Source organism: Aythya marila (genome assembly GCF_965140915.1).
Source record: "Aythya marila genome assembly, chromosome: 11".
Taxonomy (NCBI): Eukaryota; Metazoa; Chordata; class Aves; order Anseriformes; family Anatidae; genus Aythya; species Aythya marila.
The window spans coordinates 12,923,372-13,177,786 of record NC_139052.1 but is presented as its reverse complement, the minus strand read 5'-3'; the positions used below and the strand labels follow the sequence as shown (position 1 = coordinate 13,177,786).

At 42.3% G+C, this 254,415-nt stretch overlaps 5 protein-coding genes and 2 long non-coding RNA genes across 7 annotated transcripts; 5 read left to right on the top strand and 2 right to left on the bottom strand.

The window, feature by feature from the left end:
• Positions 1-22,276: 22,276 nt before the first annotated feature.
• On the top strand, positions 22,277-55,191 carry ABHD17C (abhydrolase domain containing 17C, depalmitoylase). The gene is made up of 3 exons (XM_082768653.1): positions 22,277-23,430; positions 49,488-49,667; positions 53,484-55,191. Exons 1-3 carry the CDS (start codon positions 22,895-22,897, stop codon positions 53,701-53,703), a joined length of 936 nt encoding a protein of 311 aa, XP_082624779.1. The 5' UTR covers positions 22,277-22,894; the 3' UTR covers positions 53,704-55,191.
• A 3,098-nt stretch (positions 55,192-58,289) lies between these two features.
• On the top strand, positions 58,290-111,098 carry LOC309882134 (cell surface hyaluronidase CEMIP2-like). The gene is made up of 24 exons (XM_082768860.1): positions 58,290-58,411; positions 60,554-61,054; positions 65,477-65,617; positions 65,732-66,293; positions 66,563-66,732; positions 67,038-67,226; positions 67,586-67,755; positions 68,614-68,823; positions 72,576-72,781; positions 74,382-74,451; positions 75,072-75,200; positions 76,199-76,284; positions 76,665-76,796; positions 76,917-76,952; positions 77,629-77,781; positions 79,237-79,414; positions 83,912-84,127; positions 89,854-90,062; positions 101,743-101,925; positions 103,939-104,152; positions 104,888-104,989; positions 106,704-106,864; positions 108,147-108,256; positions 110,773-111,098. The coding sequence occupies exons 2-24, from the start codon at positions 60,589-60,591 to the stop codon at positions 110,970-110,972; spliced, it is 4,293 nt and encodes a 1,430-aa protein (XP_082624986.1). The 5' UTR covers positions 58,290-58,411; positions 60,554-60,588; the 3' UTR covers positions 110,973-111,098.
• CEMIP (cell migration inducing hyaluronidase 1) lies at positions 64,792-172,242 on the top strand. The gene is made up of 29 exons (XM_082768861.1): positions 64,792-64,952; positions 118,499-118,606; positions 120,809-120,961; positions 121,631-121,769; positions 122,560-122,796; positions 123,194-123,373; positions 126,961-127,031; positions 127,795-127,890; positions 128,503-128,624; positions 130,830-130,971; positions 131,948-132,139; positions 140,958-141,133; positions 141,680-141,889; positions 147,489-147,694; positions 150,663-150,732; positions 151,634-151,762; positions 152,459-152,544; positions 155,042-155,173; positions 156,763-156,798; positions 156,878-157,033; positions 158,548-158,728; positions 160,464-160,679; positions 161,596-161,807; positions 162,278-162,463; positions 163,165-163,369; positions 164,098-164,184; positions 164,485-164,642; positions 167,465-167,565; positions 168,402-172,242. The coding sequence occupies exons 2-29, from the start codon at positions 118,531-118,533 to the stop codon at positions 168,527-168,529; spliced, it is 4,083 nt and encodes a 1,360-aa protein (XP_082624987.1). The 5' UTR covers positions 64,792-64,952; positions 118,499-118,530; the 3' UTR covers positions 168,530-172,242.
• Positions 172,243-179,376: 7,134 nt separating this feature from the next.
• On the bottom strand, positions 179,377-187,776 carry MESD (mesoderm development LRP chaperone). The gene is made up of 3 exons (XM_082769139.1): positions 187,572-187,776; positions 182,851-183,083; positions 179,377-182,109 (listed from the first exon to the last, which is right to left on the bottom strand). Exons 1-3 carry the CDS (start codon positions 187,734-187,736, stop codon positions 181,845-181,847), a joined length of 663 nt encoding a protein of 220 aa, XP_082625265.1. The 5' UTR covers positions 187,737-187,776; the 3' UTR covers positions 179,377-181,844.
• Positions 187,777-196,691: 8,915 nt separating this feature from the next.
• On the top strand, positions 196,692-200,072 carry TLNRD1 (talin rod domain containing 1). The gene has a single exon (XM_082769138.1). The coding sequence runs from the start codon at positions 198,204-198,206 to the stop codon at positions 199,272-199,274; it is 1,071 nt and encodes a 356-aa protein (XP_082625264.1). The 5' UTR covers positions 196,692-198,203; the 3' UTR covers positions 199,275-200,072.
• Positions 200,073-217,299: 17,227 nt separating this feature from the next.
• Positions 217,300-225,933, bottom strand: LOC309882310. Its single transcript, XR_014318268.1, has 5 exons — positions 225,838-225,933; positions 225,450-225,576; positions 225,011-225,087; positions 219,611-219,761; positions 217,300-218,189 (listed from the first exon to the last, which is right to left on the bottom strand). It is a non-coding gene; the product is annotated as an uncharacterized lncRNA (long non-coding RNA).
• Positions 225,934-232,150: 6,217 nt separating this feature from the next.
• LOC309882311 lies at positions 232,151-235,687 on the top strand. The gene is made up of 3 exons (XR_014318269.1): positions 232,151-232,184; positions 232,372-232,527; positions 234,850-235,687. It is a non-coding gene; the product is annotated as an uncharacterized lncRNA (long non-coding RNA).
• Positions 235,688-254,415: the final 18,728 nt, after the last annotated feature.

Sequence of the window (254,415 nt, the reverse complement as noted above, 5' to 3'; positions counted from 1 at the left end):
AGATGCCCTGAAGGCTCAAATTTCTTTGCTGTTAAAGTTTGCTATCCAGAAGAGAACAATCTCTCTTTTTTTTTATTAAAAAAAAAAAAAAAAGTTTCAGTTTCTTCTCGTGCAGAGAGCATGCACTAGATGCCTTTTGTTGGATTTTTAAAATCTCTCCCCACTGCCTGTGAGAATGAGCGATGCACCAGCACTTCTCTCAGCTGCATCCAGAAACGCTGCTGGGATGGTGGCCGTGTTCCTCTCCTCGTCACCGCACTCAGAGCCTGGTGGTAGTGGAGGAGAAGGTCTGACCCCTGCTCTGCGGGTCACAGCCACAGCCTTCAGCTTGGGAGGCTCCATTTGGACATTTGGGGAAATGTCTTCACTTGTGGTGTGGGAACAGGCTGCTGAGGGGTACTGCTGGGCCAGGTCGTGAGGTGGGGTGGAGCCCTGCTTCCCCAGGAGGTGACGAGGTGGCCTCCATGGGCCTGGTGCCTCTGTCATGCTTGGGATTTGGGGGACAGGTCCTACCCTCAACACAGCCATGGAGAGAAGGCACCGAGACCTTCACTTGGTTGCCAGCCCTGAGCCAGATGAAAAGTCCATCTGGCCTCCCCGGCAAGGTGGAGCAGCCGCAGGGCTGAGCAGAAGTGGCCACAAGACTTTCTCTGGCTGCAGCTGCCTCCAGCTCTGTCTCCATCATGCTTTGACGCATCCTTTCCCATATCCTGAAGAAGCTCTGAGAAAATGCTTTGTAACACAGATTGGGATTTTATGCCACCTAGCCGTTCCCACACCCATCCTTCTCTGCAGAAATCTGCTTTACAGAGAGCAGGCCAGTTCCCCAGAATGACTCAAGTTGTTGACAAAAATCCTCTGGAGCTGCTGACAAAACCCCAGAGATACAGTCTATCAGCAAGGCCGTTCCCTGAGTTTTGCAAGCAACTTTTCCTTTTTATTACAGGCCCTGAGAAACCGGGAAAGGAAAGAAAGGAACCGGAGTGAAGAAACAAAATAGCTATTGCCTGATTTGGAGCCCTTTTTGTGCTGGACGATCTCCAGTTTTCTATCAAATAAAACCTTTATTAACAGCACAGTAAAACACAAACAGGGCAGTTACCAGGCGTAACAACAGTGGGAGAAGAAAACAAGAATATTAATGGGTAAGATCACAGTTTAGCCACCAGATAAAATATCTTCCCGTAGGATTATTTCCATCCTCATCACCCAGAAGCTATATGGACTGGTTTGTATCTGGTGTCTAGGTCAAATCTGAAGTCTGCTTGGGGATCTCAGTGCTATCACAAAAGCATCCCGAACTGAATGCCTGAGTCTGATTCCCATGGCAGGGATGATGCTGCTAAGAAGGAAGGCTGCATTTACAAATGGTGTCACTGTATAGGCCCTAGTTCAATATAATTTTAGGTTTTATTTGATGTTTAACCACCTGAGCTAGAATTAGAGCCGGTTGTTTCATGGCATTTACAGTCCTGTTGCTCTGCAAGCTTCCATTCAGATGTAATAGCTGATGTTCTTCAGCTGTTTTGAAACCGATGCTTTTTAATCATTAATGTTCCGGGTCTAGAAGTACTTGCTTACTTTTTCACTTCCCTAAGGATCCAGAAAACTCTGTGGTCTTACCAAGAAGGCTTTTGTTCCTTTACTGCTAGGGAAAGTGAGAAGCTGCTGCAGCACGCTTAGGGGTGATCGCCACTCAGAGCAGAACGGTTTGCACCAGACCCCATCAGATGGAGCATTCCTGATTCAGAGACTGCCTCACCCAAACCAGTGAGAGGCGAAGGTAGGAGAAAGTTAAGAGCCAATGCATCCATCCCCAGTCTTTATTTGGGTGTTTTTGACCTTGTGGACCACATCAGGATCCTCGTCCTCCTCTCCCACCCCAGGATTAATGCACTGATCCTCACCGTCAGCCTGCTGTGAGGAGGTGTCACCTTCCATTCCTCGTTAGGCGCTGGGCTGCTGGCACGCGCAGGGGTTAAACGGCTTGGTCTGCACCAAAGCGAATCACTGGTGACCCAAAATTACGACGTGGGAGTTCCTGACTCCTAGGCCCGTGCTCATTCCATGAGACCACACTGCCTCCTGAGAAAATATGTTTTAATGGTATCTGGCCAGCTGTGTAAACATGTCAAGAGACAGCCATGTAATACTGAGCTGCTCCCACTATGCAAGTAATATTCTATTTTATTTGTAATCACAAATCTGAAATCCCTCCTCCAAAACTGCTATTTTTGCGAACAGAAAGTTGGGAAATGAGGAAAAACAAAAGAACTCTAGATGATGGTGGTGTTTGGGGCTACAGGTGACACGACCAAGTTCACTCCCCTTCAGTCATGGCTCTTCTTCCCCTCCACCGGAGGAGGAAGATGACTCAGCCTCCCCACCTGGCTCCGTGCCCCAGAGGCAGTGCCAGGGACGGATGCGCTGATGCCACTGCAGCGGATGGGGAAGGCACCTCTCTCGAAATACATTGCTGTAAGAGTCGATGCGCCAAACTCCTGAATAGCAACGATGTCTGAGCACCCTCGTTGTTCAGTTTCCTCATTTTGCCTGTGTTATAGGAAGACAAAACTTTCCCCGGAGGATGGTGTGCCCAACCACCCAACAACAGATCTTTATTCTTTTTTTTTTTTTAATCCTTTTTCTGAGCATCACAGGGTACAAAAGAACAAGGAACGTGTTGTGTTCAACACTAACATGACCCATCCTTCCAAATGCAGTTGTAGCAACATCCGATACAATGAATTTTTGCTGTTTTTCTGGCTGTGAATAAACACAGAGGATGGGTCACCACTTACTGCCACTCCAAGAGACTCAAAAGTAGCATTCAGGATTTGAGTAAGTAAAACCAAATGCAGAGTCATTTGCCATTTCACTGTTCTGTGCGTGCTTTCCTTGCACCTTCTCATGGTCTATTTCTCTTGCTCATACCCAAAATTCTTGTTTTGGGCTGGCTGTGCCTCACTGTGCTTCACACCAGTGTTGTACTTGTATGTACTTAGATCCTCTGTGGAGGTGATGACTCGGTCTGAAGGGGACCTGAAGCATCTTTCAGCTGTACTTACTGCTGTGCATTGACCCTACAAGAGGGCAAAGGCTTGTGTCTCCTGCTGTACGCGTCTCAACCGTTCCCCATTTGGGAACCACCCAAGCTGCTTTGCTTCTTTGCCCCATGAGTAGCCCGGTTTCATGGAGGTGGAAGCTGGTTAAAAGCTTCAGGATGATGGCTTCTGCAGAGGCCTCAGCACTTGCTGAAGCTGATCCCCCTCTGACAAAATGCTTTAGGCGTCAGTGGGGACTCACATATGCCTTAAAATAAAAAATTGTGTTCTCACCTCCAAATTCACCACCTAGGGCCTTTCCCTTGGCTGTGCTCTGAGTGGGTGGCACAGCACTGCTGGGCACAGCAGCATCCAAGCACGGTGCAGTTTGTCACTTGAAGCTGTACACTCAGGTTCTGCTGTTAATGCTGTTGCTACATGACAGCATTTTGGTGATCCCACCACTTGTACTCTGCTCCAAAGCTGCTGAAAGCTTTATCGGCAGGAGCAGGCTGTTACAGCGTGTTTCAGTGCTCAGCTTTGCTCTTAGGTGTGCATTGTGTTTTTTCTGCAGTGGTTATCAGTGGCATTTCTGTTTGTTCCTCTCCTGGTTTGGGGAGCCAAACCAGGCTGGGCTTCTTCCGTTTCACGCTGAAAATATGTAAATTTGGAATCCTGGTCTCATGCAAGCCATGCCCCTGGGCTCCCACACTGACCTCAGGCTGTGGGTTCCTCCCAGGTCTGCTGCAAGAGGTTCCTGCCCTGGTCCAGGCCAGAGAGGAATGCTAGGACCAGGTAGCACACGTGCACGGGCAGGAGGTGGGGGGAGCCCATGCACGCCCCCACCAGGTTCCTGGCCCCTGTCAGCCCTTGCTGCTATCAGACCCTCACCCACGCTGGCACCACACAGGTCCAATGGTCGCGGCTGGCTTCTAGATGGCAGAGTCCAGTAGGCATGTGTACTGCGTTGGCTTGGCAAGTCGAGCAGAGCGAGCATCTCTTCATCACGTGCACTTCAGCCAAGGCACAGCAGCGCAGTTTCCACCTCCTAGCAATGATCTCAGTCCTTCCCTTTCAACAGTTGGAAGTGCTGCATAGGCTGATGGATTTGCAGATTCTGGGAGCTTCATCTTCGAGTTTGGAAATCCCAGAAAATTGCTATGACAAAACATGTTTTCCTGCCATTCAAACACAAGGAAACAGAAAATTCTCAGGAATATCATATACGTGGCTTACTTATCTCCCCTGTTTCCCTTCCCCTTTTCTCTCCTAAGTATTACACAAGCCTAGCATCATCCAAGCAAAGCTTTTGCACCTGCCCTGTTCCAGCAATTTTGAAGTTAAACCAAAGTGTGATTGGTTGCTGATGGCATCAGTGGATACTGATGGATTTATATATCTATCTTTTGCCATTTTTATCATAAATGAAGTAGCAACATAAGATGTTTATACAGAGACATGAAATACAAATAAACTTCTGAAAAACTAATTCTCTCTTTTAGACCCTTGTACAGGTTCAAGAGGGTATAAATGATGTAAGTATGAGGAGGAAGATCTAGGGGAACCTAAATCAAAACTCCTGTCTTTGCCCTGTATTTTCCCAGAAAAGTCACTGGAGCTGGCGCCTGGATTTAATGTGAATTTTTTTTCAGCTTTTGAGGATGTTGCCAGCAGCCTCACTACAGTGAAATAACTCTGCGGTGCCATCACTACCAACAAGAGTTATTTAGTGAAAAATGGAGTGAGCAGTTTCCTAAGTAGTAACAGACTTGGTGGCTGGTGAAGCACAACAAGTGGTGCTGGCCAGCAGGCAGCATGGTCTGGATCTCAGCAGCCCTGGGCTGTGCTGCAGACCTGCACCCCAAGATACGGCCCTTCATCTCCCACCCAGCCCTGGTGGGTCTGGTTTGGTTATTTGTGGAAATAACAGGATTACGTGAAGATAGAGGTCTGAGCATAAAAACCATAAATCAAATGAGGAGCTATTAGGGAGGGAAAGCAGGGCTGAAAGCAACTGGATTTCCCTCTGCTTTGCTGCTGACCTTCCAGGTACTCAGGAGCATCCTCTGTGGCCAGGGCTGGGTACATGGGACACATATGAGGCTGGGCAGGCTGCACAGATAGATGCAATGGGCCCAGAAGCTCGTGGCCCCTAGGGTCCTGGCTAAATGGGAAGAGCAAAGTCCCTTAGCTGTGGGGTTGCTGGTGGGGCAGGCCCTATTTATTCACATTCTAGGTGGGTTCATCTGTGAAGTCTTTGCGGCCAGGACTGCTTTCAATCTGGTGCCTGTGCCCAGAATAACAGGAGCAGGATGTCAGTGGGAGCCTCCAGAGCTGCTGCAGCACAAATGCTCATCAGTCACTAACAGATAATGTTTCCTGTCTCCAGCTTTTAAGAGAGCCTTGTGGCCCAAGTGGATAGAAGCCTTCCTCTCTCTTTTCACTGCTGTGGTCTCCGGTTCAGGCAGGTATAACGGGAGGGCCTACTCGCTGCTCCATCAGCTCTGGATGCTCTCTGGGAGCCAACAGGGAGACCCAAGTGGCTCCAGAGAGGGAAAATCACACACCCAGAAAGGCTCGGGTGATGACCAGGTGCCGCACAGCTCGGGTGCTGCCTGGACACCAGCCAGGCCTGGGCGAGATGGCCGGGCAGAGCGCGGCGAGGGAGCCGTGAGGAAGGAAATGAAGTCAGCGCTGTGACCCGCACCAGCTGCACGCTCCACGAGCTCGTTACCCCCTGACCGCGCGGTGCCCCGAGGTGCTGCTCCAGCTGCTGGGGGGCTGCCAAGCCTGGCACGGGTCCGGCCTCTTCTCGAAGCTCCCTTCCAGTGCCAGGCAGCTCCTTCCCCAGGGCCCGGGTGGAGCGGTGGTGGCCGAATGAGTAACGCCCAAATCTCGCTGCGCGGAGACGTGCGCAGATCAGCGCCATCCCTCCAGGGTCTGTGCGGCGGCCAGTGCTGAAAATATTGGGTGAGTAGCGATCCCGGAAAATAACTGCATTATCTGGATGCGGTAAGTCGAGTGGTTTAACTGTATGTCCACTGAGTACAACCAGTAAGTGGCTGCTTACAACAGCCTGCTGCTGGGACAGCCAAGCCATGGTGCTGCGGCAAGGAGGGAATCCTAGACTCATAGAACAGCTTGGGTTAGAAGGGACCCTAAAGACCACCCAGTCCCAACCCCCTGCCATGGGCAGGATGCCACCCTCTAGATCAGGTTGCCCAGGGCCTCATCCAACCTGGTCTTAAACACCTCCATGGATGAGGCATCCACAACCTCTCCGGACAACCTGTTCCAGTGCCTCACCGCCCTCAGAGTGAAGAATTTCCTCCTAATATCTAACCTAAATTTCCCCTCTGTTTTAGTTTACAACCATTCCCCTTGAGCTGCCATTAGGTCCTGTCCCTGCTGGCGGTGGTGCTGGGATAATCGCAGCCCTGATCCTGGGGCCGTGGCTGGGGCAGGAGGAGGTGCGATCAGCCAGGCGGTGCCGCGGGTGCTGCAGACACCAGGAGATGAGGTGAAAGGGATGGAGCTTGGCCTCTTCACGACTTCTGGTAGCACTGGTTTGCTCGAAAAAGTAGCAGCTGGAGTGAGAGCAGCTGCAGCTGCGGGGTAGGAGGCCAAAGGAGAAAGAGGCAAGAGGAGGGAAGGCCGCTGCTAGGAGTATCACTCAGTCAAGCCAGCTGCAGATCTCTAGTGGCTTTTTTTGTTTGTTTGTTTTGTTTTTTAATTGATTTTTATACTAACACACAAACTGATTTTTTTTTTTAATGTTTCTCTTACAGTGAGTCATTTCCTGGGAGTGGGAGGGAAAGAGAATTTTTCTCAAAGCTTCACAACAGTGTTTTGGGGTTGGGGTTGAGGGGTGGCGGGTTCATCCTTTGCTCGCTTGCTGGCTTTCACTGAAACAGCTACGTTAAAACAAGCATGAAAGCAAAAGCCCAAGGCTGACAACCCCTAAACCTCTGCCAGGGTTGCTGTTTGCTCACAGAAATGGGTGGCCCCATAACGGGTGGCCCAAGGCAGCGCACAGGGGAAGGGATGGTACCTGCTAAAGCAGCCAGGCAGCGGGCTGACGTGTCACCACATTCACCCGCGGACGCTGATGCTTTTTCCAGCTCCTGCACGTCACTGGTGTCAGTGCCTGTCTGCTGCGCACCGCCCTGACCTTTCATCTGGTTTACACATTGAAATGGACTGTTTTGGCAGTGGTTTCCAGTTTAGCAAGCCACATGCCTTTGGAGTGTAGTGGATGTAGGGCAAAGCTGGCTATGTCCGCAGAGCTTACGTGTTAGTAAATGCTGTTGGTGTGGGGAAGCCTAGTGTGAGGCACTGGGGAGTGAGTCTGGATCTTTTTTTTATTTATTTTTTTTTATTTTTTGCTATGAAGCTGTAAGTAAAACGTGCTTGTTAGCTCTTTGACTAATAAAAGTGGTCATCTGCAATCAAGCTAATTTGCTGTAGATTAGAGCCTAATTAAAACCAAAGAAGCGAGAGGGCTGCCAGCCTCAGAGCTAAGCACACACACAGAGCAGCGTGCACTGACAACCAGGAGATGCTCTGGCTTTTTGACAAGAAGCAGCAACTAGCCACCTTGAAGGACAAGCCGCACCACCCCGGAGCTCCCATGCACCCACTGCACCCCATCCTGTCCTGCCTGTGTGCTCAGGACAGGCAAATCCCTGTCGTGGTGGAACAAACAGCAAAAACTTCCCTTGACATCAGTGGGTCCTGGACTCATCTCGTGGCCTATTTTGTTTGTTTGTTACGCATGTCCTGTAGTGCTTGGCGTGCAGAATGTTTTACACATAGTTTCTCGATGGAAAAGAAAGAAAACACATGCTTTGAGAGTTACTGCTTGTACGTCATGCAGTTGGCATGAGAGGGAATGTTGGTCTTGGTTGAGCATTGGCATAATTATGCTGGAAGTCAGAGCCAGTGCAGTTATTTCAGATCTAGCGAGGCTTATCTCAATGCAATATTTAGCCTGTTGTCATCCCTAAATGGTATGCCATTAAGCCACTGGCTTGGGGGGAAGAAAATTTTTAAAGGGTGCTCATTGACGCAATGAACATGGTAGGAAATCCCAAAAGGCGTGCAGGAAGCAAGCTTGATCCTGCCTCCTCCCATCTTCTCATCCCTTCCGGTATGGTGCGGGTGCTTGCTAGGACCCCAGCACTGCTTGGAGTGCAGTAACACCTGGGGCTAAGGGCTAGCCCTGGGAACTCAACAGGCACATGGTCAACATCAGGCCCTGGTAAAATGCAGCTTGTCTGGTGAAAACAGCTTGACTCTTATTCACAACAGATTGTATTAACCCATGCTAAACTGGGGAGGGGTAGCAATTTAATATTGTAAAGTAAAAGGAAGCAGGAGAATACTGATGACTAATTTCCTCCAGATGACGTCATGTAGGTCACCTTCATCGTAGGTTGTTTGTTTTGCTGATTAGTCTTTAGGTAGATATTCATGTATCAGCTATTATTTTCCGCTGTGAATTGTGGTTTTCTGCCCAGCAGCAAGTTCAATTTCCAGGGTAATGGGGAAGCCAACTCCTTTCTAACTACGCAAAAGATGAACTGTGTTTCCTGCAACTTTAATGTCTGATGTTACTAGTTGAGTAATAGCCGGACACAGCAGTGTCTTCTGTAAGGAAATATGCCAACAGTTGTTGCTTAGAAGTGAATAGAAAGTGCTTTTTTATTTAAAAAAAAAAAAAAAAGTCTTGAATGACTTGAAGCTGCAATAACAGTCCCTTCCAGGCAAAGCTTACCCTTCCCATCAACAGGATGCATCGCTCTATCTAAGCAAGCAATAATATTTTTTTTAGTCACTACACATGCTTTGCTTCCTGTTGGGGGTATTGCACACACACACACACAAAAAAAGTCTAATTTATTGCGTATCATATAACTAATCCATTGTGTATTTACAGATGTTATATGCAGAGATGTTTTCTAATACCATCTGCGTGTAAAGAAAATATCTTTATAATAAGCTAGTGTGATCTGTTTAGTGGCTGCATGAGCTACAACAAAATTAAGGAGAGCACCCTCTAAATGAAAGACTGCACTGCTCTGTTAGTATTAGCAGAACCATGCATATTTAGGGTCTCATTTTTCCGACCATAAGTCAGGAGCATTTTACTGTCAGAAAACATTCATTCTGGCGGTACAAGACCTTTCCCCTACAATCTCCCAGTTGCTTAAAAGGCAATTACTGGGAGCAATGGCAAGATTTAGCCTAAGGCCTCCTGCATTTGCCCCCTGCTAATGATCTGCTGGGATCCTGTCATCTGCCAAAACATAAGCATAGCAGCAGTGACTCTGATGTCTGTCACTGCTTCCCTACTTGCATTAACAGTTTATTTCATGGCTGACTTCCCATCGTGCAGTCAGTTTCTCCGTGTCAAGCTGTACTAACGAACAGAGAACAGATCCTGAGCTCTCTGTCTTGCAGGGGAAAGGCACCAGGGCTGAAAGCAGTGGAGCTGCTCGCTTTGACCCTGGCCTGAGGAGGCCCCGCATCCACCTCCAGGTGAATGCCCTGGGGCTTCTCTTGCAGCCGAGCAAGTGCTGCTGCTCGCATTCTCCTAGAAGAAATTAACATTTCAGTCATTCTTGAGTTACAGAAATGGGGTGTCTGTCACGGTGCTGAAGCAATACGAGTTGGTGGCAGTGCCCGGTGCTCTGTGCTGCCAGGCCACATGGAGGCCTCATGGCGGGGAGGCTGGAGCTCTGCAGGCACATTCCCTGAGATGCTGGGGGAGGAATCCAGGCTGGAGGCAACTTTTGGGCCTGCGAATGCAATCAAGGCTGTGCTGTTGCCTCAATTTATTTATAAGTTTGTACCTATCTATCTATCCTTATGCTTGAACTCCAGAGTAAGGCTGAACATGTGGTGAAGGGCCTGGAGCACAAGTCCTGTGAGGAGCAGCTGAGGGAACTGGGGTTGTTTGGTCTGGGGAAGAGGAGGCTCAGGGAGACCTCACTGCTTTCACAACTGCCTGAAAGGAAGGTGTGGGGAGCTGGGGGTCAGCTTCTCACAGATAACTAGTGATAGCACTAGAGGGAATGGCCTCAAGTCGCATCAGGGGAGGTTTAGGTTGGAGTTCTGAGACATTTCTTCTCAGAAGGAGCAGTCAGGCATTGGGACAAGTTGCCCAGGGAAGCGGTGGATTTACCATCCGTGGAGGTGTTCAAGGAAAGGTTGGACATGGTGCTTAGGGACATGGTTTAGTGGGTGACATGGGTAGTGGGTGATGGTTGGACCAGATGACCTTGAAGGTCTTTTCCAGCCTTATTGATTCTATGATTCTATCCACCGGCACAGCCCATTTTAATGTTCTCCTGTCAGGCTGTCCCCACCTAGGAGGGAGAAGGGAGCACTATGCCACCATCTAACCCCGAGCTTCCTTCTTCCTGTGACTCAGGAGCCTCCCTTCAGGCTGGTGGAGGCAGCAATGAATTCATGGCCAAGCTGCACCGTGCTGTGACCTCACGCCAGGAGCACAGAGGGCTCCCAGGTCAAACAAAACAGTGCGTGTACAAGGAAAAAAGGCCCCAGGGAGCCTTGTCCTTGAGCCTTTATCCTCTTGCCACCTGAATGAATTCCCTGAACATTTCAGCTCAAGCCGTGCTCAGCTCCTTTATCATTTACGCCCCTTTTCCATCCTGTTTGTTCCGTCAGCCAGATCTTTCGCTGTGGGTATCTGACCCGGTTTCACTCATTTCCGTGAAGATCGGCCAAGTCTCCCAGGCTGGGGAAGCGGGTCACTGCGCGTGGCGTAGGCCGGGGCTTTGGCAGCAGGAGTCCTTCCCTCTTTCCTAGCCGAGAAGCCTTCCTGCTGACACATGGAGCTGCCTTTCCACCTCCCCGGACAGTCGTCGGCTTCCGCAGGAGGAACGCCGGTAAGCGGTGTGAGGAACGGGAGGCTCTGGTGACACAACAGCTGTGTGAAGCGCGCCTAAGTGAGTTCAGATAAATTTAACTCAGGGCTTGCTTTGTTTGAAAAGCTTCAGACGTGAAGCAAAAGCAGCAGATTGTGGCTCCCCAGCCAGGGGGTTACTGCCAAACGGATGCGCTGCAGCAAGCGCTTACAAGAAACAAATGTATCCGAGATGGAGAAATAATCCTTCTGTTAAAAATTACTGCAAACAAAGCTGCAAATGTTGCCATCACGGTGGAAGCTTGAACTGTGACAGAGTGGATTTTCCATCCCTCAAAAAACAGCTTTTTGGCCAAAACTGGGAAGCAGAAAGCTTTCTATTCAAAAAAAAACAAAAAAAAAAGAAAAAAAAAAAAAAAAAAGAAAAAAAAACAGGTCTACCCTTTCAATCCACTTTCTTTTTAGACGGTCTAAAATTATGCTTAGAGTTGTATTTATTAAGCTAAATGCTCTGCAGAGACTCAGTCCAGAAAAACAGGAAAGTAACCTAGTGTATGTGGACAGTTTTACTCATTTAATGGAACTACTGGACTGTTTCAAGTTAAGCGCCAGGGTAAATACTGAATCAGTTCAGAGCCAACATTTGTCCAATTTCTGTAAGAAAAAAAAAATCAATCCCATTTCAGTACAACTAAAGAAGTACGTTGAACTTTAACTAGTTTTCTTTTGAAATATAGACAGTAATTGTAACTTGTGAAAATAGACACCTCCCAGGCTGGGTGCTTGGAAATGAACAGCAAAGTTCAGGTACTGATGTTTTGTGTAAAACAAATGAGCCCCACTTCACCATATTCTACTGTGGCACTACTCCCTAGAGTAAGTGGCAAGTATTTTTCTTGGTACAGCGTGAATGACTCAGCCCAAAAGGGTTTTTTCCTCCGGTCCCCATGCGACCAACGGGCAGGAAGAGGAAAACAGCGTGTTTCACATGGGAAGTTTTCCAGGGTCTTCCTGAACTTGTCAGACTTTCCTCCTTTGCTTTCCAACTCTGCAGTACTTTTACTGCAAGCTGGTGTTGGCTACGTTTAGACTTGAAAGCAATGGTAAGTGGACTAGCAGACGCATAGAGCTATGTACCGTTCCTGGTCTACCTATTCCACAGTGCCTTCACTAGCAGAACTTCACTAGCTTAACTTCAGTGTCAAGACGCCATGAGCAAGCCTCCTGGTCTAGAAAGGAGCTCTGGCAATTAATGCAGCTACTGAAAGCCTCACTGATGTGAATCAGACAGCCTGTGCGAAAGGGGGTGTCTCCTCTCAGTAACTGGAGCACCAAGAAGATCTGTCTGCTGTGACCACTCTGAGGAACTGTGAGCATCATCTCCTATGGCATTTGTAGAATCCAACCTTTATTAACCACTGACAGTCACTGTGAGCACCAAACTCCCTTCTATTTATTAGTGAGACATCCAGGTTCTTGTTGTGGGAGAATAAGGAATGTGTACTTAGCTGTAGTACAGCTCTCAGCAAATTGTGACCATCACAGAATTGTTCCAATTACTCTGTCATTATATATATGATTAGTACGTGAAAGCCAAGGCAGTCAAACATATGCTTTGGGTTTTATCTTCTGCACAAGCCCCTAATCTTTCCTTAGGAAATTACCATATGGTTTATCTGTACCTTGGCATTAATTTTTAAAACCTCAAGATTTTAACCAAAAGGAACTGACTGTTTATTGTTTTTCTTTCATATAAATGTAGTTGTTGTTACCTCATTAACTGTTCAGGATCTGGCAGGTTATCGCAATGAGCTTAGGTTGGCAGAATCACAGGGTTGTAGCCCCTGAAGGAAAATACCATTGCTCTCCTCAAAGGAAGCAGTAACAAACCCTTAATAAGATATGTTTGGCAAGAAGTTATGAAATAACTATTAAGCTGATTTACATGTCTTTCTTTTTTCATTCATGTTGCCTTATCTAAAAGCATACTTAACATTAATCTGCTATCGCAGTAACTTGGATTATTTTGTTTCTGAGTTTAGCATCCACATCACTGTCATTTAGTTTCATTACCGCTACTTCACCAGTAAATAACGAGTGTCTTTTTATCTATACACCCATTCTACTGCAGCCAAAGGGATCAGCAGCCCACCTCTTTGAAAATACCTGCCACACAAAGCTGAAGAATGACTAAGCTACCTCCATTCATTTCTTATGTTGCCAGAGAGTTCATATACATAGAGATTGCTAATTAGATACAAAAGCATATGAGATTTTAGAAGGGACAAATCTGTCAAAAGCTTTATGCACTTCCAAAATAATTTTTCTTTTTCAAGGAAGCACTTTTCCCCTAAAGTACCTCTGTTACAACAGCAGATGTTGCACAGCAGGTTCAGCAAAAAAAAGGGGAAAAAAGTTACTATTCCATTGGGTGGTAAATAATATTTATTTATTTTCTTCTGGCAATGTGAGTCAAAAAGAAGTTAAATGTTTAATCTCTTCTGGGAAATGCGAGCCTTTGCTCCTGCTGGTCATTTTTCAGTGTCCAGGCATGGAGGGCTGACTCGTGGCTAGGGCTGGCATTTCACCACAAAGAAGTGTAATTGTTGCCTGCTCATGGCCAGCCTAAGGGGCTGTCAGAGAGACCACCTCGGTCACCCTGGCTGGCCAAAAGCCTTGGAGGTTTGTGTCACCCATAGAAAAGAAGGGGTCTGAAAATGAGAATATTAAGTGCTTCCCAAAAGGCAGGACTGACCCGAGCGTGTCCCCTGTACTCGGCGCTGTATTTGTTTGCAACTCTGCAGGTGCCGAGTGTGTTGACTGGATTAGAAGCAGAGAAACGCAACCTGATAAGGACAACTGTGATGCTCTGCGTGTTGGTAGGAACAAGCAACAGCAAAGAAATGGGGTGAGGAGCCAACGGAGCGAGCAGCAGTAGTGCTGAGAAGGCATGGGGGTTAGAGTGGGTTGCGGGCTCATGGGGAGCCAGCAGTATCATGTAGCTATTAACAAAAAAGGGGGGAAAAAAGCCAACATCATACTGGGATAGATCAGTGAAAGTACAGCCTATAAGCTGTGAGGTCATCCTACTGCTCTGCTCAGCAGGAGCTAGGCCACAGCTGGGGGTCCATTTCCAGCCTGGGGCTGTGCACTTGAGGACAGCTGTGGGTCACCTTCAGGGAGGCGAAGAACAGGGATAATTCAGAAACAGAAGTTACAAAGAGAAGTTGAAGGAACTGCGTAAATCAGAAGAAATGTCTGAAGAGAGAGAAGGATAAATACGTAAATACCTGCTGTGAAGAAGAAAACAGACTGTTCGTAATGTTGCCTGTAGATGGGAGGGGTAGTGGTGGGTTTAAGCAATATAAGCACTTAGTTCAGAAATTAAGGAAAGCATTAGCAAAGGGGAAGAATGGGGACACAATGGAGCAGGCTGCCTGAGACTGCCTCAGGAGAAGTGTTTCAAGAACAGGTTAAAAAAATCTTTTTTAGGACTGGTATGGGTTTGCCTTCAAGTAGGACAGGGATGCTTCCTAAAAGGCCACTCTCTTCTCATTTTTACGCTTCTGTGTTTGGATGAAATTGTATTGCCTTTTTAGACAGGACCAAGTACAGAAGAATTTTCTAGAAAACTTCCCCTAGACAGATTTGATCTTTTGTAAACCACACCAACTGAAAGGCCTCAATGGAGGTAGTGCCTGAGGACTGGTCTATGTTTTTTCTAGCCTCAAATGCATGCTCCAGGTGAAAGCATGTGACCTGTTTTTCAGATTTACATCCCTTTCAGGGAGTCCGGGAATGGTCTCAGACTAATGGCCTTTTTGGTTTGTCTGATTTGAGAAAACTGAGTTTGAGTGATGTTGACAGGAAAAAATTGATATACCTCCCACGTGAAATAAAAAACATCCGTGGCCCTTCTGTGCCTGTACTTTTAAAAATGAAATTCAAGCTGATTATAATAGGCTTATTTCAGCTGAATGATATGGCTTAGAGTCTGTATGTGAAGACTGTCTTCATCTGAATGACAGTTATGTTTCAATAAAGCATTGCTGCTTTATTACAGACGTAAGCCTCGCTGTACTTTTCTATTTCAATTACATGACCAGCGCTCATGAACGGGAGCCTAAGCTTTATCTCCACTGACCTTGAAACCCCCCTGGAGGTTTATGATGAAATGAAGCATATGTTTTCTGGTGATTTCTGGAGAATGAGGAAACACAAAATACAGTGTTCTGTTTTGATTCTAGTTTTGATTTTCTCAGGAGCCAATGTGATAACACCATCGGAGAATTGGGAAGGTCCCTACTCTTGTTCCCTCACCATGCTCAGATGTGGCAGGGCTGTGCAGATACAGAGATTGGGATCGCACACACGACAGCCTCTCCCCTGAATATTTGCACGAGTGTAAACCACTGTAATTCTGGCAGTGACAGTAATTCTGGCTCTTGTTGATAAATCAGATCACCTTAGTAGTTGAGCTCCTGTAATGAATTAAATGGATGCCTACACCTCAGTCACATTAATGACTCTGCGCTAGTGTAGACATACACAAATTAGCTTTTAATTGATAGCTTGATTGCTGGTCTAGACACAGCGGCACAGAGCTCTGGCTCTGTCCATATTTTATTTGGTAGCAGTGCTTCAGTGCTTACTCCAGTTTCTGACCCAAATGAAGTGAGTGCACTAGTTACAGCTCCCATACAGAGATCCCAAAGACTCTTTGCAGTGTATTTATTATAGACCTGCTGAATGCATGGATGGGAGCAGGGCATGAATCGGCTGCTCTCAGAAGGTTACCACAGCCCCAGTGGGGATCCTGGACATACCAGCAGAATAAAAATTCTCATCAAGGGATAGGGTGGAAAATGGTGGGCAAGGGCATGAATGCAAACAGAAATACACCTGTGTGAATGTGCTCATCAGAAATTAATTTGCCTTGCACCCAAAATATTCAGTGACTGCAGATCAGATAGATAAAGCAGTTTTGCTTTCTACATTTTTTTATGTGTTTTCTATTGTTTTTCTCTCTCTCTCTCTTTTTTTTTTTTTTTTTCCTCTCTCTCTCTGTCTCATGCACTGCCTTTATGTCCATGTCTTACTATTCTTCAAGCTCTTTTTCCCTACGGCTTTCACTACTACTTCATCTCAGTTCTTCCCAATGTAGCAATGCAGATTTACAACCCTTTTCATTTCCCAAGACACTGCTTATCGTCACAGGGCAAAAATCAGTCTTTTCTTGCCAGGTTATGCAGCCGTCCTTCCCAACACTCGTGAACGAGTCTAGATTGCCATTCCCTTGGGGACTAAACTAGATTGGGATTTATTAAACCCTTAGCCCCCTGTTTGAGTGATATATGGCTTCAGGCAGTAGGCACTAAGACGAATGCACACTGCTTCTTTGTAAACCATGCTACAGAGTGCATTGCCCCAGGCATTCCTAAACTACCTCGTCCTGTGTCAGCAAGATGCTTTAAGAACTCTCTATGGAGCTTTCACTGCTCCATTTTCCCTCCGCTCCCACCCTGTGCATTTCAGTACAGTAAGGAAAGGATTTCGTCCTTAATTGAAATTCCTTTCATCAGCCCAGATATAGCCTGAACAAAGATACTGACATGAAAAAGCAGTCAAGAACATATCTTTAAAATGTCAATTTGCCAGTGACAAGCATAAAATGCAGTCACTGCAAATCAAGACTCTGAACCCTCCTTGTATATCACAGTTGCTCCCCTCCCTCCCCGCTTTCCCTCCTGTAAGTTTTGTTGTTTGTACATTTTTGTTTTCCTTTCCACATTCTTCTCATACTGCATTCACAGCAAATGTGAGAATAGCTGGGTCTTGATTAAACTCTTGCAAACCTTAGAGAAAGCTGTTTTAAAACCTGAATAGTGTCATTTATCTTAGACTCGTACCTCTGGAAGAAATCGATCTTTCAAGCTCTGTGGGTTTCCTCTACTATTTTTCCCTTTTTGATTCATTCTGGTAAAGTAATTGATGCACTTTTGCCCACAAAGACCTGTAAATTTAATGCTACATGGGTCTACATGGCAGGAAATTGCTGCGATCTTGCTCAGCTGCAGAAAGGAAAGTAAGAAATGAAAGTTCTTTCCACTGGCACAATGTAGGGAAGACTACACCCAACAGAAAAAACATTAGCGTGGGCCATCTACTGAAGGCTATATTTATCTTGCTTACCAAGGGTGCCTAAATTTAGGTGTTACATCTTAAACTCTTGGCTGTACAGAGACCAGTGTCTGGCGCCCTGGCAGCTTGAGCGACCCGAAGCATCCACCACTCTCTGAAGCTTCAAGGCTACACCAAGCACTAGGACCAGCTCAAGCCACCCGCTGGGGAGGCTGCTGTGTTGGACTGCCAACGGGGGATGAACAGGCACGGCCCCAGTGCCTGCTTGGTTTATGGCAACATCTTGGAAAACAACACAGCGTGCTGCTGCCAACAGGGAGCCTGATCTCTGTGGGTGGAGGATCCGTCGCATCCCGGGAGTTGCAGTTACTGCCCTGACTCTCCCTTCCTCCCCGCAGTGGCAAGAGGAGCAAGCCCAGCCCTTGGAGTTCAGGGTCCGGCTCTCCTTCCCTGCTCCATCCCTTCCCTCTCCTCTCCACTTCCTCTGCAGTGCTGCTCTAGCACTAACCTGGCACTGCTCTGCTGGGGGCAGCAACAGTAATTTTTCGTACTCAAGAAATCTGCAACTGCCTCTGTATTTCTAAAGAGCTGCTCTAAATTCAAGTTATCCACATCTTGTTATTAATCCTTAATTTTACAGGTCACTTTGACCTCTTTTTGACGTCATTGACAAGCCTTGCTCAGTGTGTCTTCATACAATTTTTCTTCTCAGTAAAACAGAAGTGATGTATGTCTCCAGTAAGCCCTTGATGCCACCATCTGTTGGCCAGGCATTGGCTTTTTCAAACGCACATCTTCCCACTCCATCTGCTTCAATTGTGCTTGCGAGAGTCCTCTTCCTTCCCCAAAGCAAATTCATTTTTCTCCTTCAGATCCTTCCTTCACACCTCTGCCAAGAAGCTGCAGAGAAGTCGCCTGTGACCTGGATGATGAGGGGGCAGCAAAAGGTTTCTTTATTTCCCCTGCCTCTCAGTTTGGTGGGCTCCAGCGTGATCTCTTGCCTTATGCTTCAGCTGGGGAGACATTGCCTTTCAGCCTTGCTACTGCTTTATCACATTCTGGAACAGGTCTGGAATACACAGATACTAACTTATATAAACAGTAGGAAATAATACTCGCACTCTTCATGGAGTATTTGCCCAGGAAATCAGCAGAAATGCATTGAGGAGCTTCCTAGTCTGAGTTCGGAGTTTGTAAGTGGCCATTCAATGAGAGGCTGGTTGCAGGCGTGCAGGTATTAGATGTGGACTATTTATGCAGCTGAAACAGCCCCACAGTTGGCAGGCAGCAGCAGGAAGCCAGGCATGGTTAATGTTTAAGATACGTAATCTTCAGTGCGCTGCTGCCAGGTGTCTTACTTGGCTTCAGTCTCCCTGCCTCTGCCTATTCTTTTGTCTATCTGGTGTTCAGGAAAAGGAAGCGGGATGTGAAGTGCTCTGCCCTTGTAACAGGAATGGTGAGGCTGCAGGACACGGTGGAAACAAGACACAATGAAGCACTATGTGCTCCCTTTGTTTTATTCACCTTTTTGGTAGCTATTTGAAGATTTCCCCTGCTCATCTGAGGCGCCTTGCCGTGTCCATCACCACTTAGTTAATGGCCGATGGTGAAAGTCTCACAGATATTTATTTTTCTATGGGTTACTTCCCATCTCTTTGTGGGTTTGACAATTTGTTTATTATTAAATGCTTGCATATTCTACCCATGCAGGCCATCTATTAGCATTTAGTGAAGAAGCAGGGTACTTCACTGAGTCTTGGTGTCATGTCAGTAACAAGGCACAGCAGTAGGGACATCTTTATTTACAGATCATTAAAAAGATGAGTTCTGCGGTAACAGGCAGAAATAGTTTTTTTTCTTGAGCTTTTTCATGGTATTTGGTCAAGAGAAAACTATGCAGACGCCTGCTGGCAGCAAAATGAAACGGAGAGGAAAGAGCAGAGGGAAGTATGGGGTTGAGGGAAAAGAGAGGTGACCCGAGAGAGACTGCTGGCCTGAAGCAGTAGTATCAAGGGGAACATGTGAAGGAAAGATCCAAAACGGTCATTCTCCAAGTAGCAGTTTCAGATGTTGACCATGAGAAATGCTCGACTGTCTGTTGCCTTTCTGTGCCCACTGTAACAGAGTACCTGGACACAATGACATAGGAAGCAGTGTAGCAGCTCTGTGTGTCCTGGAAATATTCTCATCCCAGGGAGAGTGCCAGAGCTTTAGCAGAAGAGGTGGCTGAAGGAAGGAGGGAGAAACCAGTGAGGAGCCAAAGCATCCCAGGATGATGGTGATGGAAGCAGCCAGTGTGAATGGCTGGTGGGCTATGGTAATTAGAAAGCTCTGAGACTTGTCTAAAATGTTAGGAGAACAAACCAAGCTCTGGGCAGTGCCAGGGACAGGGGTGTACGTGAAAGAGGTGTGAAGCCACCTGTGCCCAACTTTCCTCAGCTGGCCCTTCTGCAAGCTGCTCTACAACCCAAGAGCACAACCCGGGATCTTGGAAGGTTTGAGACGTGGCTGCCACTGAAGCGCCATGCAAATGGATGGATAAAAATTCTCTTAATTTTCACTCTTTTAAGCACTTGTGCACTGCAGGTCTCCTGACAGTTCAGGATGAAGAATACACACTATATGAGTGCTTATTTTAAGTCCTGATTACTTTACTTTCTTGAGCTACAAACTTATTGGTGCTGTGTTTTCAGCTTGCCACGTTGGCTTCAGTATTCAGGAACTGATTTTTTCTTACTTCTCCATCCTTCTCATCCAGCATGATTTACTTTTGAGTCACTCCCTCTTGCTCCTTTCTTCATTTTGTCCTCCAAGACTTTGGCAAATGTTAGCTTTCTTGAGGAGGCACCCACAGTGCAGGAACTATTCTGTTGTATGACAGATGGACAGATATGGGAGCATATGATGAGAGCACTGAAGGAAGTCTAATAACTGATGAGGTCTGCACAGCTTAGTTCACTCAAGGAGCTAATTTCTTGACACTTCCCCTTGGATTCCAAAAGGACATTTTAATCTTACTGTTACAAACATGATTGAAGGAAGGACCAGGGTGGTGCCTGGGAAACACTGTCCTTTTAATTGTCTACTCTTTGGAGTAGCAATCTACTTATGATATAACAGCCTTTGCTGTCTGGCTCTGGGCGAGTCACACTCTCTTTGAGAGGGTTCTGAGAAATGTTACTTTCAGTAGGTACATGCCCAAATTCCAGCTCTTATCTTGGTTTCACTGTGTGTGCAGTGAGAGGGACACGTAGCGGCGGCACTAAACAGGCTCTTCTCAGATCTCGTCAGCTAAATTACTTCTCAGGGCATACCCAGGTTTTTCTCAGGGCTGTATCAGTCTTCCAGCAAAATATGAATGGTGCCTCTCATAACAGTGTAGGTGGAGTTTGAGGCCGTTTGTGATCTCCCGGGAATTTCGCAGGGTTCCTCATTTATGTATTCTGTATTTTCTTCATCCAGATTGTCCTATCACACCGTTGAGGAGGAGCCACTGCCAGCATTTCATCAGATGTCCACTGCTCTGTATGCGGGGCACGTTGGCTCTGTCTCTGCCATGTGGAAGAACCCAGCTCGCAACGTCAGCAGGTAGGATGTGCTTCAGGACACAGCCAGACCTCTGGGCCTCTCACCCTCCCAAGCAAGACGTGCCTGGGACACGGGTTAAAAAAATGAATGTTCTCTGTCCTCTGGAGGAAACAGGCTGTCCGTGCCAGAGGCCACACTTTCAGGCTGTTTGGAGATACACAACTGTCACCTTAGCAGGCACCACAGACACAATTGTGGCTGACTGAAGTTAGTTGTTTTTTAAGAATCCCATTGTCAGCAAAACTAAAGATTGATGTTGATGGGGGTTGGTCTTACTTTTGACACTCCAAAGACAGGAACGCTGCACATGATTGACTCTTTTGTATACATGTTTTGAAATAACTTTCTTAGACTTGACAAACATTAGAACCAGAAGAGAACTTAGTCTCAGGTTTGTTGCTAATGAAATTACCTCAGCTCAATGCTGCTGTTGAGTTTTTGAAACTTTGTTCCTCAGAGGAACAGGGAAATAAGGGAAATAATTTCCCAAATCAGGGAAATACCACGTTAAAAGAGCACCATCAAGATGTGAGTGCTCATGGCAGGAATTAAGTTGGGACAGCGGTTGGATGTACACGAATACATGAATTTCACAATAAGTACAGCTACATGGGTATCATTTTCCTTATAGTTTCACTTGGGCAGCTAATGCTACCCTACAGGGTGGTTTGTTTTCTTTCATGGTGTTTTTGTTTTGTTTTGTTTTGTTTTTTTCTTCAGCAAGTACGTGGTGCTGGTTAATTAAGGGCTTACTTCTAACCCTTGCTAATAACAGAGCATTAACATGAGTATGTCCATTTGTCTTTCATCCAGCACCTCATGTTCTCCAGAACAGTATGTTGAGACACATCTCCCTGACCATCGTGGGGTTTTGTCATTTGGCATAAATATTTTGGTGATTTATTCAATGCGTTGTTTGGGATGTGGCTTATTTGCCTGTTTTTCCACCGAAACCAGGCTTAGGCAGTTTCCTGTGTGTCTTATCAACTCTGCATGCCCCCCCTGAAACTCTTGACCAACTTTGGCCGCATCTAACACAGACAGGAGGCCCCTGAACCTTTCCACTCCGGGACGTTTGCCACGCTCGGCAGCGCTCTGAAGGCTACCAGCCGAGGGGCAGCCTCGTTCGCATTCCTGCGTGACATGACCAATTTTCTAGGACACAGACTCAAAGCCACGGGCTGCCCAGACACCGAGGTGCCCCTTCCTCACGGCGACCCGGAGCAGGGACGCCTAAGGGTCCCCGCACCCCTCCGCCCCTCAGGGCGCCCCGCCGCGAAATGGCCCCCGCTCCCCTCCGCCCCTCACCCGCTACCCCCGGCCCTCCGCGCATGCGCGCGCGGGGGGCGGCCGGCGAGGGGGACAGAGCGGGGAGCGGGGGGGGGGGGCGCTCCCTCTACACGTGACCCCTGCCGCGGCGCGGGGCCGCCTTAAAGGGCCAGTTCCCCCGCTCCCCCCTCTGCCCGCCGCGCCTAGGGGCCGCCGCTCCCTCGCGGCCCCTCCCCTCGCCGCGCACCTGCCGGGCTCCCCCCCGCGGCGGTGTCAGGGCCTAGGGGGCGGCCGCGAGCCGCGGCGGGCGGCGCCGCGTGGGCAGGGCCCGGCCCCCGCCTCGGCCCCGCCGGCACCTGCGGGCGGCCCCGCGCCGCGCCCGTAACCCGGAAGCGCTGCGGAGCCCGTGAGGGGGGCGGCGGGGAGCAGCGCCGGGACATGGCCGCCGCCGGCATGGCCCTGAGGAGCGCGGCGACGCGCGGCTGAGCCCCCGCCTGGCCGCCTCCTTCCTCCTCCTCCTCCTCGCCTTCCTCCTCCTCCTCCTCTTCGTCCTCCTCCGGGGGCCGCCGCTCCGCTGGGCCAGGCCGGGGTTGACCTTTCCTCCGCCGCCGAAGGGGTGGCGGTGCGGGGGGGGCTGCGGCCGCCGCCGCCGCGTTAGCTGGGTGCACGGGGTGCTTCAGTGCTATTTTTAATCTTTTTTTTTATTTTTCCAAATTTTGTTCTTTTAGGGGCCGGCCGTGCTCACGTTTTGGGCGCTTTTTATTTGTTTTTTTAAGCGCCTTTTACGGCCCCGAAGAGCGCCCCCCCCCTCCTCCCCCTTTAGGCTGTTTGCCTTCTGGGAGGGCCGCAGGAGGAAGGTGCGGGTTGGGCCGGGGCAGGGCCCCGCACGGGTCCGTGGCGTTTTCTTTTTTTTTTTTTTTTTATTTTATTTATTTTTTTTTTCTTCTCTCCGGCGTCTCTGATGCCAGAACAAGGCCCCAGAATGAACGGTTTCTCTCTGGGCGAGCTCTGCTGGCTCTTCTGCTGCCCGCCGTGCCCCAGCCGCATCGCTGCCAAGCTGGCCTTCCTGCCCCCGGAGCCCACCTACACCGTGCTGCAGCCCGAGCAGCAGCAGGAGGCCGGGGCGGCCGCCGGCGGGGCAGGGACCCCCACGGGATCGGGCACCTGCAGCTTGCACCTGAGCGAGCGGGCGGACTGGCAGTACTCGCAGCGGGAACTGGACGCCGTGGAAGTGTTCTTCTCCCGCACGGCCCGGGATAACAGGCTGGGCTGCATGTTCGTACGGTGTGCCCCCACCGGCCGGTACACGCTGCTCTTCTCGCACGGTAACGCCGTGGACCTGGGCCAGATGTGCAGCTTCTACATCGGCCTCGGCTCCCGCATCAACTGCAACGTCTTCTCTTACGACTACTCCGGCTACGGGGTGAGCACTGGCAAGCCCTCTGAGAAAAACCTGTACGCAGACATTGATGCAGCCTGGCAGGCCCTCAGGACAAGGTAAATGGATGTTGGGGACAAGGTTTTTCTGTGTCTCTCCTTACTCCGAAGGAGTCTGGTGTGTGCCCGGTTAACCTGCTGAGAGGTGGAGGGGAAGGGCCTGGAGACGCTTTGAGTTGCTTTGATGGTCAGCAGATGTTCCGAGGTGTAACTTCTTGGGTGGCTTCATTTGTCAAAAGGATGCACCAACCTTCATCCATGGGCTTTTTCTAGATTTAGGGATTTAGTCAGCCATGTTATATGTTAGCCATTGCTTCGCCATTACCAATCTCCGTTTTGGGCAGGAGATACCAAACTGGTTGCAGATTGAGCTTGCAGGACAAAAAACCTTTTGTCCAAGATTTGCGTTGGTATAAATCTTTCCCACCACTTACAACGCTTAGAGGTAACCCTGCTGAGGCCAAGCTTTGACTGAGTTTGGCAATGACCTAGGCTCGTGCTTACCAGGAAACTGCTGGCACTCTGTGGCGTGTCTGGGGTTTCATGCAAGCTTGTGCGACACACGTCTTCCTCTTCTGGCAACCAAACAACTGTTATCAAATTGGGGAGGTTAGCAAGGTGGAAGGAGAAGAGTGTTGACAGGTGGAAGTAGAGCTGGGGATTCTGCCAGGTGGAGATGCCGAAGGAGGTGGCATCCAGAGGGATGGAGCAGCAAGGAAAAGACTGGCAAGGTGGCATGGCTGGTAGGAACACGGAGCCCAGGGCTTCCAGGAAATCCTGAGCAGGGCTGCTGCCCCGAGCTCCTGGCTGCCGCTGCCCGACATCCCTGGGCCTCTTACTTGTGGCTTCCGTGGCCAAAAGCGACTTCTGTTGTTGTATAAGTGGTTCTTAAAGCAGGACCTTGTGTCCTGAAAGAGGGAGCTTTAAAAAGCTTAAATTGTTGCAGTAGAGCAAGAGAAAAGAACGAGGGACGTTTCCTGTTCTCTGTGGCTGTGTAGATGAACTTGGCGTATGAGAATTGAGTATTTGATGTCTATCTTGGGGATACGTGCCAGCTTCAAAAATAGTGACAGGAGTTGTTTCTAATTTAGATAATTGGCTTTTCAGGGATCTGGGGATCGGTCAGTTGTGGAGTCCAAATGGCTTCTGACATTGGTCTGCCCAAGTCAGGCTAAGATCATGGGGGAAAGTTACCCTTCGTAGCATGTCTTTTGCCTGGATGGTGGCTAAGCCAGATTCTAGGACTCTTTAAAATAAATACAGATGTTTCTTGAGTATAAATAATGTTTTAATTGAAAGAAATAACTTTGATGTGCTGTATGCAGAATAAATAACTAAAGGCCACTATACTGCTTGTGGCTGATGTAAATAAGCTTTAAGGGAGGAAACTGCTTTGAATAAGCCGAGCCTAGTTAATGCTCGTCATTTAGTAGCTGTGTTTTTCTCTCCGTTTCACCATTTAGTTGATGGTATTTTTTTCATTAAAAGCTTTTATAGCTCTGGAGAAGTACTTTCACATCAGGTTGGTGGTGCTCACATCTTGACAGGCATTTAGTACGTGTTTAAGATCAGTGTTGATCCAGAAGCAAGGCGTTCCTTCACTCAAGCCTACCAGGAAGCCTGAACTAGAAGGCAATGCGAGCAGGTGCCTGGCTTGCACTGAAAGGATTGGCTCCTTCTACTGAAGTGTGACTGGAGGAAGTTTATGAATTCGTATTTGAGTCCTTTTTGTGGTTTATACAAGATCTAGGTTCTGTTCTTCCTTAAATTGAGGGGCTGAAATCTGCTGACTCTTCCTCTGCCATGCTTGTAAATCCCTTAATAGGGCTGCACTGGGAGTGCTGCTAGGGTGGTTGTGTTACCATTGCTTAGATTTTTGGCAGCCAAAGGAAATAGTATTTTAGGTGTCCAGTAAAGGAATAGGTTACTGTAAAATGTAAGTATAGAAAAAAAAAAAAAGACAAAAAAATCCATCTTGTCCTCTCAGGTGACTTTCAGCTTATATGGAAGCCATCATCTTCCTGCTTATAAACCTCTAAGCAGTAATATGAACTTTAAAAGACTGATAATTTCTTAACCCCATTTAATAAGTGCAGACGTTTAAGAGAAGTATTCTGCTGTAAAAATACAAGTCTGCCTTTTGAGGTAAGATGTCATACTGTGCGTGCCGTTTCTGCTGTAGCAGTTAATTGGTAGCTTCCAAGAGTTTGTGTGTGGTTTCGTTCCTAATGCAAATTTCTAGCATTTGGCCTGGAGTCATGCGGTAGTGAACTGTAACGCGTAGTTAGAAGTGAAGCCTTAAAATAGGAGAGGTTCACTATGCCACAGAGAGCATTTAGTCTCTGTGCTGTCTGTGCGAAGCTGTTGCTCTTCTGAATCCACCAGGCGTTCCACCTGGCACCAGAAAGGAATCAGTAAAATGTTGGAGGTGTTAGATTCCCTTTTCTTTTTTTTTTTTTTTTTATGTTGTGCCTGCAAAGTACAACTGTTATTTAGCAAATATTAATTTATCAGTTTGTTTTGAATGTTGTGCTGAGTAAGACAAGAATTTACACTACACATGGACAAAACAGATCGCTGCTGAGTTACAGGAATGATGATGAACTGTCTGTAGCTGCAAATTTTGACAATTTTTGAAGGTACTGACATGAGGGTCTTGCTATCACATACACAGCTGGGTATCAGACCTATAACAAATGATTGTAAAACAGATGATGAACAGTAATATCATCGAGGTTTATGTTTACTTCAATTATCGACCTCTCTTTGGAGAATCAACGTCAACTACTTGCCATTCTTTTAGTCATTGTAAAGAGTAACTTTCCTCACTGTTAGTCACATGAGTACTAACTACAAAGTTTTAATGCTAAGTCTTAAATGTCTTTCAGCCTAGGTAAGGCGTTGTCCTATAAATTTATCCCCTTGAAATGTTGTTTGTTTTTTTTTTGTAGATGTTCTTTCCAATGTCTACTATGTCTATATGTCTACTTGTAGTCTGTATTTATTTCCTCTTGATCAGCAACTTTCTATCTAGTACCTAAGTATTTCTCAATAAATCTTCAATCTTTATTGCTTCAGATAACATTTTTGAGTGCTACATTTGGGCAGGCAGGTGTGTTTCTGCTCTGCTCCTTGAAGGGAAGGAAGCTGCCTCATCCTGCTTTCTGGCAGGGCCTGGAGGGTTTCAAGTGGTTGGTTTTATTGGGGTGTGATTGACTCCCCCTAATACCTGATTGTCATAGTACAGCATTTGCACAGAATGACTTGTTTTCCCCTGCCACCTTCCCGAATTTCACATGGAAATACTGAGCTTTCTACCATTTTTACATGAAGACAACGTATGGTGTTTAAAATGGGATACGCACTCAGGGTTTGTGTACTGTGCTCAAGCACAAAGCTGTGACTGCCCTGTTGGTTGCATGCTATTTGTAATAAAATCAGTTTGTATGTTCTCTAAAAACTTGGGGAAGGTTTGAGAAAGGCTTTAAAATCCTGGTTAAATGAAAGAAGGCACTGCTGCTGCGCAGTCTCCAGGTCTGTGCTAGAGTATCAGAGAGAAGCTGTTAGTGTAGCTCATCTTCTGGAGGCTGCGAGGAAGCAAAGAAAACACGGTTAGTAAATTGGTTAGAAGAGCTGTTCTGGTTGTGTTTAACAACGTACCACTTGATAGTTTTTTGTTGTGCACAGTATAAACTGTTCTAATACCTTCTATTTCCTTTTTAGCTTTTCATAATTGAGAGATTTAAATATTTCATTCTCAGAACAGGTACGACTAAGTTTGCCTTTCAGTCCGTAGAGGAGCATTGGTTCACTTCTGCTTTTGATAAGGCTTCAACAGAAATCTGACTTTGCCACGATGGAAGGAATTGAATTGTGAAAAGCAAGGGCTTTTGACAAATGAATGGCAGGTAGTTTATAATGTTTAATTATTTTAAAAACTTTTCCTTCAAATTTGATGTTAAAAAATGAACGACTATCATTACATGGATATTTTTATTGCGGTGCTGATTATCTGTCCCTCCTTATTGCTGCTTCCTTTGCAGGAATTGGTGGAAAAGTGTTACAGCTTTCGTTTAAGCAAAATTAGGAAACACCTAATGGGATTACACTGGAGCGATAACTAATCTTCCGAGGTTGTGCCAGTGTAGTTAGTCTCCATTTGCTGAAGTGGCTGAAGCTTTCTAGGTGAATAATGGTTTCATTTTTTTTCCTTGATTTATGAAAATAGTTATTTTCTACTTTATTTTTTTCTGCAACAGCCTTGTTTCTTTAGTGCTGTGTTGCTGTGTGTGACCTGGCTTGATTTCTTTGGATTGAATTCTTTGGCATCTGGGTTCAACCTAAAGATTTTCATCCTGTGTACTCCCTTGAAGCCCCTCCTAAAGATCTAGCCTTAGTCCTTACTTTCCACTCCGTGTTTCCAGAAGCAGGTAATTGAAGAATTTGTCATATGTACATTTGGTGGAACTGGGAGGACAGAAGTCATTGTTTATTATGAAGAGACATGTGAAATGTTCTGCACCTTCCCAACATGTCTTATACTAAGAATAAATTCCCTCTGTTATATTTTTACAGTGATGAATACATAATGATGTTATATATTAACTTTTGTTACTTTGAATATAAATTTTCCAAGGGGATCTTTGCATCGCCTTTCTACCACTGAAGGCAGATAAACCAGCATATTTTGTCATAAAATGGATGTATTCTAGTGAAAACATAGAGGTTTTGACGTGAGATTAGCCACGTTCATTCTGGAGATGGCCATGGGCCATGCTTGGCTGTGAGCTCAGGAATAACAGGGTTCCACCGTGCTTCCTCATTCATGGTGCATCAGCTGGTAGGCAGTTTGAAATCACACCTAGGTAGCTGGTAATTTGCCTATTGACCTTCACCCTACATCATATTAACCTAGACTTCCTTGTATTGCCTCTTACTGCAGTTGTTTGAGGCTAATAATTTTCATAATACAATATATATAATAATATAGCTGTTCTCTCACCTAGCTGTAGCCTACGTGTGCTCTCCTGGTTCCCTGAGCATGTCAACAGTGGAGCTTCATAATTCCAGCCATGGGTTTAGATTCGGGACTTTTTGTTGTTGGCTGTAATAGGTTATTTCCCACTTCCAGCTTTTTAATAACGTTGGTAAGGTGTCTGCAAAGGATTATTTAATGTGTGCTTACTGCTTTTTAAGGAGGCTGTTTTGTGAAGTGTGATGTATTCTACCCGCTGTGGTTAGTTTTACTTCAAGTAAAACTGCACACAACTTGTCTCAAAAATAGAAGCACACAAAATAGTCCCCTGTCGTTGTCTGTGTAATGAGCAGAGATGAATTCAGATGATGTCCCAGGGACAAATACCGACAACTGTTTAAAAACAGGTGCTCTGATGTTCAAAGTTACTCAAAATATTTATCAAGCTTTCGTGTCACATTACACAGATTAGTCACTGCAGTAGAAGAAAGTACTGTTGTTAAATATTTTCCTACTTCTGTCGGGACCGTAAGATCAGAAAGCATATTTTAAAAAAAATATATATATATATTCTTGACAGTGAGAAATCTTTTGCAACCAGTATATTTGGGAAGAAAACTAAGCTGCCAAAGAACCTTAGGGTAATGCTATTTGTCATCCTGAGTGTGGATAGTCCTGAAATTCAGCCGCTGGAACTGGCGAGGTTAGTTTACCTTGCCACATGGAGGTTGTAGGGCCTGGTTCTCTGCATCATCAGAGCATGGAACATGGGTTTCTAGAGAGCCATGCTGTTAAATCCTGCATGCTAAAATAATAAGACTCTTGTCTGTTTTTATTCCTGCTCAGCTGCCTGAAGCCTTTTGAGAAAGGAGGACAAGCCTTTTTCCCCTTCTCACTCTGGCCAGAGAAGTGTGTTCGCTCTCACGACTGAGCTGGAGGCTGTTACAGGGTGACCACCTGAGCTGTGCATGTTCTGGTAGCATGTAGGTTTGTTCGGTGTGATCCTACTGGGAGGATGAGCTGGATTTTGCTCTGAAGCCAGAGTCAATCTCTGCTCCTTCACAACCTCAAAAAAATCCCTCCAAAATTCAACCTTTTGGTTGTCCATATTTGCTTGTCCTTTGGTACAGTTTTGCTTTGGAGCGTTTCCCTGAGTTTCCAGTGGCTCACTGTTTGTGAGTGAGAAGAACAAGGGGAAATAAGTAGTAATGCGGTCCAGGATTGTAGATACCTGGGGATATAGATGGAGAAACATCTTACACTGCAGGAGTGGGTTATCTGCCAGCAACTGGTTTTGTGGAGAAAACTGACTTCTTTAGCAAATGGATATTTGTGTTTCCATACTGAATAAAGGAAACAGGTGAGGTGTTTTTTTGGTTTTCTATTTTTTGATTCTGTGCTGCTTCCTCATGTGGAAGTACACTAGAATAAAGGAAATGCCAAGCAATTAGCCATTTGGAGCTTAAATAGCGTAGCATATGTCTGAATTTCTTGTTTGGTTTTAAGATGACATTTGCATGGTGGAGAAAGTAATGTGGTTATGGCAACTTTTACCTTTAAACCCTGTCCCAAATACTTTTAAGGGAAATAGGAAATTAATTCCTCAGTTGCATTCTGTGTTGGCTTTAAAGACAACAGCCTCCAAATTATGTAGCACTAATAAATTCAATGGACAAGTAACGTTGCTGGTTTTTTTTCCTAAAGCTGGTAATAAATTTAATGAATAACTAACACTCCCTTCTGCCCTCCTTCTCAAAAATAAATCAATTACAAGGCTGCATTGGAAGCATTTGAAATGAGTCATAAAATAAGCAACGCATATGGTGAAACTAACGTGCTCCTGCACATACCAGGTTTGCTTTGCCAATTAGCCCCTAAAAAGGGCAGAATTCTTTCTCTGTTGATTAACTTCAGGAGATCGTTTCGGTTACTGCTGCACTTAAGAGAAATTAAAGGCATTATCTGTGTGCAAGGTGAGGGGCTGCTTGTGTTTTCTTGAGTCTAGGAAGGGCACATCTTGATGGGTTTTGAACTCTTGAGCATTTCTTTGTGTTAATTTGAGTCTATATTGACTGTTTGTACTGACCTGAAGAAGAAATAATTATTTTGTCTAACTTAAACTCAGTTTTGCTATGGGCTAAAACACAATAAATAAGCAGATAAACCTTCTGCCTCTGTATCTGCAGATAGCAGATAATGGAGATAACAGGGACTGGAACCTGTGAATAAGCCATTTCAGTGACCCAGTCGCTCCTACTCCATCTTGCTGCTGTGCTTGCCAATTTTTAGAGGAACGGCATATACCAGTCCTGCATGCTCAGCCCAACATCTGATGATGAAGCTGAATTTCGTTCCTGCTGTCAAACTGAGTGTTTTGTTGGGCTGTGTGGGAGCTGTTTGTTTGTTTTTCTTCCCAGCCTTGCCTGTTGTGTGAGCAATGGATGCGTGTGGTTGCAAACCCAGGAAACTCCCTCTGAACACGGAGGACTAAAGATGCTCTTAATAGAAGACTAGAAGACTTCTAATAGAAGGGGATGAATAATATGTGCTGTCGGCTTAAGGACATTTGAATAAGGAATGCAAAGATGTTCCTAAGGCTGGTTTGAGGAAAAATTAGTTATTGTGGCATACTTGTGCGTGTACCTGTAAACTCAGGAAGATGCACGTTTAGGCCAGCTGCATAATGGGTGTTATACAGGCATTATGTGTATCTGTACCTTTATTCCATATCTTTTTTAACCACCATGTTAGTTCTACACACCAAAGCTTCTCCTGTATTGGCATTAAACATTGCGGTTGGATTTGCTGACCATGAAACCACATCGTGCATCGGCAGAACATTGTGCTGAGCAGCAGGATTCGGCTCTGTTCCCACCCGCCTTCCCTCCCTTGGGCTCGTGTCTTGATGAGTGCTTGCATATCCATGGGAAAACCCCTACAATCATGAAATCAATGTGTAACATTTTTCCTTAAAAAGGGAAATTTTCACGTGGGTTCATAGATGAAAAATGATGGCAATGTGGAAGATGAGGTTTTAAGTTAGGACGTTTGCCTCAGAGTGCAGAGGGAAACATTTAAACTTCATGTAACCCCAAAGTGTTGCATCTGTGGCTTTTGTGTGGCCTGTTTCTTAGAAAAACTTCATTGTGCTTGTCTGAAAGTAATATTATTTATTGGTACACTCTGTTGAAATTATTTCTAGGCACGTCTTTCAAGATGAAAATGCATTTTTAAATGTTAATTTGAAATTAATGGTTGGTTTACACAGTTTTGGGTCTGCTTTTAGGAAGTCCTGTTGTTGAGCCTTCTTTGAAAATCCTGCTTACATATAAAAATGTTAATTTAACAACTTTGATTCTTGTGAGCCTTGTTTATCAGCCAAGGCGTGCTACTGACACGAGCTGTGTACAGCAGTGCCTGGTAAGGAACCTTTCTCAGGGCTCGTGGCGTCAGCTGGTAGTTCTCAGACCTGTTCTTGTACAGGACACTGCAAAACTTCTTAGGATCCCAGTGTGCTAGAAGAGTTAAATCTAACTTTATGACATTGCATGTCCACTTCTTTGCATGTACTGCAAATCAGTGGATATGAAGCCATGGATAATGGGACCCAAGGAATCCAAATTTTTGGAGATTGGCTTCAACGCATTTCTCAGGAGAGCATGCTTTTTATGGCTTGAAGTGTTTCTCTTTCAGCAAGAGGGTTGTTTAGAAAGGGCTTTGCTCAGATTATAAAATCTTTCTGGGCATTCTTCACTGCTGACTTGTGAAGCTTGTCAAGCTTTGCTTTGGATGTTCTATGAGAACTTGAAAAATGGTGTTGAGTATCAGCAAAGCAGTAAAAATGGCTATATATTCTTTCCAGTATAAGATAAAATGAGATAAGGTTCAGATTATTTAATCATTATTCCATGAATCTTAAGCATTATTTATAATAAATTAAAAGGGAAGGTCTGCTGTTGGGGGGTTCATTTGTCTCAACTATTGCACTGTACAATAAATTGCAAGTCTTACGAGAAGCAAAACAAAGTAAAAGCCAACAATAATATGGGGATAAACTTCTATTAAGCGTTTTGCATTTGTGGTATACAAAACAAGCTGCATTCAAAGGAATTCTTTAGTAGTTAACTTGCATTTTTAAATGTTGGACTGGCTTGTTTGTACAGATCTTAATCTTTGTCCCGTCTCTGTATCATCTTTCCCAACAAGTGATGAGTTCATGCAGGATGAATGCATGACAGCCTGGGGAAAGTGGCATCTTTCAAGAAAATGGTCTTGGTTTTGAAGCATGTCCTCCAGGGGCAAATTTAGAAAACTCTTCTCCAATATGCTGTTAGTTCTTCATAGGTTCATTTCTCTTAAAAGTATTTGTATGTTCTGATGGGTGTGTTTTTTGTTTTTTTTTTTTTTTTTCTTTAATTGAAATAGCTAATTAAATATGATGTTTATTTTGGAGGTGTTCCCTGGACAGTTCTCTACCTTGAGGCAGTTGTTCAAGAGCCAGTCTGTCTTCTACTACCTCTAAGTCTTGGATGGATCTAAGCTTACCTGTTGAGTTGTAGTATACATTTTCTTCGTATTATGTTGTTGTTGTTCCCTACTGTAAAAGTCGGTATGTTTTTCTAATGAAGTATGGCTTGAAGGTGTCTTAATGCTCCAGAAAATTACAGCGCTTCTGTGCTTAACCGACTGTAAAAGCACCAAGTTGTAGGAAGAGGTGGGGTGGCGTTTCAACCAGTTTTACTATTTTTACGGATACCAGTTTATGAACGTGTAACCTTTGCCTCGGGCTGGTTAATAATTACACTGACTTAACATACGTTACAGGCACCTGGTTTTGATGCAAGAAGCACCTTTTTAGAAGTCAGTACAGCAGTTTAAGATAGGTGGTGTTTGACCTAAACCCTGACTAGCATCGCTGAAAAGTTTTGACTTCTGAATCTCTGCCAGCTTCCAAACGCTTGTTTCTCTGATGAAGTAACCCTCTACGCTCTCCGTTGAGCTCTTGCTAATTTTTCATGTAATGTTATATTTGTTTCTAAAGCCTCCTGTGCATAAAACCAGTACAATTAGTTCTATATCCTGTTTTATAAAATTTGTGCTAAAAACTAATCTGATTACATATGAACTATTATCTCTGAAGTAATACAGGCACAAATTTATTTGCCTTTCAAATAAAGGAATCACTTCGATTTGCATTTGCTTTAACAAAGAACAAAGATTCCAGTAGGTTCAAAGAACAGATTGTACTTGAATGTAACTTGTCTGAATTTTGGCGTAAAAGATAAGATTGTCGTAAATTCTTGATATTGACCCGGTTTTGTTCAGAGTGAGAGGGTTGCAAAGTGTCCTTGGTCTACTGATTTCTTTCCTAACCTTTTATTCTATTGAGACTGAGCAAGCTGGTGCCGAACACACAATTGGTCTCTTTGGTTGGACATGCACAGCATTTCATTTTTTTTAATCCAAAGTGAGTGTTAATTTGGAAAAATGGAAGCAATGTTAGTTTAAACTCAGCTCACTTTGTTACTGGCATTTTGAAAGGGAGAGGAGGGACTCGATGTAGCAAGCATTGCTTCTCATTTGTTAGCCTCCTCTGCCTTCCAGTGCTCCCAGTGCTTCTGGGCAATGCTTTGATGTGAACTGTCTTTTCTCATCTTCACTGTAGAATTGGTCAAGAATAAGTCTGGTCAAACTTTATTTAAATACTCTTTTTAAATTCTCATGAAATATTTCAGTTTTGCCTCCTCATTGAAACCTTTGTGGTGATAGGAGAAAGGGAAGCACTATTCATTTGAAAAGTGTAACTGCGTGGAGAGCTACACATGAAAAGTGCGTGCTGGGAGGGCAACCCGGCAGCAGCTTCTAACTAAGTGTGTGTCATGAAATGGTGAACTACAGAAAACCTACACAGACACAATATTACTAACCGAATGGGTGTTTGGCTAAACTTGACATGAATACACCCACTCTTCTAAACATTACACATGTTATCTGTTGTTTCAAAAATAGAAACTCCAACAGCGCAAGACATAGCAATAAACCATGCCTGGCAACTGCTGGTGTGGCACCTACTGGAATTGCTGGCATTTTTTCCTGCATACCCACTTGTTCTCAGGTGGTGCTACAATTAAGCAGGGAACCTGATTTGTTTACCAGAATGGCGTCACAGATACAGAGGCAAATAATAGGACACTGAAAAACATCGTAGTCCAGGAAGCTACTTTTCCTCTCTCTCCCTCTTTGTTATTTTTTAATGTTTCATTTATTTATTTATTTTTATTTCCTAAGATGCATCAGCAGGTCAGTATCTACCTTTAGCATCAGCTGGAGTAATGCACTTAAGTGATTGCATTAACAGATGTCCTTGATCCACTGCAAGGTACTTCTGCTGCTTGTGGAGTGGCTGTCTGATAACTGATAAGCGTCCTTTTCTTGCTAGTCAACCTCCTCCTTGAAAAAACCTTTCACAGACAGAGCACAAAAACAATTGGTTCTGTTAACTAGAGAGAATGCTGGCAGAAAACAAAATACCCAGCCATGCTGTGTGAATATCGTAAAAGCATCTTGATCTGCACAACTTGGTCAAAATGCCTTTTACTCCGTAGAAGCTCAGTTGATGCCAAATAAGAGCTGCTTAAACTGAACAAGTGTTTGTGACCTAGTTCCAGGGCTAAGTTTTCTGATGCGAGTTCAGGAAATTTGTGAAGAAATGAGTACCTCCCTAAATCTCTAGAAGTACTGATCCTGTTTCTTAGACTAATATTAGTTACTTTACACATCACTGCATTTTACCTATTTTAATGTTTTGCATGTAATTAAATGCAGACATCCGTTTATGTAATAAATTGCTGAGTTTGTGCTCTGTTGTTAAGTTTCTGGAGAGCACAACACCGATTTCATGACCACTTCAGCCAAACACACAAGGAATGCAGAGTCCATGCTAAATCGTTCAAAATTCCAAGCAGTGGCTCCTGGACAAACAAGGAGGAGGGATTTAGCCCCTGGGTCTGTGATGATAAAGGCTTTGGCTAGGAAATTTGATTTTAAGCTCTGAACCTAGTTATCTGCGATCTGCTGTTTTGGAACATCTGGTGCTGTTAATCCTGGTGATTGCTGTATATTTTTTTAATCATCTTAGCTTTATATTGATTGTTACCAGGGTCTGAACATTGAATGCGCTAAAAGTTCATTAAAAGAACGTGCACAAGAGGAAAAATAAATGTAAAATCATACAAGTCTAAATGCTGCTTGAAAAATGTATGGATTCTGAGGAGCAGCAGGTCTTTAAGCCTGGTAGAGTCAAGTGAGCCGTCTTCAAGTAATGACAGTGGAAGAACTTGAGGATACCTGGGAACCATTTGCAGCTTCCCATTTATATAGTACTTTAATGTAAACTACAGGAGGCCCTCACTGTTTTTTTTCTTCCCACCCCTGTATCTATTAATACACTTCCTCTTGAAGATTAGTTAAGAAGCTACCCGTAGCTGATACCAGAAGGAGGTTTTTTGTAGTATAAGAACATAGATCTTTATCATCAACATAAAATGAGTGTTTAAGATCCATTTATGTATAAAGGCACTTCCTAAGGTTCTGTTAGTATCCTCTTTTTAACCTCCCTAGTGCTTTTTCCATTGGAATAAGTCTGTATAGGCTGCCCTGAGATGAGATTTTGAACCCCACAGCAAAAAAGTAGAAATGAACTGATGCCTTACTTCAAAAATGGAGTGCCAAAAATGGTGAGAAACAAGGAACACTGAGATCTTCTTGTTTCTTAAAAGATATTGGAAAAATACTTTCTTGTAATGGAGTGGTTTCATGAAATGACTGTCTTCTTCCATTTGGCAGTTAGCACTCTTGTTAGTTATTGGAATATTTAATAAATGTGTCTGAGAATGGGTAACAGAGAGAAGGCAGGGGAGTGGTGTTTCGCTGTGAGGCTGTGAATATTCTCCACTTTGAAATCAAGTGCCTAGGCACATCCAAATTCACACTGTAGTACAGCTCAGTGTCTGCAGCACATACAGAACTGATCTGCTTTCTGCTCTTGGCTGGGGGTGGGGAAGAATAGAGGTTACAGTGTCATTTATCCAAGCAGGATTTCTTCCTGTTTGTGATTCGCAAGACGTGTCAGTGCAGAGGAAGTGCTGAATGTTTAGATTTTTAGATCAAAAGGAAGCATTGCTTTTCCTCTTTAAATCTATGGGATTGGTTTCAGAATAATTCAAAGAAACATGAAATATTTCCATAGAATTAAGAGTGCTATCCAAGCAGGATGTGTTTTCTCCTGGAAAAATGGCCTGTGACACTTCACTTAGCTTCTGCATTGAGCCCTTAAACGTTCATGAGATATTGCATATCTTTGAGAGAGATCTAGTCTTATTTAATAACTTTGCTTGCTCTTCTACAGTGCACGAGCATATTAATACAAGTATGCAAGGGCAGGAGAAATGCTACTGCCAGCTGAGTCATCTTCATATAATGCTTGTCAATAAAATATTCATTTAGCAGGGACAGATGCGTCCATTTACAGTCAGTTCTCTTTAGGAATCTTGGGCCAGTGCATAGGTACGGATATTTTGTTGTAGCAGGACCTCTCTGCTGTCCTCATCCTCTGTTCTCCCTTCCTGCCCTCTCCTACCCTTTCTGCCAGGGACTCTTAAGTCACTACTAGAACTAAAACAATGCTTTGGAATAGGCAGAAACAATGCATGCAGATTGTCTGCTCACGTACTTGCAAGTCCTCATCCATCTCAGCTCCCGTGTAATCCTCTTGGGACTTCGGCTTTGGGGCTCTGCGGGAGAGACTGCATTCAGATTTCCAGGGATCTTTGAAGAACAGTGTGAAAATGGCTTTAACTTTGTCTGCTCTAATAGGATTTCAGATACAAGCACCTGCAGTTTGCTGAGGCTGTTCGACTTCTTTGTTCTCTTCTGTCAGCATTATGGAGATAATGGTTGAATCTTTTTTTGTCAGCTTGTTTTCTGGATATAATTACAGATGTCTGAGTGACTTAAGGAAAATACTGTATCAATGCCATGTGTTTAGTGGCTTGTAAGTTATATCAATTAACTGTAGCAAAGCTAGTCATTTAATGGGGTTGATCTTCTGCTTTTATCACCTGAAAGCGTAAGACTCTTTCTAAAACCTATAGATGAAATACCCATTAGTCTGAAATGTAGATATAATAAATAATTGTGAGAGAATGCAAGAGTTAAAAACAAAAAAAGGTACAAGAAAAAGCTATTTAGTTTCATTTTAATTCAGTGGTAGAACTAGCTACGGATGTAGTTCTAGGACCCTATGCTATAGAAATCAGTTTTTGAGTGATCTGCTTTTATTTTTTCCCTATTTAGCCTTCCTAATATTAATCTCCAAAGGATTAATTCCAGCTTGAAAAGCCATTTCATTGTTCTGGAGCATCTAGACAATTGCCTTCACAAGAGTTTGCATACACTTCTGTTTTAAGATCCTTACGTAGGGGATGCTTTTTTCATTAAGTCATTGTGTGTGTGTGTGTGTGTGTAGCTGATCAGCTATGCAAACTTAGAAGCATGAAGATTTAAGTGAGCTTTGCAGTTCAATTACGATGTAAGGTCAGTCTTGTTTCCTTGAGATGGATATACCTGATGAAGAGGGATCAGTTAAATCAGTGCTGATGCAAAGTTTGTTTTTGCCATCAGCTTTAACTGGTTCACTTTTTAATTGTACTTTGTGAGCTATGTGCTGATCGGTAGAGAGGATGGATTTTTTTTTTTCATTTTTGTTTGTTTCTTCTGAATTAAGATAAATGTATAACAGGGATATGTTTTGGGAAAGAATCTGTACGTGACTCTGCATGAGGACAGGATGCTCAGCTTATATTCCTGTACAATAATAACTGTATTTCAGAATCTACAGCCTGGCATGTTCAAAGCAAACCGGTGCCTTTTTTTTTTTTTTTTTCTTGGCTCTTCTGGATTGCGTGCTTCAGCAATTATTCCTTGCTTTGAGAGCAGTTGAGCTGGTAAAAGGGTAGAAACATCAGACGGGCGGGGCAGGCAGCAGCTGGGGTCAAAAGCCACTGTACTGGTTCTCGGATAAGTAATCTCAGCACATGAGTCAGAGGCTTAAGACTTGAATAGATGCAGCTCCTGGTAATTAGTGCTGCAGTAAGATGGCCTGAAACTATATTGCATGGTGTTATAGGTATGAGGAGAGGAGGGGAATGCCACAAAAGTGAATTCAGGGCCTCGTGTGGCCAAGAGTCAGGGTAAGAGTAGTGCTTGAGATTTGGTTGAGGTGACAGAGGTGCTCCAACAAACAGGTGAGGGTATTAAAAGAATAATACAGGGCTTCTGAACAAAACTGCGTTGGGAGCTGTTGGAGAGCACTGAATTTGCTTCTCTGAGGCTTGCAAACCCTCTGACTCCCTGGCCGGTGAGGAGGGTTGTGCTATGAGCTGCTGGAGCAGCCAGGCTCAGGAGGGAGCCAGGATAGGATGCCTTGGCTTGCTCTGAGCTTTCAGCCTCAGAAGAAGGCAAGGCTCTCTGGTTTGGAAGCAGCTGAAATGTAAGGAACAGTTAGGAAAGCACAGAACTTGTGGGACCACAGAACCAGTGTTAATATTTGTACTTCTTTTTTTTTTTTTTTTTTTAATGTTTCCTAGGGAATCGGAGGAGACTTCTTCTCCAAGAGCAGTTTCTGTGTTAGTTGCCACATAACTTGGTTTACCTAGAATCCTTATATAAAAAGATACTGTGTCTAGGTACACAGATACAATCTTTTTTTTTCTTTTTCTTACAACAACAAGGAGTTGTTCTGCAATAGCCCTTATAAGATACAATTTTAGGGAGCATTTTACTGCATTGTTTCAGCCTGTTTTCAGCTTTTGAGTATTGCTGTACTATAAAACATACTGTATGCAGTATGTGGCTGAAATAAAAATACCATAGCAAGATAGAGATGAGAGAAAGAGAAGCTGGGGATGAGGATAATGAATTCCTCACTCCAGAAGATGCTATAGACTGGCTTTCTCTGAGAAGGTAACAGAATTTTCTCTGCTGTATCAGGTTATTTAAATGCACCTCCGAGACTGGCTGTATAGATTTTGTACACTGGTTACAGTAAAGAGTATATAATGGAACGTGGCTGGCTGAGTTTTTGTGAATTATTCATGCTGTGGTCAATGGAGATAGTTTTTAGTGGCCAGTAAAGGTTCCCTGTCTTTGATAAATAAAACTTAATACTTCTCTCTTGCACGTTTATTTGCTATGAAGCATCTTAATTAAATGCAAAATACTTAGTTGAAGTAACTCCAACTCTATTTTTAAACTAACTGGACTGAGAGATTGACTTTAGTATGCCATCTACCCATTCTGTCTTGTGACTAAATGGTGTAAATCGAGACTGCTGTTAGAAAATAATTTGGGAGAAGCAAGAAACTAAGTATAGTAGACAGTATGTGTGTGTCTGCAGAACCTTTGCCTTGTGAGACAGTGCTGGTTTCAGAGCTATAATTGGCTTCTCAAGTTGTTAAAGCAAGGATAAGTTCACCTGTATGTATGTGTTTAACTCTTACTTCAATCATTACTAGATACTGGACTTTCAGTTTATAGTGATTTGATTGTATTGCACCTGTGCATAGGGAGATAAAATAAACACCAAAAAGGACAGTCTCAGAAATCAGGAGTACTACGAGGGTGTCAAGGTGTGTCCCTTTTTACTCAGGCACAAGTTAAAAGAAGAATAAAACACATCTGTGTTCTAGTTCATAGGCTTCTTTAAGAAGCCAGAGGGTGATGCCTCGTGCCTAAATACTGTTACCTCCTGCGAGGAAGGTGTTTTTTTTTTTAAATTTTACAGTTACTTCCACACTAAGCTATTAGCCACTCTGTCCTCACAATGAGTACACGTGAGAGGTCGGTTGAGATCTTTGAAGTGTTTCGAAGTCACTCTTCAGTCGCAGGGCACCGTGGTCAGAAAGCTCTGTTAATTATTCAAACTCATTTAAAAACACAAGGCTGAGAAACAAGAAAACTGTCGTAATACCACATGTAGCAGGCTCAGGTTCTTCTGCCAGAGCTATTGTGCCTTTCTCTAGCAGTTTGGTAGGTTAGCTTTTGCTTCTCTTTTTGTTCTATGTGGAGTATGTGTATAATAATAAGTCTTTTTAAGTTAAAGCTATGTCATGGTTTCCCTGTGAGCAGAAGACGTCACTGTGTGCCCTTGGAATCGCAGTAGTTTGTTCTTGACTTCCCATGTTGCTGTTCTGTTCTGCTCTCTTGTCTACTGATAAAGACCTTGACTAGTCAAACTGAAGAAAAAAAACCATGGGGCTTGACAGGAGGGTGATCCTTCCCTCTCATTGTATGTACACACACTGATATTGGAGCCTTATTTTACTGTCATAAAATAGTGGAATGATAAAGGTAGAAGTTCAAGTAAACGGCTTGGTCATGTCACTGCTCATGGTTTTTGGATGTTCTGGAAAAGTCTGGCTTTGATCATCAGTGGCCTTGCTAACTTTCAATATGAAATGATCGTAAAGTTACTCTGTTCTCTCACGTCACTGTATCCACTACATGAGTTTCTGCTTAAATTTCAAAGTATATTTACTGAAAACTCTTATTTCCTCATACCTTAAGTTGTTATCGGGAGGGAAAAAAAATCTCAGTCCTGTAGAAGCAGCAGTTTCAAATCTGTGCCTTGTTTGTACACAGCAGCTAGTTCATGTGGAGACAAACAAGCATCCTAACAAATGGAACAGCAGCTCAGTATTCTAGGTTACTGGGGGGTGTCATGTCATAAATACAATTGAGTTCTCAGTGCAAGAGAAAACAAAGGGGTTCTTACGTGGTAGCTCCTTAATAAATAAATAAATCAGGAAGCACAGAGTGTGTATTTTCTGTCCATTCTGTCTTCTGTATCCCACTTGCTACTGCTCAGCTAGCTTGGAGGAGACTTCTTCCAGAATCCAGATTTGCAGAAGTCTTTCCTAGTTGATGAGGCATGCCACCAGCTATTTCTTTCTCTCATTCATTTCTCTTTTGACTCTGTCTGAAAAACGCTCCAAAAATTCAAGTGGATAGATGCAGTCTTATTGCATTTGTTAAATGGTCTCTGCTGTGAGATCATGAGCTATACATGGGTGTGAGGACAGAGCCTGATTTACGAGTAACAGCAGACGGGCTGCAGACAGGACCTGCTGCCTGCCAGGGTGCAGAGCTGTGGCTGGGCTGGCAGCAGGATGGTGGGAAGATGGCTCAAAAACGTGGTGCAAGACGAGCCTGTGGAAGTGCTGCCATGGTGTGGTATGAAATTCTCCAACCATACGGGTGGCAAAGGGGAAGAAGGAACATACTTGTGCTAGTGAAGCTGGAAAAAATGAGGGGAAGGCGTTTCCCACTTCAAAACATGACATATTCAGGGGCCTGTGCTTAAGCCAGATGAATGCAAAGTAACTTCATGTATTTGGAAATAAAATAAAAAGAAATTTAGAGAACTGTCATACTAAGGAATTTATTTCAAAATAGTATATCAACCCCCACCCCGAAGCTACTCTGTGTAGAGCTTTATAAATTCGTTCGGTTTATGCAGTAATCTGTACTTTTTTACAAAAAACACGTCAGTCTTATCTTTAGTGGGAAACCCCACTGAGCACTGAAGTGCAGGAAATGGAGGTGAGGAGTCCTTAAGTGTCCCATTCATTCCCAAACCATGACTAATTGTCTGACCTATTCCTGGTAGGTGGATGGTTGACCTGTTCTCGCAAACATTAAATCACGAAAATTCTGCTGTCTCATTGGCAGTCTGTTACAGTGCTTCTTCATATAAAAGGGGGGTGGGAGTGTGGGGGGAACTAACCTAAACCTCTTTGCACTTTTTTTGCCCTTTCCATCTTGTTCTACTCAAACTAGGCAGAGTGGGTCCCATCTTCATCTCTGCAGCTGCCTCCTCAGTATGTGAAACCTGTTGTCATGCATTTCTGAAGCCTTCTTTCCTTTGGAATAAACAAATCTTTTTTTCTCTAAATTTTTCAAATGCCTTTTTTTTTTTTTTTTTTTTTTTTTCCCCCCCTATATACCTGGTTGTTCTTGCTGCTCCTCTCTGAACTCTCCACATCTCTTCTGCCATGAGATGCTGGAAATAAGATACAGTAATTTGGCTGAGAACCAGAACCCCCTGGTTCTGAGTGAACCAGGAATAATCTCTTATCTGAACATCTGGTATGTTTAAGTCCTGTGTTTACAGTATGACATGGGCTTGTGTTGAACTTGGGATCTACCATAATTCTCTTTCTTTCTGCACAGAACTGGTTTAACCAATTATACCCTGTCAAGGAATGAGCTAGCCTCTGGATTAAGCTGTGGCTGTGCGGTGGTACTGCATAAGCTGATTTTCTGCTAGTGCTGCTACTGCCATATGGGTGTGAGGATGTTAGGCAGGTTAGTTGGTAGAGGTAACAGTGATCTTTAGAGCAATTAGTACTACGGGGCAAGAGGAGGATGACACACAGCACCTGAAGAGCAGCGTTTGCTGAAAAAGCTCACCTGTTTCTCCCCTCCACCTTCTGTTGGTCTAACAAAAGCTATTTGCTTAATAAATGGAAGTTGTTAGCCATCCTTGTGTCTGACTTGAGTGTAGGTGCTCATTTCCACATCCTATGTCATACTTGAACTAACCTGGGCAAGGAAAGCTCTGCAAAAAGAGATTTTCAGCTCTGTCAGTTCAGTGCGAGCACTTGTGGCAGTACAGTGCTTGGGAAGTGGGGAAGTGCTGGATGGAGGCTGGGAGGTGGGGAGCGGTTATACTGCTGCTGCCGTCAGGCTTGTTGAGACTATGCTGTTAGAAATACATCTGGTTAATGATTAGACACTACTGAAACATTTTGCCCCTAATTTTACAGTTGCGGGCTCCTCTCCAAGTAGATCTGGTAACAAACAATTCAGTGTAACTCAATAAACGTGTGATTTCATTACAGCTTGTGCCAGAGAATGCCACGAAATGGCCTTTCTTCACCTGCCCTAGCTGTTCAGGGCTGAACCTGCTGTGGCTTCACCACTCAGCACTGTGCAGATCCCCTGGGTTTGTCATAGCCAATGCACTTGATGTGGGCATGGTTCTCAATATTTAAAACCAGCCGATTACCACAGGGCAGTAACCAGGAGGCAGATGTAGCAGTTCATGCTTTGATGTAGGTTACTGCAGCACAGCTGATCATCCTACGGAAGTGGCTGGAGGAAGCCAAGTTGCTTCTGTGTGGTTGACTGATTTATATGGAGAGAAAAGAAAGAAAAAAAAAAAAAAGAGCTGCTGTATGACTGGATTAGCGCCACAGTTGCCTGCTACGCTGTGGTGTTTGCAAGTAGTGAGCTTCTAAAATAACATTGAAAGAGGGCATTTTCAGGTGTTGTAGGCTTGTCCTGTAACTCCAGTATTAGTTAGTGTGTATTGATCAGTGCTGGGGTTTCTCCACAGCATAAGCAAATGACTCTGTGGTGTGGCAGTAAAATAATAGTGATATAAAACAGTGGCATATTCCTCGATTAAATTTTTCTGGCAGCCATTGAAATTATTTTGAGTGTGAACACATTTGTGGAATTACTTGTCTGCTCCTGTGACAGTGTGCTGGGAAATATGCCAAAACAAATTGTCTCTTTCTTGCAGTTTCATAAGCCAGAATACTATCCAAACTCTTTCTGGCTTCTACTACAATGAAAACGTGAACTCAAAGTCTCCTACATGTGAACTTGGATCACATTGTGCTTAGAATCAAGCAGGAAAAAGGTAGAGGAGAGAGACATCACATAATTTAAAGAGTCAGTGTCTATTGTGCTTATGAAAACAGTGAGGAATTTTAGACCTATGTTCATGTGAATTCAAGGAAAATCGAGTGAGAAATTGGCAAAGGGGCTCTAGCTGTGTGCCAGGGCTTCATGTGAATTAATTCTGATTTTCTCATTTTGCAGTTGATGTTATGGTTGACACAAAAATCCTTGATCTAAAGTTTTGTTTTTCAATTCAGCGCTGGCATTTAGGCTCAAAATCTGCTATGATTTCTGTGGTGTTTTGGCTGAGATGCAGGAGTGGCACTTGCTGAACCAGGATGTGAAATTCAGTGTTTTGTTCTGATAACATAAATACCTGGAGTACTTAATGACCAAACCTCTCTTGTTGATTGTTTTTAAACATAAATATCCCACAGTTTAATCTCATATTTGACATGCAATCTGCATGTGGGGTTTTTATTTTTTAATTTTTCTTTCAGTACTCCAAATTAGATTTTCAGATTCATACCAGATTATTAAAAAACAATCAAACAAAAACTTATTTCTGAAACTGGAGATCTTATGGAAGTGTATAGTGATGCTGAAGAAAAACCTATTTGTGTTTCCTAGCAAGCAATCTAAATTTCTCTGAATTATGCAATTTAGAGATAATGTGTTTTGAAAAATAAATGAAAGTACATCATGACAAATTAAAATATGCCACATATGTAGTTTTTCCTCGTATTTAATAGCTTGTAGTGATAACTTATTCTTTTAAAAAGATTTTTTCAATTTAAATTTGTAAGAGTAATTTGTAGTGTGTTTTTTGTTCTTTGCAAAATGGGGCACTACAATCATTTGAAAGTACATGTTTAAAATATTAATTTGGGGGGAAATTGAAAGGATTTGTATAAAGACAGAGGAACAGGCTTGCAGTGAAGCCTATAAAGACCTTGTATCTAAGCGTATGTATGTTCTAGAAAAAAAAATACTTGAAGTGACTATTGTTTCCAAGTGTGGCATGAAGTTTTGTTGCTCCTGGTATATGTTGGTTTCCCTTTCCATGTTTTTAAAGTGAATTATTTCATTGTGCTGTTTCCCTTGAGAGGGTTTTTATGCCCAGTTTTATACTCTGTCTTATAGAACACAAGCAAATTACCTTGTTTTGTCTGGCCCTTTCTCTTTAAAAACTCTGTGAGGAAGAACTTGATCACCAGTAGCTGCCGTAGTCTGGTAGCGGTGAAACAGTAAGTCTCAACAGCATTAGGAATGGGTTTTGTGTAGTCAAAACACTTCTGTGGTGTTCTCTGTCTAGATGGAGCTACTGCGACTGGTTTTTAATAGCATGAAAACTTGGATTTGCTGCTGTTGCTATATCCACGCCGCTCTATGTGCTTTCCAGTTTAGGTAAGGGATATTGGGACAGCAAATACCATAAAATTTCAAAACTGAAAATATGAGGTGTGGTTAACTTCACTGATTCAGCCTGAAAAAAAAAGAACTGCCCTCATTAATGAATATGTATTTAGTGCCTTGGAGGACTGGCAGGGATACTGTAGCTTTGGCCACAAGCACGCCAGGGTTGGGGTGTATGGCACTTCTGTAGTCCCTGCAGCAGCATGCCACTAACACTTGCAACAGAGTGAAAATAGCAGTGGTAAACTGTCCGTCAGCATCACTCAAAGCTGAAGTCCTGTTGCTGTGACTGGAATCTCATATTAGGCTGCGCAGGAGTAAGTGGAAAAGTCAGGGGTATGGATTCTTTAATCCAGTTTAAGTGAATATGGTTCATGCCAGCAGAGAGGAACCAGAATTGCTGTAAATGGTTTATTTTTAGCCTATTTATATAAATTGAGGGAATAAAGGGAGGGAAGGGAACAAAGCAAACAGTGTCACTATTAACTATGGGGTGTGTTGATGCCGTAGCTTGACCTGGCTTGAGCTGGCGAGTTGTAGGTGCCTGGAGCTGTGCTGCTTGTGAAGATGGCTGTTTTCTTTTTCCGGTACACCTAGGAAATGTAATCCGTAATCCAGATAATCTACTCGTGTGGGTTCTTGGGAGCAGGCTGCACTGGAGAACTTTGCCACCTGATAAAAGTTTGCGGGCTGGGGAAGCAGAGGCACACCTTTTAAATGACAGTAGCTTCACACTCTTCAGCGACTTTCACTTCTTCTTTTTCTTTCCCTCATTTTCTTGTCAAATGGCTGTTTTGCATGTGCAGGTGCTGGCATTGCTGGGAGGCCATCTCCACGTGGCACCTCGCCGTGCCTGTGCCGGGCCCCGCGGTTTGGCTGGGGCCTCGCCATCCCTCCGCTTGAGCACAGTTTCCACAGAGACCAACACTCCCTCCTTTCCAGAAGGATATTTTTAGGAGCTGCTGTTTAGCTTCTGGAAAGACTTTTTCCTTAATAGGAGAGCAGACTAACAGAGTTCCTCTCTGCTCAGGGTGTCTTCTGCTTTGTGCTTTTGCTGTTTTCACTTTCTGCCTTGTATGTCACTTAGTCCCCATTTCGCTGCTTTCTTCTTATCTGTGTCTCCTCTTCCTCCTTTCTTCCATTTCACTTTCGGTATCACTGTTCCCAGCAGCAATAATCTTTGAACACCACAAAGGAGCTTGCGGAGCGAGGGGAAGCCCAGCCTCCTCTCAGAAGAATATTGTACTTTAAGGACAAAATCCCTGGGCTGTTTGGTTCCTCAGCTAAGCCCTCCTTGCTGAGTCACTGCTGGCTGGGCAGCCTCCGTGAGGCCTCAAGCGCCCTGGTTCCAGGCCGTGGCCTTCAGCTCCCAGGGCCTCGCGTGTGTCAATTATTCATGGCCCTTCCTTGCGAGTTGTCGGCTGTCCTCTGGCCTTGCAATAAATTTTACATGTAGATGTTTCTGCTGATGTTTGTGGGAAGTTTGATGTGTCACCTTCTGATCGATGGCCTAATGGGAAAGGGCTTAGAAAGATAAATCTGTAACAGGAACTCTCCTGGCTTGGAAAGTTGGACTGTCCCTGACTGAAACAGTCCAAGAGATTCCTTTAGTTGTCCGTTAGTAGGAGTACAAAATAGAAAAGATGTTTGACTTAATGACAGGCTGCAACACGCACCCACTCAAAGTCCTAATACTTTTAAGAATTGTTTTGTTAACATTACCGTGTTGCCTTTCTGAAGAGTTAAATACTGACTAGTTGTAGTGCTTCGATGAAGAAAGACTTCTGTAAGTTTAGAGAGCTCTGATTTTGTTAGTGACGCTATAGACGGTATCTGTCTTCCAATTTTGTATTATGCCAGTAAGATTGATTTTCTTTGTATTCATTGCTTTTGGTGTTTTGTTTCTGAAAACAGCTTATACTGCAGGTTGAGCAGCTTGCTGCTATGGCAATAGGTATGCTAGAAAGAAAGAGAATTGAAGAAAATTGCAATGCTGAGGCAATTGTGTTAAAGGAATTCTCTGGCTACCTTATGCTGTCCTATTATCCTGTGATTATCATTCAAACATCTTTTTCTCTACTTTCCATAGATTGTGACTCCTTTAAAAATAGGATTTAACATGATATTGGAGCACAAGATGGTACTTCAAAACCTACCAGTATTAATGCTGTTCTTTCCCTACTTAAGTGCTACTTCTTGTTGAGGTCACATTTTGTTTTATTTCCTGATGTTGATGCATTTCTGCCCCTCTTTAATGTGATGCAACAGCTGGTAGGTCAGCGGATTGGATGCACAGTTTCCATATTCAGCCTTCAAAGGTACATGCCTCTGACCCGCTCACTACCCAGCAGCTGGAATGATGTCTGTGAGGACAAGGCTTTGCTCTGAGATTCTGCTAACATGCATACCAAAACCAGCCAGGCTCTACTGTGTGCTGGGCTGTTTCTAACAGTAAGAAGGAAAAATTCTCCTAAAAGAGCTTTACAGCATCTCTTTAAAAACATCAGGCCATGGCTGTGGTGATAGACCACCAACGTGAGCTGCTGCTTGGTTACCAAGAGGATAAAATTTTACTCCAGGGAGATATTTTTATACAGATGCTTATTCATATTACAGTAGATGCCAAAAGCACCCTTATGCTCAGCAGCATGGAAATATTAAGAAAATCCTACTTGCACAGAATCTACAATCCAGCCTCGTTTTACTTCATGATAAAAACAGGCAATCTTGCCAGTTTGTACTTAGATGGTCAGGGCTGGATTATTCTTCTACTGTAATTTTTATTATCTCTTTTGCAAGTACCCAATCATTTGACTGCTTGAAAGTCAGGTACTATCAAGCCCTGTCAAACATGTTTATCAGCTTGTCAAAGCTTCCCAGGTGTACATTGGTTATAGGCCAAACTGTAGGTTTTGATTTTCATTGCCACAGCAGTGGCAGCAGGACAGTGTAGACTGGCAAAAAGATGTGTTCAGTGCAAATTATCTTCAAATAGAAATGTGTTCTCTTCCCGATCAATTATTCTTTATATAGCTTGCAATAGAAAATTGAGTTAGAAACCTGGATAAATAATCTACAACCAACTGAGAAATAGCTTTGATTTGTAGCTTTCTTAAAAGTTGTAGTGACCAAATACTACTGTACTGTTCCTCCTACCCTACTCTGTTACCTCCTCCTGTGCTACTTCCAAATTCCTTTACATTTTGCATACTTAAAATTGGTGATGTTATTAATTTAGCTTTTTCTTAGTTGCTTCTGCGAAAGAGCACACACACTAGGACAACTTACAGGCTAGATAGAAATATTTGGGAGCCGTCCAAGTCTCCCTTTGAACCCTGAATTTTATGGAATGATGGAATTATGGAATGACATCTTTATAATTGCAAAATAAGCTCCACATCATATTTTAAACAGGAAAAGAAAAATGATGAGTTACTCATACCAATCATCAATTGAAAAATGAACCAAACTATCCTCTCAAGTTCTTACGCTTTTTGGCATCTTTAGCTACACTAATAAGGCAATTTGGTCTTTTTGTTTCAGCAGTGTTGAAAAAAAGGAGTGTCAAAGGAGTAACTATTTTGTTTAATGGTGGAAAGGTTGTCAGCCTCCAGAATACCTAATTTAGATTCCTGGAAGTGACTCTAGGTAGGGAGAAGTCTAATTTATAATTCGCTGTGCTGCAGAATGGAAAGATAAGAGGTGTTCATGAAAATGGTGCAGATCAACAAACTGACATTCCTCCTTTGAGGATAGCTTTCTTCAGCCTGTACAATACACTGAATATTTACTTCACTGTTCTATTTTAGAGTTTAGGCTTGTAAACTCATGTCTCTTAGGAGTGGATTTTAAAGTTCAATGGATGGAAGGGGTGCTTTGTGGTTCTTTTTAATCTGTTTTACACCCTCCACCTTTTTTCTGTCTTTTGCCTTTATGATGCAAAATATGTTTTTTAAATTGATATTTATTTTCTCTGCAGGTATGGCGTTAGTCCTGAGAACATTATTCTGTACGGTCAGAGTATTGGTACTGTCCCTACAGTAGACCTGGCATCTCGGTACGAGTGTGCAGCAGTAATCCTTCATTCTCCTTTGATGTCTGGATTACGGGTAGCTTTTCCTGACACTAGGAAAACCTATTGTTTTGATGCTTTTCCAAGGTATGTATAAATGATGCAAAGATAATTGCTCTATACTGAAAGTGCTCTTTAGGTGTTTAAAAAGGACTAGCCACGTAACTTTCTGGGGAACTTTATTGAATTATGACCTGTATTTTAAACCTCACATTCTAAATCAAAGTAGAGACGTACTTCTAAATCAAAGTAGAGATTCACCACGTGAACAGGCTGCTCTAAGTCTCAAACTGACATGATAACACATAAATAAGTCTTAGTGTTTACAACTCTTCTTTTTCTTTTTTTTTGTGGGTTGTTAAAATCAGAATTTTTATACCTTCAAGTTTGGATAGGTACCTTAATAACTGATAATGTCCTATTAAGTCCTTCAGACTAATGACTAACAAATTATTAATGTACACTCTTAAAATCTTAGTCAGTTTTGATTTAGAAGCTCTGGAGTATTTTACATATAGAAAAGCATGTACAATTGGTTTCAAGATAAAACACTTGCCTTTAGAGCCTAGTGTCTCTCTTGAAATTGCAACAGTTCCAAGTTAAGGAGTATCTCAATATTTGGGAATAGTAGATGTTCTAGGAATAACAGGCATTTTAGGAATTTTCTTAGTATTTCTGCATGTTTGCAGGGATGCAAAGATTTCATTCTAATGCTTTTTTTTTTTTTTTTTTTTGTTCTGCTGAAAGGGCTTAGCTTTTATTGCATGGAAACTTACAAAATCATTTTTTGTAATGTCGATAGGACAAAACATATTTTCTTGATTTCATAACTTTTTTTTTCCCCTCACAACCAGTAAATAAGCCACATGTTGCAGGCCAATGTGTATCTAGTAACTGCCTAAGTGACTGTCCAATGACTTTCTAAGACTTTGGTAAATTCTACATCGCACATCTTAGTATTTGAGCTTAGCCTTACTAATTTCCTACAGATGTTTTGTCGTTGTGTCTTTGAACAGTTACACTTCAAGTATTGCCAGAAGTGGACTGCTGTTTAGAAAATTGAGATATTTATGTGAGTATTGTCCTGCATCAAGACAATGACAAAGCTATCTGTGGGAGTTAGACGTTTGGGAATGTGAGAGGGGAGCCAGTCTCTATAGCAGTGTATACAGACTTGGGGGGAGTAAGGAGAAGGACAGATAAAAAGCAAAGTGGTCCATGGAAGGGCGAAGAAGAAGCAGAGGATTCACTGAAATCTTGTGCAAACCTGACTTTGCTTCAGAAGGTCATGTTTGCAATGAGTGTAGTAGGAGATGCTCGTAGCATTTGTCATGTTTGTTTTATTCCAGTTACAACAGATTAAAATTAGACTGTGGGGGAGGGTGAAAACCATAGCTGTAAACCCACGCCTAAACAGCCAGAAGTAACAGTAGCTGTCACAGTATCTGTCCAGTCCCTAAGTTTTGCATTCTTCCAAATAAGATAAAAATGTAAATTGCTGAAGGTGCAATCAGAATTTGAAATTGTTTTATGCAAACTTGTTTATCATCCTCAAACCTTAAACCCAGTATTTCCAAAAGCTTCTGCTAGAGAAAACAACAGCACCTTAATAATAGCTGTGATCGCAAAACTAGTAGTGATTAGCTGATAGCAGCCAGATCAATTTAAAAAAAAAAAGGGGGGGGGGGGACACTGACTACAGATGCACTGTAGCTCTTGAGAATTTTGTTCTTAACCTACTGAGCTGCTCATTGCTGTCAGTCTGACTTCACTTGCACTGTAAGCAGTGAAAATAAACAGCAGTGTGTTTTTCTGTATAACAGCTCAACTGCATGTCTTCACAGCAGGAAACAAAATAGTTCTGTGTGCACCTCCAGTGAATTGCTATTATGTGCATTTTATGTTGGGACTCCGTGAGAATGTGGTCTCTGTAGATTTTTCTAGCTGCAGAGTGGTATGGCCGAGAATACTAAGCAAGTCCAACGTGCAGTGTAAATGCTGCCTTATGAGTTGCTGAGTTGGCAACGGGACACTTTCCAATTTTCTGCAAAATACAAATATCTAGCTTAATGGTCTGTGAATATGTGTGGGGAAAAAGAGTTTCAGTATCTAAATACTGCAGGGAAAGGGGTTTCCTGGTTTCGTACAATAAATGAGATCTTGGTTTGTAGCCACTAAAACAATACATAAATATCTCTGTAAGTGTATGTGGCTGACCTGTATTGTCACATCATGGAACTCAGGGACAGACCCTGCATGGGCTTAAGACTTCAGTTTATGTAGCATTTTCATGATTAAGTATTACATTTGGGTATTGTACTAATTTGGGGATGATAACTGGGGGAGGAAATCTGCATTGTTCTATCTCCCAAGTTCTTGGGATATTTTTCGGTATTCAGCACAGTTGCACGCAATTCAGATTCCAGACAGGAGGAGTGAAATAGGCTGCATTTTAATTTTAAATAACATGAAATCTGTTTTTCGAGGAAGTATTGATACAGAGACTAAAATGTGTTTACACTCAGCTGTTTACTGGAATACCAGTGGCTGTTCTGTAGAATACTGAATGCTGAGATGTTTGTATGAGGTTTAGTGCTTCAGTTTACATCTTAATTTTTAATTAACTATATTTCGATAAATCTTCTTTAAACCTGTTTTTAAATCAGCATATGCTGGCATCTGTATTTGTTATCATCCTAAGCAATTAGTCTGGTCACTTTGTAAAGTTCCTAGTCTTACTAATATCACATTCTTTCTTCAGGACAGAAAAATCCAAACAGTTATTAGATAGTGTAAAGAAATAACATTTTCTTCCTGTCAATTCAAATATTACTGATACTCATTTTTCCCCCCAGCTCATCCACTGTCCTGAGCCAAAGCATAGTCTCATTATTGGCCAGTTCCTCCTTTTGTTAATAGAAGTGGAAGTGGTGGGGAGCTGAGCACATTAGCACATGGTGCCTATACAGACTGGAGTTACAGGTAGCTACCAGTGTGGAACAGCTGTCTGAAAGTACGGGTTGATGCCTGGGAGAAGGCAGGCAGAAGCTGCTGTTCACCACCTTGAAGCTGATGTGCTACCAGTATGCTTCATAATTGGTGTTTTCTAGTCAGAACTCAAAGGTGTGGGGGTGTCTTTGTCGCCCTTCCCTTTCCTCTGCCTTTGTTCTCCTGTGCCAGGCAGTCAATAGGTGCATTGGCCTGCAAAATGTGGCTCAAACAGCTTGCTTTTAAGGCCACTTTTTGGAGTGGGACAAGAAATCAGTGGCATGAAGCAAAATCCTGTGTGAGTTTCGTCTGGTTTGCAGTTAAATGTCCTTGTGTCATGCTGTTTTCCCACACTTTTCTCTGTTGCCGTTTGAACTCAGACAATCAGTACAAAGAATGGGTTATTTTACTTTATCTCATTCCCCCCTCGTTGGGGGGGTTAAAGACAGGTTCAAACCTCCTGAGCTGACTCTTTGCATGAAGTCTGTGTGACTGGAATGCAGTTAACTGGTTGCTAATCTGCTACATGGGAAGGTGATAATGTGTAATACAAAGAGTCCACAGTGGTAACGTCTCATAGAATCTGATTTGCCATACACTAGCTTTCTGCGGTGGTTTCTTTTATAGGTACGCCACTGGCTGGTGTTTCAGGTGCCAAACTTTATTTGCACTGCTGCCCATTCGAGCCTCTTGCCATCAGAACTGGCAGCATAATGGTAGCACAGGCTGCAGTTTGCACATGCATTTGGGGAGTAAGCCTTGTTCCATATCGTTTGTTCCCATTTTCAAGGTTTTGTAGCCATTTAAAGCATGCAGTGGCAAGCAGGGTGTGTACTAGTAGTTAAGCTAGCTTTCTTTAACTGTGTGAAAATTAAAGCCACAAACTGAGCACTGTTTTCCTTTTCCATCCCTCAGCATTGACAAGATATCTAAGGTAACCTCTCCTGTGTTGGTAATCCATGGTACCGAAGACGAGGTGATCGATTTCTCCCACGGCCTGGCAATGTACGAGCGATGTCCACGAGCAGTAGAGCCCCTCTGGGTAGAAGGGGCTGGGCATAATGACATAGAGCTTTATGCACAGTACTTAGAGAGACTAAAACAGTTCATATCTCATGAACTTCCCAACTCCTGAAGAAGCCTACCTGATTTTACCTCAGTTACTGTGAACGGAAGAAATTACCTGTTTTTGCACATGCTTTAACTGGATAGCTGTAATAGCTTTATACTATGAAGAAATGCCCTGTATTTAGGGTGTTCTAATCAAACATCTGATGAAATTTGTCTTTTATATCTGGAAACTATTCTAGTAATGCACACAATATGGTCAACTACTGTAATTCCAACAATTTTTAGCTTCATTGCCCTGAAGGAAGTGGGGAATACTAGCTGCTTATGGGGACACTTTTTACCTAGTGCTGTATTCATTGAAGATCAGTTTTCTCTGTCTCACTTCTGATCGTTTATAGTTCTGTCCTACAAAGACTTTTTTTTTCAATGTTCTCAGTGTGTAGAACATAACTGTTATGAGCTACAGCTTCTTCTAAACAATCAGCCATGGGTTCAATCTAAGGGAGTACTTTCTTTGTAAAGTTTCTAGCTGTGGTATTGTAATTGGAAAGTTATTGTGATGAAGTTCCTCCTCCTCCCTTTTAGTGTTCTTTTGTTAACTTACTGATCTTCCCAAGTAAATTATTTAAATATACTTTTTCCTGATAATAAACAAACTACTATATGGGGCTAAACTCTGTAATGACTTCTCCATTACCTTGTATAAACATAACTGGAATATTCTCAAAGGAACTATGGACAAAATTGCTTTTGTTTAAAAATAAATGTGTAAATTTACTACTAGAAAACTCATTTTAATATTCAGATGGTCTGAATAATAGCCATAACAGACATTTCCTTCTGTAAAGCATTCCTGTAGACTTTTTAAAAGTACTGTACATATTTGAATTTACATTGTGCATAGATTCTTAATTGGTAGTTTTAATTTAAGTCTAGCTACAATAAACTGCAAAATTCTGGTTTGTATATGATTGAATACATTTTGTTAAAATATGTTTTTATCCCTATATTATTTTGCTATTAAAGTTTTATAAAGTTTCCAGGACAAAAAATTTACACATTTATGTTTTGATGAACTTATGTAACTAAATTTTCATTGAGCTGATCTTTTTAGTTTAGGAGTAATTTGATTCTTTGACACTGGAATCGCACAGATTATGCATCAGAAATGCAAAACATGTAATTGTTACACTACTAGCATAGGTCTAATTTTTCCAAATTTAAAGGCCTTAAATGTACTGTAAGCCTCAGATTGTTGTATAAATTGATCACGATTGATTGCAGTTTGTGTCCTGTTGCTAGAATGCAACACAGTGGTTGTAATGGAATAAAGGATGCATGGATTAGATCTTGCTGCATTTTTTGAATCTTATTTTCATACAAAAAAAGAACAAAATGTACTTAAATGTCATTACTTAGTTCCTTTTTTTTTTTCCAAGGAAAAGCTATCCTAAAGTAGAAAGCCTCATTTCCACACAGTATGGTATGTAGATCAAATCTTTAAAAGATTATTTTTAAATGATGTCCAGCTGTTTTTAAATAACAAAAATACATGAGTCATGGCTGAGAAGAAATGTCTGAGCGTCGTTGTCATGAGACCTTGCAACAGGCCTGCAGTTAATTGTCAGCACTGCAAGTGTGTCTGGTGTCTTTGGCTATTGGCTTGGCCATATTACTGTAAAAGGGGGGAGGGGGAAGGGTGTTTTTGTTTGTAGTGGTGTGGGGAGTAGGGGAGAAATGAGGACACCTGTCACTTCTGCACATCATTTGGCTTGTTACTCTGGGTGCTTGCACCTGCGCTGTCCAGTCAGTTTTAAATTCCCCAAGCACCAGGGTACCCGGCTGTTCTCTTCCTGTATTTTAAGTAAATATTCAATTACATCTCATTTGTCTGTTTTTTATTTGTGCACCTTTGTAAATCCAAGGTGGGTGTGTTGTTTTCTCCATTTCTACATGTGTTTGTTTCTTGCTGAGCTCAGTGGAAGCAAAGCTGATGGCCATGGTATAGGGAGGTGCTCCAGGTTGCTCTTCAAGTGTAAGCCTCCCCACGTAGTGACCTGGGGAATTTCTACCTACTGGCCAATGCTGTTTTGATACCTCAATTGAACTTTGTGTTGCTCTGAAAACTTCAGGCTACAATGTTGTTCTCCTCAGGACCCCTTTTGATTCAAGGAACTGGTACTTAAATTCTCTTCCCTATTGTTTCTTTTATGACTGCGGGAATTAAAGAAGTACTAATTTTGTGACTTGTCCTTGAATCTGCTTTGTTTTTGACAGTATTCCTCTGTTACTGAGATCCCCAAATCTGAATTCAACATTGTTACACTGGTCCCAGGGTCACTGCATGTGCAGCCCAAGTTCAGTGTGCTGACTGTATGTGAATTTCCCCTTCTACTGTCCTTTATTTGTTCATATTTCTGCATAACTGTAGTGCTCACAGACGCCTTCCTATACTTCTGGCTTCTGCATTGCCTGTTTTGCTCTGCAAAGTTTGTCTATATTGAACTAATACAAATATTTTACTGTTAATTAGAATGTTAATTAATGACTTATCAATGATTCACTGGGCTTTTCATTTTCTTTTAATTCAATTATCTGTTGACCTGTTTGGTTCCTTAAACAATTTTTGTTGTAGCCCTGTTCCCATTGAATAGTTCTTGGATGAGTTGTGAATTTTTTTATATAATTTCCTGGCACGTCCTTTAAGGAAAACAAATAGTAGTGAGCTTCTTTATGCTCTTTTAGCTGAAGTGATCCCCTGTATCAAGGTATCACTGTTTCAGGCATTTCATAGTACTAGTGCCTGCCAGCATTAGAATTATTAGTTAAAAAATCTCTGGCCAACTCATGAAACTGTTTATAAGACAGTAGGTTTCAGGTCCCCATTTGTTTAAAGCAAAAAAAAGGTTGGAACAGAAGTTTTAGGTGGTGGAAAAGGGGATGATGTGAGGTTATGAAAGAGAAACTTTGGATTGGACTAAAAAAGTAGCTTGTTCCAGCAAACTGCTAACATTCACTCATTTAAATGTATAATGTGGGCCTTTACAAGAACTTGTTATGCATATTTTAGAGCTACCAAGGTGTCACTGTGAGAGTGGCTGTATATGCCTGGATAAGTTATGCAATGGGTCTTCCAAGAGTGTAAATAACTTTTTTTCCCCCATTTTTCCTGTGTGACTTGCTAACTGTTTATACAGTGCAGCAGTACCTGACGTACAGCTTCTTTTCAGGAAGGTAAGTTGTGGAGCGTCTGGTCTTAAATCAGCAGTTGTCTAACATTCGTACTTTGAAAAAGCCCGAGGAAAACATTTGTTACAACTTTAAAGGTGACATTTTCGAAGGAGTTTGCGCATCTTTTTAAAATTTATGTAACTGTTATAAATTTAGCCTGTATTTGTTCACACAGAGATGTGTTACCCTTGTTGCTTCTGCTACATTTTTTTTTTTTTTTCCTCCAGTTCTTTGTCATTCCTGCAGTGTGTGGCAGCTCTGCACAGGGCACTGACCTGTCAGATTTCTGAATGCCCAAACCTGTATTTACACTTCAGTGTAAATTCACTTCAGTATTGTGCGCTTCATTTATAAATCCTGTATCACATTTGCTTTTTCTAAATAATGCTAAATATAGAAATAGAAAACCAGTCCCCTCTCCTCCTGCGGTTACTTGATTGTTCTCATCTGGCAAATCCTTTTTTCCCTAGGTCCATTCTCATGAATGTAAATCAATGATCTTATTTAAATCAATTTAACTTCTCCATATCCAACCTCCCTTCTTTGTGGATTCACCATCTGTGCTAGCTCTGAAATTTGTTGTTTTGCAACTGCAGTCATTTTGTCCTCCCAACACTAAGTGCAGGACAGCTCTTTGGTGGTGGGCACACTGCTGCTGGGAACGAGGTCAAGCCCCAAGCCTACCTACTTCATGGCTCTCAAAGTCCTGCAGTAATTGTTAGGTCAAATCAGGATGAATTTCAAAGTGAATTTCATCATATCTCAGATGTGTAATATTTGGGTCTCAGAACTTCATTATGACAGTGAAAAGGACAAGCTCAGAGCATCAGAGTGAGCGCTGCTTTGTTTCCCCAGTGCCTGGTTTCGTGGCTGGGTTCCAGCAGTAACCAAATTAATTCTGCGGAAAGTTAGAGTAACGTGCATGCTGCCTCTCTCTCAAAACAAACAAAACCAAGCCCTCACCTCTTCGAGGTCTTAACTTTACATTGTTTTCTGCTTCCTCCAAAGGTAAATGTGCATCTTTGGGGTTTCAGGAGGGCAGGCTGTGAGGGGGTGCAGCTGAGCTCTGCCATCCTGCAGGCTGGCTGGGGAGCAAGCAGTGCGCGCCGTGCTTGCAGCATTACCTGCTTTTCCTCACTTTTCCAAAGCCCCTGCTCCCCAGAAAAGTTGAAGCATTTGAGCCAGCTCCAGACACGGCAGACTCTTGCCCCCAGCAAGAAAAAAAAAATAAAAAAATTAATCCCCCCCGCTGGCTGGAGGCGGGCTCGCAGCGGGGCCGGGCGGCGCTGCCCGCGGCATGGAGCTGCCCGCAGCCGGCCCCTGCGCGCCCGCGGGACTTGCGCCTCCAGCCATGGGGCCGGGTAAGGGGGCGCCGGGAGCGGGGACCAGCGGCCGGGGGGAGCCCCAGAAGGGCGGCCAACCCCTTGTCTGTGTTGCAGGGAGCCCCCCTAGGAGCGCTGCCCTCATCCTGCTGGTGCTGCTGGTGCTGGGCGCACGGCCAGAGGCGCAGGAGACGAGTGTCCGCAGGCAGCAGAGACACGGTGACCGTCCCCACTCGGGTGCCCGGCGGTGGGGTGGGCAGTGCTGGGGAGGAGGAGGAAGGAGGAATATTTTGTTAGAGCCCACCTGGGGGCTGCCAGAAAGGCAGCGAGCTCCGTGCTGGAGCCCGGGGGCAGCGGGGGGATCGAGGCTGCTTGGACTCGCCGCCCCTTGGTGGGAGGGAAGCTGAGACCGGTTTCCAGCTAATAGGTGGCGCGATTTGATTATGGCTTTGGAGGTGACTACGTGCAATGGGCCCTTGATTCATTTCCTCTTTACTTCCTCAGGCCTTTTTTAATGTAAGGGCTGTCTTTGAAGACAAGCCGTCAGCCCAGAGTTGTGCTCGCTCTACATGATGCTTTGCGCAGCAGTTTATCCTAGAAAGTTTGCAGACCTGCTTAGAGGTTTAATGAAATTTGTGCTTCAAGTCGCTTTGCTGTTGGATATGCTTGAGGAGGGATGCCTTGGGCTGACCCCGAGCCCTTCTCTTTGTCCCAGGGCAGCACCAGGCAGGTTGCAGCCGTGCGGCACAGCCACTCACCCCAGTGCTTCTGCATGGGACGGGTGGGTGACACGGACCCAGCTGGTGCCTCCGTTCTCTCTCTCCTTGTTCCTCTGGGGAGCTGGCATGAGCTGTTAGCTGCCCCCAGCTTCAGCATGCCTATAGATAAACCAAATTGATCTCAGGGTTGCGTGAGTTGGGTTCTTGCAGTGTCTGTGGGTTGCTCTGAATGAAAGATGCACTAAGGATGCAAAGTGCCGCTTTTGTGGTGCTATTCCTGAATCATCCACTGCCATATAGTCCTACCAGGCATATTTTGCAGTTTCTAAGTAATACAGGGTTATCTTTCAGTGAATTACAGCCATAAATGTGTAGTTTGTTACATAAAATTCCGGTGTACTAGTAGAACATTTAACTAATATGTTTACAATACACAACTAACCTGATGGATGGTAAGTCACGACTACTTTACTTAACTCCAATCTTGAAATCAAATAAAAAGTATTTGAAGCTTCTAAGACATGCTGGACTGGGGTCCACCTCTAGGAAATAGAACATTCTTAAAAATTTTGTCTGCTGTTTAAAAATGAAAGCGAGCGCTGCAGGCACATTCCAGGGCTCGAGGACGTGACCTCCAGCATTTAGCAGTATGTCCTTATGTTAAGCCATTAACTATTTCAAACACTCCAGGCATGATGCAACCAAGTTTTGCCTTCCTTGTCCCTTTTAATTAGTAGAGCTTTCCAGGATGTTTGCAGTCCGACTTATGAAGTCCCAGCCTACCGATGTTGAATTTAATTGTTTTATTGATCATTTCTCAGGGTGTAAATTGAACCTTCAGGCTCTGCCTGGATGAAGGAGTGCTGCATAGGGAGCACTGCCTTAGATACAAACTTAAGCTCCAGAGAGTCCCCTGTAGCAGTCAGTACCTCATCCACAAGAGGAGGCTGCTGTGGCCTCTGAGCCCCAGCTTAACCCCGTTACATCAGGGTAATAATGGCTTTGATCAGCAGGTGGAGACCAGGGAGAGCACCTGGGAAGCAGAATGGAGCCTTTAATTGAGACCCAGCTTATAGCTCTGGGAAAACTGGAGGCTGTGCTAGGCCCTGGGGCTGGGCTCAAAATGGGAATGGCACAGTGGGAATGTAAATTTTCCTTTCTTAGTCATGTAAGAAAAAGGCTGTTAGAGTCTTTAATAGGAATCACTTTTTTTCTTAACGTTTTTCAGACAATTATATGGAGTAGAACATACCATTTTGGTCTTTTTTTTTTTTTTTTTTTTTTTTTTTTAAGGAATTTCTGTACTCTGGAGTGTATATGTTTAATAAGGGTATTTTCCATATTGTTTAGGGAAAATATTATTTTAATTAAAAGAAAACAACAACCACCACCAAAAAGAAAAAAAAAATTATCACATTTTAGTACCCCCAAATCTGCCTTTTTCTAAATCTATCTATGCATTTGACCTGTAGAACCTCACAGCTGGTTTGTCAAAGTAGTGTAACAATTTGTAGTGTATCCAAGGATACAGTGAAATATTCATAAAAGTGTCTATGTACATATTTATGTACAAAAGAAAGAAGCCCACCAGGATTCTTCACTGTTTGTTTAATAGGTTTTGCTGTATTTATAATTATTTCAGGGCATAGCCTGAATCCCAACAGTTCTTGGTGGGATATGGAGTACAAAGGACTGCTGCACAGTAAGAAAACCCTTCCTGGGACTGTGGGCTCACACAAACTCTCCAGCCTACTCAGAAGCAGCTCTCCCCTCGGTCACAAGGACAGCAGAAGTTTGCTGAGCCAGAACTTGGGCCAGAAATCACAAGAAAAGCAGTTGTCCTGTGACATGCTCCTTAAACTCTCCAGGTATATTTTAATGGATACCTTTGGACCCAGCTTGGCCTGGAATCTCTTCCGATTTTATCACTGTGATCGGGAAGTCAACCTGCCCAAAATTCACGTCAGTCCTCTCAAGCTGGCACAGCACAAGCTGAAGCCTTTCCTGCTGCACAGGATGCTTCAGCTGCTCAGGAACATGGGAGTGCTCTCCGAAGGTCAGCAGTCCAAGGTCTTCGCTCTGCTCAAGAAGCAAATGCTGAAAGCAAGGAAAACGCCCATAAAGCCCCAAGTGGAGCAAAGTGGTAGGTACATAAGGAGGAGATGGGTTTGATTCTGTCGCGCCAATGGGGCTGAGGTGGGAGCCAGGCTCAGTGTGCAGGCCCTGGTGCTTTGCTGAGCGATCACGAGGGCTGAGGTGCTCAGCCTGAGGCAGGAGGTGTGTGCTGAGGTGGCTGGCAGCAGCCACAGTCTGCATAAGAGGAGCCTTTGGGGCGGCATGTGGAGGGCAGTCGCTGCCGATGAGCCATAGATTGGTTGTGAGCTGTGTTGGTCTGTGGGATTCGATACCGGCGCTAAAAGCCGAGCTGTGGTAGTGCTGTACCCGGCTCGGTGGGGTTGCCAGGCCCATGGTGGCCTCTGAGAGCATCTCTAATGCATTAGGAGTGTGCTGCCACGGCTCCCCAGGGCACGGCTGTGCCAACGCCTCCCGCTGCCCCGCTCGGAGCTGGGGGCTGCCTGCGGAAACGTGTCAGGGAGCTGCGTTGCTTGGAAAAACATAAAATCTAGGAAGAATTACAAAATAAATAAAGTGAGAGATGACAGAATATACAGCTAGGAAGGGGAGCAGGAAAACTTCATTGATAACGTTTGTTTAATTAAGGGTAACATAGGAGGTGGCAGCCTGCGTCCTTTAGGCACTGGATGCTCAGGAGGATGGGACGGGACCTGAGGGGGCTGAGGACTGGGGGTCATCGAAGCCTGAGGGGACAGGGGCTTGGAGGGCGTCGAGGCATGAGGGGGACAAGGTCTGAAGGGACAGGAGCCTGAGGGGACAAGGTCTGAGGGGACCGGGGCCTGAGAGGCCCGGGGCCGGGTCCGAGGCTGGGCGGCCAGGGCTGTGCAAGGGCGACGCCGCCCGGCCGGCCGCGGTGCAGTCCCGCGCAGGATCCATCCCTTGCAGCCCTGCAGGAGCTCCCCCGGCCCTCGGGGCATCCCCGGGCGGCTGCCGTGGGGGCAGCTTCTCTGTTCCGTACCGCCTGAAAGCCTCGGCAGCCACCGGGGTTTGTTAGGGAAGGCTCCGGCTGCGTTTGCCTTCGGAGCAAGCCGAGACGGGAGATGGCAGAGATCTCCTCGTACCAGGTAGCCCGTTAAGGAAGAGGAAGACGACCGACTTTATTTGCTAGAAATATAAACTTCAGTTTATAACCCAGAGTTACAACACTCAGAGGGCGGCTCAGGATTATTTTTTTTTTGCAAGGAAGATCTGTAACAACACTCAGAGGAAGGCTCAGGGTTTTTATTTTTATTTTTTTCAAGGAAGATCTACCCCAGCAGAGTGCTTGAGGCAGTGAGGATTAGTCATGATTTCCCACTTGCAGGTGTGAGGATGTTTGGGAACGGGCTCACGCTGAGGATGTGCCCTGTAACGGAGCACTCTTGTGTAAGCTTCGGCCTGGCACTGCTGCAAAGCAAAAATCATCCACAAAAAGGAAACTTGGGAAGGAATGAAAGGAAAAGATTTTAGCTCGCATGCACCAAAATACAGATAACAACAAGCATTTCTGTGCTTTCCTGAAAATGAGACAGGACTCTTCAGAAAAACAAGATGATACATCCAGTCTCATTTGCTTTGTAATTTTCCTCCTCAGTCAGAGAAAACAATGCAGGAGAAAATGATACTGAAATAATTCACCTCCAAGAATTATTCTTGCCTTATAAAACAAACAAACAAACAAAAAGTAACAGAGCAGTGCAGCTATGTGGATTTTGAGACTACAGGGGGAAAATGGCTTTGAAGGATTTAAACAGTGCTCACACCACACAAATTTTGAGTTCTTGTTCAAAAAAAGGCCCTTGTCAAATAGAGTCACTTTTGGCTTTGCTAATAGTTTTGCAAGGCCTGCCTGAAATTTAGCGCTACCCAAAGCCTGTACTACACTTATTTCCGCTGTTACTAGGTTAGGTTAACCCTTGTTATCTTTTATTTACCTTGTAAGTCTATGAAATCTTTTGCAGAGTAAATGTTTTATGTAAATATATATGAGGTTTCTAGGGGACTGACAGGCTATAAAATAAAGGTTCAAGTTCTCCACCTCCAATTCTACACTTCTAGAACCTCAGAATTCAGAGAAACTAGTGTGTTTTAAGACAAAGCACTCCTATTTGTCTTGTCCTGCCTGCGGCTCCCACCAGTAGATAATTCTTTCTCCAAAAAATGAGCACAACCTACCATACCTCTGATAGCTGCTCTGCTTTCCCATGACCCATATTCATACATGTCATGTTCAGATAAGGAGGAGGCACGGTACTGACTAATGCCGCTTTTTGGACGGAAAATGCCAAAAGCTATTTGAGACAGGAATAGAAGTGCCAGCAATACATGATAGATGAACAGCCGGTAGCAAAGGTGGCAGCTCTAGCATTTCCCTGTATTATGGAGTGTTGTCATGAGGGAGTATTGGCTGGATGTGTTTCTCTGGGCTGGATGCTTATCTTGATTCAGCACCGCCCTGAGTCCCAGAGCAGGGTGTAGGAGAGCAAATGCATTTCCTTCAGCACAAGTGAGTGCTGCTCCTGCTCCAGAGCTGTCATCGGGAGCGTGGGCACGGCCGTGCCCCTCGCCCACCCCCCTGCTCCCAGTCTGTTCTCATATTTTGTCTGACAGCACTCGCTCCTTATTAACATAACTATAGCCTCTTTGTGCCCCCCAACAGAAGAAATCCTGCACCAGAATAAATTTCAGGGGTGACAGATTGGAACGGTTTGACCAGATGATGGCACACAACTGTCGCTGAGATCAGCAGCACCTGTGGCTTCACACCTCTTTGGCTTTGGCCCTGGGTGGGAGCAGTGGCTGGCACTGCTGCTTGCCTGCTTCTGGCTTGTCCTCACCACTGGACGCTGGGCAGCAGAGCAGAGACGAGGGATTAAACTCTGGGAAGGAGGTGGCAGTGGCTGCAATAAGCAGTTACCTGTATTTATGTGTTCCCTGGAAGCTCAGTTATGCTACAGCCTAGGAAAAAATGTGGTGTTCTAGTTCATGGAAAGCAGAAGTGTGTGTGGTGGTCCTCCTGCAGGCAGTGCCGTGTGCGTGGAGACTGGAGGCCAGCCTGGAGCCCATAAGGGCGAGGAGCAGTCCTAGTCCATGGGGATAAATGCAAACAGATTGATTTGAAACTGCGTCCTGCCAGAGCACCTTCTAGAGGGGAGGCTTTTTGTCTGTTTCGCTGCGGGCTCTGACTGCAGCTTGGTCAGGTGAGGTGAGGTGACGTGGCAGATATCTCTCTGCTCCCCCACTGTCTGGGGGGACGTTTGCAGCCTCTAGATTCAGGTGCTCTCAGAGCTACCTGCTGCAGGATGGCCTGGCATAGGACACCCCTTAGGAAAGGTATCTATGGCAGGGGGCTTGGACCTAGATGACCTTCAGGGTCCCTTCCAACCTGAGACATTTCCTGATTCATTCTGAGGTGCCAGGGGGCTGCAGGGAGAGATGGGGGGTGGAGTGCCTCAACCCCTGCCCCTCCCAGGGCAGTTTCCAAGCCCCTGAACTCCACACTTCACACTTTTGAGCCCAGCTGGGTCCTCTGCGGGCTTGCACGGAGCCCCCAAAGCCCTCCCCGGGCGGAGACCCGCTGTGACCCCCGGGAGCTGGGGGACCCCCGCAGCAGCCCGGGGCCGGGGCCGACCTCTGCGGGCGGGCAGCGGGGATCTCCCCGGCCCCGAGCATCTCGGCGCCGGCCGCAGATATACCTCCGGGCTGGAGGGCTCGTCCCCAGCTGGGAGGAGCCAGCAGCGGAGCTGCTGTAAACAGTGCGGGCACCGCCGGCGGCTGGAAGATGGATATAAATAGGGAGGCGGAGGGGAGGCAGCCGGAGCGGAGGAGCGGGAGCTGCCTGCGCCTGCCTCTGCCCAGCAGCCCGGGTCGGGAGCTCCCGAGAGGCGGCGTACAAAGTTTGCGGCTCGGCGCTGCCGGGGCAATAGGTAAGAGGTCTTTTCGCCGGCCGGAGTTCGCCGGTGCTTCTCGTCCGTCTGCCGCTGGGGTTTTCTCCTCGCCGGCTCCCCGCTCGTCCTGCTGTCGGGGTTGTCACACGCTGCGTGCGGAGGGGGGGAAAGGAGGTTGCTTCTGGTTTCGCTCTTGCTAGGTTAAGAGGAGGAAAAAAAAATAATAAAGGAGGAAAAAAAAAAAACACAGCCCAAAGCAAAATGTATCTTGGCGCCGGCTCCGTGCAAAGCCGCGGAGAAGGAGCAGGCGCCGCGCACGTGTTCGGGCGGCGGCTGCGGGCTGCAGGTAGCGGCCGGGGGGAGCCCGGGGGTGCTGCGGCTCCCCCTGCCCTTCGAGCCGGACCCGGAGCCGGTCCCGGAGCCGGTCCCGGTGCCGGCAGCGCCGCGGGACACATCGCGGAGCAGCGAGCGGCAGCGCAGCAGCAGGTCGGTACCGCGCCCCTCCGCCCCCGCCGCGCCCCGCCGCGCATCGCCGCCGCTGCCGCTGCCCCCGTCTGTTGCAGGGCCGTGCCCGGGGGCCGCCCCGCACCTCTCCCCGTGGCACCCCGGCTCCGACACCCGCCGAGCCGCCGTCGTGGGCCGGGGGGCGGCTCTGCGCCTGGAGAGCTCCGCTACCTTCCACTCCCTCGTCATCCGCGACGGAGGTAAGCGATGGAGGGGACGCACGCAGCCGGGTGGGGGGACGCCTCCCGGTCCCCTCTTTCACGTCCCCGCCGCTGGGAGGCCCCTGACCCCACTGCTCTCCCCACGCCCGCCAGGGAAGCTGGTGTTCGCCGACCGCCCCCGCGGGCCGCCCATCACCCTGCGAGCCCGCTACATCCTCATCCAGGACGGCGGGGAGCTGCACATCGGCTCGGAGCGCTGCCCCTACGGCTCGCGGGCCACCATCTCGCTGTACGGGCGAGCCGCCGACGGGGCGGCCGTGGCCGGCTTCGGGCAGAAATTCGTGGGAGTGGGCGGCGGCGGCGTCCTGGAGCTGCACGGCCGGCGGCCTCGCTCCTGGAGCCTCTTGGACAAAACCCTGCACCCCGGAGGGCTCCGCCACGGCCGCTACACCTCGGAGAAACGCTGGGGCAGCCGCGGGCTCAACCTCCGCATCCTCGACGCCGGCACAGGGCGGGTGCTGGCGGCGGGGCGCTTCGACACCCACCTACGAGCCGGCGAGTGCCGCCGCCTGCTCGCCTTCCTGGCCCTCCAGCCCCCCGGCAGGGTGGTGGCGGCCGCCGTGGGGGACTCGGCGGCCCGCAGCCTCACGCTGGAAACGCGACTGCTCCTGCGGGACCGCCTGCGGAGCGAGCACATCGCCCGGCTGGGCTACAGGTGAGGCGAGCGGCGGGCGCGGGACTCGAACTCGCGGCCCCCGGGGCTTCGGCGGGGCGGGCCCGCGGCGCCACCATGGACAGCTCCGCGCCCGGCGCCGCGCGGCTGCGGGACAGCGCGGGGCGAGCCCCGACGGGGGGGGCGGGACGGGGCTCGGAGCAAGAGGGAGGGGGAATCCGGGGCTCCGAGCAGCCCCTCCGGGTCCCGGAGGCTGGGGGGGATGTGTGTGAGGGCTGCCTGCCCGACCGCTCCCTCCTGGTGTCCTTCAGGCAGCCCTGGGCGCTGGTGGGGATCCTCGGAGGGGACGCGCTTTCCACGGCTGAAGATAAGAGGGAGTATCACGGGAGCGGGACCACGGGGCTCGCCGTGGCCCAGAGGGATTTCCTGACCTACGATGGCACCCGCTTCACTGTTACTGCTTTCAGTGGATGGATTAAAGGTTTAGTGGCTCCTCATCGTTGTTCGCCTTCTGCTGCTTTGCTCGGTCTTCTCTGCCGGCTACAAATCTGAACTGTGCCATGATAGTAATAGCTGTGCCCCTATGCATGGTGACCACGCTAACAGCAGTACTCCCGTGATGTAACATTTAACTGCCTACAAAGAGCTGACACTGACATATTTAATGGCCAGAGCGCTTCTGTTGCACACAGTTATCAAGACAAAAATTAAATCGGTAAGCACTTGGACTAATTGTAGGACTCTGTCGTGTGCAACTGTAAAATAATTGATTGCTTCGTTTTTCAGGGGTGCCTCATAATGGATTTAAAGTGGAAGTGTCTAAAGGGATAATTCTTCATTTAGTGGATGATGTTAGAAGTTGGTTACCTGGTGACAGGATTGTCATTGCCAGCACAGATTATTCTATGCATCAGGCTGAAGAGTTTAATCTCCTTCCCTGCCCTGAATGTAAAAATAATCAAGTGAAAATCGATGGTATGATTTTATATTTTTTTTTTTTAACTGCTTGTTTGTTCTAAATACTTACATTGTTGTGTCTTTTATGTTCTACGTTTACACTTACTTACCTCTTTAGCTAATTTGTGTCCCATGTGGGCACTTGTTGTAGGAGAGCTGAAAGGCCCTGATATCACAGTGGGATTTAAAATTTGGCCTGAGGCAGCCATCCCCTATAGAAGCCAGGGGAAGGGCTGATCTCCTGTGGATCAGATATCAGATACAGGGCATGTCCCAAACTTGGTGACTGCTTAAATGAAAGGTGTGCACTTGCCTAGAACAGCACGATAACAAGGACACCGTGCTCCCCATGAATAAGAGGTTTCTGATTTTTACAGGCAGCCCACTTTATCTTCATATCGGAGAAGTCATAGATGGCATCGATATGAGGGCAGAGGTTGGTCTTCTGACTAGAAATATACTTATTCAAGGAGAAATGGAAGACTCCTGCTATGGACAAAATCAATGTCAGTTTTTCTCCTTTGACACATTTGGAGGACATATTAAAGTGAGTAATTTTTAATGCACGTGCCTGTAGGTTGTTTCAGGTAGCTCCTTCCCTGGTTTGAGCAATATGCAGCTTGAAACTACCATTGTGTCTGGGGTAAAAAAGAATACTTATCTATGAAGGTGGGGAAAGTTTGTTGGCCTATTTTGCAGAACTAGACGTACAGTGAGGCTGTGCCATTTTGTTCTCCGCATATCCCAAAGCATACCCTTCTCCAGGCTAGTGGGGTTCTTTAGCTCCATTGCTGTTGGTAGGGGCGGTGTGAAGTTACACAGGTTGCAAAGTGCTGCTGAAGTAGCTGTGCTTCCTTCAGAGCAAACCTGCTCCACTCATGGCTCAGATAAGTGCTGGGTCTTGCCAGTTGGGATTAGCCCTCTCTGGGTTGTCCCAGGTGTTCCTGGTGGACGTGCAAAGTTTTGCTGTTCCAGGGGCTTTGTGTAAGATAAATGCATTCCCATTTAGTGGAAATCAGAGATCTGGGCAGGTCTGACCTAAACTCACTTGACAGAGATGAAGTTTACAGGAAACAGAGCCTGTTGGTAAGTGCTGTCCCTTTCTGTAGCTGGCAGGAGTATTTTATCCACAGCTGTGTCACGCATTTATGTGCTGCTGTTGCTAAATGCTGTACGTGCTGTTTGGCAGCTATTCCTTGGCACCCCCACACCTGTAGGTGCGCAGCCGCCAGCATGCTTCTCCACAGGTGCTGCTGTGAGTCAGAGCAGGGAGCTGGCACCTCCTTCTGGGATCAGGCCCTGTTTTGTACTGCAAACATATTGCCTAATGGGGAAAAAAGTGTTTTTCTTTTAGCATGTTATTTATATTGCAACGCCTTACTTGGACCTACACTTCTTTCAACAGATCCTAAGGAATTTTAGTTCTGTTCACATGTCAGGAGTGGAATTAAAGAACATGGGGCAGCAAATCCTGGGCAGTTACCCTGTGCATTTTCACATGGCTGAGGATGTGGATGAGAGAGGAGGATACGACCGCCCAACGTACCTCGATAACCTGGCTATCCACCACTGCTTCTCTAGGTGTGTTGCCATACATGGAACTCATGGCCTGCTGGTAGGAAACACATTTTATTAGTACCGAGTTAATTTCTTTGCTTAGGGCACTGCTAAACAGTAAGCCATTTGTGATGCAAAGAGAAATCAGAATATTGGAATAAGGTGTCTTTTCCCTCAGAGATGTCTTGACTTGTCAACCTCATTTGACAGGTTATGACTGCTGTTCTGGTGGTGCAGCTCTTTGAACTGAATTTCAGGTTCTTCATATTCTCCTGGTAATTAATATTATTAATGGTGTGATCAGATACAGTGAAATCTCTGTCATGGTTACTGTGGACAGTTTGTGATCATACAAAGTTTAATTTAAAATGAAAGCAATGGGCTTTTAATGGACATGACTGAAGCAATAGATCTTATTTGCAATGGAGATAAAAAAGACAAGGGTTGTTCAAGTCAGGGCAATGTGAAACAAATCCAAAAATTTTGCACATGACAAAGGGAATGCAATATGAGATGTACAGACCCAAATGGCCACTTCAGTGCCAGAAAAAACCCTCAGGAACTTGGCTTTGACCTAGATCTTCACAAGGGCATTGTGGAGAGGAACTTTTTTTTAAATAAAAAGCCACACATGCCCCAGCTGGAAAAGACAGGTTCCTGCTCCAGTCCTGACACGTCCAATTGCTGTGTGCTCTGTAGGGCCTGGAGTGGTATTTTCATGTTCATGGACATTTCCTCGTTCACCTGATGTGTGCTTAGGCAGAGACACTCCCAGAACTATTCATGACCTCCCAGGTTTTTCCTGGCAACATTTCTCAGCTCTAGACATAAAGCTCTGTAAGAAATGACATAGATACACTGTGGTGGGACCCTTGTCTAAAAGGGTCCACCAATAAGCAGGTGTTAGTAAAACTACAATATTGGACCTGCACAACTGAGACACTTTTCATGTGTCTTGAACAGTGTTTCTATTGTCCATACCACTCAAAATTATTGATTACCTTCTCATATATGAGATTCGCTCTGGCTATAGCACCTGCTTTTGTTGACAGAGCCCTTAGGTGGCAGGAGACTTGCACAGGATGTTTAGATACACTTCAACTCCCTGTCTCTTCCCATCAGTATTACACCCTTTGAATAGCAGGAGCCTGCCAAGAATGAAAAGTTAAGCCTTACATTAATATTATTCCTGAGAAGAATGATGGTCTTTCCCTAGGTCTTTATCAGAAGGGAGGTTGTCAAGGGTTTCGTGGGGTATGTGGAATTCAGTAGGTGTGCGATCAGGAATCCAAGAGTGAGATCCAGGCCACCAGCAACCAGGCTGGGGTGGCTTTGAGTCCATGAATTCATGGACAGATTTCATAGCAAAGGCTAAATAAGTGATTCTGTGGAAGAATCATGTGGTTGCAATGCATTCATTAAGAGTAATTACAGTGTACATGTATTAAAAAGCCCTGCTTTAAAATAAACTAAAATAATTTGCGGTTCCAGAGAACTGCAACTGTATCAGATAATGACAGTTAAATAACATAGGTGGGTATCCATTTTTGCACATGATATGTAACTTCAGCCTTTGAGAATAGACCAGACAGGTTTCTCTTCCCCCTTCCTCTTCAGAGGTAACTTCAGAAGTTATGGGAGTGCTGTGCTTTGTGCTGTGCTGTGCATGGGTCACACAGCATCGTGTGCGAGGCCTTTCTCCCATCTGCTTCTCCTGCGTGCCAGCCTTGTGCCACTTTGCAAGCCCACGGCAGCAGCACAGGCAGCTTGGGTTACTCACTGTGGTTAGAAAGCGGGCTGTGACATGCTGCTTGCTTCCCTCTGCACACTTACCGCAGAATACTGTAGTCTTACATGTATAAAGTTGCAGTGCCTAAAGGTCACTTATATTGTGTTGCTGGACTATATATAATTCAGTGTTTAGAGGCATCTTAAACATCTGGTGTTGGACACGCCAACAGGGCTGCAGCTTGTGTTGTGGACAATGTTGCATGCTGACACATACAGTAATATGCTACTGTTAATGTCACAGTGCTGCTGGCAGGCTTCCCTTTCCAAGCCTCTAATTTCTATCTGTGATGTGCTGGGAGTATTCAGTTGTTTCTGTTTTGATCTAAGAGCATGGATTCTCCTCATTAAGTGCAAATGTAAATGGTCTTTAAAATGTTATAGAAAAGTGATCAATATAATTTCATGTGTGTAGGTTTTCAGAGCCACCATGTGTTTCTGAAACTGTCACAAATTGTATTAATTAAAGCTAAAATCTGTCTTTGGATACAAGTCTGTTTTTAATGGACTCCTCTGAAGCACAGATTAGTTGAACTTCAGCTAAATCTATAAGAATGAAACTTTTTCCTTTATGGCAACAGGCATTTTGCCATTACCAATTCTCTCCAAAAAATAATCTTTGATGCAGCTCCTGCTCATCATTTGGAAGGATATGATTAGTCAGATTTACTGTTCTTAGCAGGTTGGCAAAAGCACTTGCATTTCAATCTAAATCCGTTTCCTACCTGCATTCCTGAGATTAAACTGATAGAGACACTTTCTCTCAGTGTTGCTGCATGTAGGCTCTTGGTTATTTTCCTTGTAGCTCACCCTAAGCTAGTGCACCTGCATGCAGAACCTCAGTGGATTGCCAAAAATGTATCTTTTAGAGCTGGGTGCCTTGTTGCATGCTGCTTTTTTTTTTTTTTTTTTTTTTTTTTTTTTTTTTTTTTTAACTCAAACACCTCTCTGAGGCCAAAACAAGAGCAGCAGATGACATGTTTGAGGGGCAACTGCCAGGAAATCAAGAAAGAAGTAGAAAATTCCAGTAGAAATATACTTATGGAAACTATAGTGTTTGTGACTCCAGCTGTTACGTACAGTTGTAGGCCATTAAGTGCTAATCACAGGATATGAATCTGAAATGGATTTGGTTCAAGTATCCCTCTGCATACAGAAATAACCAAATGGGTTAATATTAGTTAATCTTGCAGTTTTACAAGGACATAACTCTAACTGACGTCAACAGGAATTTGGTATGCTTGAAGAGTGAATAAATATGCTGACAGGGATCATGTGAAGTACAAAGTTTGGTTTAAGTGAGATTTAGTAACAAATAGTTGGTGCTTTAACTAACCTGATTTAGTTTTCACGTTTAAAGGATTTCTAAATTTGTCTTCATAAAGCTGTACATCAAAGGAGGCTTGTGCTAAATCCTCTTGGTCAAATTATGATTTAATACATGTCAGTTAATCTTAAATAGGCTGAAGCAGTGAGAGACCATCTCTGCCCAAGCTGAGCATTAAAGGAATGAAGTGGACTTGCATGTTCTAAAAGTGGAGCAGAAAGAACAGAAATATTCATAATATAAATTATTTCATATAGTGAAATTTCAAGATTTTTATTATTATTTTATTTGGGAAGTATTGCAGTCATGACAATTTCTGGATTAACCGGCCTAACTTTTTGGTTTATCATGAAGACACATACATATTTACATAGGTATTTACTTCATGACACTGAAACATATATTTTCTCCTAGAGCTGAGAGGCGTCTTAAATCCAGTATTTTATGATTTTCCCTTAATTATGCACGTGATCTCCCTCAGAGTAATATTAATAGCAGTTACGCTGTATAGAAAGATCAGCCACTCTTATGCAAACCACATGCGGCTTGAGCTAGCTCCTGGATTGATGCACATTAAGACACTTCACGGTAGCAAAACTGCTCCTAGGAGTTTCTGAGTTCACTGATAAAGCACATCACTTGTCATTCCTTCTGCTCTTAGCATTGCAATCTGTGGCCTGTACACTTTCTTCCAGGTAAAAGACACCATTGGCTATGACACTCTGGGGCACTGTTTCTTCCTTGAAGATGGGACGGAACAACGCAATACGTTCTATCACAACTTGGGCCTCCTCACCAGGTCAGGAACGATCTTGCCCTCAGATCGCAATGAAGCTATGTGCCTTGCCATCCGGAGCCATGTCTATGGGAATTACATTCCTGTGCCAAGCACTGACTGCATGTAAGTGCTCCAGGAGATAGAGTTAGTTTTTGCACTGATGTTGAGGTTTGTAGCTGGGTCCTAAAAAACAAAACTTTTGATGATAATGCTTATGCTATTTGATGAAAAATGTACAGCTTTTCCTATCATTTCACTTTTAAAAATATTTTAGCTCTTTGACCTTGTTTTGCATGTGAAGATATCTATTAGTATGTGCATGAAACCTGAGCAAGGAATACTTGCTGTTGTTTATTGCTGTTGCTGTTTTGCAAGAATCATAAATGCATAGAGTACTTTGCTTGTGTCTGAACCCCTTTCAGTCCTTTTGAACCAGACAGCTCCATGAAATTTGTCTGATAAGTGCAAGTAGGTGCAGTCCTGGTGTAAGCTGGCAAAAACATCACCTAGAGCAAAGGGAATTTTTGCCTGTTTTCACCAGGGCTGAATTTTGCATCTAAAGTCAACAGATACACAAGTACATGAGTATCTAGGCTATACTAAGAGATTTAGTGACAACGTAGAGATTAGCATACAGCGCAGTGAGCCTCATTTAAAATGCAGTAAACAATATCCTGCTGTAGTTGACCAAAGTCAGCTTCCATTTTGGAGACTGATGTGCCAAAACATGGGCACCCAAGGGATCCAGGAACTGGCCTGGTTACTGTTTGCAAGTGAGAATATAATTTATCAACAGAAATTTGTATTTTCACATTTTCTGGAAAAGGATCTAGTGCCCAAACCCTACTTATTTTAATTTATGTAAGTAATCCAATTGAATTAATTACAGTTATGGTTGTTGAAATGCTATGGTTGACTATATGGTTAATATAGATTTATTGTGCACCTATTTAGTTGTTCTGTTCAAGCAAAGGAGTGGGGATTCTTGATCATGCAGTAGTTAAGGTAGATAAAAATTATTGAGATTTTCTGCTTAGAATGATCAAATTAATTGTTATGGTCATGAGAAATGGTTTACAGTGTTTTTACATGTGGTCTTTATTATTGCAAAAGATGTTATCAAATGAAGTAATACAACAGATCATAATGTTTTCATAGCTATGTCTGGCTTCTGTTTGTGCCACTGCTGATCCTCCCTCTGAGGCAAAAACTCTTTATTTGAACAAATGTCAAAATAATATCTCCTTAATCTCCTGCTTAATGAGCCATTTGTGGCTTGCAAGGACATTTGTTTTGTTTTCCAAGTGGAAGCATAGTAAATCCATAGCGAATCCCCTACCTCCTGCCATGGCCCCCAGAGTTCCTAAAAACAAAATAGAAGTTCACTTTTCAGGCTTTTTCCAAAGCTGCTTAACTTTTGGGAAGAAGAAAAAAAAAAAAAAAAAAAAAAAAGACATCAGATTTCCTTAAGCTGCATTTAACAGAGCACAGATTTTGTGTTAATGGTCTCATGTAATTTACAATAAGTTCAGCATGTGACTCCATAAATGAATGTCTGACATCACTAAATGCTGTTCCTTAAAGAGAATCATTAAAAGGTTGTGTGGAGTTTTAAAGTCAATAGGAGGGTTGTGGCTGAAGTCCAGCACAGTGCTATGAAAATGTATCCCTTCCTGTTTGGTAACTGCTTAGGATCATTTTGATTTTGATTTTGATTTTTCAGGGCTGTCAGCACTTTCTGGATTGCAAATCCAAACAACAATTTAATAGAGAATGCAGCAGCGGGTGCTCAGGTAAAAACATTTAACTGCAATAACTATACTTTGCCTCCAGGTCCTGTATACTCTACTCTTATTGATGTCATTAATGTGAGGGCAGTGAATTTTTAGGAAGTCATCATAAAATTTGGATATATATTTCTGCAGCCTTTCTCTCTGTTAAGAACAAGTAGTTTCCTACAGTTGTCTCTGAGACTGATTTCTCTCACAATGGTGGCTGGAAGTGGTGTGTGGTGTCTCTTAACAAATGTTGATTTTTATTAGGAGTTAATAGTTAAATGCCCAATATAATTTTATGTTTGCATATATAAATATGTACTCTTTCTGTGTTGTTATCTCTGATGGTTAACCAAATCATGTTTGTGTTTAATGTGGCTGTATAGCACCTGTATTTCACCCCCAACATATGGATTTTTAAAACTCATGTGCGTGTGCCTCAGGGGCCCACTGTGCATGCCAAAAGATAAGAGGGGTGGTGTGAGAGTATGTGCTACTGTGTGTCCCCTGGGACTCACACGTGTTTTGCAGGCTCAGCTGAGAAATCTGGCCAGCACAGTGGGAAGCACTAAGTCCCCAGGAAATTCTATATCATTAACTGCACTGTCCAATTCCTTGACCCTTCCTTTGTTCTTTAGGATGTTGGGATATGGTACATCTTCCACCGGGTTCCAACTGGACAGTCCGAGGGGCAATATCCAGAGGGACAGGCTGAACATACCCCCCTGGGAGTATTTTACAACAACCGAGTCCACTCCAATTTCAAGGCACGTGGATGATTTTTGTATGTTACCACCAATACAACAGTATGGTGTAGGGTTGACAATGTCTGGTGCTCTGATTTATGGCTGTCTTAAATTTTGATTATGGTATTATAGAACTATATTAAGAGACACGCAGATTTTGGGGGTGATGCTCTTTCTAGATTAAAGTGGAACCTGAGCAAAATGGGGCTCCTGTTCAGTTGTCTGCATTAGAGAGGATGTGCCCAGGCCAGAGGTGCACCTACTAAATGAGATTTAAGGAATGAGAGGCAGGAGGAGGACACTGAATGCTGCTGTTGGCCACAGTGGTGCAAGGATATAGGGGGATGAGTAAAAATAGCTTGTGCCAGGGCCTGCTTATCACCTTTGAAAAATTAGACCAAAAATTCAAGGGTAATTCCAAGAAAAACACATTTCCCAAATATACTGTTGACATGAAAACTTAACCTGTAAGCTATAAAAAGCATTTTTAACTTACTTCTCAGGATTCTAGATTGAAATCAGTGCTGTTTTCTGGGCCTTGTGTATATTACATCTTGGTCCGTGACAGCTGCTGCTGTATCCCAAAGTCTTTAACTTGGCTACAGCAGCTCATGTTCTCTTTTGACTGTCGGGGGACTCGTCACTCTTTATTTAAAGCCTTACTTCTTAACAACAATCTTTTTCCAAAAATTTGTCAAGAGCTTGGCAAAGTCCCTTATTGCTTTCTGCAAGAGAGAGAGAGTGGGAGTTCAGTGCCTTGCATTGGGTCAGAAGGCAGCCCAAGATGTTGATGCGTAACACATGGCAGGGCAGGCTCTGTCCTGACTTCAGTGTGCTACATCCTGTGCTCATGTCATGCTGAGTGGTGCCAAGTGACACCGAAAGGGAAGAGAAAGCCCAGGCTTCAGGCACTCACTCTGCCTGCACACACTGGCTGCCCACGTTCATTGATAAAATCTGTGATCTCTGGTCTCTTGTGTGCAGTCTGTTAAAATAATTGGAGTCATCTGCATTCTCAGGCTGGTTTGTTTATTGGAAAAGGAGTAAAGACAACAAGAGCCAGTGCTGAAGATCCCAGAGAGTATCTCACAGTTGATAATGCCAGGTAAGCACATGCTGTATGGCTAAGTATTTTGGATACTTGTATTGCTTCCTGGCTTCTGCATTGTATTTAGCAGATCATTAATGCCTCGTTATGGCCCAAGTATCTGAAAATACACACAAGCTCTCTCTGATGTGCAGAGGCAAATATTTAATAGCTATGCACTGAATTGTTTGTATTATTGCTGATCAAAAATGATACATGTGCACTTGGGGTTATGAAGACTAAGCCGTGAAGCACTTGAAAAGGATTCTAGATCCCATTATTCTGTTAGTGTGTTTGTAAACTTCAAAATTTATTATTAATTACTAAGAAGAACTTACATCTGAAAGATGACATAAGAGCTCCTAAGTGTGCTGCATTAACCCAGCTCCTTGCTTCAGGTTTCGCCCACATCAAGACGCTGATCCTGAAAAGCCGCGAGTTCCTGCCATAATTGATGGCCTTATTGCTTTTAAAAATAATGACCACGGGGCCTGGGCCAGGGGCGGCGACATTATTTTCCGCAACTCTGGGTAGGTTACTGTAATTACATGCCGTACCATTACCCTCACGGCAGACGTGAGCAGGCCTGTAGGCCAAATTCATCTCAGACATTCTTTGTAATTTACACCTCTCTGCTTCTTCCGTCCTAGGTTTTCAGACAATGGAATTGGACTCACTCTGGCAAGGTAATTTCTTAAAATGTACCTTCCTCCTGTTTTTTCCCCACAGTGTATCAGGCCAAAGGATGGAAGCTGAGACACTCCCCTGATAATTACTGTAAAACATAAGAAAATCTCACGTTTCCCTCACAGACCACATCAAGCCTTCCCCGTGCAGCCGTTAACACAAGGAATAATTTAGCCTTTCGTTCTCTTTGCCTCAGCATGTCTGGGGAATATGTCGTAATTGCTGAATATTTCCTCTTGGCTGGTAGGCCCTGAACCAACAGATTAAGCACCTGGCACTGCTGAAGAGAAGACTTTTCTTCCGCCCTCGCCTGGCTGCAGGGCCCAGCCTGGTCTACAGTTTATACACCATGGGCACAGTGGCTGGCCAGGCATTGCCATCGTCTGTCTCCTCCATTGACATCTGCCCCACTCCTACTTCTCTTGTCACATTCTCTTGTCACATTCTCTCTTGCAAAAATCCTGCAAAAATAAGCCAGATCCAGAGCCTGTTGTAGGCCATGAGAACCAGCGATGGTTGGTTGTTGTGTCAGGGAGGTAGCTAAAAACTTATGGAGCAGCTTGGTGTAGAGCAAATAGATATATAAGTTGGATAGAAATACTATGTCTTTTATGTAGTTAACAGTTTAAATTAATCATTTGTGTAGTTATCTGGTATTTCTTTGTCTTCTTTTAGTGATGGGACATTCCCCACCGATGATGGTTCCAGCCTGGAAGTGACACGCTCCATTTTTGTTGGAGAAAGCAGCAACTTTGGCTCCCAGGGAGGGCAGAACAGCTACTGGGGGAAAGGGGCAAATGGAGAATATAGGACCCTGCCCAGAAACAAGTGAGTTTTTCTTCTGCTGTTTCTTCCTGGCATTAGTGCAAGCCTGAAGAAAAACCTCAGGAATGAATGTGGCTACCAACAAGTAATTTTGTTGGGTGTTTAAATTATTGTACAGGCCAGAAATAATAAATGTTCAAGTAAACTCATTTGTCAGGACAACAGTTTGAGAGCATTCTCAACTGAATATTTGATTTAATTTTCTGCTTGGTTTATAAGTCACTGAAGAGTGGGTTAGAAAATCTGAAAGATACCAAATTGCTTTTGTCCAATGCCTCATTAACACAGCATCAACCTGATGGCACAGATCCCTTATGTCTTGCTTTCCTTATGCCTTCTTGCTGGTGTAGGTGAGTGAACAAGACCACTGTGACAATGGATAAAGGTGTCTTCATTATTGAATCTTACTTCTCTTTCAATGGCTGTAGGTTATTTCCTATTTTGATAGCATCACAACCTCCACTAAAGCAACAGCATCCCCTGGAAAGCTGTGCTTCCCCAAGCCTAAGTTCTACCCTAATGTATGTTTTGGGTGATGCTCAGCAATCATTAAACCCTTTATAAAAAATGATATAATCTGGTCCTCAGAGACTGACAGGCTGGAGAGAGCCTGTGTGCCCATTTGCTGTCTGCTGTGTGGCTTTTACATCTAAACAAATTAGCAGTCTTTCTGGACATGGTGGGCATTGACCTACCCTCCCATGCTGCTACTGGCCAGCTTTCATTACCATCTGCAAAGCTGAAACAGGCCACTCTTTAATCAAACACTGCGAGGGCTTAGTAAGTTTGACACCTTCTCAAGACAGACCATGGAATGGGGAGGTTCTCTCCATTGCTGTCTTCCAATGGAGACACCTTCTTGCCTTGTCTTCTTGCCTTGTCTTCTTGCCTTGTCTTCTTGCCTTGACGTGTCCATTGGCTAGTGCTGCAGGAATCAGTTTTCTGCATTAAATGCTGTGGACTAGGTCCTGGGGGTTTCATGTGAGGTGGCTTGTGAGGAGAGCAGGAGCTATGCTGCACCACTTGGTACTTCTTCCATGGAGACACTATTGCCTGGAGGGAGTCTCACTGATATTATTTTTTCAATCATGCTGAGGTTTCTGAAGAAATCTCTCTATCCTGGAACAGGAAACTTCATAGCAATGCTGACACACAGCCCTCTGGGGCTTCCTCATACCAATGAATCCCTGGGTGGCAGGGGGCAAGAGCTTTGAACTGCTTTACACTAGCCTTATGTAAGCTGTGCAGGTCATTGTTTTGTCCTTCAAAGCTTATCCTATAAAAGATGTTCAGCAGAGATTCATTTTTCATTATCTATGTGATAAGCATCCAGATACCAGTTTGGGGAAAGAAAAGAGATTTTATCTTCTTATTGGTAGGTTTCTGTGCTTTCAGGAGAAGACTCAGACTTTGTCCAAGCTTTTAGCACAGGATATTGTTTGTTTTTAAATCTCACAGGACATTCCCTATTCGTGGATTCCAGATTTATGATGGGCCTGTCAGGATGGCAAAGTGCACTTTCAAGAAGTTCACCCCAACTGTTGACAGATATTCGAGTGCCATTGGGTTCTTCATGAAGAACGCCTGGCAGATAAGCCCCCAGAATAATGTGTCACAAATCCTGATGGAGAAAAGTGTAAGTAAAACAGGAATGCATGCTGTTAGATGTGCAATTTTTCAAAGTTTTTAGAAGTGGTTGAGAGATTTATTCTAGAGCAGGAATTTCCAGGCTGTAGTGTGTGTTACATTGATGCATGCCATCACTTCATTTTGCAAGACTTTTTTTCTTTAATTATTAGTGATGGTTATTTATAAACCAATAAAATTTGGGGAGTATCAATATCAAAGTTTCTTATACCTGGGCAGATATATATAACAAAATCTGCAATAGTGGAAGGTTTCACCTTGTAATCAGAACAGCCATGTCACCACTCTTAGCTGAGCAGCATTGACAGCTAATATATAGTGAGAACGTGGTGAAGACTGGGTCTTAGAGTTCAAGAGGGACCCAATGAGATGGCAGGAGACAATAACTTGCAATACAATTATAAAGAAAGAAGGAAAAGCAATTAGAAGCAAATCCATGGTCAGCAAATTCTGGGTTCAGCAGTGAAATTCCTGTTGAGCACAAACAGGGACTTTCCTTGAGCAGTCACAGCAGAATGTGGCTCTGTGTCTGTCTTGGCAGGAGCCATAGTTTGCTGAGCAATTCCAGTCTTTGTCTTGGATTCCTGCAGGGATCATGGCCCTGCACACTTAGCTTGGGAAATGATAAATTCTACCTGGCTTGCTCTCAGGTGTCATAACCTCTCCTTATATATTTTTTTTTTCAAACAAAGTTCCATGCTTGTTAGGACGTCCATGAACTGTAGTAACTTTGGGTTGAGGTTTGACTTTATCTTGAGAAAAATTTCCATTGCTCTGGGACTAACCAATATAACTACTCTGGCAAGCAGTCAGTTTGTCTGTCCCCTCTCTGGTACACTTTAGACCATCACCAGCAGGGTATTTTATGAAAGGATGACGTTGATTGCAGTCACTTGACTGCTTCCTTTAAGTAAACACAGTTCCTTTCTATTTCAGTAAAGAGCTCTCAGTTATTTTAGACACTTTAGGGAGCGTTATAACAAGAATAAGGGCTCATTTACTTACTTCCTTATGTCTTCCATGAGGAAATGGTTTTAAGATGATAATGGGGAACAAGAACAAGAAAATCAACCTAGAAACAGGGTGAGGAAAATGTATAATGAAAATTTTGTTCAGCAGATTGGAAGAGAGTAGAAATTTTCCTTCAGTAATGGCTGTAGGACTCTATCCAATTGAATGGTTTTGGGTAGATTATATCTGTGCACATCAGCAAAGAGGATGATTACCTCTAGAATGGCTGAAAATGCAACTCTTTAATACTGTTGTGCCATTTGAGGCCAATGAGCCTGTTAAATGTCCCAGCACTTTTTGTCTGAGAGGAAGTTTAGTACTGCAACACCTTTAAGATTTGAGATTTTCAAGGTAAAAATGATCAGAAGATGTAATAATTAGTGTCTGCCTATTACAAAAAAAAAAAAAAAAAAAAAAAAGACATAATCCAAATAATTATTTCTTGTATGTATGTTTCCAATAAATGTCCATTTCTGAAGTTGGTATTTTGCCAGCTTCAGAATCATTTATGTTTGCAGCCACCTGCATCCTAGCACTTTTCACTTTGATTCTATTTTATCTGGATTGAACCCAGATGTGCTAAATCTGATTTCAGACTTGAAGGAGCACGGCTAGTTTATTGTTTTGTTGCTAATTGCTATATGGGACAATATGTCTTTGACTAGTTAAGATAGAGCCTGTAGACTGTTTTAATTTAATTTTCCATCTCCAGGCTTCATTTTATTACTTTTTAAAGGGTAGCTAAGTACTAATTCCCTAAGGGACAATCATTTTACAGTTGTTTTTAAAGAATAAATTAAACATTACTGCAAGTTGTACAGTGATGATAAAACTATTAGTCATGCTGAAGGAATAATTGTGTAATTAATCAGAATAATCAGCTGATTGGTTAGACCACAGAGTAATAAAGCCAGTCAGGTCTTGTTTAATTCCAGCATAAAAATAAATGCTCAGGTAGAACAGAAGACTTAAACACTATGCTCCACAGAAAATGTTCTAGGTGCCTTTTCATTCACAAACTGGTGTATATAAATACATCTGTTCATTTATTAACAGCAACATTAATGCTAGGCTGCTTTAAAAAGAAAAAGGGAAAAAAGTGCTTTAAAACAGTTATTCCAAAGCAGTGGAAGCACTAATCGGTATTAATGCATCTGAAGGCTAGACTGGTGGTTGTAGTCTCCTATAGGACTGATTACTGACAATTGATAGGACTTGGAGAGCTCAAAGGAGATAACCCCTGCCCAAAACAGAGCCATGCCCAAAGAGGATCTTTTGTGTGCATCTTTTCTTAAGAAGACCCAACATCTCTCTTTTTAGTCATAAAATAGGTACCCATTCACCTCTCTATCTTTCTGCTGCACAACTCCTGTAGGGTGAGGCAAGGAACAAGAGCAACAACAACAGCAAACAGCTAAAGAGGTTCCTGACTAAAGAGAACTGGCAGGATGAGAGCTTGCAACACTCCATCAGAGGAAATGCTATGCTGAGAGCAGAGCTCTTTGGTGATAAAATAGAAGAAGATTTACACTGGCTGAAAAAGTTTTCTTAAAATGATAGCAGCGATACAAGGATATTATTTTTTAATCTAAAAAGAAGTGTTTTCCACTGTAATCTTCAGTACTTCTCTGCTACCCGTGCTGCCCTTGGGCAGGTTTATTTAGCATATTCCTAAGAAATTACATACTTCTGTAACCATCATCAATCTCATGTCCTACAAAAATAAGGTTTGTAAAAGAAGTGATACTGCTCATTATCATTTCCATTTAATTTCTGACTTTCAGACTTTTTAGAGGAGAATGTTAGAAATCATATTAGCATTAACACCAAAACTATCTGCCTGCTGGATGGAATCACTGACATTTAATCAAACGTAAGCTGTACGGGCTGTACCTTAGTTTGTTTTGAAGTACAGCTGACTTTGTTCTCTTCCTCAGTGAAGTGCCTGTTTTCAAATTCAACCCCAGAAGTACACTGTCACAAAATGTTTATAGTGGAGCTTTGAGCTGCAGCAGTGTTTGCATTTTGCAAATATTTCCTCTTTTATAAATTAAAATGAAAAAAGAGAAAAAGAAAAACAAAACAAACAAAAAAAAATCACAGAACTTAGGAGATCCTCCTTCCTTGCCAAATAGCCCTTTGGGCAAAAATTTCCAGTAAGAAATTTTTAATTTGCAGTAAGAAAAGGTTTTAATACACTCAAAAATACACATTAAATTTCCATATGCCTGAGCCTCTTTTAAGTGAGACTGCTTCAGGTGTTTGTTTATGAGGCTAATACTTTGACAAGGAGGAGGCAGAAAAATGCTTCTAGGGTTTAATTTAATTTTAAGGTAATAAAGACTTAATAGAGCAATGTAAGGTTCTTGCTACTTTTATTCTGCAAGGAGTTCTTGCTGCAGTAGAAATTCTTTTTAAGTCAGTGGGAATTTCCATTTAACTAAGAATCACAGTGCCCCTCCTATTCTCCTAAGTTGTTCTATTTATTATTGTGAAAATAAAGCATTTGAAGTCTTTAGTAAACTTGCAGCCTAATCTTGCTGACCTTAATTCTTACTTCTGTGAGCAGCCCAATTAAAATTAGTTGAGCTAAATGGAACAAATTACAGTCTTTTGGGTCGGCGTGATCAAGATGCTATTTATGCTGTCTCTTTTAATATACATTGCTGCAGGATTCATTCAGTGTACTTGACCTGGAATAATTATTGTCTTGATTGCCTCAGAACTTAATTGTCGCACACTGCAATAATTTCCTCTGCAAACATTAAAATATCCCATGCCTTTTTGCTGAACATCTACAGCTTCCTTGTTTTGCTGTATTTTCATATCAGGACAGAGTCTTTTACTTAGCAACTGAAAAATTTTGAAAACAGAGCTATGCATAATGAGGATAATGCTGTCCCCTGCTATTTTTCTTGCCTTATATATACATATACATATATATGTTCTTCAGGGGGTGTACGACAGAGGCAATTCTGAAAGCTTCTGTCACTTTTATGAGTTTCATAAGGTTTTGGGGGGAATTAATTACAAAAAAATGGCACTCATAGCACCACTTAAAATAGTCATTGGAAATATATGAGTAAATTCACTATAGGTTTAGTAGTTTTTGTTTCTTTAATCACAACTGGGATAGATGATGATTACTTCTCAGCAAACTTCATAATCTTCCAGTACTTCCCTTCCCTTTGAGTCACCCTCTTCTTTTTGACACAGTACAATTTATTGCTGTATGATTTCAAGGAATAAATGGCTTTGCGGGTTTAATTCAAAGAACCAAAAGCCTAATTTTGATGAAAATATCTCCTGGGATTAAGAAATAGGAGACAAAAACAATGTAGTCAGAAATCTAAGTAGAAGAGGCAAAGCAAAGCTCTTGCTCAACAAATAATGCTTTCTAGTTCACTGTCTTGGCTGTTAAAACACCACAAATTCAAGCCCCTACTTATTTTTCCTTCCTACTCTCTCCTGCTAGGTTGGACTGAAGGTGTTTTTTGGCAGATCAGGCCAGTGGTTTGGAAACAATGACAATGATGGTGACAAAATGTCCATCTTCCACGATCTGGATGGCTCTGTGACAGGGTATCCAGACACTTTCATTGGCAGAGCAGACAACTACTTGCTCCGTCACCCTGGGTGTCTCACAGTCCCACGCTGGAATGGGATGATGTGCACTGGGAGATTTGCACAGGTAAGAGGGGTGGCTGCAGGCAATGTCACTGGACGTGTTGGGTGGGTCTTAGGGGTGGTGGAGTGAAACCCTATGAACTCTCGAGAAGATAACAGAACAATAATAATTTGGGTATAACTTTACTGCTCTCAGTGTTATCTGCCTAATTTCAAGGACTCTGTAAAGCTCCTGTTGTGCAGTTTCCTCTAACCTATGGCTGTAAGGAGCTCTTTTTCTTCCCATTGCCCACAAGAGGCTGCAATTTGAAATCTAGCTGGGGAAAAGTCTGACGTTTTCTAAGTCGTTGTTTCCAGGAGTTTGTCCACTCTCCAGTGGATCCAGTGGATAACTCTAGTTTCCATCACTCTGCTGAATCTAGTTTCTCTAATGGAAGATGTTACTCTTGTCTCATGGGGAGTCAGTAGTCGTTGCCCAGACATTGGTAGGTGCAGCACAGGATGAAACTCTGCCTGAAGTCACTGAAGACCAGGAAGCATTAATTTGCCCCCCTGGAAAGAGCAGACTGTCAGGTTTGCCTTTTTAGCACACAGTTTTGTGAGCATGAGGATTAGAAGAGCCTGATGTCCTACAGTTGCACCTCAGGAAGGGTTGCAAACTCAGATACACATTTTTTCCACTTTAGAGGATTTCTGAAGGTGTTTTTTCTGTAGTTCTCTGATGTGTAAAGTGTAGGCTCATAGCTCAGGCAGTCAAACAGCACTCTGCTCCCCTTTCTCCAATAAGTTTTTTCTACATGAAAATTTTAGGAATGCAATTGTCTTTGAGACCTCTATGCATACATAATATATGCACTGTCATGTCCAAATTGTGTGTCTCCTTATGCTAAAAAAAATTTGTGTTTGCTTTAGTTGCACAGCAGAGGACAGGAATTGCTATTTAAGTGTCTAGACACTGGACTGAAGTCCTCTGGTTCTCTGTTGACTAGGCGGAAACACGATTAGGCTCCTATGGATAGTTTCACTGAGTTAGGGATTTCTCCTTGGCACTTACATTTTGCTCTGTGTCTCTAGAGAAATAATATTATGTGCTCTGGCAACATAATGGTTAAATTCAGAATTGTAAACAAGTAGACATTTGTATTTTTGTGTCTATTAATACCCTTGCGATCATGGCACTCTATGTGTTGAGGCAGTTTTTCCACCATAGAGAATTTCCTTGGCTAGGTTTAGGCAAGTGTAAACATTTGCTTCTCTGGGATCCGTTACTTACCAGCATTTTTCTTCTAATCAGCATCCAGCAGGATGAGTGAAATTCTTATTAATTTTATAGGTTTTGGGTAGAGAAATGTATATGTGTGCAATGTAGAAGAAGTTGGTCCTGTGCAGCAGGGTTTGATTTAATTCTGGGGGTTTAATTGCTGGAGTATTTCAACTTGACCTTGGTTCTCAATGTCTTTACAAACTGATGATTTGTTTGTGTGCTAAGTTCTGAGTGTCATATTCCAGATCAAAAGCTTAAAAGAGTGAATCCAATTATGGAGAAAGATGGTTGGCTTTGATCTTAGCAGCTCTATTACAAAATCTGTTTTTCTTTTCCTTTTCATGTAGCTCTGGTAGACAAGAACTTTTATTCTTTCCTAGCGCAAGCAGGTGAAAATGTCCTTTCAGCTGAAGGAAATAGTGACTCTTATATTGCTGCTGAACTGAGCCCAAGATAGTCAGACTAGGGATGGGCTACTTGGCATGGAAAACAGATCCAAGTCCTTCGGCTAACATTGGAGCCACATCCTTTCTGAGCAAAATGCCTAGAGTTCAGTTAATTCCTTTCAGCTTGGTTTCTTCCATTCACCTTTCATGCTCTTCTTCTGGATGAAATTTGCCTAGGAAAGGAAATGCCAGGGGAAAACCTATTCCTCTGGAGGTGTTGCTAGCACCACAAAATCCCAGGGACAGACTTTCCTGAGGATGTTTTAATCTGGCGACTCAGGCTGATGTTTCCACCTTCCCATGGTTGGTTCGTGGCCCTTGCTCCTCATCATGTCCAAGGAGCACTATGCCACCTTCCCCACGTGGTGTCTGAGAGCTTCCTTCAGCGGGAAGTACTTGTGCCTTGTGCTTTGGCTCCAACGTTGCCTTTGGCTACCAACAAAGGGTTGTGGGACCAGCTTAAGATCATGAGATTTACGCAGACAAGAACTATCTGGCCTCTTTGTTCTCCCCTTTGGATTCTGAAGTCTGTAGGGTTATTGTTATACAAATGAGAACAAATCCTTTTTTATTTATTTTTTGGATGACAGCTGAAATTCTCGTGTAATGTAAACAAAGCCAAACTTTAAGGAAGAACATCAGAGAGAGGAAGACTGACAAGGAAATCACAAGAGTTGGCAGCACCACAGCTTCTGGGAATCTCTGTGAGTCACTCAGACTGTCAGCAGGGTGTTGAGGTTCTTGGTGTCCTCTCAACCTGATTTTCAGCCGTTGCAGAGGCTAATAATAAAAGAAAAATGTAGGAAAAGGTTCATTCCATAGTTCTCTCCATGTAGGTGGGTGAGATTTCCAAAAGCACTGACCTAGGGACTCCTCAACATCTGCATTAGTTGTGAAAATGTAAATGAGATCCTCAAACATTTCTGATTTTTATATACACAGCAAGAGAAGTGTCCTGGTGCCTTCTAGGCAGCTGAGGCTGTGCACTTACTGCTTCCTTGCAGACTTCAGAGAAACTCATCAGGACAGACTGTGAAACCTCTTTTTTTAGTTTATTTTAAAATAGGTAGAGCTTTTGGCAGTACGTGCTTTTTTCCTTTATAAGCTTAAAAAAATATTAGAGATTCATAAGAGACTGCCACTTAACTGGATTAGTGTCATTTCTGAGTTAACAAAAATTGATGCCTTGCTATTATAAAATACTTTAGGTAATGCTGTTGATTTTTCACCGGTTTGCTCCAAAAAGTCACTACCTTACTGCACACTGCTGAACTAGAAATCATTCAATTCCTGTTAACTCTGTTTTTGCAATTACAATAACCCAGCACCTCTAAGATGCAAATGTCCAGTTGGTAGCCACTTGTCTATTAAGTGCTGAATAGCTGTTTTACTCAATAACGCTTTTAAAGGTAAAGCAATCAAGAGATGCAGTATGTAGTGAAAGGTGCTTTTCCCAGCAAACCTTTATGATCCCATCATAATGTAATGTATGGTGCCTGAGCAGTGTTGGCACCTCACGGGCTGGGAAGAAGGAAAAGCCTGCAATGTATTTTTCATCTAGTGCTCCATATTTGGACAAAGAGGTCCAATTTTGATCTCTGATGCACACCAATGGAAAATGCACACCAAATAAAAATAGTTTTGCTGATGTCAGCAAAGCTGCTGTTATTTTTAGGGCTAAAATTGGTCCTAGTATGTCTTACAGGAAGAAAAAAATATTTTTTCTTTCTGAAAGAATTTTAAAGTCTTCACTTGGAAGTTCATAGTGAAAAATTGTTCTCTTGGGAACTGAGCCTACTTTGAACAATTGAACAACCAGAAGAGCAGAAGATGTGTTTTGAGTTTCTCATTTTTAAAGGATTTTACCCCAGCTTGACAGCTGACAGCACAGCAGAACAGAAACAATGTTAAAGAAACTAGAAAGGCAACCAAACTTTCTCTCAGAAATCAAGATTTTCTGTTCTAGTGCTTTGCATTTTGCTTATCTTCATAGTTGCTATCCAGCTGAATAGCAGCTCCCCCATGAATTGTAAAAGAAATTATCTTCTCAGTTTCACAATCTACTTGGGAAAATTGCCATGTAAGCACAGGGAAATCTGACACACCTTTTTAGCATGAAGTGTTAAGCAGCTAAAATGACAACTATGTCCATTAAATGATCCAGGCAAGCAGTAGGTTCACATTTTAGAATGTTTATATAGCTCTTCTTCTCCTTAGGCTGTAGTATCTGGGGTATCTTCTTCTCTTACTATTTTATCATATTTTAGAGTATCATTATGACTCTCTTCTCTTAAGTATTTTTGTAGATCTAAACAAAAAATAACAGAGATGTTGCTAGGTAGATGAATATTTCATCCTAGAACAAAATTCTCTTGTTACACTCCTTTATTTCATTTAGCTCACTGGGAATTAAGAGCATCCTTTGGTGGATGACTCTTCTGGGATTTTAATCTGTCTTGATTGCAGTCCTGAAAGGGTAACAAAACCCAAGCACTAGAACTAACATTAATTGGCATCACAGCAAGGAGGTCAGGGATTGCATGGCCAAGGACTGGATCTCCTTCTTGTCTCTCGTTCCTTTGAACAGAAGGATACACCACCTCTGTCTTCTCTCAAATGAATTTTGCTGCGGCCAGGGCATTACAATCCAAGAAGAAAGCAATAGGAATCTGCTGCTTTTGGTGTCACGTGGTCTGCCAAAAGGCAAACCAAATGTCATGGCAAGCACTTGCGTCTTGGCTGTGGCTTGGAGTCAGTAAAGCAGTTTCTGTTGTATTTTAAGGACATGGTATATTCTCTTATCGCTAGTGTTACAGTAGAAGCTAGAAACCCTAGCTAAAAGAAGCCTTTGTATAAAACAGTGAGAAACAGTCTGTTTTGGTTTCGATCTGTGTAGACAAGACAAGGAGAAGAAAAGCAGATATGGAGATGTGAGCAACCAAGGTCTCACAGCCTAGCAGATATCCTGGAACACTGGAAGGCAGATATCCTGAAACACTTCATCTTGACCTCTCCTAGTCTTGGCTGTGCTTGTGTCCTTACCTGCAGTATTAAAACCTGCTAAAAGACTGCTTCCATTTTGATCTACCTCAAACACAGAAATTAAGTTTAAAAGTAATTGTACAGAATTGTTGCTCATGTAGAAGCTTAGGCATTACTGAGATAATACAGATTTTTATGATGGACATTCCTGTTCTTGAGGCAAACAGCCCTATTCTGCATTGCAAGAGACTGGAGGAAACATGCTTATAGGTATTCCCACCTGTCCTCTATGCACTTTGAACCTTTCAGGGAATATGACAAGCTGCCTGCTACATCCCTGTGTTCTGAGACCAGTTTGTATGACAGTTCATATGCATCCTCCTTCTGCAGTAGAATTTCATAAGGGGGGAAGCGGGTGGACATCATATATTCAGCCTTAAAGATAGCACTTGCCACATGAAGTGGCCTTCATTTAAGTTATGGAAGGACAGAAGAAGTGTAAAACTGGAGTGTGTTTTCTTAATTGGCCTGCAGGGTTGAACTACAGACCAAGGGCCTCTGTTAGTCCTCAGACAGAAGAACTCTCTGTTGAAACGTGCACCATTGTATTTAGTCTGTAAGATCATACAGTCAGGCCATTGAGTTTCAGCCCCTAAAATTTCAGCCTAGTTTGCTGCTTGAGAGCAGAGATGTGGATTCCATTAGATAACTGGACCTGATCCAAAGCTAGTTTAAATCACTTACGAGTTTTCTGTATTTTCAATGGAATAAGGCTGTTTTTAAAGTGTAGTTATTTGAATTCATAAAAAACAGTTACTTTGCAATATTTCCTTTATTACCCTTTTCCCTGAAGATTTTGAATAGTTTTTATGGTGCTGTACAATTCATATCTCACTTCATGGTGTCCCCACAAAGGACTGCAGATGCTATTTCTGTTTTACCTTTTTATTTGAACTGGAAATGTTTCAGTGACTTTCCAAACGTTCTGAGTTCTTCACTGGCAAAAAGCATTTATAGGCAACAATGATCAAATGCACATGTTATGGCTGAGCCTGGCTAGTTTAATGGATATGTTTGTCATTTTCCTTTCACCCTCAGCTTTATATTCAGGCCAGGCGCCCTGAGAATCTGACCCTATCCATTGCCAGAGCAACATACTCTTCCCACCCCTTGCAGTTGCAAGGCGTAAACAGAGGGGCACCATACCAGCAGTACCAGCCCGTCGTCATGCTGGAGCAGGCTTATATCATCCAGTGGGATGGAAGAGCACCTGAGGATATCATCCTGTACCCGATCAACTTCAACAGGTACTCCCCTATGTTGTTAGAAAATGTTCTGTTTTAAAAGTTCTGGAGCTCTAACGATTTCCCAGGTTCTTTGCAACTCATCCTTTGAATGTTTCTGCGATTTCTGGGAGCACCAAAGCAAGGTGTTAATGACTGGCACTTACCAATGCAAAGAGTTGCCTCTGCTTCCACTTTGTTCCAGCATTTTTGATGTACAGAGATGTTTCTCTTTCCAGTACGTTTTGAAACAGAATCCAAGTAAGTCCTGGCCTTCTGTCCCTGAAATTCCTCCAGAAGAGTTCTGGCTCTTGTCCACTTGTTTGTACTAGTTGCTGCACACATAATTCATCTTCTGTATATAAAGTGCAGAAGTCCATCAGAATGTGCACAGAGCTGTGCATCTTCTCTAACCCAAACAGTACTGTGATCACTCTTGCTTTCTACACAATATTTTAAAGCATTAGGCTTTAAAATAGCATTAGCCTACAAAATTGTAGGCTGTGCTGTATTTATTTTCTGTTTTCTTCCATCTCATCTGGTGTTATATAAAAGCAAAGCATAGCTGGTTTATCCTAACTTTTCCCCTTACAATCTGTTTCATTTTGCATAATTTCTTTTACTGTTTTCAGTACTGGTTCAGGACCAGTGTTATTCTTACTTTGGTGAAATCACTTGTCCTTTTTACTGGTACACCTGCTAGGAGAGAGTCCTGTGATCCATTGTGACAGGCATTGCCAAGGTTAGCAGAGATTTGTTGCAAGAGATGAGAACCAAAAGAATACCTGGCCATACCCTTGGGTTCCGCAGTCTCTGTGGCTCCTCAGTTTCCTCATAAAAAGGCAGTACAGGAAGAGGACAGCATTATGCAAATGAGATCTTTCATAACTACATGTAACCCAGCCACGTGGAGGCTTGGATTTGCAAAGCAAGTATTATGTAGTTGACATAAAAGAAGTCGGAGGCATAGAGGATGTGAAGTAGCAGGTACCACTAGTAAACGTGGAGGATTTCGAGGTCCATCCTGTATTATCCACCAAGCCCCACACCCATTCTCTGACCCTCTAGCAGAAGGTCACTGCCATAGTTCCAACTTAGGATAGTTTTGGCAAAGGCTTGAACAATGTTTGGGTCCTCTGAACTTTGAAGCTGATGAAATTTGGGGAAAATACTATCTGCAGTCCAGTTATGAAGCCTCGTGAAAATGTAGCTGAGAAAGGCAATGTTTCTATGCATCACATGCATTTTTGTAAGTGATGTGTAACTGGTCCTCTTTGGATTGAAAGACGTAGATAGCTGTAGGGCCATGACCGAGTCACAGGAGGAGCTGTGGTTGTATGTTTCTGTCACAGAGGAATGATTAGAACTAAATCACTGTTTTCTCCGTTAATATAAGTTTATGCACTTTAAGGGAGAGGAAACCCTTTAGTCAATCATGGACAAGCTGAGGTTTGCAATTATTATCTGTCTTTAAATAATCAGCTATTTCCTCATATAGACCTAAATCTTCTGCCTCTGTATACGGTGATGACCCTATCACTATGCCAGATAGTACTTGCCAAAGCTTTGGCCCCTGGTCTTCAAGTACAGATTCAAATTTGAAGGCAGCACTAGGTGACTGATAAAACTCAGTTTGATGTTCAGCCCTTGTTCAAGCAGCAACAGTTTTAACTTTTACTATTGAAAACCACAATGTGTTTGTGGTTGTCTTTGTCTTGTGTGAAACCAATTAAGTTATCTGAACATGGCAAGGGTTTGTAGACTTTTCTGATCCAGAAACTGTTGGCAAGGTGTGTGTTTTAAAGAACTATAAAAAAGAAATATACTGTAATAAGGGAAAAATATTTTTCCTTTTAAATTTTCATTTCACCACAAGAAAGATATTGAGTTGCTGGAAAGCATTCAGAGAAGAGCAACAAAGCTGGTGAAGGGACTAGAAAACAAGATGTACAAGGACTGGCTGAGGGAGCTGGAGTTGTTTAATCTGGAAAGAAAGAAAAATAAATAAATAAATAAAAAAGAGGAGGCTGAAGGAGACTGAGGAGGGACCTCATTGCTCTCTACACCCACCTGAAAGGAGGTTGCAGTGAGGAGGGTATTGGTCTCTTTTCTCAGGTGATTGGATGCAAGGAAACAGCCTCAAGTTCTTTCAGGGGGAGGTTTAGAATAGATTTTGGTAATAATTTCTTCATGGAAAGGGTGATTAGGCATCGGGACAGGCTGCCTAAGGAAGTGGTGGAGTCACCAGGCCTGGAGGTATGTAAGAAATGTGGACAGTGTTTAGGGACATGGTTTAGCAGTGGACACAGAAATGTTAGGTTGACAGTTGGATTTGATGCTCTAAAAGGTCTTTTCCAACGTACAAGATTCAATGATTTAAAGCATTTTGCTAAGAAATAACTGCGAATGAGATGTGTGACTACTCTGTGTCAGTGCTGTGAGATTTAAAGTTGAGGCAATAGCAATGGTGAAATGTCCAGACTGCAAGTAAAATCATACGCAAAGGGATTCCTCTGAGGTGAAAAACAGGATTTAGGAACTTGAGGGAAAACAAGTTCCTGCTTAAGCAGATCCATGTATGATCTCTATTAAACACTGTATTCCAATCATTTTTGGATTGGAAGAAATCTCAAATTGTGGGGCCCAGAGTAGTGAGAGTTGGAAAATCAGGGAAGGCTTTTACCTGTCTCCAGTGGATTTGTTCTTTTTGTCCTTTTTAAAAAAAATCAAAAATACCAAATAATCTGCCAAAAAAATAGCTCTTAACATGGTTATATCCATGCAAAATATATGTGATGCAAAACAAAAAATGCCTGATGAACTTAAATAGCAATATTCTAGGATTAGTATTTTCAGACATAACTTTAGCAAACAATCAAATTATTTTTAGACTTGTCATTGTAAAATGATGGATAAATATATCCAGGATGCTGCTTTTACAGCTGCCTCATGCTTCTGGAAGGATTTTCTCTGTGCTGGCTAAAGGAAGGTCAGAGGGGAAATAAGGAATTTGACAAGGAGATGTGTACCAGGATTTGCATTTCTTTGGAGGTCAGGCATAGCACTGAAGTTGAATTTTTGTATGATTAACACTTTCACTGCTTCTGAAGCACTGTAGAAAGTCCTCATAAAAGTAATTCTGGTTTAAATGTTTATTAAAAGACTGGAACATCAGGATTCCTCATGTGGGCAGGAGCCAGTTGGGAAGAATTCATAAGGCTCAGCTGCGAGTCTCGTCAGGGGCACTGCCCAGGTGTCTTTGCTCAGTGGAGGAGGACAACTTGCCTTTTTTCTGCTGTGGCACCTGAAGGATTGCTGCAGTGTGTGTGTCTCCTGTGCACTGATTCAAGCCATGTTTAGAGGGTTGTTGTTTTTAAAAGACCTTCCCTCTTTGGTTTCTTCACTTGCATCGAAATATGTAGCTAAACAAAAAACACCGCCGTGTCTCCACGTGCTGCCATCTGTGGCTGTGCAGTGCAAAGTCAAGTGCAAATGGGCTGCTTCATGCACTCAACTTCGCTTCCAATGAGAGCTCTACTTGTCTGTGTTTGTCAGGGGAGCTGTTGAACTAGCTGACTGCTAGGCAGATATCGAGCCTGGGCTGAGACCTGCAGGCTGTGCTTGCAGGCTGCTGGGGAACATAGCTGCTTGAGCATAAATGCATTTTTTTTACTGTAGATAGGGTTGTCTGTCTAGTGGCTGGGAGTTTCCCATGTGAGGACAGGGAAAAGACTGGCTATTGATGCTTCTGGAAAGAGTTAATGCAGGACAAATAACTTTTGAACATTTTAGTAAGTGAACAGAAAGAAAGTACTGTCTAGAATTTGAACTACCAGGCATAAAGTGTTCTCCAGAACCAGTCCAGACCTTCTGAAGGTTGTTTTGATCAAACATGAAGTGTGTGCAAAAGCTCCGTGAACTGAGACCTCAGACCTCTCCTGCACAGGCTTCATCTCTTTGCTGGAACATTGCCCCCTCAGAGCTGTGTCTGAGGTTTCTTCTTTTTGTGTTTCACAGAAAGATAGAACTATCAGTAAAACTGACTTAAGGGCTCAAAATTGCTGTCCAGTTTCTTAATGCCCGCAGAGAGCATCAAGCTTGTTAAGAGAGGAGGGAGAGACTGGTAAGACAGGAGGAGAGACGTTCACTTGAAAGTAAGTGCCTCCTGTCAGGTGCTGAAAACCAGTACAAGGATAGGCACTTCACAGAGTAAGCAAAGTCAGAAACAAAGTCCATCAATTTAATGACATAGGCTTTGTGTGTGTGCAAGTTCTCTAATCACAGAAGAAGCTAAAGCACATACTGTTATCAAAGGCACAGTGCTGTTCAGTAAATCAGTCAGGCTTATTTGTGTTATCAGCAAATCTAAAGATAAGAATTAAATCTCCTCCAAGCCCATATCTGAAGTATAGTGTAGTAAGTTGTGTTGTGGAAGCAGCCTGAAAAGCAGTGGCAATTAGATTAAACATTCCTTGTTTTTTTTTATGACCACAGGCAAATATCTCTATACTTGGTCTGTCGAGGCTTGGTGGGAAGAGTTTTCCTTATTAGGGCTCTCTGCTGTGAGTCAGAGAATTTCAGGGAGATGTAAGCAGGTAGTAGCATAAAGGGGTATTTTTTACAGGCAGGTTGCCACAGTCTTACAAGCAGGGGCTTTCATGTGTACAGTAACTCTGGTTAATGCCAGCACCAGGGAAAAGTTCAGGGCAGCCTTCCCTGGACTTTTCTCATCGGCACCCTCTCAGCTCCACCTGGAGAGGTACAGTGAGGTTTGTAACACTGACATTGTTTGGTGCCTTGTCACAGGAGCTGAATCCTCATGAGAGGTTTTCTAAAGATATTTTTTTTTTTTTTAGCAGTGAAGAGCCAAATTTCTTATCAAGAGCAAACAAAAGAGCAGATGTCCATGTGTGTGCTTGGGCACGTGTCCAGCCTTCCTCATGCTGTGGTATTTGTGCAGGGATGGTGCAGGTGTACTGCTGGATTCCTGCGTTTGCTAGGCTGGAGTTCTGTGCTAGGGCTTGTTGTCATGTTCACAAGCAAATAATCTTAATTATCTGAAAATTCTAGTTGCTGGAATGAGCTGGCTTATGTCTAAATTCTGGATTAAAAACAGCAGGGCCTTCTGATGCTGGGCGATATGAAATCTCTAGAATGCTGTCACCCATCCAAAGGTGGAGATTTCAGTGCAAGCAGACAACTTATATGGACCATGTCTGTACTGAAACTCCAGGGGACTGGTTATATCTGTCTGTTTCAGGGCTGTCTAGGTGGGTGTTTTTGCTATGGCTATTTATTCAACACCATTCTGATTCATACTTTCAGCTACTTGTCATTCTGTGATTAAATTCTTTAGTGGTGATAAGGGTTGGAAGAAAACAAAGATAATGAGACAAAGCTAGAATGTGCTTGTTGCAGACTTGCCCAGTTTATGGGTATTTCCTCAATTGTTCCTTTTTCAAATTAGTTCCGAATGCACTTTTCCTTATGCTTTCCAGATTGATAAATGGACAGGAAGGTGAAATTAGTATTTCAAAGTTTAGCTAACAGTTCAAGGCTGTGACTGCTTCCTTGTTACTTGTATGTATGTGAATGCTGACCTCAATCACCTAGATCTGGATGTAATACAAGTAACACCATCATTATTTCCAATAATAATAAGTAAAGCACTACATGGGTTTCACAGCTTGTCCATCCTGATTACATCTGTAATTCAGAGTTAATCATCCACATGACACAGAAATCAGCACATATAGTTGAATCCCTTCTGTCTATTGAAATCCCTTAAATTACCCGCAGGTCAACAAGTGGATGAAAGCCATGAGATTTTTTATTTTTATTTTTATTTTTTTAAATGGAAAGAAGTTAAAACATCTGCCAGAACACTCCAGTGCAGATTGCACTGCTTCAGTACAGCTGGGCCATGCCAGATGCTGGCATTACCTTGTATGAGTGATCCTAAAGCCTTGTCTTTGCCTCCCTGGCTGCAGCCCTTTTTGCTCTCTGTCCTCCATGGCTTGTGCCCACTGCTTGCAGTGGTCAAGGTTAACAAGGAGACTCTGAGGATACATGTCCTTACTGAGCTGGTCATTTTACTGAATGAATTAGAGCAGTCTGAGCAACCAACCACCCCCCAGTGGCTGTAGCAAATCAGGCTTTTTGGCATTTTGAAGCCTGGCATGTGAAACCTGAAGGTTTTCCTTTGCTTTAAATCTTCTACTGGAACACGAACCACAGCCTGGGGCTTTTCAGGGCCACCAGTTTCTCCAGAGCAGATGTCTGCAAACTAGGTACAGCATCAGGAAAATGCAAAATACACAGTAGTCTATGATACAGTACCTGGGAATGCATTAAAAACAAGATAAATTGAATTGTTTTAGAATTCCTCCAAGAAAGCACATAGAGTGGGAAAAAAGTCAAAGATGACAAGGTGATGTAGTATGGTATTTAAATACAGGAGGTTCTTAGTTTTTTTGCTTAAATACAATTGCCTGTGAGCCAAATGTTGCCTGAGTCAGATATTAGTTTCACTGGCGTCAGTAGGAGCATACCCTCAGGGCAGAAGCCCCGCTATAATGTGCTGAGTTTTGCACAAGCAAAAATCATTCTTTTGCCTAAGTAGACAAATGGGTAATACTCCTCAAAAATTAATTTATATGATGAGATGGTCTATGTTTTTGAATTTTTAATAGCATTTCCTAAATAGCAACATTTAGGAAAGGCATTTGAATCCCAACACACACAACTGTAGCTAGCTAACCACATACCTAACGTGTTACTAGCCCACAGCATGCTGCCTTTCAGAACTGTCTAGCCTTAATAACAAAGTCCTGAAAAAATTTGCTGGACGTTTGCCCAGTAGCAATGTTTGTTGTTATGGGGGTTTGGATGTGTTTAATGGGCTTGAGTCAAAGGCAGAAAATTAAAAAAGAAATCTAGAAAAAGAGGAGTGGGAGCTGCAGGGAGCCAGCAGGAAATGTGAGTTGAAGAAAAAGAGTTTGGACTGGTGGAAGAAGTGAGAACATGGCCCAAGTTCCTTGCAGCCCATTTTTCACTCTTCTCAGTACTCATGAGACGTGTGGGTATTTCTCATTCCTTTTTCCACACCTGTGATGTTGGTGTAGGAGGAGATCGCCTGTCCTGAATGTGGGTTTTCTGCTGAGGAGATTAAGCCAGGTCTGGGCAGGTTGTCATGAAGTTAGGATATATTTTTGGAGAGAAAAAACATCCGTATCATGACTGAGATCAAGGAACACCGACCTCCAGTGATTTGTTCTTGAGATGCATTGGAGGCTGAAAGGTGGCTTTGCTCTTTTTGTCTTTTGAAGTTCAATATTCATCCTGTGAGAGGCAAACTTACAGAAGCAGCACGTGAGGATTTTTGCTTGGTTCCCATAATACTAGCAGGAAAATTTCAAATTCCCCGTTGTCTCAGCTCACATAGATCTGACCAAAGTGTCAGAGGGGTTGTTTTTAAATAGGAGTAATAACAGTTGGGGGAGGCTGACTCACTGGATGAAAGCCTCTTGTTTTTTCAAGCCCAAGGAAAAAGTAAGTAATTTTTAGTTGTACTCTACTGCATTCCCTCATTGGCTTACCCCAGATTTTCATCAGTGAGATCAGGATTTGGACTGCGCACTTCCATGGTCATCGGCTACGTGACACACCATGTCAATAAACATGGTGGAGCTGTTTTTTAGAATAATATTCATCAGCTTAGAGCTTCCTTTACCCAAAATACAGCCAGCAATAATGTCCAGCAAAATCAGCAACCCCATCACTAGACCTTACCCATCTGTCCAGGACTGATACTCCATCAGATATAGTCAAGGGACACATTCACAGTATTGAACAAGTGTTCGTTTGTCCTCTCCCAGGCGGTGAGAGTCCCAGACATGCACTCTTTCAATGTTTACTGCAGCCAAATCTATCTCCAAGTTACATGACTCACTTTACATCCCACCGCTTGCAAAAGTCTCCCCTCCCTTGCCTGCTCAATCACGTTTCTCTGAGTGGCTTTGCCTTTGGGAGTTCGGGGTTTGACTGTGGGGGTTGTTCTGAGGTTGTAGAGGAGGTGTCTACATATGTACATGCAGATCTGTATCTACCATACGTCCAAGAACAGGAAACCTCTTGCCTGTTATTTTGCCTTTCCCTCATACATTTTTTCCTTTTGCTTATCCCAAGAAGCCTGTTCATTGCCAAAACACAGGCATATTTTTTTTAACACTTTGCCTGATGTTTGTGGTCCACCTGAAAGTGTAAGAACTGCAAATGTCAAAACCCTGGTGAAAACAGAATGGCTTCTTGTGTTCATTTCACCCAGCCATTTCCAAAAGGAAATAAACAAATAAACAAGCTAGATACATTCACAAAAATGCATGAAATGCACTCTGGGGATTGTTGAATGACAGTAACGGGGGCAGAAATGCTGGGTTGGATACATGCAGACTCTCAAATACATGCTGATACAGGCAGACTCTCAAATATTTTCCAAGAGGTGTTTGAAACTGTCAGGATCCACAAAATGGTGATGGTGTGCTAGTGCATATTTAGCTTTTCTTCTTTATATGTCTTTTTTTTTTTTTTTTTTGTAGGGGTGTGTGTGTGTTTAAAAACACATAGGAAAATGTTGGCCTGATTAAAAGCAGGAATTAGAAAAATAATGTTCCTTACTTCTAAAATGGTCTTAACTTTGACATTAGATAAGGTTGTGAGTGTGTTTACATAGTTTTGGGGTGAAAACATCTTAAATAGCTCAAGTAGGTTTTCTAGATATGTAAATATAACTTTTGTTTGAACTGATAGTTAATTTCAAAGTCAAACTTTCTGCCTGAGCATATTTTCATTTGTTTCTCTTGCAAGAAACTCTGAAGAATGAAAGTAGAAAGAAATCCTGTGTATTGCTCCATTGGACGGCTTTTTGTATATCACTATTCTGACTTCTGTCCCTCAAGGTTTAAATGAAATTTTCTCTCTGTTGTGTTAGTCTTTATCCATAGGAAAATGTCCTATCCTGAGTGGGCATTTCTTGCTAGTGCAGAATGTGTTCCCAAGTCTCTGGGATGCCTGTGAGGATCCCAGCTGATGTGCAAGGCACTCAGCAGCAGAACGAGGGTCCTACAGGATATTTAGGCTGGTTCAAATTTTTCCGATTCTGCCTGCAAATCTTCACCACAGAGTAGCAGCAAGAAAATATGACAGAATGGCGAGTCTGAAGCAGACAAATAAAGAAGTTGTGGTTTATTGACCATTTCGAAAAAGAAAAAGGCTTCCTGCACTGGAGACTTAGCCAGGAGTGGTCCTCTGCACCAAACGCAGTGGCTGAGGAAGGCACGTGCACATCTGTTTTCCTTTGCAATGTCTCAGACATCTCACGCCTGATTGCCTCTGCTTGCCAGAGGCTGCATTTCTCTTTCAGTTTTGGTAATCTGGAAAAAAGGCATGTCACCCCTATCTGCTGCCCATCTGCAGGGCAGAGTCCTGCAGGCATCCTGCAGCATCGCTGCTGTTCCAGACTTCGCTTTTCTTAGAGGTGGTGGAGCTCTGTTCAGCCACACAGCCAGTTATTTGGGAGGGTTCACAGCAGCTCAAGCTGAAGAAACAAAACTGACACTAAGAACTAAATAGGAAGCTGTTAAAATACCTCTAAAATAGAGAGAAAATAACCACCTTATTCTTTCCTATATTTATATAAAGGATAACTTCTAATGCTTTCCCTTCTCGCATCTCCTCCCAAGCCTTTTCTTGTGGGAATTTTCTTATTTCCATCTCTTCTTTCAGAACCTCCAGGGTAGGTGCTTTTCATTTGAACTTCTCAGTCTTGATATAATTTATTTCAGAGTTTTACTCTGCCTGCTCATGTGTACAATAGGCTCTCATACTCATATCCCTAAAAGTCCTGGTGACTCAAGACAGTCACAGCTGTAGTTTTTTTACATTTTTTTTTTCACCATCCAATTTCCTTTTCTAGTGCCTTTCTTGCCTCCTGGGGAAGTGACAGTTGGCATAACATGGCAGCAAAGCTGGTTCCCAACATCTGAGGGGGATGATGAGGCCATTTTTTGGTGGTGTCTTCAGGGGATGAAATGTGCTAACTCAATGCAAATCACCCTTATAAAACAGCCAAATGTCTTGGGACTCCATCCCAAAAATACTCCACAAGCATGGCTTTGGTGCATTTCTTTCATTTCCTCTAGTCGTAGGCAAAATCATCTGAAAATATATCCATTTTCTAGCCGTCCTATGTTATGACACAGCTGGAGTTGGTTAAAATCTAGAGGGCAGTATCTGGCTTAAGCTGATGGGCCTTTGAATGACTTTGATTTATTATTCTAGAACAGCCTGTCCCCTCTTCAGCCCTGTAGTAGTTTTGCTTTGATTTAATGAGAAAAACAGAAGAAGGCTGAAAAAGTTTTGCTATTATATAGTCCATGCATAATGCAAAGTAGAAGTCTAGGCATGCAGATCCCCCAAATTCTCAAATCAAAGAGATTTTCACTCTATTGCTCTGCAGGCAGGGATGGATGATGGGTCACCTCAGCAGAGCTGTAGGAGAAACTTTGTGTTCCTCAGCTTTGCAGGGCCCTGGAAGGCAGCTGATGAAGGTAGTAACTGTCTGCCATTAAGCCAAATTCATATTTTCACATTTTAAACAGGAATCCAGGTAATTAAATGAATACATTTAAGGCCTTGTTGGTTTTGGTAATATAAGGAAAGCTAACCACAGTAAGGGGTCTGGCACCTGCATGTGGTACCCGGAGCCACTTCAGAGGCTGGAGAGGAAACAAAAATAATTAAGCAAATTGTCTTGGTATTCAGTTTTCCTTTTCAAGTGTAAATGTCTTGTGGCTTTCTGCTTATTTTGGTACAAGTGGATCTTACAGACAGGAAAGGGTGTTGGGTTTTGTGGAAGATTCTCCCCATCAGTATCTGAATTGCACTGCAACTGCATCTTTTGGCTCCGAGTATAAAGGAAAGGTTTATCGTGTGGAGCCAATTTTGGTTTTCATGAGGGTGGTGATGCACATCACAGGATAAAGGAAAGCCATGGGGACAATTTTTTGCAAATGTGTGTGCTGAAATTGTGGTGGACAGGAGTTAAAAGACCTTTCAGCTTTACCCTTGCTTATTCTAAACTGACATTGAAGAAATAGCAAGGGAGAGGGAGATTTTAATGGAAACCATAATACTAAACATTGCTGTAAAGTGGCGGAAGCAGGTCTCTTTAGACTGTGGCTCTGGTTCAAGTCAGAGATTACTTTCTAATTCCTGAATCTGTGCCCCTGGTGAAACGTCTGCTGGATGCCGGTTCCCTCTCCCACAGCAGCTCTGGATGAACTAAAACAATCCCCTGCTGCCTTCAGAGACGCAAGTGGGTATGTGACCGGTTGTACCTCAGCCTTACAGGACAAGGAAGCGAAAATCTCTGAGTTTAAGCCGTCCTGGCACCTGACTCAAAGTCCTCTGAGGTCAATCAGGGTCTCTGGATCAGACCTTGGTAATAAACAGACGTTTTTTCCAGACAAAGGAAAAAGTCTGATTTTCTTTGGCTCTGAGGATTTTTTTTATTATTATTATTTTCTGTTTAAAAGAGAAAGGAAACCTCAAAGGACATTTCTTTGTTTTCCCCTGAAGATTGTGCTCTTGGCTGGAGACCATCTCTCTTGTACTCAAGCCCGTAAGTGCATTTTCTCTCTTTCAGAGGAGACTGGCTGCACATTGCCCTCTGCTACCCCAGGAACACCGTTTTCCACGTGGTGACAGATGTCTACCAGCGACAGACGGGGATGGTACACAGCATAAAGCACTACTTCGCGGCTCCTTCCCGGGCCAGTGCTCTCAACGGGACTGGAGAGAGGCTCTTCTACTTTGATAGAGCATCAGGGTGAGCCCATGACAGACCCCCAGCAAATGGGCAGGATCTCCCTGGGGTCTTCTTCTTTCCAGCCCCACTGCCTCCTTTCCCTTCCTCATAGTTAAACTTCAGTCCCATCCAACTCACATGGTCTTTTCACTGATTTCTTGTCAAAATGAAATGTTTGTGGGCTGTTTATTGAGTTATGGGCTGGTGTGACCTGGCTTAGGTCTACTTCTGTATCACCAAGCAGTGCTTGGCATTGCCATTAAAAAATAGCTTTTTTCTTCCCTGGCCCTAGCTCCTTTGAAGCCTCCCCCCTGCTGCTGCTCAGGTCGATGGAGGTGCGGGACCAGTGTAAATATTTGTAAAAATCCATTGCAGCCTGAAGAGCTATGAAAAGGAGCCCTCCTGTGCCTGCTGCAGCTCCAACACTGAGATAGTTTGGGAAATTTCAACTTCTTTGTATTCCCATGAAGACTTGTAAAATGTTCACACTCAAAAAATTAGAGTTTAGAGGGGGAAAGAAGGAGGAGGGAAAAAAATAGGATAGCACCATAATACATCTTGTATTTTGAAGGTAAGAAGACAGTCCTAGAGATCACACACCATCTTTATGAGAATCTAGATCACCTTTGGTTACAAAAACATGTTATGAAACCATGTTTCTCAGTCAGCTAAAATAGCTGGGGAGGAAAAAAGTGTTTTGTGGTCTAACCATGAGTCCCATGATGCTTCACCTGACTAAGCAGCTACTTCAGAAATCAATCCACAAATGCCAAATTAGAAAAGAGGATGGAGTATGTTTATTCTTTGAACCATAATATATGAGCAATCAAATCCCCAAATGCCTTCCGTTTTAACCAAGCTCCTTGGTGATCACCGGGTCTCTCATGATAGGAATTGTGAAATGAGGGGGATTAACTAGTAAACTACTTTTTTTTTTTTTTTTTTTTTTTTTTGTCTGTGTGTGTGTGTGTCACGGGGGGGGAGAGGGGGGGGAAGGGAGTGTTGACAAAATTCTGTAAACAGGTTGTTTACTACTGAAGAGAAGGGAAAATGCTTACACATGTAGGTCTGTGAGGGCAGAGACATTAGCTGCCAGCAGCCATCTGGACTTGGTACATGCAGACTGATGGACATAACCCACCTAACCCAGCTTCCTTCTAGCAGTATCAGCCTTTTGGTTCTCTGTTTAATTCAGCAGCACTTTTTTTAGCCTCTCAGAGTACAGAAGTTAGGGCACTGGCTTTTTTCTTTTCCTGTTGTTTTTTTTTTTAGACTTCATAATAAGTGGGATGTTTCCCCTTCTTTTTTTAACCCCACGTGCTGGATCCTTGGAGAGGAACCAAGCTTACTCATTCTTTCTTCCAGACAAATAGAAACAAATACTTAGTTTTTTAAAGAAATAGAAAGAAAAAGAAAAGAAAACCTTTAAAGCTCATGCATCATTTTGATCCTGAAGCTGAGCTGAGCTGTTTATATAATTTCCTCTGCCTGAATTTCAGAATGGACACGATTGAAAACATACTTAGAACAGCTAGGAAAAAATGAACTGCAAGGGCCAGAAGATCTGGCTGCCTTGGAGCTTTTGTCATGCATGCCTAGGGCTAAGCTGTGCCTGCAGGCCAAGGCCATGAGATGCGGAGAGCCAAACGGGGAGATGCCAATATTTCCAGGCAAGCCTGCACAATAGCATGAGCACGCTAGCACGATGCCACCACGCCCACCCGGGGCTGGAAGTGGTGCCTGCCCCACGGACGCTTGCCCATTGAAGGAAGCTGTTTTGGGCATATGGGCTGTAAGTGCGGCAGGTCTCATCATGTCAGGACAGGAGTGAAGCGCGACCGGCATCCTTGCAGGACTCATTTTACAAGCACAACTTGTGGGCGTGCTGTATTACACCACTCTAAGACAGAGTTGTTTGGTGTCATTGGGAAATGGGAGGGATAATGCAATTTAACAAGTGCAGACCCTGCCTCTACTCAACCTTTCCTCTAAATACACAGAGGCTCTGACCCCTCTGCTTGCTCTCATTTCCAGGTACCTCTTTGTTCACCTGCAAGCCCACGAAGCTCGGAAAGGCCACAGTTACTGCTCTCAGCAAGGCTGCGAACGTATTAAAATCATGGCGCATATGTACCCAGGGGTGTCCTGGAGCTGCGCCCCAAACCCCTTCCCGCAGAGGCCGGCAGCTCCCCAGCGCCCTGTGTCCCAGCGCCCAGCCAGGCTGTGCAGGGCATGTGGGGCCCCACAGGTACCCAGAGCATCCTCTTTCGTGTTTGGGTAATGCGGCATACATGCATCTGTGTGAGGTTAATGCATTTTAACAGCCCTCAAGGAAAATTCATGGAGAATCGCCACTTGTGTATCTGGTCGGATCATGTCATGTGTGGAAGGGAGGGTTTTACCCTAAATTTCTACAGCTTCTTGTACTATGTTTCAAAGATAGCCTCAAAGAAATTGCCCAACTGGAAGCATGTGGGCGAACAGTCACAGCACTTTTTTTCCTTTTTTTTCTTTCTTTCTTTCAAGCAAGAATAAAAAGATGCTTGAGAGGGCTCAGACTGGATTAGCTTTGAATTCCAATGCACAGCATTGCTGTTGAATTTCAGACTGGGAAGTAACTCTGGTTAATGGGAATAATCAGAAAATTAGAGCCAGGTTTTCTTCTCATTTACTGTCAGTTCACGCCACTGTAAATTCTGTAGAATTGTTTCAGCCTCATACAAATCTGCACTTGATTTTAAAGCCAAGCAAAATATATGAAAATCATATTCAACTTGTTATTCAGTGGCAGAGTGACCATCAGAGGTCCTTTCCAACCAGGGTTACCATGATTCTTTGATAAATGTTGTCTTAACAACAAACACTTACTTGTGAAGCAGGATCATAGTTTGAAAAGAATTCTCTGAGTTTTGCAATCATGTATATGAGCAATAGTACTCGGTGCCATCCAGATTTTAAGGTTCTGTCTCTCATGTAATTGCAGCTTGCTATCACTAGCACACCCTCAGTCAAGTATATAAGAATCCAGATCCAGTCTCTCAGCAAGGCAGACATACAAAGCCACTTGACATCTGCGTTCATTAAGGTATGTGTTTTACTGTATTTGAAATGGTGATTAAACAGGGGAAACTTCTTCTCCAAGGATAGTTATTACGAAATCTTGCTGAGTCTTGGCAGAAGGAAATGGGAAGTTCCCCTGGAAGAGGCAAGTGCATTGTTCTCCCTTACAATTAACTCCATTAAAGTCACTGGGAATTTGTATTCTATTCAGATGAGGATTTGAGCCCTTAGGGGGAGAAAAGGCCTTTTATCACCTCAAAAGAAGAATTAACACCATCACTCTAATATGGAGGAAGCGGGGAGAAAATTACAACAGAAGTCACTGTTTACAAAGGATGTGGGGAAAAACACAAGCTTGTTTTTCTGATTTTCTCTGCTGGCATTGCACTAAAAGTTAAAAATAACTCTATTTTACTACTGAAGGAGTTTGGAACTGTCATGTTATCCCTGCACATGCCTTATATCTCTGCCTGGATGTAGCAGGGTGACTGAAATAATTTTAGCAAGGATACTTTCCCAGGTTTATATGTTACTGAATTATATTAATGCTAAAAAATGCCAAGCAAAGCTGGTAAAGAATCCTTATGGAGTAAGAGCAGCCAAGATTTCTCACCATGTGCTGTGGCTGCATCATCAAAAACTAATTCAACTCATTAGAAAGCAGGGGTTATTGGAGGTAACCTCCTCACCTGCAGTGAATTGCAGAGACCAGTGTATGGACTGCACTCAGAGATGTTGCCTGCAGATGATGGAGTCCCTCATGCATGTGGATACAGTGGTGGCCTGCTCCAGCTCCCATGTAGCCACAGGAGCCCTGGTGGGTCTGGAGCATGCAGTCAAGGCAAGACACACAGCTGGGCTCTTTCTTTGGCCAGAAGCTCTGGTTTAGGTCAGCTTGCAGTTGTGGTTGCTCCCTGCTCTGCATGCATCCAGGCTTAGAACATGTCTATTTTGCTCATACTTCTGTGGAGGCTTAGAAGTATGAGCAAAAGATTTAGTCTGCCTTTGCTCCTCCTCACTCTCCCCTGCCCACCCATGGCCCAGACATTTTTATTTCCCTTACCCTTGACCTATTGCATCTCTGAGAGCCTTTGTCTTTCCAAAAGCAGAGATTGTGGTGCATTTTGAGAGTTGTAACCTGAGGAAGGAGCCCTCACTGTAGGAAGGGAGGGGAGTAAGAGTCACTTGTGCTGCAACTTCCTTGAGGCCCTGGGACAGCTCTACTGAGAAGGAATATTTTGTTTTTGAAATCTTTTTATATTTACATTTCCAGGGGGAAAAAAATGTCCATCTGTCGCTTCTATTCCCCCATCCGCTGTCTCAGCATCTCTCCCGTGTTCCTTGGTCAAATCTGCCTTGCCAAGTGACAGTAATTTCACCCACATGAAAAGAGTCTGTATTAAGACTGAACTAAGCATTTTACTCCCAGGATTCTCTGCTTCCCAAATGTATCTTCTTAATACACAAAAGATGTCGATGATCTCACTTCTCATGTTTTTGGTACCCCACTGGGCTTACCAGTGCTATTCAAACCTAATGGTTTTTTCCTCCTCCTGCTACTGACCAGATATCAGTGATGTCACTTCATCTGCACTAATTACATACTGAAAATTATAGGGTGTAAACATGTGATATTTTCCTTGCTCATAACTCCCTTCTTATGGAAAAGCAGGCTCAGAGTCTGAAGCTCCCCAGTCATTTACTGCCTGCCTCCATAAAACCTACCTTTTTTGTTGCAGATAAATGGTGCAGTGTTCCTGATCAATAGCCCTGGGATATTCTTCGTGGTGCTAGATGCATGTTCAGGAGCAGTTGTGAGTAGGCGGCACTTTGACACAGTTACTGGGGAAAATGCAGCCAATTCAATAACTGATTATGTTCAAACATTTATAAAAGAGAGGTAAGCAAAGTGCTGAGAGCCCAGTTCGTATAGTGACCTGGGGCTGATAGACAAAGAGAGGAAAATGATCTACTTTCAGAACCGAACCTGTGCTCTGAAAACATTTGGCAAAGATTGAATTATGTACAAATCCCAAATATCACCTAGATAATAAGAAAAGCACTGTCTTTCTCACAGGATTGCACAGATTCGAGCAGAAAGAGACAGACTTTCTGGAAAACTGGCAATTCCTTTTAAATTAACAATCCATTTTCGACTTTGAAGTAGATAAGGTCCGTGCAATGACATTTGCAGTCCTGTGTATGTATCCCAATGGCCAACAATTTCCTGGCAGCTGATGATTCAGTTTTCCATTTCTGAAATGGGTTGGTTTCTGTTTACTTTTACTGATTGTTTTTGCCTTCTTTGACAAATGAAAATCATAGGTGTGCCAGATTTTCCAAGACTTTTCTTGGGCAAACCAATGAATAGACCTGCGTGCCTGAGGGCTGTTACCTTGAATGTGTCCTGGCAAAGATCTGGATCATCTCTGTTTGTGTCTGTTCCACATTCCTTGTGGTTTTATGTGTCGCCACATAAACATGGAACAACAGAGATTTATAGATAAATTCTTGGCTGCTGGCAGAAGCAGGTCAAATAACCAGAAAACAGACTTTCAGTCCAAGACATTTCTGAGCAGTTCATGACCAAAGATTTGAACACTCTGGAGTTATTACATCTTTATTTGTGCACATGAGTAAGTACATACATAAAATGTGCATGAAGTGACATATATGCATGTGATGCCTGTACATTTGGTTTGATTTTCTTGTAGGATGTGTATTTTTGCAAGGCTGGGCATTTAGCTAAATGCAACCAGTTGTGCCTGTAATTCATCACAGGTACAATTCACTGAGGGCTGAAAGCACATCTGTGAGGACCAGTCAGGCTGAAGCTTGACTGAAAATCAGACTCAGTTTATAGATGGTTTCAGCATCTCAGGACTGCACAGTAACTGAATTTCTTCTGCAGCTGAGTGTCACTTTCTTAAAAGGGGTGCACTCACAGTCATTTGGGCTTGTTTTGAGTCTGTGTAAGGAACAGGTTTAATTTAGGAACATATTTATACAGAGGGTTTAGCTTATGAAAGCTTACACGTGTTTGAAATCAAGGAGATTTAAGCTTGTTCTTAAAGGTAGGCAAGCTCTCAAGTCCTTTTCTGAATTAGAGCTTAAAGATCTTGCAGATTCTTAGCAATTGTAATGTTTTGCTGTCATGCAGTAATTACTGTCCTTCCTTTCAGATCACTTGTTCTTGTGTGCTCTAGAGATATTGCAGACATGGTGGGGAGCTCTGAAATGTCTATTTTTACAAGGTTAGGTTCTGCAAAGCCTATTGTCTTCCACAAGGAAGGTAAATATATGTATTCTCTTCTACTTCTTTTGCCTGAGAATTACTGACTGGTGTGTCTACTTACCAAAAATATACACATACTCACGTAGTGTTTATCAATGTATTTGCTACTACAAAATATGCCTGTGTAATTTCATAAAAAACCTCTTAGCTCAGGGATGTTGAGAAGTAGGAGAGTTATTCTGGATTTTGACTCTACCTCTCCAGTTTGCTTGCTGCAAATTGAATCCTAAATTGAATCCTTTTTTTTTTTTTTTTTTTTTTCTTCTAAAAACTACAACAAATAATTATTTAATAAAGATTCCATCTCTAAAATTCAACAGCCTTGCAAGGGAAAATAATCACAAACTAAAAGGCTGATGAAAAGAAAGTAGCCTGCAGTGAAATAGGAGCTCTTTATTTTCTTGGATGAAAGAAAGGTGAAATCACCAGGCTTGGAAAGCTCTTACTGCAGTTTTACCTTGAATTACTGTAAGAAATTCATTGGTATCGTTGGTCCAGGGAATCCAAGTAGTTTTGAATAACATATTTTTATAGCTTTAGAGCATTCATTTAGAAATATTGTCACTGCACTTTCAAAGAAACAAAAAAGAAAGGAGGAAAATCATTGCAGAGGAGACTGGCCCAATCCTAATCCCGGGTGATACTCAGCCTCTATTCAGTCCCAAAGTCTGTTCTCTTCATGGTGAGAAAACAGCAAACTTGTGGGCATGTCCTCCCTGCAATGCCTTTGAGCAGCACACTTTTTTGACAGAACAGCTTTCGGTCTGAATTCCCTGTTTTTGATGGAATTTAGGGAACTGCTTGTGGAAACTCAGTGTGCACAAAGCTGCCAGTCACATATTGTCTTTACCATGCTGGGTTTCCTTCTGGAAAACAGGGGGCTGTTGAAGTCCAAGTCTGGACAAACGGTTTGGGTGATAAGGATATTAGGAAAACAGCCAGCTAGCTTGATTCAGATTCCACTTGCAGTCTCTTAAGCAGAGATCAGATGTAGAATTTTTTGTATTTCCAGCTTTATTTTTTTTTTTCCTGCTATTGCTTTACTGAAATTTACATCAATTTCTGGTTCAAGTTTCAAAGCTCATTCCTGTGACTATTCCAGGAGGAGGACAGCATAATCTTTACAGCAGAGACAGCATTTCGCTTTGGTGCCTGTTTGATTCTTGAGAAGCTGTTTTTGCTTTCATCCTTTCAAAAGCAAAAATTTGAGGTTTTCTTTTTTGTTTCTTTGTCCTGGAACTTCATTGCTTCATTCTTTCTTCAAAGCCCTGACTACTTTTGAAAGGAATTTTTTTATTAAAAAGTAATCTTTTTTGTTTGCTTTGTCAAACTTTTTTCCCTGGAACACCTGTGCCTCTCACTTGGGCACAGCTCTGCCAGGTCATTCTGGGAGCTTGGTTCAGCCTCCAGCCCTGACCACTCCTGGAGCACACAAAGGAGCAAGTAGGGCCACCACAGTGCCCCATCCTGGGGACACACCGGTTGGTGGCCATCTCCTTGCCCTACGTCTCCAGTGGGAATGTTGTGCTGTTGTGCTGGTGGCTGGCAGCGGGAGTAAGCTGCTGCTGGCTGATCCCGTGTCACCTCTGTTTTGCTTTTCTGAAGGGCAAGGGTGTTCACCCGCGTGTCTGCCCTGATTTCCAGTCTGGGTAATTATGTTCTGATTCATGAGCTTTCTCCTGCTGATTCAGGTATGTGCACTATTTGACTTCACAGCTCCAAAAGCGATTGCATGCAGGACTGTGTACAGCAGCTGCCGTGGTCCGCTCTGGGGGGCCGTAGTTCAGGGCAGGCTGGAACATTTCTCCCAAATGCATATTGATGCTTCCAGGGATAATGCACAAAAGCAATCCCCTTGACCCCAGCAGGATCAGGATTTAGGGTCTTGTTGCCTGGTTCTGCAAAACCTTATTTAAATTAGAAGTGTTTACAGGAATAGTCTTGATCCAACCATCTGCAAATAGCCTTGGGAGTCTTTGCAATGAAAAGCATAATATAAACACAAGACATTATTATTAAAATCAAAGAACACATAATGCCTTTGTACTTTGTGACAGCAGAGGACAAGAGCAGAACTGACATGGGGAACAGTTTATGCATAACAGGAAGAAAGTGATGTAAACTAATAAAAGAAGGATTCAAAATGCCTAACCATTTTCATGTAGTCAAATATGAAAAAGTACCAATGGTTAAAAATAAAGAGTAAAGCAATATTCCTGTTAACTCACATCTGGGAATATCTCTCAGCTTATTGAAATACCTGTAGAGCTGTGATGCAGTGAGGGTACAGCTTCAGCAAGGCTCATTCCGTCTTTCATCCCTTTTTGCCTCTTAAGCATTCTGTGTTTTCTTTTGTTTGTTTGTTTTGTTTTTGTTTTTGTTTTTGTTTTTTAATCCAAGGAAACAAACAAAAAATAAATAAAAGGCTAAGAAGCTTCTGTGATATCCATGTTGTGCTGCTGACAACTGAATGGATCCACTCAGAGGGTCATGCTCTTGTGTCTGTTTTACAGGGAGTTTTGCTATGCTTGGCTATAAAGGACAAGCGAAGCCCTCCTGGATTAAAGTCCTTAACCATGCTGGTAATCAGAAAGCCGCTTCTCTACAGCATTATGTTCCATTGAAGCTGAAGGAGTATCAATGTTCAGCTAACGCTTTTTCTCAGAACCACTCAGAGCACATCTCTGCAGAGGCTATGGTGCCCCACAATTAGCACCGGTCTTGTAACACCAACCAGGCAAGTCCAGCAGCTGTCACCAAAACCTGCTCTTGTTTTTACGGGATTGTACCGAACCAATGTTGTTCACTTGTATATTTTATAACTAATAAATATAGTTTCATCTTACCTGCTATGGTAGAGTTTTATTTTTCAAACAGTGTCCCACAGGACAGGATAGGAGAAGCCTGTGGGCTGCGCTTCCCAAGGAGAGAAGTGTTTGAACATATCTATGATTTGGGGTCAGATGGTAAGTTTTAAAGGTGAAAATGTGTTCTTCAGTATCATTGGGACTGGAAATGAAACTTGGCATGGAAACTTTAGCAGCATCCAGGGAAACAGATGAACCTTCGGCAGAGGTAGGGAATTCTCCCATCAGTCCTGTTTTCCCTCCATTAATTCCTGCTTTTAAAACAACTAAGCGTCTGTGTTCTATGACATCTTAGGTGAACTCATCAGCATCTGCTTGCATCGATGGGTAAGCACGTGGTGATTTTACAATAATGCCTCCTAATAGACCTGAATATATACAGTTGCAACAAGGAATTATAAATATATTTCTGTCTGTAGCTAATGACTGGTGAAATGATGTTTGCCCAATTGATGTGAACATTTAATTAAAGACCTGCAGGAATAAAACTCAGGATGATGTATATGCTGTGCAGGGCAAAATCTTCCATTCCTCCTTCAGACAATGATTGTATTGACTTTCTGCTCCCATTGAGGACTGAAATACTGGTGGTGTTAGTAGCTAATATTCTTTGGTTGTTCTTCTTGTTTTGTTTATATTACTGCTTTTTGAAGTGAACAAAAAGGAAGAGCTTTGTATGCAAACTGAGAAACAAACTGATGACCTCCCTGTCTACAATATAAGTACAAAGTTAGCCTGAAGTGATGACATACTCATTTTGGTATGAAATGAATGGATGAAATCCATTGCCATAATGATCAGACACTTCAGATCTTTTCTTTACAGAATGGCATGTGTTTTTTTTTCCCAAGCTTTTCTACTAAAATGTACTGATCTTTTCCTCGCTGTGTAGTACATTGGGACCCTTGCATTTCAAGGCTAAACCTTGTGTCATGAGTGCCTCTTTTTTCCTTTGAGTTGCTGACAGCTGTCCACAGGTTATTCAGACAGGTAGGTAAAGGCTTTGTTACTAATGTCCCGTCGTTTCTTTGAAATTCTCAGAAATGGCCAAACAAGTTGCTACAGGACAAGGTCAGCATTTTGTTGGCCAGACTATTGCTCCCTGGTGGGTTAGTCGCTCTGGCATCCGTAAGTCTTAGTGGGAACTGACCTCCCTGGCTGAGACGCTTACCTCCACCACCTCATACCACCTGGGTGAGGGGGAGAGGACACCCAAAGGCTTGTGGGCAGAGGAGGAGGCCGTGGCTCCATCCCCACATCAGGAAGGAGAGGTGGCAGTTGGGTTCAGCCAGAGGAGAGGTCTTGGCTTGCTGGAGAGCATGAAGAAGTTAGTGATGCTGCTCAGGAGAGGGGAGGTAACAGACAGGACATTGCAGGCCTGTGCAGCCCCCACGGGGAGCAGCGGGACAAGAGGCTGAGTGGCTGGCACTGAACCTCCAAGGAGCAATCCAAAGTCCTGAGCTATTAGTATCTAATTGTTATGATTTCTGAGGCCATGCAGGGGAAGAAAAGCAAGATGTTTTTGGCTGTGAGCTTAAGCCCAACATTGGAACAACTACTTACAGAGTGAGCCTTTACTTTTGCAGAGATTTATTTGATAATTCGTGACAGGTCCAGACCCTGGATCCCAATAAAACTTTGCTGAGCTCTAACCCCAGCCTGAGACTAAACAATTGGCAAAGGACAAACCTAGTGGAGGAAGGAGAGGAATGTGCCTAAACTTCTGAAAAATCTCTCTTCCTCCTCCCACCCCAGAATGAGAGCAAATGGCAAATGTCCTGGAGAGGAAGGCGTGGAGTCGTGGTGAGCTGGATGCAAACAGTCAAGTACCACAAAAGCAAAAAGAAAAATATTTACATCCTGATGCAGTTATTTGAATAGTTAAAGCAGCAATCTGAAGAGGTCTCAGAACGCTGTGATCCTCTGAGCTACTGCACACACTTTCCTTACCTTGAGAGGGAAAAAGCTCTTTAAAACCAGGGACGCTCCACAGAGGGTACAGTTCTTCGTTGGACCCTCGGGACATTCAGGACAAAGTTTTCAAAGGCTGCTGCTAACTTGGCATGCACCAGAAGTCTGAGTGTGTGAAGCTGCAGGGTAAGTGCTATGTGGGTGTTATATTTGTGAAGAGCTGCCGTATTCCTCCCCGGGATGTCCAGAGCAGGAATATCTCCACCCACATGCTGGAGTCCATGTGGACTGTGAATGCCCTGTAGCCAATCCAGGCATGTTCAGTACATCTAATGCATTCAGGACACACAGCCATCCTGCTTATTCCCTGAGCATTTCTGCAGTGGATATACTATAGCCCCTTCTGGAAGCATTGGCTTGGTTATCCATCAAGGACTTTCCCAGATAAAGTCAGAGAATCCTGAACCTCAGAAACTGGGATTCAGCCTCCCACCGCCTCGGTGTTTTGAAAATTTCATGTAGTGGACAAGGATTCAGTGAAATGCCGAGCACTTTGAAAGGATGTGAAACTGGTAGTCAGTCAGTTTCTGATAAGTGGAATGTCATGAATTGCAAATGATTCAGTTTTAGGTAAGCCAAAAATCACTTCCTTTCCTTTTAAAGGTCTGTAAGCCAGGGGTGTATGTGTGTGGGAGGGGGGGATTCATTCTGAGGGGGGGGGGAAAAAAAAAAAAAAAAAAAAAAGCATATGTTTAACTCTCTTATTTCTGTCCCAAAATAATTTGCCAATGTTACAACGAATTTGCAGACACTTCACTTGCCTTTAGTTTATTCATTGTAAAAATGCCCTCTAACCCCAGCTCCTTGTTCAGGTGTTCTTAAGAACATCAGGAGGCAAGGAGTTTGCAGTGACATTTATGTATGGAAAATGTGAGCGGAACCTTCTTCCTCACAGGGAAAGACATTGGATAAATTGATAAGAAACTGAGGTTCATTAGGAAAAAAAGTCAGACTTACACTTTTGACTCCAGTATTGATTTTATTGAAAAGTAAGGTCTTTTCCTGCATTTCATCCTCTACTTGCCAGCAAAAACAAACAGCTAATGGCTGGATGGCAGGCACAAGATCAAGATGAAGAGCAGGAGCAGCTTCACAGCTGTGCTGCCCTGGGACTGGGACAGCATTTTCATTAGCTATCCCTTGAAATGTGTTTGTTTATTTGTATAGGGTGTCTGAAGGATTTAGCTGTGCTCACGGCTTGTGTGTGAAGACTCCCCTTGCACAGGAATGTCACTGCAGCAAGATCTGACATGTCCTCAGGTCAGAAAGGCAAACGTGCTCATCAAATCTGTCTTCCCAGCTGGGGTTAAAATGCAAAATTTCCTGAGTGAGGCTGGAGGACAGCCGATGCCGTGTGGTGTCAGCAAGGAGGTAGTGGAGGTGCTAATTAAACAGCTCCTCCTCAGGAATCAGCTTCCAAATTGAAGTTGGCTTCTTTGCATATGAATGAGGAAACACGCAGCAGCTCTTCAGACCTAGCCAACAAGCCACTACAAACCTCAGCATCGGCTTATGTTGCCCTTTTTCTGGTTACAGCAGGCTGAGGGCCCAGCTCTGGCTGCCAGGAGCAGGAGGGAGAGCGTTTGCCCTGCTCGGGACTAAAAGGCACCTTTTCCATTGGAATCCTGTGAGATTTCTCTGGGAATGGCCCCAGCTCCCCGCTTGGGCTGTGGTTGCTCTTGCCAGGCAATGGCAGCAGCTGTCAGGGTGCAGGCAGGTTTCTTGCTCCTGTTTGATGTCTCTTTTTGGACCCCAGGGAGCTGCTGCTTGCCTCCCATCCTTGTTGTGTTTGTAACCGGTGGCTTAATGCTCCTGTCAAACCCTGCTTGACATACCAGAAAGGAGACTCCTCTTCCACAGGTGCTGAAGGCACATCCTCTGAAGTGAATCAAGCCAGTCTTAAAAAGCACCTTAAAATACCCAATATCAGGTGCTTCTTTTTTTTTTTTTTTTTTTTTTTTTTTTTTTAATTCTGGTCATAGGCTCGGCTGGTTGGCCCCAAGTCCTGCAAGGTGCTTAGCCCAGGCAAGAGCCTGTCCGTGCTGCCCTGGAGGGCTCAGTTCTGCCACCCAGGCTTTGGAGTGTCCACAGGACTCCACCATGAAGCCTGGGACAACCCAGCTTCCTAAATGCTTTTCTTTACTGTTTTACCCCCAGGACTGTCTGCTCTGTGCTGCCTCCAGCATTAAATCCTCACGGAGCGCAGTGGATGGGGATTCCTATCTACGCAGCACGCTTTCTAGTACAGTATCATTGCTGACACCTGCAGTAGCAGCCAGCTGGGGACTAATGGTTTCCTGTATCCACTTTTAGCATTGTCTGCCACTATTGTTCACTCTTTGGCAAGATCCAGCAGCTGGGAATCATTTCAGAAAATCTGCCTCACCAGATCCAGGGATATGAGTCCCACTTGCCATTGCCAGGCAGCTTTTAATGGTGAGATGAAAAAGCTTTTCTCACCCAGGAGAGGCATTACAGACAGTGTTTTAGAAACACTGGAGATGATAGACTCAGGAGGATACTTGCCTGGCCCTTGGGCTCTCAGAGTGCCCAAATCTGTGGGGAGATTTGTTGACAGAGTGTGTTACATCAGAGCTGAACTCAGCGACGTGGCGCCTGTTCAAGGAAGATGTAGTGTGATTGCTGTCTTCCCATGTGGCTCGGAGCACTGAGCTAACACAACGGCTCTCTGGCAGGAGGCAGCTGCTCCTGAACCCTCTCCAGCAGGAGACATTAATGGAAAGAGTCGCTATCCCTTCCCTATCCCTTCCTCCTCTTATAGCTAATAGTAAAATCAAGCATATCGCTGTTTGTGCCCAGTATCTGGGGAAGACGCTTAGCTGAGAGCCTTTGAAGGAAAATTCCTGAGATGACTGTCCTCCAACTTTACCGGCACTGGGTTAGTCAGAGCTGAATCAGAGGAGTCAGTGCTAGCAGCAAAAGCACTTCTCCTTGGCCCTCTCAGCTCTCAGCCTTTCCAACCTGAGTGCCAGTTAATACTAACATTGCAATGAACTCGGGCTCATGGAAAGCTGAATCAAACACCCTGCTTCCGCCACAAAATAAGCAGGGTTTTCTTTGAACTGTGGCAGATCAGACACTAGAAAAATATTGGAGCCTCGCACACAACTGATGCCTCCAAAAAAATTACATGAATTTCCAGTGTGTGATTGCTTGTTTTGCTCTCTGCTGATGAGGATGGATGTAATCAGGGAAGCGGTCCCCCAGGAGCAAGCAGGAATATAAAAGCAGAAGCCATTTTGCACAACCTGGTGGTAAGTACCATGCAGTTCATGGCTTTAGAGAAAGCAAAGGCTGCGAGATTTCTTAAACCTACAGTATTTCTTATTTCCTACCAGTTTGCTACAGGTTGCTGTCAAAACAAGACCATAAACTGTGCAGATTATTGCTCTCACCTGGCAGAGACACTCCTCAGAGTTTGCAGGTTTTAGTGATCCAGATCCAAGAAATTTCTTTACCACCTACAAAAGTGATGGGAGAGCAAATGCATGCCATCACTGTCAAAAATTCATCCTGTTATTTATTTATTTATTTATTTATTTATTTATTTATTTATTTATTTCTGTGAATATCATCTGATTGTGTTTTATGACTGATACCTTACCGGTTGGAATCTGGCTTTGTGCAGCTCTAACACACAGCTGTGCCTGCACCGTAGCAAACGCTGCCTGCAATGACCAGCCCGTGGTATTACCAGTTGTTCAGCTTTTCTCTGTCGTTAAAGCAGAATCTAGTGATTGGGTTTGCAGATTACACTGTGTAGTAATGGCTAATAAATCTTGACATTTTCATGGTGACTGCTGTACTTTGGGCACACCACTAATAATGTTCCTTTAAAAGAGCCTTGGCTTATCAAACGTTGATGGTTAATGCTGTTAAAATGTCAGACACGTGCAGCCTGGTTCTGGCACAAATTCCATGGCGACGTTATTGCTCCCCGATAATGTATATCATTCGAAGTTATAGCGTTACTAAGTGCATTCCTCTTTTCTACTGCTCTGTAACAGCATTTCAGCACCTGATAAACTGCACCACGTCTGCGCTGTGACCAGAGCTAATGGCTGTCAAGTATACTACACCAAAACAAGGAAACATTTTCCCCCGGGAATATTTCCTGACAAATCTGGTTCTAATGCTATTTTTAATACAGTCATTGGATTACATGTGGTTTGAACATACCACTGCACCTCGAGCTGTATCACCTCTAGGAAGACTACAGACATGTGTTCTGCATATCTACACTGTGAAATTGGCTCCGGTCTAAACCCTGGTTTCTTGCCTATCTTTTTCCTCTATTTTTCGTTTGTTTTATATTAACAAGTGACATGAAAAATAACATGTGTTTTTTCACCCTGAAGAAACTGGGGCACCCTGGAATTTCATTCAATTGCTTTTTTTGGCGTCTTAAGCTGTGTAATATATACATTTATCGTATTTCATCAATGTGATGTGACATGGCAGATACAAATAAGTTTCTTCAATATTCTTCAAATGCTGGCTTACATGATAAAACCTAGCAGATCCTTGGACTGCATGTGAATTTTGAACAGTTCTTTATGAGTACAGAGCATTGAACACTTACAGCAGCGGGTCTTTGTGCCTCAGTGTGACCATGCATGTCAATAAATTGCCATGCACTCAGGCAGAATTGCAGAATTGATCACTTGAGCTTGTTGGAAAGAATCCCATTAATTCTAACTTTGACTTTCATGACACTACTTGTTTGTTTGGCTGGGGCTTGGCTATGGTAGAAACAACAACAATATTAGGTAGATGGGTTTCAAAAGCAGTTTTTGGTTTTGCAACAGGATTCTGGGCTGGCAGATTAAACAGACAGGTCTGAAATCCAAGAAACTGCACGCGTCAGACTGGAAGCTTGAGTGTGGTTTGTGCTTGGGGGTGCACAAAACATGGTTACTGAAAATGTGTGGGTAGTCTGGGGGGAGGAAGGTGCCACCGAAAGGTTATTTTGTGCAAATTTGTCACTCTGCAAACACCTTCTCTGTTGTGTTTCATTACTTTTTTGCACATGTGATTATTCAGCCCTAGAGAGTCCTGACTCTGGATGTGTTTATATTGCATTCCTAAGACATTTTTGGTTACATCTGGTGGTTGCTTTCTGAGTGTCTATTTGTATTCCCGAGTGGGTTTATCCTAAGCTAAACAAAAGGTGAAGAGCTGCCCTTGGCTCCTTGCTCTGTTTGGGCTGGTCCCGAAGCGGCTTGAAGGTGTTCTTAGTCACAGAGCTGGCTGGGAGTGGAAGCGGGCTGTCATAAAGGCACACATAATTTGGTTCTGGGCGAGCAGTTTCTGCATGAGCTGGAAAAAAAAAATAAATAGAAAGAAAAAGCCACGCTTTCTTGATATTCTGTCTCCACAGGTATCAACCCAGAGAATTTTTTATCCTGAAGCATGGGTCTACTTACCTCCGAGCACCTGGCAGAAAACTTCATTTTCCTTCTGTTTGTAGTCTCCTCTGCAAGCACAGGTAAGTCTTTCTGTTACAGGGGGGTTAAGGCGTGGTTTGTAACACTGCCTTTAAATAAAGACATTGCTGGACTAGATTGAGCAACTTTTCACTCTTTGATCCAGGTTCTTATAAAAAAGCCAAGGACAGGGTGGAAAGCTCAGGAGAAAAACAGTTTTCTGATGTCTCAATATTCCTGCACTTGGCCAGCTGGAGTGGCAAAGAGTGAAATTTCTGAGCAGGTGAAAGTATCCCCAGGGAGCCTTCAGCCCTTGCTACACATTCTTAAAACAAACCCCAACCCAACAAACTGCCACAAAGAAATAACAAAGGAAACCTCAAGTCCTAATAGCTGTGTCTGTGGGTGGTGAGCAGTTTGCTGCTTTGTCCAAGTGCAGATGTAGAGACCAAAAAGCTCTGGGGTGGCACATCCCTGCCCTTGATTTTGACTGTTATAAGCAGCCCTTATCCTAAGTGGTTTCAGAGAAAAGGGAAGCTGGAAATACATATTCTAAGTGGATTTATTTGGGGAAGTTGCCTTTTTTTAAAACAAAGAGGCCTTATGTCTTGCCCCAAATGCTGCATCTGCATGAAGCAACATTTCATTGCCATGTTTGGGGCCTTTTGGTCAAGAATTACACTGTTCAGTTAACTCCTTTGTTGGAAGATGCTTTCTTATCCCCCAAAAGCCCATGTGAGAAATAATACAGGCTGGAGGGTGCCTGATGGGCTGGCAGGAGTTGCTCAGCCCTCCGGTGGCCCTGGTGCAGCAGGTGCAGGTGCTGTGCTCTGCTCCTTCTCCCTGGTAGGAACAGGTTACCTTGAACAGCTGGTATTTAATGGGGCCATGGAGATGTCTAGGCCCTGGCTGGTCCAATTCTGTAGTTTTCTTAAGGCTTGAAGCTGGTGGAGGAGTCAGAGAGGGAACTGAAAGCAGACGGACAATTTTGTTTCTATTGCTGTGGAATTGCAGGCAGCCCTCAAGTTTCACAGTGAGAACACACAACAGCCCTCCACCAGCTGCACCAGCACCAGGACAGGTTTCCTTGCATGGGTCCACAGAGCTGTCCTTGTATTAGGATGCTGACTGACAGCACTAGCATCCATGGGGAAAAAAAACAAACAAACAAACCAAAAAACTTTACTAAGTGCAGAACCATAATCCTGCTGAAGTCAGGGGGTTCATCCCACTTCTATTGCCACTGGTTTGTGGCTCCTGTAGTTTTGCTATGGTTATTTTGTTTTAAAGGATACAAACTGGAGATCTGGTGAGAACTCCCAAGCCCTTGTGATGGCAGAGCTCATCGTTCAAACTTCCACTGACCTTAGCTTCCTAGGATTAGAAAGGTTTCTGCCCTCAGAAAATATGCATCCCCCATGGGACTCCTGCACTTGTGAAGTTGTGTTGATTAGAATAAGATGTGAAACTCACATATCAAGTGAGATTACATCAGGGAAATATTTTATCTTAAGTAAATATTTATGACATGAGACTTGGATTTGGTATGGGAGCAGTTTAGCTAACACGTCACAGCAGCCTGTAATCAAATATGTATGCAGAGATGAGTGATGTGTGTAATCAAAGAGAATGAGTCCTTATCTCTTCTGTCTGAAAAAGCTTATGAAGCCGGAGTCTCTCTCTTGTGGGATTTCTGTTTCTGGATCGATTGGTAATTTTTTGGTGTGTGGTGCTATTGTGATAATTTGAGCACTATTACTTCCTGTCCCCACGAAAAACACAGTATGCAAACCTATCTCATTACTATTTTTTTAAACTTTAAACAAACACTTTCAAACCTCACAAGTATTTTGGGGGCGTTAGGTAGCCTTTTTAAAGGTGTCTTCTGTTTTAAGCTTTTGTCAACATCTTCCCTGAGCTTGTGAAAGGCTTTTTGTCAGTACAGAGCTGAATGTCATTGCAGCAAGGGCTTTATTCCAGCCTTTTCTCTCATGGTTTTCTGGAAACTGCATCCTTCACATGGCTCCTTTGCATCCAGCAGTGGGATTTTCCATGCTTCCAGAAAACAGAAGATCATACAGCTTAAACTGTTGTTTGTTTTCTTTTGGTCATGACCCAGAGGGACACTGCTGCCCTGAGTTATTGCTGTGTTCCAGGGAGGCAGCCAAGGGGGGTACGAGACTGGTGCTTAAAGATGCCCAGATGTGGAGCTCTCTGTCTTGCACCAAACATGTGGCAACTCTTCACTCTCCACTTCTATTCAGCAGAAGCAGCTGTGATATGTCCTGATAAGGATCCTGAGCTACAAAATTGGAACCCAGGTCACAACGAAGAAAACCGCATTGAAATCCGTAACGGCAGGAAGCTTCTTCTCTCTTCTTCTGCAACTGTCCACTCAATCCACATCGCTGATGGAGGTAAAACTTGCTGCCTCCAAGGCGGCAAGGCTGGGCAAAGAGTGCTTTCCCCTTCGGCTATTTAGATCACCGTGTCTCATGCTGGGAGAGGTTCCTGTTGCTTGCCGAGAACTGGGTGGCTGCTGGACAAGCCCAGCTTTAATTTGGTACAAGGGTGGGTGGCAGCTGAGATGCTATCAGTCCTGTAGCCATTATAATTAACCTACTCATCATCTTTTCTGGAGAATTTGCAGAAGTACTTATACGTACTGGTTTTTATTCCACATTTTGCCTCAAAAACATGTTTTACTAAATTATTGTTCTTGTAACATAATGCAATTGTTGTGTTCTCAGGGTCTCAGGACAGGGCAGATATAGATGGGTTTCCCTGTCTCTAAGGATAGAGTCATAGCATTGCTGGTGACTTTTAGCACAAATAGCTTTTATTCATCTTGACTCTGAATTTCCATCTCAGTTTTGAATGAATCCTCTTCCAAGCAAATCTTAATTGCACTCTTCAAGAGTTGGACTGAGTAAAAAAATTTACTGTCTTTATGATTTCTATTGAGAATGGGCAGAATTTTTCAAAAATTTAGATGAGAACCCAGCACTGGTTTTTAGCACGATGATGTCACAATCTCTGACGAGCTTCTGTATGTTAAAGCAAATGTCATAACCTTTTCTACTTAGGAAAATTGGTCATTAAGGATGATGTGCAGCCTATCATTTTGCGTACTAGACATATACTCATCGAAAATGATGGAGAGTTACATATCGGCAGTGAGATGTGCCCTTACCAAGGCAATGTGCTTATCAGCTTGTATGGGCGGTATGTATGCATGATAAAATATTATCTTAGAATTTCCAATATCTCTCTTCCACAACAGAGAAAAAAATGTTCCTTAAAATTACATTTGCTCAGAAGTATTTATCATGCATGTTTTGTAAAAAGTTTACTGGCTTGTTAGACAATTTAAATGTCCTTTAATAATTGACACAGTTTTGGTTCTGGTTTCAAATCTCCTGGGGGATGTACATTGGGGTATTTAGGAATGCCAGAAAATCAGCTGTAGTCAAGTTGATTCATAGATTTTTCCAGAATAGGCTTAAAGCCTGAAGAATTATTTTATTTTGAAAATTCTCCTCCCTAAGCATCCTTTTGTTCTGCATGAGAGTGAGAAGTAGGTGAGCCAAAGGATAAGACATTTATGTCTTGCAGATTAGTACAGGATCGCTCAGCTTTTCAAGGATGCCAAACTCATTTTTAACAGCCACTAAGGCTTACCAAGTCCTGGTTACGATCCTAACTTCCTATGGAAATCAGAAACATAACTGTGTTGTGCAGTTTGGGCTTCAGGCCTCTTCAGGCCTGAATATAATGAAAATAACACATATAATTTGAGTTCCAGATTGCTCCTGGTCCATAGTTGCTAGTATTATTTCAAATAATTTATTTACTGTAGAGCATGAGCAATTGCCAATTCTTAAGGTCATTGAAAAAAAAATGCTTTACAAGTCATGATGCTTCTTTCCTTGGGCTATAGCAGAACAAGGGCAGAGGTTTCTTGACCATCAGGTACAAAATCAAAATTGAATCTTTTCCTCCCTTCATGTTGCAGAGCGGATGATGGCAGCCAGCCGAATCCTTACTTTGGGCGGAAGTACATTGGAGTGAGTAAGGGTGGCACTCTCGAGATCCATGGAAAGAAAAAATTGTCCTGGACTTTCTTAAACAAGACTCTTCATCCTGGTGGCATGGAAGAAGGTGGATACTACTTTGAAAGGAGCTGGGGCCATCGGGGTGTCATTGTCCATGTCATTGACCCAAAGACAGGGGCAGTTGTCCATTCAGATAGGTGAGTGACTTTATAGCTGTCTAGATTTGAGGATCTTTGGGAACAAGTTGGGACAGCTTCTCAGCAAGCTCAGAAGCATGTGGTTTAGCATCTAGTTCAAATGGGTGTTACTGTCTCTATATGCAATTCTTTCTAGATTACTGATCTCCAAACCCAAATAGTAAAATAGCAAGTAGTGTTATTGTCTTACTATTGTGTTAGCTGGAGCTTAATCAATTTGCTTTAAAAGAAACCTGTAATGTCTCAGACAAATGCTTTTCCGATGCTATAATATTATTGTTGTAAACAATACAAAAAGGTTATTTCTTTATAGCACTTGCTTTTTAGTATGGTGGTACTTGTTAGAGCTGCAATGATCACTTGAAGTAAATTTGTTTTTGTTTTTTAATAATTTTAGGTTTGATACCTACAGAGCAAAGGAGGAAAGCATACGTCTTGCCCAGTATTTGGGCAGAGTTGCAAATGGCATGATCCTGTCAGTTGCTGTGAACGATGAAGGATCTAGAAACTTGGACGATTTGGCCAGGAAAGCAATGACCAAACTGGGCAGCAAGCATTTCCTCCACCTTGGGTTTAGGTATGTGCCAGTCCTGCCAGTTCTCCCAGCACAGAGGCTTTATTATGTTCCTCAGATGTCCAAATAATTCCACTCTCTCAAAGGCACAAAGTTCTTTCACATGGAAAAAAAAAAAAAAAAAAAAAAAAAGAAAAAAAGAGGGAAATCTTTCAACATGAAGTTTTAGCAGCTAATAAGATAGTTTAAGATGCACTCAGTGTCTATATTGGGTATTTTTATTAGCAGATTGAGGAAAAGCATACGATTTGTATTAAAAATATTTTTTTCCAAGATATTATTCCCTTACAAGTTACTCATTCCTATTTATTTTCATGTCATCCCCCGAAGATTTAAGAAGCATATCCATGTACCTACAATGGATTGAATGGCCTGAATGTTAAGCAGGGTAGGATAATAGGCCTGTAACCCTGGCTAAATGCATTATAGACATGCATACAGCTTGCTCATCAGTTTGTCCAGTACATATTTAGAGACTTGTGCAGCATGGAAATTTAGCATGCATTTATTTGTGCTGCAAACTGTAAACCATTCTGTGGCCAATACATTGTCTGTGTTGGCGCACACACTGATGAGAATATTTGCTATTTATCCAACAGTAACCATTTTATAATTGTGTGTGAGTATCTGAATTTATGTAGGCTTGTTTGTTTGTTTAAGAGGATGTCTGTCTCTCTGTGGACAATGGTCTGTACAGACACTGAGGGTCACTGCAGAACATGAAGAAAAAAAATATCTGCTTTATAGGAAGAAGTGATTTAGAAGAGCAGCCTTTTGGAGCAGACAAGTGTCAGTTGGACAAGATTTGGAGTAGTTGGTGAACAGGTTGTGTAAAATACTACAGGGACTTCTGTGTGCCATGTAGAGCATTTCAAAGAAACAAGGCTGCAAAATAGTCTCCAGACACAGGCTATCTTCATCACTTCCTCTCAGATACCCAGAACCCATATTAAAGCCAGGAGCCTGCTGGGTTTCTTTTTAAAGACTAAAATTAGGGAAACAGAAAAAAGATTTTCAAACATTATACTTTTTTTCCAAGCCTGAAACAGGAAAAAAAAAAAGAAAGATGATTTTCTCATATGTTTATAAAAGTAGATTGCTCTTGATGTTTTTAGACTTCTGTGGTGTTTTAATGCTAGTTTCTCACTTTGCTGTAATTGCTTATAATGGAAATACCATAGAAATTCATGTGTTAAAGTGTGACTTTCTGCATCACTACAGAAAGCTAGTCCTTGTCATGTTGTTATCTCAAATACCATAATATTTCCCTATATAAATAATAGGGACATTGTGGGTACAATAATGTAGTAGTAGTTGATCATCATTATCTCCCACCAGAGCATTGGTGTGTGCAAAAATACCCATATCATGGTGTGCTTTTTAAAAAATTGTATTTTTAGGGGTGTTCTTAACGTATAAGTTCAACAGCTTTGAAAAATTGTCCAAATGGCAGACAGGACCTGCTCACTGCCTGGCACCAGGGGGTTGCTGGCTGGTCCCACCTAACCCCCTGCCAATGGCTGGGGCTGGCCCTGGGCATCACTGAGACAATGATGGTGTAAGCAAGGTAGCAATTTGAGATAGGGACGTTCTATTTCATGTTTTGGTAGGTGCCTTGTGAGTCAGGCTGTTGAGCCATAGGCTGGGTGGTTTTCTCATGGAGGCGTTGGAGGGAGTTACTTGGCCAAATTCCTGCCTATCTCCAGTTGCCCCATATTCAACCAGATTGTGAAGTTGTGCAAATTCCGGTTGCTGCAGAAGAGCCAATGAGCAATGCTAATGTTTCCAAAAAAATTCTGTGCTTCTGGCATCTCTTTCAGTTGCCTATTCTCTTTGAGCCCAGAACATTAGGAATGAAAGGAAAATCTTGCATTCTTCCTCTATTGTTGTCCTTTTGAAAAGTGAATTTGCTCTTTAAGCATGAGGTTTTTTTATTTGTTCAAATAATAAATTAAAGAAAGCCTTTCAGCACTTGATGACACAGTTGTTCTCTTTGGAATCCTACCCAAATATCACTGGTTTGGCTCCGGACTTACTGGTCCCTTCATTTCAAATAGCCAAAACAGATTGCATGTGTTTTTACATGTTAGGGTTGAATGACTTTAGGGCTGTTTTATGTGATAAACTGACTGGGATAAACAAGTACTGTAACATATGAAATGGGACCAAACCTTGAGTTGCAGAACTAGCTAGCTTCTTATTCTTTAGATTTTTATTTTTATTTTTTGTCACTTGTTTTGAATTTGGTGACAAAAAAAAAAAAAAAAAAAAGACCTATCTTTCGTGCTGAGTGATAAAGTGTCCTTCCTCCCCCCATACCCTCCTCTCCCTGGATGGAGATCATAGCCCGGCAGTGCCGCTGGCAGTTGGCACACGGACAAGTTTTCCAGCAGGAGCATCTGGCTGGCTGGCAGGCTCCCGAGGCAGTTGTGTGTTGGCAGCTTCCCCCGAGCCTGTCCTGTGCTGAGGACACACTGCTGGGACTGCCGTGCTTCGGGGAGCCACGGCCGCTGAATGGCCGTGAACCTCAGCAAAGCCCAGGGGTGATCTCTGCATGCTATCTGTCAATGTCTGTCTGTGTTTTCTTCCGAAGTCCCAGGGTGGTTTGTAACTTCACTTAAACCAGGCAGATGGTAAATGGAAGGTGACCTGCAAGATTCAAGGGTGAATCTTGATGCTATTGAAATCACCCTGTGTTTTTACCGATAGAGACATGATTTAATCTCTGGGCTGTTTGCTAAATCCAGGGTAAGGGTGACAGTCTCCCTACAACCCTAAAAGCATATTTGTTATTCTGTTAGTCATGAAGAGCAGATACGCCAGAATTTCTTCTACTTCAAAGACAAAACTCCCTCCTGACCCCCATTAATTGGGTTCACTTCCAGTGCTGGGAGGTACTTTAGTCTCTGTCTCCATTGCTTACTCGACCATGTGTTCATTTGCCAGTATTGCTGATAGATATTGAGCCTGCTGAACCAATAACAATCAGGCAGTAATGAACTTATTTCTGACACAGGATCAGATGGGAACAGACAATTCAGACTTATAAACCTTTGTCCTTGTTCAATGTTCAAAATGAGGAAACTAGACACCCAGAGACAATCTAGGTATTTTTTATTGCCCTTTGCCAGCCAGTCTGTCTATTAGAAATTCTCATGGGTCATTCCAAAGACAATTGTGATATACAAGGTTTCAGAATGAGCTAGATTTACTTAAGCAGAACTGGCTTTTTTCATGTTTTTTAGTGCATGTACACACACAAAAGAAAGATTTTCAGACTCCTTAGGGAGTTGCTGGTGTCCTATGTGTCTGTCACAAACAAGCCTCTTTGAGCACTCATTTAAAAGAGAAACATGCTTGTTGTATGACTGTATTAAGAAGGGATTTGTCTTTGAAATTCCTTATCTTGCAATACATTTACTGAAGAAATACGAAGTCTTAAGATATTTTTAATTTTAACCAAACTGCCTGTCACATCAATCAGACTGTTTTGAGTGAGGTGCCCCTGAGAAATTCAAGAATGTTATGCTGTGAAAAATATGCATCTTGTACATGACATAAATTGATCGCTTCTCATTTTGATTTTCTAGGCACCCATGGAGTTTTATTACTGTTAAAGGAAATCCCTCCTCTTCTGTTGAAGACCACATTGAATACCTAGGTAATTCATGCACAAATTGCTGGCTTGACATTATCTACGGAAGTTACTGGAGTTATGGCTGAGATTAATTTTGTCAATGGTGTTTTCAGTTGACATTGTATTACATGAAAGCTGTAAACAGTTGGTGGTTTGGAATATTTAATTAATGCTGTTTTGATATTTTACTACTTTCCATTAATACAGTTGAAGCAGCAGAGTGTGGGGTATAACCTGGGTTATCTGAACTGTGAGGTAACAGGCATGACCCTACCCCAGCGTAAATCCGTGTAACTCTGTTGAGCTCAGACTCTGCATCCTGTTTTGACACAAAGCTATGGAACAAGCCCACTTTGCATTGGCTGAAAATTTGATCAGTGTATCCTGCTTTGGTAGCCTCAAAAACTCCCACAAAACCATTTTGTTGCTAGCTGAAGTCTTCTGAGGCATGCTGCGGCTTTTCATGACATTTTCAAGAGCAGCTAACAACATGGCTTAGTACAGTACCAAATAAAAATAGCAACATATTATAAATAATTGGGGTTTGTAGTTGCTTTTTTTTTAATACCCTCTTGAATCTTGAAGATTTTTCCCCCTGATTGTCCAGGCAGTTATGAGTGTCTGAAGCCTCATTCCAAGATCAGTAACTTTCTCTGGAAGCTTTGCAGGGCTAATTCTGGACAATATACCCAAAATACACAGATATACACACAGACAATTGCCTATTCAGTTCTGACATTTATTGAGTTCTGACATTTATTTATTTACCATTTTTTTTAAAAAACAGGTCACAAAGGGTCAGCTGTCGCCAAAGTATTCAAACTATTCAAAGCTGAGAATGGAGAACTTTTTAATGTCTCTTCAACTAGTGAGTGGGTTCAAGGTAAGAGGTCTGTTTGCTGTTTAACCCAGTAGTAGAGTTGAAAAATGATGTGAACCATCCTTTTCGCTGCAATACTTTAACATTTGGGAAGAGTGGACTTGCTAGTTGCTATTTATGTTGCTGCTAATGCAAGTAAAGTATGTGCACAGATTCTTTCCCCAGTTGTCTCCAGGACTTGCTGGATAACTAGCATCTATTTTCCTCCGCTGCCCTGGGTATGAAATTCCATCTCATATGATCTAAGAGATCACACACAACCTCTTATTTCTTTTGAATGCATAGTCATCATGTCCATGTTTCAAACAACATACAGTAACTGACTGAAACTTGATCTGAAAATCCAAAAAGGCAGCTAAGGAGGACTCGGATCCAAAATCCATAACTATTAATAATGCTCATACTACATCCTCCAATTATGTAGCTTTTAATAATTCCTCTCTCCCTTGGCTGGTTGCACTTCCCAGAATCATAGAAGTGGCTGACAGACTGGCAGGAAAAGGCAGGAATCAGATCATCAGTGAAGAAACTTGTGAATTATATCTGAGATCAAAATATGCTTCACGCATTAAGCATGACTTTCAAATGACTTTTCTTGTTTGCACTTGTTTCCAGATGTAGAATGGACAATGTGGTTTGAGAAGCCTGATAAAGCAAGATCTAAGGACATGGAGAAGCTTTCTGACTTCAAAGCTGCTCATCCTGATAAAATCTGTAGGCAACCCATTGATATCCAGGTAGGCTAGCTTACTGCTTGCTTTGAAGAGACGGGGTGAGTCCTCTGAGGGGTGACACCGAAACCCCAAAATATTGTGCTTGTCAGTAAATTTTGTTTCTAAACAAAAGACATTGTTTATTTTGTTGCCGTAATACATAACTGACCAGATCTGGTATGCATTCTTGTATCATTTTGAGACAAAAGTTTATAGCATTAAGCTCCTTTCAGTACATTCTGGCTTCTGGCATGGAAAGGAGTACAGATGGGGTCATAGACAGCACAGATGCTATCATGAAATATGTGGTTCCCCGGTGGCAGATTACAGGAAAAAAATACGTGAAAATTTCAAAGTTTTTAAATGGTCCTGGAATGGACCCTCCCTAAAAAATTAATCACAGAGTGTAATGAGATGGTAAAACTACCAGCTGTAGTAGGTTGGAAAAAATGTCAGTGAGCTTGCAGCTATTTCTTGGAGTCAGTTGTTTTTTCTCTGTGGAAAGAAATCTGAATTCTGTTTGGGGCTAAACATTATAATTACACCATCTTGCCAGCATGCTGAGGAGAAATCATATACCTTTTCTGCAACTGCTAAACCCTCTTTAAGCTAAAAAAAAAAAAGGCTTTTTTTTTTTTTTTTTTTGGCAAATGCTAGCAATATACTTTGCCTGTATACCTGCTACAACAGCTACCACAGAAGCATCGCCTAGCAAAAGACAATAAAATACTTCATATCTGTGGGAGGCTGAGGTTCCTGCATGCTCTGAACCACTGGATTTTCCTTACTCACAAGAATGCAGCTATTGAAGTAAATGGGAATGATGACAGTATGAGTGAAAGTTTCCAGGCTAGATGTTATAAAGAATCTCCTCTGCACAGAAAGGAAAAAACTGCCCTACAACTTTCTGCCAGGTCTTAGCAAATCCACATTCGTTTCAACTTCCATATACATGTATTAGAAGTGACAACTTAGTTCAGAACAGAGGTCAGATGTTCAGTATGATAGGGCTCCTTTTAGCATGTGTATTAAAAAAGAAACAAGAAATACATTCTTCTGCTCCAGAATCAAACCTTTTTTTTCCTGTTCTTTTCAACGCCAGTTACTTTTTATCCCCCCATGTATATTAAAAGTAAAACAACATTTTTTTAGCTTATCCTGCAGATTTTAGAACAAATCCTCAGGTAGTGCAACCTGGTGTTGCTCATTGCCTTCATAAAGTTACGCTGATTTATCCCAGCTGGCCTGCTCCAACTGCACTGCACACAAAAATGTGAAGATACGATGATAATAACAGAAACAGTGCAGCCAGAGGCACATTCCTCCAGATGATGGTGTTGATCCTATACATGGCAGCAGAGTGGCTGCATTAATGAGGAAGGTCTGCATGAGTGAAATAATCAGTATGAGGGTCTTCATTGAAAAATGGCTTATCTCCTGCTGCCTTGTTAAAATGCATGTTTTATTTGGATTGCCTGATGCAACAAATCACATTTTTGTGAAAAAAGCAAGAGAATTGCTAGCTATAGAGCTGGACTGTGAAATTTACCGTGACCCTGAGGGTGATGTGCCCCAGCAGAAGCACAGGAGAGGCTGCACATTCTACAGCCTCCTCCTCGAGCTGGTCCTGCAGGCTGGTACTTGTATATGAAAAAAAGGCCACTTCTTCTTCCTTCTAGAGCAAGGGTTTTGGAACTGTTTTGATTTTTGATCAGAGAGCAATTACCACTGATCTATGCAAGGACAAAAATGAGAACAGCCTCCCCCCACTGCATTCTTCTGCAAGGTTCAGGCATAGTCCAGCCACCAGCAATGAGAAGAGGCAGTGCAGTAAGAGCCTTGAAAGCATGGGTTCATTTGGGTACAAGCATCTGTGTTCAGTGTTGTCATCTGACCTCAAACAAATGGCCAGAGCAAATCTAGGGCACCAAGACCAGATGTGACTGAAGCTCAGAGTACTCCTCCCAAAAAAGGCACATGGTCTTAATATAGATATAAGAGAAACATACACCTAGCAATAACCTCTGCCGTCTGCACATAAAATAGCTGTGCTGGAGCACCAGCTGGGATGCCGGCTGGATAGCACACGCAACAGTCATCCTGTTTTGTTATGTAACTCTTGTGCATCACCCAAAAGAAAGCAAAAGCCTCTTATGATGGCACTGATATGCCAGTAAATTCCCTTTAACTCGGTGTATCACTACTTTTACATTTCTATTCTCATTCCAGGCCATGACACTTGATGGAGCTAATTTAACAACCGAGGTTTTCTACAAGAGTGGCCATGACTATCGGTTTCTGTGCCACGGCAAGGACCAGACAGGTGAAGGTTGCCGGAACTACAGAGTACGGTTCCTGTGTGGCAGCTCTGGTACGTGCCCCATGTCTGAAAGCCAGATTTCTTGTGCCCTTTGGAGGAGTAGATAAAGAAAGTCCATCTGAGGAACCTGAATTTTGTGTAGTGTTTTTGCCTCTGATATCTAAAACTATAAGGTCTTCCCCATTGAGCACTCCACTTGAGGTAGACAGTATAGGTATTATCCACAACAGGGAACAGCAGAAACACTGCCTTCTGATGACTGACTTTTGTTCAGTGTAAGAACTAGAGTAAGTTCCCAAGCTAAAATTTTGGCTGGGCTGTTGACATGAACACAGATATAACAGCTGAAGATTTATCTCAGGAAAAATTCCTGAGCCCTAACAGAGGTAGCAGGGTGGTGTCTCAAAAACCCAGCAGTGCCATGGCAAATACTTGGCAAGTGCCTTCCCCTAAATACCTTGACTTTTGCTAAAACATTTTAGGATGACGTAGGATTGGTCAATCAGCATGTGAAAAGACAACAGGTTTTGACAGAAATACTTTGTTTTGAAGTTATTAATTCCAACACCACTGTCCATAACCTAGCCATGGACAGGTCATTAGGAGACTTCAGTGCTCAGCTGTCGGGAAAAGGAGGTTCAGGCCAACAGTTATTTTCCTTGAAAACACAGTCATTATGTTAAAGACCACTTGGCTGCTGTAAATAACCATGCCCAGTGCCCACAGGAGCTACTGCTAAGTGGGTGTGGTGAAAATGAGCCACTCAGAGCTACTTTTAAATTTAGCCATGGGGTTAGTGGAAAATCCACCTGCCTACAACTAACAGAAAACACTTTCTTGTTTGCTTGCTTTCCAAGGCAAAGCTAGTAACGAGCATGATTTGAAGAGTTAACTATCTTGGAAATTATCATTTTTGGGGGTGTTCCAGGCTTAAGAAAAAAAAAAAAGCAAAAAAAAAAAAGCAGGCAAGCAGGCACTTTCTGATAAGATTAACTGACTTCTCCACCCTTCCCTTCTGGCTTTTCAGTGAAACCAAAGCTTACGGTAACCATTGACACCAATGTGAACAGCACAGTCCTGAATCTGGTGGATGATGTGAGCTCATGGGAGCCGGGAGACAGGATTGTGGTTGCGAGCACTGACTACTCCATGTACCAGGCGGAGGAGTTTCAAGTGCTGCCATGCCCATCCTGCAGACCCACCCAGATCAAGGTAGAAGGTAAGGTGCTGCATCTTGTCACGTTGGCGTTGCATCACATAAATTCTGTCATTTGCACTGAGGGAACTCCATTAACAATCACCAAGATTTGAAAGAAACATGAATTTGATGGCTAGTTTAGATGATGCTTTTGGGAAACATATGCCTTTCTTGCTTGAAAGTTTTAATCTAATTTACTTCTGGTTGCTTTCTGCCTTCCCCTTTCATAGCTGATTCCATTGTTTGTCCCCAGGCATATTGCTGAACAGAGGTATTCATTTCAGGGATAGAAATACAGGCCGTGTATCTGAAATGTTCAGTTTTGCATTTCTGCATTTGAAAACGTATCAGTTCCTGGAAAGCAGGAAATCAGCACAGCTGATCCAAGCAGCATGCTAGGGGAGGAGCAGACTGTGAGAGACTGTAGGGCTATGAAGTAATGGATCAGCTGGGTATTTTCCTAAGAAAGTTATATTTAACATGAAATTTAATCTCAGATTTTAGAGAGACTGTTTGGTACCACTGAAGCTACTGTTTCTCTTTTACTGCATCTCTAGACTACATTGCTATGAGGTGATGTATTTGCCAAACTTTTCTGGAGCCATGTGGCCAGTGTATTTTGCTGTGCCAGAGCACGTGGGGAAAGGGAGTCTGCAGAGTGCTGACCAAATTGCTCTGAGCAGAAGGAGCAGGAAGCTTTGCAGAGTCACAGCATTTTCCTCTTGAAGGTGACTAGCTCAAATCTGGAACAAATTGCTTTTGATGAAAAGACATCGCAGGCTAATGATTGTAAAGTCACCTTCAGACACATTTCCATGCTGAAGCACAGACTTTTACTGGTATGAGCATGAAAGTGAAATCCAGAGGGGGAGATTTGCATCTCCACTTGAGTCTGTGAAGTGGGCTTTTTCTTCCAGAATTAGATTTTGGCAGGCTAATGAGCAGAATATGGAAATATCACAAGAACTGCATCTTTTCTGGATAGGCAAATGATTTTTAATTGTCTTGCTTTATAAAAGCAAAAGTAATTTTACACTATACGAGTATGTAACAGCTGAAGCCATTTTTAATGGCTGTATTTGTCTGGTGGTAAAATATGCATGTTACAGTATCTTTTTCTTACATGCTGGCAGTTGCTCTGTGTAGAGGTTTTGTCAGCATTTACAGTAAGATCTTTCTGAGAAACCGTCAGGGCACTTGGAACATCCAATGCACCAGGGAGTTTGGTTGGTTCTGTGAAATGAGCTACTTCCCCATTATCTCTGATGCAACATCTTCTGGAAGGTACAAATGCACTTCCTTTGGCAGCTGCCTCCCCACAGACCTCCAGCCATTCATTGTTGCACGGTCTGAAGGAGAGGTGCTTGTCAGGCCAAGAAAAATGTTATTCACATTCTGAATGTATCATAGTCTTATGACTTAAAATGACTAGTACTTTCAGAGAAGACACATCTCCAAGTTGGATATTTTTCTTGAGCAACTTTTTGAGCTATTGGAAAAATTGTACCAGACTGGTATGATACAAGTTACATCATGAAGATGATCTTGGAAGATCGTCAGTAAAAATAAAGATGACATATGAATATATCTCTTAAGCTTCCCATAATGTAATGGATCTGAAAAAATCAAGTAATTATATTCATCTTCTACAACAGTGGCAACTCAGTTAGCTTAAGGAAATTAATAAGGGGTTAAAAACTACAAAAAAGTTCATGCAATTTTCAAGTAAAAAAGCAGTGGAAACACTTGTTAAAGTAATTGTGCTCTTGGTCTCCAATTACTCTTTAGGAGAATTAGGACATTCCTTTTATTACCACAAATGACATGAGCACTGGGGCCAAAGTCTGCCTTTACTTATATCCAGGCAACTCCATTGACGTCAATGGGATCTTACTGATTATATAAATCAGGGCAAAATCTGATCCAGTAGTAAAAATTACATCCAACTTTCTTGTAACAAAAGCACATTCACACCAGCAAATAAAATCATCTGCCTGGTTCTAAGCTCAGTCCTGATGAAATGAAACCAGGGGAAGGCTGAGCTCTACCCTGAGCTGCTCCATGCCCAACCATCGCCTAACATCACCCATTGCTCCGTGCCATGACACGCAATTAGCCAGGATTAGGAGCACTAATGAGCCAGGAGGGGTGGGTGTCTCCATGCCACCACCCCTCCACTCTGCCTGCGGCTGCCTGCAGCCTGTACAACCCTGCCCACGGGGGTGTGGGATTTTGGCTGTGCCCTGGCACTGGGATTTGAAGTGCACTCACTGCTCAAGGAGGCAAATGCCAGCACGACGAGTGCTTGGCTGGCACTGCAACCAGGCTGTGCACGTGCATGCCTGCAGCTGCTGCCGCTTGGTTGGGTGCTGGCTTTGATGAAACTTGTTGACCCAGAGGCTCAGACAATGTGTGAAGGGAAAATGATGTAGGCAAGCAGGCACATAAAGTAGCTGGCAGGCAGGGGGAGCAGCCCACAGCCTCAGCCCAGGTGAGCATCCACCCCAGCACAGCCTGTGCTTGTGCAGCCATGTTGGGTTCTCAGCCAAACACGGGAGGTACCCGTCATAAATGTCTGCCTTCCTTTCCCGATGTGAAGTATTCAGAGTTGGTTTGCTCAGTCTGAGAAAAGGCTTCTGCACAGATATATTTATACATGTGGTCTCGGGGGATGTCATTTGTAATAAGTGGAGTGGCTTGATTTGCCTAAGAGACTTAGTTTAGCAGCCGAGAACTCCAAAATTCTGTCCTTTGAAAGACAAGTGATAAAACTGCTCCTTTCCATGATGTTTTGTATTCATTTTAATATCAATTTTTTTTCCTTTCAATTTCTTTTAAATAAACCTAAATGTCAGATCTGAACTACTTAAGAGTCCCTTTGTTTAAAAAAGGCAGAAAACTTCTCTGTGGAAAGACGATTTGGTGTGGCAGCCACTTGGCATACCAAGGTTTAATTATAATTGATGCTGTCATCGTTTAATAATATTTTAATAGACATGGTTTAGAGTATTATGCCAAATAAGTAAAACTTATTATTTAGCTCATGTCCTATTTATATTTGACACTTCCTGCTGAAAACTCATACTTGCTTTTCTTGCTAGAAATGGCCTGATTAGAGGCTGGTCTTTTCAAAACAGCTTACGAGAGTTAATACTCAATTCCCATCAGGATTTTTTTTAGTAGGATTTGGATGTCTAACTGTGGAAGTCTAAAAATCTCAGTGTAGGAAGCAAAGGAGGACACCGAGGAACTGATCTTGTGTACTCCTTTATTGGAGTAATTGTGTTAATGCCAAAAATGCCACAAGGGAGTGTGGCTTGAGTAAGGACTCAGCTCTGCAGGTCCCACTCTGCTCCTGGTCAGTCGGTCACTCAGTTAAATGGAACTTTTTTCTCCTTTGTTTGATTTTTTTTTTCTTGTCATTTTTGTGCCTAGATTATTTTCTCTGTGGGAACAGATTAAAACTGTTTGATCTTGCAACTTCACAAGGGGAGGGATGACGGCACAGGGCAGAGGCAGAGAGGAGGAAGGAAGGAAGGAAGGAAGGGTTGTGTTGTTGTGGCAGAACTGGATAGTAGGAAAGATCAAGCGTTTGGTCTAGTTTCCCTGGGAAACAAGTCTTATCTGCATCTTGGTTGCTCTGTATGAAGTTACTACCAATGCTGATAAGTTTCACCATGGAATAGAAATGCCCTTTTGTGTGTCTATATGCTCTTGATAAAACAAGAAAAAACTTTTTGTGCTTGGCATAATTGCTCCAATTATCCCACATACTAGTGAATCTATGATTACAAGCCCACATATCTTAAATCTAGCTTATTGGGCTGGGAATACTGTAGAGAGAAGGTGTTCACAGGGATCTTGTTAATGCAGAGAACTTTGAAATAAAAATGTAAATACATAGTCATCTAACAGCTTCACTGAAACTGCCTTTGTCAGCATTTATCTTGTGCTGTGAGGGTGGGAGAAGTTACTCCACAACCAAAATTAAGATACTTTTAGAGATTTAGAAGATTCTGCCTAGAAGTTGGCATCATTTTGGCTGGAACTTGCCAAAACTCTTATTTAAGGCATCTTTGGTTCTTGAGGGTTGGGCAGGAAGTGTTGTTTAACAGCCCTTTCTAGCAGCTTTTCAGAGCTCCTTCTTCTGCCTTTGGGCATTGCCTAGAAGCAGTGTTAAAAACTCTCAAGTTTAAATAACAGCTCAGAAGGGTTGTATTCAGGCCTGATTTAAGTAAGGATTTGCTCTGTTTGTCTGTCAGAACTCTGTAAGCTTCTCATGCCACCTGCTAGAACTTACTGGTGAGGATGAGAGAAAAAATAGAAGGTCAGAGAGAAAATCCAGCATTTACAGAAATAAGTCAGTAGTTTTCCAAGTGGTTGCTGCAGAAAGAGGCCATGAGGTGGGGCAGTAGTGGGCCTAGGGGTGAGTGTGATGCTGTCATTGGGATAAAACAGAGAGACCTGTGCACATCAGGCCTTGTGTCGCACCTACCTGCAGCGTTAAGCTCTGCTCATTTCAGCCAATAAACCAAACGGCTACTGGCAGAAGGTTCTGGTCCAGTGTAACGTTACAGCATATGCTTACTATTATCCATGTGAACTCATGGCTACGTACACCCCTACAGCTGAGGGTGTGCTTCTGAGCTTTGCAGTGTGCCCTGGGGGACCACAAAGGAGAAGCAGAACAAAGGACCATAAATAGGATGAGTTAACTAACCCAGTAGGAATATGTCCCAAGAAGGCTTAAGTTTGCTCTGATCTCCTTGTAAAGTTTCATCCTTTCTGCTATAAGGCTTTTCACTGGAAAACTGATTTCCCATGAATTGGAGGAATACGTCTTCATTAAGACGTCAGGCTGCAGTGCCTGACTCAAGAGGCTGGTCAGCTCTCCCAAACCATGCCCCGTTGTGTTACAGGCTTGTGGCTTAGGGATGCAATAGCAAATCCCATCGAGCTAATTCAGAACAATGAGGGTTTGACAGGATGCCTGTGTGAACATTTGTTGGTTATTAAATATAAGCAACAGAGGCATTACCACCAATGATGACAAATGGTTGGCAAAAATACTAAATCTGACAGAGGTCTGGGCTGGCATCTACAATGAGTTGCGCTGGTTTTAAAAGGGCCCTGAAGGATTTACTGTCACTGGGTTACTAGAGTTGAACAGACAGGTTTGTATTTAGCATTTCTTTTAAAAACTCTGGTTTAAGGTACACTAAAAGACCATGAGAGAGAAGGTCTAATCCACAGAGTTCAGAGGAGAACAAAAGAGCCATTAGAGAAAAAAATAGAATAAAAAAAATAACCCAGAAGCATCTTAGCTCCACTTTACTTCCACCAAACCCAGACCTTATCGTGTCTGATTCACTTCTGAAAGGGCGATGTAGTAGTTTATGGCACTGAGAGCCAACACAATTAGGAATGCATGAGTGTACCTGGGAGGGTTGTCAGAGACATATCTGCGTGTATCTTGCCAGAGCTGAGCACTCATCCACACCTGTAGCTGCTGAAATAGTTTTACAGTCCCACCCTTCTCAGGTATGATAAGCCTGAGACCCAGGTTTTATGGTTAGGTTCAAGTACGGCAGGTTTTCCTGGAGCTTTGTACAGTTTGGAGACACTCTACTTTGAATTGCTGTGTTGACATAAGTGTGTCTTTGATTAGTAGATCATCTATGTTTATCTTAATGCATACTTTCTTTTAATAATTACCTTCTCCTTACTAACTGCTCTGGTAACTTTAATAGTCACTGTCTTGAGTCATGAGCATGGAAATGGGCTCGTATTTTGCTGAATCAAGACCTCTGTCAGGCAAGCCTGCACATTAAAGGAGATTGATTTTCCCTGCGAATTAACATTGTTACTGAAGGCACCAGTATGACAAATAGAGCAGCAAACCAAGGGCGGTCTTCTGAGCCCATCATGTGGGCCTGTTGTGGAGAGATGCAATCTGTGCGGCCACAAGGCTTTGTTTGGTTTAGATTACAGCACAACACAAGTCTGGCTCACCAGCGAGGCAACATCTCCCCATGAGGGATGCAGCAAGAGCGAGCCCAAAGAGGGAGATGGTGAATCAGTGACCCCAAGTTCGTTAACGCTTGGGCAATCCCAGGCATCAGCTCTGATGCTGAAGTAGCAGATGCATTCTTCCCACGTTCAAAGCAGTGTTGCCTTTCTTCCTATCAAACCACTTCAGGGCTGGTCTGCACACCCCAGGCTTGGGTTTGCCCATGGTCAGCATCTCAGGAGCTCGGACATCACGGCTGTTCCCTGGGAAGATTTTCAGCTCTGCAGTGAGGCGCTCCCATCCCCTGGTGAACTCCCCAAGCTCAGCATGGAGCAGCTTCTTTTGTTTTATTTCTTCCTCATGCCACTCATGGCCGTGCCCTGCCAGCTCGCTGGAGGTGCCACGTGTCCATGGACGCACATAGTGGAGCTCCCAGCCCCGTGGGAAGTGCCTGGTGCCAGTTTGCAGCAGGAATTTGCAGCACCTGAGCACTCCCGTGCTGGGTCTGTCTCCTGTGAGCCGTTTTGGCAGGACAGCCCCACTGCCACAGGGAGCTTGAATTTCTGGCTGCTGCAAGGAGAGGATTGTTTTTCAAAACTCTGTTAAAGGAGTTATTATTCAAAATCCGCTTTTATGTTAGAAGTGCTTTCCATCTCTCCTTTTATCTCCAAACAAGCCAAGTCAGCAAAAGCACAGAGTGAAAAACATGCACCCAAGGAGATATATTTAGAAACTGGTTAGTGCGTATTTAAAATTCCTGTCAGTGCTTACACTATTTTGCATGTCTGGACTGGTGTTAAATTAAATTAAATACATGCAAGCATGACATTTATTATTCTAGAGCTCAGCACATTAAATAACAAAACTGCCTATCTAATTTCACTGCCACAAATCCTGGAGATGTGGCTTGAAATAGGATGTTCTTATGATTATCTGAACTTCTTCCTGCATCTCAGTAAATCAAGGAAAGGTCAACTCTGGGGGAAACTGAAAAATAACAGCTTAAAAACAGCTTCATAACAAGTGGCTGTGCTTCTTAATGGAGCTGCTCTAGGGTCCAGCACATGGTATCTTCATGCAGAGGACACCCACTGGCATAATTTTTTTGGTAGAAGTGAATAAGGGAGATGAAGCTGTATTTTGGGTAAGTTGGGTCTGATTTTGACCACATACCTGAGGAGGCTTGCTGGTTTCAGGGCAACACTGCAGGGAAGCCCAGGACCTTTCTAAGAAGGTGACTGCAAACACAAGTGAGGTGCAAACCCACAGCCTCTTACAGCCCTTATTTTTGGGGCTGAGCATGGAGCTGGATGGAGCATCCTCTCCCCACCACTGCTCCCACAGGCTGCTTCCACCCATGTCAGATTCTTTCTCCCAGGTGGGAGAAGAGGAGTCAGCATGATGCAGATTATATGAGGAAAACATAAAAGATGAAGTGAGTCTTTCTCCTCCCTAGCTAAGCTACTGCCAAACAATTAATCCCACAACATGCTCTTGTAGCCTTCCTGCCCCTCTTGCTTTACCAGGAGCTGAATGGATAAATGGGTTCACCAGTCCTGCCGTCACCACCACTCCAGTTAACAGAGGGTGTCTTTTACCACTGTCATGATATTTTGAAGGTGGGGAGCTGAGGCAGAGGCTCATGTAGGGGGTGAGCCCTGTCCTGCAGAGTGGCAATCTCAGGAGAAAGAGGAGCACTCACCCTTCTCAATTCCCACTGTTCCCATTGAACTACACTGCTCCCAGCGCCAGGAGAAAGGGGGAGTTAATGGTGTTTGCTTATCTTTGTTATAGAGTCAAAGCAGTGTGTTTTGGTTAAAACAAGAATGTTTCAGTGTTCAAAATCCTCCCTGCAACTTGGCACCTCTGCTCCAGCACAAAGTGCTTCACAGGGATAGCCAGGCTTCAGGCTTGCCATTTGTTTCTAATTATTGCTTTGAACGATTCCACTGAAATTAAATACATGCAAGTGTAGCATTCCTTAAGGTTCGGTGTTTACTTAAAGCGTTTATTACTTATTTTTACTGGAATAATACAGAATGTAGTCCGTAAGATGAACCTTTTCCCAACTGCATTCTCTGCAGAAAGCCGAGGAAGGAAGGAAGGAAGGAGCATGAATACGTTTGAATGAAATTACAGCAAAGAGATTATTTTGCTTTCTAGACATCCACGCTGCCCGGACTTCACCCCTTTCTGGTCAGGCCAGGGAAGGCTCTCTGTGGTTTTAACCCTTCCATGGAGCCAGGTGTGTGTGTGGAGGCCAGCCACGAGCTGGGTGAGGGGTTGCAATGGTCCCAGGCCACAATTTCCACAAGGCTTTCTGCCCAACCCTTAATGCTATGCAGCCGTGGTGTTAGCAAGGTCAGGCTGATGCTCACCCGTTAGCAGTGCTGCAGGCTCTGAGCAGCTGCCAACATCTCACTATAGAAAGTGCTATGATAATTTTGGGGCTTTTCTGTAGCTGCATCATCAATTTTCTTTGCACTGAATGTTCATACACTGCTGATTGCAAACCTAAGTAAAAATCTCTCGAATGATCACTGTCCCTTTTCAAGGCAGGAAATGTGTTTTGTCTGACAGGCTGTTGGTTTAACTACCTGTCTAAATGAAGCAACTTCAGACCAAAAAAATCCCACTTCCTCTGTTGAAAATATCTCAGCAGGACATGGTGTGACACCTGTGCTCCAGCCTTCTGCCTTTTGAGGAGTCAGCCAGCAGTTTTTTGCTGATTCAAGTGCTCCTTTCATTATCAACCAACCCCACCACGAGAAATGCTGCAAACCAGCAGCGTTGGCAGGGTAACTCTGAAACTGGATCTTGTTCTCCCAGGGAAAGCAGCATACCTCCACGTTGGCCAAGTCATCGACGGCGTCGACATGCGGGCAGAAGTGGGGCTGCTGAGCCGCAACGTCGTGGTGATGGGCGAGATGGAGGGGCGCTGCTATGAGTACGGCAGCAAGCTGTGCTCCTTCTTCGATTTTGACACCTTTGGGGGACACATCAAGGTAGGGCTGCTGCCCTCTCCTTGTACTTTTCTCTGCCACACCTTGACATACTGAGAAAGCCAGGACGCGGGAAGGGAAGCGAGCATTCCCTGCCTGGGTGCAGCAGCTCCTCCCCACTGCTGCTGCCTGGTATCTGGCTTTGAAGTGTACCTCACGCCCCTGCAGACCCTGCTCAGCCACAGGGGCTGGTGCTCAACCCCTCCAAGAGACAGCCTCCACATCCCCATCCCAGTTCTCCCTGAATTCTGGTGGTGCACAGCCCAGGGGGGTCAGTTTGAGCCCAGGTGAAAGACACTCATGGAAAACATAAAATTTGAACGTGTTTTTTTCCCGAAATGAAGTAAGATGTAGCCATGGCAGCAGTGGTGGGACCACAAAGCCACTATGGTTCCCTTGGCCATCATGAGCCTCTCTCTCTCACCCTGCAGCTGTACTCCCCTTGCACAAAGTAATTCTCTCTAGAAGATACCACCCACCCATTTCTATGCTGTATTCGCCCTCCTCCTTGCCCTCATCTTTCCTGACTGATGTTCTTTTGTTCTCCAGATTGGTCTTGATTTTAAGGCTACCCATATCGAAGGCCTAGAATTGAAATACATGGGACAGCAGACAATGGGACATTACCCAATTCATTTCCATATGGCTGGAGATGTGGATGAAAAAGGAGGCTACAACCCTCCAACGTACGTGAAGGATGTCTCCATCCACCACACCTTCTCCCGCTGTGTCACCATCCATGGATCCAATGGCTTACTGGTAAGAAACCCCAATGTCTACCTTACTGATCAAGACACCAAATTATTTCCTCGTAGTGTGAATGCAGCTTAATTATTTCAGGGTCATTTGTTTTATTCTTAGAACTAGTGTGTCTCCTTCTCTTGTCCTGATTATGTAGATGTATGTTCCAGGAGTATTTCGACCCGCGTTAAGGAGGAGACCACAGTGGCACTGTAGGCTGTGTGTGATTCAGAGCAGGCAGAGCTTTTGTCTGTGTGCAGGGATGTCCGCCGACCAGCCCATCTCTAATGAGTGGTTGGGTCTATGTATAGGCAGAGAGCTTGCTATTTAAAGAGGATAATCAGAAGGTTTAAATGTGCTTCATCTTTCCTGTAATAAAGATTTGTGTTTGCAATGCCATTCACTACATTAAGCATTCCCAAAGTTCTGATTTGTCAGAGCTGCTCTCCAGGCAGGGAGTCCTTTAGGATAAATCTGTATAATGACGTATGCTTATCAGACAAGTTACAGCACACCAGAGATGATGAGAGCACATTCAGATTCTGCCTAGATGTAGGGATGTTTTCTTCTTATTGTAAGCATGCAGAGGTTAAAACACAACATTACTGAGCATCCTGGAGACTGGCACGTAACCCCAGAAGGCTTTCCTCACTGCTATCCCACATCTGATGGCTTCCTTAGAAAACACACTTGCTCCTTTGGCACTTCTGAGATAGGAATGGGTTGTGTTGGTCATGTCATTTGTTGCCCTTGTCAGCTTCCTGCCATTTTAAGGCAGTATCTTCCAAGCCAACCACACTATTAATAACAGATAGGGTCTCCTACCCAGCACCCACCTGGTTGCAGTAAAGAAACCAAGACCTAAAAAGTACAGTACAAATGCTATTACTGAAGCTATATATCCAGTCAGCTCCATTCACAAAAATGAACAGGAGAAAAGAGAGACCTTTACCTGCATTCAGGAAATATGAAGGAATCTATCCCAAAAGCAGAGCTGCAAAAGTTGTGAAATAATTATCAGGTTTGACTAGCCAACTTTTTCCCAAGTATCTATTCAAATACAAAGTCTTGAAATTCCAAGATTTCTGTAGGCTCATTCAGGGAGATGGCAGGGTATTCCTAAAGGATGAAAAAAATGTGTATGAGAGCCCTGGAGTATTTGTATAGTCAAGAGCCTTGCTATCATATATAACAGAGATATAAGAGAAGATGTGTCACCAGCAGACCATCACCTAGATGGCATTAGGAGCTCACATTCATGTTGTTTTTTAACTCTTTTAAAGCCACCATACCCTCTCACAGTAGGAGTCTACAAGACACTACACTCAGACTTACTTGGGGGATATCATTCATTTCCAATGCCTGATGAAGATATGTTTGTAATCCCTTGTTTACCGATGAGTGCTTCCTCCTTTGCTGACACTAGCGCATGATGGGCTTAGTCTTACAGTCTCTTTTAGGCACGGACTGCAGGCTACAGCCTCTAAAAGTGGCAGCAATAAAAAGGGACATCACAGGCATAATTAAAATGCACAGAAGTTAAAGAAAGGGCATTGAAATTGCAGCTCCAGAAGCAGAGCATCTTTTATCTGCTATTTACGAATATGAGGTTTTGCTTCTGACCTCTGTCCTTCTAAGTTTATAACGTGAAACCTGACGAGTAAACTTGGCTTCTGGAAAAAAAAAAAAAAGAAAAAAAAGGAAGAAAAAAAAAAGCATTCTGCTATTTAAATTCTATAAGGCATTCAGGGTCATATGGGATCTTGCCAACTCAAAGTTGCCAACATGGGGGCTCAGCACGCAATTCATGTGCAGGGTGGAAGGGCAGTGCTGCAGGGCTCGTTTTTCACACGATCCCAAGGCTCTTACCAATGGCACCATGAACACACTGGCTACTCAGAGGTTGCACAGCTGTGGGTGAGCTGCAGGCCAGCTAAAGCCCTGCTTCTCAATGTGACGTGAGATCTTCGTTCTCTACTGATTAATACTTGCCAACCCAAATACCCAGCGCCTGGCATTTTTCGTATGGGTCAGACAGATGGATTTGTATAGGGCATTTGGAAATATTTCTGTCTCTTGTGCTTTCTCTGAGTGACAGCTGTCCCTTGGAGAATCCATGGCAGAGGGATCCGTGTGCTCAGGCTTTTCCAGACAAGATGACATGATGAAATTCAGACAGGCTGATGCAGCTGATGAAAGCAGCTTGTTTCTCTTGCCGTTACTCAACAGCCACCATTCCCTAGATGACTGTGGTTTGCCTTCATAAGGCACCCAAGAAAAATCTTAGAGTTTAGGACATAAAACCTAAACTGTTGGTCAAGAATTTAATCTCTGCAGATTATAATTTATTGAAATGTGTGAATGCTAATAATACTTAACACACATAACACTGAACCTATTTTTTATTTTAACCATACAATTACTGCCAATGGATTAATTGAAAGCCCCAATGAAATAAAGCAATCTAACTGTGTTTGTTCAGTTGCATCACAGAAGAGGTGCTCCAAAGGTTGCATCACCTAAATGGTGTCTCATTGCTCTGATAGACATCTGCATTCAGCAGCTCCAAGCCTTGATTCTTCAGGTGATTCCACTGCAATCTCCTCATCTGTTTTCCGACTCTATTTTCCTTCCTTTCCTCTTCCTTCTACCCCAGATAAATTCACAGACACCCACACAGGTCTCTGGTGACTACTAGGATTATTCCGTACATTTCCTTGCTGCCTATTATCTTCTTACTTGGGCAATGCTACATGTTTCTACATGCACAAGCACCATTTGTGCAGACAGCAATGAGCTCCTTCTTCCCTCAGGTAACAGTTGTTCCCTCTGAGGTCAGGTAGACCCAAAGAATACTTTTCTGAGGGAAAATTTGTCTTGATGATGTGCGTGAACTGTACTTTGGAAACATGCAAAAGCCATCTAGCTGGACTGTTAAACCTCAGCACAGTATATAGCATTTAAGGATGTACTTAACTTTAGGCCACTGATTTCCAAGGGGCTTCTCACAAGACTGTAGTTAAGTACCTGTGTAAATGCCTTGGAGAGTGTCTATTTATTCCCGATGGCAAGACAGTTTTATCTGTAAACAAATCTGTAGAAATTCTCCTCTCACCATAACTAATGTTTGAAATTGCCAATACTTACCCAATGTTTTCTTTAACACATTGGCCATAAAACCACCCAGTTACACCACTGCAATCCTGGGATGAAACTTTGCTCTGATTCCCACTCTCTCCACTGGATCCCAGTGAGCAAGCTAAAATAGAAACAGCCATCAGGGCAGGAAATTAAATGGAGGCCAATAAACACTACGACAGGAGCCAGGGGAGAGCTGTACTTCATGGAATAAGTGGCTGTGCTAACTACTTCAGTGGTATCTGCTTTTAGTAATCCAGCTATACTGCACAGTTTTGCCATGGAGGGCATTATCTGGCCATAAATTACTCATGGTTAAGGTAAGATTATGGACTATTAAGAAGGCTTTAATCAAATCAAAAATTAAATCCATTGGAAAAATGCTTTTGGAACCAGCAGCTCTTTTGCTATCCAAACATTTCAGCACTGGGCTTGTGTATGAAAACACACACAGGAAACTAAGTCAGAGCTGACCGAGAGATGAGATATGGGAAAAATAATTAATCAAATGAAAGGTGACAAGTGCATTAGGGAACGGGTCCCTGGATGATAACTGTGTTGTTTTGTGGCCTTTCAGGGATGAGTTAGGACAACACCAGGCTTGCTGGCTCTCCCCCTGCCAGTGCACATTCCTTTCTCTGCCTCACTCCTCTCTGGACGTCCCGGGGGAGGTGTTCTTCTGCGATGTTTCTTCCCATGCAGAGAGGTGGGCTTTGCCTCAGCTCTAGTCTGGTCACCTCAGGTTTTCATACCCCGGTCCTGGTGGAGCAGTGTGCCTGCTGGCAAGATAAATAGCCACACCACGTGGCTAGTGTTTCTCTAAGGAAACCATTTCTGTCATCTAAATGTTGCAGCAGCATTTCTGATGTGTCTTTCCAATGGCACTGCTGTGTGAGAGAAAACTAATTGGCTTCGGTGGCCATGTGCAGTTCTGACATCTCTGTGATTGAAAGACTTCCTCTACATGTTGGAAAACTTCTGAAAAGAGATCACTCTCCTGACATATTCTCCTATCCCATAAAACTTTACAATTGCAAGGCTGGGACAGCTCACGTGTCCAGGGAGGGACAGTTCAGTGTAATATATACTTTTTCCATGTGGAAAAAAAAAAAAAAAAAAAAAAAAAAAGCCTCAATTTTGCAAAAGCTGTCATCTAATTGAACGGGCAAAGTTAGCTGTAAATTTCAGTCAGGTAATTTAATGGAATACACAACTTTGCAGGTCATTTTTGATGTGTTTAATTTACTGTGGTGACTTGTGTTCAGAGATTTGAGTATTTACAGTGGAGCATGGATAATACATAATAGATGTGGGTGCAGATGTAAGATCATGGTGTTTTTTCTCATGTGAAAACATATTTGTAATCATTTCAACACAAGTCTTGGGATTTGATTTGAAATCGGTGCTCTTTGCTTTGAGATGAGGCACATAGATGACAGAGGAATCTCAGTCCTGTTTACAAAAGTAATTCTGGTGCTTGGGAGTCTAGGTCTTCCAATGACACCATAAATAGGTTTTGTATCCAGTTTAATATCCTCTTTTGCCCTTTCACCATTGCTGTTTCACCAGAAGCATCTCTAGGAACACACTGGCGTCTAGCTAAACTTTGCCAGAAAGGTTTTCTAGGTCAAAGGTAGCTGATGGGTGAGGGCTGATGGAACAATTAAGGAGAGACCCAGGAGAGACAGCATTTCACCTGACCTGAAATTCATTTTCCATATTCTAGACATAAGCAATAACAACCTACTTGGTTGGACACAGCATGTTTGAGGATTGTTTTCTCCCAGTCAGTTCTAGCCTTAGGCTTCAAACTCACATATTTGCATTTATGCTCCTGTTTTTTTCAAATCTCCTAGTGGGTCGATGGCTGTTGTTCTGTCCTACACAATGGTGTCCTGATGTTAACATCTTTCAAACCAGAAACAGAACGGCACTGATTAACACCAGCTGATTTGTCTCAGGGTCAAGTAAAGCTTCTGTCAACAACTTGGAAAAAAGGATCAGGTCAAACTTAAAACAAGCCAGCTTGTCTGGAAAACAACTTGCCACCTCTCTGATAGCCTGAAAAAATATTTTTTCAGCTCAGCTGCATTTTTCAGATGCATTTTATATAGCTGCTCATGTAACTCCATATGAAGATGAATGAGCCCAGATGTGATCTGAGCATCTAACATCCTTTGCTCATCTCCCCACCCGATGTTTTTTCCAGTCTCATGCTAAGATAGTCTCTGATTTTGCAGACAGACAAAAGAATGAAACTAACATTTCCTAGGTGATGACAAATTCTAGTTAAATTTAAATGTTGGAGTTATTGTTTATGCTATCAGCTCTTAATAGCAGGAAGTGATCTTGCTTTTGCTTTTGCATCTACACTTTGAGTTCAAGAGGGTACCAGGGTGCTATTACTGTAAAGTCTCTTCTTGTTATGTAATGGTTGAAGGATGAAGCCTTAACACAGACCTTTGTTTTCTTTATGCAGGTGAAGGATGTTGTGGGTTATGATGCACTGGGCCATTGTTTCTTTACGGAAGATGGACCAGAAGAGCGCAACACGTTTGATCACTGCCTTGGACTGCTTGTTAAACCTAGCACACTGCTCCCCTCTGACCGGGACAGCAGGATGTGCAAGCTGATCACAGAGGGAGCTTACCCAGGTTACATCCCCAAACCCAGGCAGGACTGTAGGTGAGTGGGAGCCTCCTTTTCTTCTGTCTGTTCTTTGCAGAACTGAGCCATAAAAGATAGCATTATGTGCATACGATTACGTAGTCCTCTTTTCAGATCTGGGCTTCATGCCCCAAAGTCTGGGAGAGCAGTCTCCGTGGTTCAACCAGAAGCTGCTGAGTTTAGAATGGGCTGGGCTCTGACATTTGTGCTCATATTGTATGATAGCTGATTTTGAAAATACTCCCATTAGCTCTAAAGCCATTATCTGCAGAGCACAGATATTGTTTAATGATACAGCATTAGTATTATGCATTCATTTGGCAGTTTACCCAAACTGTGAAGTGAAACTAAAATGGTATGATAAATGCAGTTTAGCACAGAATTAGAACTTGGCAATAAAAGATCAAAGGCTGTATATGTCTGCTGGATCTCTAATAGTCTGTCTACGTATGAGCTCATGAAAACGTTTCCATGAAAACTTCTTAAAACTTCTATTTGCCACAAACTCGGTATTAAACTTGAAAAATGCTCAATGCCTTTCATCTCCCTTTTGCAAGATCCTTTCCTCTAAGTGTCCTTTCAGACCTGCCAGCTGAGGTTTAGATAAGGATTATAGAAGCATTTGCAACAAGAAGGAATTTTACAAGTTCTTTTTGCAGTTCTGTTGCCTTGAAGAAAAAAAAAATAAAATAAAATAAATAAAATCAGGTGAAGTATAGAAGAAATATGACCAGCTTGGCCACACAGTTAAGCATTAGAATTTATTCTTAGAAGAATTAATAGGATCATTGTTGGTAGTAATTTTTAAACACAGGCTAGAGAAATGCCAGTCACGAATACTGTAGTGGTAGTTGACCTTGTCACGAGGCTCAAGTCACTGTGCTCCTGAAAGCCATTCTAGCACTCCTTTTCCTGATTTTCCAGCTGTTTCTTTTTTTTTTTTTTTTTTTTTTTTTTTTTTTGCCCCTAAATCAAGACGCACAACCTGTGTGCTTAACAGCTAGGCAAGCAGACAGGGAGCATAGCAAACAGTCTGGAGCAAATCTGTGGATGTCAAGTTTGCCTTTGGAAGTTTTAAATTGATGATGATCATCAAAGCTTGAGAACAATACCCCCATGTAAGAGAAGGGAGGTCCTTCCCAGTGAAGTCTTGTCTTGAGACCACAGGGCATTGATGCTGCACTGAAGCTGCTGGGAGAGAGGAACATTTCTGCCCCTAGCTCAGATTTTTCTCCAGGGTTTTATTTTGCTGTATTTGGATGGGGAAAAAGATCTACATTAGAAGAAGGTGAATTCTGACCAACAAGAAGTCGATGAGAAAGTCTCTGGAGCTAGACTTCCATTCTCAAAATGAGACAGCGAGAAGCTGATTGATGCCTAACAGCTAAAAATCTTTGGGGGTTTTCATTTATTTAGAAAAACTCTCAACCTGCTGAGACTCTGCCAGTATCACCCATCCTGTCCTCAGAACAGACTGGGGTTTTGGCCAAAGAAACATATTTTTAGCTTTTACTTTGGCAAAGGAAAGATTTGAAATACATGCAATGCTCTTTTTCACATCTGTGTTTGTTTATAAATTACACTTAATGTCTCCATTCATAAAATAAGAGTTAATCATCCATTGTGCTCATTTTCCACTGATAATTCATTTAATAATCAGAGGGACATATTTTGTGTCATATTTTGGAAGGTTATTGTATGAAAAAGCACTAGAAATGATATGCAGAGGTATAATGAAAAAACTCTACAGTACTACAATCTGCCACATCTTCCTTTATAAAAGCATTTAGGGACTGATCAGACAAAACCTTGGTTTTGCACGGGGTTGATCCAGCCTGCTGGTGCATGAGTACACCAGTGTTGTCCCACCCATCAACCCATGCCATCCCCTGGGGCAGCAGCCAAGGTGCCCAGCACAGGAACAAAGGATGAGCACCAGCTGTGGTTCTGCTGGCTTGGAAGAGGCAGGCAGGCAGCCGCTGCCAGCGGTGAAGATAATAGGATTGTGCCAGTAACCTCACCAGCCCCCATGGCTCCGAGGGACAGGACAGGACTGGGATGACCGACATGTCACAGTGGAAATACTGTGGGTTCGAGGCCCTTGCCTATGCAGCAGGAGGCAGTCTATAAATAATTTCAAGTTGCATTTTTGTAGCTCAGCTCTGTGTTATGTTTTCATGATAAAGTCATGCAAGCCAAGCTTTGTCTCAGGCCAGCAAAATCCATTGGAATAAAGCCCCCATGAAGTCCTTCTTAAAACACACATAAGGGTTACATAGGTTCTTGAATCTCACCCAGCAAATTTAGGGAGCAAGCCACAAGTCTGCTGTTTGTAAGCACTGGAGGTTTTCTTCCAAAAGTTCATGTGCCCGTTGGTTAATGAATGCTGTATGTCACAGGAGGCATGGTGATGGATTGATCTTCCCTCCTTGATGGGAATCTTTCAATTAAAAGTCTTTTATGTGCATTAGGCAAATGGAGTCCTTTTGTCCCAGAAGAAATGCATAGGGGGGTGGGAGCAAATAAAGTTAATGAATCACAGCAGCTCGCAGAAAAAGGAGGTTCTGGGGTATACTTGGGAAGCCTTTAGAGGTAATTCATCGGGTCCCTTGATTAAAAGAACCTCTAATGAACCCGAGGCTTATTAGGAGGCAAAGTGCTTTTCTGTAGCTTGTGCAACAACATATTTACCTTATCATAAAACAGGACTGACACCTGACAGCTTCATAGCAGGCTTGGAATTGCAATAGAAATTCCTCATTTAATACTCGGGGGTTTTAAAAGATAAGGCCATGTTCTCTGTCAAACCACAGAGGACAAATGTGGTATGAGAAGGGAAAGAAAAAAAAACAGCCCCTTTGCCCTAGGCAGGACCCCTTATCTGGGGCATTATCAGCCATACCTATACTGCGGGGAGCTGAGCTGTGATTCTGGCATGTGCTCAAAGTGTCATTTTCATCTTGTTCTTTGTTTTCCTCATCTGCAGCGCTGTATCCACCTTCTGGATAGCCAACCCACACAACAACCTTATAAACTGTGCAGCTGCAGGATCTGAAGTGAGTACAGAAGTTTCTGATTTGGTAACAATTCAGAACTTCGAGCCCTGCAAGGCTGAGGCTCTGCTTGGAACAAAACCTGCTTCTGTTACTCAGGCATTTTTGAAACTGCTAGATCGAGACATATATTAATCTGGTTAGTGCTGCCAGTAAAAAATAATGCTTTTCCTTTTGCTGCACACTTCTTGTTTCTCCACACTTGCTGTTTCTAGAGCTGGATGGATTTAACAAAAATTCCCACCCTCTGCACAGTGTGCAGCCTGAATAAATGAAATAAATCTGACTGCATAGTGCCAGTGAAGTCTTTGTCAATGATTCTGTTGATTGCGGTACAGTAATGTTCCTCTGAAATTTCAATCAGCCCTAATGTTAATTCCACAGGAATTCTTGGTCACAGCAGGAGCTCTTATTTTTCTACAAAGACAAATAAATAAATAAATCCTTAAACAAAGAGATGCATCTCTTAAGCAAACGCATCTCTTTGTTTATGAGATGAGTCTTTCTAAACCTTCAAAATCTGATTACCTGGATTCAGGTTCCTAAATACGTTTTTAGGCAGGTAAATAACATTGACCTGATTTTTAAGACTTGTACATATACTGACGGGAGGACACTGGTGAATTATGAAAGTCTTGCTTATATCTTCTATATAGATAAGCTCTATACAGAGCTTAACTTAAAGCACCCCAAAGATGCTAGGTAGGAGTGTGACTGTGAATGTATGTGTGTGTGTGTATGTTCAACTTTCTGCTGAGTGTAGTAGAGAGGTCAGTGCTGCTAGCTGTGATTTGTCCTGAAAACTTCTGGCTTATGTCTTGTGGGTTTACTGATAAATTCTCGGGCTAATGGAGACCAGCGAAGAGGTTCAAGCGAAGGCTCAGCTGCTGTTTTTTTTTCTCAGGAAACAGGCTTTTGGTTTGTGCTGCACCACGTGCCAACGGGGCCCTCGGCGGGCATGTATTCCCCCGGCTACTCGGAGCACATGCCGATGGGGAAATTCTCCAACAACCGCGCGCATTCCAACTACCGGGTGAGTCTGCACGCAACTGGAATGCTGCCGTCCAAAAAACACCATTTTCTCGCTCCAGCTCTCCGGGTCTGCAAGCTATTAATGCCTGTGCTTTCTGTTTCACTAAAAGTTCATGCAAGCTTGTTTGTGTCTGCAGATAAAGCAGCTCGCATGCTGGCGTGGGAGCACTCGGAGTCAGCCAGCACCCGCTTCAACTTGGCTCTTGGGCATTGGGGCTCTTCTCTCCGCTCAGTTGCACTAGGCTCCGTGCTGCTGCTCTCCTAAAATAGCTCCTCAAGGAGCATCATCTATTGGCAGCTTGTCTAATTATAGACCCCAACTGCCAATGTTAGCAATTAACTGAACAGCTTCTAGAGGGATAAATACAGCCGCTGTGTCTGATCATTTTCTCTCGCTCTTGCCTTATTTACCCCCGTGCTGTGGGGCTGTGCGGTGAGGGATGCTCATCACCGAGGGCCTGGGACTGCGGCAGCGTGTTCATGGGTGAGGGGGTACATTCACAAGAATTGTACTGTTTCTGTTAGCCTGCAGCAGTTTGGGGAGTGTATACAAGTCCTGATACTGTATGTTACTAACAGAAGCAGTTTTTAGGATCATGCGATAAGCTTTGGCTTAGGACAATTGGAGACAGAGCCTGGAAATCGAAAGAACCATAGAATAAATATACTGTAATGTCGCATTTCCCTTTTCTTTTAGGCTGGAATGATCATCGATAATGGCGTTAAAACCACTCCAGCTTCAGCCAAGGACAAAAGACCTATCCTGACACTGATTTCTGGGAGGTAAAGTGTTCTGCACAGCTTGGTTTGGAAAAGCCTTAATGTATAGCACTGATTGAGAGCTATGATGTTGCTCCCAAAGAAGCTGATAAGAACAATTGTGATGTTTTGGGGGCTTCTTATTAAAGAAAGGTCTTCATTTAGATTTTCCACCTAACTTTGTCTTCCCCATTGCCTATCATAAAGGATGCACTGTGCATGTGCACTCTCCTTTCTTTTCAGTTCTGAGCTGAGCTGGTAGGGATATTACACGTGCACAAGGGTGTTTTATTATTTTTTTTGTAGATAGAACCTCTCTATAGATGTATCATATCAGCAGACCTGGTCTGCTGGGCTGGCAGCACCTGAGAGTTCCCACTCTTTCCCCAAAGCAGGCCACAGCAGGGAGCCTGAAGTAAGCAAAGGGCTTCTGCAGGCAAAGTGTAATAGTGTAAGGGCTGCGCTTGCACCCTTTTATCTTGTTAGAGGTTGGGTCTGGCTCTTAACATAGCTGCCAGCCCCAGAGACAGAAAAGGACTTAAATGCTCTCAAGTTGCACAGTTTTATTCCCTGACAGCAGTGCCTCCAGTGGCACCCAACCTGTGTTTTCCCATGCCTGGGTTCCTCAACAGAAGAAACCATCTGAGGAAGAGCAACCTGCTGAACATCTCTGTTCAAGAAAGGAGAATGACTCTCTTTTTTTTTTTTTTCCCCTTTCCATCTCCCAGGCACTGTAGTCATGCACTCGGCAAGGATTGCATGGGTGGGATCAGTTCTCTTGAGGGGACCCAGCCAGAACTGCAGTCATAACTGTGCCCTTAGTCCTATGTCTGCATACCCGCTGTGCCCTGCATTGCAGCTGATGCTAAACTAAGTTCCAAAGTGAACATTATTTACATCATTTTAATGCTAAATCAATTGAAATAATTACATTGAGATTAATTACATAATGAAAGCAACTGCTGAAAAATAATAAGAGCAGCCTTCCTTGCAAATACCTCCAAATTCTCCTGGGAGCTCGATGTTACTTTTCCAAATAGTTGAACACTTGGGAAAGTGCCTGTTGCCAGAGACACAGCAAGTGATTACAAAAGGCAATTTGTCCCTTGCCATACAAGGGCAGGAATGACCCCTGGAAGCCAAGAAATTCATAATGCAGTCATGTTTGTGCTTGGTGATTACCCACCAGCGTGGGCTGCAGCTCAAAATATTTCTACCGCTTTGTACTTTTCACGTGTCGAGGCTGAAAGCCTGAATAAGTGATTATAGCTGGACTGGCCAGGGCAGCCTTGGAGGTAGGCTGGACAGTTACGAAGCTGGAGAGATTAATCTGCATTCAGTTATGGCATTAAATATCTGGGCAGAACTCCTTACCCTGTAGCATTATTCCAGATACACATGGACGTGAATGAAACTGGAATCCATCTCGCAATATCTGTATTTAACAATGTCTAGGGAATTCACAAGGGCTGATACTAAATCTCTCTCTGAAAGCAAATTCATAGTGATGAGGCTGCCAAGGCAATATTCATTTACTGGAACCCCATCAGCCTGCCGCTCAGTTTTAGATTGATATGATGGCTTATTAAGCAAAGCAAAGCGCTATTGAATATCTGTTAGCGATTTGACAGCTTGGCCTCGCTACCCATTGGCGAGGCATGAATTTTAATCTCTGGACCATCCGCTGCTGGCACTGACTTGAATGCTCATCTGTCAGGGTTTCTAAGCCACACTGCACTGATGGGAGATGCTCCTTCGGTAGCAATAAGGAAAGCAACCCCTCAGGTGTGGGTAAATGCCAGCCGAGCTCAGCAGCACCGCAGCGAGCCAGATCCTCGCTCGGATGCTCTTGTCCAAGTGGAGGCAGACAGGCAGCAGCCGAGGGCACACTTTGCTGTAGCTTCCTCTTATGTTTTTTTTTTTTGTTTGTTTGTTTTTTTTTGTTTTTTTTTTTTTTTTTTTTTTTTTTCCTATATCAGGCCAATATTTCATCATAGTTGAGGGTTTTGGAGCTAATAAATCTCTTGTGTGTGTCCTGGGCAATGGGTAGCGGAGGAGCTACTCTCAGCCCCTCTCCAAGATGTTTTAGTTCCTTTCTGCAGTGAGGAAAAATACTCATTGTCACAGTATGGCCAAGGGTAGGAGATAAGAATGCTCAAAAGGGGAAACAAAAGGACACTTATCTAAACAGGAATATGCTAAAGGATAACAGAAAGGAACTAAAAAACATCTCAGCCTTTTGGGAGCAATAATAAACTTTCCGTGCCTGCAGTAATATATCAGCAATACAATAATGGCAAGGTGAAAGGAAACTTGGAGCGGGTCTTTACAACTGCCTGGCCTGGACTGGCCGTCCCTTGGCAGTGGGGTCTGGCCACCGCAGCTCGCCGAGACACGCTGCTTGGCCGGACTGCTGTCCCAGGGCTGTTCTGAGCTAGCAGAAACCAGATGTCCTGCAGGGCCGCAGACTGAGTGAGGCCGCCTTCCCTCGCCAACGTTTCTTCTCTCCTTCTGGTTACAGATACAGCCCACACAAAGATGCTGATCCTTTGAAGCCCAGGGAACCTGCAATAATCGAGCGCTTTATTGCCTACAAGAATCAGGATCACGGGGCCTGGCTGCGGGGTGGAGATGTGTGGCTGGACAACTGCCAGTGAGTTTTGCCTTATTTCAACTCTCGGAGTTCAGCCTGGTGTTTATGGCGAGCATAGCTGTGGTTCAGACTATTTATATTGCTTTGCACCTTTTCATATGGCCAAGATTGAAATAAAGATGAAACATTAAGTAAACGCAGGCATTGTTTTATGCAAACAAAACCTGTTTTTTGTCTGCACTGAAGATCACTTAGATTGTTTTTGTGTGCGATTCTGACCAGCATGCAAAAATGATAACATGCAAACACATATACACACACGTGCACAGATGCAAATAACTGTACCTTCTCACACGAAAAACAAGGTGCTTTGGCAAGAAGTCAGCAAAATCCACCACCTCTCCTGGCTAGGTCTGGTCACAGATCAGCTTTATGTGGTTCAGTGTTATGCTGAATAAGCTAGTACTGATGAAGCTAGTACATGAAACTATGCATCATAGAAGCAAGGGAGAGAAACTGGGCAAACACGTCTTGTGCTCTTTGAAGGCTGTTTCCTGTGCTGGTCAGAACAGATATTTCTTTTGCACTTGAAAACAGATGATCTGCTACATTTCCTTCTGCTGAGCCAGGCTCTTGATATCAACCAGGAAGAAATGGGAGAAAAATGAAAAAGCTACTTTACAAGGCATTTTGTGATCACCCTGCCACAAATAGCTGTCTCTCCATTATCTGGTGCCCAGCTCCTGGCAGGGCTGCCTTACCCTAGAGTGACCCATGTCTCCTAAAGCCACCAGAGACTATAAACTGGCTCTAGTGACCTGTCAGATTGGCAAGAAGGAGATAAGGGCAGAACGGTTGGAAACGTAACACTGAGTCGCCCTGTTTGTGCTTCTTGTGAACCAGAAATACCTCACACATGCCACGGCTGACAAGTGATGTCTTTGCAGATCACTTGCATGTCACTTTTTGTGCTGCTGAGTGCTATGTACAGAGGGTACCAAAATACTCAGCAGGTTACCCCGTTTGATGAGCTTCCAGTAGCAATCCTACGGTTATATCTGAATAAAAGGAAGCGGCTGTCAGACTGTAATTGCCTTTATAGCCACCCTAATTTCCGTTTGTGTTGCTACAATAAGACTTATGTAGTACATTAACGAAACAAATGTTAATGTGGTGTGCAGGGTATGTTTATGGGGCCGCAGAAACAGAAGGGAGGCGATAACGTGTAATGGGCTGCCACCTAGAGACAAAAGCGGGATAAGGCAGAGATGGGTCTTAGCTGCTGGCTCTCCACTAACGGTTTTGATATGCAGGAAAGAACAGTGACAGAAGTGTACATTTACTTGTGTAAATATGCCATCAAGATATTGACTCAAACCATCATATTAACTGTAGCCTCCACATAAGCCGGAGGCATTGATCGACAGCTGTGATTTATCTCATCTAAAAGCGTTAGAATTTGAGCAAAATTGGAGGACATTGTAATTTTTATTTTTAATAAGGAAGATCAGATCTCTATCTGCCTGTTAGTGAAAAAGAAGCCAAGTTTCACCAAAAAAAAAACAAAAAACAAACAAACAAAAAAAAACAAACAAAAAACAAACAAACAAACAAAAATCTCTTCTGAAGCACCTCTCTTCTCCCGGCAGGTTTGCAGACAATGGCATTGGGCTGACCTTGGCAAGGTAAGTGTCACACAGGTTGTGCCGCAGCGTGGGGCACAGGCTGTGAGCAGCCCCTTCACCTCCAGCCCTTTCCCTCTAGTGGTGGGACCTTTCCTCATGATGACGGCTCAAAGCAAGAAATCAAGAACAGCCTGTTTGTCGGTGAGAGCGGAAACCTGGGCACGGAGACTATGGACAACGAGATCTGGGGACCTGGAGGCCTGGATCACAGAGGCAGGACCCTGCCCATAGGCCCGTAAGTCCAGCTCACCACATCAAAGCACTTGCTGTTCCCTTTCCTAGTACAAACTCCAAGCCGGTGTGGTTTCCTCAGCACTGTTTGGTTTAATAGCTTGCACACAAAGGATTTGGTTTCATGTCTCCCTGTCCCAAAGCCCTCACTGTGCAGCTGCTGCTGGCAGGTATGTACTTGCAGGCTGCCAAAACAGCATCAAGCTCCTCTCTCCTTTCACCTCCCCTTTGCAAACAGAGTTGAGGAGACAGCCAAAGGAGTGTGTGCTAGCTGGGTGCTTTTGTACACATAGTCAGCAGTGGTTGCACAAAGTGGCCATCTCCATCCCAGTCAGCTGCCAGGAAATCTCACAGAAGGCCTTCCGTGGGCTTGAGCTGGCCTAGATGTGGTCATAGATGGCCTCAGAGCTGCTGTTAGTATTGCTGCTGTGCTACGGGAATTTGATGCCTTCAGTAAATAACTTCAAAACATCTAGTGAACTTCATGTGTGGCCTCTTCCTGGACCTTCATCCTACAGATTTGTTTGCAAGTGAAGTAATATTTTGCTGTTATTCCTGAAAATATAGCTATCCTAACAGTAGCTCTGTAGAGAAAAACAGCTCAACTGATATTTTTCTGTCTTTCTATGTTTCTCAACTTTGCCTGTTGGTAGTGATGCAGCAGGTTTATTATTAACCATAGTAATAATGAAAAGCCACTCTGCTAGGACCCTCCTTCTAATATCATTCACATATAAATACGTGGGCATATATTGTCATGTGTATTGTGTGCAAAAATTCACGGTGACAGAAGTATGACCTTGCCACAGAAACAGGGAAACCATTCATATGAGAAAGAGATCAAATTCTGATTTATTATAAGTGAAATGTGAAATATGAAATATCATCTTAGCCTCTTAAGGAGTTTAAACACCACAATCAGTTAATCAGCATGAAAGCAGTGTCATCTTTACCATGCAGCTGGTATCAGAAAAGGCTTTTAAAGTTGCATTGGTTTGTGCCCTCTCAACTGTTTTCAACCTTATCGGTGAGATCTTTCCTTGATTTCAAATCCATTTTTATTGCAGTTAAGTTGCACTGTTTCTCTGAAAGATGTGATAGGACTTCTATCCCTGCTGTTACTCAGCCCAAGGAGTCTGTGTAGATCTGAGGAGTTTCAGGTTTCGCTGCTGCAGAACTCATTTGTGATAGCACACACAGATTTATTCAGTTTTAGTTCAATGCCTTGGCACGGCTCTAAGTTCCTTCCCTGGAGGAGTACAGACTAAATAAAGATGATCTGTCTCAGACATGAGAGAACTTGAGATGAACTTGCAAGGTTAAGAAGACTTCACAGACCTAAAAAGCAGGGAAATCCCTTCTCTTCCAAAACATTAACTCAGGAGTCATCCTAAGGGCTGTGGAAAATGATAGCAGCTGAGAATCAAGTGCTGTGGGACTGTCCATGTCTAGAATGCATTCTCAACCTCATGCTCATGTCATGATTATGTCTCTCTGTCTCCTCCAAATGTGTTTTAGGAACTTTCCCATTCGAGGGATCCAGTTCTACGATGGCCCGATCAACGTCCAGAACTGCACCTTCCGCAAATTTGCTGCCCTTGACGGCCGGCACACGAGTGCCTTGGCCTTCAGGCTCAATAACGCCTGGCAGAGCTGCCCCAACAACAACGTAACCGACATCCATTTTGAAGATGTCCCTGTGAGTTATCCTTCCCAGCAAGGCCTTTGCCAGTTGGCTTGGAAACAGGGTTGTGGGCAAAAAGGGTGGAACAGCCTTTTCAGGAAAAAAAAAATAATTTAAAAAAAAAAAAAAAAAAAAAAACACTAGATCTGCAGGTGGTGCCTGTTGTCTTTGCCATGAATTTCATAAAGACAATGGCACCTGAGAGAGAGGAAATTGGGTGGGTGAAATAACAAGCAAGTCCAGTTTTCAGCAAAACAGAAGTAGGCATCAGTATCAAAAATAAAAAATAGTGGCATCCAAGTGCAAATCACTTTCCTTTCTGTATGTCTCAGAAACTGGTGAATTAGGAAGACTTTGCCCCCTTATTTTCAACACGGGTATAATATTAAAGCAACAACAGAGGGAAGTCTGTTGCGGAAGGTCTAACCTGCCTAGAAGCAACAAATACTAATTTTGGGAAACAGCCAGTGAAACTGAGCAGATGCTGGATAATTGTGGAGCTCTGCACACAAGGGTAAATCCATGGACTCCGGTTCTGCAGACATAAATGAAAGCAGAATCCAGACAAAGAGTGGCTGCCAAATGTTGAATTACAACATTAACTTCTAGGTGCTGGTCTGAACCTGGTCTGGGGTCTGTGATTTAGTTATTTTTGTATTTGCTTGCACAAATATGTGCTAACTGGTTGCTGATGTTCACCTCTAGCAGCTGTTAAATCCAACTGCCAAACATGACTAACAAATAAATAAAGTGGTTGGGACTGAAATTATTTGGGTTGCTTAAGTTTCAAAAAGTTAGCAAACTTGCTCGCGTGTCAGGAAAAGTGCTGAGTAGTGATCTTTGTGCCAAATGGGGTGGGAAAGGCAAAATTTCCCTAAAAGTGTTGGTAGGTCACTGTCTCGCATTGCACTAAGCAGGCTGGTGACATGACATTTATTTATGCTGGATAAAAATATGTCAGAAGTTGCCCGAGCAGCCATTTCCCAGGGGAGGTCACTGATTGTTCCCAGCATCATTATGACTTTATGTGGCTTTGGAACCTTAAAATATATTAGTGGACAACAAGTGAAGTGGCTATAGTGAAATTGCCCTGTCTCCTGAACCTTCCTCCAGAATTTTAAAACAAATCTTCACTGCTGTGGCTGCAGTTCGGGTTATTTTAGCCTTTCCCCCAGGGTCAGCAGGAAAATCTATGTCTGCTCTGTCTGACAAATCAGACACACCTTTAAAGAGCATGACCCATCTCTATACTGACTTCAGACTTAATGAAGAGGCAATGTGCAGGTAAAGGGGGAAAATCCTAATGTTCCTGTTGCAAATGACACTGATGTTCCTGCCAACTAACAGGATCAAATGATTTTATTGTTTCCAGCTTGGATGCCCTATTTCAGAAGGTCATAGTTTTATTAGCACAGAACTGTTATCCCAAAACACCTGGAACTCCAAACTTCATCTGGAAGCATGGAGCTTCAGGGCCACTAAGTATCAGGCTTACAAAGTCTCAAGCTGAGCAGCCAAATATCTGTGGCTGTCTAAAGAATGATGGTATTAATGCATACACTGATTTCTTCATGCACAACTTGACCCCCAAACTCAACGATATTTCTTGTCCAAGCTGTTTTCTAAAACCAAATAAAGTCAGAAAATGGGTCCTTTGAGCCATGTTGGTGACCACAGCTGCCCTTAGCTTTGCACTTTCACTGATTAATTCCTTTTTGGTGACATAAATGTGTTTCACTGTTTTGTTTAGATTACCTCAAGGGTCTTCTTTGGAGAACCCGGGCCCTGGTTCAATGATCTGGATATGGATGGTGATAAAACATCAGTTTTTCATGATGTAGATGGCTCTGTGTCTGAATATCCAGGCTCATACCTGATAAAAGAAGATAACTGGCTAATCAAACACCCTGACTGCATCGATGTGCCCGACTGGAGAGGTTCTATCTGCAGTGGACACTACGCACAGGTAAAGCTGCTAACTTTGCAGTTCTGCAATTACTTTATACTTATTTTAATTCTCTTGGCACTGTACATCTTGACCTTTAGAAACTGACTTTCTTCAGGGTGCTCAGGATTAACTGCATGTGTGAGCAGGTGGTTTTGAAGCTGAGGATATTGTGCTTTTGTTCAGATGCTTTGGCCTTCACTGTTAACTGAAACAAATTTTACCTGAAGTCCTGTGAAAACTCCACGAGCATTAACAGCTTAATATTCCCAAATGTACTGGTTTCCAGGTAGGGGAAGGTTATTTTCCCTTGTTTAATGGCGGGAAATGTTACCCACAGTGCTATGGGAAGTCTGCTGAGGAGTCAAAATTGGGCTTCAACTCTCATGATCTTTCATCCTGTTGTGTAACCACAAACCATTCTTCCTACCACACGAGCTCGTCACCCTACTGATGGGAGAGAGCCCTTACTTTCCTCTCATGAGCAGCACCTTTTTTTTTGTCTTAGGTGCTGCAAGTGTTGTTTTTTTCAGTGTAGGGCCACTAAAATCCATTCATAACCACTGAGCTGTTTTTCCTGCTTCTGAAATCCAGACAGAAGGGTCCTTGTTTAACAGAAGTCAGATGTCTGAGGTGGATGACACCCCACAGCCAAGGGTTACCATTAACACTGTGGAATACGATAGGCCTACCTGTGGCCTTAACTGGCACACACTCTTGAACTCGGATAAGGAAATTATCTTTCTTTTTTTCTTTTCTTCCTGAAAACTGTCTATTTTGTTGAAAAAGTGAAAAAGAAGCTGAAGAAACTGAATATACAGGTATAAGTGTATGTCATACAGGTCACTGCTGAAGTAACAGGCCTCGCACAAGTTTACAGCTATTAAGCAGCTGAGCCTTTAATGTTTTACTGTAGACCATTCTTTCTCTCATCTAGATCTATATCCAAGCCTACAAGCCAGCCAACCTCAAAATGAAAATAATAAAAAATGACTACCACAATCACCCACTCTACTTGGAAGGGGCTTTGAGCAAAAGCACTCATTACCAGCAATATCAGCCAGTTATAACTCTGAGGAAAGGCTACACCATCCACTGGGACAAGACAGCCCCTGAAGAGCTGGCCATATGGCTCATCAACTTCAACAAGTGAGTGATCCAACTGAATTCCAACATTCCTGCTCAATAATGTAACTGCATATTTTTAATGGGTGAGCTCATCGCCTCATGAACTCTTCCAGAATGAACATGCTTGTTCCAGGAAGTCCATTGACTTCACCATCTTTCCATCTGACATCTTAGATTCCTGTTTCCTCCCCAGGGAAGCCCTGGAAGATAACACCATTCATTTTTAGAAGCCTAGAACTAATTCATTCCCGGTGCATGGAAGTTGGAGGTGTAGGAGTCAGGAGCGGATCTGACCCCCACTGCTCAACTAACCCATGGATGTTGTGTCTAATTTACATGGCACTGATTCATCCCAAGTCATTAAAATTTTAACTGGCCATGAAAAAAATAAGTTACATTTCAGAGTGAATTATTTAAATTGGCTTTTAACATGCCCAGGAAAATAATAGTCATGTGTCGACTTGTTATAATTTCGGTCTTTGCTATTTTAGGAACGACTGGATCCAAGTAGGGTTTTGTTATCCTAGAGGGACGACATTTTCCATTCTGTCAGACATTCACAATCGTCTCTTGAAGAAAACATACAAAACTGGAACCTTCTATAGAACCTCTCAGATGGAGAAACTGGAGTACAGATATCCTAGCAAGGGATACTACTACTGGGATGAGGACACTGGGTAAGGAAATGACCCTTACTTATTCAGACACAGTGCTGAGAAAGCTGCTGAAATCGTGAGCCTTTTGCCTAATGCCATTAGCAGGGATCACAACAAAAACAGGAATTCTTTCTGGGAATGTGACCAGAATTTAATTTTTTTGGGACTCCCACAGCTGCCAGTCATTCATAGACTGTGCTGCACTGCCAACTACTCTGGGAAATGTTTTGCCAAGTGAATACAAATTAGGAAAAAAAAAAGAAAAAAAGAAGTAAAGTGCAGACCATAGCACTGAACTGGAGACACACCCAACCCTTTTTGTTTTGAACATCAACCATTTATAAGTACTAAGACAGGGATGCACAGGAACCAAGAGTGTGAAGTCTGTTGTTTTCTCTTAACAAATTTTTAAAAATGGGTAAGAAAGAAACATAAAATAAAAACCATTTAGCTCTCTGTGTAAATGAACATTATAAAATAGAGCTCTAAGGTATTTCAGGTGTCAGCTAATCTCTGTCTTAATTTCCCTGACCTCCCCAAACCATTTCTGAGATGCATCCATTTAATTGCATGCAATATGTTCAGCATTATAATTTGCAGACTGAGGGTTTGCAACATGCATTATTACAAAGCATTAGGAAAGAGCTCACTGAAAATGGGACTTTGTCATTTTTTGTACAGAATGCTGAAGTATGCTCTTCACTCTTCTCTTCTATCCACAGGCTGCTGTTTCTGAAACTTAAAGCTCAAAATGAGAAGGAGAGATTTGCTTTCTGCTCTGTCAAAGGCTGTGAACGAATAAGGATCAAAGCTGTGATTCCAAAGCACGCTGGTGTCAGTGACTGTGAAGCCATGGCCTATCCCAAGTACATTGAGACACCCATAGTAGAAGTGCCAATGCCTAAGAAGCTATCAAGTACACAGCTGGTAAAGTAGCTGTTCTTACCACAGAATTATTGTCATTGTGAATCTGTAGCTATTGTTCCCATAGTCATGGAAAGACTTTGTACTGGATTCAGGATATCCCGAGCCTAATTTTCTGAAATGGACCAGACATACAAAATTATATGAAACATATTCTTGCAAGCGCAGAGAGAAGAGGTCCTCAAAGGACAGAGCTGCTCACAACTTCAGCTGAAGCTGTGCTTAAGAGCACAGGGTAAAAAGTGATGTGATGTTGGAGAGAGGCAACTATGCTCACCTGGCCTCCAGCCCCTCCAGGCTGTAAGAACAGAGGGAACTGCTCAGCTGTGTCGCATTCATATAAATTATTTTGTACAACACTTGTGTCTCCTATATCCTGTCCAGTCTGGTTCTGAGGAAAGGACGGGGATATTTTTCTGTTTTATTTTGTTTTGTTTTCCACTCATCACCCTTGAAGCAGGAATGCATAGCAAAGCCTCACAGAATCACGTATCAGCTCTGCAAAGTGAGAATCACTTAAGCTCTGCTATTTGGTGAAACAATTTAGATGCTGGCAGGGTGAGCAGAGAGGTTACCATTGTGCCCAGTCTCATTAGCAATGCAATTTGGCAAGTCACAGCTTATTATGTAGCATTCTTGCTGATTGAATTTTGAGGTTTAAAATGTTTTAAACATTCCGGTATTGTACATCCTCATCAGAAACTTTGTTTATTTACTTTTTTAATAAACAGAAAACAAAGGACCACCTACTGGAAGTGAAGATAGAGACTTATAAGAAGCAGTACTTCCACCTAAAGGACGACTTTGCATACATTGAGGTGAGCAGGTCATCCCAGTGAACTTCAAGAGACAAAGATATCTAAGATATTTGTTTCGTTTTTATGGAAAACTTGCTTATGATGTGGCCATGAATAGTTAGATTTGGGTCACTTTTGCTTTGTATTTTGAAAAAAAAAAAAAAAAAAAAAGGCAGGACAGCTTGACCTCAGTGATCTGGAATTCTGCCCTCTGATACAATAAGCAGTCCACTGATTCAACACTATCAGTGCTTCTTAGAGATGATTGTTTCGCATTTTTGTTTCTTCAACAAACCAAGAATATCCTTACCCTCCACATAGGTTGATGGTGTAAGGTTTTTCCTCACCGATGAGGGTATTCAACTGATTGTGATTGATGGACATCACGGGAAAGTGGTTGACCGAGTAACGTTCAAGAATTCAATTCTACAAGGAATCCCAGCACAGATCGAAAACTATGTCAACAACATCAAAGATCAGTGAGTAATCTACTGTTACTAAGGCGTACTATACAAAAATGCTGTACAACACAGCTTTTTCGTGGCTTTAGTCACCTAACACGGGCCAGACTGACTGGGCTAGCAATGTGTTTCTGTACCTGCTGACTCCAACAGAGTCCAAATGTGCGCAGGACATCCAGGCTGCAGAAAGATGCAGACTGTGATTTAGGAACAGATCAAGCCTCCGATAAGCTGCAGAGCTACATTTGATTAATAAACTGCAGATCCACATTTATGTGGTGGGTTACAGATTAACTGCAGGCTTAAATTCAAGAATAAACTCAGCGCTTATCGGTACAGATGTGCACAGTTTACATTTTTCTATTGCCTGCACACTCTCAAATAGCAGAAAATCCCACTAATAAAATGCATTCCTCTTTGCATATGTTCCCTGCCAATACTTAAGGTCTGTGTGCTTTTATTTTTAAAACATGGGCAGATAGAAATGCAGAGACTTGCAAGTGGGTGGTAAGTACCCAACGAATGCTCTTGCATCCTGTAGGACACTGGGTTTGTCTGTGGGAACAGTAAAGGAAATAACAGGGAAATAAGTTTATTTCCCTGTTATTAAACCTGTTTTGATTTGAAATTTGGTACCTAACATTTAATATAAATATGATTGCTTTGCTGCTGAGCCATTTGAAATAACTGTGGGCAGATCGACAGGATATTTTTCTAGGACTTATTCTAGAGCCTGGGGGGGGGAAGTTTCAGTGGCGTGACATGTATGAGGATACAGAAGTGTTTCTACTGTCTTAAATAGTCCTAAAAGTTGCAAAAAAAAACCCACATAAAATAGTTACTGTAGAGAAGTATGGTAGTTGCTCACTCTTCTTTCATTTAAAATAAAATAAAATAGGACATTTCACAAAGACCATCATCCTCCTTTGCAAAAAGTCCAGTCTCTATCCCTGCGGAACCCTGCTGTCTGGATTCTTTCTTACTTTAGAGGATTGAATTGTAACTGGGCTTTAGATGCATTTGAGTCTATCTGAGCCTCTTGATTACTGTTGGAACTGGATTGGGATTAGTGTTAGGGTTAGGACTAGAACTGGGTCCAACCCAGTCAGCAGCTCTTGGGTCTCGCTCAGCTGTGTGTGCTTGCAAGGGCTGAACCCTCAAATTCTTCTCCTTTCACCAGAAGCTTTTCCAGCCTTTCCATTCTGATTAGACTTCACTCATAACCATGAAACATCGTTCATCCACTTATTGAGTGAGGGTATTGTTCAGTTGGATCCAGACACCATACAGAAGGAGGGACTGTACAGCCAGCAGCTTCTTGTCAGCTCTCCCCTCTGCACAGAGCACAAGCTGTACAGAGGAGTGGTGCTCACAGAGGGGAGGAGATTCCACCACCCAAAATACCTACGCAGCCTCTCATGAAGATACTCCTAGAACAACTTTTAAATAGATTTATAGAGCTGTGGATGTGAGAAGAGTTGTTTCTAGCAATGACATGCCTCTTGGTTCATTTAAGGAACTCTCTGCCAAATTACTTTTTTTTTTTTTTTTTTTTTTTTTTAAGAAAACAAAATATGTTAAATTTATTTTAAACTTCCATAGCAGAAAAGGCTTAATAGAAACTAAATATTTTACTAAATAAATAAATTAAAAAAAAAAAAAAAAAAAAAAGGGATTCAGCACGCACAAAGCAGTCAAAAAACAGCCTGAAGGCTCAATCCATTCTTGTAAGCACTGGTGGATTTTAACACCTTGGTTTTATTTTAGGAAAAGACCTGATGACTCTTAATTCCTCTGCTTCTCGTTTTCCTTTGCTGTTTTCCCCTGAAGAGTTTCAGTTCCAGCTGAGGTGTTAGGAGGTATCTACGGCACAGAGTAGCTCAGGGCTTGAACTCTGCAGGAGCTGCTGCCTAATTAATTTTAGCGACTCGTGTCCACTGTGATGCAGGAAAGCAGACCCAGCAAGACTCTCAGCTGAGAGCCAGTTGAGTCAGGAAAGCTTCATTCATGGAAACCCTGCAAGGTGGAATTCAATTATTTAATCTGACCAAGAGTTTGCTCAATTATTCTGCTATGCAGCTTTAATTAAGAGCTGAGCAAGAATGGCACCCCAGCCCCACTGAACTTGATAGCAAACTTCCACCGAGCTCACTGATGTGTACTGCTCTTCCTTGATATGCTCTGAGATAACCCTTGGAGGTGTTTGTGCATCTTGTAAGGAAGCAATGAGTTAAATTCTTTGAGTGGCTTGTGCTACTCTCTGGAGAATTTTCACTGGGTGATTATCCCTTCATGTTTAATTCAAATATTAATTCTACACTTTTAGAATTAAGCCCAGTCGGTTACTGAGTTTTAACCAAGTGCTTGCAGATTTGCACTAGTTTAAAGTACTTAATAAGTCTTTTGTTTATCACTTTGCATTTGACCCCAAGAAATGTTGAGTTGAAAAACTCTATGCAAGCAGGACAATAATAACAAAAATGTTCTAAGATGAGAGATTATTTGAGACTTGCAATGAACATCCCAGGGAGACCGTGTTCCTTTCCGAGCAAAGCAGGATGGGAGTGCTGGTTGGAAACATTTGAGCCACCCCAGAAGCCAGTGTGTTAAAAAATAATAATAATAATAAATTTAAAAAAGGCAATTTCCATCTGTTTCCTAATGGGTTTTGCATGATTGGAAAAGTGAACATATGACTAAGATGTTAGCTTTGACAAAAGCCATTAAGGCAGAAACCACTGCAGTTCATGGATGTCTTTGTGTCACTCAGGCTCAAGCCAGACAAGCGAGGACTGTTTTCTAACTCTTCATCTGTTCCTAAATGGCTTTGTTTCCTTCAGCTCTATAGTGCTGGTGACGTCTAAAGGAAGATTCATTTCAAGAGGACCATGGACTAAAGTACTGGAGAAACTTGGAGCAGGAGAGGGCTTTAGGTTAAAAGGTAACTGCTTTTTAAAAATACAGATCTAACAACGCTTTGATCTATTCCCCTCCCATGGTTCCCATAAAGGCACTTTTTTTTGTCTGCTTCTAAACTTTACCTTGCTTATTTCTATCAGCATGCGCTCAGACATCCTGGGAGTGGTCAGTTACTTATTCAGGAGGGTTGTATCCCCTGCAGGTTTGGATAACAGCATTTAGTTTAAAACTGTAGATGGAAAAGTGACCTGGCAGTTGCTGTTAAAGGAATTCCAGGGCTTCCAGATTTGTTTTAAATAAAGAGGTATTTTAACAATAGAAATATTGGACTTTTTCCCCCACTATATGTCCAAAACATTTTTTTTGACTTGTCTGCAAATATTTTTATCTGGTTTTCTCTTGAAACGAAGTTCCAACTTGAAATCAAGCGTCTTGATTTCAAAGTATCGCATACTGCACTAGAATGTTGTTCTTCGTGCACAATGCTCTGATCAGCAATAACTGTGATCTTTTTTTCCCTGAATATAACCACCATGCAAATGATGATAGCTTCAGTAGACAGCTTAAGCTGCCTGCTCTGACAGGGGGTTTCCTGCTCCCTTTCTCCTCTGCTATGTGTCACAAAGGGGCTATTGTTAACTAATGCAAGCATTCAACACGTAAATGCAATTTTAATTAAACTTCATCAGGAAAGTATTCTTTAATATCTTGATAATGCATTATTGGCAAACTTTGCATGCACATTTGTGCTCTTGACCACCTGCATCCGTCCAGCCATGTGGGTGTAGCCACACACACTGGCTTCCCTGTTTTTTTCCAGCCCTGATGCACTCCTAATGTATTTGCTCTGTTTTGCAGAAAAAATGGCTTTTGTTGGATTCAAAGGCAGCTTCCGTCCTGTCTGGGTGAAGCTGGTCACTAATGAGGACTCAGCTAAAATCTACCAAGCACTGCCAATTCCTGTGGTGAAGAAAATGAAATTATGAGGACACAACACCTTGCCTTCTGGCTGCCAGCACTGCCCCCAGTCGGATGGACTACTGACTGCTCACGACAGGCACATCACCAGCGTGCTCCAGCAGTGTAGCATTTTCTTGTTGTTGTTGTTCAAAAAGAAATCTTACTGTAAGTAGCTAGAGTGGCCACATGTGACGGAAACGCATTCCTCTGCCATCAGCACATATCCCGCGATCATCAGCTCCTCACCAGTTGACTTGCTCACTGATGCCCTGTTGACGCTCGTGTCACTAAGCAAGGTTTGACCAGATTTACAAGGTGCTGGTTTTATCAGCACGCCCACAACAGACTAAGTTATTTGCTGTCTCTCAAAGGGAGAGCTAAAGGCCACTGAAGATTATTGTTTGTACCAGACTCTAAATTGTTCAAACACTTGTGTTTTCTTTTCATGGTGTACTTAGCCAATTTGAAAGCTGGTTGAAAATCAAAGACAGCAAGAGTGTATTTGAATGGTTACCTAGATGCTAGGATAACTGGACAGCAAAAATTTACCCTAACGTTCCTGTGACAACTGATCAAGCTCTTTGGGATCTGTATTGTAAACACTAACCCATGGCACATAGATAGGGAAGAGAGGAGAGAGGAGCAAATAAAGCAACACCAACAGAGATTGGTGCAACCACATCTTTCTGCTTGCTCAGAAAACTGTGATTCTCCTATATGAATTCAGGACTTTCAACCGTGATTACTCAAATAGAAGGTCTTCCTTCAACATGTAGCCATAGGATCAGAGGAAAGACCTGTCACTCAGCACATACACTTTCTTAGCCTCTCCCATCCAGTTCCTCCATCTAATAATGTTCAGGGCCAATCTGGAAGGTTTATGGTAGCCAGTCGAAGAGAGCATCCTGCTCACGGTTTCCCATTTTCAGCTGGGGATACTGGGACTTGGGTTGCTCAGCCACAGCTGGGTGAGCAGCCCTTATCTCTCCAGGGGTGTTGGAGGGAACAGGGTGGGCTGGTCTGCTGGGTGTTGCTTCCCCACCGCGTCCTTGGGCTTAAGGACAGGTGTGTCTTGACCTCCTGGAAGAGCTGCATGAAATCTAGGTGGAAGGTGGCAGAGGTAGAAGTCTTTGAGGTCTTACCAGGAAGTTGAAGATTTAGAGTGGGAATCCCCATACACTAGTTGAATATCTTGTGGCTCCTTCCCCCTCTTCTTCAAAGGACTAGCTGGGGAATGAAGGCATATGAGTGTGAGTCAGCACTCCTGGGGGACATCTCTTGAAGCTGGGAAATTAAAGATTGTCTTGTAAACTGTTGTAAGAACTTCCAGTCTTCAGTGATATCTCTGCCTGTTGCTCAGAAATGCCATGAAAGCATATGCAGAGTCTGTGGCTGTTACGAAGAGGAATTACAGAGAGGATGAAGAGCTTTGAAAAGCACATATAATTGTCAATTTTGCCAGTAATATCTGGGTTTGTTCCCTAATTTGTCTTTCCCAGCCCACACGGCTACAGAAATTATTCTTGTTGCTGATAGTTACTTTATTTGCTCTGGTTTAATTAGAGCTTCGATAACTAAAACACTTTTTTTTTTTCCTTTTTTTTTTTTTTTTTCTTTCCCCCCACAGTATCCAAAATACTGTCTTATAACTAGAACGAAGGAGCAATGATTTAGCGAGTCATTCCACAGCTGGGCTGATGCTGAATTCTGTAAGCCCTGACCCTACTTTTTAGATCAATTGCTCTGAAAGCAACCACGAACAAAATTCAGATAGTACTGTAGGTTACATTCCCCTCATGCCTCTCCTGGGTTTTGAAACTGGAAATGTTCCTTTCAGTCTTATTGTATAGATGTTTTGAAGTAGCTGAATGTCACGTATATGTAGAAATAACAAAAAAAAAAATAATCCAAGCTGTCCCTCCCTTGCTTCTGAACAAGAGCCTGTTAATGAAGGAGCAGCACAGTCATTTTTGATTTTTAGGCATTTCTGCTGTTTCCAGAATAAACGGGCAACACTTTAAAAAGGCAAGTAAAGTGGTGGGTTTTGTTGTTGTTGTTTTTTTTTTTGTTCGTTTGTTTATTTTTTTTTTTTGTTTTTTTCTCAGTGTCTTATGATGGTTTGGGGATTTCACCCTCAAATCACAAACTATTCCTTAAAAAAGTCAGTCTCACAGTTAAACCATGACGATCCAATTATCGCTTCTCTGACATTCTCTGGTAGCCAGAACAGAGCCAGATCCCTGAAGTTGAGCAAATACACTGAAAAAGAAAATCCCTTGAGTGTTTTAGGCTGGTTTATCTAAGCATCTTCACTATGCTGAGGCAGTTCTGATTGTATAATTGCACCTGTACTGGTGGAGCATACACACTTCGACGAGATGGACCAAACCACGAGCATTTCATGAGCATTTGACATGGGCAGGAAAGCGAGATTCAGAATGTACCTGGTTTGGGATCTGGTTTTCTATACCCACCCTGTGGAGCACTGTTCCCCTGGGTCACTGGAGGTTCCCATTCATGTGGAAACGCCTGGGAGGATCGTGCCACATGGGGCTGTCCTCTAGACTGGTTTCTTCAGCTACTACGAGCATGCTGCATTTGTGTGAAAGCTGTAGCTTCTGATTTTACAGTTTTTTGGAATTCTCAGGGTGAAATCATAAGACTTGGCTCTAGGACATTTTTTTTTTTGCCTAAAAAAATCTTGTCTTATTAAGAGAAGAAAACTTTTAAGTAGCTTATTGTATCATGCAAAGCTTGTCACATGGGGCCTGTTGTGGAGCTAGCGCTGGGTCTCATGCTGTGAATACTTAGTACAGGATCACTGCAGTCTGTAAGCCTGAGGGATAAAAGAGCATCATAGCAGAGTGTAATGGGGCAGGCACTCCGTCAAATGCAAAGGGCTCCCAGTGACGTGTATGGGATGAAGTCAGTGTGTTACTCTGAAGGCAGAGCTTAGCCTGATGCCATCACCAGTCAGCAATAGTTTTGTGCCATACGATTGCTTTTCAATCTTTGACTGTTGTAGAAATTACATGTGCACATTTTGACTAGTGAATTAACTGACTGCTTATAATTTGTACATCCTTTTAACAATCCCTGCACAAGCTGCAGTTATCCTCTTTATAAGGTTTTATTACTGCAAATGTTCTCAAGTTTGCCAACGCAGTTGCCATTGTCAGAATGATTTTTTTTTTTTGATTGGATTTTGTTTGTTTGGATGTTTGCTTGTTTGGATGTTTGATTTTTTTTGTTGTTTTGTTTTGTTTTTCGTTTCTTTCATTTCTTTTCTCTCTCTCTCTCCTTTTTTTTTTTTTTTTTTTCTTTCATCTGTTCAAATGCTTATTTTACCTGTTGCCGAAATAGCTGGTCCTTTTTCGGAGTTAGATGTACAGTGTTTTGTACATTTTCTTATAGACTTTCCAATAAAAAGATATATTTTCTATTTATTTATTACAATGGCACTAAGACAACTAAATTGCAGACATATGAAGCATTTTACTGGAGTTTAGCATTGCCTAGGTTGTTAAGGAGGTCGGCAATATGGCTTTTCTGATAATCTGCTTTGCACTTGAAAGCTCTCTATGTCCGCAGAATGTGGTAATGCATTGACTGTCTGTTTTATGGTGACAAGAGCTGTTGGGACATTGGTTCCAAAAGATTGTGGCTTACAACTGAAATAACATGTAGTTGTTTGGAGTACACAATGTTTATCAAAATAAATATTCGATGCAAATTTCTTATTTTATTTTTGCCTCTTGTCTCTTCAGTGTATCTCTCTAAGAGTGAACTGGTATTTGCTGGAATATTGCCTTCTTCATCCAACTCAGTTTGTTCAGACCATTGCACCTCGAATGTCTTAGCTTACCTCTTAGTAGCTTAGTATCCTAAGAAATGAAGGCTGATGAAATGCCACTAGGTCTAGAGTGGAGACTCCCCAGCACCACCACCCCCCCCAGCCCCCCAACCCCCCACCACCTATTGCATCCAGGTGCACAGATCCTTACTTATTTTAAAAGACAGAAAAAAGCTTCCTTAGTTTCCCTGTTCACAAAATATGTTATTTTAGTTAAATAGGGTGAACACATAATATGCATATACATGTAAATAATATATAAAACACAAAGTTTTTGTAGTGGGCAGCTGTTAAAGCTTATGACAATCTCACTATCAGATCAAATATGACCTTTAGATTGTAAATTTTCCACACTGGGGCACTGCCAGCTGAGCAGACTCTGATAGACAACTGGAGGGTTCAAAACTGGAATGGGATTTTTTTTTTTGTGACAGAAATCAGCATTTCTAACATTCAAGCACATGTTTTAATCAGCCAAGTCCCACAGTGGTAGTTAGTGCATTAGAGAATATGGCCTCTGCTCCAGCCTACAGCATCACCTGCCTAACTCCTCCAGGTCAGGAGACTGAAAACACATGCTGCCCATTAACGTCAGATTGGAATTACTGAGGCAATCATGTTTTGAAGATCAACTACATGGAAAAAAAGGGGGAGGGGGGGGGGGGAGAGGCTGAATGTAAAGGCAGAAATCTTGATTCACAACACCAGTTCCGGGGAAAAAAAATGAAATATTCATTTAATAGTGTGATAACAATAAGGGCTGCGATGCTGAGAGCTACCAGGCTGCCCCAGGGGCACCAGCCCACATGCCCAAGCTCCCTTCCTCTTGCTGCTCCTCCATTTTGCACCAACAGCCCTTCCCTCAGCAGCAAAGCAGCACATATAGGACATGTGTGTGTGTATGTGTGTTTATATATGTCTATGTATAGGAGTCTTTAGGGAACTACAGGGAACTACTTACTGACCTCGGTGCCAGGAAAGGTGATGGCAGAGGTCATCTTGAATGCAATCACACAATGTATGTAGGACAGCTGGGGAATCAGGCCCAGTCAGCATGGGCTCATGAAAGCCAAGTCCTGCCTGACCAACCTCATCTCTTTCTATGACCAAATGACTGCCTGATGGATGAGGAAAAGGCTGTTGACACAATCTACCTAGATTTCAGCAAGGCCTTTGACACAGTCTCCCACAGCATTCTCCTGGAGAAGGTGGCAGCCCATGGCTCGGGCAGGCACACTCTGCTGGGTTAAAAACTGGCTGGACAGCCAGGCCCAGAAAATGGTGTTGAACGGAGTGAAATCCAGCTGGTGACTGTGTTCCCCATGGCTCAGTGTTGGGGCCATCCTCTTTAATATCTTTATTGATGATTTGGATGAGAGAATTGAGTGCACCCTCATTGAGTTTGCAGATGACACCAAGCTGGGGGGAAGACTAGATCTGCTGGAGGGTAGGAAGGCACTACAGAGGGACCTGGACAGGATGGGTCAATGGGCTTACCAGGAATAGTGTACCCAGATCGTCCCCTTGTGCTCTGCTCTGGTGAGGCCACACCTTGAGTACTGTATTCAGTTTTGGGCCCCTCACTACAAGAAGGACATTGGCAGGCCCTGGAACATGTCCAGAGAAGGGTAACAAAGCTGGTGAAAAGCCTGGAACACAAGTCATAGGAGGAGCAGCTGAAGGAACTGGGGTTGTTGAGTCTGGGGAAGAGGATGCTCAGGGCAGTATTTACTGCTTTCTACAACTCCCTGAAAGGAAGGTGTGGGGAGCTGGGGGATAGGCCTCTTCTCACAGGTAACTAGTGACAGGACTAGAAAGAATGGCGTTAAGTTGTGTTAGGGTTTAGGTTGGAAATTCTGAGACAGTTCTTCTCAGAAAGAGCAGTCAGGCATTGGGACAGGTTGCCCAGGGAAGTGGTGGAGTCACCATCCCTGGGGGTGTTCAAGGAAAGGTTGGATCTGGTGCTTAGAGACATGATTTAGTGGGTGACATGGGTAGTGGATGATGGTTGGACCAGATGATCTTGAACATTTTTTCCAACCTTAATGATTCTATGATTCTGTGTGTATGTACCTGTATGTCATCTAAGCATATACTTGGGTAAGGTGTGTGTACATGTATTTGTGTGCAAGGCAGTGTTCATGGCTGTGTATGTCTATGATATATGCAGCCGTCAGAACTAACACCAAACTATACAGACAACTGTATCCAACTCTTTACGCCAGCTCTAAAGCAACCACGCCGCTCAGCTGGCTGTATATATTCGAACAGAGCCCAGTCACACCGAATACACGAAGGGCACGCCGCGCAGCGCCACCCGCAGGCCCGCAGGCCGCGCGTTGCCAGGGGTTACAAGGCACTGAGCCCCAACGGCGCCTGCGCGCCCACCTCACGCCCTCACCGCGCGGCCCCGCCCGCTGCCTGCCCGCGCCCGCCCCCTGCTGGCCGCGCGCGGGACGCGGGACGCGGGACGCCGGGCGGTGCCCGGGGCCTGCTCAGCCCAGCCCTGCCCTGCAGGGGGAGGGAAGGGCAGCAAGGGCCTTCGGGGCGGGTTTTTTGTTGTGTTTAATAATATTTTTTTATTGTTTTATTTTATTTTATTTTATTTTATTTTATTTTATTTTATTTTATTTTATTTTATTTTATTTTATTTTATTTTATTTTATTTTATTTTATTTATTTTATTTTATTTTATTTTATTTTAGCAAGGAGGGTGGGTTGAATCATAAACAAAATGAAAACAAAACAAAAAAGAGATTTTGGTTCTTAAATAAACCCTTTCTTAGCCCAGCATGACAGTAATATTCCCAGCAGAGCGTCACAAGCTTGTATTTAGTCTCTTCTGAGTGCCAAGCAAAGAACAGAGCTGCTTGCTACCGGTTCTTCTCAGCTAGGAGCTGCAGGGCTGGTCTCCTCTCAGCTTCACAGCCCAACAGAGAGCCAAAGCCTTGCTGCCCCCACACACGGACAGCAAGGACCAGCTCCTTTACACCACGCTTTTTGTGCAGCCCAGCCTGCCCCCACCTCCCACCAGCACACAAGGCCAGTGCATGCGTCCCGATGAGTCCTGGCATCACCAACGGGCCATGATCCCGTCCGCTGACTCAGAGACTGTTCTGTTCTGTCACATCACCTTCCTCCTGACCAAAGGATGGGGAGGGCTGTGGGGAAACCACCACAGCAACTACACCCTTCCTTCCTCTTGCAGGCCTTCCTCACAAACGGCATCTTCAGAAGCCCCTCCCTGCAGCCATCTCTTCACCTCAGATCCGAGTCCAGGCAGCGTGTCCCCTTTGAAACAAAAGCCGAGGGGAGCTCCATCACTTCACAAATATGTGGAGATTTCTGAGCTGGGGTCCTAGCTGGCGTATCGCAGCAGCCAGCAGCTATTGTGGGACACAGGCAGTGGCCTGCAATGAGGAAACTGAGAGGGCTCACAGGGGGATTTGGTCTGGAGAAAGCCCTTTAGAAATAAACATTTCCTCCCTTGGCAAAGGGTGTAAAGTGAGGTTAGGGAGAGATCATCCCCAGTACAGTCGCAGCCTTGTCTTCTTTTGTGTGTGTGCAATGACCAGTACAGCTCGGAGATGTTTCCTGAAGTGCTAGTCTCTCACCTAAGGCACAAGGGTCTGTATGTTGGTAGCAGCACCTTAGAGAACTGATACAGCTGATCTGGCTTTTATTTCTGCTGCACTGCATCTCCAATATTCAACTGCTGCTACTAAGTATTTGGGTATTTCTTGAGTGTCATTTTTGCTGTCATGAACCTGAGGTTGATTTCCCATCCCAGGAAGTAAGACTGTCCTGGCCTATCGCTACTGCCACAAATACTAAGGTGACTGAAATATATTTCAGGCTCTGCACCACTAGGGTTATCTAAGACCCAGCAATATGGCTTATATGGTGATGAGATGAGGGAATAGGGTGGGAAGGAACAGAGACAGGATGGAAGGTGGAGGGAATGTGGCCTTTGGGTTGGGTTACACAGCTCATTAGATCACAACAAAATACCCGCCTCCCACATTAAACACTTACAGTTTTCAAAATCCTCTACTCACCTGCTGTATTAAGTGCTAAAACACCTCCATATCTGCGCTTCCACTAAGTTCCCTGGCAACTGCATCCTATTATAACTGCAATTATCTAAAGTTCACATGGCTATTAACGTGTTTTACAGCAGCAGAAAGACAACAGCTGACTATCAAGGATGGCAAGCCGGGCGGGATGCACTGTGCTATGACAAGCAGGATAAATAATACAATGTTCATACAAAGGAATTCTGCAATTTGAAGTATGTATTGTTTTGGATACTTGTGAGATTTCATTTCAGATGACAGGATGAAAGACTCTATTTTGATGCACTCACCCCAGTGCTGCTGTTTAAGAGTTGAAATATCTGAAGGCACCCTAAATGGCATCAATTACAATACTTCACAAGACAGGAAGACTCTGTCGTTATCACACAGTGCAGAGCTGTGTGGGATCAGCAGGCAAGGAGCAGTGCCTGACCCAAGACCATCCTTATCTTAACAGCAAGTTCATGTGCTCTGCCAATATGTATTTGCTGGCCTTTGCCAGTAAAACTGGAAGGAGGCTGCAGCTCCTTTAACTATCCCATTTCTCCCTCCCACAATAGCATCCAACATTTCAAAAAAACTTTTTTTAAATTATTATTATCTTTTATTAGAATTTTTTATTGTTAATTTAGGTGATTAACAGACCTACTTTTCATATTAGAAAACTCCATCGTTACAATGCCACCGATAACTTATTCGCAAGTAAGAGCAGTACCAATAGTGAAACTACCAGCCTATTAAGTAGCATCACACTGGAAAGAAACAAAGCATTAACCAGTTGTCTTTGGATAAAATCTGGTACACTGTGTAATGTTTGATTGTAATGTGTTATATCAACCTTTTAAATAATAACCAGAATCCACAGTGCACAAACCTCTTCTGCTTGAGATGCATCGTGTGTCCAAGCAAATTGCATTGCCAGACTTTTTTTTTTAATTGGAAATTAAACAGTAGAGTGTTTTCCCCTCATGAATCCAAGCAGCTTTAACCTCCTGGCAATTTAATATAAACTGAATCCAGAGTCTTGCCCCTGTTAAAATGACAGTGCGAAAGACTGAAAACAGTGATATGCAGATAGAGTAAGAATTATCAAATGAAACTATAGCAACACACATAGTAGAATGGAGATCTTAAGAATCAGAAACATCACAGTACTAATGGAACAGGTATTTGCAAAAAGAGGCATCTCCATGCCTCTTATCCAGGCATGAGCTCTTTGCATTGCTGTAAACATGCAATCCAATCAAAGAAAACCCTGAAGAAGGCAAGCACTGTTGCTCCTTAAATAGAAAAGGAAATGAGCCACAGAAAAACTGGAAATACATGTAATTCCCAAGCCTTACCATAAAGCCCAAGAGAACAGTGGCCAAATATCAAACAAAAAATAGGCTGTTCCATATCTTAATGGAATGATATTTTAATTTATGATTTCCTTTTTGAAAGAAAATTGAAAGAGTTTAAAAGCAGTCACAGGAATGTGGGGGTCTTTTTGAAGCCAAAGCTGACCTGACTTTTCAGAGAAGAGAAATGCTTTGAGAAGTGAGTATCGGAAGTCCTGTTGGCTGGGAAACTTCTAAGTGTGTCATAATGGACTTGGAGATGGAATTTTAAAAATGTGTCCTTCACCTACAATCAAGTGCAAGAATGGTGTTAGAGACAAACTGAAAGCTGCAATGTGAACTACAGATCCTACGCATCTTTTGCTAGCAGGAAAAAGACTGCAGCAGATAGAGATAAAAGACTGGTAATAGGCACGCTTTTATATTAAACTGATGGCACTGAACTTTATTACATTGTTTTGTGTAAACCTTAGCAATGTAGTCAGGTCTACACCTGGAATTCTCCTCTTTTTAAAATCAATGTTTACACTGCTTGCATCTCCTAAATAATACAATGTAGTCTTTGGTGTTCTGTTCTAAATTCAACCATCAGGATTCAACTGTTGCATATGCTTCTTCTCTCAGGTCTTCCAGGTCCTTGTCCTGGTAATTTAAATGTCAGCTTCCTTCCTTACTTTGCTTGATGATGTTAAGCACCCAAGAATACAAATTGCCCTTATTCTCTTCTAGCTAGGAATTTTAATTGGAAAAAAAAAAAAAAAAAAAAAAAAAAAAAACACAAAGTGGAACACACAAGGCAAACAGTATACATTAGGATTATCTTGAAAAAGAAAACAGATATTCATTCCAATATTTTAACAGACAAAATATTGTCAACTGGAAATGTTTTACAAAATGCACATTGTGTGTGGTACCACTGTCAAACTTTTTTTTTTTTTTTTTTTTTTTTTCTGAGAAGGGCAGCTGGATTAAAATATAACAATAACCTTGAAAATATAACAACACTAGAACAGAGAAATAACTAAATGGAGTAGAGAAAAACAGCAGAAGTTTAGCTGTCAGGACAGTAGATGTTTTTCCATGTACCTCTGTGTAGAACTTAAGAAGGCAAGCACAAGGAGATCTGTAATCACCAACCTACTTGTTGAACTTCATTGTAAAGGCTGTATCTTTTGCCTGCATATAGAGCCACAAAAAGCTGTTGTTGGAAGGCTGGTGAGACTTGAATGCACAACACTGTACAGTGAAAAACAGCATTTGCTGGGTTACTTCTAGAACATTAACAACCTCAAATGACTTTTTGAAGATATTTTTATACTTATCTATAATACTGTCTTTGGGTCTCTTAAATGAATAGAAAATAACATTGATTATGTAGCACTGCACCAGTACAAGTGCTAGGATCCCAAAGAGTTTTGAAAGAGAACATTAAATGTTTTGGAGTAGAATTATGAACTGTGATATTGGAGAAAGACTGCGTGGTGATTAAGTTACTTCCAGATGACCACATTACACTTAATAGCATATTTATTCATTTGTTGGCTATAAAGCATGGGTGGCAGAGGGCAGGGGGAGAAGAGAGAAGGAAAACGCAAGACAAAGTCTACTTGAAGACTTTTTTTTTGTATTTTATATGAGAAAAAAAAAAACAAACACCGAGTCAAACACCAGAATACCTAGCAAAATCTTTAAAAAAACAAGAGAAACAAACAAACAAAAAAAATGAAGTGAGCTATGTGGTACAGAACATGCCTACATTTGGCAAATTCAAATTAATCACTCAAAAGCAAATGATGGGCCAATTGGCTGGTCGAATTTCAAAGCTGGTCTCTCCCAGTTCTTTTAACTTGAAGGGAAGAGACCCAGCCTACTGTAAACACTGATTTATGAATGATTAAAACAAGTGTCTGTTCTCAGAAGTTGGGCTAGAGTTGTAGGGTAGTATTTGTCCCCTCTCCTTAGCATATTTGATTCTATATTATCCATTATTTTGTATTGCTTAATTATTCAGCTCAGGAAAAAAAAAAACAAACACAGTTTGATCAAAAAGTAGTCATATGCTTATGCTTTGTAACATTAGGAAAACTACGGAACATTTCCACACATTTCTGATGGTAATCTGATTTGTCATCTCTATATTACAGATTTATGTTGTAAAAAGACAAAAACATGGTCAACGTCATATTTACAGTTTTGTTTGAATTATGTTCATCTTTTGAGAAGCAATATTCTTTAAAAAAAGGGAGGTACAAAACCAGAAAAAAAAAAAAAGATCAGTTAATTATGAACAAGAAACAGATTACACATCTCTCCCCAGTGCAATATCCAAGTATCTACAGAGGCTTATCTCAACTCTGCCACGTTTTTGGATTAACAGTAGTATATAAAAGTTAAACCTGAAGAAATACATGATTTTCAGTTTTCCAACAATTCTTTAGTGAAGTGTGGTAGGAAAGGTTTATTTAATACTCAATACAAATGCCATTGAAAGTAAATAAAAATGATCACCTGGAACTTCCATCGACATCATTCAGTCCTTACAAGTAACTACAGAAACCAAAGATGGGTTAGTTTCTCCCCAGGTATCTATCTAAATGTATTGTTATTTAAAAGGTTTTACTACTCAATGAAACAGTAAGTTTAGCCACATAATTTATTTTGGAACAAGCACTCAGTAAGTCACAGTTTCGCACTTTTGATGTTGGAAGTATTCCACAAAATCAACCATTATGGTTCAATTAGGACCTTTCATCCAAAACACTTGGATATTAGCACCTTAAAAAAAAGTCAAAGCAACATTATCTTAGTACTACTGAATGAAGACAATTAATACTGTGCTAATACTCTGGAAAACAATAAACAATGTGGAAAAAAAAAACTCGGTGCGTTTAGTCCTTAACACATAGTAAGGGATAAAGGAAATGCAACTCTAAGCCATGCATTCAACGGAATACAGTTTGCATTATCATTAAACCTTCCTAATTACATAAAGTCTTTCAAGAAGAAATCAGACTTGCTCCCAAATATCAATCTTCATAGCATTTAAATCAATGTTCATTTACAGTCAACCATGTCACTCAGGAATCTACCAAAAAAAATTTTTAAAAAATCACCATGATCTGGTTATTAGACATCATTAATTGGTACGTCTATTTCATGTGTACCTCTCTATTGAAACTAGTGTTTTTTCAAAGATTTAAGCAAACCCTTAGCAAAACAAATTAATTTGAGTTAAGGTTGTATCTGCTCACTCACTGTCAAGATAATGGGGCATACGTAGCATTTGCATTGGTGGGCACAGTTCTTTGGCAGCAGTAGCAACGTGCAGAATCTGACTTTTCCTTTCACCCTGACACCATTCCTGTTGTTGGTGTTGTAATTCCATTAACCTCAACAGCATCAATTCTGATGGGTACGGAATCTCTTTTGTACTGATTTGGAGTGCATTAGTTGAGGATGTACCTAGCTTCTATTACTTCTAAGCGCTCCTGTGCATTCTTGGTAATGGACAGAAGAGTTTTTGTTTATTGTAAAGAAAGGCAGTCCACTCAGACATGTCCTAAACCCTGTAATTTCAGGCACCTTTGGCCACTGTAACACTGTTCTCTGCAATTTCAGCCAGTTTTGCAAACTAAGCCTGGCAAACTGGCTTCCCAAAGTATCTTTTAGAAATGAACTCTGCTACCTAAGAGCAACAATGAATGAATGACCAACTTGCATACCCATGACAGACAGCAGCTACTACAGGTAAACACGGGTGTATTCCGAGACAGTATTTCTTCCCTTTCACTTAAGTTTGTAATGTTAGACACAGATTTTCATGTTAACTTTGAACAACAACAAAAGCATGAAGAATTACAAACCAGTCAGTCGCCGGTATTAAACATTACCTTTCCCGTAACTAAACAAATGGCCAACATTAATAAGTAAACCGTTGTATTTCAACATAGAAGTCTTTTAACCTCAGTAATGTCTGCTTCCTTCCTTCCCCCCAGTAAAGCCAGAAATTGTACAGAAACTCGCTTCCCTTCAAGGAACAGCAGAGCAGTATTCAGTCTGGTTAATGCGACTGTCATAGATCATCTCTCTGCTTGGTTGCTCGGTTGTCCTCTTTGCTGCTTTTAGATTTCTTGTCTGCATCTTTTTTCTTCTTTGCTTTTTCAGGTTTTGTTTTGTTTTTTCCTTTCTCACTTTCATCTGCTCCTTTGCCAGGATAAACCTGGCCTTCCAAAGTAACATCCGCACACCTTTCTTGACTTATCAGAAAGTCTTTGATCTCCCAGGCATAACCGCCATCACGCAGCATAAAGATTGCACGATTTGAGCCAACAATGAACCTAGAGGAAAGATACATATTTTTTCCAGTTAGCTCTGTGCCTTTCCAGTGCTAAAATATTTTGTTTAATTCAGAGCATTCCAAGATAGACATCCACTTAAAAGCAAGAAATTTGTCTTGTTTTTGTTGTTGCTTGGGTATGAGGACGAGAACATTTCACTAGCACACACATGAATAAAAAGTATTAAGCTTACAAACAACTAAGTAGGAGACTATGTAGAAAACTCTAGAACTAATTTGACACTATATAGAGTCTACTAATGGACATTAGATCTGTTTCATGGTCTTACTGCAACCCTTCTCAGTCTCAATTCAAGAGTGCAACATTCCTCTGCTTCAAAACCATCCTCTTTCTCAGATAAAAATCTCATTTTTAGCCAGGGCAACAAAAAGCCTTTTGTGGTTACAAGTTTTCCAAGTGTGATGTTTTCCATCAACACATAAAGGCAAACTATTGCAGCTAAAACTGATAAATAGCTGAATCATAATGAGATAAAAAGAAGCTAGGCTATATACACATCGTGAGTAAGTGTTAAAAAGATCTATGCGCCACACTAGAATTTTTCCAGAGTGACTTAGAAGAAAAACAAAATTGTATATAAACTGATGCAGAAACAAAGCAAGAGTGAGGATCGATGGAGCTAGCGAAGAGCACAGGATGAACAACCAAAAATATTTTCAGGAATAAAGAAATAAGAGCTCTGTAAAAGCAAAAACCTCATCCTTGTGTACAACAGCTTACCTTTGTACATCATAGTTTGCGTTGAAGAGACTGCCCTGCCACAAGCTGGTAATTTCTTCTGTCTCCTTTTCTGTGGGATTTCCTGACACAGTGACAAACATCATCAGAGTCTTCCCCTTTTTCGTCAGTTTCAGGATACTTTCAGGCTTGCCTGGATCAATTTTTGAGAAATCTATTGGTGCTGGAGGCCTCTTGTGTTCAGGAAGATCCCCCTCTTCAATGTCGTCATCTTTCTGTTTTGAAAAGGAAAAGGATAATTTAAAATTACCTGTTCCACAGAACTGTTCTTTTTTTAAAGCTCTCCATTGCTTACAAAGTAACTTTGCTTTGATAGAGACAGTAGTTTAAAAAATGGAGACTCCTGATTAAAAAGAAACATCGAGTTTTGTCTCAGGGTATGTCACTAAGAGTGCTCTTCCCATTTGTAAGCCTCCCCTTGCGATGATGCACATTTTCATACCAACAGGCAGAATCTTATTTTACCATGTACTGAGAAATATTTCAGCCTGATGGCCAATTCAACGCAACTCCATCTTGGTACTTCAAAAACAACCTCTTTTTTCTTCTTTGGAGTTTCATAGGAGTTTACTAAGCAAACAAGATGATCTGAGAAAAAGCTGCACTGAAGAGCCTCACAGACATATAAATAATAATAAAAGCAATGTACAACCAAGGTCAATGCTCAGTTCTGGGAACTTTGCCATTAATGAGAATTTCATTTTCCTCACTATAGTCTTTAAACAAATAAAAGAATTCAGAATTTCAATGCTCAAGTCACAAGAAAACTTTTATTAAAGGTTTCATGATTTTTCTAACACACAGATGAAGAGAATTTCACTTTCTGACAACATAATCACCAAGACATTGTTAGATAAAAGAAAAAAAGAAATTATTAGTGCTTCCGCTGACGTTGACAGGCATTTAAATATTTGGAAAGGCAGAATTCAAACTACTGCCCCTTGAAAAAGCTCCCAATACAGATGATTGAGTACAGTGACAACTTACATTAAGCCACAATTTGATTCTTAACAGTATTTATACTACAGAAATAAAAAAAAAAGGAAAAAAAAGAAATCAGAAATCTTATACTGGCATTCACCCAAGCACTAGTAAATCTGTGGGAATTAAGGTAGATATTTTAGGTGTTGTTTTGACTTCAAACATTTAGCAAAAATATCCATTGCTCCATTAGGCATGTGAACTGCAGAAGTATCTAGAGATATTCCCCCTTCGGAAGCCTCTGAGGTCAGGAGCCCAGCTTAATTTTTAGAGCTCCATATGCATTACTTTCTCATTTCTGTCTGTGCGTATAAACTCCCACAACACCCTCACACTACAGGGAGTGTCCCCTACCCTTTAAAGGTTAAGGTTTCATACAAGCGACCTACACTCTTTTCCCATCTCCATTACATACAATGTGCTGTCTTTCTGGCAGGGGACTTCAAAGTTTAATTACTATAGAAGGAGATTTGTAAATGACTTACATTTCATCCCTCCTTTCCTTACTAATTACATATCTGTTTCAATTTTTCAAGTCTGAAGCACGCATTTAAGTAGTTCGCATGCCTTTGACATTTCCACATTAAGTGAACTGGGAGCAAAGGAGAGGCCTAAGAAAGTCCCGCTGCTGTCACTAAGTGGGACAAGGCTTATTGTAGAGGAAGCCAGAAAACACTTGTATTTGTAAAGTATTTTTGAAGTACAAGATCTTACATGATTGAATGAAAAATGTTCTTCAGAAGTAAGAGCAAATTAAACCTTACTTCATACCAGTTTGGCTAGTGCAAAACCAACTTATTTCATAGTTTTGAAAGGGAAAGACAGAAACAAGTGTTTGCAAATACTCCTTATACAATACAGAAATTGACTTCAGCTTTAGTGACAGCCCAACCTAGGAATATATATTACCTGTTTTTTTCCCTTAACAATTCAACTGAATGTTCATAAAACACTATTATTGCAGTTTCAGTAGAAACATTATAAGAAGCAGTCAAAAGTTCCCCTACATGCTACTTCTTTTCTTGGTGATCTTGTACAGAACATCGCACTATTTTGTATTTATAAAGCCATCTACAAAGTAAAGACAGAAAAGTGTAAGCTTTTGATTTGAAATGTCCAACAGATTTATTAATGTATACTCTAACATGAGGTGTCAGACGGAAAGCTTTGCATAGATACAGTCACAACTATATATTCCTTCTTTCTTTGTCCTCCCTTCAGTTCACATTCTTGTACCTTTCTCATCAACTTCCTGTATCTTTATTTTTAAAAATATCAGCAACAAATGCCACCTAATTCCATAGCCTATTAAATACTCATAGCTCAGAGTCAAACCTTAGAAACCCTGAAGCTTATAGCAACAGTGGACTGTTTGGAAGAATGACATTTTAGCAACAGAAGAACCTCCAGACAAGATTTCTCAGTTCTGTTTCCAGCTCCTCTGGACTCAAGGCTGCGGGAGAGTCCCTTACCACACGGGAAATCCCTGGGTGGCACACACCAAGCCCATTTTTCCTACCCTATTTCTTCTCTACCAAAAACAATGGCTAAGTACACCAAATGCTGATAAATCTTAGTTCATTCACTGATCCCTGTGGGGGTAGAAAGGCACCAAAATTAAAATCTGCAAGCTGTCAAAATTAAAACCCTTTAACTTTTCAAACTTTGGCAAGCCTGCTTTATTTCAACCCATTGACCTTAAAAGTTTGAAAAGATCTTAGTAGTAACTTTGCCCCCTCAGGCTTTAGTGGTATCAAAACAAGCTTCAAAAATGCTGAAGATTACAATGAAATCTCTAATGAATGTTCGTAAGGAAATATTACTTATCTATCTGCAGTTAATATAAGCAGAAATTTTTAAAACGGTCTCACAAGTAAGAAAGCAGGATGCAAGAAGACAGAGCTCATACTTTTAAGCTCTAGTTGACATTCTGCAGCTGAGCTGCTGAAGCAAAATCCTTTTCTTCTCTCCCCATGCTCATTCCCCACCAGATCATGCTATGTTCACTAGGCAGCCACACACATTGTGCCAGTACCTTGCCAGGCTTGTGGCTGACCCCAGGGATGCTGAGACCACCACCCTCCAGTGATTCTGTGCTGACTGCCATGGGAATATAGAATATTAAGAATCATCTCACTCAGCTGAAACTAAGGAAACTTGATTCTGTACAGCTCTGCGCCCTGTGCCCCGTCACTCCCGAGCATAATTCTTGCTCTTATCCACATTCATAATGGCTTCTTTGTTTCTCTCATCCCCACCCCATCAAGCCCATTCTCGGCCTTTCTTCTTTATTTGCCACCCCACTCTCAAGTCTTTCATGTTCCCCACATCTGCCCTAACTTCTCTCGGGGGAAATGCCATACAGCTGACCATCCAGCAGACCACATAATCAGTAATTGTTGAGCCCCTGCTTCAGTAAGATTTTTTTCTTCTATGGCCCTGGCTGTACACGCATCTCCTCAGCGGCAACGCCAACCTGAGCTGCAAACTCTCCAGCTGCTCAGCCACATCTGTATGCAGCATGGCTGCAAGCATTCGTGCAGCACATGGTGAACTGGATCAGAGTCCTGCTCTAGCAAAAGAGATAAAACCAGAACAGCTTCCTGACCCTACTTACCACACAGCTGGAACAGAACACAAAGCCAAAGAGTCCCAAAGGCAGTAACTTGCGTCTCCCTTTCACCAAACTACTAATTCACAAACTCAGCCATGCTTATTGTTTATGATTTTTCCTACTATGCCGAACTTGCTTGAATTTGCCCACTACTATCATTTAAGATGATATTTTAGCACCTGGGACTATCTGGTCCTTGGATGATAACACTAACAGAAGGTAAACTTTGGGCTTTTTACGTCATTTAATTTAAATTTTAACTCAATTTTCTAAGAAACTGCCTTTCTGAAGGCGGAGAGACACAGTAACATTTCATGGGAACAAGGAGTCCCCAACCAGCCAAGTGGTTCCAAGGCAGGCACCCCTACTTCTCAGAGAAGTAACTGCATCCGGATTACGAATACAAACCCTACTTCTTCATTTTGACTTGCAGCCGTCACTGGCATTGCATGAGACAGAAGCTCTCCTGCAGTTTTTGTGCAGAATGTTCTGGAGAACAGCCTCACGAGTAAAAACAAGGCACGAGTGCTCTGGCATTTATCAGAAGATGACAGAACACAAAAATAAACAGAGAAGCGAGCAGTAGCACGACAACCACATGGAGAAATGAGTGGTGAGGAACTGTCCAAAGCGACCTGTCAAAGAAAGTTCAGGTGGCGGGCTGCTGGGGATGGAGGGCAGAGAGATGAAATTAGAAAACACCATTATAATGAGGGGTGGCAGGGAAGGGAAAACACAACCCACAAAAGACAAACAGACAAAAACCAACGACATAACCACTCTGTAGAGGTGGAATGGACATCCCTCTTGCTATTCAACCTTCACTCACGAAATCCTTATCGCTCAACGTTGCCAATCGCTGGCATCGCACCACCTGCGAGCCTCTGCTGCCGAGGTCGTTCCCCAGCCGCGTGTCGGGGCTGGTGGCGCTGGGCAGAGGGCGGCTGGAGGTGCCCGGGCTGAGGGCAGCACCCAAGGGACCCGCTCAGCCCGGCGGTGCCCCCTCATGGGACACAAACCAACCCCAGCCGCCCGAAAGCCACCGAGCATCCATCCCTCCCTTCTCCCTTCCTCCCGCACGCTCCGGGCGCCCAACCCCTCGCCGCACCTCCCACTGCTCCAGCAGCCGGGCCATATCCGCATCGTTGTAATCCCGAATGTCCTTCTTCTTAGCCGGCCCCGCCCGACGCTTCCCCTCCGCCTCGCCGGCCCGGGCGGCCGCACAGAGCCACAGCGCCAGGCCCAGCAGGGCCCAGCGAGCGGCCGCCGCCATCTTGTGCCGGAGCTCGCAGCCGCGGGAGGGCGGCCCCGGCTGCTGGCAGGGGCGGGGGCCGGGGAGGGGAAGGAGGAGAAGGAGGAGCTGGAACGGGAGACCGGAGCGAGAGGCACCGGGGGACACCGGGGGTGGGCTGAAGGGCGAGCGGCAGCCCCGCCGCGACATGTCGGCAGCCGGGATAGAGCCCCAGAGGACGCGGACCTGCAAGTGGAAGCTCGACCGTGGTTTTACAAACGTAGGGCTGGGCAGCGCCCGAGGTCCTCCCGCTTCATCCTTCTTTAAAGCAGGACGAGGAGGATCCGTGTCCGCTGGTCTGTGGGATAGGAACCGGACCCACTGCACTGAGTCTCTAAACTAGTGAATTAATATCACAGCGATATCAGTTTTTTCTAATAGACGTCTAAAAATAAAGCTGCTTTGTTACTAAAATAATATCCCACAGCATATGACCACCACCAAAAAGAAAGCGGTAGGCTTTTTCTTTGTAACTCCACTTTTCCATTATCCAAAACAAAATGAATTATACAAATGAATGTCTGTATAGGCATACTTAACTCTTCGTTCTTCATTTTTTTCCTCATACAGGTGATTTTAATCATAAATAGCACCATCTTCTATTTAATTATTTATTTTATGTGGACTCCAGTAAGTTTAAACTTGGGAATATGAGGAAACATCAGAGCAGCTGTTACTGGCGATATTTGGGCCAGGCTGATTAGCTACTGGGATGATCTTCCGTTCACACACAGGGCAATGGAACCAGTTCGGAGCAAACACCCCAGCCCTAATTCTGTCACTGCATATAGTCCTGCAACAAACAGGAGCCCGTTGTGCTAATGGGCACAGCATGCAGAACAGAAGCAGTCAGTAGGCATCTGGGGCATGGGTTCAGGAGGCTTTCCGAATCCAGGACTAACTCCTGACCTGATACAAATCCATAAAAATCCTGTAGCTTGTGAACTTCTGGCAGACATGCCACACGAAGCAGCAGCAGCTTGCCAAGCACACACGCAGTATGAGAAACTGGAGTCTCCAGGACTTAGCAGGCAGCAGAGGATGTGGGATCCAGGATTGCAGTGCCCTGATAAGCAACCAGCCTGGTCTGCAACCTCCATCCTGAGGGTTATTGTTTTATAAAATTTCAGAAATACTACCGAGTATGCCTGAGAAACAGGAAGCTGTTAGACCGTAGCTATTCATGGGGCTTGTTAAATGTATAGTAACTGGAGCAGGGTTTTAGTCAAGTACCTCTCACAAAGCTGTCCAGTAAGTCACTAATGAGCAAATTTGCTTGGTGATTTCTCATAGTTTCCTGATATTCGTTGTATTTAATATCAGATTGCCCTGATTAATGAGGTTTTACTAAAGTATGTTCCTGCTTACTTTGTTATTACTGGATCAGACCTACATTCACTGAGGGAAAAAAAAAAAAGACTACAGATTCAAATTTGGAATGTTAGACTTGCAGCATAAAATGTATTTTTACTTGATTTCTACTGGGAAATATTTTCTTCAACTGTTTTTTCTTACTGGAACAACCCAGCCAACTTTGACTTTCTTTAATATCTGGTGCTACGTTCACATGTGGATCTCAAAAGCAATGCAATTTCCTTTGCTGAGTGAGCAATAAGTTCAGTATATCAAGCATTGCACCAAACAACCCTATGCATTTTCTTTTTTAAATGAATGCTTTTATATGCATGGCAGGGAGATACTTTTCGTGCTTGTCTTTGAACTTGCAACTATCAGGCAGAATTCTGTGTCCAGGAAGAACTTTCTCAAAGCATGTACGTTCCGTGGAGTCACCTGCAGGACAAACACCTGTTCATACTCTTTGTACTCCGCTGTTCTTTCCCATACATGAAACAAAAGCCATGCAGCTATACATTCATATCACTGACAGAAAAAAAAATAAATGGCTTTTTTTTTTTTTTTTTAGTGAAACAGGTTGTGTTTGGTTCAGGGTAGCTATAGAGTCATACAAATAGGCTTTTCATAGTTTAAGCACTCTCATATTCCTTAACAACTTTTATAGTCCTAGAGGCTAACGCTACTATAATTACAATACAAAGCATATCTGATAATAAATAGCTACTGCTATTATAGATTGCAAATGCAAGGTGCTTAATGACTTATCTGGTAGCTTAAAGTCTCATCTAGTCATGCCACGGGAAGTCTCAAGCTGTGAATATCATTTCCACTTCCGCAAAACACAAATTTTATTACTAGTGTTTTCAATTACAAAGTTATACTTCATCAAAAATGCAAATCTACTTCCCCCTCTTGATTTAAAATGTTTTCATTATTAAGTAGGGTTAGGTCAAGTTATAATTTGAGATGATTCAGGATGTCCTAAATTTCTGTTAATGAAGTTTGGGATTCTCTGTCCACACGTTTTTTTTTTTTTAAATCTAGGCTTCATTTTTTGGAACTATACTTGTGCATAAGGTACTTCCCAATACTGTTATTTCATATGAGTTAGGAGAACATGCATATATTTTGAATTGCCAAAAGCTCTCAAGTCTTTGATGGTGGTGGGTTTCCATGTGCAGTTTTCTATCTAAGCATGGATTCTCATTCATCATATTTTACTTTTATTTGCAAATACAGTACAACAGAGATAACACATTGGATCTTACAGCTTTTCCATTGACAGTCACCTTGGAAAAAACAAAGAACTTGAAATCACCAAGAAAAAGGCAGATCCTTCTTGGAAGGACATGCAGACATCTCAGAGCTGAAAAGAAACTAACAGCATCAGAAGATCAACCCTAAGCACGTAGAAGGGTGAAAGAAGATGCAAGAGCTACCTGCTAAACTCTACTAATACAAGAGGATGTTTAGTAGTGGCTCAGGTGAATGAGGTGTTGCAAAAGGCAGCCTTTAAGTGATTGCTTGGAATAGCTAAAATGATTAAGGTCTCACGGACAGATACGCTCTTTATACAGTCAGATAGAAATTACACCTGCTTTTGCACCTACATGGTTAGTAAAGGACAGGCCCAATACTGTGTTAAGTAATACAGAAGACTTGGTCAGTTGCAGATGAAAGAAAATTTGAAGCAACTTTTGAGATGACCCAGCATTCAGAGTACTCTTACTCTATTTAAAAGCATTGTCCTACGTTTTACAGAATGCCAGGGTATTCTGAGTTAATTCCAGTAAAACATTCAAAATTAGTGTTTTCATAGTTCGAATTAGCTTAAGTGCCCTAAATTTTCCCCTGCAGAGACAATCTAATGCATGAGCTCTCATGCAAAGACTGTGCGTTTGTTAATTCAGACTTCTAAATACAGTCACAATCACGGAAAAACTTGAAGAATGAGACACGATTAACATGTTCTTGTTAAAAGCAACAAAATATTTCTAAATCTCAAGAAAGAAAAGAAAATATGTTTCTTAACACTGTTACTAGCAGCATAGCAAGCAAAGCATCCAGAAATGCAAAATAATATTTTGCATCCAGAGCAAAATATGAATGATTTAGAATAATTCCAGTCCTCAGATTAATTTCATTAATAAATCAAACACTCACCATCCATTCAGAGAATGCATATTTTTGATCTGGAGCTAATCAGACCTTTAACTTTTGGGTCCAAGTTGAAAAATTCTCCCAAATCAGGGGTCAATTACTATGATTTGAACATAAATTTCTGATTCAGTTATAACCTTGAAATTCAGATTCTGAATTCAGTTTTGACCATATATTTACCACAAAGTTATGTTATTATGTGCATGCGTATTTTATGAAATAAAACTTAAGAGACTGAATGGAGATGTTTGACAAACAGTATGTTAATTTCATAGCATCACCCATCTGATCAGGTTTGGGGAGGGGGGGGTGATGTCTGTCATAGCCAACTGCAATAAAGTTAGACACTGAAATCCTTAAATTCAGGAACACCACAGAACGTTCTTGTCAATACTTGTTTTACCACAAAGTTTGCTTGAAATCTGTGCTGGTTAAAACTAAGTATTGGTTATGCAATTTAAAGTTACCCTCTTAAGAAACGAATTACATTGAATCAATGTCAAAGAGGAATTTTATACTGTTCCCATAAGAATTCCATTTATGGCCTATTTTCCACACTCTAAGTCAAATTAATTTTGTAGTCCCAATTTAATTTTAGGTTTACAGGTCAGTTTTGGCACCTACATCCAGTGTAAGTAATACATTACACGAACTTCTGATGAATTAAAGGTGTTAGACTCAAACTGGTAATGATCAGCAGCTCCCCTCACAGATTACTCAGGCACAATATAAGAGAAGCGTAGGATCAGAGACTCCTTGCAGTTAGCCTACAAAAACATCTATTAAATCCTCTCATGATATATATTAAAAAGGAGAGGGGGTTAAAAAAGAAAACAAAAACTTCTGTTGAGTATTACAGCTGCAGGACTGAACATATAACCAAAAATGCAATTCAGGAAGGGTGGGCCCTTGCACATTTTGTTCAAAATACAAAGTTCTCCTTTGATCTCAAAAAAAAAAAAACAAAAAAAAAAAACAGAGCTAAAGGCCTGAAAGGACGGTCTGGGATTCCTGTTTATGCTTAGACCACTCTTACCAATGGCATTTACTACTCTTCCATTACGTGCTTCTGAGTTTCAAGCCAACTGATCTACAAACCTGTACCTGTACATGAGACCATGAGGCAGAAAGCCACGACTGGCTCTGTCAGCATAAAACATGGCACAACCTTCCATTCTGCAAAAAACAAGTTTTGCAGCTGCATTTTCCTTTTACATAAAAACCTGTCTCTTTACCACGTCAATGTATTAAAAATCCATATTTACAGCAGGGGACAAGCAATCAATTATATATGATAAGTGGTGAAAACAACAGTGAGATAAACAGTGAATAAAGAGAGGAAAAAATAATACCCGTATTATCTTTCTGTTGCAGCAGCAGGAGCTAAGCAGTATTTCAGACATGAATTAGATACTTATATTACCCTATTTAATTTTTTTCCTTACCTCAGATACTGTGTTTTTAACTATGCCATACAAAGGAAAAAGAAGCATCAAAACACCAAGTTTAAGTCTGTTTGTGAAAATCTACCTATTATTCTAAAAGTTACTTATTTATATACAAAATCATTTTCAAAGACAATCAAACAAAACTTGTGTGCCTGCAATTTGAGGTCGCAAGTGATCAGTTAACTACTCCTCCAGATCTCAGACTGTCTTTTTTTTGCTCCACGCAGACCAGGTCTCAGGTTGCATCCCTGGTGTAACAACCACGATTACCTCTGCAGATCTGAGACAGACCCAGACATTGCAGGTTTAATCTCTCACAAAGCAGCAACAGTAAGTTCTGACCACAAAACACTTACTTAGCACCAAACCATTTATGACAAAAGAGATCTTAAAAACAATAAACCAGTCAACGCGCTTGCCTTTCCTTCTGTCTGTCTTACTGTTCCATTGCTGGCAATAAAGGAAGGCCCAGCTCCTTTTGCAAAGTCGTGCTCTGTGTTAAATTATTTCCTTTGTCAGCCTCTGCCAATGCTATCCTCCTCTCATTTCTAGTTCTCAGCCTGACAAGACAGCTGCATCCCTCGGAATTGGAGCTATCATCTTGTAATTACCACCTCATGGGTTTAGTCACATACAGCTGACACAGGGGAACCGCTGAATTACCTCTTATTCCTTCATCAGCTAGCTCCCCATTACGTTAGATCAATACATCCATACAGGACAGTAATATAAAGTAGTGAAACCCATTCTATAGTAACTTCCTCTCACCAACCAGGCCACATACAGCGTTCATAAAATTATTACAACTTGGTATTTTTCTTCAGCTATTACTCAACATTGGCTACTGCAGCAAAAAATCAATTTCTCCATCACAAAAAAAAAAAAAAGAAAAAAAAAAAAAAGATTTTACTAAGCAATAAAAGCACCAAGTCGTTGTCAGATGATTCAAGAAAGCAGACTTTGACCTCCAGTTTTTGTTGTATGAAGCACAATGCAAAATAAGGATCAATGTGATGAAAGAGTTCTCACAAGTAAGCCAATCTTCTGTACACTATTAAGCCACACTAAAAAGCCTTTTAATCTCTTGTATCTGACAATGCCTGCTGTTTTCAGCCCCACAGTGTTATTTCATTCAGGGTCTGTCAGTGGAATCTTTTTAAAGCCAAGCACGGCTACCTGATTATCATGTCTCCTAAGACTGTACACTAATTCACAGAGCTGCCAAAGTCCTGCAGGATGCTTTTGGACTCAGCAGCCATGAAATCAAGCAGGTATGTACAAATCCTCCTCGAAAGAGATGTGCCAAGGACTTGGTATATAAGCACCCCAAAAATCACCCAGTAAAATTTACAGCCTAAACAATACAGATACATCTACTGGACTTTTAAAGCATGTAGCTAGCTGATCCACAATCCTTCTCAAATTACTGGACCCAAGAGAATCTGTCCTCAAAGCTCCCTTTTACAGTAAGACTATGTGTTTACAGTCAAATAATGGCCTGCAAATTGTACAAAAATAATGGAAGGAAGTACCTTTTCACTGGTGTTGCTATATGGGGAGCGGGAGAGAAGCAGTTAGTTTATGTACTGAAGACAAAGCCTGCATGGTTCCTAACCCTGTTCTTCCCTGTTCCTTTGAGCATATACAGAAACTTTTTATTTTTTCCTTAAATGATGTGCACCCTGTTCACCGACACCTTTCAGAGTTATGTTCACCCAGCCACATACTCAGGTGCCAAAATAGTCAAGGATTTATTCCACTGAATAATAACAAACCTAAAAACAAACAAACAAAAATAAAAACAAAACAGACTACCTGTGATCTTGAACCTAGCTGGGCGATGCATACTCATGAAGCAACAATGACATCTGTAGGAAGGATTCAACAGGTAGCCAAAAGGAATAGCTGGGTGTCTCTTCATTACACATTTCATATGCAAAAGAGCTGAATACCCAAGGCTTCTACTGGAGGAAAATGACATTTGGTAAGAGACTTGGAGACAAGCAAGTGACCAACAAAAACAATCACCACTTTTGCACCTTGCTAATGCTGTGGATGGTTAGCAGTACCTCAGTCTTGTGGACAAATTAAAGGAGCTCAGAGAATACTTGCTTTATATTAAAGGAGTTATGAACTGCTTTGGTGGCCCTTTCATCTTCTAGAATTGCCATGGGTGGAGGCCTCACTGTATTTCTGATGGGGGCAGCAGGGACAAAGGCTACGGATGAGCTGCGACAGAAAGTGTCCACACCAAGGATGTCTCCTCTTCGTCCTGGGGGAATGGCACCATGTGGAGAATCATAGTGGCAGCATCTAAAAATGGAAGAGATTATTAGGTCATTTAACAACTTTTCTAGCCAGGGGTAAGAACTAAGGTTTCTAAAATGAAATTTTCAAATCCTCATTAAATGTAGTCACTACTCATTAAAAGAAAATAGGTTAATATTTGTATGAAAGGCATTCCTCGTGCTACGTAATATCCCACTGCCTCACTTAAGGACATATCTGGAAATATTTTGAAATACAATTCAGCTGGCTTCTGCTGCCCATTGATTTTTATTTGTCAGAGTATTCTGAAATCATTCCTATTTATAGTTTTGAAAATGAGTTGTTGGCCATAAACCAAAATTGTTTAGGCCCAAATCATGACCTCCCTTTAAACTGCTATAATGTGACCTAAGTAAACAGAACTTCCCTCACACTGCTGCTGTGAGGGGTGGGTGGAGAACTGCCGAATTTTGGACACACCCAAAACTGCCTATCTGCCCCTTCCCTCAAGCCTGGCTCTACAGCAAGGGTTCCCCTCCACCCCCCAAAAAGCACACATCCTGTTAACCCTACCACTTCCAGAACTGGAGGCATCCTGCTCACGTCCCTCCCTGCCAGTGAGCAGAGAAGGCCAAGGGTTCCTCCAGGTAACGGGTGAGAAGATGTACAAATAAACTTGCCCGGAGAACGGATGCAATCCATTAGATGGGCTCTGTTTGTGCCAGGACATTACTGGATTTGGCCTGCAAGGGCATTGGCTGTTCCAATTTTCACTTGCATCAAGGTCACTTATACCCCTGCAGAAGTATGAATGTAGCAGGACTTCATCGTAGCTGTGTAAAGTATTTCTGGATTTGTGTTGCCTGCTAAATGTGTTGTAAGTGCCTAGAATTACGAGCCTGAGTTAAAAAGTTAAATCTGATTGAAAGGAACAAAAGGATGTTATTATTTAACTGCAGCAAGATGTGGAACAAATGTAAAATGTGGTTCCAACATGGGCTCTGATTTCTTTTGGGTTACTTTGATAGAGATGTTGCACGACAGCAGAGAATCTCACGTGTGGGACATCACTATTCTCATCATCATTTACCAAATGACATATTCCCCTTGGAAGCATCCCAGGGAACATTAAACCCGTCTTCTTAAAACTTGTTCCAGCACAATTAGTAATCTTCCTCTTATTAATAGTTAACAGCATTTACTCAACTGCCTCAGATTTACCGAGCATAACACCTTGCTTTTGACAGAACCAGAGCTACTGGGGCAGTCCTGAACAGAAACATACAGAGGAGAGAGTCCTGTTTTCAAACACTTTCCATACACAAAGTTAGCATTAGTAGGATTATGCTTTCCCACTACATTCTAACCGATGGTATCTTCGAACACCGTGACAGCGACACACCGAATTCACTTCCACTGCTTCAAAAAAAAAGAAAGGGGGGGGTGTCAAAACTTGTCTCCAGACCACCACAAGCTATCGAGGGATGCGTTTACCCGTAAATAAAAAGCTCACGACCCCTTCCACCACGCTTTAGCACCAATTAGCGCTTTATAAACGCTCTCACTCAGGGAGAGCCTCCCCCCGGCTCCGCCACCTTCCCCCGCCACCCTCCCTCAGGGACGAGCCCGCGCCCCTCACCTCAGGGAGGCGGCGGCGGCTCCTCCGCCTCCCCTCAGCCCCCCTCGGGCCGATCCCGGCCGCCGGCCCCGCTCCGTCCCTTCCTCCCCCGGCCCTCCTTCGCCCCCCGCAGCCCTCCCGAGCCAACACCGGGCTCTCCTCACGCCTTAACGCCGCGGGGGCCGCTGCCGTGGCGGCGGTGCGGGCGGTGCCGGCCGCGGCACGGCGCTGCTGCGGCCCCCGGCGGCGGGGAGGAGCGGCGGGGCGGCGGGCGTGGAGCGGGGCGCCGGGGGAAGGGCAGGATTTAAACGAAGGGCGGTGACACCGCACAAAAGATTGCGATAGGCTTAAGTGAGGTTACAGCAAAGGCAACGGGGAGGGTGTGTGGGGGGGGAGAGCCTCCCTCAGAGCCATGCAGCGTCTGGCTGGCAGAGCCGCGGCAGCCGCCTCTTCTCAATAGTTTGTCTCAGAGCCTGAGAAAGGGAATTTAAAAGAAGATCTTCCCCTCCCTTCTCCGCTTTTTTTTTTTTTTTTTTTTTCTTCTTCCTCGGGAGTTGGCGACTCGGCTACAGAACATGGCAGGAGCAGCGCCAGGCCGGGCGGGTTGCGGCATCCGCGGCTGTAGCCCGGAGCCCCCGCCCTTGTTTGCGGGAAGAGCCTAACTCGGGGCGGCGGCGCCCAGTCGGCGGGGCCCGGGCACGAAGCGGGCATGGACCGCGGCGGGGAGCGAGCTGGCGGCGGCCGCGTGAACGCTCGAGGCAGGAAGGAGTGAGGCAGCCGCAGGAGGAAGGCGAACGGATCCCGCCCTCCGCTCCCCCCCAGCACCCGGATCCGGTGGCTTTTTTTTTTTTTTTTCCTTTTTTTTTTTTTTTTTTTTTTTTCTCAATTCAATTCCCCTCTCCTCCCATCCCTTCCCGCGGTCTTAACCCCTCCGGTTCCCTCTCCCCTCCTCTCTCCCCCTCCCTCTCCCTTTTCCCTTTCCCTTCTCCCTTCCCCTCCCCGGCAGCCACACCCTCCGCGCCGCTTCCTGCGAGCCGGCGGCGCGGGGCCGCCGGGGGCGGCACATGGTGCGCAGCCGCCGCCCCTCCGGCCCTTGCGAGCCGCTCCCGGCTGCCGCTCGCCCACCTCGGGAGCCCGGGCACGGCGGCGACCCGAGGGGCTGCTCCCTCGCCGCGACTCCCCTCGGCTCCCCCGCTGCTCCGAGGTGCTCCTGAACGAGGGAACTTCGCGCCGGGATCCCCCCTACCACCCCCTCCTCCTCCGTGGTGGAAGGCGAGGGAAGTGCAAGCAGGAGGGGTGAAATAATAACGGCGCTAATAAATTAGCCGCGCCATGCCCGAGCGGGGCCCCGGGGGTCCCGGCGAGCTCCGAGCCGCCGCTGGAGCCTCGTAGGAGCGGAGGCTGGCGCCGGAGCGGTGCGGGAGCCCCGGCGGAGCTCGCCCCCCGCAGCAGCCTGCCCTCGCCTCCCGGCGATTAATGGAATGATGTTGCGGAAAAGGCAGAGCGATCCTGCCGGGCTCAGTCGGGACTGCTCGGGCGGCGGAGGCAGAGGCGGTGGCAGCGGGGTAGCGAGCGGCATGCGAGTGCCCCCCCGGCGCTATGGCTAGCGGCGGCTCTGGCAAGTCCAGCAGCGAGGTGTCCGGCGGCGGCGGCGTCCCCAGCAGCGGCTCCGTGCAGAGGAAGAAGCTCGTCTCTATCTGCGACCACTGCAAGATCAAGATGCAACTGGTGGCCGATCTGCTGCTGCTGTCGAGCGAGACCAGGCCGGTGAACACCGAGAGCTTGTCTGTCTTCGGTGAGTCCTTCGAGAAGTGCAGGGACACGATCATTGCCAGGACCAAAGGACTTTCCATCTTGACCCACGACGTCCAGAGCCAGCTCAATATGGGACGCTTCGGGGAGGTGGGGGAAAGCCTGATGGAGATGGGGGAGCTGGTGGTCTCCCTGACCGAATGCTCAGCCCACGCTGCCTACCTGGCTGCAGTGGAGACTCCGGGGGCCCAGCCTGCCATGCCTGGCTTGGTGGATCGCTACAAGGTGACCCGATGTAGGCATGAGGTGGAGCACGGCTGTGGGGTCTTGAAGACCACCCCTCTGGCAGATATGAGCCCTCAGCTCCTGCTGGAGGTTTCCCAGAACATGTCCAAGAACTTGAAATTCCTGACAGACGCCTGCGTGCTGGCCAGTGAGAAATCCAAGGACAAATTTGCGAAGGAGCAGTTCAAACTCAGTGTCAAATGTATGAGCACCAGCGCCTCCGCCCTCTTGGCGTGTGTCAAGGAGGTCAAGACTTCACCCAGTGAGCTGACCAGGAACCGCTGCGTCTTGTTCAGTGGACCTTTGGTGCAGTCTGTCTATGCTCTGGTGGGCTTTGCCACTGAGCCCCAGTTTTTGGGTAAAGCGGCCACCATTAATCCAGAGGGCAAAGCTGTGCAAACTGCTATCCTAGGAGGAGCCATGAGCGTGGTATCTGCTTGTGTGCTCCTGACCCAATGCCTCAGGGATATAGCCCAACACCCCGAAAGTAGCACCAAAATGAGCGATTACAGGGAAAGGTTGAGGAACTCAGCTTGCGCCGTCTCAGATGGTTGCAACCTGTTATCTCAGGCACTAAGAGAAAGATCTTCACCCAGGACTTTACCGCCAGTGAACTCCAATTCTGTGAATTAACCCCCACACCTTCTGTTTAGATCCCAGTCATTGCTAAAGGAAAATAATAGCCCACCTCCTCGCCCCTTTTTTTGTATACCAAAGAATTTGCTTGGATGAGCCCAATCCTTTGATTTCATGTGGTGAAGAAGCAGAACAGCATATTCAAACTATACGTACTAACAAAGGTAGCCACTTTTGGCTTCTTTTATTTTACTTTGAAGTCAAGGAAGTATCTGCAGATAAATGTTCCTTTATTCAACATGGTCTTCACACAAATGGTAACAGCAACTGTTTAAAAGTTTTATATTTGGGGAGGTGGGGGTATCTTAAAAAAAAAAAAAAAAAAAAGAGAGAGAGGAAAAAAATAGCTTTAATCGCGCTGGGTGCGGTTTTTAAAGTTTGTCTTGTCTTGTCTTCCGAAATTTCCCTTCTAAATTTTACTGTTCGGTTGTTCAGGAAAAAGGTTACCTCAGTTCTCACTCATTTAAAAAATGAAAAAAAAAACCACCACCACATAGATGATGGATGTAGCTACTATTTTGTTTGTTTTTGTTTTGTATGACTTTTTTTTATTTTGCATCAAGTGTTAGGTTAGAAGTGCATTTGGTGTGTAGGAGTGGAAGGACTGGAGGTTGTGATTTTGTTTTCCATGTGTTGATTTCCAAACTGGGGGAAAAGCTACTGTGAGTGTTTAAACAAACAAACAAAAAATTACACTATAACAAAAGTGATTTTTAATTTTTTTTCCAATGTCAGTTTTTATCTTGCATGTACTGGAGTATTTATTTCATCTATTAAAATGTTATGTTTCTCAGATGTCTTTCTGTGAATCTCTTAATACTTGAATAATTGAACAACCAGGCCTGTTTGCATTGTATGTCATTTTCCCCAGGGAATGGGTGGTACAAATGTAACTGTAGTTCTAGACAGCAGCATACAGGCTTCAATGCAGTTCTTTTATTTTCGTAACTACTGTCCCTCCCCTGGTACCACCCCTCCTCCTTGGGACGGATGTCTCTGATAGAGATACTCTTTAATTGTATTTGTGGAAAGCTGGACAGTGCTGGATGCGCCGGGGTTTCTGTATCTGAATTTGCTGTGGCATGGCATAGGCTGGCTTTGTTTGTCATTATCAGCATTCTGTGTAATCTTTGAGCAGTTTGTGTATTTTAACTTTTGCAAATGTCGTGGGCCACGTGCATTAAGCTTATGAGTTTTCATTTTAATTTATTAAGGACTCCTTGAAAAACTTTACCCTGTTGGATAGCCCGGCGTATTCTGTGTCTGTGTGAAGGCGTGCTGGGCTGGGCACTGATCTACTCAGAGGTTTGTGTTGGAGCTCCTCGATACAGGTTTCTGTCAAAGCACATCAAGTTTGATGTTGCAGGTACTGTGAGAAGTTAGCTAGCTTTGAGGCCCAGTCCAGCTCCAGTCGAATTCCTTGGGAGCTGTGAGGGGACCTCAGGGAACACCACAGAAGTTCCCATAACTGCAGGGATTTTTTCAGCCTGATCTTGGTGGGCTTGTGGGGTCCATTGCCTTCTATATGTTCCATGAAAGGTAAATAAGAAAAGCAAGTCTTTTGGCAAGGAGGCCCTGTTTGTCTGCACAGCTCCATTGCATAACTGGATTTTTTCTTACAGGTCTGCAAATCGAACACTATTGGAAAATGTACCTAAAAATGTTGTTGCTGTGTTTTAAACCTTTACCGTACAGTCATTGTCCTATCTGTTTCTTTGAAGAAGTGCGTCTTTTGGTTATGGATATGGAACAGTCCCAGAGTAGTAAAAGGCCTTCCTTTTATAGCATTATTGTTTCTCTTGCATATGGTGCTTTTACTTAATTTCGAACATGAGTAAAACATGACTGTGTAGTGGACAAATACATCCTGTCAAAGGAGGTTCAATCTAAGCTTGTATGTCCATATCTTAAGGGTCAGAAAAGAAAATCAGTATAGTAGACCCCACTATTAGGTCTTGTTTATTCTTAAATGTAATTTTTTGCTTCAGTGAATTGTACAATTAGCACTTTTCTTTGTGAAAAATCCCTCCAAGCTACATTCCTCTGGGTATGGTTTTCTCACTACATCGCTGCTGCAATGTAACATTATCACTACGTGCTGCAGAGGCCGCAGTAGGGTATAAAAGTTCTCTCACTTTTATGTATAGATATAGACAGATGCATAAGTATTTTTATGTGTGTGTGTACCCACGCAGGTACAGACAGATACTGATCTAACTTTGACTTAGATAAAGTTTGCTGGACTATTCAGTGGAAGAAACCTCCACAGGTATTTCCTCAGAGACTCGTGTGTGCATGCACTCACGTTTTCCCAGCTGGATGGCAGGAACAGCTGTAGGGCTCCCAAGGGACTTGCAGGAAGCCAAGGCCATCTACAGGGAGGTCCTGCATCTCTTACGTGCTTGCAGCTCTCTGCTCAGCTCTCCTTTGTATCTCTTTAACATGTCTCCATGGAAGCTGAGATGCTGCCCCAGTCCACCCTTCCTTCTTTTCCGCAGTTGCACTTGAGGGGAAGGAGGAAAAAAGGGGTTGTAGCAAACATAATGCTTTCAGGATGTGCTATCTTCTGCGGCTGCGGAAAGGAGGTGAGGAACTGGCTCCACCCTTCCTCTGCATAGATCCTAGGTGGTGCAGGAGTTCGTGCGGGACGTGGGGAGACGGTGCTGCCCGTCGCCCGGCTCCAGCCCCTTGGAGTCACCACGACCTACATTTGGGAGGCCTGCTTCCAGATACAAACCAGAAGCTTCCAAAGGGCAGCACTGCAGCGTGTCTGACAAAAAAAAAAAAAAAGCCCCACCGGCTCTTTTGATGTTTCTACTTGATAATTTTTGGCACTGCTGAACTAATTAGATTCTTTTTGATTCATTTATACATTATTAATGAGGTTATATGGATCACAGTGCAGCCTCCTTATTACCTCTGTGTACGAAGGGCAATATATTATTAATGATAGCGCCAATTTTGTTGTGGTTCAGTACAATTTCATTTTTTAACAAGGATACTGCAGATTCCCTTTCTGATAATATTTTGAAGTGTACAAGTACCTACCTTCATTGTTTCTTCCCATAGTAGAACTTCCACTGATAGCAAAGGTAGCCATGCACTCCTCTGGCCTCAGCTCAAGGGATTATCTGTCAAAATCTGTACTATATGTATTATGAACCTAGCAAAGTTCAAAAAAAGGGCTTTTGATACAAACAACTGTTTATATGCATTCTGAGTAAATGGTTAACAGGACAATAATTATTTATAAAGACTATGTATATTGTGATAATTGTTCTGGAATGTATTCCTATAGAATGTTAATTGTGATACAAGGTTATTTCACTGGGTATATTTATATTGTTCTTTTACTTTGTATTTCCTGGGACAGAAAAAAATACCTAATGGACGGACTTGTTTTCAGGTTGCGGTTTCAGGCTGCATAATGGTCACCGAATTATCACTTGGCTTCATACTTGAGGTCCATGTTGCCCAAATGCTTACACCATTTGGGTAAACAGGTCATGTCACTATTTCAACATAGGGTTAGACAAGCATTAGACCTGTTTTTTGAACTGGAACCTTCCAGAGAGAACCTTGGTTCCAAAGTTGCTCTCATGGATAAGAGAAAACTTAGTACTTCTGGCTGCTTATATCGCACATCATGGATTTGTTCTAATAGTGTACTTAATAAAAGGGTTAACTTATTTCTAAATACATTATGCAATGCATATTTGTAGCCAAAAATAACACTATCCCCACCAAAAGAGAATTAAGCTCCTTTTTTGAATGTGAGAATTTTTTAACAGGGTAGAAGCTGCCACTTCTGCATTGCTTGTGGATTTGATACTACCTTTTGGTTGCTTCTTCACCATAATGAAGTTCTGTATTGATTAAATACAGCAGTTGATTGCAGAATTTTGAAAGAGCAATGTGTTTTCTGATTTAAAAAAAAAAAAAAAGTTAAAAGCTCTGTAAGACAACCAATAAACTAGCAGCAAAACGCTATTGAAAAGCAAGTATGCTATTTAAGGGAACTTGCAAATGTAAATCCTTGTTATTTTTCAAAACTAAGAAAAAAAAGACCATGGGTCAGATAATTCCCTTCACTTTTTTACCACAGGAAATGATCAAAGTAGCAGAAAATCTGCTCTTTTTGGCCAAACTTCTGTCAGAGACAGAAGGGGTCGAGCCAACACATGGTGTATGCAGACTTGCAGCAAGAGGGGATGTGGCTGATGGGAAAGGAGGTGGAACCAGAGAAAATCTGTAGGGTAATACCTCCTATTAAACCCACAGGAATTTTCCTATTCTAGATAGAACAGAGGCTGATCCAGTAAAGCAGATCTCAAACAACGCAACCTTTCTTTTGGGGCTGTTAGATGTTTGTGAATGGAGATGTTGGGCTGGCAGCGTTTGGGATGCTCTGCGTCAAGCAGCTGTACTGCTGTAGGGAAACAAACGCCTCTAGGGCTGCCTTGAGAAGTACAGGCAAAAATAGGTACTTGCCAGAGCAGTTCAGTGGGAGATGAAGGTGGCTTTTTTTTGTTTCCTCTCCCTATCAGGCTCCTTGTAGACTTTATGAGCAGAAGCAGATGGTAGGGACCAGAACATTTAACTCCAACTCTTTGTTCTTGCTGCCTGCGAGAGGTGCCAGATGGGCAGTGATAAAGATAGAAATTCCCTTCCTGGAAGCCAGGAGAGCTTCAGGAAACGCTCAGCTTCAAGGCTGCCCCATCCTCACAGGATCAGCATAACATGGGGATTTTTTTGGGCCCACTGGTGTCGTTCTTTGGCTCTTGTCCAGGACACTGACAGAAAATCCCAGTGGCAGCTTGAAAGTGGCATCCTGACCGTTAATAGCTTGTGTAAGACACCAAAACACCACCAGGCTTGGAGCATTCACACACAGGGCAAAAACCAGGCAGGCTAGGTATGAAGTGGAAGGCCAGTTCCTTCCTATGGATAACCTGGGAAATTAAATATGGGGAGGTGTTTATTTACTTGGAAATTACAAATTATCAAAATTTAATATAAAAAGTTAGTGGCATTATGAACTATTAATGAAGAAGGATGGCTGTGGAAATGGGGCCTCATCCACGACTCAGTTAAGTCTGTAATTAAATATTAATATTTTCCACGATGTTAAAACATCAGGGGTCTTCTCGTGATGCAAAGCGAGGAATTACATGTATTGATTTTAACGAATCTGGATCTTTTCTTGGAACTGTTTTTATTGTAATACAGTCCTCTGAATCTAAGGGTTTTTATTTTGCTTTGTTTATTTGTTTTTTAAACTACACAGTGTATGGTGCTATGTGCCGACAAAGGCAAAAGCAGCATTTCAAGATTAATTCAGAGATTCCTGGGGTCTTTTGTCAGTTTGCCAGACTCTTGTTCCTGTTCTAACTTAATTTTTTATAATTTCCTTTTATGTTAATAAAGGCTTTTTGTGCCTGTAAAAGTCGAAGTTGTCTTACTATAGACAGCCTGGTTCTTATGTAGATACTATTTAGATTATTTAGAAATCCTGCTGGTTGCCAGATGGAGCTCTTTTGGGTTTTATGTTAAATAGTTGGAAGGCTAAATAGCTTGATTTTTTTTTTCTCCCTTCGTTCCTTCCCCAACAAAATAAAGAAATATATGTAAAGTGATTACTAATAACTTGCTTAACTTAAGTTTTAAAATCAAATTAGTTTGAGATGAGGTGACTGCAAGTACAGGATACCTCAGCAATCAGGTTTTGGTGGTGTTTGACTTACCTCCAGTACTTAGCAGTAGTTTTTACTTCAGGCTTGTTTGGGTGGCAGGGATCTGAACTTGAGTATAAAGATAGAGAATCCTGAAAAGTGTAGAGCATGGCCCCAAATCCTGCAGTAGCGTTTCTTGCAGGATCTGGACTTCTGATGGAAACCCCAAGACGGTCTTTGACTGCAGTGGCTGTTAGGATTGCTGGAAATAACTTGAAGGGTGTGGTTCAGTGGTATGCTCGGCTGCTGTAAGCAGCTTGTATCCCTGGATGTGTTTAACCAGCCTTTGGATGACCGAAAGTGTCTGTACTAGCTGCTGCGTCTCTTGCCTCCCTGCTCTGAGCATTCAGGTGAGCAGGAGACTTCACATCAAATTCTCCATCACCAGTGTGAAGTCTCGAGGCTGTGTGTAAATCGTACCATTGGCACCAGAAGCCGGTACAGATGCCAGAGTGGACTCACAAGGTGGTTTGAAATCACTGTTACTCCCCAACCCTTCACTCTTCATTCAGCCCATTCAGTCAGTTGAGTTCAGAGGGTCTCCAATACCGCATAGAGCAGTAGCAGCAGAATCAGGGTTGGGCTTTGTCTGGATTTTAGTTGTGAGGCTTTCTTTTTTTGAAATTCAGGCAGGAATGTTTCTCCAAAGTGGTGCCTGTTGTGCACAGTGGCTGCGGCACTGATGAATGGAGGGACCGTGTTTCCTACTCTGTCTGTACACAGTGTTCCTCTGGTGCACACAGAAAGAGCTTGGAGGACGCTGGGTCAACATGCTGCTGATTATAGTTCTGTTGTCATTAACTGCCAAACATGATTGAAACAAATTTTGGCCCTCAGTGTTATGTTTTTAATGTACAGAGTAAAAACAATGCAGTTTTCTGGTCACTCTTTTCACAACATGTTGGTTCTGTCTGGTTCACGTTCAATTTAGGAAGTCCCATGACTTGGTAGGCATGCTGATCAGGTGTACTTCGGCCCTTGTTTGCATTCTAGATGTGCACTCTATGGAGAAAAAAAAAAAAGGTGAAAAAAGCCAGGTAGATCTGTAGGTGCAGCATGACGAATTATAGGCCCTGTAGCACTTCCGAGTTGTCATGTAGTTAATGCTATGGTCTTATTTAAATGCTTTACATTTAGTCTATGTTTAAAAAATTACTGTTTAAAAATTTACTATGGAATCAATGCATTCTGTCAATGTTAGATTCATAGTTCAAAAATTTTCCTCTTTTCACTATCTTAAGGTAGCCCTTGGTCTGAAAATTTTTAATCTCTGTGTCTGGCCTAAAAAAATAAAAAGAAAATTGAGCCCTATATTTCAATTTTAATCTTCTTGAAAGCTTTAAAGCTAATTAGTTGACCTATTTTTGAATTATAGAACATGGAAAAATAGTGGGTGTATTCTTTTTCATGTTGAAGTAAGCTATTGTTTCTCTGCTCATAATTAAAAACTTGCTTTTTGGAAAACTAAGATTGGTCGTAGGGATTGCAAGAGAATCTGTGCGCAAAAATGACTGCATAAAATTTTCTTAATACTGAATTTAGGCAGGAACTCATTCCGAATCTGTAATCTTGTCTACTCCTCTGACTGTTATGTCAGGGAAGTTTGTCCCAACAGCCTGTAAGTGGGGTTGGTAGCATCTGAGCAGGCTGAAGAGCAGTTGTTGAAGTGAGGGGTACGAGCTCCAGAGACACATGAGCACTATCTTTGAAACTTCAGAGATATGTGCTGCTGCCTGGGGCACTGCAGGCTGTGGTACTCGTGGAGAGCTACAGTGAAATACAGGTCTGAAAAAAGCCACGAGCAAAAGACATCTGTTTCAAAGTGAGGGCACAATCTGTAGTTTTTAAGAAGGAAAAAGAAAAATATAACACCTTTAAATATCTGGTCATAACAGTAGGAGTATTTAGGGGCTTAACCCCCAGTGAATTTAATGGGACCTTTATGTCTAGATGTTTTGTGGACGTGGTCATTTGTGCTGAAGTTTGATTGCATGTATTTTAAACATTAATTATGAAATGTTGTGGTAGAATTTTACTGAAACTCTAAAGCACAGAAATTTGCAGTCGAAGTACAATGTGCCATAATTCTGTTCCTACCATCCTGACCTCTAGGTACGGGTTAAAAGCTCTTGTTATCCTTGCACACACCCTTGCTGGCAAGCAGCCAGAGGCTCGACTCTACCTCATTTGCCTCTTATGGCTGCCAGATGCCCGTATCTTGCATCTTACCTTCACATCAGCATCGCAGATTTCGCCTCCCTCCCTCCACCCTCTGCTCCTGGTACAACACCCAGATGTGGAACAGAGATCCCTTTGTGCTCCTTGCATGTTATCCTCCGACAGGCCATGCACTTAAAGACAGTTCATGCCAATTGAGGTCCAGATCGCATTAGAAATATACCTGTTCTTTCTGTATGCAAATTCCAACTACCTCAATACCACATATGTGCTTTCAAAATACATCTTGAAGAGCTGTCTGTAATCCATATTCCCAGGAACTGTGTTTCACACGCAGTTTGTCAAAGAGTTGTAATGCTATTCAGAAGAAAGGGTAATCTGGCTTCATGTATTTACGAGGTGTTCTGTACTTGGGGTACTGGCGAGTTAGCTGGATACCGTGAGATGTAGGTTAGTGGCTAACAAAGTTGGTGTAGCAGCCCTGGGCACTGATTTCTCAACAGAGTAGTATTTAGGCTTTTTGGAGCATTTTCTGGCTCTCTTTGAATTAACTATACTGTTCTGCTAACATTGTGTATTGAGTTAATCAGCAACTTGAGTTCAATAACAGAGAAGGAGCATCTGGATTTACATTGTACTGCAAAATCTATTTATTACTGAATCTTCTATGAGTTTCCTATATTGGGCCCCGGTTCTTTTTAAAAAATTTTGTATATTAATGGTGATCTTTACCTCATGCTCAGTTTGTATTACCAAAGTTGTGTCTGTTTGTTTGTTTGTTTGTGGGTTTTTTGGTAGTTTGTTATTGTTGGGTTTTGTTTTTTAAACAAAATTGCCTTAATTTTCTCTCCAACTGGAAAAGAAAAAAAAAACTATTTGTTGGTTTTATCAGGTTCCCTGCCTATCTGCCTTTTATGGGCAGTTTCATAGAATCATAAAGGTTGGAAAAGACCTCCAAGATCATCTGGTCCAACTGTCCCCCTACCACCAATATCACACACGAGATTTTAAGATTATATTTCTTATTTCAAGACACTATGTATATTATATATATACTTATTTAAAGATAATAAGATGAAAATCACTTTCTTAGAAAAATTTTATTTCTAAATTTCAGAGGTACATTGTGGAACTTGTGAGCTTTTTGGTTTGTGTGTGTTTTTAAAAACACACCTGTTCATTTGGGTAGAACAGAGGAAAAGGTATGCCAGACCAAAGATTTTCTGTTTTGGTATGTAAGATGACAAAAGGCCAAATGTTCTTCTTTGGTTCACTTATGTGACATCTGTACTGTAGTACGCAAAAATCCCTGTTTCCTTCAATATTGCTGTTTTAGATACTGAGTGTCCCTTTGATTACAGACCCAGCACTTTGTGGTCACTTGATTGAAAAAAAAAATACATTGAGTGATCCCATCAGGGCATTATTATTACATTCCATATTAAGTTTAGTTTTGTTTAAGACAAGGAAGCTTGAATCTGAGTTGTGTGCCAAGTCTTTACAAGATCCCACTCATTTGGCAAAGGAACTGCTTTAATTAGATCTTGTTTTCTGTACTGTGTCACTACAGAAGAGAGAGCACATGTTGCACTTGTAAGCGGATGAAATAATTCACTCACATTTTTTGAAGCCTTTGCTATGTTTTCCCTTTCCCTTTGAAAATGACAGTAGGCTGTTGAAGATTCTCCCTGGGATGACAACTATGCTTTGCAAATGTAGAGTGGTGTTCAAAAGTTCAAGTAAAACAGACTCTAAAAATTAGCACTGCTCTCTGATAGAAACATGATGAAAAAAAATCATAATGACTTTGTCAAAGCTTTTCCCAGAAGTATTGTTTTAGCCAAAGTTATACTTGTTTTTGTTGTTACACTCATTTAACATTACTGTTAGATATTTCCTCCCTTATGAGATGATTTTATAAGATGGAGTAGTTTTACTTACAGAAGATGTGGTTGTTGACTGGTCTTGGATCCTTTCTAAAGCTGTGAACTGTTGCATATCCTTCCTCTGTTGCATGTCTTTCCCTGTAAAGCTGCACTTTGCTGAAGTGATCTGGAGTTCACCTGCATCGCGTATATCAAGGAAAAAATCAGTCCTATCCAGAGAATAAAGCATAAAGAAAGTGTAGAGCACATCTGGACAACTCTCAATAGCTGTCTGAACTAGCCCCCTTCCTTCCTTTTAAGAATATTAATTTAAAATTAAAAATATGTAAAGAACTTCAGCTACAAAAAAAAAAAACACCTACATGATGCAAAGCCTTCTTTCACATTTTTCTTCTGTTCATAATCTATTTTAAAATAATAGTTTAAGTGTATTTTTATGTGAAAAATGTTTTTTCCTTTATTTATTTTTAATAATCATTTTAGTAATTTTAAAGTAAATTCTAGTAATTTTAAAGGCTGTTGTATTTGTAGTAGCATGTTTGAGGACTCTTGCAAGCCTGAAGCGTGCTGTTTTCAAGCTGTTGCCACTCAAGAGAGTGCAAGAATTGTCTCCTCCAGACCAGTCCATTTGGGAATTAAAGCTTTTTAGAACGTACTTAGGAAAGATGATGCTAGTTAGATCTGGTTTGCAAGGCTAGTCCTACCTGCAGATGTTAAACTGGGATGTACAGGTTTAGCATGGTTTGAGGTATTTTGTTGTAATGCCAATATAGAACTTCATTGCTCGAGACTCTGATGATATCTAAGATTTTTCAAAGAAAAATCCACTCTTTCTTTTTTCTAAGTTGCTAGTTTTGTTTTTGTGGGTGAAAATCTCAGAAGCATTTTTTTTTTCCTCCTCAAATGCTTCTTTGCATCTTTTCTATATTTTCTAAATACACAGCAAGTGCTCTGTACGAGTATGGCAAATCATCTGTTTTCAGTGCGGATCTCGTATCATGATTCTCTTACTGTATAAACACTTTATCTCCAGCCTCCTACCTGTGCTGTTAATCTTGATGGATGAACTCTTGAGAACAATGAACTTTGCCTGTGGTCCCCAAATAGGATGTAGCAATCAGGGTTTTCTCAGACAGATAAGGATATAGCAGGTGTGTTAGATGCAGGTATGAGGTATGCAGGCATAAACAGGCACACAAAGGAAACTCCTTCTGAAGTCTGTGGCTTGGCCTTCCTTTCCCATACACTTCTCTACAAAACAGTAGGTTTCTTGCATTCAAAGATTACTAGATTGGGAAGACTGAGTCTGCCAGAAAGGCAGACAGCCAGTAAACAAGGGCATGGGGTAGACAGCAGAACTATCAAATTATACAGCAAAAATACTAATGCCTAAACACTAACTTCTTATTACATTGCTAAAGCTCTGGGTCAGAATTAGCAGCTAGCTGAGAACTTCTGCTTGGAGGCAGCAACCTCCATGGAAATGTGTTTGGTAGTAAGGTGAATGCTTGTTGGCGATACTGGGTCTCTGCGTGTTAGGACTAAGGAATAATGTAGAAACTTGTTTGATCAAAAAGAATATACCAGTTTTCAAGAAAGAAAGCCCTTCCAGAGTAAGCTTGGATTTAGCCAGTACATCAGGAGATGCCACTCTCAGATAATTAAGGGATTTGTAGAGCACTGTGAGTCACAGAACCTGTTAAGGGCACTTGGGCCACGTCAAACTCATACAGCAACCCTTTCTTCTTCAGCAAAATGAAAGCTTTATTTTTTTACCCCTAGGCTGTTACAGCTCTTCACCTTTCCATATGCACGGGGCTGTGGCTGTTCTAAAAGCAGAGATAAAAATAATGCACCTCTTTCCCAAGAAGCATATCCCAAAGTCATCACTTTCTCGTTGCTGTCTTGATTCTGAGCGTGGTGCTACGTAATGCTGTCTAGTGAGGCTTTGCTTTTGCCTTGCCTTTTGCATTGTCACTCAGATATTCCTTAGTGTACATCATCAGACTAGGAGCCATTCCTCACCTCTGTTTATTTCTTTTTCTCCTATAACGCTTCTAAGAATCTCTTGTTCTGACTTACAAAACCAGCTGGAACTGCAACGTCGCTCCATTTTAAGCTCTGAATTGTGTTAGCCATTACATTGGTTCCACATGCTGCCTGGGTGGAGACTTCAGTTCAAATTCCCAACACGGTCAGTCAGGCCAGGAATTGCAGCGCTGTGTAAGTGGTGGTGACTTTCTAGTTCTTGATTACATTATGCTAGAAGAGAGGATTGTTCCCAGAGCAATTTACCAAGAGGGGAAGAATGGAAATAGAGTTCAAGGATGACCTTCCACCCCAGTGATCTATTTGGCTGGCGGCTGTTATTGCTCAGCTTCTCTGTCATGGGTTTTGCAGTAGTCGAGTGCTTTGTCATCGCTACTAAGTGGAAAACTCCTGAGCTCACTAAACAGTTTATCTGAGGGTTTGGGGTAAAGGGAGGTGGACTTATGAACGCAAAAAACAAAGTCTTCTTGAAGGTCACCTAAACAAAACATGGGTCCTATCTGAGCAGACTTCAGATTGAAGTTTTACACTCAACACATTTCAAGTGCTGTTTCTGAGCCCGAGATCCTGAGATAGATGGAGAAAAGGAGAGAGGAAAAAGGGAATTACTTTGCAGCATTCCAGCATGGCAGCAGGAAAACAGTGTTGTTGAGATCGTCTCCAAGAGAGAGGCAGTGCTGTAATCCTGTTTCATTTTCGTACACAGAACTTGAAAAGATTTTTCCTAGAAATGTGTAATGGGACTGTCAGAAAACAGACCACTCCCCTTCCCAGTAGTTTCCTGCTGAAGTCATTTAAGGCCTCTCACGGCTTTCATCTGTGTAGGCAGTGAGAACTCATCTCATGGGCCAAGTTTTTTTTTTTTTCTTTTAATGGAATACAAGCAAAAATGAAGTGCTTTAAAAAAAATCATTAGGAAAGAAAGTTGGAAGTTTCTCTGCAAGAGAAGCTGGCTCACCACTCAATCAGTTTCTCATTTCCGTTCTGTTTCCGTCAGTCCCAGCGAAGTGGATCTAGGTGTTTTTCTTGTTTTAGGTACTGCTAAAAGCATGTATGCGAGCTGCCCAAAGGGGCGGGGAGAGAAGTTGTTCCTTACTTCACTTCTGGGACTGTCTGTTCAGGGCTTTACACAGGAGGTGACTTGGAAAGGCTTGTGAATTCCATTTACTACGCACTCAGACCTGATGATCACAGTAGACTGAACATATAAAATCTGCTCTGCAGGCAACAGTCCTTGCTCAGTAGCTGTTTAAAAAAAATAAAAAATCCTTTTGTGGAGCTGGCAGATAGCCTGCATTCACAGAGATGGGGATTTTTGTTGGTATATATGCCATGTTTAACACAAATGATCAAGGCAATGTGCTTTTAAAAGAAGCCATTACTAGCCTGAATAAATGGATGCTACTCAGCATGCATTTTATGGTTGGATTGAATTCAAGCCTCCCATTCTGAAATGGATAGCTTTTTTGGACTGCATTCACTTGTCTCTCAGACAAATCTGTAGTGTAGATTTGTTCCTTAGATGAATGATGCACAATTCATCCGGTTTCTTTCAAGTTGAACTCTGCCTGGCAAAGGAATGATAAATGTTTTTTTTTCTCCTCTCTCCTTCTGTCTAGAAGACCATGTTGTACTGTGAAAGATGAACTTCATTCTCCAGACAGATGAACTGCATTCAAAGGTGGATTTACTGATACTTGTTTGTAAAGCTACAGCTGTGCCCTAGGCACCTCATCAGCCAGACGTATTTTGTGGCACTACCTAGCCTTAGTCTCCTATCAGCCCTTTTGTAAGCCTTTAATTGGAAGTTGTATGTCCTTAAAGCCAGAGGGGAGTCTTCTCTATAGGGAGGGAATTTTCCTATTTTCTTTTACCATTATTCTTTGGGGGTTGTGATGTATATCACATACAAGTGTCTCAGCCTGAAAGCATGAAGAACTTGATGAGGTTAGCAGGCCATTATGAATTACGTATGCATTTAAGAAAAGCAAATGATGATATTTAACGTAGGCCTCTGGCATGCTATGAATGCGATCCACAATATTTATAAGACATTTAAAGTACGTATTTGCATTTGGTATGAAATCGTGCATACCTGGTGTGTAATCTTCTGCAGTTTCTTTGATCCAGTGGATAGGGAAGCTCAGTGAGATGAGCATGGCCTACTTCATGACTGCTTTAAATTAAAATCCCCATCAGGCCCCTGGAGCAAATTTGGGACTTACTGTCAGTTTGGGACAAACTGACATACTCAGAGAACACTCAAGTTTGCTTCTGGGGTCTAATCTTTATCCTGCAGTGCTAACAGGCTCTGAGCACGACTCGACCCAGTCCCTTCCCTATGTCCCATCTGCCTGCATGATGAGAACATACATTAGAGGCTAGCCAGATGAGACGTCCTGCAGCCTTTTAGATAAGGCTGACATGATGTGAGGACACATGGCACTTTTAGACAACGTGGATCCAGGTTGTCTGCAAGGGCAACCTGGACAGAAGTTGGGTTATGTCACAGAACCTGCTTTGAGAAGCAGCCACCTCAGGTACAATTTAACCGCACGTCCAGTGCTATAGCTATGTGCCTGTTAATGCTGAGAAATTAACCAAACTTTCCCAAGGTTTCAGGATCCAGAACCTTGCCTACTTGCTACAGTATTTTTGTTTATCTGTCTGTTATTGGTATGCATCTTGTTGCTCAACTACAGCGTTGACAAAAGTTCCTGTCACACTGAAAACAAGATTTGAACTGAATCCAGAGAGCGTGGAGCCAGTGCAGCTGTGTGATGGGGAGTAGCTGGTACATGCTTTCAAAGACTTGAAGCTATTAAGCACATATTCAAGGAAATGACATCTAAAATGCTTTTATTTCTGGTGCTAACTGATGATTTTTACTAAGTACAGCCTTGATCTGTTTCAAGCCTATAAAGCTATCAAACCCTACTTTAATGAGTTAGGTTTGGTAATTAGAGATGCCTTGTCTGTTTTTTGTGATACGCATGTACACTGGTCTATGTTAATACTAGGAAGCATGTAATTCTGAAACTGTTCTTCCAAAATCTGTCTGCTGTTTGGTCCTTTTTGCAAAGGATAGCACCAGTCACTCCAAGTGACTAGCCTCAGCTACTCAACCTGCTGTGTGCTGCTGATTCACGAGTGACTGGTGATGACCTAATGACCAGTCACCGCTAGTTACCACACAGTCTTAATGCAGAAGCACCCTGATACAGAATCCCTTTCTGTGTGTGTCAGCCCCTTGAAGAATCAGCAGCACACAGCTGGTTGAGTATCTGAGGCATGCAATTGTACAGAAGTGGCAAAATCCTGTAGAAGCAGCGCAAGCCTTCCTTCCTAACAATAAAAGAGAGTTGCTGGCAGAAGGTGATAGCGTCAGTGGCTGTTTAGATTTGGGAAGGATTGGGTGTGTTCAGCAAGGGGATAGCATTTGTTTAGATTTTTCTCTCCTGGGAACAGTTTAGTATTTTGAGCATGTTTGGGAACTCCTTTTTTTCCCCAGCGGGCTAAGATGCGAGCTGTACAGTCTGTATCTGACAGAGTAAGACTTAACAATGCTTCAGAACAAGTAGTTTGATATCCTATAATGCTATTTTTTTTCCTCCTGGATTCCTATATAGACAATATTTGTTCACTGACTTTTCTTTTAGCTTAAAATACACAAGAAGATGCCTGTTTCAGCCTGTTGGGGCTGACAAAATACTAAAAATGGACAAAACCATAGAGTAAAATGCAGCTGAAACCAGTCCTGTACAGGGAATCCCTCTGTGTGCTATATCCAAGGGAACAGCTGGGATCTGCTACTGACAACACTCCTAAAAACATTTTTTTTTTTTTTCCATCTCACTGTATGCTTAGTGTGCATGCCCTGTCCAGCAAAATGGAGAGCTGAGACTTGTCTCTTTTTCATTCACTGGCTACGGGAAGGTTATTTACAGCAGCATTGTTTGAGTCATTTTGTCACAAGCTAGTTCAAAAGGCATATGCTGTATGTAAAACTTGCTCTAAGATCAAAAGCAGTCCCAAAGAGACATACTCATGCAAATCACCATTCAGAGATCATGAAACAAAAACACATAGCTCTGAAAGTAAATGCTGAGACCCGCAAAATAATTGGCAAGGGTAATGGAAATTATTGAAAGAATGGATGGGAGCAGCCACAACTATTGCCAAAATCATTATGGTCATCAAGCTGAAAAATGAGCCTGGCAGCGGCCATACATCCAGATGGCCAAACAACATGACTTATTGGTAATCCATCTATTTGCCTGATTTGAATCTCCTCCACCCACCAGCTCAGGGAGAGACTCCAAGCGGTCTCAAAGGGGCTCCTGAAATGAGAGGCACCGAGCTCCTGCAGGGAATGAGCCTCCCCCAGCAGGTAGCCAGTGGCCACTGAGGCTGCAGGTTCAGTGGAGCCCTATGTTCAAATATCACACCATGATGTTAAAAAAAGATGATTTCTGAACCCTGTAGACCCTGTATTCCATGTGGTTGGGGTGAGGTGCTGTGTTTGCTGTCAGTATGGCTAAACAGCAATTAAGGACTCCAGGAGGGCTCGCTGAGAATTTATGTATGGGCCTGCACAGCTCGCCTTGCAACACCCCTTTTCCCAACAGAATATGATTGCTGTAATATGGAAGGGAGCTTTGCTCTATACACGCTAAGTACTCTTATCTCTCAAGTGGCCTGACTAACACAATTAGATTAAACTAAGAAGAATTGGGCCTATCCTTGTCTCTAGCTTAGATCTTGCCACTCCTTTTCAGACCCAGGGAAGAGATTTCAAGCCTGCCTGTTCTTTCCAACAATAATAATTCCCCATAAAAATTACATATGTGTTTGTTTCCAAGAAAGTCTGCTTCCCTTGGTACAATACAATCATCAGTTCAATCCTTAAGCTATGATTGGCTTGTACATAAATCAGAATAGAGGGATCTGATCTAAACTGTTAACTACATTAAATATAAATATATATATTTATATGCCAAAGCTACTGTGCATTAGTGCAAGATGACTCCTCCAGATGACTCCTCAACATCTGAGCATTAGGTTTGGGAGCCTGAGGTCACTGTCACACAGAAGATACAGGAGCATGCAGAGCACGCGTCCCTTCTCATAAATCAGCCCCTGTGGCCGTAACTGTAATGGAACTTGCCGCTTTTTGTGACCAGATCTGCTCCTCAGACCAGCCTCAGGAACAGTGCCAGACATGTACAGCAGGGAAGCAAATCTGAGCAAGGAGTCTTCCCAGCTGGCGTGGAAACAACCAGCTTTCCAGGTGGAACTCAAGGAGACTGAAAGGGGTCCTGAGACTTAATACAGAAATCACTAAGAAGCAGCTATTTGCTCTGGGATCCCAGTTTATCGCTAGTTCACACTGACAAACCAAGTTAATGTAGGAAGTTCAGAGCAAGAAGTAGGTGAAGGAAATGCAATACACATAGAAAAATAAAGCTTCTATTTCTCAACATGTCTTTTAAGGAGGAGATTACGAGGCAGAATTAAGCTTAGAGATGCAGCAGAGAAATGAATAGCTAACATTTTTTCTGGTATTTCTTTTCACATTTGTAGGAGCTACAACTTTTGAGTTCTTTTTCTGAAAATTGTCCTTAATTTGGCACTATTTAATAACGTAGATAAAATCAAATCCCAGTGGTTACTATAATATTAAGTTGTCCTCTCCACATTGTATCAGTCGTCTTCAAGAGACATCCTTCACCATATAGCATTTGCTTTGTTTTTTAAACAAAACTATTTAACATCCAGATCATTGAAAAGCTACGGGCAAGGTAGAACCAATAGACATTACAGTAAAACCCATCACCTTTCTCTATTTGTAACCTTCTCTGACACTCATATCTCAATATTAATACTTGTTCACACTGCCAAAAATCATGGGAACCAGTGGCAAAAGCTTGATGTAGTAACAATAAAACTGGAATAGCTGAAACTATCCTAGATGTCCTTTAGCAATACATCAGCAGTATGAAGTGAGACATGCATCAGCTGCATTAGCAAAGTAAAAGTGCCAGGGGCTTGTTCTTGCTTCCTCTCCTGTTTAAGTAAGCCTTTAAAGGACAAACAAACCTCCCCTTCAGAATGAAACTGAAACATACTGCAGAATGATTCACGCCAAACAAATACATGCTTTTCAGTTCCAATCATTCCCTATTGAGTTGAAGTAGTAGTATGCTGTTTTCATCACATCACTTCCAGAAAGCATGCACAAACGAAAGAGGTGATTTTAACACTCACACAGAGCATCTAGCCAAAGGAACAGGAACAATTTTATAATGACTGAGCTTAAACCTATGCCAGTTTACATCTTTCTCTACAATTAATTTCTCCACTTCATTCCTGAAAAACTGACCCTGCGCGAGAATTCCCATGCATTTCATCTATCAGCAGGTTCCATGGCATTTGACACTGAAGAACTCAGAACACATATAACCCTTCTGCAGTTTAATCTTATTGCCACTGGGATACCCACCCACCTTCACAGGGGCATTCAACTCTGAACTCCCATCTGCAACACCAATCCATCTTAAAGGGTATCAATGAGCATGCAACAAAACTTAATGGTCATTTTGAGAAGAAATGCGGGCACAGGAGTACTCCCCACCTAGTGCTCAAACACAACTGCCTCTTTGATGATCAGTGGAAGTAATTTGACAGCTTTGTAGCAGCACTAAATAGTCATCTACTTAGCCTAGAGAAAAAAAAAAAAAAAAAAAAAAAAAAAAAAACAAAGCAGTGGGAATACGCAACATTTGAATCAGCATTTGTTAGCAAAATATTTCTCTTGTGACATGGATACCTTACTGACCGCAAATATTTGGATCTTTGATAATGCTTTACTTAAAGCTGGTAAGTTCTGCAAAAAGCAATTTAATGCTGTGATTAGGACATGGATTTTGTTAAAAGTGGGAGGGAGCTGTCTTCGTGTGAATGACCAGTATCAACAGTACCTGTGCCGTTCTGTGAAGGTTTCTTCTTATAAACACCAGGTGACTTCTTTGATTTTTTTTTCATATGTACAACAGGAAGCTCCAATCCTGCAAAACATGTATATTCTGATGAGACTGTAGTCTGAGATGGTGCAACAGTCATGACACTTGTTTGTCTCATACAGTTTCCATGTTCTGTGAATGAAACACCCTCTCTTCAAACTCAGTTCCATAGCAAAAACACTTTGCTTGAGGTCTGAGTTTGCTTTTTCCTTTCATTCTTTCATAGTCCTTGAGACAAGAGAGTTGATACTCATATTCATATGGAATAGCATGGAATTTCACAGAACATCCTATTAATTACAACGGGATCATTTGATACGACATATATGCTATAGTTAGCATTTCTGAGGTTTGTCTGTGTTGGCTAACAACTCTGCCACAAAGTTATAAAGCAGTGGTGAAAAGCAAACCTAGGTGAGACCTGAATGCATTTAAATTAAGTTTTTCAGTATGTTTAAAAAATCAAAACAATATGTAGGAGATTTTCCCGTATTACCGTTAGTAACATAAAGGTGTATTTTTAGCAGTATTTAAAGTTCAATTTTTCATTAGGTTTGGGATCTATGGTAAGTCTTTCCTTAGTAAAAAGAAACAGCAAAGTCTCTATTTTCCCAGTGGTGCTCATTACTGATGCAGACTTGCTGTCAAATTGACACCTCACTGCAGAAATGCATACAAATCAAAAGCCTTCATATACAGGAAATTTAGCAATTTAGCAAACAGGATATATAATTCATATAGCTAAAAATGACAGTAGGCTCAAAAAAATATATCTTGTCAGCTTGAGTTTATTTTTAATATAAGAAATTTAAGCACATCACCTGGAAATATTATTCTTATGTATTGCCAGATTGTCTGAATTCAGTTCTACTATCATAGCTTCCTTCTGGTTGAAAAAAAAATTAAGCCATGTGAAGCCATTTTAATTGTCTATATCAATATTTTTGTTTAATTGGAAAACTGCACAGAATTAATTGCAATTATAAAATTACAGATCAGACTGCTTTAAATTTAGCTCTCTAATATATGTGTGTGTGTGTCTAACATCAGCAATGTTGAAAAGTCTAAACATCAGTTTTCACAGTAGCCAGCTGTTCAATAGTAAACATGCTGCACCTTTCTACTAGGAAGAAGCAGATGAATTCTTTCATTGTCTTTGTAATTCTGATACAAATCCTTCTGAAGCCAGTGAAAAGATTTCTTGTAAGACAGCTCATTGGGACTTCATTGTACATGCGTTTGTCTCACTGAGGTGAGTGCTTATTTCATCTTGTTTTTTCAGGACTTCCAATCTCAACACTACAATCTGTAAAGCATTTTTTTTTCCTTGAAACTGAGATAGTATATTAAAAAGCGAGCTATTGGATAACAACAGACTTTTGTTACTGCTCCATGGCAAGATTTCAAATTGTATAATTTCTAAGTTTATACTTTCAATACTTTTTGAGATAAAAAATCATACCAACCATGAAAAATGTCCTTAGGTGACACCACTAATGAAGGAGATTCACTTTGGACAGGCAACAGGCTAACTGCAATTCTTGCTCTTGCAGGTGTGCTCTCACAAGGCTGGGAAAGTCTTTATTTTTGGGGGTTTCCATGGAAATGTTGGCAGGCCTAAATGGAAACAAAAATATTTAAAAGGATATGTTAAAAGAAAGTGTGATTCAAATATGACTGAAGTTTGTATTTTTCTAAGAGTAGAAAGCAGAAATGTAGTACATGGATTTTAAAATTCCATCTAAATTAAATCCAAAGAGAAATTCAGGCACAGTGTTACAAGCTATTATGGGTTTGGCATCATAAAAAACACTTCTCTGAAGGCCTTTCAGGAGTAGGAAAACACCAATTGACTCTTTTCACGTTTTGTTTTCAGTAGTAGGCGGCCGTTTTCTACAACTTAAATTTCCATACAATCAAAACTATCCTTGCAGTGAGAGTGGTTGCTACCAAGAGCATGTAACACAAAATTCTATGTTAAAAATGACTCAGACAGCAATGTGAGGGCAGCCTGGGTGCTGTGTTAGCAGGCTCATGAAGGTGAACAGATCCCCAGCGGCCTCAGGAAAAGCCAAGGGGAAGCCACTGCCTTTCTGCTCTCGCAGTGGGCCGGGAAGAAGGTCTGAGGTAGGAAAACATCACACATGCCCCTTCCCCTTGCCTGCTTTTGCTTCAAATGGAAGGCAAGCAGTTGGAGGGCCCGATGCTAAGGCGGCTTCAGGGACCTGATGGCAGTGCTATTTATACAGCAGGGTTGAAAAATAGCACTTGGAAGTGCCTCTGTTATACGGTCCCGCTTGAAAAGTCCCACATCTGTGAAAACTTCCAAAAATTGCTTTCCTCAGTGTAGAAGCCGGATATATATTTGTTGAATCAGGCTCTTAATTAGGTAGGATACAAAGGGCTTTCTCCCCCCATGATACTTCCTGTGCAACAACAGCATCCCCTGTTTTCTGCTAGCCCTGCTAAACCTTGATGAGGATTTTTTTTTGTTGTTGTTATTAGTTACTTCTACGACGAGACCCTAGCAATTGACAACTGATCCCTTTCTTCCCTCCTTCCCCCTTGAATTTGTGTTTTTTTTTTTTTTTTTTTTTTCTTCCAGAGTAAATTTCTTCCCACTTTCTTGGGCTGGTCTTTTCATTAAAATAAGTTCTTCAGCTGACCCCCAATCATTTGCCCTTCCTGTCCATTCTTGGTTATGCCAAAACTGTTAGTTCACAACAGGAAACCAATAGCTTGTGCTATCAGGAGACATTTCCTTCACAGCACAAAACGTCTGAATAATAATTTCAAGCAAGGCTTCACCCATTTCCTGTAAAAGGAGGGAAGTTTGCCTATCCTAGTCCCTCAGAGCTCTTTGTTTCCATCCCTTCATGACGTAATGCTTTCTGCATAGGGAAGATGGATCATTTTCCCTTAGCAGCACTAAATTCAACATCCCGTGTAAAGACTTGATGCTGCTCTTCAGCAGTGAAACATACAACGTCTACAAATAATAAACAGCTTTGCTACAGTTTATACTTGTGGTGTCTCTTTTAAAAAATAAATTAAACTTTCGGTGTCTGGAAAATAGCTGCAATGACAACATGAAGGCTGAAGACAACCTGGTTTATTAAATGTTTTACTTGCAGAGCAGAGCATTAACACCACAGCTGTTAACTACTGCATATCCTCCCAGCAGATATGCCAGCCCAGTCGGCATCAGCTCTTGGTGAGCACTGAAATGCCCCAGGCTGAAATGCCCATTACATGGCGCTGCATTTTACAGGAACACTGCAGATAAACTGTCTCAGGCACTAAGTCAACACATCAATTAAGCACATGCTTAACTTCATGGATATCTAGCAATAAATAAATAAATAAATAAATAATCACTTAAATTCTGAGGAGTGAAGAACCTTCTTAAGTATTATGCTACATCAAAGCCTTAATATAAAGACAATGCTGGATTGTTAAAAAGAGTATTATCAATGTTCAGGATGCTTAATTTTAGGTAAAGCTGTGTTAAAGTAGCCTTTGAATAAAGAAAACATAGAAATCGCTACATAGGGAAAACTTTCCACTGAATTCTACTATGATGTTTCTTAACCTGTTTTTGTTAAAAGATGCAACCTGGAATGAGGATATGTGTTTTATTTAATTTCCTACTTTTTTTTTTTTTTAACAAGCTTAAAAAAAAGGCTTGTGAATGACTCTTTTTATCAGCTGTTGCAGCAATCAAGAAGGCTTAAAAGGAGAATTTGTCAAAAAGTGTAAGTTCCTTAAAATAGCTATCATCACAATTGTTATAGTGCAGTCTTAATCACATCATTTGTTGTCACACAAACATAATAAATTTCTCTCTCATTTATTCCAAAGACAATACAATTTTTATTACATTTGTGTTTTCTGTGTGGTTGTCATTTGAGATGTTGGAGCCAACATGAAATACTGCATCTGTCTAATTCTAATTCACTCGCCCCAGTCAGGAGCCTCAGCACTGTGAACTTATCATTTTCTTCCCTCCTTTAATAAGCGCCCCATGCATTTCCTACTGCCTGCCTCATCAGCTGGGAAGCCACAGGTAGAAAGCACCTTCCTTCACACAGAGTCTAGTCACGTTTTTATTAGCTAAATGAACCGTTTTAACATCTCTCTGTGCTTAAGAACAGCAGCTTTGCATTTCAATGTCTCTTGTTTGAAAGGCAAGAATGTGGTTTTCTTGCTGACAGCAGGCAGGACTCTGCATTTCATGGTATCCAGAAGTACATTTCTCAGTTACGGACCAAAGCAGCAGGGAGTCTGCACTGGGGAAATTTCACCCATCCTTACAACCTTCAGTCATCACTTTCTCCACCAGTGACTGTGAGAGGTGAGACATCAGTCCCTCTATATTTGCTTCAGAGGCCCTGTGTAAATGGATTCTGATTCACTTCAGCTGGGGAAAAGGCCAACATTTCCCCATCACTGTCTTTCACAGATCACAAAACTGTTTTCTAAAGGAAAAAAAAAATCTGTAAAATATTGTTCAAACTTTTCTAATAGCAAAGTACAATATTAAATTGGGACACCTTTTCAAAAGCCTTCTTTGAAGGTGATACCCCAACATTATTATTGCCATTTTTTTTTAATTATTTTTTTTTTCTCCTTTTAAATCTCAGTTTTGAATCCCCTTCCATCCGGGCATCTGAGTATAACTAAGTCACTCTTAATTGTCTAACGAGACTCCAATTTGTTTTCTTGGTAAGGCCAGTTAGCTTTGTCCATCCATCACCAAAGCAGAACAACAGGTGAGCCAGAGGATGTTCTGAGCAAAGCGATACAAATGACCGATGCCCAAAGAAATCAACTACTCTAAGACTGAGCAGGCTGAATACATCTACTTGTGCCTAATGGCAAAAAAAGCTAATGACAGTGTTATTCTACTGACCATTAGGAAAATATAAATGCCAAGGTATAAAAATGGGTATTTAAGAAAAAAATCAGGCCAATCATCAGCGAAAGCTTCCTGTCAATGCTGTATTTTAATATCACAGAATGATCTTTTATAGCAGCTGTGGGAACACAGTGTCCTTTTCAGCTTGCAAAACTACATTTGCAAAGTGCTCTGGAAAGGTCGGTGGGTAATACCACAGACTGGCAAGAAGTGACATCTAAGTCCTCCTCTTCTTCCTATTATTAACTTGTATCATTCTGTATAGGCTTCAGTAAACTTCACTAAAAATCCCAGGAGAATAACAGTTTGTGCGGGGTATTTATATTTCGCTGTGGAATAGACAACAGCACTCTGTCCGTCTGTCAAACACACAAGTAAATCGTGCTTAAACCTAATTCTCTTGTTGGTGAACTGAGATTCATAAAAATTAGGAGACTTGACGAAGGCCAGACAGAAATAAACGAGAAAGTAGAGGCTAATGGAGCAGAGTCTGTTAACCATTACAGAGGCTGTAACTGCGTGTTAGCTTCTCTGACAGACCACACAGTGCTGGCATGCAGATAGTCCTAGATTTCTCTGTTATACCTACCAAAACTGGTGGAGAAGGTCGCTCACTGGTATAGCTGGAGGGGAAAGAAGGTGGTACAGACACCATCCTAATAGACCAGGCAGTGTCAGTAGCTAGGAATGATCACATGTCCCTACTAAACTCACAGAGGCACAAAAGGAGCTAATAACTGACATCTTTAACACTGGAATTTTCAAGCAAGTCAAACCCTAATTTTATCAGAATAGTGATATAAACAGCGTATCATATATAACTCCTGGCTTAACGTCCTGCTAGGCAACAGAGCAGTCTTGGAAACTAGATGCCTTTATAATCTGTGTCCCTTAAGTAGGTTAAATCCCTCTAACACCTTTCATGCCAACATTTCTGCTGCATAGTGCTCAGGCTCTCATTATGTTTGACATTTTATTTCCACTATTGAATTGTCTTTTCCTTGTTTTGCTCATTCACAGCACATACTGGCCAACCTACAAAAATGTAATTTGAATGTTTTAAACTAGACTAATATATTTTGACTGTATCCTCACTGACACAGAGGGCTGTAACACAGCCAGCTGTTCATTGTTACTATGTTAAATAAAGTAAAATTCCCTTGTGATATGCTATATACTAGCAAATGATGTAATGAAATCCTGGCCATGTGAAAATTCTGTCATTATACCACCCAGCATCCCTACGAGCAGGCATAGGCCAAGTCACTCATCTGAGAAGCCCCGTTAACACATCATCCGTACTACTCAGAGCTGTAATTGGTTTAACCTGACATGCTGCTCATTTTCTGTCCTGCATGCTCCAGTAGTACAAGTACACTTTTCTTTCCACTCTACTGGAGAAAAGGTGTGCGAGACAAAGCCAATTTAACACATTTCTCTGCCCTCTTCTTTCCCCTATACCCAGCTGGATAGCTGTTGTATCACATCAGTGCTTCTGCTTCTGGTGTGAGCCCCCACAGCAGTTGTAGGATTGCAGCTAAGGAAACAAATGCAGAGTTGGGGTGAGACTGTTTAAGTCTACTTCAACACTGAAACTGGCTTCTCACAATGCTGTACCTGAAGCAAGTGTGAAAATAAAAGAAAAAGAGAGAGAAATGAAGGGAAAAAAAGAGTGGGTGAGCTTTATGTTGGACACACTCTGACTACAAACAGAAATGTTAACCTTAACTCAGGTGGCTGTAGGTCAGCCCTGAAATTTAGCCAGGGTGGCAAAGATACAATGCAAATGTATGGGGGAAAGCTGGGAGCAATGTATGACCCATGTGGCCCCATTACATTTGGGGAAGCAAGAAAGAAGCTGAGAGCAGGCACTGTTTTTAGCAGGGGAATTTTCAGGCAAGAGAAACCAAATCATAAATAGTGAACAATTTAAACTTTCAGAACTTACAGACAGGTGCCCAGCCCTTCAAGGAAAAATTCAAAGGTAGGGGGGCCTTCCAGCCAGTCACACGCTGCACAGGAGACCTGGTTATGGAATCAAGACACTTACGTGAGCCAACTGGGAATGGGGAAATTAGGCACTGCAATACAACTCTAGCTGAATTCGTGGAAGGTTTACAAAAAAATAGACCTTTTGTGATTTTTCTAGTAGATTTGAAGCATTTATTGCTTGTTGTTTTTAGAGCTCGTGCAACATACTACTTGGTGGAGGGTTTATGCTGTTTGGAAAATGTTAGGATGGAAAGGAGAAAGTTCTGGGTCAGTCAGGGTATGTGAGGAGAAGACAACGGAGGGCAGCCTTTCCTGATAAACACAGGGCAATCCTGCATGGTGGTGGGCTTTCAGAATAGGGCCTCTAGAGCAAGAACATGAGTATTGCATCATACCTTGGTGTAGGATGTTAGTCGCCTTTATCAGAAACTGATTTGGAGATCTCCAGCTCTTCCAACTGCATGGCAGGAGTTCAGCACAGCTAGCAACAGCGGGGGCTGATTTCTGTGATGGGTTCATCTCCTGTTGAAACAAAAGATAGCAATTAGCTAAAGCAATTGCAGAAACTGAAGTTAGGAGAAATCCTTAGAGTGTGTGAGAAGAGCAAATCTTTGTGCTGCAAAAGGCAGAGCTGTACGAGAGTTATCCTCATTTGCCTGAACAAGGCAGTAGAGCTGTGCAGCCTGGAGCACAGCCATGCAGATATACCAGCACTACAATTAGCCCTATGCAAAGCACCGCAGTGACACAGCTGTGCTGCTCCTGCCTCTGGAGAAAACTTGCCTGGAGCCGGAGCTGGTATCTCCACTATGCAACGCAGACATACCCAGGAGCCACTGGAAACAGGTTAAAGCAGCCTGGATGCACCTGAAATGATTGAGATGACTTTCGTACCATGGCTCATGCCAGACAGGCAGAAACAGAGTCCACAGACACCAGTCCCTGAATCACTTTGTGTGATTAAGCATTTCAGACAAGGGGTAAGCTCTCATCTGAGCTTCAGCCTTGTTCTGCTGCAGTTTTGTCTTGGTGCTATCTGTTCTTTCCTAGAGGGTTCATTGCAAAAATATCAGCGGCCTTTCACTAGCAAGGATGGGGAGGAGGAAGAACACCATATGGCATTTCCCAAGTGTGTTCATACCACATGCCTTTTACGTGTTTACATTTCTTGGCCATGGTCTGAGCCCAACCTCAGGCTAACCTTGAACCTTGCAAACTAAACACAACTCTGCGAGCGCAGCTGGAACAGGTGGGAGAGCGAGATAACAGAAAGAGCCCTCTGCAGTGTTTTCAGAAACAAAAGAAAAAAAAAAATCCCAGCCCACCCCCTTCCTCAAAAATAAAAAAATATCTGTGCTGTTAGAGCTAGCCTTGCTACACTGACAATGTTTAATTCTGGAAATGGCAGTGATGTTCACCCTCACATATCATGAAGCTGAGTGCAAACAGCTTAGCTTTATTTTTGGCCAAATAGTGTAGAGGATACCAGCACCTGCAGGACAGAGGCAGATTGCTGATTTACCTGTCCGTTCTTCCAGCTGATCAACAACCCTGGGGAACTGTGGAGCAGGAAAGCCATTATACAGAGCTGTTCCTTCTCCATAGTCTGCCTGGATATAATAAATGTACGTTCCTTTCATGTTCCCTGGATGGCATCTGCTGTGAGCAGTGCTAAAGCTGTCTGACTCCCACGGAGCTGTGTCTATGCTTGGGCTCCCAGGAGAGCTGTTGACCCGATTGTAGCACCTGGGGGAATATCGTGTTAAAATTCCCGCGAGCAGAAATGACTGTGAAGCTGCAGGCTGGGATCCAGGATCTGAGCCTTCATGAAGCAGTTTTATTTCTGCAAGATAATTAGTGGTGCAAATGAATTGGTAAGAACCATTTGCATGGAAGTCCAATAAAAAACATTTTTAATTCTGAACATGGCCTCTGAGATTGTCTAATCCTGAAATACATGTTCTATATAATCTCTTTCTTTTAATTCACTTAATTTTTAAACTAAAAGATCTCCCCTCCCCAGCCCCCTGGAAGACAGATAACACTTTATGAAGTATTTTGGCAGAAGACACAGCTTATTGTATTTATTGGCGCCATCATAATATGTTAGAGTAAAAGGGAAAAAATTAAAGCTATTAGAAAGAGGTCGAATTCCAGCCATTTCTCTAGAGTAAGCTTCAGTTTTGAAGTCATTTTTCAAAGGAGGTTTTACATTTACAAAATTTAATGAGGTTAATTTGAAATTGAATGAGCTAATCATTGGTTTGATACTCTGGACATTGTACATTTATTGCTTCCTTCAGAATGATAACATTATTTATCAGCTTTCTTCTGCTACCCTGTCAAAAGAATAATTTCTATTTCAGAGAGAGGCTCTGGCTTCCATGTTCCTGAAAGTTTGCGCTATTCCATTGTCTTAACGCTGGAAATACCATCTCCGGGAGGCTGACTCCCTTCATGTGGATTGACACACCCTGTTAGCAAAAGTACTGGGTCTCAACCGCTTTCTCTGCTAGTGCAGGGCAGGAGGCATCAACCACAGGCCCTGGCCCAAGCAAATATCTGACACAAGACATGAACAAGTTGTAACTGAGGCCACCAATGCATTAGTCCAGGTGGTAAGCAAGGAAAATGGGATGCTGCCTGCTGATCATTACCTCTTCAGGATTACTGTGCTTAAGCTGAGAGTAATTTTTTTCAGAGAATTGAGCATGAATCCTACCTCAAGCGAGTTTATTTTTCTGTGGCCTTTCCGGCATCCTTTATAGAATAACTCCCAGGAGGTGCTGAGTATGAGTGCTTCCAAAATTTGCAGGTTTCACACTGTGGCTTTGAAGCACATATACATCCTGCAAGGCAGAAAAGGAGAAAATAACTTGCCTTCCACCTCTGTGTCACAGAGCTGAATCACATTCCCATGGAAGAGTTGCTCAGTGCCATACCCAGATGGGGCTCACTGTTTCTATATCTCCCAATGAACATACCCAAACTCCCTTCCTACACAACCAAAGCCCATCAGCAGAGCTTACGCAGGGTGAGAACAGAGAAGGGCTGCAGCCCTGACACTGACGTTTATTATACAATTAATTAACTCTAGCTTGGTGTTAATCACTTGCATAGTCAACATAGACAGCAGAATCATACAGGAAGAGGACAACATAAAAGGAAAATATTCACAGTGATTATTTCCATTTCCATATTAATTGGAGGGAAAGAAAAAAAAAAAAAAAAAAGGAACATTTCAATCCCAAGCCCATGTGCTCTGCCCATGACTCAAAACTGCCAGAAGCTCTCTGCAATATTTCTGGTTTCCCCCTTGCTACTGAAAGCCAACACACACATAGATAGGCATTACGGTGGAGCAAGTCCTGTGAAGACCCGAGGTAAGCAGTCCTCCTACCCCACTTGTTTCACCCAGCTCACGTTCCCTATCACATGGCTTCACCACTGCAGTTTCTCCCTTTCCCCATTCCCATTTCTGCCCCACGCACGGGGCACTCATGAGCTTGCCAGCATCCCCTTTCCACCCACCTCTTTTCAGAGGCCTGGTGAGACACGTGGGCCTTCGAGAGGGAACTGCTTCTTTGTTGGGTATTTTGCTGTCTGGACCACACTGTTTTGAGCTGCTGCTGCTTAAACTGTGAGAAAATAGCTAATGTAATACAATGGCTATCTCCACCCTGGAGCTTGTGGCTTTCCAAAACCACAAACTATGACTACATGACAACCAAGTTCCCTACTTTTATACATATATGTACGCATATATATATTACAGTATATTCATGCTTCTGAAATAGATAATGAACAAATCTACTAATTATACCTTTCCCAGAGATGATGCTGGTATAGGCTACAGAGCTGCAAGAACTCTGAGAGGAAAAACCATGAGAAAAGATCTCAGTTACATGGTTAAACACGCTATGAAACTCTGCCTACCCGGCTAACTGCACATTGGCTTGAAACTACAGCTGCAAACTGTACAAAGGAAATGACGACAGGATATAAAGGACTAGGGGAATATTCAGTATTTACTAAACAAAGATCTTTGAGCGTGTATCCAGTCATACCATAAGTATTTGACAGAAAAGGCTCCCTGAGCGTGGACAGGTCACGGAGTCACACTGCTGTCATTTTGCAGTGCACATGCAGTGAATCGCCTTGCATTAATATACTTGCAATAGCAGATTTTTTCCTCCCATTTTTAAGTTGCTATTTCAAGCAAGAAAGGCATTAGCAAGGTGAAAGGCACCAATAAATATGGGAATAAAACCTGAAACCCTGAAAGACCCACAATCATTTTAAGAAAGTACATTTCACACCTTCATTTTTCAAAGGAACTCTCTTTAGAAGAAATATATTCAAGCTCAGGCCTAGACCTGTGTTAAAATCACACCAATTTGCTGGGATTTTACAACTTCTGACTTCTGTAGTGACTAAAGTGCAGTTCAGAGCATCATTAACATTACCAGGTGAGAGCTGTTTCTTGAATAGTGTGTTGTGTCCTTTTCTTGGGAGCTGAAGAAAAGGGCTATTGTAAAACATTGTTATTTATGAGCAGTGTTATAATATTTTTCAAATGACAGTGTGCAAGGGGCCCCATCTCTAATCAGGCTGCATGGAGCTTTGGTGCGGCAGTATAAGACTGCCAACTTTTAGGAGACTCTAGTCTGAAGAGACAACAGCAGCAAAAGGGCAGAGATGGGCAAAAGAGATTAGATGACTTTCCCAGCTTCAGAGAGTGAAGTCTGTGTTACAGCAGGAAACTAAACTCAGATCTCCCAAAGTCCATAGGTTGCAACCCAATGTGCTGTGCCTTACAATTAACTCATGGTCAATTACTGACAGTTTAGGTAATATGTGGTAATTGAAATCTATCTCTTCTTGCCTTTGCGTTAACTTTCTAGGACCATTCAAGTGATCACATTTTACTAAAGCACTCATTCATAGAAATTAATTTTAAGGTCCCGATGCCTAAGCATCTGCAGAAGTCTTGGTGCACAAAAGATAAAGGGTATAGGAGAAGGGCTGTTATTCCATGCCATTCGTCTGACTCAGTTGTACACAAGCAACTCCCAGTTCTCATGAGCTACCTTTGATTTACCAGCTGTATATCTAAGAGGAACTGTGAAGTTTTTGCAGTTAGTCCTTACCAAGAATAAGAGCTATAGTCTTCAAATAAATAACAAATAACTACATTCTGCTAACACCTTCGAAATAGACTCTATTTGAAGGGGGAGCCCAGGTGCTTCCACATAAATGATGGGCTTGCTTCTGTTTGCAGTTTTTTCTGCTCTCATTTTACCAGGGCCCTCTGTCGTCATTGCATTTCCTGAACTTTTCCATCATTGGTATATTTTTTTTTTGTTCAGAAGTGTCTCTACTTCTTTCCCCAGCTGTTGCTTATGCAGCAATTTGAACAAACTGATAAGCAAACATTTATTGGATTGGTGTAAAAAATAAAATAAAATCGCTTGATTCCCAACTGTGGTGGACTGAAGAGACAACAAATAGTTGCGAGTCAAGCTTTTTGTACCTTTTAAATATCTTTGAAATGCAACTTGCTTTTTACCTTCATAGTTCAACTAGTATGGAACTCCAAACCAGGTTTGTTCTTCTTCAAGGAAAGCCTGGTTCCTAAGACACCAGTTGCTGCACAGGTCTTTCACCTCTGCACTTAACATTCATCCCTGAACTGCTACAAGCTTCTCTAAGCTTGCTGCAGATTTATTTTTCCACTATTGGGTTCTGTAAGAACAAGAAATTGTAATGCTTAGTTTTTCTTAGTGCTGCTTTTGTCTACAAAGGAGTTTGATATTTTTCTACTGTGATTAGAAGAGGACACAGACGGGGAAGTAGTGTTATTTGTGCCATTTGCAGCACTGGTAATTTTCTCAAGTTGACAGCCCAGGACTAGGTGCGAATTTGTTGTAGGTGATTTTTATTTATTTATTTATTTTTGTAGTGCCTGTACAAGGTTATAGAAAGCAACAGAAATATCTGGCTAGCAAAACTTAAAGCTGTTTACTTCAGATGTGCTTGATGTTGCTGTACAGAGACCCCAATCATTATTTGGTAGTTAACTTTGTATTTTATGATCTCATTTTTCCTTGTAACTACAGAAATGTCAGAGTTTCACTCAATCCTACCAGTTTGTTCCAAAGTCAGGGGAAATTACATGCAGTATTGAACAACACAACAATGTGTCAGGAAAATAAATGGGAATGGCTTTGTGGTGTCAGTTTGTGCAGAAAAGAGATGAAATATTTTTTCCATGTGCTGAATGAGCCCAGACAAAATCTGTCTAGATACTAGACTCACTACAACCTGCTTGTATCATTTTTGGAGGGGTGAACAGTCTGTTTTATGGCAGACACTCAACCATGCTACACACTCAGAAAAATACTCCCTTTTCTCAGAATAAAATTCTTCATGGATAAGATGGAGTGGAAGTTATTTGGTAGAGTTTTCTGGAATAGCAAAGCACATTGGCTGTGATTTTATACAACACTAAAACTTTTTCTTAGGCTCTAACTCCTCTCGAATCAGAACGAAATGAATAAACCCCAATAAAAGGAGAATTCAAAAAACTAAGTGCCTGTTCCAGGTGACCTCATATGTTGGAGAGTGAGTTCTGGGTGATTGTGGGTTACTGGAAGTCTGTTCTGGGTGGATCTATATGTGATTTTTTTTCCAGGCTTAGGATGCCTCTAGCTTCCACTACGTTGATTTCAGGTAAATACATACTACTTAAACCTTAAAATTTTGGTTCATGGAAAATTTAGTTCATCACTTTTAATTCAATCAAATAATAATAATAATAAAATAATAATAATGAAAGTTTCCTGATATTGCAAGGACGACTATCCATGTGTAAAATGTACTTTTTTCTGTCTCTGACCTACCCACATTCCTGTGAACTTCATTCACTACCAAACCACTGTCAAATGGGAAAAGACTTTTTTTTTTTTTTTTTAAATGATAGCTTGTAAGTCTCATCTAAAATGCTGAAAATATCCCAGCATCCAGTTTAATTTACAGTGAATTAAGCATGAAGAAGAAGCTTTCAGAATAAGCTTTATGTGAAGAGCCTCACAGTCTCTTTGGGGGAAAAGAAAAGCAGTCCAAAAAAGGTAACTATTTTTTTCCCTTTAAAATATGCAGGCAACAATTCTCAAGTTTTCATTCACAACTCTCAAACATTAAGTACATTAACACCCCTAAAAAAGCTTATTGCATGGCCATATGCCAAGTACTAAGCAGGACACTCTATTCATTGTAATGACTGCAAGCACCACCCGTTCTCCCTGTATCTCTCAGGCCACAATCACTGGTGTCAGATGTGTTTTTGCTAACAAGACTGTGGAACTTGTAAGCAGAGAGCTTTCCCACCCTTCCCTTCTCCCAAGCATCCGACAAGCCACGTTTTCAGAGAGGCCACACCCTGCTTGTTATTGTTGAATTCAAATATTAAAGGTGGGTTCTTTTTCTATTTTCCTTAGCCTTTCACCTTTATTTAAAATAGAGTGCATTCAAGGGACATCTGTGTTACTGGCAACAACATCACGTGAAGGAGCTTTCTATAAATAACATCACTATTAAATAAACTGCTGGAGCACAGCTTTACAACCACGATGAATTCAGTATTGTAGTATTTATTCTTGCTAGAACTGACTCTTAGCAAAGTAAATTATGCTTTTATTTTCATTTTGAAACAATACTTTCAATGTGCAAATAAAACTGAAAAGCAAGATTCAAAAGATGCGTTGCCAAAACTGCTAAATTTCCAAAGTGACACTGGTAGAATGACTAACATCCAAATCCAAAACATTGTTCCTTTTTTTTTTTTTTTTTTTTTCATTTTTTGTTTTTTTAATAGACCATTTTTGAAAATGGAGTTTCTCGTCTCTTTTATCTGTGCTTTTCAGCTGGAAAAATACAAAGGTGGGGAGGGGGTTAATAACACTTAGCCAGTTCACAAAAGTATTATGATGGTTAAAACATTTGTGTGAGTAAAGGACATTAAGTTTCTCTAACTGAATGAGTCATTACAATACCGAAATTATTTAAGATGCTTGGCATGTGAAGGAGTAAGGTAAATACTAGCTCATTTTCTTCCATTTTCACAACAGAAGAAATGCAAAGACTAGAAAACAGAGGCCAGACTTTCAAAGAGCTACAGAAAATCCATCCAAGTATACATTCATAGCAGCTTTCACAGAATAACGAGATGTACCTGAAACCAGTTCTAAACTGTCTGGTTCGAGGTTTGTCAAGCTCTAGTCAAAGCTGTGATTTACTGTGGAAACTGAGCAAATTAGCCTGCCAAACTCCTTACTGTTTCTCTAAACTATTACTATTAAAAAAGCTATCTAGGTAAACCTAACTTGAATGTTTCTGCTCTAAAAATGACTGCAGTGAGGACAATATAATTTAAGCAAACAATGTGATAAAAAAGAGTATTTTATGAGAGAAACAGGTGCAAGAAAAAATAATATAACACTACAAAAGAAGTGGAAATAGACATAATTTCAACAAGAGGGCACAGCAGCAAAGAGATTACGAAAGAAAACCTATAGGATTGATTAGAATAATTTATTGTTTTCCTATTCCTAAACATCCTGTGGAATTTAATGCACATGTTGAAAGATTTGTTTTTCCTATTACATCAGGGAGCTAAAGGACAGCTACATAAGCCACACATTAGCCAATATTAAGTACACAAATATTCCAAGCAAAACGTCTACAGTCCACATAATTTTTTTATGTAATGCTACAAGTTTAAATGCGTATAGCATTTCTTGAAGGGAGAATTCAGCTGAGAGGTAATAGTATTTTATTAAGAGATTTATAAAGATTATTTATAAATCTCTTAATATTTATAAAATCTCTTTTATTAAGAGATTTATTTAGAAACACATACAACTCGAGATGCCTGTTCAAAAATTGGACTTGTGATTCTAAGGAAATTATATACTCCAGAAGGAAAGGTATGCAATTTCTGAAGAATACATGGAATAAGGATACCTAAGTTGTTTTAAAATCTGACCTTTTCACAGTAGGGCCAACATTATTATTATTATATTAATATATTATATATTAAAACCAGTTTTCCGACTTTATTTTTTGGAAAACTCACAATACATCTCTTAGAATAAAGTCACATAGAAAGGCCTAAGAAAGAGGAATCAGGAGTGAATAGAAAACAAAACAGGCAATATCTTCTTGCCACCATATAAATCCATGGCTCACCCACACTCTAAATGCTGTGTGCAGTTCTGGTGCCCTCAGCTTGAGAAGGTATGTTAGAAAAGGCCAATATTCTGAGAAAAGTAACAAGGCTGAATAAAGGTTCAGAAGAGCTTTCAAACAAACAAACAAAAAAAGGTAGGTAGGCTGGGAATCTTCACATAGAATAAAGAGTGGAAGGCTGCAAAATCATTAATGGCATAAAAGGGTTAGATAATGAATGACTGCTGTTTCTTTCAACATAAGAACCAAGCACAAACACATGAAAGCCAGATTCAAAGCAAAAGTGTAGATTTTCTTCATGCAAGAGGTAACAGTGTAATTCAAAAATGGATACCAGGGATGCAAGAAATGTATGCAATTTTTATATGAGTCTGAACAAATACCTGGAAAAGAAATCCTCAGAGGTTCCTATATAGAGAAATCACAACAAGTTCAGGAAATTCCCTTAACTAAATACAGTTGGAACACAGGAGAGTACATGACAGAAATATCATATTTTCTTGCTCTGTTCTTACTCTTCCCTGACACTTCTGTTTTTTCCAACAGGTCTCTGCTGCCGACACTAGACACATTGACATTCAGGCGTATAGCTCCTGAAGTAGTAATATTCTCAACACGCCTGGATTTTCTCCAGCTGCTTCAAGTCTTCATGCAATTTATCATCTACCCCACTGGCCATGATCTGTTGTTTCTGCCATCCTTGCCATCCTTCTACCTGATGAGGCACAAACTAGGAATCCTATACTAACAGGAGTTCTGCCTACTGGTGAAAATATTCTCCTCCTCATCTTCTGTCAGCATCCCTTCTCTGCTGGTAAAGTCAATCTTTGTTACTCAGTACCATGTGTCTAACATTGGCCCAGAACACTGGATGGCAAAATGATTTTATGCCAGCTTTTGATATTGCTGTTTTGCACATTCAGGAATCATGACAGATTTGTCTGCACTGCTCCACTTTTGGAGACAGGCTGTTGGACCAGATAAACCCATGGGTTGTGAGGCTGTTCTTATTTTCTAGAGAAAACCAAACCATGCATCACTTTACTCCCTAAAAGCACAAACACAAAAATGCTGTATTAGCACAAGTTAATTTATCAATGGATTCCAAATCAAGAATGAAGGTTATGGTTGTAGCAGTTAGCTATGACTGATATTTAGCACATTTTTTCATCTATCTATTGTGGAGACATGAAATGGGTTCTTCATGGGTAAAATATGTTGTAAGGGAACCTTTTCCTCTAGGCCAGTCCCTGGAAATTATGCTACATGTCACCAGGAGAAGTGATGTTTATATTATTTTGCAGGACTGATTGACTGTGCTCTTATAATATACCTTATATTGAGATGCAGGATTAAACATACTGAATGCTGAAAAACAATAAGGTCGGAGGAATACAATTGCCAAGTAAAACAAAACAGAATTAAACCTAAATTTCCACCATAGAACTCCCACGTGTTGGTATTTGAGACTTAGGAGAGGAATAGGCAGGTTAGGCCTAACAGAGATTTGTTTTCTTTGGCCAGTAAACAGCTAATCATTTTTTAAACTTGGCTCTTGTTTCAGATATCACATTCTATATGACTGCCCCTTTGTTCCCCTCTTTTAAGTCTTTTGAATTTCTTTAATATATGACAAGGTCTTTTAATTCATTATATTTTGCTTGTTTGTTTAGAATGAGAAGGTAATCTACTGTGTAGCACATTAAAGGGAAGGTAAATATTTTTGGTGACAACTCGACACCTACAGAGTTCAAATCCACCCTAGACTAATGTTGGTTACCCTCTCATGTCTCCCCAAAGCCACATGGATTTTTGATTACAGTACAACCGCAGACTTGCACAGTAAATCAGTCACTACAGTCAAACAGCAGTAATGACACATTCAGAAGTGTAACTTGTGGCATTCAGCCACCAGCTAGGGGTCTATGGGGAGCTGCAGTACCCCAGGGAGGGAAAGCTGGACCAGACACCACGTCTTCCAGAGCAGCCTCACAGCACTGAAGACAGTGAAGCTTGTGCTCTCTGTTTTAAGTTAAGCTGACTGTCAACTTGTGAACTGACGTGACTGCAAAAACAGATTTAGAGGCACTCAACAAAATGACTGTTCAGGAGCAAACTTTTATGATTTACCTCAGGCTGAGCGTACAAGCTCTGGCTGTGGCAGACGCTTGCAAGGTGCGGGGCTGTGGTGAGAAGCCAGCCTCCAAACCCGCTCCGGAGGTGTAATTTTCCAGAACGCTGCTCTTCTGGGGGTCTTGCCTGTGATAAGTCTCCAGGGCCACCTACGAAAAGAAGGTGCCGGTCATTTTATGATTTGCCTTTCAAATGACAATTACCCTTTGATTCTTTTGAGCTCCTGGTTTGCTGAGTCCTGGCACCTGCACAGCTTCAGGCTGGAGGAAAGCCACTGTGCTATAATGGTACAGCCCTGCTGGGGGATCATTTGTCCGGACCCACTATACTGTTTTTCCAATTTCATTTCTAAATAAAAATCAATACATCCGTACAAAAATACCCAATACATTTGTGTAATACCACTGTCACTCTATCCAGGTTCCATATGGTATTCTAATGACTGCTCTGGATTCATAGGCTATTACCTAATTGCTTCACACCTACCACACCTATAAAAAAAAGAGTAGCAAAGTAATTGTAACTAATCATGTCATACAAGCACATTGATTAACTCAGACAAAGCACTATGGATGTATAAAACAACCAAAATACCGTCTTTCATTTACAGCTACACGTCTGTTATAAGGGCAGATGCTGAAATGCTTTAGCTGTGTCATTGCTGAATATGTTAATGCTACTGGCCTGTTGTATAACAGTAGGTCAAGGGATGGCACAAGGTTTCTTGAGACACATCATTAAGTGGTATGGCTATAGTCAATCATACCACACAGAAAGGAATATGAATGTTAAGAACACTTGAAAAGGAAAAAAACAAACAAAAAAAAAAAGCATTGCAGTTTTAGGACCAATCCACTAAATTACACATTTTGTCTGGAGAACTGTTGTGATTTACAAGTGTACAGTAGAAACCAAGATACATAAGAGTTAAAAGAGCAATTCAAACCTCTCAAACTATATTTAGTGTTCATAAAACTTGCTACAGTTCGTGGACCTGTTTCTTCCATCAGTTAAATTCATACTCCTTTCAAAGAATGACTCCCTTTTCTTAGTTTTAATAACGCTGGGTTTCTACTAACTGAACTTCCATTGAAACAGAGCAGTCTCTAAATACTAGACTGGCACAGACACTTATTTGCATTAAAATTTTCATTTTCCCACTTTGCTTCTTTACACACAGGCTTCTCTTGATTCATTTTTTATTCCACTCTTTCACTCTTACTTGGCTCTGCCTGAATTTTCATTGAATTTTTTTTTTTTTTTTTTTTTTTTTTTTTTTTTTACTTTCCCTTTTTTGCCATCTCTCTGGAATGAAATGAAAACATGTAGCATTAAGGCAGACTTGGAAATAACATAGCAGGATTGCTCATCCCAAATATAAACACATTAATTTTTCTATAGTTATCTGACACCTCCTCCTTATAAAAAAAAAATCCTTAAAAAATACAACAAGCATACACATGGAAACAGAGTGTCTGTCACTGTGGTCCAGTAGCTTTACTGTAAATTGCAATGTCTAGCAACTTAGCTGCAGAATTAGTTTTGTATGTATATACAGAATACCCATTTCATGTTATTCATATGCACACAAACCCATATACATGTATATTAGGGGCTACCTGTTAACCAAATATAACTGCTGTTACAATCCCATGCTAACAGAAATCATTGCTAAAAGAAGTTGACAAGCCCAGAGTCTTCACACGGATTTCTTTAGCACAAAATACAGGTGCCAGCAACAAAGTCTGCAGACCAAGTGAATCCTGATGATAGGAATTACATTTTAAATGCAATGTTCAGGAAGTTGACTACACATCTTGCATTCATAAAGCATGGTATTAGGAAGAGTATTTTAATAGCATTTTCAGTGCTTATTATGTAAAGTATGAAAACCAGCCTTTTCTGTGGAGAAAGAACAAACTATTACATTCTACATATATTCTTATTTTTTCAATTAAGAGAAAAAAAAATGAACATTTGATTATTGTTTCTATACAATAATCAGAGAATTTAAAAGTGAGGTTGCTCAGTCTCTTTCTCACAGGACTGCTTCCACATGGAAAAGACAGATGCTGCAAAAGGGATCAGGTAGATCAAGGCAGGCAGGTTGGGATACCAGGCAAAAATGCAGCAGGAGAATTTTGGTTTCCACAGCCATCTTATATCATCCTAGCTGAAAACACACTTATCATAAGAAGAAAAGTACACCAGTGACAATATTATGCTCTGGGCAAATTTTCCTAACCTATTTATACCAGGTTTGAATTTGACAACCAGTGTTCTAGGGGAGAGCATTTCATTGTCATGTGTATCTGACACCATTATTGGAGACTCTCAAATGACATCCATCAGCAGTGCATCAAGTACATTTATTTTATAGCTCAATACAACTCGGAACACAGCAAACTGGCTTTGCTGGTGTTATACAGCTATTTCTGCACTCTAACTTTTGGACAAAACTCAAAAATTCCTCAGATTGAATCCCAACATACTTACATTCAAGGACTAGCTCATCTTGGAACTACTGAAAAACATTCTTCCAAGTACAGGCACACAGAGCTCGGCTAATGTTTGTCAATCTATTGAAAATGAGATAAAAAATGTTCTGCAGAATGACAAAACGTTAACGATAGCTTGTAATCTGAAAAGAAAATACTGAACACCAGTGTATGTTCTTGCTACATCTTCTGTTTCTACCACAAGAAAAGGCAAAAACCACACTGCCATAACTACAAAGACTGTTTTCTCTCCCACCTAAATCCAACTCTGGCAGAAGGCGAGTGGGTTTTTTGGACCATGTCAGAGATGAGTAGGGAGGAAGTGAAAATAGCCACTCTGGCTCACTCACTGAACTTGCTATAAGGAATGGACAAGAGCCACTTTTTCTCAGACAAGGTGATCCCCTCAAAAATTCTGGCATCTAGTAGCTAATCTGTAACCAGCCAAGTTAAACACCTGTATGCCAGGCAGAACCAGCTGTCTGTGTGGCTCTGCCAATCCATCTGCCCAATATACCTCCTACTGGTGGTTTGAGGCCTTTCAGTAAATACACAGCTCAAATACAAGTTGTTGTTGGTGGTTTTTCTTTTCTGTTCACCAATCTTCCTTAGGACCTCAATTTTCAAAGCACCCATTGATCAACCACAATGACAGCACTAATTGTATTATCGCCATCAGCTGGACATCAGCTCAATTTTTAGTGGCTACTTTAGAGATAAGGAATGCACGCTAAAGTTGCCATAAAAATGCTGATGCCTTCATCACCCATTGACACACGAACACCATGTTGCTTGAACTTCTGTCAAAATAGTTATACATTTAGGATAGGGTTATGTTTTCAAAAAGTTAATCTTCTAAGGGATTCAAGATGGGATTCTATAAGGGACATGATAAAAACTTCTTTTGGCTGTGTCCAGCCTTAAGTCATCCAATATCTTCCAAAATGAAAATAAAACTAGGTTAGCCACTATTGTAGCACACACGTTTCAGAAGGGATTGTATAACTGCTGGCCTTCAGGAAGGAAGAAAGAAGAGAAAAGGAAAAAATATTAAGGCTTATTTTCATTTCATCTATGGCAGCTCCACAGTTACATGTGCAGATGTTACTAACCACCTCAGGAGCTGAATTTGTATCAAGGGAAGAAATGCCACCTCACGCTCCCTCTTCAGAGAGGTTTTTAAGTTCATCCTCACAAACAAACTACTTCCAACTAAGAAGAAATAAGTGTCTTTGTTGCTCACAGTAGCGAAACAGAAACTGCAGAAAAGCCCCAGCAAAGTCCCCAAGAAGCCCCCATTATCTGGCCTGACTGAGCACGGCACACCATCTGCTCTAAACACATAACAGCATTTATTTTCCCTTCCTTGCCCAACGACCTGCTTTCTCCTTAGTTCCCAGGTCAGTTTACCCATCTGGTTTGGGAAGTATGTCAAGTTTTGTCTGGCTGAAGGGGATCATTTTAAAAGACTCTTTACAGTAATTTTCACCTCTTCTCTCTCTCATTCTGCTCCCTAGTGTAGCCTTTTCGAGGAGGCGGTGTTACATTTCTCCCGGAAGAGCAGTGACCCACATTTGTGCCTGAGCACCCACCTTTAAATGGTCCTGACAGCTTTGCTCTGTTTGCTGGCTGCAGAGAAGTTTTCCTCCACAGCGAGCTCTTGGTTTGCTCTTTGCTCAGACAGACTATCTGTCTATTTTCAAACTGGTAAAGCTTAACTAGTGCTACACAGGATGTGTCTGACCAAGGAAGCTAACACAAACCAGCAGGACACTTTCGGCATTGTGTACATTCCCTTTATATGATGTCACTCTAGCTGCTGGCTCGGGGGAAATGCATTTATATGATTTACTTTTCTAGAATGTATAGGCAAAGTATAGAAACTGAAAGTTTTTAATTTTGAAACATTTCATCATCATTTATGGTGCAAAATAAATTAGAAGAGGTAAAGTAGAATTAGATCCTCAGTCCTTTCCCAGCTAGGAAATGTTTTCCGTGAAGTTTATGGCTATCCATAAACTGCAACATAAATATGAAACTCCAACTTTACAAAAGCTGATGCCAAGAAGATTTTGGAAATGCATTGATGTATTACTTAATTTTACAGTACCTTTGTAAGCGTGCACATTTCACTTGGATAAAGTGTAAACTCTGTATGATAGTGTTTTTCTCTGGGTGGGATACAGCCTGGAATAATAAGCATATTATCACCAATTTGTTACAGCCAACTCTCCTAATGATATGGATTCACATGTATTTCAGCCTTCCTGAAACTGCTTCTCTAAATAAATGATGGGGCATGGGGAAGGAATTTGCACACTTCTGAAGGAAGAATTTATACATTATTTTTAATTTTTTTATATATTATTTCATCATTACTTCTTCTTAGCAGAGAATGGGATTCATGTCCCATAGAGGTATACTATATTTCAGGACTACTGAGAGGTTCTGGATCTTTCCAGAGGAAGAGGATGAAGAGGAAGAACATTACAATTGCTTGTATAGCTTGTCTTCATAGAATAACTCATGGCAAAGTGAACAAGGATTCCCTGAGCTCTGTCCTGAGCAGAAAGATATAAAAATATAGGTATGAGGCTGAGGGAGGGGATTGAGGTTCTTATCCAAAGAGCTAGGGCTTTTTTTTGATTTGATTTTTTTTTTTTTTTATATATTCATTTTAGAGCATGGATTCATGAAAGCTGCTGGCTTATTTAGGATAGCTGTTTCTTCCTCTGGGCTCCCCTCTCTCCAAGTTTCCCTTGCTAAATAGGAGGAGCTCAGGTCCTGGAAGAAACGATGCTGCATGGCTATTTACAAACAACTATGCCTAGGTAAAATAGCACCAATTTCCTGTTCAGTCTGGCTCTAAGTGCTGATGTTTCAGCAGCTGCTGCATAAGCAGATGACCCACATGCCAACATGGAGGGACAGCAGCCATTTGAATGTGAGCTGTGCTCCTCACTTATTAAAATGCATGATGATTTTTATATTCCTTTTATGGACGTCTAGTTCTGGATATGTAACTATTTCCTTTGCTGCTGTTTTTAATTACAAATATTTGGAATTAAAATATGTAAATGAATTTTATAGGAAGTAACATTATTGATGCTAGCAGTACAGTGTCGGATTACTTTGTTAACAATGGACTGTTCCCATTAAACTTAAACTGGCAGAACTCTTACGAGCAAGGCACTTTGGGGAAGTTCTGTTGCCTTTGACTACAAACAAACCAGGGGGTTAAAAAAAATCAATTCAATTCAGATTCAACTTAAAAGCAAGCTATATTCTTGAATTCAAATCCAGAGAGGTGATTCTAACCTGCTCCCAACCATAATCAAAAATATGGGATGGAAAGGTTCTGAGTAGGAAGATACATCTCAAGCCTCTATTTTTAGGTAATGTTTGCCCTACTTGCTACTGTGAGAGTGGCAAGAACTTGAGCAGTATATCCGCATCGAGGTCAGAGTTTACCCCACTTTAACTACTGATTTGTGTGAGGGAACGTGAAGAATTTAATACAGACTGCAAATTATTCCAATTCCCTTAATTATTTTCACTGTGTCAGAGATAGGTCTTTGGTGGGTGTTTGTTTTTGCAGCCATAGTGATGGGATATATTTGTTGGCTGCAGTCAAAATAATTCCAAGCAGTTATCTACTGGCATTTTTTTTTTTTTAATTCAGTAAATCCAGACATTTGCCTGCTTTACAACCAGAGGATAAGAATTTCGAAACTGTAGTCTCAAAATAGCTCTAAAATTATTTTTCTAAATCAGACTCATAATTCACCATTTTGTTTCCCACAAAAAATCAAGACGGGTACTCACGCTAACCCAGAACTGACTCCATTCAGAATTTTCTTACTATTCCATTCCTAGGGGCAGGAGGGAGGAAAGATGATCTCATTTAAAACATAAACTTAAATATTCTTCAGAGCAACATCCTTTATAACATGCACGCAATAAATCACATGCTTTTCTCACAGTGCTGCTCTGCTACTATTCCTTTTGGTGTGAAAAACTGCCAGGATATGATTTGAACAAACTGTTGACGCTCGCTTGATTTTTAAAAGCATATAGGAATCAAACATTCACTGAAGTTCATATGTCTGGCAGCAGTGTATTTAAAAGCATGTGGATATGTGTATAAATACACATTGGCTACTTGACTTTACTGACCTTGGACATAAGCAATGTTTTTCATAGATCTGCACTGCTCACAGCTTCACAGAACAGAGTTAACCCCGTGTGATTAGCCTGGAGACTCTGACAACAGTTTTTGTTGCAACTAGGAGTGACAGTAGGAACGTAACCTTTTAAGCTGCTGAAGTTAAAATCCATCAGGGACTGAATCAAAGCCCTCACAGATTGCAGCTCACAGGAAAGTAAGCTGAACTTTATGGGAGCTTGATCTGCTACAGGCTGTGGCTTCTCAAGACAGGAACAGCGCCTAGCTAGCCACCCCTGCCACTGGCTTGATAGCATCTTGCAGGAAAATAGGCTGGGAGCTGGAAGCAGCAATCTCTTTAGTCATGCCAGCATGAATTGGTGGTGCTTGGGATTCAAAGCACGTATTCACATGAGCAGGCCCTATTCTCAGAGCTGGAATAGCCCCATTGATTCAGTGTATCCAAAGTAATTGGATTATGAAACAAAAGTAAATTCTATCCTTGTGCTTTCTCTACATCACTTCCTATTGATGCAGGGTGCTCTTGATTCTATTTTCAAAAAGAGGATGCACTAGAATTGGACTTAGAGTGTAACCAGGCAGTTAATAGTCCTGGGAAGCCTCTGCACTAAGAGCTCAGTATGCTGGTACAAGAGGTACTTGGTCTGGGGAGCCACCAGTGGTTAATATTGTTTCAAGTAATGCTGGGCAAGTTCCCAGCTACTCTGAACTCCAGAACTGTTACAGAGCAAGCATTTATTTGCTAGCACTTCTTTCCACCCCCAGGAGCTGCTCTAAGCCATTATTGGAAATGGCAGAGCACTACAGGCTTGAATTTTTCAGTCAAATTACAAAATGAGATTCAGTGATGAAAGGAAGCTAAGGTATAATCTTGCTTACATAAACCGGAATCAGCAAAACACTTTTTGTCTCTGGTATGCAGTTTGAATCCGATCTAAGCACAGAGATGATTTCAGGAGACTCACCCTGTTTGCTGCTTGACAGCTTTCTAACATATTTGCTTTCCATCATGAAAAATGTATCGTCACAACAACTGTAAGGAGCCCTTTGCGCAGGACAGAGTTTAACAATACAGCATTGTGGGAGCAATTTGTTTGCCTTTCATTAATGAAGATGTATAGGACAATAAGTACTAGCCATAGCCTTTTCATCATTTCTGCTAGGAGAGAGGGCATTTGCTGTTCCTAATTTAAGCAGGAGTCGGGATGGCTGTCAGAGCAGTCCATGTCCTCCAGGATGGGTGTTGCTAGTGAGTATTATTGTTTAAAAGTAAAAATAGTTTCTAAACAAAATGTTGTGGGAGGATAAAAGTTCAGTTAAAGTTGGGCAGTGGCCAGCCTGGGTTTTATGGAGTAATTGCTAATTGTGTAAGCTCTGCCCAATGCTCTGTTTACCAAGGATGTTTTGCCCATTTTAGCTGAGGTGGGGCTCGTTTCCTTAACAGACACAGAACAGAGCTGCAGTCTGCTCTGTATCCTGCTTCGACAGAGCATGCTCAGATCCTCAGGCATTCACAAAAAAGTAAAAGTAACTTCCCCCCCTTCCTGCTATATAGTGGGCTTAGATAAAAGAATCAGGATGTCCTTCATGTTCAATATTTACCTTCTCTTACCAGTATATTTCAGAAACATCCAAGGTCAAGTGCAATTCAGTGCTTGTCCCAGTTAATCCTTCCTGCCGGGCTCTGTTGAAATGCAGCATTCCCAGTATTCCATTTTGATCAGTAGTGCATGTGAGCAGTATACGACACTGAATGCACCGTCCCTGTTACCGCTGTTTAGTAGCTCCTGCTCACAATTAATAACAGCAACACATGTGGTGTGTTAATACTAGCAAATCTCAGCCCTGACTACAGTGCAGGATGCAAGCTAAAATGTATTTATTGAAGTCATTGTGGGTTACAAACTGTACAATGCATATTAGCACACTGATGTAAGTGATCTACCTCTCATAACAGCCACGGGCTAGAAAACCACAGAATATTGCTTTGTTAATTAGCTCTTCTCTCCTTCATTGTAAAGTAACCTGAAACTGAATCAAGTAAAGCAGTCTTTTAGATAACCTAAAACTTAGAGCTTGTGGTATCTGATGGAGAAACAGTTTTTAGGCACCACAGAAATCTCTGTTAAGAAGAACCATCAGCAACACTACTTCTGCAAATCAGTGCTAGGACAGAGGATAATAATCATTTTACTATGATTATTCTTCTCATGCCACATTACGCAACATTAGGTTAGCTCCCTCTTAGTTAGCTCCCAGTTCTGCTTTGCTATCACGTAATAGCCACATTCTTAGAAACTGTTCACATGGTTGAGGTATTTATATAGTCCCCTGCTAAATAAGAACGCCTGAACTAGTATTTTGAACCCTGTACATGGAACTGGCCAGGCACCGAATGGCCCATATGGAACTCTGTAGCTCTATTACATGTAATGGCACTGGAGTTAATTACATCTGCAACAGCAGCCTTAACTCGGAATTCCTCAGCCTTTGCCAAGTTACTTCTAGAATATGGAAAACCTTGTATGACTGTGTTTGTTTAACAGGAGTATGATCCACATACCTCACCCTTAAAAACAAGGAGAAAAGGATTGAGCACATCAGTCTTTCACTTTTAACAATGACACCGCACTTGAGAAGGCAACGGATACCAAATAAAGCAGTTCCTTGCACCCTGTCCCAAACCTGAGTCATAGCCCTGGGGACCTCAAAGCCTCCACATTATATTTCCTTTGCCTGTTGTCTTTAGCTCGTTAGCACACCCATCTGACTGAAGGAGACTGCCACCGATTATGTACCACCTTCAACAATAAGAGAGGGTGGGACCTGGGTGGAAGGATGTGTGAAGTGCCATGGAATAGAAACTCTGCACAGCAAAATCTTTAAGATATGCCTTGAACTGCATACTAGTGCTTCAGAACATGTTGCACCTGCTGAAAAGAAGCGACATGCAAAGTGGACAGAATTTGTGGAAAGGCAGAAAATACCCTACCTTCCAGGAAAAGCTGCTTTATGTTGATGTTCACAGTCTTCAACATACCCCTGGAGAGTTCTGCTTAAAAACGTGGTGTGTTTTATGTTTTGTGCATTGGCCAGGCTCACTGCACATACTGATACTACCAGTTTTGTTTCCACTCTTTCCTATCCCTGGCATGCCACACTCCCACAATTCTCTCTACAGCATGGTTTGGCTGTCAAATTTTGAAAGATTTCATGGAGTGAAAGATTCATGCTTACTATAAAACATGTAGCCCCAGTGTTTCTGGATCATGTTGGAATTACCAAGAAAACCCATATTAGCTCCACAGAAGGCTTCTGTGATGAAGCCCAAAAACCCATCTGACTCTACAAACATGCTATGCATTTGTTGTGAACACAACATAAACGTATCTGGAATCTCCAAGCTGTGCAGTGTCTCTGCCTAATCTACTGAACATCCATAAATCCTGAACAGACAAAGAAAAGACTCAAATTCTTCCTACAAACAAATTTCCAGATGGAAAAAGATGACATATGCAGAGAAATCTGACCAACCAGAACCCAGCTCAGAAATTCCCTGCAATCCCAGTTTTCTCCCTTGTCAAGAAGGATGTGGGCACACTTTCTCCCCATTTTCTATGCCAGACTTCTGATCCTTTGATAAGGAAGGCAGTGATTCAAAGGTATCATGTCACACACAGATATGCCATTGAGTTGAATAAAAGACTTTGCTTAGCTTGGCACCAATTTAAAAAGAATGTTTATCATACACAGGACAATCAAGAGGCACATATACCAACCCAAAGCTACCTTTTGTTTTCTTTTTTACAAACAGTGTTTTCCAGCTATCTGAATTATTTTCCTCCTCAATAAAAACAAATGAACAAAACCAAATCAAAACTACCAAATTAAAACAAAAACAAAGAAATAGGAGCTGTATCTTACAACGCAGTTCTACAAGAATTTGAGCAAAACTAGCAAAAAAGGGAATGAATTGCTTCCATTTTCTCCTGTGCCAAACCTCCCTTCTCTGTCCCTTCCTAGCTCCTTGCACCAAAGACGACACTAATCAAATATTTGCACAGAACAGCTCAGTATAGTAACTCAAGAAAATCCAGCCCTTTTCATGCTGGCTGAACATGTTGAAGTGGCTCACAGAGCAGTCTGTCAAGGTAAGTGCTGGGTGCGGTTAGCTGGGAGAAAAGGAACAAGATCAGCCCCTTCCAGCAGCAGGGAACTACCAGATCAGCTCACCTTGTGCCTCATAGAACCACATGCTTAGAGGTTTAGCTCCAGACTCTTGTAGCCATATAGATAATACATTAAACAGGGTCTTTACAGGGACTATAGGAAAACAAAAACATGGTTAGCCAACCTGACTGGACAACAATTCAGAATTCCCTGCTCTGGCCCTGAAGAACACTATCTTGATAGCATCTCTTGTCCGAATCTCAAGACATGGCTGCATTTACATCCCAAACACCACAGGGGACTGCTCTTTTGGTAGACAGCTAAAAGGAGGAGGAGGAGAAAGAACAAAATGAGAAACTAAGCTCATTTACTTTTCTATGCTTTCTCTTTTTGTTCATCTTTAACTCACATTTCAGCATTGTAAGCGGTAACAATGCAGTGAATTTATTTTAAATAAACTGCAGAGGGATTACTTCAGGGTTTCACTTCTCAGTAGCAAGAACAGAGCACAAAATAGCCCTATTTAGTAAAACAAGGACAGTTTAAGTAGTACATCACTGAGCAGCTATTCTCTGGTTCTTCTACTTTGTTCAGCTGTCTCTCCCCCAAAACAAGCAACAACTAAAATGCAGAGATGGCCAGTGAGGAATTATTGCTAATTCATGATATTTGGAAGTGAAAGACAGATAAAATTTTAATAATAATGATGATGATAATAATAGTAATAATAATAATAATGAAATAGATGTTCTGACATCTGAATAAACCAGTGCCTGACCAAGAACACCACAGCACATAATTGCAGCTCTGTACAGCTTGTACTGGTCTCTTTTGTGTCTCACTCTATACCATATAACCCATAACAGTTCCGGTGAGCCATTTTCTGATAAAGTCATATTATTCTTATTAATGTTACAGAAGGACTTATTTGCAAGCAGCAGTGCTTTTAGAAAGTATTAAAGGAGAACAGGTTCCCAGAAAAGAGAGTAATGCCTTCGGCATGCTATCAAAATATAACTTCAGGTTGTTGACTGATTCCTCCTCCTCCCTCCCCCTCCCTCCCCCATTTTTTTTTTTTTGGACATAAACTAACATTTCTCAGGAAATCCTTCCAAATGCCAGAAATTCATCTATTTTAGTTATAGAGAAAGCAAACTGTCTCCCCACAGAACTTTACTGATATCAAAATGGATGTAAGTAGATTACCTTTCAGAAGAATTTAGGGGGAAACGCTGTTCCTGGCCATAGCCATGCAATATATTAGCACAAAGTAAGAGTATATTATGAAATACTGACCAAGTCTTTATGTTTCTAATGTTATTTTTGCTACCTGTGGCTTCTACAGAATAACAGCAGTTAGAGTTCAGTATACATTGCTAACTGTCTTATTCCTATAACTTATAATTTCTGAAATTATGTCCCATAATTAAACAAAACAATACTATAATATAAGAGCATTAGTTTTAATGAAAACCAGTCATGTATCAGTCTTCAGCTTAATTTGCTCTTCACAGACCCCAGAAATTAAAGGATTAACTATTGCAAATCACCCTGGTACTTTACATTTAATCACAAGCAATTTATGATAATTTATTCCACATGTCTGATACCACTGAAAAAAATTTGCAAATAAAGCTTGCCGATGCCTCCAGGAAGTGAGCTGCTCATTCTGTTCTAATATTAGAAGCAGACTACAGCAATGCAACACGTAACATTTATTCCATACCCCCAAATGCTGTGAGCCATCATTTTATGCACGTACAAAACAAATACGAGTGCCTGACAGTGACTGGGCTGAGAATTTCTGTCACATGAATACTGAATGACTTATAAACATGAAGAACTGAAAAAGAAACTTTGCTGATGTCTCAATCCAAGAGTACAGGAGTATCAGAATTAATTTGCTTCTTTTTTGTACTTGAGGGATGTCTCAAAGTGAGAAAGTACTTTTGGCTATGGCATACATGTACCCTTCTTAGTGTTACACCCACCCACAGCATTACTGCTTTTTAAATCAGCTAGATTTCAGAAAAGCAAAACTTTCTATGTAAACCGAGATGCTGCAACAGAAGTTTGACTTCTGGAATACGCTGACCAAAGAGCGGCTGACACATTCCTCGTATGGCACCCAGGAGTTCAGGGCTCCTGCTGAGCTGGTGGCACTGAGATACTACGGGCTTACTGATATCTCTCTGGCTCTGGAGGAAGGCAGGGCACCTGGCTCTCCCTCAATTTACAGTACAGAATTAACCAGGAAACCTTCTACTGGCACACTCAACTACTAATTTGGGAAAGGAAAATACTGCCTGGCAAGTTTGCAAGGCTGCTGACCCTGGTCTACTGGAACCACGCAAACCTTAGTGCTCTGCACCACACCCTGGGCTAATCAGTCTTTCCTTGGCTTGCTCAAATCCTCTGAAACAGATCTGTGTGAACAGGAACCCCTGTAATGGAACTACTGGGTCTGCTCATCTTTCTGTGCCCAGCTTTAGGTGTATAGGTTGGACATCATCATGATGTGATTTTTACCGAGCAGGTTTTTTTGCTTCCACATGGAAGCACATCACGAAAGCGAGGGTGGCGTTTTTGGTAGCTTTCAAGGTCCATTCGGCAAACTGTCTCCAGTTCCTGTCAGCACACAAAATATGGGAAAGTGAGTTTTTAGACTGTAGATAGAGGCCAGGTTAGCATTTATATTTAGATATTAATTAAGCTCATAATTTAATAGTTATTTTTCCTGTGTCCACATTTTTGAAAGAGTTTCAAGGTTGTTTTTTTCCCCTCCTTCTTCTAGAAACACTTCTCTATTTTCTTACCATAGCTCTTCCCTGAAGGCTGCAAACCTAATTATGAGAGGACTAAAAGAACTAATTATTTTCCCAGTAGCATCACGTCTTCCATCACCATGCATACATCATTACACAATGGTTAGGCTTCTTAGATTTCTTTTTAAAGAAATCTCAAATCTTTTTAAACTTGCATTCTGGCTTGGTGGGACCAGCAGTGACAAGGAACAACAGGTGCCTAGGAAGAAAAAAAACTAATGGCCTTGAAATTCAAATTATAATTTACTTCCATTCCATACTTGTTACAAGCATCATGCTGTATGAGGTGTTAGGGTCCAAGATGGCAAAACTCAAAGAAATCCTGCTTTATAAAAGTCTTTAATCAATAAGTAAATTGGTTTCTTGTTGAAATTAACCTAAAAACACAAAGAAGCAGGTTTTAAAGGCTAGAAGTATTTGTGTCACCGGGTAATGAAACATGTATTCAGAAAAAAAAAAAAAAAAAAAAAAAAAAAAAAAAAAAAAGATAAGTTCAATTTCACTTTCTACAAAGATGGAAAATAGAAAAACAGATGGTTCTGGAGGCCATTGCTTTTCCATGGCAATCCTCATTAACATAAATTTATTACAATATATGTATGAAAACTGAACTAAAAATAAATAAATAAAAATATCCCGAGTAAAACTCAACTGCAGCAGAGTTTCAGACCTTCTGTTGTCCCATTATGTGTTTTTGGCTCAGGTGTGATTCTGGGCAATCTGTTGATTTCCCCAGTCCAGGGCATTCATTTCAGACATTCCCTTTTCTTCATGTTGCTGTTGTCTGTCACCCAGAGGGGTTTGGCCAGTTCGGTTTTCTTCTGCAGTAGCCAGATAAAAAGGTAAAATCTCAATAGATGTATAACACTGTTAGAAAATAGCTGTGAGACATGAGTTCAAGGATGTACTAGAAGAATATAGCAGATGGCAAATAGCATGTGTTTTCAGACTTGTTTCCGCAACTATTTTCATTACAACTAGTTATGTTTCATTATATTTCACTAAAACTAGAAATGAAAACTAGTTTTGATGACAATAGACAGCATATTCTCAAGTATTTCAATTAGTAATCTCAGAAGGAAATAAAATTTAAATTAGAACTTCTGCTCACACCAGTGTTGTTCTGATGCAAACAGATCCTACACCCAGATTAATTTTGTAAGATTAGAAATTGCTCATTTTCTTTGAAATAGAAAAAAAAAAGAAAGAAAGAAAGTCATCCTCTTGAGACCCAGTTGTTATGCCCTCCCTTTATGATTTATTTGGCCTTGAAAAGCAGAAGCAATGTTACACATCTGACTGGGGAATGTTACAGTTTAACAGACATGAATGCAGTGGGTAGAAATAGAAGCTGCCCCTGCAATCAGATTAGGTACCACTTTATAAAAGTTTTAAAAATAAAATTCCTGCTATTTTTGTCACTGGGGAAAATTCTCAGACATGCAAATCATTACAACTGCCCCACAGGTTTCGGTACAATTTATGCCATGCTTACAAGCACATATAAAATAGGGAAATCCTTCCCAGATACAAAAGCTCTAACTGACTGCTGCTTTTCCCAGATTTAAGCATTATTTCCTGTTATATACACCAAAGTTTTAAAGGTTCAAATGATGGCATAGTGACTGTTTTAGTAAGTGCTAGATCCTGAACAACTCCTGTTTTCTCTGAACTCTGAAATCTCCATCAGAAATGACGTGTACACACACCACTCTGTCACATGAACAATCATCTTTGAGCACATTTCAGGAAAAAGCATGTGCTATTCGAAACGCAGCTTTAAAAATAGCTCCTGTGTGGACAGATTGATTTCTGCCTAGCAGTATTTTGTTCCCTTAAATGTGACGGAAAATGGAATGATGAGCATGGGAATGAGTGATACGTATGGGAATTGCGAGGATGACATGGTTCCATTGTGTCTTTGCGCTGTTAATCTTTCCGAGAGTGAAATTTCCAAACACTTAAGTCTGGGAACTTAGGGCAGGTTTGGTGTGTCCTTTCCCGATCTATGGTTGGGCGGAGGACTCAAATCTTTCTGCTGGAGACTTCCTGCTAAAGAGAAAGTGGGTGGTTAATCTGGTCTGCAGAAACAGATGTAGCTGTTGCTTTGCTACCAGAAAGCACTAAAACAGAGGTTTGGAGTAATTCTTAGAATAAAACATAAAAATAGAATTGAAGAATTGCCAGTTTGTCAACAGATGTTATGTCCACATTAGCAAGTAATACAAGCACAATAGGAATGCATCAGTAGAGCAAAACAATTTGTTCTCAGGCCTTTATGCCTTCACAACCTGTTTTTCTAGGGTTTCACTTTGGATTAGATTTGGTCTGGTCCCCAGATTAAATATCTCCCACACATGTGGTTTTACATCAGCCAAAGGACCAGTCAATGGTACAGGCTGCAATGTCCTCATCGGGGCTTGAAGCAAACACAGGGCAAACCCATTGTGAAGCCTCTTTAGTTTTCTCCAGGAACAGCCTAGCTCACATATGCCAAAACTATTCTGCAAATCAATCCAATGCACTGGGATTTGCTTCAAAACCATGTTATGACTTCAAGCCAAAACACTATTGCAGATAACTCTCTAAAACCCTGTTGTTTTCTGACTCTGTATCATCACCTATCGTCACTTCCCAAATACTTGATCACAATTCCAAAACCTGTACCATGTCAATTCCTCTCCCACATGGCTCTCTTGCAGCTGCACAGTACAATTTGCTGGCCCTATCGCTCCTCCACCTGTGTCAGCTGGACTTTGTACAATTACAGACACCAGCAGGATAACTGTCTAGATCATAAATTAGTTAGTCCAGAGTAATATTATTCCAGAATCTGGAAGTAAAATAAAGAAGGTACATGCAGGAGTGGTACTAGTTGATAGATATCACACAACTAGTGGATAAACTACAGTTCAATCCCTTACATGAAAAACAAAAACAAACAAACAAACAAACAAAAACCAACAAAAAAGCAATTAACAAAATATCTACATTAGTATACCTGAACTATTTTAACAGGAGATATTGCTTGCACTAGACTTCATTTATTGTTACTAAAAGCAGTTTAGGATGTTGAACAATCCTGGAGTAAAACGATCTGCAAAATGGAGAGGCCTGTTAGTGAATTACTCCAGGGACAGCTCAGCAACTGACAGGAGTTTTACCAAGAATTAATGAGATTGTGGGTTTTCAAATTGTTAGTTTGTTCGGCGTGCATACTAATCATTGTATGACATTGATAACAACATTTTTAAACAACCTTTAAAAAAGCTAATTACATTATTTATATTCCCTTCTTCTGCAACTTTGAGAATATTTGATTTTGACATAAAAGTGAAAATTTAAATAGAAAAACAGAAAGAAAACCAATACGATTCAGAGTCTGCATGTCTTCTGTTTTTATTCTTACTTTTCAGAATGGCAAGGTCTCACAAAATGACTCCTTAAGAATGATTTTATTTTTTCAGAAGAAGAAAAGACAGACGATGTACTCATAAGTACTAGAAACCAAACTCTACATAAAAATTGACTTAATGTAAAAGTAACGTAGGAATTCAGTGTCAACAGATCTACAGATAAATGAATGAACTGAAAAGTACACACAGAAATTGCACGAATGCCCTCAGTTCTGCTTTTTGGACACGTGAATCAAACATTTATTCTATAACCTTGCAAGGTGAAAAGCTTTAAAGATATTTATGTTCACTTCTCATTTGGCTAGGATAACTTCGCTGCATGAGCTCACCAACTTGGTCAGTCCAGCCTCAGACTCCAGGTGCTTTCACAGAATATAACATGACATTTAAAGCAATAAGCACAACAAAGAAAATGCAACATGCTGCTCATACGTTGCTGCAGTTTCTAAGAATCATTGAGTGCAATGAGTGAGTCATCACTTTGAGGGACAACAGCTTAGAGGGATGCAGCATTAGTAAACAGGCTTATTTTTTAGGTCTAAAGATGATGTGCCCACATCAGACTGATGTGAGACATGCAACAAAAATTTCCATATAGCACAGACCTTTTATGTTACCACCTCAGCCATTTCCATGAATACAAAGCTTGTGCAAACTGACATAAGGCTGTACAACTGCTTGTGCTTCACTACCTTAGAGCAGGTCTAAAAGAGTAAATATATTCAGTTGGAGAAGGTTTCGCTACAGTGGAGCCCCTTCCCTTCCCTTCCCTTCCCTTCCCTTCCCTTCCCTTCCCTTCCCTTCCCTTCCCTTCCCTTCCCTTCCCTTCCCTTCCCTTCCCTTCCCTTCCCTTCCCTTCCCTTCCCTTCCCTTCCCTTCCCTTC

What these genes read in the sequence shown, in the direction of transcription:
- ABHD17C (XM_082768653.1), top strand. Translation starts at nt 22,895, where the DNA reads ATGCCAGAACAAGGCCCCAGAATGAACGGTTTCTCTCTGGGCGAGCTC. An exon ending in TGGCAGGCCCTCAGGACAAG is followed by an intron (nt 23,431 to 49,487) that starts GTAAATGGATGT and finishes TTTTCTCTGCAG; the next exon opens with GTATGGCGTTAGTCCTGAGA. An exon ending in TGTTTTGATGCTTTTCCAAG is followed by an intron (nt 49,668 to 53,483) that starts GTATGTATAAAT and finishes TCCATCCCTCAG; the next exon opens with CATTGACAAGATATCTAAGG.
- LOC309882134 (XM_082768860.1), top strand. Translation starts at nt 60,589, where the DNA reads ATGGAGTACAAAGGACTGCTGCACAGTAAGAAAACCCTTCCTGGGACT. An exon ending in CCTCGTCATCCGCGACGGAG is followed by an intron (nt 65,618 to 65,731) that starts GTAAGCGATGGA and finishes CACGCCCGCCAG; the next exon opens with GGAAGCTGGTGTTCGCCGAC. An exon ending in ATCGCCCGGCTGGGCTACAG is followed by an intron (nt 66,294 to 66,562) that starts GTGAGGCGAGCG and finishes GGTGTCCTTCAG; the next exon opens with GCAGCCCTGGGCGCTGGTGG.
- CEMIP (XM_082768861.1), top strand. Translation starts at nt 118,531, where the DNA reads ATGGGTCTACTTACCTCCGAGCACCTGGCAGAAAACTTCATTTTCCTT. An exon ending in AAACCCAGGCAGGACTGTAG is followed by an intron (nt 147,695 to 150,662) that starts GTGAGTGGGAGC and finishes CCTCATCTGCAG; the next exon opens with CGCTGTATCCACCTTCTGGA. An exon ending in GTGTGGCTGGACAACTGCCA is followed by an intron (nt 155,174 to 156,762) that starts GTGAGTTTTGCC and finishes TTCTCCCGGCAG; the next exon opens with GTTTGCAGACAATGGCATTG.
- MESD (XM_082769139.1), bottom strand. Translation starts at nt 187,736, where the DNA reads ATGGCGGCGGCCGCTCGCTGGGCCCTGCTGGGCCTGGCGCTGTGGCTC. An exon ending in GGCTGCTGGAGCAGTGGGAG is followed by an intron (nt 183,084 to 187,571) that starts GTGCGGCGAGGG and finishes TTTTCAAAACAG; the next exon opens with AAAGATGACGACATTGAAGA. An exon ending in GCAAACTATGATGTACAAAG is followed by an intron (nt 182,110 to 182,850) that starts GTAAGCTGTTGT and finishes TCTTTCCTCTAG; the next exon opens with GTTCATTGTTGGCTCAAATC.
- TLNRD1 (XM_082769138.1), top strand. Translation starts at nt 198,204, where the DNA reads ATGGCTAGCGGCGGCTCTGGCAAGTCCAGCAGCGAGGTGTCCGGCGGC.